The following is a 288,358-nucleotide window of genomic DNA, read 5'->3' as shown; positions in this document are numbered from 1 at the left end:
ATGCTAGCCAACATCGAAAATAAGGCCAAACGTGTAATCAGAGAAGCCATAGAGATCGAAAAACATCCGAAAAATTTAAACACCAGAGATGATGCCCAAAGACTCCCAAATACGTGGAAAACAATTCTGCAGAAAAACGTAAAAATTAAAATAGCGAAGAAGACCACGCCCACTCTGCGCACAGGACCAATGACAAGAAGCGCAACAAGATATTTAAACTCAGCGTGCAGCGACCGAGAAATCAGTTCGCCTGTAACATCAAGACGAAGCAGAATCTGACTTGACAATGGCAAGTGTGACCTTGCCGAAACGTCGTCAAAACAATGGTTTTTCTAAAAACCAAAAATATCTAACGCGGAGTCAAACCCGGAAAACAACTGAAACCACATATAGCTCCCGCGGAAATTTCAAATTCATTATATATATATATATATATGTATAAATATATATATATATATATATATATATATATGTATATATATATATGTATATATATATATGTATATATGTATATATATTATGTATATATGAGTACCTCGGAGGTAAAGGACACTATGTCCATTTTTATCGAAATTTAGATTATTGCACTTTTGAATATAACTTTTCTGGCTCTACACATAGGTAAACCATACTATGTCCAGAGACAATTCTACGGCAAGTTACCGACTTTTTAATAAACACCAAGTCCACTTCCAGTCAGAGGTAAACAACACCATGTGGACTTGGTGTTGTTTACCTCTACTATATGTGTGCACTGTCATTTACCATCCGGACATAGTGTTATGTACCCTTCTACACTTCCCGTCATATAGAAATGGCACACTTTTTTTTCCCAATGTAAACCAGTGTTTAGACCAGAGATATATAAGAGAGCCTCTCTTACATATCTCTGGTTCAGACTGGAGACAATGGTTCGTGAGTCAATTCATTGTTGCCATCACAGATAACGGAATTGCACTAAATCAAAATAAAAAAAAATAACGTTCAAAAATGTGTGTAGATAAATATTATTTTTATTATGAACAACAAAAAACGGTATCTAATAAATTTAATAACCAGAGAGAAGGTTGAATTAATGTCCAAAATGTTTGAAGAATTTTTTAATAATGGAGATATGACAAAATACTATTATTTCAGCAGTTTCGGATTATAAAACATATATTTAAATTCCAGACTTGTTCACTGTAAAAGTTATTTATTTTGTATTAATTTCAAATTAAATTTTTAATTTTTCCAGTGTGTTTTATTTATTCTAGTACGCCACAACTCAATACAGTTTTGTGCTACACTTTACGGGAAACGAATGACAGCTCCCAATTTGAAATTAAACATAATAATTTAAAGTCATGTCTAAATTTTTTATTTTTTAACATTATTTTTGAAATAAAATATTTTCATAAATTATAATAAAACACGATTCAAGTCCATCTTTTAGCTGGTTTGTTAGCTGGATATTGGTAAAATCTATGAGCCTATAAGTGATGAAAGCTCAGAATCGGACGACAATGATATGAGACGTATAAGTAAACCAGCGAATAAAAGAGAAAGCTATTATTACTCCTACGATTAGCGATTAGTGGGGCAATAAAAAAAATCTTCTTTAGGACGATTTATCCCTAAGCAGTGATGCAGGCAATTTCAATGAACATAATGAAGTTATTTTAGAAGAAGAGAAAAGTGTTAAAAGAAATGTACAAAATATAACTAAGTGCAAACAAAAAGGTAAAAAACGTGTAGTAAATGAACAAAATTGGGCCTGTAATGTTCGCAAACGAAAAATAGCTGGTGGGAAAAAGTATCACAGTAAAAGAGGCAAAGACATGCCTGCAAAAATGTTAAGCCTTCTTGCATGTGTCGCATGAAATGCTCTGAAAGATGGCCAGAATACGAAAGACAAAAAATTTTCAACTCATACTGGACTGAGACAAACGTTTCAGATCTTAAAAAGCAATTTATCTTCTCATGTATCGACATCCAACCTACTCTTCGATCAAGAAAAAAAGATCTAAATTCTACCAAATCTAAAAATAATACACTATACTACCATTTTACAGTGAACAATCAGCTATTGAAGGTGTGCAAGGTTATGTTTGTAAACACACTTTGTATATCTAATTTAGTAGTAGGTAGTAAATATGTTGAAAAAAATTGAGCCAGGTTTAATAAAAGCTGATCAAAGAGGTAGACACACGCCAACCAATAAAACTCCTACCGAAACCATAAATAGTATACATCAACATATTAAATCATTCCCAAAATACGAGTCATTATTCCAGAGAAAGGAGTAAGAGAGATTATCTGGGCACAGAACTTACAATAGAAAAGATGTATCAACTGTACATTGATGAATGGAATGAAAGACATGTAGATCCAAAGCTCAGAGCAAAAAAGTGGTTGTACGCAGATATTTTTAATAAAGACTTCAAGTTGTCGTTTAAACTGCCCGAAAGAGACATTTGCGATACATGCAGTACATTCACCGCTCAATTAAAAAATAATCTTACTGCAGATGAACTAACCAGTGTACAGGCTGATCATGATGCTCACCTAATTGAATCTAAAACTCGGTATAACTTAAAACAATTGGACTTTATAATAGCTAAAGAGTCAGCAAAATACAAAGTACTATCTGGTGATTTGCAAAAATGTTTGCCTTCACCACTAAAAAACAATTGTATTAGTTTCTACAAAAGGAAGCTTTGGATATTAAATTTTACATTACATGATGCCAGTGATTCTTCTGTACAATGTATAATGTGGAACGAATCGAACGGGGCCCGAGGTACAAATGAAATTGCCTCGTCAATTTTGAAATGGGCTGACAATACAATTCAAGTCAAGTAGAGGACATCACTCTTTGGACCAATAACTGCTATGGACAAAATAAAATTATACGTATTATAATGTGCTATTTTTGGATACTGCAAATAAAGACGATCACTTAAAAGTTTTTACTGAAAGGGCACACACATATGGAAGCAGACACTGTTCATGCTTTAATCGAAAGGAAAAGAAAGAAACTCTCCAATTTGGCCATTTTAACACCATGGGACTGGCAACAACTAGTTAGGAAAATATCAGGTAAATTCACAGTGCACAATATGGAACTTGCAGATTTCAAAAACTTCAAAACGCTATTCGATAAGAAATTGTCATCTAATCCTCCTTTTGTAAGTAGAAAAAAAAATGTTAATAAAGACCTTATTCTACTGTCAACATGTATTTTCCTACAAGTCCAACAAGAACAGATTGGAAAGTTCTTTTATAAGACCGATTTCAATAATCAAAATATGTATGAAGTGGACTTCATGAGGTATCGAAGACGGCAAGTAACGTTTCCAGCCCAATTAAATCAAGTCTCAGTAATCCCATTACCAATCACAAAACAAACGTACAATGACTTAATTGCATTACTGCCTTTTGTTCCGTCAGTTTGTCATGCATTTTATCAAAATTTAACACATAGCGATGTAGCCACAAACGATTACCCACAAGAAGATGAAGATGATATGGAGCATCTTTAACACTTTTGCAACTTGTCGTCTATAATTTTACTTAATTATTATAACATTATAATATTTACCTCTAATAAAATAATAGTATAGGCTGTTTAATGTGTTTGTATTGTTTATTTCGTAAAGACCTTAACATGCAATGCCACATTATTTAAAAAAGTTGTTAGAGGTAAATAACACTATGTCCAACTACACATTTTTAAAAAAATTTTAAATAATGAACGGTAAGCCTCAGGTATATAACACTTCATGGAATGAAAAACGATTATACACACCACAATAATAATATATTAATCTCGGTTAAATATAAGAAACATTGGAGTATTTACTGATTACAAATTCAAAAAATTTTAAAACTGCTCTCCTGAAAAAGTAAGAAAATGGACATAGTGTCCTTTACCTCCGAGGTACGGATATATATTGTTATGATATGTAAAATCAAGAAAATATTGGTTTGTTTAAAATATTTCAAAGTTCAAAAACATTAAAATAATTCAGATAAGTAGGATAATATCCAACAAACATTTCGAAGAAGGAAAGTTATTAAATTCTTGGATTACCTGTACTAAACAAAATGTAAGCTTTGCATAAATTATTTCTTTGTTATACTTGAGTGACCCGCATAATTTTAAGTGAAATCCAAAGACAATTGAACAGGGTTTTCCAAAATACATTAATGCAGTGATTAGAGACAAATAGAAGAGATTTTAGAAAGAGGTTTTTGTTAGTTTTTAAGAATTATAGAAAATATTATTTGTAAATAAGTTTTAGGAAATTTTATAATTATAGGTAAAAATTTGTTTGTTATCGAAATGAAAAAATGGGGGAATTGTGACGAGTTTTGATTGGCGGAGATTGAAAAAGGTGGGATAAGTATGTAGGAAAAAGTTTAGCGAGATTGAGGAGAGAGAAAAGATGATCAGTTGATTTTCCAAGTCTGTAAGACGAACAGTGATTGTTCTCTGGCGGTTTCCGAAATGTAGCAAACAGTAGTGTTGAATGTTAGTGAGTTTTGTGGAGTTAGTGTATCTGACAGAAGCTGAAGCAGAAAAATATTGTAAGTCATATTTCTCTACTTATATTCCAAGAGTCACTGTTCAGGCCAACGAGAGATTCAGTTTATCGTAAAGAGAAGATATTCCAAGAGTCATTTTTCACTCGGGCCAACGAGAGATTCAGTTTATCGAGAGGAGAAAGGCTATCATAATTTGAATGATTTGTGCTTTTGAAGGAGATCATTAAGGACGATATACTTGCAACAATCTGTTGTAAGATTGCTGATTACATAGGGAGCGCTTGAGAGGAGATAATATAGTCTACAAGGAACAAGGATTTGGACCACTCATCATCAGAGAGAGATATTTTTGTTTTTCTGCAGTTTTTTTTCTTTTATTGATAACAATTTTTACACTTAATTTAGAAAGGATATAAATATTTTGATTAGGAGAGTTAGAATAGTTTGGGATTTTGAGATTTCAATTAATATTGTTTGTACCATTAATTTTGATTGTTCACGTACGTAGAACAAAATTTTGAGAATCATTATATGAGATTTGTTTATTGAAAACTTTTGAGTGTGAATTATTTCATTATTTTATTTCAATATATAGTGTTAGATCATATGTGTTTTTTATTATTCCGGCATTCTTTGGACCTTACCTTTCACATGTAATAGCATAGATATTGAAGCACGAATTTAACCCTGAGATAAAAGAATTAAAAATTGTGATGGAGTCATAATCATATCATTTAAATAATTTTAATTAATTAATCAAAAAAATTAATTAGCTAATTATTGCTTGGCGCACCAAGACTTTAAATATCACAATAATATATATATATATATATATATATATATATAAATTTTAATTTTAAATATAAGTATAACTAGTAAAATGATTTATCTTCTAGTGTAAATTGATATTGAAACACGACCCCAGTCCCATTCCTTTAAACAACACCGAAACCGGGCGTAGTAAGAGGTTACAATAAAAATCTCTTACAAATCTTCGTCTCGTTTGAAAGAGCAACTATTTAAAGAGACTGTCGCGCCGCGCCGAGGGCGAATTTGCAATTGAAATTCAACTCAATTGAACATCGTTTCCATTCAAAATAAAAGGCCCTTTTTACCAGGACGACGACTCTCTAACTCTTCGTTGAGTCTCTAATCAATTGAGGATGTACAAGGTTGCATTAAGAAATTCTTAGATTTGAGTAAATGTTCTTTTTCTTAGACTTTATGATTATTAGCAGTGGGACACGTCCCAAGACAGAGAATTTATGAATCCGAATGATAAGCATGTGCATACTTAAGAATAAGAAAACTCACAAGTTTTCAACAAAACTTTTTGGATAATTTATAACTACAATACATTTTTCTTCTTCAAGTGACATCTTCGTTTCGAAGGTTGACGATCATCAGGGCTATACGTATTTTCGAAACTGCTGACCGAAACAATTCGTTGTTGCTACAGCTATACCATTCCCGTAGATTCTTTAGCCAGGAGTTTCGTCTTCTTCCTATGGACCTTTTTCCTGCTCTTTTCCCTTGCATAATTATTCGAAGCAGTTCATATCTTTCGCCTCTTGTAATGTGTCCCAAGTATTGCAGTTTTCGTTTTTTGATCGTAAATATGACTTCCTTTTCTTTATTCATTCTTCTCAAGACCTCGACATTTGTGACTCTCTCGGTCCATGATATTCTCAGGATTCTGCGATACATCCACAGTTCAAATGCCTCTAATTTTTTGGTATCAATCTTTTTCAACGTCCATGACTCCATTCCGTAGAACAGCACGGAAAGTACGTATAATCTCATCAGGCGAAGTTTCATTTCAAGGCTCAAATCTCTTCCGCAGAACACTCTTTCATTTTAGCGAATATGGATCTGGCTTTTTCTATTCTTATTTTGATTTCTGCTGAGCTATCGTTGTCTTCATTTATAAAAGTGCCTAAATATTTGTATTTGCTAACTCGATGTGTAAATATAAATTTTGGACATTTTGTGTTGATTTCGATACTACCATAAATTTAGTTTTCTTTATGTTCAAAGATAGTCCATATTCTTCGCTGCAGTCTGCTATCTTAATCACCAATGTCTGTAGCTCTTTAAGTGTTTCTGCGATCAGAACGGTGTCGTCGGCAAATCTCAGATTGTTTAATCTAACACCATTTATTTTAATACCTACGGATTGCTCAGAGAGTGTTCTATTCATTACGTCTTCGGAATAGAGATTAAACAGGGTTGGTGACAGTATACACCCTTGTCTCACACCTCACTTTATTTCAATTTCTTCAGTGGTATTATTCTCTACTCTCACTACTGCTTTCTGATTGTAGTTCATATTTGCTATTAGTCGGATGTCTCGTTTATCTAAATTCTTTTCTGTCAGGAGTCTTATTAGGTGATCATGCCGCACTTTATCAAAGGCCTTGTTGTAATCTATGAAACACAGGAATACATCTTGATTTATGTCAAGACATCTTTGAGACATAACGTTCAGTGCAAACAACACCTCTCTTGTTCCAAGTCTATTTCGGAATCCAAACTGGGTATTATTGATGTCCATTTCCAGTTTTCTGTGTACTCTAGAGTGTATAATTTTCAGGAATATTTTCAGTACATAGCTCATCAAACTGATTGTACGGTAATCACTACATTTTTTGGCATTTATCTTTTTTGGTATAATAACAAAGGTGGATAAAAGCCATTCTTGTGGTATTTTTCCTGATGTATAAATGCTATTGAAAAGTTCAACTAAAATGTGAATCGAGTCTTTTTCTATTAGTTTAAGGATTTCCGTTGGTATTTCATCTGGACCTGGGACTTTACCATTTTTCATTCTTTTTAGTGCGTACATTACTTCTTCTTCCGTTATTTCTGGACCTTCGTCTCCTTGTATGTTACTTAGCTCAGATTGTTGTCTATCATCTGCAAAGAGTTCTTCAATATAGTTTTTCCATGTCTTCAACTGTTCTTCTAGTTCTGTTATTATGTTTCCGTTGACATTATACAGGGTATTTGGCTGCTTACGTTTTTGTGTACCTGCAAGTTCTTTCACTTTTTTATGTACATTAAAAATATCATGTTTTGCCTGCAATTGCTCTATTTCTTCACATTTTCTTTTTTATTTTCTCACAATACATTATATTATTATAAAATTGTCTACCGGAGAATGTAAACCAAACTTAAAATTATAAGAAACATAGATATAAATATAAAATTAAACAATGGATTGAAAACAAAACAACACAATTCTATGAAGAACTGATTAATGGACAGTAGTAATAATTACTTTTTTATACCAGATAAGAGTCTTGTGTTCACATAGGTAACATAATAACATTTGGTCACAATGATCAAGCCCTGCCATAAATTTGTTGTATTCATTTATGAGCTTTGGCTTCATCAGCTCTTGGTCACGGTGTGTAGTAACTTTTTCCATATTTCCATTAAATTTACTAGAAATTGCTAAAATTTCTTTACGATTCTTCCATTTGATTACATAAATTTCCTCCGTAGTGAACTGCATAGCCAGTTCACCTTTTTTTTTTAACCTTTTAGACAAAACTTCAGGAGGATTCCCTTTTCTACTTGCTCTCAGAGTTCCTGTGGCGTATGTTCTTTGTAACAAATCCTTGGTTAATTTGAACCTATTGTAAAAATGGTCCATATATATGGAATGCCCAACTCCTAATTTTTCTTACAGAAGATATTTTACTACTTTTTCCGTATGTTGAGAGCCAGATAACCAAAGATCTGCAGATTCTGAATAAACAAGTAGTTTGAAAGTTAACTCAGTTGGTTCAGAAAGGACGTACAGCTTTATACCAAATTTGTGTCGTTTTCCTTTTATGTACTGGCGAAATTTTAACCGACCACGCCATAACACCATAGATTCATCCAGTGACAACTGCTCGTTTGGGTAATAAATATCTTGCATTCTATTGTTGAAAAAGTTGATCAGAGGAAGTATTTTTCCTAATTGTGTGCCAGTTGCTTGATTCTCCGTGTCTTCAAAATGTAACGCTCGCAATATCAATAAAAACCGATTTCGGCTCATAAATATTGAAAAAATTGGGATATTAAATAAGTATTGTTTTTTCAAGTAATCGTTGATTCTATTTAAACGAATTGTGCCCATGTGCAATAAGAGTCCAAAAAACGTTTTTATTTCACTTCTAGTAATGTCCTTCCAACGACTAATTCTTGATTGAATACCGTTTCTCGAAAATAATTCCAGTGCATGTGCATTTGCTTTAGCACAAAGGATATCACACAGCTCTTCCGTTATCCCTCTGTCTGTCCTAGGTAGACACGAATACCTGCAACAACTGTAAATACGATAGCTGGCTCTTGTACTTCACGGTATGACCATTGTGAAGTTGTAGTTGTTGCAACTGGTGTAGTTAAAGCAGAATGTGTAACAATTTGGTTAGACAGAGAAGAAGTTGTAGTTACAGACGTAGTTAGCGGTAATTCTGGTTCTATCTCCTCATCCGAATCGTTGGCACTGCTAGGATTAAATTCGGGATCGTCATCACTATGATTTGCATACGGATCTTCATCTGAATCTTCAAGCAGGCAAGAAGTTCATCATGTGTCAACTTTCTTTTATTGTCATATTTACAACTTTTTTTCCGGGATTCATTTTCCTTTGAAGGCCCAGGTCTTTGATCCATGGCAATCTGTAACAACAAAAAGATATAATATTTTTTGAATATTTACGTACCACGTGCCAGGCACCGCACCTGGTTCGGTCAACGCGTTAGTGGTTTATACATAAATAAAAAAATATATAAATAAATACAGATATTTGTAGTTGAAAGAGCAAGCATATTTCTATTGATTTTAATTTTAGACATATACAAATATCAACTGAATCACCAAATATAATACGTTTTAAAAATGTCGCAACACAAATATTTATGTAACTGGATACGTGCACAAGAGAACTCCGAACCAACCACTCTGTACGGTTACTAAATTAGTACTGGCTGGCTGGCTAGAACCAATTATTCGTTCAAATCAAGCGATGTTCTTCCTTTCAATACAACGTTAAATTCAAACGACAATGAACAGTAACGGTAATCGCGCGAGGTGTGTTGTGGGCAGTAAATATGTTAAGTAATAAAATGCATTTAAAAATAAAACTTACAATTGACAAAAAAAAAAAAAAAATTGTCACCAAACACCATCTCCCCCACACTGTTAAGGTGAGATGACCTAACAAAAAAAATAAAAATCGGTTGCCTGTAAAGTCGGTTTTACGGGCGAAGATTTTACGTGACAACGTCTTTTTCTCGGTAGAATATTTATTGATATGAATATTATTAAACTGCACAATAGGAACAAGGAATTGAATGAAAATAAGAATTGCACAAATTTTAACTATATAAATATATTTTGTTTACTAAAACATTGTACATGTAAACTTAAACTTATCTAATTTCTATTTGAGTGATTTTGTTGAGGATATGACGATGATAGGAGAAATATGAAATGAAAGGAAGTGTTTCTGCTGTAATGTGTCTTGAACGCCAAGAACGCTCGAGAAAGACAGAGACACAAGCACGGAAGCACGCACCGATTCAACGCGCCTAATTCTCTAGTGCTGCGCGCGCAGCGGACCGATCATGTTTGAGTGGGAGAGAGACTCAAGGCATTCGCCGATCCGGCGGGCCTCTCTCTCGTTCGGTGACTCACTGTAACAGACGTGAGCGGGCGTTACACTTTTTCATGAATGACTCCGAGCCACAACCTAATTTAAGACGTTGTCACGTCAAAAAAGTTTTTTGGCCAAAATATCCCTTTTTTTTACACGTAACAACACCACAGTCATGACAAAAGTTCACAAACTTGGAGCAGGAATCGTGAAAACATTTGGAGCAATGTAAGCGATTAAACCAGTCGTCATATTTTGTGCTTTGGGAATATATTTCACCACAACCGGTGCAAGTCTCGTCATCGTCGTCAATATCATCTGAAGAGTCATCCAATGTCGGTGCATCTAGATCTTTGTCTGAAGATGAGCCGTTTTTGACAGCTTTTTTAGTTTTCTTTTTGGTTTTTCTTGGTTTCTCCAAAACTAGTTTTAATTTAATGGTCTTTCTCTTTTTTCTTTTTTTCTTTTTTTTTCTTTCTCTCTTTACTTAGATGCTTTGTTCTTTTTTTCGCCAATTGTTGTCTCTGTAGTTAAAATTTTCTCCACCTGCTTGCTCCTTTTTCGAATCGAATTAACGCCATCGGAAACAACTGGAACAGGTGAGATTATATTTAACATTTTTCCAGGGGTACTTTTTATAGTAGTACCTATTTGCATTAGTTTCTGCAACTAATTCATTTTGTTCTTCTGGTACAGAATCATCTTTAGTCTGCCAACTGCAGCAAGGTTATTTTTACCTGCATCAGGAGCCTCAAGTACGATACTAGTTTCAATGAAATATATGTTATCTGGGATAGCAGAAGGATTAAATGGCACAAATCCCACTTGAATGCCGAAGTTCCATTATTTACAGTTGCAGACTTGTTCCATTCTTCAGCAAGAAACTTTTCAAACTATAGTCTAGTGAGCTTTCGTCCTGGATTATTTTTAATATATAAATTGCAAACTAAGTAGTAGTTTAATTTTAACGCTCTGGAAAAACATCTATCTAGCGGTTGTAAGAATTGTGTCGTATGACTTGATAAACAAAGCAGTATGATGTTGTGTTCAACACAGTATTCTAGCATCTGAACGTTAATGTAGTGTGAAGCATGACCATCAAGCAGTAACAAAACTACTCCCGTCGGCTTACTGGGAACGAACTAATCTTTGAGCTACTGAAAAAATATGTCAGTGTTGATAACATTCAAAACTCACGGTAAAAATGAGACTATTTACACGATGCTTTAATAAAATAACTTTTTTTAATAGAAAATAAAATTGCTTGTTTTTCTGCTAATCATTGGTACAAAAAATACCAATTAACAATTTGTTTTTTAAGCAGCGTTTGATTGGATCAAATATTTTACAAGCATACAACATAATATACTAATTTTTAATTGAAATGAATTATATTAAAATGGTAGTAACTTAATTTTATTCGAAACTCAATTAAAATAGACATAATTAAACCGAATGATAATTTGTGGACGTTAATGACAACATTGTTTATACGTTTAATTTTCATTATGTTAAATATTATTTTGGCTAAATTATATTATATACTTAATATATAATTTAATATTTTAGCATTGATAAACTAGGTAATTCTTTGAACTAATATCATCTGATTACACTGAAGAGAAAATAGAAGCAATTTCCACACGAAAATTATTTTTATATATTTTACGTGTATTATTTTGAGATTTATTTTTAATTTATTGTCTGTGTACGATTAAGATCATGTGCATATGTGAAATCGTTAAAATAATTTTTGAGTTTTAGGACTGTATCCATAGGGTTGGTGCAAAATAATTAAAAGATGTAATTAAATGTTATACGGACAATAGTTAAATTAAGTTTATAAACTCTCACCAATATTACTGTTGTATACAGGGTGTCTAGAAACTCTCCTGACAAATGAAGACGGGAGATTTCTCAAATCATTTTAAGACATTTTAACTCAGTTTATCTAGTCCGAAAATAGAGAAATCACCAGGATCGACAATTACAAGTTAAAAAAGCGAACAACACAAAAGACAAACGGCGACAGAAACAACACTCACTTTCAGCTCTACTGCGTCACTAGGTCTGGCTGGCTAATGTCGGCGAGGCAGCAGTGCTGTCAACTTTGCGCATGAATGCCTAAGCTAAGCGGCGGCGGTGTTCCCAACTCTACGGTGGCAATCAAACATAGAAAAAGGCTGTTAAAAATTATGTTTAAAATTTATGTGATTAAGCAGCATTAGATTACTGCACAGATAAAGAGCAATTACAAAGGAGAAAATGTATTTTTCGGTGGTTCTAGAAGTACCTGACCCAACAAAGAAAATACAAAAAATTTGGAAAAAAATGTATTTATTCTTATAACCTTTTAATCTCCTTTCAGCTCTATAAACTTTTCCCAGCGATATTCAATATGTTTATTTTTATAATATAATAGTCTCCCGTTTTATACCGCTCGCGGCTTTGGGAGTATAGCAGGGTAGTCTGCTATATCTAGGGCCTACGGTATACAAGGAAGGTAACATGGCCAGTGCTACGCTTCAACCGCCTATTATTACCCCTGGTTTTACCCAAGGTACTCATTTTATTCAGGCTGAGTCGACCTGGGGCCTATAGACATTTTTAAAAATGTCTAGTTGTTCTTGCCGGCTGTAGGATTTGAACTCTGGACCACCGGCATGCGAGGCAAGCATCCTACCGCTTGCGCTACGCAGGCCCACATGTTTATTTTTATTCTTTTTATAAATGGCACAGACATTAATCATTCGGTCAGTTGCAACAGATTCTTCAATCAGACAAATACGCAATCCTATGCCTAATACAAAATTAACAAATAAACGTTACCACCCCCGTCCCCCCGGGGTACTTACTATGTGTAGGGGCCCATCAAGACATCTTTAGTAGGCAAACAAAAATACTGGATTACGGATAAGATGTTATACCATTTAGGATAACGAAGGATGCTAATCTTATAGAACCGTGCACGTGTCTGACAAGAACTCTATAATATTGTATATTGTATTTGCTGTGAGCCTGCAGCCACCAGATACTTAATATATAATGGTGCATACATATTAATTTTGATTAAATTTTTGCAGGGGGACTTTGAATGCTGTTGAAACTTAGGACATTCAAAAAAGATATGATCAAGATCACCCAGTTTTCCGCATGTATTTTAAATAAATCACTTGGATAGCACGCAGTAGTCGATTTATGGTAGTCATATATTTAAGTGGAGGTTTAAACTCTTAAACTAAGTAATGTGTGGAATAACTGGTTGTAAAGTGGTGTATCTTGTATGGTTTGTGAAGCAGTAAAGATGCCATTGATCTTTCCATGTCGATAGCTTGTTTTTTTAAAATCGTAATGGCATCTGATACACAAAGAATATGGCAATAAAGTGCCTGATGTTACACTGATATTAGCTAGTTCAATAAGTTCGATACTTTTTTTATAATAAGAACTGGCATGCTCCTTACAATAGCTATTAACTGCCGACATCACTTCTTCATGGTTGTTGTATCTTTGACTACTGAGCCGTTTTGTTATGTTTGCAAACAGAAAATAATCCAAGGTGGCTAAATGTGGCGAATCAGGGTGCTGAGGTAGCAATTCGAACTTTTTTTTATGAATTTTTCCATTGCAATAACTGATCTATGATCTCTGCAATGTCTTGATAAAACAATACTTTCTTGTTAGTGAAATGCAGCCATTTTTGCTTAACTTCTTTGCTCAAATGCTGCAATCAATTTGCATAATACTCGCTGTTGATATTTTTTTCTATTTTAAGATAGTCAATGAAAATTATCCTACTCGCATCCCAAAAAACTGTCGCCTGACCTTGCCCACGATGAAACAATCTTCGTCTTCTTTGGAGCCAATTCTCCCTGTTGAGTTCACTTTTTTGATGGTTCTTTTGTTTAGGGTGTAAAGTAATGGACCTATATTTACATCCATGGTTATAAAATGCCGCCAAAATTCTGCTTGTTTGCTCTGAAACTTTACTAAACACTTAATTGAAACATCTTCAAGACATTGTTTTTGTTCGTTAGAGTATGAAAAATGTGTCTAATCTGTGAAATAAAGAAGGAGGGCTAGAAGACTGGGAATTAACTTATAGATATTTCGTTGAATTTTGACATGGTTTTCTCTGTTTAGAAATTACCATCTTCACCTCGTATATAATGCAAGCGAATTAAAATAGAGGTAGCTATGGAAGAAAAAGTGAGGCTAAAGCATAGGGATGGATATTAAAAGGGGTGAAGCTCGAAAACAGCCGCTATGCTACGTCGTTATTTGAATTTAAAAGTTTAGACACCTTTTGTGCTGAGCACTGATTATTTTCTCTCTTCTTTAAACTCCAAATTGGCCTTAATGATCGTTATTATCCGTTGTCGACGACGACGGTATTTTTTTCTTTAAAGATTTTAATCCATTGGAATTTCGGTTTTATATTTCTTTTTATTCGACTGATAAATATTATCATGTATATTACAAAAAACAATAAAAATGCTAAAACTGTATTAAATAAATTACTTAAAATTATTGGTTTTTACCTTAAAGTATATATTATAATGTACCATAAATATCAAAAGTGTCACTACAATCTATATAAACCAAAAATAACATATTGGATATAAAAACTTCATAAATATACATAAAACATACAAAGTATAAAAAACTAATGGTTATGGATGGTTAAAATCCTAAACCAAAAGAACACGACCTATATTAAAAACGGATCACAAACGGGTGGTATGTCACAATGTTAAAATTTATATACATTTTAGGTACAGTTATCACAATATTTTAAAACAAATCTTCATCTTATGACTATGCACGTGAACTGTAAACTTTTTATTTTAATAATATGTAGTTAAAATTTCTAAAAAAAAGTATTTTTCATAACTGTACTTAAATTAATCCATGTCAAATCTTACTTGGTAACCTGCCTATAATTTGGTATTATGTAATAATTTTTTAACTTAGTTACAAAATAACTTATAATTAAAATCTGCAAACTAGGGATTTTGTTGATATTATAGTAATAAGTTGTCATTTTGATAATGAGAAATTAGTTCGGCTGTCACTTGATAGATGGGAAAATAACATGGTACAATGAATACACAAGGTATGATATTGCGCATGACATTTGACAGCTGGCCCAAGAGTGTGACGTAGTCAAGATCGCCCGAGCCACCACGAACCCATTATTACAGCTTAAGGTACACATTAATTTTGAAATTATGGTCAAAAAATGATCTAATTTTTTTTTAAAATGTTTTGTTTTGGTTATAATTGAATAAAAAATATATTTTCAGTAGCGTAAAACCTTTACTTTTCCTAGGGATTGAGGCGAAATATTTATTTTTGTTTTCATACGTATACTACTAATATCTGTTGAAATTTAAAAATTTTCTGCAGAGGAAATACTGTGAATAGGTAAATAGTAGTAGATTTGCTTATTTTGATTCACTGTCACTCACTTCCAAGCGGTTTTACTGAAATAAAAACAAAATAGATTACAATAAAGAAAAATCTGTTTTACAATTCAATATGGTATTTTAGATGAGTTATAATGAAATTTAGTAAAATAAAAAATATACACATTACTATAACCTACCGATTATTATATGCAAAATTTACTTATCAAACAATATAATAATATGAAAATAAGACACAAATTAGTTCAAACGCAAAACACAATAAATATCGACTTCAGACGACTCTACACCGGCAAGACAGAAAGCTTGTATAAAAACAAAAGTTCAACAATAATATCGGTTATCAATGGTGACTATTGCAAATTGCAAGTTATGAGATAATAAATATATTTTAAAGTAACTCAATACTGACTGAGTCATCTATTTTATAATAGAAAAATAATTTAGATATATGCTTACATATGTGCCTTTATAGAAATGGTGTTTAGTTACTGTTTATTTATACTGTATAGTATTTTTTTTGTAAAACTGAAAGTTTTTATTTGCCATTGTATATCTGATTTTGTACCTTTTTCAAAGTGCGCTGTGCAATTGCTTGTTGCAATAGTGACAATGAAGATAAAATCTTTAGGTTTCATACATTTCCTAAAGATAGTGTGACCAGAAAATTGTGAATTATATCTTGTTGTAGATAGGATAATTTTAATTGTAATACTGCAAGAATTTGTTATACACATTTTAAAACTGAAGATTACCAAAGAAATCTACAACTGGAACTTTTAAATTACGTTTCTAAAAAGGGTCTAAAACTCTAACCTGAGGCAGTACCTAGTCTTTAATTGCCTAAATCAAAATCATCTACCCTTTTAACCAACCAAAAGAAACGCGTACAAAGAGCCGAACACAGAGAGTCCAAAAAGTATGTTGAGCAGCTTCTTACTACTTCTAGGACAACGACGTAAGTCTAAATCTTTATTTTTATTAATTATTAGTCATGAAACCTTAAATGGTTTTTTCATATCGATTTGTTAAGTAAGAAACTAGCGTCAGCCTGCTATGCAATTTGCAATAAGAACTGTTTCGGAGGAAATCAATTTAGCATCTTCCAAAATAACATATTTTTCTTTGTTAAATCACGTTATCATTATTAAAATATATAATGTTATCATTATTATAAAAAATAAGATAATTTTATGTGTGAATATTACAAAAGATCAAAAGATGTCATTTTAAATGTTGTGCAATATTGTGTGACCTCACTACACTCATATTCGATGGCCAGCTAGCTCATTCGATATAAATAAAGTTGACTTTATCATTATTTATTTTGATTTTGTGTTTAGTTCAGTAGGTATATACGTACAAATTTTGTGTACCTTCATTACCACTTTTCTGTATCTTTTTAAACATCTGAAATATCGAACTCTGGAGTATAAGTTAATTAACCTGTACCTACGTGTAATAACAGATAATTAAAACTTGTTTTATAAAGGATATCTATGTTAACAAAATAACTGTACCAAAAATCAATAAACTTAAATTAACTCCAAATTTTATTTATGATTAAATATTATAATGACATAATTTTATCATCTCTTTATAATTACTATAATTAAATTAGCCAAATTATATATAAAAACTTAAAATTAAAAGTCTTTCCTATACAACTATATTCAAATGTTTCGGGAATAAGCGTTCTTGACTACGTCATGCCAGAAAGCGAACCGATTTTGGAACATTATGTATCATACCTTGTGTATTCATTGTACCAAGTTCACGTGTCATTTAATAGAAGGCAGCAGTGATGTATTAAATGGCGACAGATGCCCGTTTGCCGAATTTAAGAAAAATTTGCAAAACATTGAAAACGAGTTTTGTAATTATGCGTTAACCATGGAAATACGAATCACGTGGTTGTGTTTAGCAAACCGGCCCATCCTAGTAAACATTTTGGTCTCGTTTGACCTCCATAAAAGACTGTATACCGTCACAGGGTCTTGTAAACAATTCGCATGGGGCTTATCTAAAAACAATTTCAGTTTTATTAACTTTCTGGCAAATTTAATTTTTATAGATAATATTATGTAATCATCGATTAATTTTTGTCAGTACATTTCCGTAAGTGAAAAAAATTATTATTAAAATTCACCTGAGTAATACTTAGAAACGAGATGAAAATGTGAAATTTTCCGAGGAAAAAATTTCCCCTGTTGACATTCAATATGAAAAAAAAAAGTTTTTGAAATAAATATTTTTGAGCAGGTAAAGAATTAAGAATTGCCGTCTAACTGCTGTCTAAATACAATAAATAATAAACATTTTCAAATGAATGAACCTTTTGTATCTATTAGTGAGAATTTATCCATAGGTACATTATCAAAGAGCCTCTTTTGTTGAAGTATCATGGTTATCAAATTATTATAAACAGGTATTTGTTATTGATTAAAAAGATAAGTAAAATTTTGTTTATATTACATTAGATTTTCCTAATCTCATAATTTACTACACAAAAAAGAATGAAGAAAAATATGATTATTTTTATTAAATTTTAATTTGAAAAATCAGTAAACCTTTGAAATTAATGAAAAATGTGTATAGTGTAGTATAATGTGTTGCGTGCTATCCCCACTACTTTTCAATGTCTAGAGTGAAGCGGTATTTCAAAAAGCGCTCTCAGACTCAACAGAACTATCTATTAATGGAGAAGTTTTGAATAACTTACGTTTTGCAGACGATACAATAATAATGACGGATAACAACAATGATTTACAGAACGTAATGCAACGCCTTAATGAACGCTGTCATGAGTACGAACTGAAGATAAATTTAAAGAAAACTAAATGCATGACCATGACTAAATCTGCAAATGCAAATATCCAACTGACTATTGAAGATACTGCAATTGAGAGTGTTAATAACTATAAATAGTTAGGAACATGGATAACATCAGATGTAGACCAAACCAAAGAAATTAGGACACGCATTGAAATAGCACGTGCATCATTCATTAAACTTAAAAAGTTTCTTTGTTGTCGGGATATAAGGTTAGAACTACGCCTGAGAATGCTTCGATGTTACGTGTTCTCTACTCTTATTTATGGCTTGGAAGCGTGGACACTAAAACAAGTCCATCTGAATAATCCTACGAATATCATGGATTCAAAGAATGTCAAACGTGGAAGTAACTAGAAGGATAGGAAATGAGGCGGAAATAATATTAACTATCAAAAGACGAAAACTTGAGTACTTAGGACGTGTGATAAGAGGGCAAAAATACGCATTATTACAACTTATTATGCAAGGCAAAATCCGAGGAAAGCAAAATGTGGGAAGACGAAGAATATTCTGGCTTCAGAACTTAAGGGAATGGTTTGAATGCAGTAGTGCAGAACTTTTTAGAGCGGCAGTCAACAGAGTCCGCATAGCCATGATGATTTTCAACCTTCGATAGAAGATGGAACTTAAAGAATAAGAAGAAGTGTTAACATCTATTGTCAATACTTAGAATTGTTAAAAAATATTTAGGCAATCAATATACACTAGTATACACTATTTAAAATGTTTATAAAACTAAAAAACGACACTCAAAATCAAAACAGTAACTTAACCTCAAAGGTAAACAACAACGCGATACAAAATTTATATCGAATGATTCAATCATCCAATCCGAAAATAAGAATTTGTGAAACTAATAACTAATACCAACTTAGGTACATTGAAGAATACTGCTGATTGAGAGTACCAATCGTAAGTTCCAGTACTTGGCATCGCTGGCAACAATGTCGCTGTTCAAAGAATTAAATTTCGGAAAAATTAAAATATTAGAATATGATGTACGTGCTGTCATCTACTCAAACAATTGTTAAAAGTTAGTTTATTTGAATGCCACTCATTTTAACTGTGGTCTTAAGTGTTATGTCTCAGAAGTAATCCTGTTTAATTTAAGATTTGAACAATTGTGGGTGTAGAGATTTTAAATCAGTAGATCTTGTACTGGAATTGAGAATAAGAAACTTTCTTTTGTTGTTATGAATTCCTGTTATTGGTTCAATAACCAGAGAATGTAGAGGCACAATAACCAAGTGAAAAAACAAATGTATACAATGGTTCCTCTGTACCTGCAAGAATTTTATTATTTTCATTCTTGGAACGTTGCAAAGAAATTGTTAATTTTCGCAAATTGTGGATAAACAAATAAAATTTCGTAAAAACTATGTTTTTAACGTTATATAAAATAGTGATACATTGTAATGATCTCATGAGAATCGTAAAAAATTGCAAAAATCGCGGAACGTTTATTTATTTAACACTTTTATAGAAGCTGCGTTTAACTGTGACAAAATACAAAAAATGTATAAGAAAGTTGCACTCTTTATCTTTGAAACGCTTTTTTATTTTTGTCGAAAGGACACTCTGATCAAAAGATATCGAATTTTTACTGTCGAATTGATTCAAATTTTATTTAAAATTGATTTCGCGCGCGTAGCCGCGTAGCTTGAAGTGAGGTTTTTAAAAGAACAGCTTATTTTACACTAAAAGTGCCAATGAACATTTTTGTTCAAATTTCTCTGTTACATTTTTTTTGAAATATTTTTTTCTACGACGCAGAGATTCTTGAAAAATCGGTTTTTCCTTGTTTTCCTTTACGAGGGGGGTGATTTTAGAGAGAAACCGGGGGTAGAAATAGTAAACTATTTTGCATATTTTTTAAGCTACCACAATTAACATTCTCAGCAAAATTCAGCTTGTTGTTATGATTTTTAGAGGTTCTTAGGGTTTTTAGATGGCTCTATTTGATTTACGTCGAAGAAAAAAAAAATAATGAAAATTACTTTATTGGACGCCAAGAAAATTCATTTTACGAATCGGTCATTTTAAAAACCACATATATCCACATTTTATCAAAAATAACTTTTCAACCTTATCATGTAGTTTGTACCAGCCTCTATCATTTCGTGAACAAATCACACTAATCCCATCCTTAGTTAGTGATATAAGCATTCCAAAAATATTCAGTTCATTTGAAAACCACATATATCCGGGATATATGTTGTTTTTTAAATGGCCCGTTAGGAAGAGCGCTCAGCCTAAATTAGTGTTGCTATTTAAAAGCAACAATAATTCTGTGAAAATGGATACCGACGTACGTGAATCAAAAGAAAGACGTAAAAAGGGTGTAAAAAATGTTACCTTCAAGTGTGAAATAGTTAAAAAAGCTCGGGTGCAAGGTATAGAGTATATAAATTATAATGGAAATATGTTTCCCAAAATTGAACAAGGCAAAAGTTGCAAGTAAGTGTTTCTTATTTCATAACCTCAAACAGTCGATTATAAAATGTTTTAGATGCAGGAAGAAGTGTATTGCTCAACTCTCAGATGAAATAAAGTTAGAAGTGTATGCAAAATTTAGAGGATTTACCACACAAGATGAACAAGATACGTATTTACAAAATCTTATTACACCTAAAGCTGTCGTTTGGAGGCGTCCAGTACAGGGAGCAAATGTAAAAAGAAACCCTCACTGCTCCACATATACATATTCAATATTGTTTTCTTCTGACAGAAAATATGTGTGTAAAGAAGCTTTTGTGAAATTACAGGGGATAACGTTGTATTTGTAACTTATTAGGTATTGGTAAATTGCCAAAAGATTTACGTGGCAAAAAAAAACGCCAGCTATTGCCAAGCCTGTTTCTACTATTACAAAAATTCGAGAACACATTGAGTCTTTTCCCAGAAAAAAAGGGCATTATAGCAGTGGAGAATATGAATATTTAAATGAAAAATTTAATGTGAAATCACGCATGAAATGTTAGTGGCGCTACATCCTGACTTGACAGTTAAATATAAATTTTACTTAAGTGTTCAAGCAGAATTATAATTTTTCATTTGGGAGGCCACAAGTGGATACATGCTGTAAATGTGAAGAGTTAGATTTAAAACTCAAATCAAAAACCCTCAATGATACTGCAAAACGTGTAGCTATAGCAGAAAAAATGGTCCATTTGCGTAGAGCCAAAAATTTTTATAATAAAATGAAAGAAATCAGAGAACTATGTCAAAATGATCGTTCTGTTAGAGGTATTTGTTTAGATTATATGCAAAATATGATGCTCCCGTGCATTGTACAGGAAACTTTTGTACTGGAAAATCTTTCTTGTACCTATATCATAAAGGGGTAGGAAAAAAATGTCCTAATGAGGTTTGTTCTTTTATTGTTGATTTCATTATGAAACAGAAAATTCTATCTGCAGACGTAAAACATCTTCATATTTTCGTGGATGGATATCCGGGTCAAAACAAAAACCACACTACGGTAAGAATGTGTTCTGCTTTTGTTCAACTTGGTATATTTCACACCGTGGATCAATACTTTCCTGTTCGTGGACATTCATATATGCCATGCGACCGCGATTTTGCTGTTATTAAGCAAAAATTAAAGAAATTTAACCGAATTTATACACCATTTCAGTATGTGGAACTAGTATTGTCATCGAGTCTAGTATTTTTGATTGAAAATAACAGCCTCATAAAGGATTTTAAACGATGGTGGCCTAAATATTATAAAAAAAGTGCTTATCCGTGGAAACTTCTAGCAGAGATGTACCAAAAGATCAAAAGCAAGCATTCACCATTGCATCGTTCAATCACTTTTCTTACTCTAATACAACAAAAGGATATGTGATCGCACGTGACTTCATAGACGGTTTTATACAACATTCGTTTAAACTTTCAATAACAGATACTGTTTCTGGTTTTACTGTAGAGAAAGCTTACCCTGACCAAACAATTTGTATTAAAGGCAAGAAAATGATAAATTTACGCAAGTTTAAGCCTTACGTAGAAAATGAAGAAGTAGAAGACTGTAAAGAGTTTTATTCCGAAATTTTTGACTGGCCTACAACAGCAGTAGAGTACAAAGATGATTAGTAAAATTATTATTTTTTGTATACATTACTGTTTACGACAATTTATTTCTATTGTTCTATTCAAAGTTTAATATGTAAAATATATTATTAAGTTGACATTGCGAAAACGTACTTTTATTTTAGAAACTTGTCGAAAAGTAGCAGTCATTTTAAAAACTACATATATCCATCGACTTTAATGGTGTTTTATGAAAAAAGTATTATGTCAAAATCTGCAACATATGATAGAAACATTGCATATATTATGTACATTAGTACCAAGCCACAACAATTGGTCTCTCAAACAATATATTGCGTTAAAACAGTTTTTCTCGTTTTTCTCAAAAGCACTACTACTGGATATATGTGGTTTTTAAAATGACCGATTCACTTATACCGATTGTGATATTTGAAATTCAATTTGCTTCAGCCTAATTTCTTTAGTATTATTTTTAATACTGATGGTTTTTATTATGTTATAAATATCTTGCAGATAATGGTTTAAAGATTATCACTCGATTATTTATAACTTTGTCGCAAATGCCGTTGGCTGTGAAACTATCAAGATTACACCAATACACGAAAAAAATAACAATTTCAGAATATAGCACAAAACCATAGATCCTTTGCAATCGTGATATGTATCAACACAGAAAAGCTGTAACATTTTGTTAGATCTTAAGTCGATATCGTCATTCAAACATTAATTTTTACACCATTAATTTTTTAATTAAGTAAAAAAGGTAAGTAATGATCTATCTTGATAAAACCCATACATTTAAAAACTTTTAAAGAATTTTTGTGTCTTGTTTGAAATTCTAGACGGCCCTTCTCGAATCTGAACATCACATTTCAACGAAATTATGAAGAAGTCATTTAAGTTTTAATCCAAAAATTACCGGATTCTTATTCTACAAACCGGACTTTATAATAGCAGATAGTTATCAGTTCCTTAAAGTTAAATTACTTTTACAGGCGAATCAGATAGAAAATATTTTAAATGTAGGTCGAATGCTTTACTTATTTTGGGCATTTTCATCAGTTTTTTGTTCGATTATAACAAATTATTAGTACTTGGAAATTAAAACATACGTAAAAAAATTAATCATATTGATAGATATTATTTTAGCTGATTCAAATTTGAGTCACCGATTGAAGGAATTATCCTAAAAACAGAATATATTCATGTATTATTATAAAAGACTATATGAATCGTATATTTATGAAAGAATATAAGTCACAGGAATGCAGTTTTGAGAGAATTTACAAAAAGTTTATATTAGAAACAAATAAAAAATTTGACATATCTTTTCACGAATTAATTAACAAAAAAAATGTCTAAACTATTATTTTTTGTCGTATTTGTTCAAATTAACAAAAAAGAAAAATTGATTGACAAACTTCATTACCAGTCATTAACAAATGAAATATTTCAACCTAAAAAAACAATTATTAAGCAGTTTTTTACAAGATACTCATACGTCAGTACTTTCTACTTCACTGGTTGGCCAACCAATTATTTCCTCATAAAATTCTTGATAATTTTCAAGAAGATACCTAGTTATCTCTTAAATATCATTGTCGTTATCTTTGTCATGATCTGTGCTCGTCCGTAATGAGTTTATGATTTGAAATTCGGCATCTTTCAAAATTTCGATAACTTAAAATAAGTATTTTTATATTTTAGGAGCGACTATATAAGTGCAAATCTGTTTACGAGGCTGCTAAAATTCAAGGCCAGTTTGGAGACCTCTTCACAACACTTCATAAGCTGGATTATAATGCACAAACTGCGCACCTGGTCAGTTGTATGGAATTTCAAGAGCCACAACATAAACGGACTCCAGGAGACATCTCCAGACTACAATGTACTGTACGATATCACATCCAGATTGAACTGAAAAAATTACCAGTGTGCCAAAAAACTATATGTCAAGCATTTGGAATAACACCTTGAAGAATCCAACACATTCAGCAGAAGATAAAAACAGATATGCCGCTACGTAATCAACCTGGAAAACACAATAATGGGCCTAATAAAATCAATGAAACCGACAAAGAACGTATAAGAGAACACATAAAGTTGTTTCCACATTAAGAAAATCATTATAGTCGCGCTGCATCTACGTCTTTCCGCTGAATTAAACTTGAAAAAAATGTACAAACTGTTTTGTAAAAAGTATCCGCAATGCAATGTTTCCCAGCGCACTTACACTGATATATTTAAATCAGACTTTAATCTGCGCTTTGGTCTTCCTCGCTCAGATACGTGTACGTTTTGTGATAAAATGTATGTCAAGCTTGTGGTTACTCCAGACGGTCCAGAAAGAAATGCTATTCTTGTTGACAGTAAACTCCACCATGCACGTGCTGAGGCTGGATACAAAGCATTGAAGTTGGATGCTGAAAAGGCTAATCCACAACTCGTCGTACTCTTAACTGATTTTCAGCAAGTGTTGTACTGTCCAACATTGACTCATTCTTCAGTATTCTACCAACGTCAGTATGCCACTTACAACTATGATATTCACGATGCAGGTTCAAACTATGCCACTATGATGTTGTGGCATAAATCTATTGGTAATCGTGGTTCTACAGATATCGCTTCAGCTTTCCTGTCTTACATAAAACTAAACTTTCGTCCATTGAAGTCAGGAGAAATAAAAAAACTCATAGTCTGGTCTGACCGATGCGTCGGCCAGAATAATAACTGGAGAATGCTGTCCATATTTCGTTTGCTGATTGTGAATAGGTATTTCACTCAAGTAGAACAAAAGTTCTTAAGTAGCGGCCACAGCTTCTTACCTTGCGACCGTGACTTCTTGCTTATAGAGGAAAAGAAAAAAAGAGCAATGGTGAATGTAGCCTTCGACTGGGTGGCAGTGATTGCCAACTCATGACCAACTCATGGAGCAAGAAGACTTCATAGACTTTTCAGCATGTGAGAACTACTTATGGAAAGATCCAAATGTAAAATCACTGAGTACCGTTGGTTCAATTTCGACAGCGATGATCCTACTAGAATAATGTCTAGAACTTCTCACAACGTCATGCAACTTTGGTAAACATTCTCACTTCTGAATAAAAAATGGGGTGCACAAGCCATCAGAGCATTCAACTACCAAATTGATGCGTTGCCGAATGAGTATACTGGGCCTATAAAAATAAAAGAAGAAAAACGCAAAAATCTACTGGATATGCGCCAGTACCTGAAACCCGAATACCGAGAGCTTTATGAAAAATTATAATAAGATGGAACATTATTTTTAAGTTTAAATTTAAGGGGCATTAAACTATGTACTTAGCATATAAAACATATTAATAATCATTTTGAATTAATTATAGTTTATTATTAATATTAGATACTTTTTCAAAACCTAAATAAGCCAAAACATCGCATAGTAATCAGGAGCAACACTGTTATATATCCAGTAACATTGTTGCTGACATATTTTTTTGAAATAATTTTTTTCTGCTTTTTCTGTGTAAACCTGCATAATTTGTTTACATATATATATCTTGTTGTTAAGTGAAATTGATTTTTTTCAGTGCTTATTTTCATAAATAACTTGTCAATATGTTTTTTTCATCTCTTGCATAATCTCAATTCTATCTTACGGCATTGTTGCGGCCCACCATTCAATTATTATTACAAAAGCTATCACACAACTCTTTCTGCAAAAATTATAATGCTACCTCACACATCCACCTCACAAAATTTCAGCCCTGGTTTATTGATCAATCAACATTAAATTATCACAAACCAATCATCAAAAGACATATTTACAAAATCGGGCAGAATACCTGGAATAACACGCTCTCTAATATCTCTCATACCTCTATTAATTACACATATCTCTTATTCAAATAAAGAAATAATAAAAGTGCTGTTTAAAAATTACTCACAATGTATTCAGATCTTGTAACCATCGTTTAGTTTCTTGAATTTTGTTGCTAAGCTCTGTGAAAGGCAGATACGGCTCATTTGAATTATAAAGCCGAAAAGATTGCGACTTGAGCATTTTTGTCCTCATTACTCGGGGGAATTCTTATCAAAAAGTTTGAAAGCATTAAAATGTTGATATCTCGTAAAAGTTGGCAGCACGGACTATTCAGAAACTTTGAATAAAGTGCGACGATGAGCATTAGGTGGAATTATATCTATTAAAAATGATACTGCTGAGGTTTATAAGTTTTAGTGCATAGTAAAATATTTAGTGACGAAATTGCAAATAAACTCCTTTATACATAGTTGAAGCTGTTATGTTTATGAGGATTGTAATTCGGAAAATTTAAAAATATGGTGGATGCGCAGACATATGCATCCACCCAAAATTTTTTTAACATTTTTAAGTTTCAATCATATTTTTTATATAATTATGTGTAAATGTTTTGTAAAGGTATTCACACTTAATAACTAGGTATGTCCAAAAGTGTGGTAACTTCCCATAAAAACAAATAAATGTGTACCTTATGCGTAATATACGTTTGACGTACAAAAGTACTCATGGAACTTCAAAAAACTGAACTCAGTATTTCTCTAAAATGAAAAAAAAGTCAATAGAGCAGCACACAGATAATTCTGGCATAGATCTGAAAATCTTAATAGAAATTAAAGGTGTCTTCGAAACAAAAAAAGGCTTTTCATAGCCCTAGAGCTTGGGACAGTTGGTATTTTAGTAACTTTTCAAAAGAATGTTTCGAAAAAATATGTTTTAATGAGTTTAGAGAGCTAAGGGAATCTGTTATGATCAGAGCTTTTGTAAAGGTAAACTCGTTAAAAAGTTTCACAGCACGGTATATAGTGTAGAGCTCAGCTGAATATGTGCTACATACTGGGGGTAGACGAAAAAGACGATTGTTTTCTAAGGAAATGATTGATGCCCCCAGTCCGTCTTCGGACTTCGGATGCATCTGTATATATTTTATAGTAGTCGGGATATTTCTTTATGAAGGCTGCAAACTTAAGCCGAATAAGGGAATTATTTGTACTGGATTTATCGAAAAAGTTCAGATTTTGTAGTATGGATTTAATTCTTTCGTAATATGGCTTTTTAGTATAGCGAATATCTTAAAATTTGTTTACATATTTATTTGTAAAAGTATTTTGATATATTAGTTTTGAAATGTTACAAGCGACTGAGGCCGCCTATGATCTGGCGAGGAACATGCGGCGGTGATGTAGCGGTGGTTCTCCAAAAGAGCATAAATGCTGGGTACCTGGGAAGTTGAAAATGCCCCTGTAATTATTCTATGACTTCTATTATGAATAACATCTAATGATTAAGGAAGAGATTGATTAGCAATGGAATAGGCAATTGCTCCATAATCTAGCTTAGAACGTTTTAAAGAATTATACAGAAGAAGTAGAGTGGATTGGTCCGAGCACCAGTTTTTGTTACAAAGAGATCTTAACACATTTAATCTTCTATTAGAGGAAAGGATGAGTTGAAAAATGTGATCTTTCCATCTAAGCTTGAAAAAAATACAACTCCTATTGATTTTTCTATTCTTCTTCTTCTTCATGTGCCTTGTCCGTTCCGAACGTTGGCAATCAACATGGCTATTCTTACTTTGTTTACGGCAGATCTGAATAGTTCAGCAGATGACAATCCGAACCATTGCCGCAAGTTTTGGAGCCACGAGTGTCTTCTTCTCCCTGGACCCCTTCTGCTGTCTATTTTCCCTTGAACGATCAGTTGTAGTACTCTATATTTATTATGTCTCATAACGTGACCCAAGTATTCCAACTTTCTTTTCTTTATACTTATTCCTACCTCTCTCTCTTTACCTATCCGGCGTAGTACCTCTTCGTTGGTCACGTGCTCAGTCCAGGATATACGTAATATACGTCGGTAAGCCCACATTTCGAAGGCCTCTACTTTTTTCATCAATGTTGCGGTCATTGTCCACGCCTCTATTCCATATAACAAAACCGGGAATACATAACATTTCAGAAGTCGAATTTTGAGAGGTAGGGTGAGGCTTTTAGAGGTGAAAATTTGCTTCATGCTAGTGAACGATGCTCTTGCCTTTTCTACTCGTATACGTATTTCCTTTGCTTGATCCCAATTTGAGTTAACTGTTGTTCCCAAGTAGATGTACGAATCTACGTGTTCAATTCTTTCATTGTCTAATATCAGTTGCTGTGGTGGTTGTTGGGTTTTGCTTACTAACATCCATTTGGTTTTTGTGATATTTAGTCTGAGTCCGTATTGTGCACTTGTTTTTTGTATCTTACTCATTAGGTAACTCAGTTCCTCCATGCTACTTGCTAGAATCACAGTATCATCAGCATACCTTATGTTATTAATTATTTCTCCATTTATCTTTATGCCTTCTGTGCTTTCCTCCAGCGCTGTCTTAAATACTTCTCCTGAGTATATATTAAAGAGAATAGGAGACAAGATACAGCCCTGTCGTACCCCTTTCTTGATCTCAATTTTATTGGTCAATGTAGATCCTACTTTCACTTTAGCTGTTTGGCCCCAATAGAGACTCGCTATTGTTCGAATGTCTCTGTAGTCGACTCCGATCTTATGGAGAACTGCAATTATCTTTTCGTGCTTTACGTTATCGAATGCTTTTGCGTAGTCTATAAAGCATATGTACACGTCTTTGTTCATATCTCTGCAGCGCTGGATGAGTACCTGTAGACTAAAAAGTGCTTCTCTTGTCCCAAGAGAATTCCGAAACCCAAACTGCGAATCTCCAATGTTATCCTCGCATTTTTTGCTTATTCTGTTGTAAATAACCTTGGTGTATGCCTTTGAAATGTGGTTAATTAGACTTATCATCCGATGTTGATCACAAGACTTTGCTTTTGGTTTTCTCGGTATGGCAACAAAAGTTGACTCTAGCCAGTCTTCAGGAAACTCCCCGCTGTTATAAATATTGTTAAAGAGTCTGACGAGTGAGTCTAGAAATTGACTGTTTGTTTCGCATAGCATTTTCAATACTTCCCCGTATACGTTATCGTTGCCTGGTCTTTTGTTATTTTTAAGACCCTTTATAGCATTCTCCACTTCTGATTTTAGAATAGAAGGGCCAGTATCATCATTGCTCAGTGTATACCCACTAGGACGGTCATCAAACAGTTGTTCCAATCATTTTCTATTGAAAATTGAAAACCTGTAAGGTGGGACCAATTTGCGAGAGTATCTAAAAAGTTTTGAAGAATTAAGGACATTAAGGAGATCTTTTTGCCTTTAATAGATACCACTAGGTCGTCAGCGTATAAACGGGCTCGTAAGGGTGCTTGAATATTTTTGATTATATCATTTATTGCCACTAAAAATAATGTTGGATTAAGCATGGAACCTTGATGTGGACCATTTTTCAAACAATAAATATTTGAAAAAAATATTATTTATTTTCACTTGAAAAGATCTGTTGTTTAAAAAGTTTTGGATGAAGACAAGGCAGTGACCTTGGATATTCCAGTTATGAAGTTGTCTTAAAATGTTGTACTTGCAAGCTTTATTAAATGCACTTTTTAAATCAAAAAATATAGCAACGTATTTTTGGTTTGTAACAAGAGTTTCGTGAATCTCACTTTCCAAGTCTAAAATGTTGTTTGTGGTTGACCGATCTTTTCTAAAACCATTTTGCTCGGAAATTAAGAGATTGGAATGGTAATAAGTTATTGATCCTTCATCAATTTGGAGTTTGTCCCAATTCCATCATTTTTTTAAAATAAACCTATAAGTTAACTGGTTTCTCTCTATACTAATACTTTCCAAATGTGTTGTCGACACTCTCAGTAATATTATTAGAACAATACTGTAGAGAATAGGAAATAAATACATCACAGCATCATTTAGAACAACCTTTATATTAAGATCTATTTTATTAAGAATTAACACCAACAACGAATAAGAAAAAATAAAGTATAAAATACGTTATAAATGTAAAAACTTTTTTGTGTGAAACTTATGTTTTCTTTTTGTGAAAATTTCTCTCGTTTGCAGTTTTACCAGTGTACAAATTTTTTTAAAGCAGATTGAAGGTAAATCTCTTCATTGCAACAATGCAGCTATTCTGTGGTCGTGCTCTACTACGGTTACTTTCTTGTATCCATTTGAAGATTTACATAAATTTTTATCTAAGTTGGCGTCGTTGGCATGGCGGTAGCGTGTTGAAGAACTAAGAAGAACTTTTCTCGTAATTCAGATTTATTTTTGTGTGAGTTTACTGCGTCCTTTTATTCGTTCTGCCTCTCGCCAAGGAACGTAGACTTACTGGTCGCTACACGGCGACAGTGGCGAACACGCCACGCTATTATTACTTTATTACAAAACAAATTATGATTAGGTTTTTGTTATTAGTCTGTTAAAGTAATTTTTGAAAATGTAATGTTTATACGTAAACAAGTTATAAATCTTAGTTGTGAAATATCATTATTTTTACTTTTTTACCTATGTAAGTTCATATCCTGCATAGGCTTCAACCACAGGATTTTCGTTGGTATTCCTTGACTACTTCATTCATAAACTCAACAGTTATTTTCAGCAAAAGGAAAAACGAAGAGGCATAAAAAAACTGCAATGAAATCGATCTAGAACAACACAAAATAATATGTACACGCTCCCGAAGAAGCTGAAGCTGTTTTCACTTGAACATCCTTTTTGTGTGGGAGATCATCCCATTCTGGGTTTGGTTTTGCAGTTTTTGGTGTCACTTCGCTATTTTTACTACTTTTCTCGATTCTTCTCTCTAATTGTCCCTTCTATATTTTTAATTTTCATTCTCCTTAAGTCCTCTTCCACTTGTTGTCTCCATCTCAGTTAGGTCTGCCTCTGGTTCTTTTACCTGGTGGTATCCATTTCGTTATAACTCTTAACGGATTGCTCTTCTCTCTTCTCATTATGTGTCATCATCATCCAGCCCCATTTTCACATCCATTGTTGGATATAGGCCTCCTCCAAACGTCTCCAGTTCTCTCTATCTCTAGCTGCTGCAATCCAGTTTGTTTCTATTCTCCTTAGGTCGTCGGTCCATCGGGTGGGTGGTCTGCCTCGACTTCGCTTGTCGGCTCTTGGTCTCCACTGCAATAATCTCTTCGTCCATCTTCCGTCTTCCATTCTAGCAACATGTCCAGCCCACCTCCACTTTTGTTTATTGATTCGCAGTATAATATCGTCTACGCCAGTTCGTTGGCGTATCTCCTCATTTCTCACGCGATCTTTCAAGGTCAGGCCCAGCATTGATCTCTCCATTCGCCTTTGTGTTATCCTCAGTTTTTCGGCAGTAGCTTTCGTTAAAGTTAGGGTCTCTGCTCCGTAGGTCAAGACTGGTAAGATGCATTGGTTAAATGCCTTCCTTTTCAGGTGAATTGGGGTATTTGTTTTAAAAATGTCTCTCATCCTTCCATATGCCGCCCATCCCAACGTGATTTGTCTATTTAGCTCGCAGGTTTGGTTGTCTCTGGTTATTCTAATTTTATGACCCAAGTATGTGTATTAATCGATTAATTCTACCTTGTTGTTATTGATCTGTATCTCTTCGCTGGGAACCATATTGGTCATCATTTTGGTTTTCTCGAAATTTATCTCCAGCCCAGTTTCTTGTAGTATGTCATTCAGTTCTTGGAGCATGTCTTTGATCTCTCCCAGATTATTTGACAGAAGCACGATATCGTCCGCAAAACGTAGATGGTTTAATATTTCCCCATCGATGGATATTCCTTTCTGTTGCCATGTTAGTCTTTTAAATGCCTACTCAAGGACGGTAATGAACAGCTTTGGTGACATGGTATCACCTTGCCTGACTCCCCTTTTTATCTTTATTTTATTAGTTGCTGAATGTAGACTTATGGTTGTTGTGGCATGTTCATATATATTTTTAACTATATTACAATATCTGTGGTCGACCCTGCAATCTTGTAGTGCTCTTAAGATGGACGGTAGTTCCACTGTATCAAACGCCTTTTTAAAGTCTACAAATATCAATGCCAAGGGGCGGTTATATTCGTTAGTTTTTTCTATCAGGGTTTTTAGGCACTGCAGGTGATCGTTTGTGCCGTAATTAGGGCGGAAACCGGCTTGATCCCGAGGTTGGTAAAAATCCAGCTTTGTCTCTAATCTGTTCGTTATTATTCGGTTGTATAATTTATAAAGATGGTTAAGGAGACTGGTTGGTCTGTATCTTTCCAGGTCTTCTATATCTCTCTTCTTCTGTAAGAGTACAGTTATTGAATTATTCCACTTTGTTGGGATATTTTGATTCCATAGGCATAGATAAAAGAGCTTTTGAATTTTGGCTATCAGTACTGAGCCTCCTATCTTTATCGCTTCCGTGACGACACCGTCCTCCCCCGAAGCTTTGTTATGCTCATTATGTGTACATACCGTCTATTTCTTTGTGCTTTTATTGCTCCATGTTCTCTTGATCCATCCATTCTTGTATTTCGTAATTCATCCATTGTCTTGCATCCTCTTCGTTTTTCCTCTTTTGTCCTAGTATTTTTCTGACAATCTTTCTATCAAAAACTTTCAATTGCTTTTGCTGTTATTGCAAATGTTTCTGCAGAATATACTACTCTTGGTCTTATAGTCGTTTTGTAGATTTTTATTTTTGTGTTTCGGCTTATCCTCTTATATCTAAACATTTTTTAATTTCTATAAAACTCTGTAATTCCCGCTTGAATTTCTATACTTTCATTTCTTCTATTGACTAGTTCTCTCAAATATTTGAATGTTTTAACCTCTTCGAAACTGTGCATCTGTTATCAGTTCTGTCATTTGTGTCTTGCTTACGTTCTTTTGTTTTATTTTCATTTATTTCCAGTCCTTTTAGTTTGGCTTCGTTTTCTATTTCTTGAAAGGTTTTTTTTATGCCTTTTTATCTGTTGCTACTATGGTTATATCGTCCGTATATACTATTATTTGTACTGCATTCTGTTTATAGTTCCTACGTTTAATAACTTTTTTATTATCTTGTCTAGTAATAGACTAAATAGTACTATTGAGAGCGCATCTCCTTGTCTTACCCCATTTGTTATTTTTATTATTTCTGTTCTTTTTCTTCCGGTGTCTGTTATTGCTTGGGAATCTCGCATTGTCATTTCTATCATTGTTATAATTTAATTATTTATATTACTCTCTTGTAAGTCTACGATAGCTTTGATGAGTCATGCTCTAAAACTGTTCCTGAAAATAATCCATAATAGGATCTATAGGAAATTAGACGTAGACATCAGTAACACTCAGATGGGATTCAGAAAAGGGCTGGGTACAAGGGAGGCTCTGTTTGCAATGAACGTTCTCTCACAGAGATGCTTAGACATGAACCAAGAAATTTACACCTGCTTTATTGATTTCGAAAAGGCCTTTGACAAAGTACAACATGAACCACTAAGACAAATTCTAATAAAGAAAAATATAGACAGCCGAGATATTCGAATTATATGCAACCTATATTGGAATCAAACAGCAAATGTGAAGGTTGAGGGTAGGCTAACAGAAGAAATTCAAATCCGTCGGGGAGTCCGGCAGGGATGCATCTTGTCGCCACTTTTATTTAATCTGTATAGTGAAGCTATTTGTGAACAAGCACTCGAGGAAGAAGATCTTGGTCTGATAATAAATGGTGAGACGATCAACAATATAAGGTATGCTGACGATACGGTTCTCCTAACGGGAACGCTAGTAGAACTACAACATCTCGTTCAAAGTCTCAATATATACTGTAACAGTTACGACTTGAAAATTAATTTGAAAAAAACTAAATTTATGGTAATCACAAAATCAAAGAACATTAGAGCTAATCTTGTAATAGACAATACGACGATTGAGCGTGTGTCATGTTATAAATATCTAGGTGCTTGGATCACAGACGATACTGATCAAACAAAAGAGATTAGATGTAGAATAGAAATCGCTAGATCAGTCTTTAATAGAATGCGCAAACTCTTTTGCAATCGTGATATCAATATAAAGTTACGAATACGAATGCTGCGGTGTTATGTCTTTTCTACCCTGTTGTATGGAGTAGAGGCTTGGACACTAAAACAGTTGACCACAAAAAACATCGAAGCTTTCGAGATGTGGTGCTATAGGCGCATTCTCAGAATATCATGGATGGACCGCGTCACTAACACGCAAGTACTCCAAACTTTATTAGACAAAAGATGCGAAATTCTAAATGAGATAAAAACTAGAAAGATGGAATACTTGGGGCACATTGTGAGAGGTGAAAAGTACGAACTTTTAAGAAATATCATGCAGGGCAAAAGAAGTGTGGGAAGAAGAAAAATATCGTGGCTTCGTAATCTACGTGAATGGTTCGGGTGTAGTTCGATTGAACTTTTTAGGCGCGCTGCTAACAAAGTCGCAGTGGCCATGATGATTTCCAATCTCCGCTAGGAGTGGCACGAGAAGAAGAAGAAGAAGTCTTAGATTAGTTTTCTTCTGTGTAGTTTGTCAAACGCCTGTTTAAAGTCTAGGAAAAGTATATGTGTTTCTCCATCGTACTCCTATGTTTTTTCTATCACTTATTTTAGCGTATGTATAGCGTCTATCGTGGATCTTCCTTTTTTAAAACCGTATTGGTAAATCCCCTATGCTTTGTTCTGTATATATTGTTAGTCTGTCTCTAATTATACCAGTCATTACTTTATATGTTCTTCTTCTTAACGTGCCCCATCCTTAAGGACATTGGCGATCATCATGGCCTATTTGACTCTATCTGCAGCCGTTCTGAAAAGTTCTATTGACGTTTTCCCACTCCATTGTCTCATATTCTTCAGCCAGGACGTGCGTCTTCTCCCCGGTCCTCTTTTGCCTTCCACCTTCCCTTGTATGACCAGCCGCATCAATTCGTATTTCTCGTTTCTTATTATGTGACCAAAGTAGCTCATTTTTCTTTTCTTTATAGTGTTGAGTATTTCTTTGTCTTTTTTCATTCTTCGTAGCGTTTCCGCATTTGTTATGTGTTGTGTCCAAAATATTTTCCACATTCTTCGATAACACCACATTTCAAAGTTAATGAGTTTTTTCTCTGTTGCGTCCGTAATTGTCCAGGCCTCAACTCCATACAACAGGACAGAACACGTAGCATCTCAATACTTTAGTTCTAACTTCGATGTTAAGTTTTCCATTGTATAATATTGCTTTCATCTTATTAAAAGCACTTCTAGCTATCTCAATACTCCGTTTTATTTCCGTACTTCTATAAATACGCTTATAATGATATATTATATCTTTAAATACGCTTCTCAATTTCTTGGTTTTCTTCCCCTTTACTTGATATGGTTACTCCTAGATTAAATTTTTTAAAACGATTTGCAGATCAGAAATCCAATCATCAAAAACCAATGTAAAATTAAAATCTTGTTACAATCCCTGTAAAAAAATGTTAAACTTCTCAAAATATGACTAATGCGTACAAGATCGAGGTCGAGTATGTAAATGACAAATTAGTATTACTACTTTACAGGTTAAAATCAATAATCATTTTATTTTAAACATGTTTTAAAACGATTTGCGGATTAGAAATCCAGTCATCAAAAACAAATGTAAAATAAAATCTTATTACAATCAATTGATGTTTAATCCCTGTAAAAAATGTTTTAATTTCTTTATAGTCTATTACATACCGAATTTCTTTTAAAAAAGTTACTTGAATCCTTTAAAATATTTGACTCCGGACGCTTCTGAGTTAGATTATGGCAAGACCTTAACTTCAAATTCTTCATTTTCGTCGTCCGCAAACAAAAAGAGATATTTATCCTCCCTACGTACATATTATACAATGCCGTGGGAACACATAAATAGGCATTTTATTCTTAACTGCAAATTACCATTTAAATCTACGAAATAACTGCTGAAAACTTTTGTTCAACTTTTTTAATTTGCCTCGAACTTCTTTTTTTGTTACTTTATTTTTTCCTTCTGGTTTTTTTTTGGTGACGATATACCGCACAGACGGAGATTGTTTATTTTTGACATTTCGAAGTTACAACAGAGACGAACTGATGTTTTTTTGTTTTATTGCAGCTGCTTTTACCGTCAGGAAGGAAGTTTATAGTTGTCATTGATAAAAAAGGCGTTAGCTGAGGAATGGCGTTGTCTACTATCTTAGGGGACATAATTTAATGTCAATAATTTTTTTTGACTTGTATATTTGTAAACATGAAAATTTAACAGTCTTTTTTTTTCTTTATTCTAAGTTCCTAAACATTTATTGTCTATTTCGACTGGGACTTCCGATGTTAAATAGAACTTATCATAATTTTCAAATCATAATCATAATAAAGATTTCCGAAGTGAAAATTTAAACGCCAAAATGAATGTGTTTTCAACTGGAATTGTGGTTAATTCGAATTTAAGATAGTAAATAATATAGTCAAATATTCTTCTTCTTCTTCCTCTTTATAAACAACTCTGCTTGTTCATTGGCGGATTAATACCTTTATGGAAGGTTGTCATTCCATCTTTTGCGCGGTTCTCCGATACTTCTTCTGCTGATTGGTGACTTATCTCTTACTATTTTGACGACACGGGTCTCCTCCATTCTGCTTATGTAGTTATTCCATTCTTTTTTTTTTATTTTGTGTCCATTCATTTATATACTGTACGTTACATTTTCTTCTTATGTCTTCACTTCTCTTTCGACCTTTCAGCGTATTTCCTGTAATTCTTCTCAGTACTCTCATCTCTGCCGTTTCCAGTAGCCTTTGCGTTGTAGCTGTGTCGGATCTTTTTTCGAAGGCATGTGTCATTATTGGACTTAGACTGGCTTTATAAATTCTTGACTTCATCTCAGTGTTAATGTGTCTGTTTCGCCATATAGTGTTATTAAGGTATCCTGTTAGTCTATCTGATTTTTGTACTTGATCTCCCACTTCTTTGTTCAGGTCTCCATAGCTAGACAATGTAATTCCCAGGTGTTTTATTTCCATTACTTGTTCAATACGGATGCCATCAATTATAGATTGAGATAAGATTATCATATTAAATTCTTTTGCTCTTATGTTAAATCTGTGAACCAGTCTTTGCAGACTATCTTTATCTTGGACTATCAATATTGCGTCGTCTGCATAACAGAGTGTTTTTATTTTTATAGTCAAATATTATGTGCAGGAATTAAAAAAGAAGAGGTAAGAAAAATTACGAAATATAGATTAACAGCAAATATAGAGGGACAGAAACACAAACAGTGTATCGAATGTGGGAAGAGATTTCCAGAGTAGTAAGAGAAGCAACACAAAAAAATATACCGATAGAGAAAAGAAAATTTAAGTATGACTGGGTTGACAACCGAGGTAAAGCAGTACTTTAACTTAAAAAATCTTGGGACAAAACTACATACAAAAAAGAAGTGAGGAAGATATGAACAAACTGTTTAAACCTCGTATACAATTCCAGTTAGTTATACATGACCTTCGTTCTGTACCCCTCAAGAGGTTCTACAGGTAGTTGCGGTCAGAAAAAGGTAGACCCCTTTATTCACATAGCATCAACCTTCAGGCAAGGACGCTCCTTTAAATTTCTTTTTTATATAAATATTATACATGTGTTTTTTCTTCAACAATACAGTTAAGTTTAAGTAATTTTGTTTTTGAATTATTACACAACGTGAAATTCAAAACATATTTAACTACAACCCCTATATTTTTGGTCCTTCGGGCCAGAATAATCAGATATCGAAGATATATTTGCTGTGCAAATTTGTACGTTCCATTTAGACCTGTATTAATTTCGCGTAATTGTTATCTTCTAATTTACACCGTATCGGAAGAAGCAGGTAAATAACAAACATATTTTGTCAACACTCAAGGTTAGTTCATTGTATACATTTCCTTTCACACCCATTTATAAGCACTCAAGGACAAGCTCAAACTCAAGGTCGCTCCTGCGTATTTGATTTAATCCAATGAAATATATTTTTTTAAATCATGGAAAGGAAAGGTTCATAGCAGAGGAGAGAGTGGAGGAAGATTATATTTAGCTGTTTGACTACAAGGTCGCTTGATAACTCTTATATAACATTTTTCTCTTGTAGCAAAAATAATTTAAATACCTTTTCCTATCTAAGTGACATTTGTAATAACTACTCTCTCTCTTTCTCTTGTCATTTCCCTATTACTGAGAATCGGGATTTCTTCCAATATTCCTAACAATTTTTTTCCATTGGTCCCTATCTTTAGCTGCTCTGAGAGCTTCGCAGAATGAGTTTTCAGCTGAATTCTTAATTTGGTTGAACCATCTAGTTGATAATCGTCCTCTTGATCTTCTCCCCGGATCGTTTCCAGAAACAATTAATCTCTCCAAACTATCGTCACCTCTGCGAACCAGCTGTTGCAGACATAGTGTGGACAGCCTTTTTTTAATCTCGAGTTTGTTTTGAATGAAAACATTTGTCCTATGAGCTATCCCAGGTACGAGAAGCACTTTTCCCCAGCACCACATCTCAAAGGCATTAATTTTTTGGCGCTCGCAACGGCGAAGAGTCCAAGTCTCTGCCCCGTATAGAAATAATGAGAATATAGGGGCATTCACCAGTCTCATCTTGATATTTTGAGAGATAGATCTATCTTTCCAAACTTTAGTTAGGTGACTCATCGCATTTTTTGTCATACCAATACGTCTCCGAACTTCTACTTCACAGTTACCATCGTTAGTTATACTAGATCCGAGATAGAGAAAACTGTCCACTATCTGCTATTCCTGTAACATGTTAGTCAGTTGCATAGTGTAGAATCTGTCGACCACCATTATTTTTGTCTTAGCTGTGGTGATTTTCAGATCAACTTTATTGCTTTCGTACTCAACTCTTCGCAGGTGATTAAACATTTCTTGCTAATTTGCTGCCATAAATATAGTGTCATCAGCAAATCTTAAATTGGAGATTTTCTTACCAGCCACTGTTACTTCACCGGCCCATCCATCTAAAGCCATCCTTATGACATCACCATAAATTTTGAATAAGTCAGGTGACAATACGCATTCTTGTCTGATTATCTCTTTCTTGATCTCTCGGTCTTGAATTGGTTTGAGAACTTCTGATCTAGTCGTACTGTTGCTATAATTAAGTGGCACAGATTTTTAATAAGTGTTACCAGGTGCATTGGTGTGCCCATTTCTAATAAAATTTACCACAGATTCATCCAGCTTATACAATCAAATGCCTTTTGGTAGTCAACGAAGCATATAATCATAGGTACTTGAAATTCTCTAGACTTTTCAATGAGTTGTCTCAGGTTCAGAATTTGTTCCCGTGCACTTTTACCCTTTACAAACCCCGCTTGTTCCTGAGGTATTTGGTAATGTAGATAAGTTTTTAATCCGTTTTTGATGATATGCAACAAGATTTTACTAGCATGTGTTATTAGTGACAGTGTGCGGTAGTTTTTACATCTGGTAGTAATTCCTTTTGTGTGGATATAAATTGAGGTACACCAATCAGATGGTCATTTTCCTGAATTCCAAGCAACGACACAGATAGAATGAATGATATGTAATCCTTGGTTATCTAGTAACTGTATTATTTCAGCTAATATTGAATCAATGCCTGGGGATTTATTTCTCTTTAGCGATTTAACTGCATCTTTGACTTCAGCGAGTAAGACAGTAGGTTCTCTAGAATAGTCAGAGGGCCACTGATTTTCTGCTCGTACCTCATTATTTTTGTATAGATCGCCACAGTAGTTTCGCCATGTTTCCAATATTTCGTTAGTATCGGCCTTCATCATCTATTACAGACCACGTTTGAAATTTAAATTTTCTGGTAAGGAGTTTGATCTTTTAAAATAAATCTCTCGCTTCATTTCGACAGCCATGTTCCTCTATCTCTCTGCCCTAGAACTTCTTCTAGGTTTTGTTGGAAGACATTAATTTTTGATGGATTTAGAGACATGACTTTTCTTAGGAGTCTTCTTTTGGGGACTTTAAAACAAAAGTTATAGTAACTACTACATATATCTATTTATCAATGAAACAATTATCTTCGGACTTAGTTCTTACAATTTTCGAATTGCCCAAATACGTTTCTGTTTCGTGTACCAACATTTTTTGTCATTTTAAACTCAACACGACCCGAATTCTTTTGTTTACCGCAAAACCGACACCGAGATAAATTTTTTCGTGTATGCGTCTGATGTAGAGTATAGTTGAATTAAAATTCACGTTGAGTTTTCGGTGGACCAAGCGGCAGTGTTCGGAGTGAAAAAAAAATCAAACAAACCGCGAGAATTGTTCAGTGCCGATGTTTGATGGCTGTTTAGTTGGTTTTGTGTTAATTTTTGTGTGTTGGGACGGTGGTTGTATGTTACCGAAAGTGTTTTGTTTAAGTCTCTTTATTTACGAGTTTTACGGTTTCAGAATTATATATTTAGTGTAACTATTTCTCTTTCCGACGTATATTTTCATATTCGTGAAGTTTTTTCAAATTATTATCGTTCTTTTTAAGTTATAAAAACATTTTACGATAGAATTTGTCGAAATACAAACATTAGGATGTGACAGGTGGTCAAATGAAGAATCTACAATATTTTACGATATAATTCTTCTTCTTGATGTGCCTATCCGTTACGAATGTTGGCGATCATCATGGAAATCTTTATCTTATCTGAAGCAGCGCGAAAAAGCTGCACAGATGTTGTATTGAACCAGATTCTGAGGTTCTTTAACCAAGATGTTCTTCTTCTTCCTGGACATCGTTTTCATATTTCTTTTATAAGCTGCTGTAATGCAAGGGTAACGTAGTCACCTTCTTTATATAGTTCAGTTGGGAGATTATCTATTCCGGGTGATTTGTTTGTGTGTTGATATAGTACACTATAATAAAATAACAGTTTCATGGTAATGTGCACTATTTAATTAGATGATTATATCAATCTGTTCTTCTAAAAGAATATTAAAACAGAGAATAGAATGAGATTTTATTGTAAAATGTTCTTAACCGATTTTGTACACAGTTGTAGAGGTCTAATCTAATATTATTTAAATACAAGAGCAATAAAACATTAGCTTCAGGAAAAATCGTTACAGTATTTACGCTTTCGTTTTTTGTCCACATTTAATTTCTTACTGAAGGCAAAGCAGCATAAAATTTTATATTAAAATTGAAGGGCAATTTCTGAGTATTAAGATTTTTTTGAATGTCAGTATATAATTTTAAACACATCGATACCGTCTTATAAGACGCATATCTTAATGAAAAACCGCCCCCGAACTCCTAAAATATATTCCAGCGAATCTTTTCGCTGCGTAGGCTGTTTCGCAATTTCTTCCAATATCCATTGAAAGCATCTTTCCTCGAAATTTATCTCGGCCTTTAATGATTTATAACAATTTTATTGTTATTTATTCTGTTTACGACTCATTATGGTTTATCCCGGACGTCCCGAAGACATAACGGGATGATTTGTCGAATATAAAAACAAAAGTAATTAGTTTTCGGCAATCGCGAAGTTGACTTTATGGTTTGTTTTACTGTTTGCGACTCTTTTTAAAGACGCTAAACTTTGATTACAATTTCCATTTTCCATTTGGTTTATTTTGTTTAGGTGAAAATGGCACGAGAATAAAATATATATCGTTTTTATACATCGGGTGTTTAATCTTATATTATGGCTAAGACTAAAATAAATAAATAAATGATTTATTAACCTTTAAGCTATATATGTATGAAAGTATGTCATAAAATCATGGAATCAATCAGCGGTGCACCGAATAGATAGAGAATATACAGATCAGGTCAAAATCTTAAGGGGAGTGAGACGGAAGTGCATAATTTTACCATTGATATTCAATCTGTCCTCGGAGCACATTTTTGAAGAGACTCTAAAAGATATTGATGAAAGCATCCCAATAAATGGAGTCAAGCTCAATAACCTGCGGTATGCAAATGATACAATAGTAGTGTATTCTAATACCATAGAAGGGCTACAAAACTTAATGAACAAAATAACGAAAACAAGCAGAACATATGCAGTGGATATAAACACCACCAAAACCAAGCTAATGATGAACAGCAAGAAAAACATAACTGGAGCAAATCTGTATATGAACCAAATGAGAATTGAACGTGTCTCACAGTACAACTACATGGGAACTGTAATCAGTGAGTTGTGGGATAATACCCAAGAGATTAAATGCATAAGAAAGACAAAAAGTGCATTCCTGACTATGAGCTCTGTGTTTAAGAGCCATGACATCAACCTAGAAATAAAAATAAGACTCCTTAAATGTTACGTGTACTCAGTGCTTTTGTACGGAGTAGAAACGTGGACATTGAAGGCGAAAACTCTATCAAAACTTCAGGCTTTTAAGCTATGGTTATACAAAAGGATCGATGATACCATGGACAGACAAAAAGTCACCAATGAAGAAGTACTACGGAGGATGAATACAACCACGAATTTGGTCAACATCGAGAAGGGCCGTAAGCTGCAGTACTTATGACATATAATAAGAAATTAAGGCAGATATGAGCTACTCCAATGCATTTTGCAAGGTAAAATTGAAGGAAAAAGGGCCTCAGGATGAAGAAGACTATCCTGGCTTGCTAAACTAAGAGCATGGTATAGAAACACCCCAACACAGCTATTCCGTATAGCAACCAACAAAGTCATCATCATAGCCTGAATGATCGCCAACGTTCGGAACGTACAGGCACCCTAAGAAGAAGTTGTCATAAAAGGTGAAGTATAAAAAAACAGATATCGCCTTGGTTGTGAAATGATAAACGTGTCAACATACTAAGCTTAAAAAACTCTAAGGTCTTAAATTTGAAAATGGCTGAATAGAAATACAAATTACCATCTTTGTCGAATCGGTACACACCTCATGTATTGCGGTTATTTGGATATAACAGGAGACCATTTGTAAAGACAATGAAGCCGATTTTAAAGTTTATTCCGTAAGCTTACACCAGTTTCGTATAAGCAACGATTCAACTGACCAACTAAAAAACAATATTTAGCAAAAATTTATGTCTGTTATAGGGCACAAATAATGCGAGAAAAAAAAAGAAGAACCACAATTTTATCAAACGACTAAAATCACAATAAGTTTACCTAACTTAATTAAGGACCTACATATATCACGAACGCTTGTACAGGTAGGGCGGTTAAGGTAAAGTCATTTTATTAGTGAAATTAAATTTATTATCTTCCATTTGAATGCATTGTTTTAAATTGTTCTTTTTCTTCCTCTTTATAAGCAATTCTGCTTGTTCATTGGCGGATTAATACCTCTATGGAAGGTTGTCACTCCATCTGTTGCACGGTCGTACGATAGGTACTTCTTTTGCCGATTGGTGACTTATCTCTTGTTATTTTGATGACGCAGGTCTCCTCCATTCTGCTTCTGCGATTATTCCATTCTGTTTTTCTATTTAGTGTCCATTGATTTATATAATGTACGTTACATTTTCTTCTAATGTCTTTACTTCTCTTTTGATACCTCAGCATGTTTTCTGTAATTCTTCTCAGTACTCTACCGTTTCCAGTAGCCTCTGTGTTGTGGCTGTGTAGGATCTTATTTCTGAGGTATATGGCATTATTGGTCCTACACTGACTTTATAAATTCTTGACTTTATCTCAGTGTTAATGTGTATGTTTCGCCAGTTTTAAATTGTTAACATCTTCTTCTTCTTCTTCGTCTAGCCATTCACGTCCACATCTGAACATAAGCCTCTTCAAGTCTTCCTTGCCATTGTGTTTTTTTATTGTACGCTACTTGTAGCCAATTTTTCCCGGCAGTCCTTTTCAGATCATCTGTCCATCTCATAGGAGGTCTGCCTCTGGGTCTTTTGTGTTGGTATGGTCTCCAGGTTAAAATTGATCTGTGCCATTTGTTTAGATCGCTCCTAGCTACATGTCCAGCGTATTCCCATTTCAACTTAAATGATTTTTGCACAACATCGGTGACTTTGGTTTTCTGTCTTATCCATGTGTTTGTTTTCTTGTCCTTAAGTGATATACCTAGCATTGCTCTTTTCATCGCGTGTTGAGTGACTCTAAGTATATTTATATTCTTTTTTGTGATTGTCCATGTTTGTGCCGCATAAGTTAATATCGGAATAATGCATGCATCAAAAACTTTAGATCTAAGATGTAATTGAATTTGTTGATTTCTGAGTATATAGTTCAGTTTACCGAATGCTGCCCAAGCTAACTTTCTTCTTCTTTTTATTTCTTCAGTTTGAATTTCCCTATTTAGTATTATTTTTTGTCCTAAGTATATATATTCTTCAACTTTTTCTATAACTTTATCGTTTATTATTGTCACGGTGTCTTCGGAGTGCATGACTTTTGTTGTGTTTAAATTCATTTTCAGTCCTATTTTAGAAGATTCTGTATGTAGTTCTAAAAGCATGGTTTGCATTTCTTGTAGGTCAGTAGCTATCAGGATTATGTCATCTGCAAATCGTAGATTACTGAGGTAGCGGCCATTGATGTTTATTCCCTTATATTTCCAATTTAGGTTTTTAAAAACGTCCTTCAAAACTAAGGTGAACAGTTTGGGTAATAAAGTATCTCCCTGTTTGACTAACCTGTTTAATGGTACAGGTCGTGTGTTCATTTTCATTTAGGTAGTATGTAGCTGTAGCTTGGTTCATAGTTTCTTTTATTAAGTTAATATATCTGCTGTCTATTCTACAATTTTGCATTGCGTTTATTACGGCCGTGTGTTCTATGGTATCGAAAGCTTTTTCGTAGTCTACAAATGCTAGGAAAACTGGAAACTTGTATTCGTTACATTTTTCTATTAATATTTTTGTGGTTAACAGGAGATCGGAAGTTGAATAGCCTTTTCTAAAACCTGCCTGTTCATATGGTTGGTATTCGTCTAATTTCTTTGTTAGTCGAGTAGTTATGACTTTGGTGAGTATTTTAAACAGGTGTGACAGTAGGCTGATGGGTCTATAGTTTTCCAATTTTCGACTATCACCTTTCTTGTGTAATAAGATTACTTTAGAGTTGTTCCCGCTCTTAGGGACTGTGCCCTGATGTAAACAACTGTCCACAAGCTTAGTTACAATTGCAATTAGTTCCTTACCTCCTTCTAATATCATATCTATGGTAATACTATCTTCTTCTGCAGCTTTATTTCTCTTCATGTTTTCCAATGCTGTAGTTACCTCTGAAATTGTTACTTTTGACATTATTTCTGATCCAACATTTTTTATTAATTTCCGTGCTGGTCTCATCTCATCATCTTGTTGATGTGTTCTGTAAAGTTCTGTGTAAAATTCTTCTATTCTATTTTAAACATCTTAAATTAAACGTTAACATCTTAAATTGTTAATTTTATAAAAATCTGTTGAGTTTTGTGACAGAGGAAAAAGTGTGCTGACTGATTTGCAGTTTGTACGGTGAAAGTGTTTTTCTGAAATTGAGAGAGGATGGGAGAAAGTCACAAATAAAAACTTGTGTTGTATTGCTGGGTTAATAGTAGGTGATTAAAGAAATATTTGCGGCTATGTATTCGGAAAAAAACTCTATAGGTAGGTAATCAACGTTTGGTACTCGAACGGAGGGATTCGAAGCGATCTGTGTACTCGACGGAACTTTGTCGATACAAATTTTTAGTATACACTACTCTTAATACACTACTCTGTTTATTGTATCATTATTGGAATCCTCACTTCAATACCACTTTAACAATATGTAACACTTGGTATTATATTTATTTACAAATGTCTTAAATGATTAAAACTTTTCAGTACCAAATAGTTTTAAAGTAATTCAGTAAATATAGAGTGCTGTGATTTTGACATTTAATCATAAAATTACCAATAGCTTAATGTTTATTGAAAAGAATTGTAATTAATTATTAATTTATTAAAAAAACTGAAATGAATAAATAATATCAGAAATACTTTTGATCTGGTCAGGTAAAGTAGCTACATTTTTCTTTCATAATTATTATCCCCGGTCGGAGGCTTTCTCAACATCTATAAATTCGATATGAGCATCAATGTCAAAATATCTTCGTTTTTTTTTTTGGAGAATTTTCATAATGAGAACATTGCCATTAGTAGACCAGCCGCTTTGAAAATCATGTTTTCCTTCTGCGATTTGTTTCCATTTTCTCGATTGTTACATCGCTCTTTTTGAAAAATCTATAATATTTATATATAACGTTCTTTTTAATATTGAAACATTAAAAAAATAAGTAACCTTTTTATTTGACGAAGTCTATACTTATTCTTATTTATAATTTAATGTAACAGTGTATTCTTGCAGCAAATCACACAAATTGCTCATACAATAGAACATGCTATAAGCTTTATGGCACTTTACATTTTAAATTGCAAAACAATAACACGTTTGTCCAGTATTCTTATAATATCTTGACCCAAATAAACTTTATATTACTTTATACTCATCTGCTTTGGATTGATCTATCTATTATATAAAAATCTAAATCATCATCCTCATCCTATCACACCTTTTCTCTGACAGCTTATAGTCCAGTTGTCCGAGATTGGACCCCTAAAAATTATACGAACAAGCTGGATTTTGCAAAGAATATCAAATTCGGAACTCCAAAAAAGATGCAAAAAAGTTTACCACTTTTACCTCCGGGCTTCCCCATAAAACCCCCCTTGTAGAGGGTAAAAACGCAAAATAACCGATTTACCAAGAATCTGTACGCCGCAGAAAAAAATGTTTTAAATAAAAAATGTCATCATCATCATCATTTGGCTATACAACTCTATGTGAGTCTTGGCCGCGTTTACTATTTCCCTCCAGAGTTGTCGGTCCTGAGCAGCTATTTCCCATTGCTGTATTCCCATTTTGCGTAGATCACTGGCTACTGCGTCCTTCCATCTTATTCTTGGGCGACCAACTGACCTTCCGCCATTTGGTCTTTCCCAGGATGTGGCGTTCAGGAGTCTTTCGTCAATCGATCTTAGTACGTGGCCCGCCCATCTTATTTGGTTTGCTTTAATGTAGAGTACTATGTTTTCATCCCATATACTGTGTGGAGTTCATCATTGTGTCTTTTGCTCCATTCTCCTGTTCTCCTGTCTCTTCTCTGCCAGGCCCATAGATAGTCCGCAGTATCTTTCTTTCCAGTACCAGTAATTTTGTCGTTTCCCGCTGGTTCAGAGTCTATGTCTCGCTTCCATACGTTATTGTGGGACGAATTATTATCTTGTATACTTTTATTTTTGCTGCTGGTATTGAGAGTATTTTTGATTTAAGTACGGTCATTATGCCCTGTTTCCTGCAATGATCCTGCCTGCCACGTCCTTTTCATATTTATTTTCAGATGTTATGATCGCTCCCAGGTACTTGAATTCTTTGACGACTTTAAAGTTGTATTCATTGATTGTTACGTTTTGTCTAACCTTTGGTCTTGGGTTATTTGTAACCATCATGTACTTGGTCTTGTCCTCGTTGATCTTCAGACCAACTTCCTTGGCTCCGTTTTCAAATAGGGTGAAAACTTCTTTTGCATCTCTGGTGGATTATGCAATTGTGTCCACGTCATCCGCAAACACCAATAGTATTTTTGATCCTTGGGCGGCAAATCCGTTTGTCAGTTGTGGTTGAGCTTTCCTTACCGCATGTTTCAGTGCAAAATATTCAATAGCAGGAGGGCGAGAGGATCTCCTTGTCTAAGACCGGTACTCCCATTTCTACCATGGTCTCCCACAATGCTTCTTTGCTAACAAAATCGTAAGCTTGTTTAGAGTCCACGAAGATTTGGTGTACATCGCGGTTAAATTCCCAGTTTTTTTCCAACACCTGGCGTAGGACGAATATATGGTCGACCTTCCCGGTCTGAATCCGCTTTGGTAGTCGCCTATTATTTCCTCTGCGTATAGAGTTAGCCTTCTAGATAGTATTATGGATATAATTTTGTACGTTGTATTGATTAATGATATTCCACTATAGTTTGGACATTTGCTTGTCTCCCTTCTTATGGATAGGTACTATATGGCTTTCATGCCAGTGTTTCGGTATTTCTTTTTTTTCCCAGACTTCTCTTATAATATGGTATATCTCAAAGTAAAGCTTTGAAGCGAACGGCGATTTTGAATGTCAGTTCCTCGCGCGAAATAAATGTTGAATAAATCAACTCGACGGTAAAAAATCGATATCTTTTGATGAGAATGTCCAATCGACGAAAATCAAAATTCGTTTTTAAGGTAAAGAGTTCAGCTTTTGTACGCAATGTTTGTTTTTTTTAAATGCAGTCAGTTTCTATAAAGCTGATCAATAAATAAACTTTGCGCGAATTTTGTCATATTTTACGATTCTCGTGAGATCAATAAAATTTATTACTTTCATTGACCGGCTGTAGTAAAATTTCAATTAATGGAGGCCAGTCTTCATAACCTATAACATGAAAGTTCAATTTTTATTTTTGGCAGCAAATATGAGACATTTGAAATATGACTAAAAACGCAGAATTTAAACTTTTTCATTAGAAATGATCGCACGTCAAGGGAAATGCCTCCAAGAAGACGGTTTTGGGTGTAATTTTTACCAGAAGTTAAGTACTTTTGAAAAACGTACTATTGTAATTAAAAAACGCAGTTTTTACATCGTTTGTAATGTTAAAGTTTAAATTCAGCGTTTTTTAAGCATATTTCAAAAACCTCACATTTGTTGCCAAAACTCAAAACTAAAATTTCATGCTGTTGGTTTTAAAGACTAGGTTCTATTTATGAAAACTCAATAGTGGCTAGTCAATGAAAGGGAGACATTCTATTGATCTCAAAAAAATTATAAAAAATGGCAAAATAGCATCAAATTTATTTAACACCTTTAAAAAACTGAGTTAATTTGCAGCAAAATACAAAAATTGCATACGAAAGATGTTCTCGTTACCTTTAAAATGCATCTATATTTTTATCGATAAAACATTTGAATCAAAAGATATTGAATTTTTACCGTAGAGCTGATACAAATTTTATTGAGTATTGATTTCGCGCGCTTAACTGACATTTAAAATTGCCGATCGCTTCAATCGTTGTTTCTGAAAGAACAGATCAGCTACATAAAACATGCTAATAGACGTTTTTGTTCAAATTATCTTAGCTACATTTTCTATTTGGAATATTTTTTTTTATGGCGTACAGATTTTTGGTAAATCGATTTTTTTTTCTTTTTCCCCTTCTACGTCGAGGGTTTTATATTAATAATAAATAAATAAATATTATTAAACAAATTTATATCAAACTCACCTGGTTTCTGGGTTAAAGTGCGTCGAATTTCTGTACATCGAGCTTTCGACGTCCTTTCTGAAGTCTTTATCAGGACTTCCTTGGTCTCAGTTTCCTGAACCCCCAGCTTAATATCACTTGTACACTGTTCACCAGTCACTGCATGAATGATTATAATGTTTATAATATTTTTATATCATTATTATCGATATAAAAATATCCAATATATTTATAAATGTATTCTCTATGCCAAAATTAGTGATTTGCTTTATTTCGGTACTTTCTATTCTATACAGCGTTTTGTACTGTTATTATTAAATAAGAATTTTTTATGATTCTTCTTTATAGTTTTTTATTAGTTGTCTTTGCTTTACTTTTTATTGTACACAAAATTATGTTAACACTCTTAAGCCTCTCTTAAACCTTTAGTACTGTTTCTGTTTCTAAGACCTGATAATTTTTTATTATCTTGTTTAAATACCAATTCCTTTATCTTTTATCTATTACTATCTGTGCTTATTTCTTAAATTTTTGATGAGTAAACGCTCATCAAGGTTTCTTGATTCATAAGCAAATAATTTCTTCATTATGCTTTACATTTTTATTTTGTGTATAAATCAATACATATTATCTTCGTTCTGCTCTCTCCATCTTACCTAGTGTATTGAATTCAACACAGTCACTTAGAGAGTTCCATAATTCAACGATGACCGAATGATCAATATTTTAATCTGTAATCAAAAATCAATATAACGTTAAAAAAAACTTCTTCTTCTTTTTCTTATAGTGCCGTGCACCTATAGTGCGTTGGCGAATTATCTTAAGGCCAGACGTCTGTGTTTTGCAGCATGCAAAAGATCGCCAGTGGTATTTATGCCTGTCCAGTTCTTTATGTTCCGTAGCCGCGACATTTGTTTGCAACCTACTCCTCTCTTGCCTTCAATCTTTCCCTGGATGATTAGTTGAGGGATTGCGTATTTTTTTCCTCTCAGAATATGGCCGAGGTAGCCAATTTTTGTACCTTTATCAAATTGAGTAGTTTCCTCTTAGTATTTGCCTTTCTTAAGACTTCCTCGTTTCTCACCCTATCTGTCCATGGTACGCGGAACATTCTTCGCAACGTCCACATTTCGAAGGTCTTCAACTTATTAATGGAAGGAACTTTTAACGTACATATTTCCATGCCGTATAACAATATGGACCATACATAGTATTTAACCATCCTGTAGCGGAGATTGAAGGAAAGATTGCTTAGTAGCGGTTTAAATTTAATAAAAGCTTTCCTTGCTTGTTCGGTACGGCATTTTATTTCTTGTTCAGGATCCCATTGGCCATTCATCATCATTCCCAAGTATTTAAATGTTTTGACTTGATCGATTGGAGCATTATCTAATTGCAGTTGTATTCTAAAAACTAGAGATATATTTTTGTAACCCTTATTAACCATTTTGCAAAAGCGTAAATTTTATTTTCTTCTTGATAATTTCAGTGCGTACTGTAACTTTTAATATAGACTTATACTTTACAGAAGATTATATCGCATTTTTCATTACATCATCGGCGCGAAGTCGCGATAGGCAGCTAGTTTTATTTGAACCTAGCTAACAATTTACAAATCGATTCTCTTTGCTTTCACTGCCCTCTTAATAACCCATTTTTTCATTTAAATCACACAGCTTCTTTAGCTGAAAATCGTCCACTTCTCGACCTTTGGCAATACCGACTATTTAATATTTCTTCGTTTTGATTCTTTCCCCGTTTATTTTGCTTCAAATTTACTTAACTTTTTGCTGACTTAACTTTTTCTTTCTTTTATTTCCTTCACTTTTCTTATTTTATTAATTTATAGTTATGTTTTTCTTTATTTCATTGCTTAGTAAAGATCACACGAACGCCACGTAATAAGAGTAGAAGAAACTTCATTATAGTAGCAGGTGTAAGTTCTTTTAATGTTAATTATTAAGGGACAATAACGACACTTTTAATTTGATGACATCTACGTTTATTCTGATTTTAAAATTGTATATAAAAGTGTATTCTTGCAATTACACAAATTGCTTACGCAGCAAAGCGTACTTCAAGAATCAGGCAATTTATTTCTCAACATAGTCTACTTTTTGATGTTGAAACATCGACCCAGCGATGTTCCAACTTCTTTAACTCGTATGAAAAATAACTTTTCTCGAGGTCTGCAAAGTAGTCTTAGGATAAAATTTCTGCTCGGCGAGTGCCTTTTTTAAGTTTGGAAACAAAAAGTCACATGGGGCCAAATCTAGAGGATATATTGGGTGAGGCAACATTTCGTAGCGAAATTTGATCAATTTTGCCATGGCGACGACGGCGGAGGTATAGCGAGTCCATTATCATGATGGAAGAGCACTTTTTTCTTCGCCAAATAGTGTCGTTTTTCTGCAATTCAACGTCGAATCGGTCCAATAATTCGGTGTAGTAGAGCCCTGTGATCGTTTTGCCATTCTTCAGGTAGTCGACGTAGATCACCCCTTGTGAATCCCAGAAACTGCTGGCCATCACTTTTTCGGCGGATAGAACAGTCTTCGCCTCTTGACATTAGTTGTGTACGAGAATGTATTACACGATAGTAGATTTTTATTGAGATAGTGGCACCATCGGGCGGTGAGGCTAAGTACTTATTGTACCGCCTACGTACTAATTTGTTGCCTTTTTAATATAAACTCTCAATTCTGCCATTCATTCCTGCGATGGGTTACGACTGAAGAGAGAGGTCTGAAAAATTGAGGACAAAGAGACTGAATTTTTGGATAATAAATAATTTTTTCGTTATAGGAATTTGTGTGAATAACTAAAAAACTTCATTATATTTAAGTTTTATTAAAAACCAACCTACAAATAGTCATTTTAAAATATAAATGAACAGTGGTAACTAGCAACGTAAAATTCTTAATAACTATTAGAGCCTTATATAAATCGTAAAAGTCCACAAGATTGTTTAATAAAAAATTCGGTGATCTTGTGCACTCTTACGGTTTGTTTGAACAGATAAAAATTGCTTTATTGTATGGAATGTACAGTGTGGACGAATAATATTCGAGGAACTAACAACGTTGTTATTACGAAAAATCTTACAACTATAATTATCACATTTGACATACTAATTTATATTGAGTTCTCTATTTAAAATTACGTTCAGTAAATATAATTTTAAGGGTAACATAACTAACATCATTTAACCAGGTGGAAGTTTCTATAAATTTGTTCCATTATAATGCTACATATAAACAATAAAGAAGAGGAAATCATAGATAAATTTAAAAAAAAAACAGGAATATTCATATTATGCATAACTAAGACTAAGAAAAAAAGGAATGGATGCTCAACAGTCATAATTTAATTTTTAGTTGAATTAGAGTTAAATAGATGGATTCTATCTAATTCAAACATATATCCTCGACTCCTTTGCGTCTCAGGGCATTGGTTATGGCTGTTATCGAAGTATTATCGAAAGCCTTCTCTATATCCAAAAAGGCTCCCAGCATCACATCTTTATTTTTAAATGTGTTCTCTACTTTTTCTATGAGTCTATGGAGTGCTGTCTTGGTTGAATTTCATGCTTTGTAGGCATGTTATTCTTGATGTACTGAAGTGTGTACCAATGTTTCATCCCTAATATACCTGTCGATCAGTTTCTCTAATGTCTTCTGTAGACATCACATTAGACTTATTGTTCTGAGAGGCCTTTTCCCGTTCTCTTACCCCGGTTTAGGGATGAAAGTTACTCTAATCTCTCTTCATGCTTTAGATATGTACCCAAAGGCTACAGTACTGAGTAAATTGCATATTCTGCTGTCCAAAAGTTTCGGACCCAAAGGCTACAGTACTGAGTAAATTGCATATTCTGCTGTCCAAAAGTTTCGGTCCCTTTTGTAATAACACTGAGTATATACCATCCCCTCCTGGTGATTTATAGGTCTACACAGTAGAAACGGCTATAGGAAACAGTAGATTCTACCCTTGAAAATATTACGATTTAAGCCAAATTGCTTTAATAAAATGTTGATATTAAGAAAGATACAGGGTGTTAAAGTGCAAAATTAAAATTTTATTTTTCGCTATAACTTTCATGTTTGTAAACATTTATGCATAAAAATTTACAACTGGGTACTTTTAAATATGAGAAATTATAATTTGATGCACACTACGATGTAGCTGATAGAGGACGCCACATATGCTACATATGTGGCATATATTTGCACTTAACTTTTTTGCTCTTTAAGTGACCTTTATTTGAGATAACAAATATTAAAGATTCATTATTTTAACAAAAAAAGGTATACTTGTTAATAACTTCAAAACTCAACAGTTTTCGAGATAATCGCATTTTAAAAATCAGCTGCATAGTTCTGATCTAAGGCAATTACTCCAGGCAACGAAGAAAAAATAGACAAAAACATTAATACTTCTGAATTTTGGTATAAAATACCTTTAACTAAAGTTAATAGTTAACGAAATATTAAATAAAATAAATATATCAGCAGAATAATTAATAATAGGATTTGACAAAATTACAGAATAATAGGATTTTACATCAAACATTTTACGTTTTATGTTAAATTAAAGTCATAATCAAAACATTTTGTTTACAAATCAAATTAAGAAATAGTTAAACTAAATAACATAACTTTTTATTAAAGTAAGTGTTCGATATGTCCACCATTTTCTTTAATTCATTTGTCAATATATTTCATAAAAGATCGTCTCATATTAAATAGCATCATTGGTTCTAAAGAAACGACTGCAGTATTTATTTCTTACCATAGTTGGTTGCGAATGTTTATGGGATTCTTATAGACACGTTATTTTAATCTGCTTCATACACCAAAATCAAGCGGATTAAATTCGGGGCTACGTGGTGGCTATAATGTATAATGGATGAATATATCGATGACATTACTTATTTATATGATTACGTTACAGCTTATGAGTAACTATAATTATATCTCGAACAAATGGACTATTATGATTTACTAACGAACTAATATTATGCTGAACTAAATTGCTTGTGTGTTTACTATATTTATAACAATATCGGTTATTAGGAAAACGATGATGTTTTTGTAAAAATGCTGAGTCTTTCAGGTTAGATTTGTAGCAAAAGTATTATGAAACAGGACACATATGTGTAATTAAATACCTGTGCTCTAGTTTCTATTTGTCCTAATAAAACTGAGTAAACAATTTACGTAATGAACTAAGTATTCTTTTCGGATTTTTTATGAATTAAATAATTATATCAATATCTCACCATATTGCCAAGGAATACGACTACCACGACCAATCCAACGTTCAGAAAAGTTGTATTTAAGTATGTTCCAACTGTCTTCTCTCTAGAATGTGGTTGTGTACCATCTTGCATAAACCACATATTTTGGGTTTTTAGCATTTTACAATAGAGAAAAAGTAATACAACGCCATTATAGAAGCGATAGCAAAGGAAAATTGTAAACATGATGACGGCCAACGTCTGACTACGGACACGGCACCTAAAGAAGGAGATGAAATATCTTTTCTCCAATAAGACATTGGACATATAACAAACCATTTTGTGATGTTACATTATCATCTTTGAGTTGTTTTAATAAGAATAAACTATGAATTATGCTTATCTACAGGTATTCAGTGCTTTACCGCACAAATATCAAACTAAGAATTATTGTGCAGCTGACTTATAAAATACATTTATCTCGAAAACGGTTGAATTTTCAGGTTACTATCAAGTATACCTTTTCTTTGTACAAATAATGTATCTTTAATATTTTTTAACATAAATAGAGCTAACTTAAAGAGCAAAAAAGTTAAGCGCAAATTTATGCCACACATGCGGTATATGTGGCGCCCTTTATTAGTTACATTAAAGAAAGTATAAAATTATAATTTTTCCTTCTCAAAAGCATCCAACTGTAAATTTTTGTCGAAAAATATTTACAAACGTAAAAGTAATAGCGAAAAATAAAATTTTAAATTTCCACTTTAACACCCTGTATCTTTCTTAATATCAATATTTTATTAAAGCAAGTTGGCTTAAATCGTAATATTTTAAAGTGCAGAATCTACGGTTTCTGTTTGTACAATTACTTAAGGACCACCCTGTATATGTATAGTATTTCGCCCGTATGGTTCTATATTCTCCACACCTCTCGGTTATTTTGGCTCTTTTGAATAGCTTCTTAGTCCTTTTCTTCAACACAGACAGTTTTTTTTCTACCATGGCGTATCCCTGGTAGAATTTCCCTTCGTTAGAGACCAGGTTTCTTGGAATGCTGAAATTATAGCGTCATTTAGATCATTCACTGCCATTTTTAGATCCGTGGCGTCATTTATCGTTCTCTCCATCCTCGACATATGCTGTTTCAAGACTTCTTTATCAGTTTCAAAGTTGGTTGAACGTGGAATGCAATCAGTGACTTTTACTGCTTTCTCCTTTAATGTGTATCTAATGTGTCTATGGTTTGAGCAGCTCTCCTTCTCAGATACATGCCATTTTGATATAAAATTACTCAGGAACTTCCTGTGATGTGCGTTGGCCTCGCAATCGATGAGTAACTGTATCTTTGAAGTTTCTCACCAGCTCGTCCACTTCATTGGTCTGTGTCGCTGCTGGACCGTCCGAAGGAAGCTAGGCCGGGACCAGAATAATCTATCTCGGTCTTATTCCCTCTCCGATCTTGACTCTTACTGTCGTCAGATCTCTGGATCTGACGATAACACAATTATATACAAAAATATCCCAATATCATGGAGAACAGAGGAGAAAGATATATAATTGATGGATTCGACCGTTACTTGATGGAAATTCATTTTATGTAACAATAAAACACTGAAAACTTTGTTTTCAAAACTTCCACAAAATTTATTTTAAATTCTTATCACTACAGCTGTTTCGGCTAATTGCCTTTCTCGAGTGAAAGGCATTAAGCCGAAACAGCTGTAGTGATAAGAATTTAAAATAAATTTTGTGGAAGTTTTGAAAACAAAGTTTTCAGTGTTTTATTGTTACAGAAAGATATATAATTGATTTATTTTTTGTACAAAAAGAGTTTATCAAAATGGCACAGGATCGTGTCAAGAGAGGATATGAAATCGGCGCTGATCATTAGAAGCCAAATTTAAGATAAAAAACAACCCTACTTTAGGAGACTTACAAACAGAAAATAGATATTAATTTCCCAGTATAAAAGCATAAAAATTGATGAATTTGAATGTTAGAAGAAAATGTCATGATATATTTAAAGAGAAGCTGGAGAGCATAAATTGGAATGAAGATACAGATATTGAAAGAATATGAAAACTGTTCAAAAAAAAAGTGTACCAAGTAGCTAGAGACATTTGTGGATTTACAAGTACTAATAATAAAAAAGTACACATTATGGTGGAAAAACCAAATAAAACTGGAAGTACAATTAAAGTAGAAGCTTTGGAAAACATATCTAGGCAAAGAAATAATGATAATTATGAAAAGTATAAAAAGCAAAGAATAGTAGTTAAAGAGACAATAAAGACACAAAAGTGGAAAGCTACTACATAAAATACTCAAAATTTTAATAACAGGTAAAGAAGATACCACAAGATTTATTCAAGATTAACCGGCAAGCTGCTTGTTACCGAAGAGCATATAATGGAACACATGGATTATATAAAAACACATGGAGAAGCGAAGAGAGAAATATAGATAAGAGACCAATGATGGCTAACGGAGCAGGGGTGCCAATGAATATACTATTAAATACAAAAAAATTATTTAGAGCAACCAAATTAACACGTATAAAACACTAATTTGATCACGCCCCAGTGATGTATGCATGTTAAACCTAAACTATAAACCAGAAGGAAAGAAGAAAAATCGGGATCTATGGTAAGAAAAAGCTACGAAAGATATTCGGAGTTCCAAAAGTAGGTGTAAGAAGAATAAAAGAAACATCTCACTAAAAAACATTGATATTCAAAAATAACAAGATTAACGAATACGCTGCATATATACAGTTGCCACATCATTATTGGCCAACAGTCTTTTATTAATCTTTTCCTGCTCTAACATGATTCTACATTACGACCTCTAATCTAGTTGGTTATATTCAGAACCTTTAAGTTTTATTTCTCTTATTGCACCTATCATTTCCAAACTAAAATGAAATTTGTGTGATATTTTATCTTGATAAACTTAATAGTTTTCTTTAATGAAAATAAATATTTTTATCATTCAATCAGAGAACTCAATATTGTCACGATAGTCTACTTATAACACAAAAAATACAATTAATTTGTATTTTACAGTGTTGACAGATTGGCATAAGGTTCTTTGCCTAAATTATTGCCTACTATTTGGGGAAATCATGGTAAAATATTAAATTTATTGTTGAAGTTTAAAATTTTTAAGATTTAATTAGTAGTCTTATTATATATACACAGATGCAAAAAAAACGCAACGGAGAAAAATTCAAAGTATTTCAGATTTTTTTAATTCAGCCCTATTTTGATGATTTTTTTAGCACACTGAATTAAACTTTACAGATTTTAATTTAGTATGGTGAGTTTTTTAATTAAATTTTGTATTTGACTTATATATTATACGGGGTTAACCGGAAGGTGGTTTTTTATCCTAACTTTGAAACACTTTGGAATAATTCCGTTAGATTTTCGTGAAACCTTGTTTTTCGGTTGCAACCATGTCTTCTAAGTAATATGTTTTTTATTTCATGTAAAAATATGGATTGGTTCATTTTTAGGAGTGAAATGACTTTGCCACCCACAATTTACGACTTTTCCTAATATTACCATTATCTTTTGTATTAATTTATAATATGACGATGGGAGCTTTGGTGATTGATATCGAAGGAATATCATATCGACATATTAGAAGCACTGTATTTAAATAATGATTAAAAGCAACGACATGATTTTGGTTTTAATAAACAATGATAATAATAACAACATAAAAAACAGCTTAAATGTATCTTAACCTAAGTACGCAAATAACAAAGAAAAACTACGAAAAAATAACTTAGTACTTTGTATTGCCTCCCATAGCCTATATATTTGCCTGTACACGTTGGCTCATGCTGTCTATGAGGTTGCGAATATAATCTTGCTGGATGTTTTGCCATTCTTCTTCTAGAGTCAAGCGAAGTTCGTTAATTGAGGCTGGTGCGACTTCGCGACCTCTAATATTCAAGCAAACCCTCGATAAATACCAATTTAGTGTGAGCCTTTAGGGTTATTCCTGTCCATACCATCACCGAAACCCATCTATGTCTAACGCTGGGACTGAAAGCGCACTCCGCAAATCTCTCTCCAGTTCAACGTTCAACGCCATACTCGTTCTCTCTCATCTGAGAAATGAATACAGTATCTCGACCCACCCGTAAAAAGAACATTACTTCGTTGTCCTAAATTCCAATGTAAATGTTTACTGGAAAATTGTAGTCTAGCCACTCTTTACCGTGGAAGTAATTTGGGCCCAGTTGCTGGTCTGCAACTTTGCAAACCAAATTCACGTAATCTTCGACAAACTGTAAATACACTTACATTATTACCTCGAACCTCTTGAAGCTGATTTCTTGTTTACACCGCTGTTAAATGACGATCCCGCAAAGCGTTGACTCGTATAAAACGATCATCTAAAGCGGTAGTTTTGCGCTTCCTGTCACTTCCCGCTTTACGCTTATTTGTTCCAGTTCGTATAAAACGTTCCACTACCCTTTGAATGGTAGAGCGATGAATGTATAGTACTCTAGCTACATATTCATAATTTCGCCCATCTTCAACCAGAGCAAATGCTTTCGCACAATCTTCGACACTAAGAACCATGATTAATCATAGGTAAACAAAATGTAAGTGTCAATATGACATAATGATAATAGTCACCAAAGCCACATCGTCGTATTATAAAATAACTCCAAAATGATGATAATTAAAAAGTCCTAAATTGTGGGTGGCAAATTCATTTGGCTCTAAAAAATGAACTAAGGCATATTTTGACATGAAACAAAAAACTCAAGGCTTAGGAAACATGGTTACAACCGAAAAATAGGGTTTTACAAAAATTCGCAAACGGAATTATTTCACAGCATGTTTCAAAGTCAAATTAAAATTTTATCCAAAAACTGACCAAATTTTATCCAAATTAAAATTTATAAATTAATACATAGTGTGCTAAAAAAATCGTCAAAATGGGGCTAAAAATAAAAAAAACTGAAATACTTTGAATTTGCATCTGATTATATATATATATATATATATATATATATATATATATATATATATATATATATATATATATATATATATCGTATGAAGTGTGGGTTTCACGATAAAAATGTTTTTGAATGTGTTCAGTTGTTCCACTGTTTAAAAATCGTTTTCCGTTTGATGGAAACGTTTTAACAAAATGACACTTTTCATTATCCCTAGCGATACATATGTCCTTATATCCTTAGATAAAACACTGAGATATGTCACAAAACAAACAACTCCAAAAGGTTCAATGCAGCATTATATTCCCGGGCTATTTGACGAATCCCAAAGCCTTCTATCAAAGTACGGGGACCTCTACGAAGAAAGATCCATTTAATGAAGATATAATTAACTGCGGTTCAATATTGCTTGAATAACTTAGTGAATTTAGACAGAGTAAATGGAGAGAAAAACTCGACATGACATACAGTAGCAAGATACAGAAATAACTTAACGGCGATGCTTTAGGAAAGACATGCATCCCAAACGTAAGCGCCAATCAAGTAGCATAACAAATACTGAGAAACAAGAAAACCGAAAAAAGGCAAAAAAATCACTTCATTATCATCACCCAGCTCTTTGCGTCCACTGCTAGACGTAGGCCTCCCTCATTTTTGTTCATTGTGCTATACCTTGCGTACTTTTCATCCAATTTCTTGACATTTTCTTGAGATCGTCAGTCCAACGAGTAGGGGGTCTTCCTCTACTCTTTTTGTCTAATCTTGGCCCCCATGTACTTAAGCAATGTATTCGTAAACCTTTCATCACTGATTCGGGCGACGTGTCCGGCCCAGTTCCATTTCAGTGTGGCAGTTCGGGAAATTACATCGGTTACTCCTGTTCTTCGTCTTAAGTCTTAATTTCTAATTCGGTCACGAAGCGATATATTCAGCATTGACCTTTCCATTTTCCTCTGAGCTATTTGCAGCGTTTTAGAAGTTGTAGCTGTCATTGTCAAAGTTTCGCCACCATAGGTCATCATAGGCAACAAACATTGGTCAAATGTATATATATATATATATATATATATATATATATATATATATATATATATTCGGTTTTTATAACGTCTTACGACGTTGTCCGACTCCCAAACGCCACTGTATTCTGTCTTGGGTTAGGTTTTCGTCCAGATTTCGAGCGCTAATCGCTTTCCTAACTCCCAGGTTCCAGCTCTGTGGTGGTCTTCCTCGTTTCCTCTTCTCTGGGGGTTGCCACATCATCGTTTTTTTAGGCAATCTTTCGTCCCCCATTCGGCTCACATGCCCATACCATATGAGCTGTTTTCTCTCAATATCCTCAACTATAGTGCCCTCTATACCCATTTGTTGTTTTATCACTTCATTCCGTATTCTGTCGGATCTTGATATTCTCATCGATCTTCTGATGGCATCCATTTCCGTGGCTTCGACCTTTTTCTTATATTTTTCGGTTATTCTCCATGTCTCAGCTCCATAAAGTAGGCTAGTTTTAACCATTGTCTCATAGATGTTCCATTTTCTTTTCTTTGATATTTCTTTACTCCATAGAATTCCGTTCAAACATGCTATAGCTCTTCGTGCTTGTACAATTCGATGTTCTATTTCTCGTTCGTCTTTTCCACTACGGTCGAAGATGACGCCCAGGTATTTATATTCGTTGCATGGATTTATTTTTTGATTGTCATCGATATCGAGTTGTTCTGCTTCAGCTCCAATTGAGAGGTATTTTGTCTTTTCTAAATTGATATTTAATCCCCATTTCTGGTATTCTTTAATTAGTTTTCTAAGCATGTATTCCATGTCATCTTTGTCATTTGAGATCACCACCTGATCATCTGCAAACTGTAAAGTATATATGTAATCCTGATCGTTCAATTGTATACCCATTCCTTTGACTTTCCTTTTTCATTGTTTCAGAGCTGCAGAGATATAAATCTTAAATAGAGTCGGAGAGATATAACATCCTTGTCTGAGACCCTTAGTAACTGCAAATTTTTCAGCTAAGAGGTTTCCGAATTTCATTTGGGAGTTTGAACCATAATATAGATCTTTGAGAGCACTAACCAATGTTTGATGTATGTTTGATGTGCCCAGGACTTCCCATAGTTTATTTAGCGGGACTGTGTCATATGCCTTCTCAAGATCTACAAAAGTCATATGTAACTCTCTATTTGTCACAATTTTCTTTTCTATAATTTGTTTAAGACAGAAGATGTTATCTGTACATGAACGACCTGCTCTAAATCCTCCTTGTTCTTCGTCTTCAGACGATTGATAATCTTCCTCTATCAGGTCCCGTAGTATTCGACCGTATAGTCGACTCATTGAACTTGTGACCGATATCCCTCTATAGTTTTTACAATTGGTCAAATGTTTTACGTTTTAAAGACATTGGTATATCGCTTATAAAGATGTCTTTGAGTTTTCTATAGGCTGCCCATGCTAGGTTTATTCTTCTTAGTAGTTCGCATGTTTGGTCGTGTCCAATTCCTTACTAAATTATGGATACTGCACTTATTCAACACCTATGTGAAAATAGAGAAGATACCAAAGCCCTGAAGATTACAAGTGATCGTCTTGCTGAAACATGGGAAAGATCCAGTAGAACCAAGAAGTTGCAGGCCGACTTCGCTACTATGCCAATTAGGTTGCCAATTGTTTGAAAGAATGATAATGCAACGCATCGAAAAAAGTATCGAACATAATCTAATCCGGTACCAAGCTGGATTAAGGCCCCGAGAATCAGGTACTGCACAAGCACTTTCATTCACTGAGTACATAGAGACACTTGATTTACTTGTCGACTGCTTACGAAACCATAAACTACAAGATGCTCTTATCAAAGATACAGATCTTCCAAACCACTAGAGACATTACTCTAACAAAGCTAATCACATCTGTACTGCAGAACAGGCGGTTCTTTATTGTCTGAAATGGCCAGAAGAGCAGGCTGAGAAACCGAAAAAACACGGCTTGCGCCAAGTAGATTTCCCAAGTTAATTCATCTTCTTCTTCAAGTGGCATCTCCGCGACAGAGGTCGACAATCATCATAGCTATTCGGACTTTTGAGACGGCTGCTCTGAAAAGTTCATTCCCAGGTTCATGCAGAACCCAAATTGTATATCACCAAGTTCTTTTTTTACTTTTTGATACATCTTTGAGTGCAAAATTCAAAGAAATATTTTTAAAACATGGCTCATCAAGCCGATGGTTCGGTGGTCACTACATCTCTTTATATTTCCTTTTTAGGTATCGTCACAAAAGTCGATAATACCCAATCCGTTAGTATATAGCAAAATTCATAAATTTTCTTAAAAATATGGAGGAGAGATATTTTTTATAAAAGTTTTATTATTTCACTCGGTATTTTATCTGGTCTCGTCGCTTTTCCGACATTTTTGACTAGAATTGCATATAAAGGATAAAAAACACTAAAAAAAAAATGCAGGGAATAGGAAAGAATAAAAGAAATTAGTAAAGAAAACTTAAACAATCATGTGTTGATATGTTCTGCAATGGCTGATCTGTTCCAAAGAACAAAGCAACAGTTTATCTTATATTCTTCTTCTTGTTGTAGTGCTTATTTGAAAACTGCTGCTCTGAAAAGATTTGTGGTTGTTGTGTTAAACCACGTTTTCAGCCAGGAAATCCTTCGCCTTCCTGGTCCTCGTTTTCCTTCTACTTTTCCTTATAGAATTAATTACAGCAACAAATATCTTTTGCTGTTCCTCATAATGTGACCGAGGTATTCGATTTTGGTTGTTTTGATGGTGGTTAACAACTCTTTTCCTATTTGCATTCTTAATAAAACGTCCTGGTTAGTAACGTGGTCGGTAAAGGATATCTTCACGATTCATCGATAAAGCCACATTTCGAAAGCCTCAATTTTCTTGAACGTAGCGTCTGTTATAGTCCACGACTTAACTCCGTACAACAGTATAGGAAGATATAACATGTAGTAACCTGATGTTTATGGGTACTGATAAATCATGGCATTTGAATAGCTTCTTCTTCTTCTTAAAGTGCCTATCCGTTCCGGATGTTGGCGATCATCACGGCTATCTTTACTTTGTTTATTGCAGCGCGGAACAGTTAAGTGGTAGTCGTGTTATACCACTTTCGTAAATTTTGAAGCCAGGAAATGCGTCTTCTTCCCGGTCCTCTCTTACCATTTACCTTCCCTTGGAGAATCAGCTGAAGAAGGCCGTAACGTTCTTGATTTCTCATTACATGTCCTAGATATTCCAACTTTTTAGTTTTGACGGTCATGAGAATTTCACATTCTTTCCCCATTCTACGCAGGACCTCCACATTAGTAACTCTGTCAACCCAGGATGGCTTAACCATAGTCTGTTATATCCTTTGATGTCTGATTTTTAAAAATAACTTAAAATGTGGCTCATTAAGCTGATGGTCCGGAAATTTATTGCAGGATACAGATTTTGTTTTCTTTGCTAGAGCAATAAACGTTGACTTCAGCCATGATCTTGGTATTACTCCGTTTAAATATGAGTCATTGGATATTTTTGTTAGTCGATGAGTACCGTCGGTGTTAAATAGCTTTATGAGTTCAGCATATGCATTGTCAGAGCTAGGTGCTTTGCCCTCTTTTAGTTGTGATATTGCTTTTTCCACTTCATCTGATGTGATTGGTAAGTCGTTATTACATATGTAGGATGGAGGTTATTCGGACCTATTATCTTTAAAGAGGTCTTGTATGTATTTGGTCCATATTCATATTTCTTGATTTTTATCTGTGATGATGTTCGTCTGTTGATCCTGCAGTTTGTTAGCTGTGTTGGATTTTTGAAGACCAGCTGCTTGTTTTACCTTTTTATGCATATTAAATAAATGTATCTCATTTTTGTTCCAGGAACTCTGTCTTTTCACACTGTATTTTTAAACAAGCGTCTTATGTTCAGTTAAGCAAATATTTACGCTACTTCCAATGTACACTGCAACAAATGTAAAGAGAATGCAAGTAATTCCTGGAATAATAAATAGTTCTATTGGATTTTTGGTCTTTCTTAGCTTTCTTGTATGGTATTATTCGGCATAACAGTTTTTCCGTTTCGATCAGTCAAAATTTTAATATACTGTAATAAAACTTAACATTATCTAGCTACGAAACAGAAGTGGAAGATCGAGGGAATAGAGCAAACAACACTACAGAGCCACAAGTTGCCTGAATAAAACAATATGGAGAAATAAAAATATCTGGAAAAACCGAAAGGCAAAATTTACAAAACAGCCATCAGACCAATACTTACATATGATGTAAAAACACGACCTGACACAGATAGGGCAAGAACAATGTTAGAAACAGCTGACATGAAAACACTTTAAAAAATTAATGATAAAACACTATGGGACATAGCTTGAAGTACAAAAGTACTGGCTAAGAAATGGAAGAGTAGAATTGAACGATCATAAAAGCCGAATGACAACAAATAGAGTAGTAAAGATGGCAAGAGACGGTTCCCCAATAGGAAGACGATCAGTACGAAGACTATGAAAACGATCGAACGACAACTTACTGGAGGCGCATTGAAAAACAGACAGAGTCCTGTCTACATAAAAAGAAGAAAAAGCAGAAGAAAACTTTAGAGAGAAAGCTTGTATAGTATATGTTCTGTCGTTAGAAAAACAAATTTTAAACAGTTTTTTTGCCTTATATGTATATAAACGAAAATTATATTTATTGTAATTTAAATTAGAAGTCTTACTTTTTTATCTTTCTAAAAGAAACCTAACGTCTTTACTTTCTAGATTTAAAAAATTATTAATTTTGATTGAATTATTACGAATCACTTAAATACCTTTACAACGTTTTAACAAATATAATATTAGGCACGCTTCGAATCTACAATTGTTTGTCTAAAACTAAACATTACCTTACAAATATCGTCGTAACTATGAATAAAAATAAAACATTGCTTACACTAATGCTTCTGCTAGAAGAACTGCTTATAATTTCTGTAAAGAAAAACAAAAGTTAGTACCTGAATCTTTACTGTTCGATTTATTTACACTATTTATTTACTACTTATACAATTGCTATACAATATGGCGTAGAATTAATCAAAAAACTATAACTCTTGTTCTCCTATTTCCCAGTTTATGTCTTTTCTATAAAGTAGAAGATTCCACTGCAAGATCACTACGTTCCTAACATAGTTATTCAAACTCACAATTTTATCCAGATAACTTTTAAAATTAGCAGAATCTATCTATATAAAAGGATATGATGACAAGTCACACCATTTGTCCAGTAAACTAACGACGCCATCTCGTAAAAAAATCTGAACTACCACCATTTGACATTTCAATCATATTTTGTTCTTGAAACGATTACTGTATTAATTACATATTAATATAATTAATAAATAATGTTATTAATATTTTTAAGGTACGATTTAATACAAAATAATTTAAAATTTGATGTTAGTTTAGATTTAAAATTCTAGCGTTATTTAGGAAAGAAATAAATCTGAAGAGATAAATTGACAGATAAAATAAATTAAAATTATCTGACATGTAAAATATAAAATATTTATCTGCCAAATAAAGTACTGAATAAAAACTTATCTGGAAAATAAATTATGTTCATTGTATTTCGTTATTATGTTGTAGGTTATCGCGAAATCAAAAATATAACCTAAATATTGTTGTTAGAGACATGGATATTAGAAGATTTAATGAAATCGGAGAGTATGATCAGTATGATGTGTAATGTTTATAAAATTAAAGCGAGAATATAATATTTCATGCAGAATTGAACATTTTAATTTTTTTAACAATAAAGACTTTTTAAAAGGTTAAGATTAAGTAAACCGACAGCGATCTATATTCTGAGAAAATATTGTAAATAGTTGTTAATAAATGATTATAAAAGTAGGTGTATACATATTTTCATTTTCTTAGTTTAGGGATTCAATATTTTCATAGTCTTGATAATTAAGAAATGGATTATATAACCTTTTTTAAAAGATATTAGTGCTATTGATTCAATACTAGAAGTATCGCATTCCAAAATTAAAAATATGCACATATTACCTTCTTTTTCTTAGAGTTCCGTTTCTCTACGGAGGTTAGCAATTATAAGGGCTATTTTTATTTTTGAACTTGCTGCTCTAAACAAATCAATCGATCTGCATTGATACCAATTATTTAGATTCCACGAGTTCTGCCTTCGGCCAACAGATCTTTTTCCTTGAATCTTTACCTACTTTATGAGCCTCAAAATTTTATATTTTGGTCCCCTCATCACTTGGCCTAGGTATTCCAGTTTTCTGGTTTGTATAGTGGTGATTAGTTCTGTTTCTTTACCAACCCTCTCCAGTACTTCTTTATTTGTAATGCTATCAGTCCATGATATTTTTAATACTCTGCGGTGTAACCAGAGTTCAAAAACCTCGATTATTTTTAAATTGCATTTTTTTAATGTCCAAGTCTCAGCTTCATAAGCTCCATATAATAATATTGAATATATATAACAGCGAATGGTACATAGTCTGATCTCCAAATTTAGATTTTTGCACGTTAGGAGTGGCTTTATTCGTATAAATGCTGATCTGGCAATATCTATTCGCCTGTTTATTTCTGCAGTATGATCATTAGTTTTATTGATAAAAGTTCCCAAGTACTGATATTTTTCTACTTGTTCTATCACGTTACCATTGATTGTCAATAGGTGATGTATATTTTGTAGTATTTTTGTAATTAGCATGTACTTCGTTTTTTTAGCGTTTATAGTAATTCCCATCTCAGAACTATTCATACTTAAGCTTTCGATAAGATGTTGTAGGTCTTCTATACTCGTTGCTATGATCACAGTGTCATCTGCATATCGTAAGTTGTTAATTAATTTTTCGTTAACGGTAACTGTAGCTTCGATATTATTAAGCGTGTTTTGGAAAATTTCTTCAGAATATAAGTTAAACAAAAGTGGTGATAAAACACATCCCTGTCTAACTCCTCTACAGATCTTCATTTCTTCTGAGTGTTGCCCATCAATTTAAACTATGGCACTTTGGTTCCAATATAATGTTTGCACTATATTTATGATTTTACTGTCAATGCGCTTGTTCATAAGTATTAATATTAGTTTTTCATGTCTTACTTTATCGAAAGCTTTTCCGTAGTCAACAAAGCACAAAGTGTAGATCAACGTTTACATCCCGACATCGCTGAGTCAATATGTTGATGGCAAATAGTCCTTCTCGAGTACCCATTCCATTTCGGAACCCAAACTGCGTCTCGCTAATGTCCTCCTCTAGCCTTTCGTATATTCTCTTATGTATTACTTTCAGCAGTACTTTTAAAGTATGACTTATAAGACTTAGTCTTCGATAATCAGAGCACTCTTTTGCTGCTTGTTTTTTAGGGATGGTTATCAATGCTGATTTCAGCCACTCTTGTAGTATTATTCCCGTATCGTACACCGTGTTGAATAAATCTGCCAATACTTACAAGTTATCCTCTTCCACTAGTTCTAACAGTTCTACTGGTATTTCATCTAATCGAGCTGCCTTATTGTCTTTAGAGTTTTTGATAGCATATTTGATTTCATCTTGAAAAGTGGAATTTACCGATAAAATTTTGGTATGGTGTGCAATCTCAGAAGCTGGTGTTTCACAGCCGTTTGTTGGAAGCTCTCAATGCTGACAATTATTACGTTGACTGGTGTCTTACAAAGCTTGTTTAATTAATAAATACTGATCACTTTATTAATGAAATTATATTTTGGACCAATTTAGCGTCATGCCATTACGCCAGGAGAACAACAGGTTGGTTAACTGCTCAAAATATAAATTTTGTTCCCAATCGCGACAACCCTCCAAATGTACCTCAATCAAGGCCTATAAAAGAGTTTTGGGCTGTTTTGAGTCAAGTGGTGTATAATAATGGCTGGGAAGCCCAAAATTAAGATCAGCTAAGCCGAAGAATTTTGCAAAAATTTCGTGAGGTCGACTTAGAAACGGTCCAAAGGCTTATTGCACATGCAAGACCAAATTTAAGTGCCATCGAAGATCACAGACCTCTTTCTGTTCTATAAAAATACATTACAAACCTTAAATATGTAAACTTAATTTAATGTTTTTAGGTAATAAAATAAACTTAATTTACAATTAGAAAATACATATTTACTTTTTCCGAAAACTTTAGGGACATGCGTTAATGCGCATTTTGACGAGCTGTCGTACTGCTAGACGCGGCCATTTCTAAAATTACTTGGCAAGTACCGTTTGTACATTTAAAATACTTGATTTGTACAATTAAAATACTTGATTTTAATTTTAAATGAAAAGGGTTTTCCTAATTTGTGGTGTCATCTATAGAGCAATACTGATAGTTTTCAAAGGATAAGTTAGTATGTTGTTGCTGTAAGGCCTTCAATTTTTTAAAAACAATTGATTTTTTAAGTATAATGTTGAAGTTAAAAAATAAATTTTCCTTACCTATAACTTGATCTGTATGACTCTGTGAAGACGTAGATCCTAACACTGAAGCCAACAGCGGCGAATCTTCCTTAAAAAATACCTCCATCGTTTTATTCCATATCGAATAGAACGATACTTTACATTTTATCTTTAGTAATCCCCTCGCGAAATGTGATTTGGTGGTTGTGATTTCGAGTTTGGATATCGATACTTTTTGTTGAGCAGTTCTGTTGAACTCTGTTTTTGTTGGCAAAACTTGAGCAGTTAGATGATCAGGTTTTATCTGAAACAAACAATTTCTCTGTAAACGAAAAATGTTAATTAAACATCTCAGTGATAAACTATAGATACAAAAATAAAAAACAAAGTAAAATATCAGGGAATTATAAAAAAAAATTAAAAGTTCAGACTAATTTAATTGAACATTGTTGATCACGTGATGGAAAATTTACATGAATTTTACTAGCCGTGTCCGGTTTTTCATATTAAAGTCATTTGACAGACCATCAATTGTCGATGAGAGCATGGCGCAGTCAGTGAAAATGATTATCATCGAAGCGAAATAACCAAAACAAAACTAGTGAATAAATTCAAGCGCTCCAGTAATTCAAGCGATAATTTCGAGTGCACATTTTGTGCACTCGTTATCAACCGACGTATAAATAATTCAAACGGCAACACGCACACACAGAACTTGATTGCTGATAAGGACAATGCTAGTTTATAAAATCAGTTATTGGTTTCCGCCAAAACAATCGCTCTCGGTAGCTGGCAAAATAAAACACGACGCCCGGCACCACGATGCCTCGGTCGGCGCTAAATTTGCCTCCCTCTCGATGTGACACACTTTCGGGTTTTATGTGGAATTATTAGTCTCTACCTCATTTTCCAAACCATATTCCAATTTGGCAGATACCCATCCAGCGGTGCTGTTTGCACCTTATACGTTATTAAAACTGTAAACATCAGATAATTAAAATTAATTTTAGTAAACAAAATTGTTATATTTATTGACAGTACTTCACTAGTGGTTAAAATAATTTTTAGGCCAGGCGGATGTGCGAAAAACGTTTACATTTGGATGTGAAAAGTGGCTTCCTGATTTCTGCAGAAAAAGTTATGTGATAAGTAACTTTAATAATACTAATTCACTTATCCTTCCTCATAAATAGGTCGGTAATAATAATAAAAAAATTAAAATATTTAAAAATTATTAAAAACATCGTTTTTTTTTCATTCGTTTTCATTCATAATTTTGGAGCAAAGTCGCTATGAAATTAAACAACGATAATTGCATTTCCTATAAGATACTACTGCGCTAAAATACTACTATTAAATGTGCGCAAGCTAGTATAAATATGGACTTTTTCTATGATATTAATAATGATCCTGATTTTTTGACAGTATTTCTTACCGAAACTTATAACTTAATATTAAAGCATTTTACACTAAAAAATTACGAACGCGGTATTTAATGTTGTGAGCGAGGTGATTGGAGGGCTTAAACGCGGCAATCGCGTAGCAATTTCTTTTTGCGACTTGTACAAAGCTTTTGAATGCGTTTCACATGACATTTTGCTAAACAAACTAAATTACTATGGAATCAGAGGTATTCCTCTTAAGTTCTTATCTATGTGGCAGAGACAGACACCAGGCGGTAGTGTCTAAAGGTCATCTCTCCGATTTTCTATCCGTAAAATATGGAGTCCCACAAGGTTCGGTCTTAGAACTTCTTTTGTTTTTTATTTATGTCAACGATTTGCCTAAATTCATATCTTTGTACAAATACATACAATTCGCAGATGATACGACATTAGTCATATCAGGGAAAAATAATGATGATTTAAAAATATCTCAAGAGTAAGTTTCTACTGAATCTAGCACATGGTTTGCTGAAAACAAACTAAAACTTAACTCTGATAAAACGCAAAATTTGGTTATATCTGCAATTAATTTATACAATGATCCAGATAACAAAGAGACTGTTGAACTATTGGGAATAACCATAGATAATCAACTGAACTGGTCGGCTCATATCTCACAACTTAAGAAAAAGCTATTAAGTTCATTATTTGTTATTCGCCAATTAGCAAGGGTTGTCAACTTTGGAACATTAAAAATGACATATTTTTCTTTATTTTACTCTCACCTAAATTATGGTGTAATTATATGGGACAATTCAATAAACGCACTTCAAATTGTTAGAATGCAAAGAAAGCTATTAGGATTTTAGCAGGGGTTAATTATCTAGACAGAGTTTCCCAAACTTATCTAAACCGCGACCCCTTTTTGCTAAAAAATTTGTTCGCGACCCCCCAATTTCTTCCCACTTATTTATTCAATATTATTTGACAGAAATAGCGTGCCTAATTTACAATTATCTGATGGTTTCTCAAATTTAATTTTACTTTACTGTTTAAGTTTAAATCAAATACAATTATTTTATTTTAATACAATTATTTTAATGATTGCAATCTGTCCCACTAGTAATTAGTAGTAGGTACTTCTGCCAGAATAGCATTTACAATAAAAATAAATAATAAGAAGTCGACTGCACATTGTACACCGCGACATATTAGCTTGTGTCTACATCGCAAAACTCTTCCATGATAATCGCGAAAGCGCTCGCTACTAGATGGCACTCTGGAACGTTCTCGTAGCCTCGTTTTGGCTTTATATAAGCGGCGATGCGCAACGAAACCTCAGTTCGAATCCAAACAGCCTATGGTGGCGAACGCGGTGTTGAGTAATGAGTAAATATTTTACGACTTACGTATTCCCGTTTACGTATTTACGTCTACGATAAATTATAAATTGTGGATAAGTTTTTAAAAAGAAGTCTAGAACCATCTACGTCTGAAAGTGGCAGTAGCAGCAATAAAAAGAAAAACAGATTCTACATTGATGAATATCTTAAATATGGTTTTAACGTTATTTCCAATAAACCACAATGTGTTATTTGTGGACAAGTCTTGTCAAAAGACAGCATGAAGCCATCAAAGTTACTTCGACATTTAAATAGCAAACATCCAGATAAAAAAGACAAGCCCGTAGAATTCTTTGAAAGAAAGCTGAACGTTCTTCACAAACAGCAAGACAGTTTTCCCTTGGCAACCACTACTAATGAAAAAGCATTATTAGCAAGTTATAAAGTTGCTTATCGTGTTGCCAAAACTAGTAATCCGCACACAATTGCTGAAAATCTGATTTTTCCGGCAGCTGTTGAAATGGTATATATAATGTGTGGGGAAAGAGAGGCTGCAAAATTAAATACAATACCTCTGTCAAATAATACTATCCAAAGAAGAATTAGTGATATGGCAGAAGATATTCAAGAGTAAGTTGTGGAAAATCTTAATAAATGCACGTACTTCTCTCTTCAAATGGACGAATCCACAGATATATCTAACTGTGCCTAATTCATTACGTTTGTAAGATATGATACAAATAATGGCATTCAAGAAGATATTTTATTTTGTTCCCCATTGGAGACCAATACCACTGGAAAATGTTTACTCGACACTTTTGTGAAACGTACAAGTAAATATGATATTGACTGGGGTAAATGTATTGCTATATGCACAGATGGCACTAAAGCTATGACAGGACATAAATCTGGTCTTGTCGTCAAATTACAAGAAATAATGCCTATTGCCAAATGGAGACATTGTTTTTTACATCAAGAAGCTCTTGCGTCCAAAGCTTTACCTCCTGAAATGGACTGTGTTGTGAAAACCATCATTAAAGTTGTAAATTCCATTAAAGGAAAAGCTTTGCAGACCCGTATTTTTAGAAAAATTTTGCGAAGACATGGGTGCTTTATTTGAAAATCTTCTCTATCACACCGACGTAAGGTGGCTTTCAAGGGGCAACGTCTTAAAAAGAGTATTTCACTTAAGAGCAGAGCTTTTAATGTATTTGAAAGATGAGAAGTCCCCATATGAAAATCAATTTTCCGATCCTATTTGGCTTCTGAAACTAGGTTTCCTTGCTGATATTTTCGAGCAATTAAATATTTTGAACAGTAATTTACAAGGTCGCGACATTAATATAATTACAGCCACAGATAAAATTAAGGCGTTTCTAAGAAAAATCGATTTATGGTCGACCTCACTTGGCAAAAAACAACTCGATTCATTCCAGTGCCTTCAGGAAATTATAAAAAATGTATCCAATTACAGTGCTACAAAATTTGAACAAGTTTTTGCTGACATGCATGTTACTTTGCTCAATTTAAAACAACAGCTCTGTAATTATTTCCCGAAGAAATTCAAAACAGTTACGACAGTTGCAGATGGATACTAAATCCGTTTTTAGCCGATTTCTTTCAGCATGTTAAAATACCAATAAACATGAAAGAAAAACTTATTGAAATATCAAGTGGTGGAATGTTGAAGCTCCAATTTTTTTCCCAGAACTCGGACCAATTTTGGACCGAAAAGATGCAGGAATACCCCCAGTTGGCGAGTGAAGCTGTAAAATGTTTGGTTCCATTTGTAACATCATATTTGTGTGAGTTAAGTTTCTCGTCTATAACTGCCATTAAAACAAGAGTTAGAAATCGTCTCGTACTTAAAAATGATATAATTGTGTGTGTCTCAAATACACAGCCTAGATTTGAAAGATTTGTTTCACAGAAACAGGCGCATAGCTCTCATTAAGATTATAATATTTGACTTTGTTTTACTCTTTTATTTTTACGGACTTTAATATTTAGTTTTATATTTCGTCTGATAATTAATTGTTAATTTCTATTTACGGCGTTGTTAAAATAGTAATACATGATCTAACAAGGTGGTGCTTTTGTCTGATTTTGGAAATTTTCGGCGACCCCCCTAGTACCTCATGGCGACCCCCCAGGGGGTCGCGACCCCCACTTTGGGAAACACTGATCTAGAACATTGCCGACATTTCTTTATCAAATTCAAAATTATGCCGCTACCTACTCTATTGATATTTCAAGTTCTAACTAAAATTCACAGAAAACGGGCCCATTTAATAAAGCAGTCTGATATTCACGTTCACGTTTACAATACGCGAAACTGTCACTAACTATGAACAAATCGCTGTAGATTACGTCTTTCAGATAAAAATTGCCTTATTATTTATAGCTCTTACAATATTTTACCAAAAACTATAAAACAGCTAAGATGTAGTAGATTCGATAAAATTATAAAGAAATATCTTCAGAAACATTGTTTTTACTGCTTAGAAAAATATATGACTCATTGCAAAATATCCACTAAACTGCTTATCGTCACTTTGCCATAAATATTTTACTGGTTAATATGTGTTCTTGTTTGTATATATATAAGTTACGTTTTTATTCCTTTTTTATATACTATGTTTTTTTTTAACTTCTTCTTTTTCTTCAAGTGCCATCTTCGTTCCGAAGGTTGGCGATCATCAGGGCTATATGTATTTTCGAAACTGCTGACCGAAACAATTCGTTGTTGCTACAGCTATACCATTCCCGTAGATTATTTAGATAGGAGTTTCGTCTTCTTCCTATGGACCTTTTTCCTGCTATTTTCCCTTGCATAATTATTCGAAGCAGTTCATATCTTTCGCCTCTTGTAATGTGTCCCAAGTATTGCAGTTTTCGTTTTTTGGTCGTAAATATGACTTCCTTTTCTTTATTTATTATTCTTAAGACCTCGACATTTGTGACTCTCGGTCCATGATATTCTCAGGATTCGGCGATTTTTTGGTATCAATCTTTTTCAACGTCCATGACTCCATTCCGTAGAACAGCACAGAAAGTACGTAACATCTCAGGCGAAGTTTCATTTCAAGGCTCAAATCTCTTCCGCAGAACACTCTCTTCATTTTAGTGATTATGGATCTGGCTTTTTCTATTCTTATTTTGATTTCTGCTGAGCTATCGTTGTCTTCATTTATAAAAGTGCCTAAATATTTGTATTTGCCAACTCGATCGATAATTTCATTGTGTAATTCATATAAATTTTGGACATTTTGTGTTGATTTCGATATTACCATAAATTTAGTTTTCTTTATGTTCAAAGATAGTCCATATTCTTCGCTGTAGTCTGCTATCTTATTCACCAATGTCTGTAGCTCTTCAAGTGTTTCTGCGATCAAAACGGTGTCGTCGGCAAATCTCAGATTGTTTAATCTAACACCATTTATTTTAATACATACGGATTGCTCAGAGAGTGTTCTATTCATTACGTCTTCGGAATAGAGATTAAACAGGGTTGGTGACAGTATACACCCTTGTCTCACACCTCGCTTTATTTCAATTTCTTCAGTGGTATTATTCTCTACTCTCACTACGGCTTTCTGATTGTAGTACATATTTGCTATTAGTCGGATGTCTCATTTATCTAAATTCTTTTCTGTCAGGAGTCTGATTAGGTGATCATGCCGCACTTTATCAAAGGCCTTGTTGTAATCTATGAAACACATGAATACATCTTGATTTATGTCAAGACATCTTTGAGACATAACGTTCAGTGCAAACAATGCCTCTCTTATTCCAAGTCCATTTCGACATCCAAACTGGGTATTATTGATGTCCATTTCCAGTTTTCTGTGTACTCTAGAGTGTATAATTTTCAGGAATATTTTCAGTACATGGCTCATCAGACTGATTGTATGGTAATCACTACATTGTTTGGCATTTATCTTTTTTGGTATAATAACAAAGATGGATGAAAGCCATTCTTGTGGTATTTTTCCTGATGTATAAATGCTATTGAAAAGTTCAACTAAAATGTGAATCGAGTCTTTTCTATTAGTTTAAGAATTTCCGTTGGTATTTCATCTGGACCTGAGGCTTTACCATTTTTCATTCTTTTTAGTGCGTACATTACTTCCTCTTCCGTTATTTCTGGACCTCCGTCTCCTTGTATGTTACTTAGCTCAGATTGTTGTTTATCATCTGCAAAGAGTTCCAATATTCAATATAGTTTTTCCATGTCTTCAACTGTTCTTCTAGTTCTGTTATTATGTTTCCGTTGACAGTATACAGGGTATTTGGCTGTTTACGTTTTTGTGTACCTGCAAGTTCTTTCACTTTTTTATGTACATTAAAAATATCATGTTTTGCCTGCAATTGCTCTATTTCTTCACAATTTCTTTTATAAAAATCTTCTTTTGCTATTCTGATTTCTATTTTGATTTCTTTCTGTATTTGTTTATACCTTTGTTCGTTTTTTCCTTTCATTATTCTCCGATTGTCCATGAGAAGAAGGATCTTATCAGTCATCCACCTTTGCTTTATTTTTGGTTTTTCTTTAGTCAGAATTTTCTTCGCAGGACCTGTTATCGCCATTTTTTACGTTTTGCCATTTTTTATCTATGTTGTTAGTTGGCTGAGATGTTTCTTTTTCATGAAGTATTTTTAAATTATTATTAATACATTTTTGCAGTTTCTCCTTTACCTCCAGGTTACATAAATGACTGACGTCTATCTGATTTGCTCTTCTTTTCTGCTCCAATCTTTTTAGTTTAATACTCATATTTTTGGACTTGCTACAATACAAATACACAATATTTGTATTTGTTATGTAGTTAAATAAATAACTCTGACTCTACTGGTTAAAAAGTTCTAATTTATTACGCATGCTGCAAAATAGTGGTAAATACAAAAAGTGAGGAAAACAAGCTTATTTTTATTCAATATTTTTCAACCATTAAATTAAAAAAAACACAGTTGTTTAAGATACAATAGGGTTTTTCTTGCTAATTTCTTTAAGATTCCTACTGTAATTAGGTCATACCACGGAAACTTTTTGAGGTTTAATTTAGTGTGAATATTATTATGAATTTCGTTCAATGTAAATTTTTTTAGATGAGTTTCACACGTTTTTATTATTTCTTGGGTCACTTTTATGTGATTTCAGTCTGCCTATTAGATTTCTGGATGTGTGTCCGATGTATGATTTATTACAATTTTCGCATGATATTTTATAAACTACATTTGAGCGTTCCATACTACTAATAGGTAGTTTTCCCACCAAAATATAAAGTAAAAAATAAAGACAACCAAACTATCGGCTGACAAGAAGTGCCGCAAAGCTTTATACATTGCAGTCATGGCCGTACAATAAACTTTATCATAATAACTTTATAATGACATTATTTAAAATAAACATAAAGATGCTAAAGAATTATTAGAAACACAAAAATAAAATGTAAGTGATAATTAGCGGTTTAATGAACTTTTTAGAAAATCATTAGTTATAATTGGTGTACTAATGATTTTCAACAATCAATTAAAGCATGCCGCTTTTAAGAAGAAGAAGAATTCTATGATACAAATGAACTGCGTACACAATACTAAATATAAAAACAACTTTTAATATAATCAAAATAAAAGGAAATCTGTAAAAATTAACTCAGTTGAGACTCATGGAAAACTATTCCTAAAAAAACACCTACCTACATCAAAAGATTTCTGCAACATTTTAGGACCATAAAAATCCTTTAATATTCAATAAGGAAATATTTTACGTGGAAGTTACGGTCCAAATGACATTTAGTATCTTGAAAGTATCGTGCGGGTTTTTACAAGGATTTTTATCTCGTTTCGAACAGTCTCGGTGGTGACGATAGCGAGGATCCTGCTGTATTCCCGTCTTTTAGTTTATAGCTGTTTGAAGATGCTTATTCCACATCAGGGTTTATGACACAGAATTTAATATGGCGCTAGTTATCTAAATTAAAGATTTCGAACAATGTGGGTCAATATGATAAAAAGGAAAAATATAGAAACATATTGGAAAGGCATTCGGTAGAAATGTTATCAAGAATAAGCTGATTTGAAGATAAGTAATATGAAATTTTAGGTTCCATATTTTCTTTTACTTATATACATATCTAAAACTTTTAAACTAGTATGTACAAAAGTGTTGTAAAAATATTGAATGCTTTTAATCTGTATTTACAGATGAAGATCATAGACAAATTCCGGGTTAGATCTACCAATTTTTTCATTTTGAGTGTCTAACAATAAAACACTGAAAATTTCATTTTTAATACTTCCATAACATTTATTATCACTACAGTTGTCTCGGCAGATTGGATTTTTCAAGTGATCACTTGAGAAAGGGACTCTGTCGAAACAGTTGCAGTGATAATAAATTATGTATATATATATATATATATATATATATATATATATATATATATATATATATATATATATATATATATATATATAACGAGTTTATTACAGCTGCCGCCGTTTCTCGCAACCTAGCTTCCAACGCTTGCGATAGTTTCAGTCATCTACTTGTAGACCCCTATCTTCCACTGCACCTTTTACTTCTTGTCTCCACGATCTTCTTGGTCTTCCCTTTTCCCTGCGGTTGGTGGGGATCCACTGTAACATTCTCTTTGGCCATCGTTGATCATTCATCCTTTCTACATGGCCATACCATTTCAGCATTTTGCATTCTATAGTTTCCAGGACGTCAATGTCTATGCTCATACGCTCTCTGATTTCAGTATTCCTTACTCTATCTCTTCTAGTGAGTTGGCAACATCTTCTCCAATAATTCATTTCCATTGCTTTTATTTTGGATGCGTCAGTTTTATTTATTACCCAAAGCTCTGAACCATATATAGCAATGCTTTCTATGATACTTTTGTATATCCTAATTTTTGTGTTTCGGGTGATGTGGTTATTCCAAAGTATACTATTCAGTTGACGTATTGCTGAATTTCCTTGACCAATTTTAGTAGCTATTTCTTTTGTATTCCGACCATTGTTTGTAATATTTACACCGAGATATTTATAGCTATCAGTATTTTGAATTTGTTTGCTTCCTAGTTCTAAGTGCTTTCCTTCACCTCCTACTACTACGTACTCTGTTTTTGATGGATTAATTGATAAGCCCCACTTAGTATATTCTTCATCTATTTTTCGTAACATGTAGTGGATATCATCTTGATCTTCTGCAAGTATTACTTGGTCATCAGCAAAATGCAAGCTGTACAGTGTATGGTCTCCAATTTTAACACCCATAGGTTCACATTTTCTTTTCCAAATACCCAAAACCCCCTCCAAATAAATCTTAAAGAGTGTAAGTACAATGCAGCAGCCTTGGCGAAGTCCTTTGGTCACTTTTATCTTTTTTGTCACTTTTTGTCCAATCTTTATTACACTCGTCATATCATCGTACAACTACCTTACAGCATTAATGTAAATCGGTGGAATATTCTTGTCTTCTAGCACCTGCCATAGCTTGGCTAATGGGGTAAATAAATTATGTAAGACTGCTAAAATACTTATATTACAACCAAGTAATCTCTAACCAAATTGAATATAGTCCTACTGAAAAACTACCCATTAGACGTGGGGTGCAACAGGGTTGTGTTTTGCCTCCAGTCTATACTATGAACAAATCTTTAGTGAGGCTTTGGATGATTGACAAGAGGAGGTAAGACTAGGCGGAGAAACAACTAACAATATCAAATACGCTGACGATACAGAACCCCTAAACTATTTTAAATACCTTGGCAGCTGGTTAAATGTAATTGTGACTCTGATGAAGAGATAATAACCAGGATCGAAATATCAAGTAAGGCTTTTATAGCCTAAAAACCAGGTTTATAGAACAGAAAGTTGTCGATGCATAGTCGCCAAGAATGTCCTGAAATTGTATGTGTGGTCTATACTATTATATAGCACAGTGAGAAATTTCGAGGAAAAAAATCGCTTTCAGTAAAAGCTAGTATTAAAAGTGATAAGAGTATGTAAGGTTACTTACAATTCGAAACCATAGACGTATTAATTAATATATATTAATATTTGCGACGTTGTTAAAGTTAATAATGATTCTGCTAACTGAGGACTGATAAGAACTGGATTGTTTAGCGGTTAAAGCGGATCTAGTTCCTTTTGCGGTCCTTAGAAGCAGATATGATGCACACGGACAGTGATAATTATGCAAGACAAGAATAGAAACGATAAATGGTCATCTTTACCCTTTCTGCAGAGCAAAAAAACTGCCAGAACCCCAAGCAAAAGAAAACTAGGGGAAGAAGATTTAAAGGATGAAGACGACGTTATGAGTATGTTCAAGAAAATGATGGGAGAATTAAAAGAAATCGGGAATGAAATTAAGGAATATAGAGAAAAGATAATAGCATTGAAAAAAGAAATTATAAAGATAAAGCAAGAATTGCAAGAATCAATAAGTAAATTAACCCAGGTTGAAAACAAAGTAGAGAGAATTGAAAAACAGATGAGAAGAAATAACATAGTAATTACGGGTCTGTCTACCAATAGTCGCAACGGATGACACACTATTAAAAAATAACGTAAAAGATTTTATACAAAAGCACCTAAAAGAGGATGTTGAAATAGAATCTGCAATAAAGCTAAGAAACAATATATATTATGTCTGGTACAAATAAAGGATTATTGAAAATTGATAAAACTCAGATTTCTTACTCGAGAAAAAATCTTTATCAACGATGACCTGACCGAAAAGAAAAGACACATGAGCCAGGAAATTGTACATAGAGGCAAGGAATTAAGAGCTGAAGGTAAAAACGTGAAGAGTACATAGATAGAGTACAAAAAACTAACTGTGGATTGTATAAAATGGGAATGGGCCGGAAATGGTACTTTCAAACGAGAAGCTTCTATAAACATGCACCCAAAAAAATTGCATATAGCAGTGGAAAAAGAAAAAGAAAAAGAAGACCCATTATGCTGACGGACCCTAGCTATGAACAGGAAAATGAGTTTGAACATAAACGGCGAAACAAAAAATAAGAATTCGTACATATTGCGACATGGAATGTAAGAGGAGTATACGAGTAGGGAGAATTAGTTAACCCGATAGAAGAAATATATAAAATACACATCATATCAATACAAGAAACACATTTGATTGGAAATAACATTGAAAAGATTAGTCCATACACGTTTTATATAAGTGGAGGCGAAAATAGGAATTTTAGAATAAGTTTTCTGGTACATGAAGACGTGGATGATTTGTAACAAAATCTTCCAGAATTTATACAATTAGAATTAAAGGAAAAGAGAACATGATATAGCTGATAAATATACACGCTCCAACAGAAAAAAAGGAGAAGAAGTAAATGATGATTTTATGAAGAATTAGACATTTTCTGAAGAAATGCCTAGACAAGATATTAAAATTATTATAGGCGACGCCAATGCAAAGGTGGGAAGAGAAGATATATATATATAAAAACATGTGCGAAAGCAGACATATAAATATAAATGATAATGACCAAAGAGTGATTACATTCGCAACTGAAAACCGGATGAAAATAATGAATACGCATTTCAGGAGAAAGAATATATATAAAGGAACGTCAAGAGAAATTCAGGGATCAAATGAAACTAATCAATTAGACCACATCTTAATACAAGACAAGTTCTCCAATGTAAAAATAAATGTGAAAACGTGCAGAAAGGCTGACGTAGACTCAGATTATTTTTTGGTTAGAATTAAGATGAGAGAAGCAATAATTAAAAAGCATAAACGGAAAATAAAAGTGGAACCTTCATTTAATTTTGAAAAATTGCGAAAATTCGAGGTAATGCAGAATTATCAAAAGGATATACAAGAAACCTACGCCTAACAAGACAGTGCTACTGTGAGTAATATACAACAAAAGTTCTTAAAAATGGCAAACACTATAAAGGAAGCAACGTCGAAGAACATATCAAGTTTGCGATCGCAAAAACCAGACTACCTAGAAAGGTATAATCTTAAAGGCGCGGAAAAGAAAGTATATAAATGATAGAGTAAAGCGTATTTAAAAAAAAATACAAGGAAAACTGTAAAAAAGAGCTGCTATTTAGTAACACTGGCGGAGTGATTAAAAAAATTATAATTTTGCTAAACCCCAAATAGTAGTAGAAGAAATACCAAAGCCCACAAGAGAAGAAATTGACGGAATAATAAAAAATCAAAATGAAAAATCAAAAAGCCCCGGGGATAGCGGCATTGTGGCATAGAACTTAAAATATAAAGGAAAGGCTTTAAAAAAATGCCCCGAGAATGGAACAAGTCCATTATAATTCCTATACACAAAATGGGGGATAAAACTGATTGCGCAAAATATAGAGGAATATCTTTGGTAGAGGTAATATACAAAATTCTTGCCATATTAATTCAAAAACGATTAAAAATATGTATGACGAAGAAAATAGAAGAATACTAGGGAGGATTTTTGATATGATCATTTTCTATAAATTCAACATTTCGGCATAAATATTTTTTTTGATTACAAAGCCACCTACGATACAATAGACAGAAACAATTTAATAGAAACGCTAAAAGAATTCCAAGTGCCAGAAAAAATAGTAAGATTGGTAAAAATAAGTCTCAGAAGAATTCGAAGTGAAAAATGGTGTTCGCCAAGGAGATCCGTTGCGTATCTTGCTATTCAATATAGATCTAGAAATAATTGTAAAGGTAAGTGGGATAAATAAGTCCGGCATTCTATAATACAAAGAGCACCAATGCTTAGCGTATGCTGATGATGTTGTGGTTCTCATTGCAAGAAATGGAAAAACACTGGCAAGTATAGCAAATATACTGATTCAGCAAAGCTCTAAAATGGGACTGAAAGTTAATATTAATAAATCCAAGTACATGGAAATCTCTAGAAAAAAAAGGAATAAACTCCTTTCAATTGGAGGTAGAGGATGGATTATTTCTAGAATTCGAGAAGGTAGATAAATATATGTATTTCGGTACCCTTATTCATCAGACATGTAAGGAAGAAACAGAAATCAACCTGAGACTGACCAAGAGCAGCAGATGTTCTGCGATCATAAACAAAATATTTATTTTTTTTTCAATGTTCTTTTAATGGCATAGACATTATTCATTCCGCCAGTTGCAATAGGTTCTCTAATCAGACAAATACACAATCTTATCTCCAATTCAAAATTAATAATTAAAAAAAAAAAAGAAGCGATAAGGGAGAATACGGGGTCACTTTCTTCTCGTCTAGAAAGGCCAAAGATATATCTCGTAACACAAAAATAAGGGTAAACAAAATTATAATTATATTCACAATGCCATATGCTGTACATATTATACCCACAATGCTAAATACAATATATAGCTATATTTTTTTTAATAACTTTTACACCACTATAAAACTACTGGAAAAACTGAAAGCTGAAACTTCTTAAGCCTGTGGTACGATCCGAGCTAAGAGAAAAGATCTTCCTAAAAACCTGTTAAAAGAAGATAAACTTGCTAGAGGTGACTTTGACTACCGTATTTCTAATACAGGTATTTCCTTTTTTAAGTGGAAGGATAATCGCATAGTCACCACTGCTTCTAACTTTCACGGGAGTGAATCAACCACATTGAAACAAAAACAACGTGATGGCAAAAATATTAACATCCCATCACCCTAAATATAAAAGATTATAACGAATCTATGGGTGGTGTAGATCATCAAGACCAACGTGGCAATGTTACGGTTTGGACAGAAGATATAATAAATTGTGGCATCGACTTTTTTTGGCATGCCTAGAAATAAACTTAAACTGTAAATAGTTTCGTTATACTTAGCTAAAACAGTATTAGAGCCACTTCCAAAAGTTTGTTGGAATTTCGTAGAGACCTTACTAGTAGCCTCTGTTTGCTTCCAGCCATAGAACAAACACGGCTCCGGGACGAAAAAACGAGGCATAATTTTAGGGATTCTTCGGAAATAACGTTGTCCAATAAAAAAATTCTCTGGCCAAAATCTTTTGATCGAGTGAGAAGAGGTTTGTAAACCGATGTCAATTTGCTCTTTATGTAAAGTTTTTCTATGTATTAATCAAAATAAGAACTGTTTCATAAAATATTATCAGATAAATAATTCAAAAAAATATAGTTACTATAATACGCCTTAATATTTTTTCCACTCTGAATTTATCCCAGCGGTAATTTTCAGTACCATATTCTTTCAGTAACAACACAACCGTTGGCGATCACCATTGCGAAGGCTTCTCGATCTTCTGCAATATGGAATAATTGTCCTGCATTTGATATCTGAGTCCATTCACGCGTCTTTTTTAACCAAGAAAGTAGTTTTCTTCCTACACCTCTACAGCCCTCTATTTTGCCTTTGAGGATCAGTTTTAATATTTTATATTGACTTTCCCTACTATATGTTCCAGATAAGACACTTTTCGATGTTTAACAGTCTTTAGCAGTTCTCTATCTTTGTTGACACTTCTTAGTATCTCTTCATTAGTTTTCCTTGCTGTCCAAGGTATCTTCAGCATTCGTATATGAACCCACATTTCCAATGCTTTAATTTTGTTCATGATCGATACTTTTAGCGTCCACATTTCCGCACTATACAAAAGTACGGACCAAACATAGCACTTAACTTTGTCTTAGTTATCATCAATAACATAAATTATGAAAATTAAATTGTTTAAAATTTATTAAAAAATGTTTATAGGATCTTCTTTCATTAAAAAAGTATTATAATAATAATAATAATAATAATAATAACATACACCAAAATATATCGTTACCTAAAATATATCGTCAAAGACCCTCAGGTCAAAAATGACAAATGCCGATATGGGTGTCAAGCTCAGGAAACCATCCAACATCTTACCGGGGGCTGTCAAGCGTTTGCTGCAACTGAATATAAGGAACGGCACGACTCAGTAGGAAAGATCATTCATCAAGAGATAGCTATCAAACTGGGACTTCTTCAAACAAACCATCTTCCATATTATCAATACGTTCCTGAGAGTATACTTGAGAATGACAACTACAAGCTATACTGGGACCGCACTGTGCTCACAGATCAAACAGTGGCACATAATAGACCGGATCTCATACTTGTTAATAAACTAAAGAGACAAACAACATTAATTGATGTGGCGATACCAAACAACAATAATCTTCGTGTTAAACAGAACGAAAAAATCGCCAAATACAGGGATCTGGAAATTCAAATACGAAGACAGTGGAGAATGGAAAGTACCCAGACAATACCTATTATTCTCTCTACTACTGGAGTCATTCCAAAAAACCTCCTAGAAAACATAAAAAAGCTAGGTCTGAATGAACATCTCTACAAGACCATCCAGAAAGCTGTACTACTCTCAACGTCCAGATGTGTACGAAAATTTCTGGGAGATACTCCAGCATACCAAGTCACCTAGGGCTCGATAACACGGAAAGAGTCCCACCAGAGCTCAATCCTTTTGATACCGTAGGTATCTGGGATGAGTGAATTTTCCCCTTAGAGGGAGTGTGAGCCGTATGGCTAAATCTGGACATACACCAAAAAAAGAAAAAGAAACCTTTTTACTGCCTTCATTGACTACAAGAAGGCTTTTGATTCAGTGCCGCATGAATGGCTTATAGATATATTGAAAATATATAAAGTCGATGATAATCTCGTGACCTTTTTGAAGCGTATAATGGCAGAGTGGAAGACTAAAATTCACCTTTAAATACCGGGTGAAATTAATATCGAAACTGAAGATATCCCTATTAACCGGGGGCTTTTCCAGGGGGACTCGTTGAGTCCACTTTGGTTTTGCCTAGCAATGAACCCACTATCTCAGCTGCTGAACTCTACTGACTCAGGTTTTAGCATCAAAAATAACAACACTGTTGTAGCGAAGCTTAATCATCTGTTGTATATGGATGATTTAAAATTAATGGCTTCCACTCGAAACCACCTAGATGAGATGCTAAAAACTGTAGAAAATTTCTCAAATGATATCAGTATGAATTTTGGACTAGACAAGGGCCGTATACTAAACATAGTCAGAGGAAAGGTTCAGCCCGGAGGTTTCGATATGCAAGATGGCCAAAACATCGAGGCAATGGGTGAAAATGATATGTACAAATATCTCGGAGTAAAACAAGCGCGGAAAATTGACCATAAACAAATGAAAACTGAACTAACTTCGGAGTTCGTGCGAAGAGTAAGACAACTAAATCGGTCATATCTTAACAGTAAAAATTTGTTTAAGGCATTAAATACGTACGCCTGTTCCGCGCTGAGCTACTCATTTGGTATTATAAAGTGGTTAAAAACGGATATAGAGGGTCTTCAGCGGAAAGTAAGAACACTTCTCACAAAGGCGCAAAAACATCATCCACGTAGTGCAGTAGAGAGAACAACATTACCGCGGTATCAAGGGGGAAGAGGACTTATGGATATAGGTGAGCAATTGGATAAACAAATTGCTAATTTAAGAACTTATTTTTAGGTACAGGCTGAGACATCTACTTTACATCGAGCAATTTGCGCAGTAGATGATACGACGCCGCTTAAACTGAGGGAACAAGAAATGCGCATAAACCACCTGACTAAGCAAGACAAAATGCGCGCCTGGATGAGTAAAGCTCTGCATGGGCGACATCTTAATGAGATCAGCCAAGAATATGTCGACAATACAGCGTCGAACTTTTGGTTGACATCAGGAAAGATGTTTCCCGAGACTGAGGGTTTCCTACTTGCCATTCAGGATCAGGTTATTCCAACTAAAAATTACCTGAAATATATTGTTAAAGATCCTCAAGTCCAAAATGACAAATGCCGATATGGATGCCAAGCCCAAGAAACCATCCAACATCTTACCGGTGGCTGCCAGGCATTTGTCGGTACTGATTATAAAGAATGTCATGACTCAGTAGGAAAGATTATCCACCAAGAACTAGCTGACAAACTGGGACTTCTCCAAACCGACCATCTTCCTTATTATCAATACGTCCCTGATAGAATGCTTGAAAATGACAACTTCAAGCTATACTGGGACCGCACTGTGCTTACAGACCAACCAGTGGCCCATAATAGACCCGATCTCATACTAGTTAATAAAATTACTAGGCAAACAACACTTATTGATGAGGGGATACCCAAGACCAATAATTTACGTGTTAAATACAACGAAAAGATCGCCAAGTACAGAGATCTAGAAATACAAATCAGGAGACAATGGGAATGGAAAGTACCCAGACGATACCTATTATTCTTTCTACCACTGGAGTCGTCCCGAAGAGCCTCCTAGAAAACATAAAAAAGCTGGGTCTAAATGAACATCTATGTAAGATTATGCAGAAAGCTGTGTTACTTTCGACGTCCAGATGCGTATGAAAATTTTTGGGAGATACACCGACATACCAAGTCACCTAGGACTCGATAACATGGAAAGAGTTCCACCAGAGCTACCTACCTTTTGATATCGTAGGTATCTGGGATGAGTGAATTTTCCCCTTAGAGGGAGTGTGAGCCGTATGGCTAAAACTATAATAATAATAAATTGCCTTTATTTAGTCTGTAAAAATTTAAAAACAAGAGATACATGAGGCGAAGTCTAGCTAGAGCTACTCCACTTAACCTCAAGTTTTATGATCAAGTATCTTTATGATCTCAATATCTGGGATATAAGGATGGTTCCAGTTACTGGTACTTACCTCTGGGACTGAAAGGGTTAAGAGACATATTTTACCAGTAATAATGAAATTCGAGTTTAAAATTAAAATGTAATAAAAAGTTCTGAAAACTTCAAGACTTTCAATATCGTATTCACCATATTTATACATTAAAATAATACTTTTCTGTTTCTCCAAGATGTAACATGTATTTTAATGTCTAAAAGTAACGTTTACGTATAAATATTTACTCGACATCTCTTTAAAAGAGCAAATAAAATAAAGCGATATGCATAGAGAGATAAATTTAATTTTGAAGTTTTATTTCAGTTGAAAAATTTATGGATTCCTAGAAAAAGAAGCTCCAAAGAACACACTTTATACGTAGTAAAATTTCAATTCGTTTTATCGACCTTTTACTTTATTGTTTGAGTTTTTCATCATAAGAAACGGAGGAATTTTAAATGAGATTACAGCCCGAGAAATATAAGTTTCTATTTAAAAATATACTTAATGTAAAGTGTAGATATTTACAGGACGGAACGGTAATTGTACGTTTTAATAAAGCTTCTTATTCGTCTTAGTTTGTGATGTGATGAGTATTGTAACGATTTTACTACCTTTTTTACAGTTTTATAATTTTTTATTAAAAATGTTCTAACAAGTAGTTTATTTAATATTTATTTACTTTTTCCGTCGACCGTTCATTTATGATCAATTTTAACACCCTCAAAATCATTGATTAATGACCCCTATTAATGAATGATTTTCTATTAATGAACGATTTCATTATAGGCAACACAACATACATTGCTTGCATAAATTAATTAAACGCTCTGTGATTGGCAGTGACCTGTGGTGTAGACAACCAAACATATACCTATTTATATTCCCACTAAAAAATTTAAAATGAAGTAGCCGCTGTTAGTACTATCTGTCATTGTATGTCATTATTTACGTTATTGTTTAAAATTCTGTGTATTTGAAAAATCAAAAGATGGATATTGACGAAGAGTTTAATTTAACTCCACCAGAAGTGGCAGAAACTGCAAATGAAATATCTTTAAGTTTACTGCTTGAAAAAAGCAGAGTGTTGTACGAAAAAACATACGCTAAAATTATTGCATGGTGTGACGAGAGAAAAATATTTTTCAAACATTGCTGAAAAAGGACTAATAGCAAGTTTGTGGCCCAAATATTCGACGATAAAATCAACCTTAAGTTTAAAATCAAACATTGATATATCTAAATATAATAAATTAATTATGTTTATCAAGAAAAAAAGAACAGGTTATGTACCAAAGAAATCAAAAACTCTTGAAAAAGAACAAGTCCAGAAATTCATCTCTGATGCTCCTAACGACGTGTTTCTAATGATAAAGGTAAACCAGTAAATTAAGTTTATATATTTAATACTCGTATTTCATAACATTTCATTTTGTAGGTTGCATTGATTTTCGGAGTGGCTGGTGCGTTTCTATTGAAATTAGAAACAAATAACGTTTAAGACTTGGGGTCAAAGTTTCTTGTCACAATAAAAGTATCAAAAACATACACAAATAGAATATTTACCATAGTAGATAACGAAGCAAATACTATTCTCAAAGCGATCAAAAACTATATTTCTTTAAGACCGGCACACACACCACATAAACGCTTTTTCATTTTTTATAAAAATAACAAATGTTCCACACAGCCAGTTGGCATAAATACGTTTTTCAAAATTCCTTCCGTTATTGCTACATTCTTAAAATTAGAGCACCCGTATCTCTACACTGGGCATTGTTTTAGACGTTCCTCTGCCTCAATACTGTGTGACAGTGGTGCAGACTTTTCAGCTATTAAAAGAATAGGTGGCTGGAAATCGACTGCTGTAGCAGAAGGTTATATAGATAATTCTATGCAGAATAAACTTGAGATGGCTGAAAAACTCTTGGGACAAAATACCACTAAACCTTGTCAAAGTACTTCCTTCAGCACCACTGCTTCTTCTTCTATCACAGAATTTACAGAGGTCCAAGAAGACTTAAATATAAATTTGTCAAAATGCTATACAGCAGATAATCATTTATCAACACCCTCCTTTAATTTTAGTAATTGTACCATTTCGAATATTAATGTTTACAATAATAAAACTACCACTAAGGAAAATTAAACTTTGCATAAAGTTAATGAAAGCTAAAAAAATTTTATCGTTAAGTAAATAAAAACTTAACCTAAGATATCTTTATTTCTGAAAAGTACGGTCGACGGAAAAGTTTTGTAACCAACTCGTGAATTAAAATGGCGATTAACAATCTCGAATATTAACGCGCTCGCTCCGCTCACGCGTTAAAATATCTCAATTGTTAATCGCCTTTATTAATACACTTGGTTAAATAACTATTATTTATTTTACACAAAAATTATATCATTTATTTACAACATTTATATTTCCGGCCAACGCACGTTACATTTCGCGGAGAAGTATTGGCAGACCAAGAAAAAGATGGTGCGATAATTTAAATAATTTAGGAGGCTAATATTGGAGGAAAAACAGGCTTTAAAGCCCACATAAAAAAAGGAAGAAGAAGATGACAATTATTGTGAATTTGGGCTTTATCTATTAAAATAATAAATATACTTTAAAATTTATAGTGTATTTTGTTGAATATTGTGTTGAATTTTTTCTGCATATTACTGACAACACTAAAGATTTTTGTTTGCATATTATTGACAAAAGTCGTTCATATTTATGCGAATATACTTTACGTTTGAATATGCATATTGGTAAATCTGGTCATGATGCAATCTTACTTTTACATAAAATTTTACTACATCTTTGTACTTTCTGTACTACATCTGTTTCTATCACTACTGCACTTTCAGTAAACAAACCTTTTAACCAACCTGTTTCTATCTATCCTAATACTGACCATAGTTTTTTAGATGTATCATCTGCTCCCACCTATTTTCTTATTTGGAAAAATTTTAGTATTTATTTGAATATGTTTTTTAATATACTTATTATTTTATTATAATATAACTTTAGTTATATATTTTAATTAAATACTTATTTTCACTGTATATCTTCAGTATGTTGTTAAGTTATGAGAAACCACTTTTCCTTAATTATCCCGAAAATACGAAAGCTTTTTAAAGATCAAGATCTTTCAAGACCACCCCTGATCGAAAATCTCTAAGTACGGGTTTTGTTCCTCCACAGTTCTACGTAGTAACTAACAAGACCTCAAGATGATAAGATCTACAGTGAAGTGTTCAAGATGCAACTCTCTCCCATTGAATCCGTCTACAGCGGCCCTGCATTCTCTTCTTACAGCATCGTAGAGCAGAAACTTTGACCAGATGCAGCTTTTCTGTCACATATAGTATTCAAAAGGTAAGTTTTTTTTGAATTTATAACAATTTATGAGTTATGTCAAGTGTTTTCCTTATTTTAACATAACAAATATTTACCTAATATTTAATATATTAAATAATTTTAATACGTACCAGCTAATTTTAATACGTTCTACTTTTAAACATTATTATCATTTATTTTTTTTAAGCTTTCTGCTTCAACTTTTTCTACCACTACTTTTGCTTATGTTTTTTATGAGCGTCTAATTTTTTCACTATTTTATGCCGAATAAACCATTTTATCAACTTTTACCTACAACTTTTCAACAAATAATGTTCAAGGTATAATAAACTATAGATATAAAACTTTTTTGTGATCAAACATGATCACCTTCGGCTGTGACAATGTTAAAACCTCAAAAATCTAGTAATAAAAGTTTATATAACACTTTAGAAATCTTTAAAAAAAACTTCTAAAACTTTTTTTAAATTACCCTAAGTATTTGTTTTATAGTCATTTATTAGAAAACTATGAAACACCCATGTAGAGAGAAAATAAAATAAAAACGCCGTTGCCCTAAAAATCCGTCGCCCGATGCACTCACCTGTTCGTCGTTAAGAAACCACGTGATGTTCGGTGGAAGCTGGCTGGTGGGCCCCCAGGGGGCAGAGCACCCTGCCCTTACGCTCTTTCCAATCTCGATTTTTATCGTTGGTTCGGGAGGCTCCTCTATTATCAACCTAGGATTGCTTTTCGGTGGATCTGAAACAAAGAGAATAGTGTGTGGTAGAGTGTGACTATGTAAAGAGAATGGTTATTGCATTTATAGAGGGTGTTTCAAAAAGATACTAAGTTTTAAATAGTAGTAATACTGTGGTAACCAGAACTTAAGAGTCGATAGACAAAAGGTTTTAAGACAATGAATCCACGGTATTCACTTAAAAAAATGAGAGCACCGATAAAAATGAGTTTGGACGTTTAGAAAATAATTGTGCAAAGAAATAAAGAGATGTCAGATATACTTAATAATAAATATCGAGGCAGGCAATTTGTAATGCCTTTAAATGATGACAAAATCACTATATGTATACGCGATTATTTGAAATTTGCATACTATATTTGAACCGTATAAAAACAAAACCGGACATTTGACGTTTAAAAAAATGACAGTTATATCTGGATTCCATATGTAAACATTGATAGAAATCCATTTTTCTGACCCTTAAGTTCATAAACAGACATTTGAATGGCATTATTCCCAGTTGAAATTTACCCTTAGATGCAAAATCAGACATTTGTATACACTTGTTACATGCAAAGGCAGACATTTGCCTTTGAACCAATCTGGAGGCGACTTCTTAGTCACGTGCTGTCGTGTTTGTGCTGTTTGTTATTAAACTCGTATTTCGTTTATACTTTGTACTCACATTAAGACCAAACTTAAAAATTAAAAGCAAATATTAAACATTGTAAACGAAAAACATTATTATTGAACCAAGACCAGCTGGTAAAGGACGAAAACCATTGGTACTACACTACACTACTACACTGTGTGGTAAATAAGGATAAGTGGAAACGAGAAATAGCAAAAAAAAACAAAGGTATGTTGACATTGAAGGTTTTGTTTAACAACTAATCAGATTATATCATTTTACTTTATTGTGCTCATAACACTAAAGTTTATCAATGTTCCAACGAAAACTTTTATAGCAAACCATCAAAATCCTCTCAAGACATGTTTGTATTGAAGCACTGCGTGACAAATAATCCAGAAAGACCTGATACGAAAATTAAAGAAAACCTTCTAAATAAACCAAAAACACTTAATGTGAAGTACACCATCAACACTTCCAGAGGATCAACTCCTGTTGGTAAAAAAACATTCGTAGCGATACTGGGTATTGGAAAAAACCGAATTGAAAGGATATTAAAGGAGTTTCATAAAACAGGAGTTTTGCAAGCAGAAAGAAGGAGAAGTGACAGTACTTCACAAAAAAAAATTGTAAAAAGCAAGCTGAACTCAACTACATATTTTATTTGAAATATTTTTTATAGCATACAGATTGTTCGTAAATCGATTTTTTTTTTCGTTTTCCCCCTTCTACGTGCGGAGTTTTAGGGGAAAACGCAGGGGTAAAAGTGGCAAACTTTTTGCATCTTTTTTAACGTGCTAAAATTGACATTTTCGGCAAAATTCAGCTTGTTAGTATGATTTTTAAAGGCAGAGGTTTAGAGGCTTAGAGGTGAGAGGTGGCATTTTCGTATCTGACGACTGGAGTTATTAATATTAAAATAAAACGCTTACCTATTACAGTCATATGCGCAGATTGAATATCTGTGTGAAAAAGAGGAGCGTCAGCTGAAACTTCACACTTGTAGTCACCTGTCATTTCTCTACTTATATTTCGCAGTGTCACTTCTGTCGGACCTGATCGTACAATCTGAAAAAAATAGTTTACGTTTTACGTTTTATATTACGTTTATGTTTTAAGTTTTAACCCTCGGTTACTCGCGCGGGGTGTTGTGAACACCCCGTGCCTATATAGCTGTTAATATTTTCTATGCAATAATACAATTGTCGCCGTGCGCCTATGTAGCTGCATATTTTCGTCGTCTCTACCACCTGGACGAATCTGATCAGTGCACTGTTAGTCATTGTATCGTAAGCAAGTACTTGGGGTGTTGCGAACACCCCGCGAGTAGTAAAGTTATATTTTGTTCATCGATATTTATTTTTTGCATATATTGTGTCTACATAATATTTTCAATATTACTTTTTAGGAAAAATGGGCGAAGATAAGTTAGAACAAGCGCGATTTCTCAAACTATTTGATGAATGTATGAGCGATGACGAAATACCACCAGAAAAAGAATATCCTTCAGATGAAGAATTGACCCAAATACGAAGTGATTCTGAACCAGATAGTGAGCATGAAGTTATGACTGAATCTTTTAGTAACGATGATTTGACAAGTGATGAAGAACAAGGAAAAGATGGAAATCTTTTTTACCGTGGGAAAGATAAAGTCACTAAATGATTAAGGGAGAAGAGTCGTGAGCAGGTGAGAATTAGAAGCCATAATCTAATTTATCATCTACCAGGAACAATAAATGTAGCCAGAAACTGTAAGTCCGTCATTGTATGTTTTAATTTGTTTATAACTGAAGACATAATCAAAGAAGTTACAGAAAGTACCAATATATTTATCAATAACTCTCCGCCAATTACAAACGTAAGAGATACTGCAAAGAAACCAATGACATAGAAATTCGTGCTTTAGTTGGGTTACTGATATTATCTGGCATTTATAAATCCAGCCATAGGAATATCAAAGATTTGTGGGATATTTTAAGGCTTGGAATTCAAACGTTTTATAAAACTATGAGTTACAATCGTTTTCTCATAAAATGTCTAAGATTTCACAATATAAATAAACGCGAAGAAAGAGTATTGCTTGATAAGTTTGCTCCCTTTAGAAGTACTTATAATCACAACAAGAGAAATCATACGATTTCCTACCTGGCGAAACCGAATTAAAATTTTTACCACTGTGCCTTCTACAACTTGCAAAGCAAACAGCTTGATAAATTACTCGGCAAAGGAATCTAAAATATGCATTCCACCTGCCGTTTACCATGATCAAAATTCGTAGTGAATTCAGTTTCTGGTACTCCAAAAAGAGTAAAGAAATAAAACATAATGACGGTATTAGATTTTTGTTTCGATACAGGGCAGCGGCAAGCCGCTTATACGTATTTCGACCTCTTTAGGTCTCATCAGAGCGGTATATGCCACTGCTCTAGAGCTTTATCATTTGCTAAATACAGCTGCAAATAATTCCCACATCGTTTATTTCTCTAATAATTCTACTAAAAATATTCCCAGATCGAAGTTTCTAGAAGAAATTGGATTTTCTCTGGTGCAATCACAGATATAAGTTAGGTTACAAGTAAAATCTCTTACAAACTCTCTGAGAAGAGTGCTAGGTAATGCAGCAACAACCAGTGAGAATATGCCTATAAAAAAGGCACGATGCACTATATGTCCACGAGAAAAATATATTAAATTAAGAGTTGTTGCAAAAATTGCAATAAATATATATGTGCCTTAGCCATATGAACACAATATGTGATGTATGCTACCGAGGCCAGTGAATTTATTCTAAGTTTGTTTATTGTTCTTTATATATAATAAAAAATTTTTGGTTTCATCTTTTTTACTTTATTTTTTTACTTTTTTTTTTCTTTCTCAGTTGTGCGCAAATTTATTCCTAAAATCTATGTTTATAAAATTCAACGACTACATAATGTAGAATGTAATGTTTGATGAAATAAATAGTTTTATTTTGTGACAAACTATTAACATTATATACCTGAAATATAAAAAAAAGTTTGGGTTTTATTACTTTAAACAAAAGGTTAGATAAAATAATGTGGTGCTGCAGAGAACCAGCGAGTTGACACTTCAGGAAGGGTTAAATACAGAATATATGGTTACATAAATTAAGAAAATATTTGAACAATTTTGAATTTGAAGGGCACTACAGAACTTTTTCTTCTTGAAGAAAGGATATTGAACATTGATTTTGAGTGTGTTCTTTTAAATTAATTCAAATTAGTTTGTTTATTTTGTTCGTTGTTTTAACAAGAGTACCAATATCATGCCAAAATATTGTTTGTGTCATATTTTCCAACAACAAGTGGAATCTACTGGATCTTATGATTGGCTTATGTTTTCAGTTTGGCTTATTTTCCACGTTCTCGCTTAAATTGTAATTGATAAAACCTATTACTAATATACAGTGAAAAACTTAGCAAAAAACGAAAAAAATTCAACTTTTACCCACTGTGTTTTTTTCTGAAGCATCATTTTACTAAGCCACGGTCCAAATAACTCACCATGTGAACAAAATTCATAACATAATAGATTGTATAATCTTTTATTATTTTTTTTTTAAATCAATAACCATCGTGCAACCTTTTTCAACGCAAATACCGGAAGATATAATTTCAAATGCACTTTTTTAGTTATAAATAGTGACAAGCGTGACATATTGAAATTTGAAAAAGGTAAACATCTTTTTCTATTCTCGGGGAAATATTACGTCGACTTATGCATTATGGAAAAATACCGATGCATGAACATGAAAATTTCACGACATATTTGCCGCATTCTGACTACTTTATCGAACATAGACCAAATCGAACATAGACCACTATCGAAAAACCGTTTTAGCTATTTTCCATTACTGCTCGGGATATTCTTAGGCATGTAGCAATAATATATACGGGATTTTTATTTACATTTTTGACTGATGTCGTCGAACGACCAGGAAGTTTTCGGTCCCGCTACAACAAAATCGGCTTACTAGAATATTTTCGATGATAAATTTCTTCGTAAAGTTCGGTGTTAAGGCTTAGCAGCAAAGTAATCTACTAGTTGCCAATTTTATTTTTATTTCTTTCTCTCTAGAAGAGTATTTGCAAGAAAATCATGATGTAAAAGGCACCGATACAAGATTATTTTTATAGATATACAAATTCATGTATACTTTATTTGTATTAACGTAATAGAATAGTTTTTATAGGAGAATATTACCACGGCCTTCATACTATGTATACAGGGTGGTCCTTAAGTAATTGTACAAACAGAAACAGTAGATTCTGCACTTTAAAATATTACGATTTAAGCCAATTTGCTTTAATAAAATGTTGATATTAAGAAAGATACAGGGTGTTGAAGTGGAAATTAAAAATTTTAATTTTCGCTATAACTTTTACGTTTGTAAATATTTTTGGACAAAAGTTTACAGTTGGATGCTTTTGAGTAGGATAAATTATAATTGTATACTTACTTAAATGTAACTAATAGAGGGCGCCACATATGCTACATGTGTGGCATAAATTTGCGCTTAACTTTTTTGCTCTTTAAGTTAGCTTTATTTGTGTTAAAACATATTAAAGATGCATTATTTTTACAAAGAAAAGGTATACTTGTTAGTAACCTGAAAATTTAACCGTTTTCGAGATAAATACATTTTATAAGTCAGCTGCACAATAATTCTTAATTACTATTTAAATGGGAATAAGCCACAATTAAAGGTTAAAATACGTTTATTGACGTTTCAATTTTCACGGCGCCCTCTATCAGTTACATAAAAGTGTACATCAAATTATAATTTCTCATATTTAAAAGTACCCAGTTGTAAATTTTTATACATAAATGTTTTCAAACATGAAAGTTATAGCGAAAAATACAATATTAATTTTGCACTTTAACACCCTGTATCTTTCTTAATATCAACATTTTATTAAAGCAATTTGGCTTAAATAGTAATATTTTAAAGTGTAGAATCTACTGTTTTTTTTGTACAATTACTTAAGGACCACCCTGTATATAATAATATGACTATTTTGAATATAATACAACATAAAATGCATATGAGCAAGTTTTAAGTCTTTAAGCCAAAATTACACTCCTCAGTGGTAAAGAACATGAGTTTTCTTTACCCTAAAGAAACATAAAATTGTTAATAAGTACATAAATTTATTGCATACCTAATTAAATATTTTTTTGTTTGTTTTAGTTCCTCTTTTTTTCAGTTTCAAATTTTCCAATTTTCAAAAAGCGTAGATTAGTCAACTACAGCTATATTATTGATAGTGTAAAATCAGTAATTGTTATTATCTAATAAGACATCAACTTCATCGTCTAAATGATTAAACACACCACCTTTGTTTTATTTGGATTGTATCTCACATTGGTCTACAAGGCAGTGAAAAAGTTGATCATCACGCTCGTAAAGCAATACAAAGAGTGTCTTCAGTTTTAATGAATACAGTTTAGGTTTCCGATTTTAAATCTTTCATTAAATAAGAATTTCTAATAGTGACTAGATAGACACACATAGACAATGATAGTGACACAGTTATTATCGCAAATGACTGCAACGAGCTCCAAAGACTCATGCAAAGCATACACACAGCAAGTCAAGAATATGGTTTAGAACTCAATACAACCAAAATTAAATGCATTAGCAAATGCTCATTAGCAGAACACAACAACCTCCGATGCAATTGACATTAAACAACCGAAAAATAGAACAAGTGGAGACATACACATACCTTGGAACCACAGTCAACACAAAATGGGATCTTCTTCTTCTTCCTATGCCGTCCCCATTAACGGAGGTTGGCGACCACATTTTTAAAGGCTTCTCTATCTTTTGCAACGTGGAATAATTCGTCTACAGTCATGTTTGTCAAAATGGGATCAGTCAACAGAAATAAGATCACGAATTGAAAAAGCGCGAAACGCGTTCAACAATATGAAAAAGTGGTTCACAAGCAAAATCTCAATGGAACTAAAATTAAGACTGGTCAAGTGTTATGTCTTCCCGGTCTTGTTCTATGGAGCAGAGGCATGGACCACAACGGAAGCCACCCTGAAGAAACTAGAATCCTTTGAGCTGTGGATATATCGCCGTATTCTTCGGATATCCTGGACAGACCACATCACTAACGTGGAAGTAATGCAGAGAATAGGCAAAAGCAAAGAAATAATCTTCACCGTAAAGAAACGGAAGCTTGAGTACTTCGGGCATGTCATAAGGCATACTAAGTACCGTCTGCTACAGTTAATAGTCCAAGGAAGAATCGACAGTAGGAGGGGACCGGGAAGAAGACGACACTCATGGATGCATAACCTGCGACAATGGTTCGGACTAACATCGACCGAACTGTTCAGAGGTGCCGTAAACAAAGTCAAAATAGCCTTGTTAATAGCCAACGTCCGAAACAGATAGGGCAAAGGAAGAAGAATAGTGACTGTCTAAAAAAGAACAAGTAGGAATCTTCCAAACTTTTATATAAATGTTCAGCCCATCTCGTAGGTCCTTCAGAATATTTTAGAATGTTTTGTCATATGTATATAATGGAATATATCGCAGGTCTTTATGATAATTCCAAAGCGCTACTGCAATAATACCAACAAGAATATGACAATGATCCTTTCTCCGATAAAACAATCGAGCTTGATGAAGAGCTAATAAAAACAATATGGAACCAAAAAATGGAGTAACTTGGTGGGCCAATTAGATATGGAAAAAATATCCAGAGTACTTGGAAATTGCTAAAAAAACCCTTAGCAACGATTCTACAAACCAATACTATGACATAAAAAAAATAACATTGGATCAAATGCACATCACTTCTTACTGAACGGAGAAACATCTAGAAAACAAAACAAGCCCATGTTAAAACGTGCTATAGGTCATAAAAATAATATATATGCTAATCACTTTACCTATGAAGAATTTCTAGCATGCATTTGTGTATTGAAAGTTGGATAAAGCAGCTGGCTTGGATGATATTAGAACGGAGCATATTAAACATTTTGGAATAAACACAATAAATTGGCTCTTACTAATAATGAAACCAGGTGAAGCACCTAGTGAAACCAAAAAACTCCCACCAAATTGTCATGTTATCCATTCCTGTTGTAACTTTAACATCATAGTCTATAAAGATAAAAAATGTAACTCAAAGGTAATTTAACAACATTTAAAAGGTTAATTACTATTTAACTGGGAATAAGCCACAATTAAAGGTTAAAATACGTTTATTGACGTTTCAATTTCCACTTCGGAAATCGTTCTCAAAATACAATCATTAGTAAATTAAACAAATTTTGTTTTGGTTACTTAGTGAAAAATTCTTCTAATAATTTAATTTTATCTGACTCATCTATATTGACAATTCAGACATACATTATACATTTTAAAGTAGACGACTTTAAAATGATATTGCCAATATTGTTGAGTTGCGTTCCTGGGACGACTTTACTTATAAGATAGTTCATTCGATTACATGAAATCAACTTTAACTTGAGAATATCCGTCAGAAAAGATCATAACATGTAATTCGTCTTTAAAAAGACAAATACATGCCATGATGACAGTAAAATTCTCCTGTTAGTGATTCCATAGTAAATTATGAGGGAAAAACCAGGAAAAAAACCTCATAATACTATCCCGACATGGTAAGTATTTGATCTTGCATTTAGTTTACCTTCAATAAATACCAAATTCCGATTTTATATGTTTGTTATTTAAAAAAATTTTCACTAAGTAACAAAAACAAAATTTGTTTAATTTACTAATGATTGTATTTTGAGAACGATTTCCGAATTGGAAATTGAAACGTCAATAAACGTATTTTAACCTTTAATTGTGGCTTATTCCCAGTTAAATAGTAATTAATTTAAAATGCCACAAGAAAATAGCTTCAGAACAATATTTAAAAGGTTTTTACCAATATATTTGGTGGCTTTAAACATGTACATCCAGATAACACTGATGATGAAATATTAATTTCGAAACGTTCTGTGATGTAGCCCGATAAGGTTTTTAATATTATACCTTTTATAAAGTTATTTTTAAATAAATTTTTTGTGATACATGGTATACAGCCAGCTACAGGAAGTTAGTTTATTTGTGAATTTTTGAATGCATTTAACGGTCTTTAATTATATCTAATACATCTCCAAGTGTCCAAACGACTGTTTTGATTGGGTTAAAATTGCAAGTATATCAATTTATATCCTTTTCGGAAACTAATAGTTTTTGTTTTTTTTTTTTTATGCTCGGGAAGCGACGAACACATTTGCAAGAAAATGCTTTTAGCTGAAGTCCGAGATTTGTAGCGATACTGTCACTAAATTTATGGGATTAAGGGAGACATTTCTATAATTAAATTATAATTAAACAAATAAATCTGAATCCGTTAGTTGCGTATACGTCTTTTTACTGATCTCGTCTTATTCGTATTTTTGTTTATTTAGTCTTTAAACAAATACATATAGATTTAGGCAAAATTGTTGCATTTTGAAAGTGGATTTTGCGTTTTGAAATAATTAAATATCTTGCATGTTTACACTTACCGGATGAATATATTATTATTTCAGGACTGTATATTTTAAATTATTTAATTCCCTGTCATAAATTTCCTCTATAAATTTGCTTTGTTTTGTGTCTGGATTAATGTCTTGTTCCTTTTCTTCTTCAAGTACCATGACCTTCTACAAAGTCGAAAACAAAAGGAAAGGAAAAATATTAAAAATTACTATCACGACAACCCTTTGTAGGTCTTGGACCACAGGTTCTGAGATTATCCACAGGTTCTCCGATCCACATCGCCCCACCTCGAAATCCTTCCTATTGGCCAATTGACCTGGAAATCCCTAAAATTGCTACATAAGCGATTTTCAGGTCAGCCAAGTTAATCCTTCACGGGTTCTCCTAGAGTCACCTACACTCTATGAGCTCTCCTGCTGGGGCTCTGCTCCTTTCTTCATCTTCAAGACTCTGAGGCTGATTTTACTTCTACTACAATTGGTGTTACTTTACTATGTAAGAAATAGCTAGTCTTTATCAAGGCTAGCTATACAAACACATCAACAGTCCATCAAAAAAATAGACTTAGCAGAGGATACTTCACCTGCGATAGTCAAAGTTCTTTGAAGAGCGTACGAGGAAGCCAAGCCACCTCTGAAATGGTGGAGGAATTCACAAAGACAAAGACAGGCGAAACAGTTCATTACCGAACATTCGCCAAAATTCTTCTGTAAATTTATCTCTATTTTTGGCTTTTTTTTTGTTTGTAGGTCTAATACTGTCCATTCTTTGAAGTTACGTAGCCAATTCATGTGTCGTCTGCCAAATCGTGTTTTCCTCCTATATTTTATCTCATTATTAGTTAAGGGCATCTCTCGTGCCTGATTATATGTCTAAGATAAGATGTCATCTGATTTGTTTTGCGTCAAAATGTTTGAAGAAAAGCTTTTTTCCATTGTTACCCTATTGCTCGTATTTCTAAGCATCAGTCGCACTAACCTTATAAGGGAAAGTAGCCTAATTTCGGATACCATTTACAATTAGTGTCATATTTTTCACCTAATAACACATTTTAAACTTTTATCTACTCAAGAGTACTTGCAGAGTAATATAGAAACTAATTTTATTATCATAGACAATTTATTGAAAATCTTTTTTACAAAAAATATTGTTCAATAAAATTAGTGCTTTTGTATGTCAAAAATTTTAGGTCTCCTAATTTCGGATACCCTATCCGAAATTAAGACACCATTTTGTTCATCATAAGAATAGTTACACATCTTGACAAAAGTCGCAAATATAGGTTTTCTTCTTATCAGCATTGGCGCACATCTCATGACACCACTTGAAGCACTTTATACACCTTATCCACTTCTCACCGTGTGTATCTTCGGAATATAAACTGTCACAAAACATACATTCTGTGTCTCCATCTTCATCGTCTACATCCATATCAGAATCATCATCCAAAATAAGGTCATCACCAGGATGTGAAGTGTCACTACTACTCGATTCAATTTTTTTCTTTTGCTTTTTTTGGCGTGGAGTTTTTTTTCTGTTGACTTGATTTAATTCGTTGCTTATTTTTGGTTTCTTTTCTTTCAAAGACTTTTTTCTTTCTTGTTCGGCTACACTTCGTTCAAGTTCATCTTTATAAGGTGTACTAGTTATTATCCAACTAGAACCTTTTCGAGGATTTTTTTGTTTGTTTGTTTGTGAGGTATAACTGCAAGAAGGCAGTGGACTAATATCCTCAGCTCTTATCATAGTTGCCGTAGTTTCAGTTGCATTTCCATTGGATGATTTATTTGTTAAGTTATGTTTTGGAGGTGTTCTTTCGATAATGCTTTGTGGTTCTGGTCTTGACTGACCTCTTGTTGGTAATACTTCCCCATGATTTTGATTTATGGGTGGTGGTGTTCTTTCTCTTTGTCTCTCCATTATAAAATCGTGATCAGAAAAGTTATTTTTATTAAAAGGATATATTCCAGATTTGCGAAAACCATTCGCGGAAATTTCTGCAGTAGCACTTTTCAAATATGCCGGGCACATAAGCTTACAAATTTGATACGAGTTTATGGTGCGTCCAGGATTTTGCCTTAACCACATCTCAATTTGTTGCGAATAATATGTTTTAAATGGTGACATAAAAGACAAATCTAGAGGTTGTAGTTTGTGTGAACTGTGCGGCGGGATACACAAAATTGTAACGAAATTTGCACGTCCTGCTTCTATCACATCTATATTTCTTGTGTGGCTGTAGTGACCATCAAGAATAAGCAGCACTGGGTCTTCACGGGATGGTTTCACGTGAGCTACGAAATGCTGTAGCCATTGGGAAAAAATGTGCTGCTGAATCCAACCTGATGGATGGCAAGCTGCAATAGAGCCAGGCGGCGATCCATCTAATAATTCCACTTTCATGTTCTTTCTTGGAAACACGAATAATGGAGGGACAAACCCACCAGCAGCATTCATACAAAATACAACAGTAACTAATGCGCCTCTTTCAGTCGCGGTAACAGATCCAACCTGTTTTTTTCCTTTTAATGTTATAACACGAGTATTCTTGGACTGAACCGTTGTTATGCCGCTTTCATCAACGTTATAAACTCTTGCGGGGTTGAAGTTAACTTTTTCCATTGACGTTTCTAAAAGATCATAGAATCTGCTGACATTTTCTGGGGTAAATCCCTTAATTCGGGCTTTCGAGATTCCTTGTGGTTTTCTAAGGGACAAAACTGCGTTTCGCCTCATAAATCCCCTTAACCATTTTTTACCGGCAGATTCGGCATGGGCAAATGGATGACGAAGACCATTTCGTAAAGCTATTTGATATGCAAGTCTCTTGATATCAGCGGTCCCAATTCCGTAAAATCGCCGGTCCATTTCTAGGCAATACGAGACTAAATCTGCTTCCATTTCTGCAGAAAGTACTGGTCTTCTTCCAATTTTAACAGCAACCAACTGCTCCGGAGTTTTATTTTCTTGCTTAACATAATCTTCCAGAGTTGATTTCGGAACAGCAAATAACTTCGAGGCTTTAAGATACCCCATTTCCTTTCCCCTGACGGCACGGATAGCACGTATCATTCGGTCTGGATCCCATTGTTTATGTTTTTTACTTGTTTTTGGCATTTTCTTCTGAAAAGAAACAAAAGTTTTTATGCTAACATGATCATCAATTTAAGGTTCCTAATTTCGGATATCCGAAATTATGGGACTTGTACTATCCGAAATTAGGAATTTTTTATTTTTAAGGTTAGGGCTCTCTAATTTATATGTGATTAAAATCTGCTTTAAATTAGTAGCAAAATCAAATAAAACAGGTTTCTAGCTCACCCCTGCCAAAAGATCAAACTTCAAACAGGAATAAAAACACGAAAAAATAGGCTTTGAAATACGACCGAAAAAAAACTGCACAATAACGTTTGGTGGTTTCGGCACTGCCATCTAACGGGGAGCAGCTCTACTACCTAAACAATTGAAGATAATGTTCTCTGTGGTATTCAGCGTGACATACGTATAGGTTTCTGTTCGCAAATAAAGAAACTTTTTTAGATACACCGCTATCCGAAATTAAGACACTATCCGAAATTAGGCTACTTTCCTCTAAGCCTTTCTGGTATTTCTAATATTCTCATGGCCTCATATAGCATTCTTCGGTTTATGAAGTCCTATGCCTATTTAAAATCGATAAATAACATATGTAATCCTAAGTTTTGTTCGTAGCTATTATTTTGAATTAATTTTAAAATACTTATTTGGTCATTATTTGCTCTTTTTGGTCTAAATCTTCCCTGGTATTCTCCGATAACTTTGTTTTCATGTTTCATTAATCTTTTCCTAATAATTATTGGTAACTCTTGTTTTAATTTTTCTATTACTAGTGTATGGTCACTGTTGATATCTGCCCCTCTATAACTCCTTCAATCGACTATTGTCTTAGCATATTTTTTTGATTTCTTTTAGAACATGATCTATCTGGTTTTTTACTTTTTCGTCGCGAGAAATCCCTGTTACCATTATGAAGGTCTTTATGATCAAAACTTGTGCTAGCTGTTTTCATTTTGTTAATTTTGATTGGATTCTTTATGCAAACTTTATTGAACTCTTATTCTTTTATATATTTCTTCTTTTCCGACTTTCACATTCATGTCTCCAATGATTATTTTTATATCTTAGTTCTGTATATTCCCTATTAGAGTGCTTAGCTTTTCATAGAACTCTGTTTTATTTCTAAATATTTATCTTCAGTGGGCACATGTACATTAATGATACTTATTTTTCTGTACTTTCCTTTTAATCTTAAGTAACATATTCGATCTAGTATTGCTTGAAAATCTAAAACTACTTTGTTTACTTTCTTGGACACCATAAATCCCACTCCAAAGTGTCTCGTGATCCCCCACTCTTAACCGTTGAGTAGTCGGATGGGGCCTGTGAGACCAGCGACAATTTATTTCTTTCTTTCAATCTATTTCCAATGCCTTATTGCTTATTTTATGTCGGAGTGTGCTGCGTTCATAAGTAAATTTCCGTCCACATATCGAACAAGAGTAAACAACGGAGTGTGCATTAGTGTATAATAGTTCGCTAGTTATTTGCACTTTTGGTCTGTCAGACTCTACCCGACTATTCGAGTAACTTTTGTGAGTTCGACAAGTAAATTTATTTTCCTATTGTTATGTGCAGCTTATAACGTAGGCAGAAACACCCGAAGATGTCCAATGGTCATTTTTTATAATTTACTCAACATTTCAGGCATAAACTCTCACGTCATACATAAATGTAATGCAAATGAAAACGACCTAATTTCTGAACAAATATTGTTTCTAAAATCAATTGGCTTAGCTTTGACCAGGGAGAACATGCTAACCAAAGCACGAGACCCTCATTTACAAAAGGATATTAGAAATATCGCTCAAAAATTAATTGGAGTACATGCAGATCCAGCACCTCTGCGTCCAAATACACGAGGTCGTTGAGCCTATTGTCCAAATCGTAAAATATGATATTTTGTTTCAAATGCCAAAAAATGGCTATGATTAGAGCATGTTAAACTGATTTGCGAAGACTGCAGTGAAAATTGAAATTCGGATTAGAATTGGGTATTAAATGTAAGAGAAGTACGTTTTTGTTAACTTTTTTTTGCATTTTCTTAAAAATGTTGTTTATTTTTTCATTGGTTTTAAAATGGATAAGATGTAATAAAACTAAAATAAAAAAAGATTGTGCATATATCAAATAGTTTTATTTTAATATTTTCTAATGTATTGTGTAAAATAAAAGCTGGGCCTTACGATCCCAACCGACTGTTCCTGTAATTTGCATGTATCCGTTTATTTGAGGGCACATCAATTCCTATGTTTATTTTTTCATTTCCCGGTATTTTCATTTCTTGCAGGGCAATGATATTTCTAGAATATTTTTTCATTATTTGATATAAGTTCCTTAAGGCTCTAAATTAAATATCTAAATAAAAATCCTAAATCACTAATGGACATCCTACTTTACTGAATAAATATCAAAGTCTAAAAAAAAACAGTGTAACAAACTCCATCTAAAACCGTTTCAGATGCTAATATCGCATCATTGAAATAAAAGTAACTGCACCGTAAGGTAGATAAAAGCAATAAAACTATCGAACTCAAATCCGTGAAGGCGAAAACTGATGGAAGCAATAAAATGCACGCCCTACAATAATAACGAACGTTTTCTTCAGGAGTTGCAATTTCCACTACTTTCATTTCACCGGCGATAGGGCGCGAGAAACATTTTCCGCACATTTTAATACCTCTTGAAACAATTTTTATTTCATTATTCACGTCTTCAGAAATGCTGATGCCTAATTATTGCCCTACCTTCGTTTAATTATTTTTAAAGCCGTCATCTTGATTCACTGGCGTCGGGAGTTTGCCGGTAATAAAATGAAATATACCGAGAATATTTATGAAAGAATTTTGTAGCCTAGGTATATAAATAAAATTGTATCTAAGGTGCATTAAAAAACTAATACGAAAAAGTTAAATTAACAGAACTGGGTACTCTTAATAAATATAACATTCGACAAAACCCTATTTCCTTCCTCAGAAGATGAACTTGTTAAATTGGATCGATTTTAGTTAAAGAGTATTTTATAATTTGAAACGCACTAAATAACTTCTTTAATAAAGTTAATTAGTCTTCGCTCTCTGACAGTGCCCATTTCATACCTTCAGTGTTCCGAATTTTTTAAACATTTCACTCCAACTATTCAAGTTTATCATTAATCAATAACCTTAGATTCTCAACCAAAATATTAATCACACATCTGAAAGTTTACCTTAACTTAGTTTTCAATTCAACTTCTACTTTGGGCTCAATTGAAAGGTTTCTTTCCTTTGTACATAAGGTGCATAATTTAAAAAATTTTCATATACTTTCAATATATTTCTCCTGGATACTTTTAAAAAATATATTAGTGTTGAGAATTTGTCTTTATTGTACAGCGAGCAATTGACGGATTTGTAGTTTACTGTTTTTATTTGCGAAAAAACAACTTAAATTCCTACAATATATTAAATTAACAATATAAAAAACTAATTAATTCCCATTACTTACTGTTCTTTTGCTGTCTGCTAAATTATTTAAATTTTTTTCCTAATCGGTGACAGTTTGTTTTTTGAAGTTTTAATATTATATCTGACATAGTCTTTAGAACAGTGTCAACGGAGAATTTTGCGTAACATGATAAAACAAAATACAGGGTGTTTAAATAAATATTCCATACAAATAATAAATATTCGTAACACTAACACCCGGTACAGTTTTATCCGAAAGAGAAACTGTACCACTTAATTTTCATCATCTTTTTGGTCTCTATTTATTGGTATTACTGCTCATTTTATAACAGGACGTTCATATATTCAATTTTTTGTTTGAATTATTGCTCGTCCCACTTGCTTATCAGGTGATTTTTTAACTTCAATTATTACCTTACCCTTTGGGCAATTGCATCTTGGTAAATCTTTATCACATATAATTACAATATCGCCATGTTTAATTGGTACAACTTATTTATGCCATTTTGCTCTAAGTAGTAGTTCAGGTATGTGTTCAGAAATAAAGCGTCATCAACATTTATTTGCAAATTGCTCTCTGTATAAATAATTAAATTTCAATACTTTAACATCTTCGTTTAAAAATACAATTGGTTTATCTCCGTTTGAAGATTCAGTTAAAAAATGATTTGGGGTTAGAGATTCAGATTCTATTGAAAGATAAGTAAGTGGTGTTCAGTTTACTATATTTTCTGCAGCTATGAGACAACTATAAAGTAATTGGTGAGTAGGGTTCCAGGTTGGTAATGAATCATATAATGCAATTTTAACCGCTTTCACTAGGTGCTCTCAGGCCCACCCATCTGTGGAGAAAGGGGTGCGTTGAAATGAAATTTTAGCTCTGAGTTAATCAGTGAATTGGCTATTAATTTACTGTCAATCTTTTGCAGCTTACCTCTCACTACCATCGATCACAATAAATATGCCTTGGTCGTCCTCTTCTGTTAATAAAATTTCTCAAACATAGTATAAAACTGTCCACATCTAGTTTGTAAACTACTTCGAGATGGACTGCTCTACTCATGAGACACGTAAATAATGCTCCCCATCTTTTCTTCGTCCGTCTTCCAACAGTTACATTTATTGGACCAAAATAATCCATACCAGTGTGTGTAAACGGAGCAGTAAATGTTTCAGTAAAAGTCTACATGGTAGTAGAGGTGACATTTCTGGTGGTTTTGGCTTAGAAAATTTGATTTTGCAATTTTGACAATTGGTCCCAATCTTATTAACTGGTTGTCTAAATTTTGGTATATAAATTTTTTGTCTTATCTCAGTTACTACAATTTTATGATTTCTATAGTGATATCTTTTGTGATAGTCTTTAACAACTAGTAACTAGAAATTACATCTCTAGCTTTATATATCTTCCTCTTATACGAAGTAAACCATCTTCATTCAGATATGGCGATAATTTAAATAAACTACTTGATTTATTAACTGTTTTCTGTAAACTACCAGAATTATTAGTTTTTACTTGTTTTATTTCATTTTTGTAATATTCACATTGAGTTTGCTTTATTAAAATATTCTTAGCATCCTATAAAAGTTCTTCCTAAGTTAATATTCCTTTAGGCTCTTCAGATTTCATCAATTTTGCATAAACAATTCTTAAAATTCGAAACATATACGCAGTTGCTCTTAAAATTTTATTAAATTGACTGAATCTTTAAAAATCTATTAAAAGTGGACTATTAAATTTTACTTCATGAGTGGTTAATATTTCATCACCTTTTTCCTTTTTAAGGGTGGTGTCTGGAGACCAACTATTTTCTAATTGATACAGAAAATCAGGACCTTTAAACCAACACCTCGTGTTTTTCAAACTGGGCCGTTTTGTCAATTTAGTAGCTTCGTCGGCTATGTTATTCATAGTAGTATAGTAGTATATGTCCAATGTGAAACCGTTGAGTTTTGTTGAATTTCGGCCACCATCATAAGCTACATATTTTGGTAATTTTCTTGGATCTTCACTTCTTAACCAGCTTAAAACTGTTGAAGAATCTGTCCAATAAACAACGTTGTGCACAGTTATGGAAAGATGTTAAAAAAGGTTTTAAGCAAACCTTGAACCCATTGCCGCACCATGTGTTTTCGCTCCAATCAAAGTACACTCTATGATATCCTTTTTTATTATTCTTAGATATGCTACACAAGTACTTGCGTGTTCGCTGGCATCTACAAATATGTGCATTTGCGTATTGGTATCCTTCCAGTTTTCAAGTTTATTAAGAAAGTTTCTTGGAATTGAAACCTTCTCTATTTCTGGAAGCTGTTTTAACCAAACAAGCCATTTTTGAAACTGTTCATTGGCTATTGATTGATACAATATTTTGCTTAAAATTGAATACAGTGATATTACATGGATCCGTCATTGACTTATTAGAAGATGCAGTGACTAAATACTTAAAAATACATGAGCAATTCCCCCGAAAATGTACTTTTTAATAAGTTAAGTGCACGCCCTTGGTTTGCGACGACAAAAAAGCGTCCATCGAACCATAATTTACGTTGGCCTTTTAATTTATTTCATTAAAAATATCGCAGAAGGCTCGTCAACTAAAAAGATTTAGAAAAGTCTGTAAACAAGAGGGGCGACGAAGAGGCCGATAAAAAATTACCTACCATCAAAGGGAAGGCGAAACTTTTCCCTTTTAAAGTAGAAATTATTAACGAATATAAAGAACCCATTGAAAAATTTGTCAAGTTTTGGACAGCCAATTTATCACTTTTTAAATACTGGGAAATCTCTAATTATTAATATGTTAGTTATTACTCGATGTAGACGTTTCATCATAGTTTTTGTGGTTATGTTGGAAATATATTAATAGTTGATAAATTATATGACACATTATCAGATCTTCTTTTACTAAATTCATCCATTTTTTCTTTATTTATTTGGAAATTCCTTTCTCTTTCATTCTAGCTATATGACCGGGTTATATTAATTTTTCAATTGTAGCAAGCATTTTTATTTTGTTTTTCCATATATTTCTATAAATTCGTTATAAGTTCTTCTTCGCCAGAAATTCTTTGCTCTTTCGCTCTCATCTATCTAATTTTCCATATCTTTATTAAGCATCCAGGACTCGCTTGCATAAAACACTGTAGGTCTAATAAAAGTTCGACCTGTACATATTAGTTAGACTTCCAGCATCCGTACTACTTTTAGCAATTCTTTTCAGAATTTCTTAGTTCTCTTCATTTCTGATTGTTAATGTTACTTGCCGAATTGTGAAAAAAATTATTCTTAACTGGATTATTATCTTAAAGAACTGTCCTATATAATTCTGATTTCCACTATTCACCATATATTATGATTTTCTCTTTATTTAAAATCTAGTTCATATCGAGACTCCAAACCGAGCGGACGAATGTTTCCTTGTCACCGTGCCACCGGTTCTCGAATTGTACAGATAAATGTTAATGTAAATTGATTAAAAAGGAATCAATAAAAATAGACTTCAAACAAAAACCTCATTATATTTTTGTAAATTTAAAAATAATTCTCTAATATATTTATAATTTTTCCAACTTCTGCTAAAGAGGTAACACCGAACGAGGCAGATAAAAATAAAATCGGGCAAAAATAAAAAAGTTTGTTTATTTGCTTGTTTGATTTTAAAAAAATTGTTTTACAATCCCTTAACTAATAAATTAAAAACACAACTAAAAATTGCAAGAGAAGAATCAGTCAAAAAATACGTAACACAACTTAATAGATACGATCATTGAATATGGAAACCAATCAAATCATCTTTAAAACCCAAAACAATATCGCCACCAGTACGAAAAACCACAGACGCACAGAATCAATGGGCAAAAAGTGAAAAATCAGAATTATTTGCTGAACATTTAGCAAGATTATTCCAACCACACAACAATGAAAACGATCAAGAAATTATTAATTTTTTAAATTCAAAACAATCATTTGTAAAGCCAATAAGACTAATAACGCCAAAAGAACTTAAAGAAGAAATCTTGAGACTAAATATGAAAAAGTCACCAGGAATTGACCTAATAACACCAAAAATGCTAAAAGAATTGTCCAAGAAGGGTATAGTAATCCTTAGATATATATTTAACGCAATATTAAGTGTAATTATTGGCGTATAAAATCTAAAAATTGCAGAAATACTTTTATTCTCAAAACCAGGAAAGCGTCCCAGTGAAGTCTGATTTTATCGACCTATCAGACTGTTATCAACAATCTCTAAATTACTAAAAAAACTTTTAATAAAAGGAATGGATCCAGACTTTACAGGCGTAATCTGGATACCAAATTATCAGTTTGGATTTCGACGAAAACACTCAACTATCCAGGAATGCCACCGAATAACTCATTAAAATAAACTCCGCATTAGAAGAAAACGAATACTGCCCAATGGTATCACCAGATTGAAGTCAAACTTTTGATAAGTTTGTTCACAAAATACTTCTTTACAAAATTAAACAAATATTATCAACAAATATTAATATCCAATAATTATTATCACCATGAAATAAATTTTTCTATTGGTATAACTTCTTATAGAGGTGTACAATTCATTGCTTTACTTTGTAGTAAAAGCAAAATGGAAATTAGTTACAATACTTTGACAAAGAGACTTCTGTCTGTCTAAAGCGATTAGCCATAGATGACAATAATTGTTTTATTTATTTTGATACACCTGCTTGAAATAACCAAAAAAATGAATTAATTATAAGACAGTTTTTCTTCGTCGTAAAACTCCCCTTTTAACCGAGGCTTTACACAAAGTGTCTGATTTTGAAAAGAATTTTTGTTGAGGATAAAGCCATCAATTTTATAAAGTAAATCAAGTTGCGGAATGGGCATTCCAAAGAAAAGGTCCGACAGGTGTAGAAAGCCGGAGGAAAATAGAATTGATTTTATTATCTGTCCGTGGTCCTAAAACGGGACCGTTTGTAATTGCCCCATTCAACAGCCCCCATTCGTTTCACATTTTTATTTCATAATCCATTTTCAATTGCTTTCACTACAGTCGTACGTGAAGCCCTTTGTCTGTTCTTCTATATACTTGTCGTTAGAGTAAAATACTTTTTACGTAATAGTTTTCTTTTTCTGGACCTTCTTTTTTAGTTACAGTTTATTTGTTCTATACGAGGATCATTGTTTCTTGGAATTATTCCCTGTATTAGCAGTTAGGCTGTTGATAAAATAGCGATGTGCAAGTAATAGTAATAATAAATTACAAACGTGTTACTGGTAGTAGAAATTATGGAAATTACACGGCAGACACAGTCGAGGGAGATCTAGAAGCTATCAGAGCTATTTGGAGTTCTATCTCAGAGAAAAGCTTCAATAGAATTTGGAGTGCCAGTGAGTATTTTAAAAAATAGATGGAGAATAGAGGACGTCTTCACGTCTCATATTTGTAGCTTATCTTTATACGGATTTCCATTGGATCAGACAGATTTACGAAGTTTAGTGAAAAATTATTTAGATCGTGATAGTCGAATTAGGAAGCAATTTAAAAATAACTTGCCAGGAAATGACTGGTTAAATGCTTTCCTTAAACGAAATCCGTTGTTAATTCAACGTCTTGCAAGCAACATCAAACGATCGAGAGCAGAAATCAGTGAAACCACTATAAGAGACTACCTTAACAAATTGCAGAATGAACTCGTCGATGTTCTAGCTAACAACATTTTTAAGTACGATGAAACAAATTTATTTGACGACCGCGGCAAAAAGAAAATTTTAACAAAACGTGGGACTAAATGAGGAGGTGTCAATCAAAATCAATCATGTCCACCTTAAGAAGTTTTAGGGAAATCGCAAAAAACGTATTACAGTAGACTCCCTCTATAACGAGAACTGAAATGACAGACTAATTACCTCGTTATAAGCCGATCTCGTTATATCAGACAATCAATACTGTGCATACATATGAATCTGTAGTTTTCTAAACCATTAACTTCCTATAGTGAAGCCATTCGGAGCAATATAAGATGCTAATAAATATTGTTTGAATGACGTTTTTGAAAAAAAGGTATTTACTTTTATTGTCAATGAAATATATTAAAATATAAAAGAGTTGTTTACTTTTATTATCAATGATATATGTTAAAACAAAAAAGCTGTACTTATATTTTTTTCCAACTACATAATGTATAAATCGTATTTTCAAGGATAACATAAACTATTGCTTCTGCAATTTTAAGAACTCTGTTATTTTTAACTGCTTTAAATGGTCCAGTATCATTCTATCATATATTTTCTAAAGATGTGAAACAGTTGTATTTATTCATTGTAAAGAAGTTTATTGCGGGCTGCAGTTAAGTTTATTGAGGGGCTGTTTGAAAAGGTATTTATTTGTAACCACGACCGACCGGACTAAAAACGTAAAAAACACGTTTTTGGATCTTATTTTCTCTCGTTATAACCAAATTTGCCTCGCTATAGACGGTTATAGTTCAATAGAAATTTCACGGGACGTCTAATGTATCTCGTTATAAGCGAAACCTCGTAATAACCGTGTTCGTTATTGAGGGAGTATACTGTAATAAATAACCTTACATGAAAAATCGGATAAATTAGCATATATCATTTTATTTATTGAAATTAACTGACTCTTAGTAAATATTTCAAATCTGAAGGTATAAATAAACCTGTAAATACATTTTAAAAAAAGGACATGTTACATTGTTACAAAAAATATCTTGAAAAATGGCTAACATTTACCAACGACACTTTTCACAAAATATAAATGTTTAAATGTGTAGTCCAATGTCAGGTTCTAGACAATCACAGGATTCGTCCACTTCGTCAGCATCAATTTCGTCGTCCTGGACTTCCACTATTATGGTCTTATACCAAGATAAAAAGTCATGTTTCTGCCAGTCATCACCATACATTTTCACAAGTAACGTCTCCACGTCCTTCTTCTTAGCTGCTTTCACTATATTGCTCAGTGGAAGTGACTCTACAGGAGTTGAGAACGACCTTGCAGAATGCCAGCCTTTTTTTTTGAGGCTTGTTGTAGGTTTCAAAATCACTTTCAAACCTAAAATTCTGTGCCGATTTCACTTTGATAACAGTAAGTTCTTGTCCATTGCGGTTGACAGCTTTCTCTTTCCTCACAAAAATCCTCTTCTTTTCAGATATCATTTCAATGTTATTAAATCGTGTAGCCAAACTTTTAGCATCAATCAATCCCCAATCCTCTCCAAGTTTCTGTACTTCTCCAACAGAACTATATACATTGTAGTACTCTTCCTTTGTTGCAATGGTAGGCTGCTTCCTGAGTAACTTTTCAACCCTTCCGAACACCCGATCAGCGGGGAGGAAGCTATGCCCGCGAACAGGGTATGTTAGAACAATCTCCTTTAAAGCATTTTGCACTGATCCTAAGTAATACACTAATGTGTCAACAACGGCATTGTTTTTGTTTTGACCAGCACACCCATCACAGAACAAATTCAGTCTTGTTACATTTGAAAAATTAGCGGAGTTCAAGAAATTTATAAGTGCAGATGAAACTTCGGTCGCACCCCTTCCTGCAAGTTCTTCAGTCCATACCTAAAATATGGGGTTTTGTGCGTTTGATGCTACAATGCAAAAAGAGTAAAAACTTAATTGTCTTTTGTAGAACGAGTCTTGAATAGGAGTTTTGGGAAGTGCTTGAATTTGCTGGAGATCAAAACAGAAAGTAACCTCATTTTCTTTGTTTTCCTTTAAGAGCCCATGAAAAGCATTAGCTCTTAATCTGTGTATTCTTTTCTCCATCATAAATTGGTTGACCACTACCAAGTCTTTCACAGCTTTAGCCTTCTCAATTTTCAGCTGAAGATCTATTTTATTGCATGTACTGCAAACGTCAGAAGCTGGTGATCAAAATCCGATATTTAATTCATTGAAAACTCTCCTAAACATAGATTTCTTAGAAACTTTAAGATTATCAAGTACAGAATCATTGTATATTAGCCACAACTTCTTAATGTTTAAGTCTGCACCAAGATAAAACCTTTTCGATTTTTTTCGATTATAGTGGCTTTCTTTTCCTCTTAAATTTCTCAAAAAAAGGCGGACTGATTCCTTGTTCGCAGCAGATTTGTGACTCTTCCTATCGCCACCCCTCTGATCCTTAACAGCCTTTCCCTCTTTCACCTTTTTAGAAATATTAGTCAATCTTGTTCCCTTCACCATGGTAATATGCATGAAAAGTTTCCTACACACAGGTATAACTTTACCGGTTGATGAAAGTATAGAATATTGTACACTAAAACTTTTAGCCTTTGATTTTTCAGAGGTAGGCCTAGGCCTTCGCCGCTTTATGTTACGTTGATTTATCCAACTGGCAATGGTGTTATCTTGCGTGTTTTTGTCAGGTATTTTGTAGAGGATATTTCGAACAAAAATAGCATCTATAGGCCTAACTAATGCACATTTCATACCTTTGTTCATGTGTTTACATGGAACAAACACACGACATCCCACTGGAGTACTGTATCGCTTAAGCTTGGCTCTAGTTTTTTTATCCACAGTCTTTTTATTTTTACGAGATCCTTCATTGGCATCGCCCACTCTCACTAAGTTTTCTTCATCCATGGAAAATTTCAATTTTATTTAATAAAAACTACTATAATAATATTAAAATTAAACCACAGTGCAATACAAACTCAATACTCGCTATCGACATAACCTAGAGAGAAAACACAGACAATGTGTTGACATGGTCAAATCACGTGACCAAATCGCGGCACTCCTATTAGCTAAATGGACATGTGGTGGTATGATTGAAACCAACTGTGGACATGATTTCATTTGATTTGGGAACCTAATATTGTGTATTCATTTGAAACAGGACATGATTTTTTTTAACCGAAACCGAAAACACCATAGAATAGGATTCACTCTTTATATTATGAAACAGCTGCTAACTCATTTTTTGATTTTTATGGACATGATTGATTTTGATTGACACCTCCTCAAATATCCTGAAAGAATTATGAATTTTCGGTATCGACATCGGCATCGACATCAATGTTTTGTGGAAATGCGGCTGAAGAAATGCTACCTCCATAAGTCGTATATAAATTATATAAATCCAATAAACTGTGGTCGACTTGGGTAGAAAATGGCCCAAATTGGGCACGGTGTAACAGGTCGAAAAGCGGATGGTTCGACACAGCTTGTTTCGAAGACTCATTCACTTCTCTTGTATTGCCAACATTGAAACACATTCCTGACATTAAAGTGTTAATTGGTGACAATTTATCGTCCCATATATTATTAAAAGTTTCACAGCTTTGTGGAGCAGAAAACATTAAATTAGATGTCCCCTATTTTCGACTGATGAAAATAGCTTGGCGAAATATTTTGGTAGAATAAAAAAACACTGAATATTAACACCAACTTAATTGCAAAAAGCACCTTTCCCACCCTTTTGAAGAAACTGGTTGAAATAATTATGTAAATGGTGGAAAAAATTTAGAAAATGTGGCATTATTCCCCTAATCACAGATGAAGAACTAACCAGAATTTCAAACTATAAAAATTATGCTGCGCAAGTACCTTTGAGAGTAAGTGACGCTGTTTTAAATTTTATTGCAGAAAAAAGAGGATTACAGTCCACAACTGATGGAGTTGTTAAAAGAAAAGAAAAAATAGAAATTACAGCAGGAAAAAGTATCTGTGCTAAAGATGTTAAAAGCCAACAAGATACTGCAGTTGCAAAAAAAGCGGCTAAGAAGAAGCCAGTAAAAGAAAACGGCACTACAAGAAAATCAAAAACGAAAACTGGAATGGAACCATCTGGTTTATTTTTCGTTATACAAAGAGCAAGAGCCGCTAAAAGTATATCGTTATCTGACATGTGTTTGATTTAAATGTAAAACTCGTACTGCAAAATCGGTACGTGTGTGTTCCCATTCGATTTTCAACAATATTGTACTGCAATTGCATTCGACAAAATCGTACTGTGCTGTTGGAATGTGAGTGGCGAGCTTAACAGCAATATTCTTTTTGATAAACTTGATTTGGCTATTATCTGTATAACCCTTTATTACCTTACCTAATAATTTTGAACCAGCTCTATTAAATACAGTTCTTATACTCTGAAATTATAATAATAATTTCACATATGTACAACCTTTTTGTACAATAAGGAAGAGCCAGAATTGAATGAATATTATTTGAATAGCCAATTACTAATAAATATTTAATTTAATCTCTGTAGAAATGCTATTGAAATTCCACCAAATGTTTATACAAAATTTTCCCGGATTTAGGTCAAAGCTTCCAAAAGATCAACTTCCTCCATATAAGCTCTTTTACATTTTTTTCCCTTAAGAAAAAATATTGAGAGTCTTGAAGCCCGGAGGGAACGTCATGAGACCGCCCGGCCGACACTTCGACTAGGTATCCCTCAGGATACCCTCGTTCAGAATGTTTGTCCTCTCGAGAGGATTTTATCCTTGTTATTCTATCGATAACACTCGTACACTGACGGGATGAAATTTACATTTAAACACATCTTTGAAGTTTTTATCAGTTCCGAAGGAAAGTTGGGGAACAGATAAATTTTGAATATGACAATATAAACACATTAACTTATTTATTATGCAGCTAGAAACTTAGTCTTTAACTATGTAAAAAATAAGTACTTAATAAACTATCGTGGGGGAAAATATGTACGCAATGAATTCATTTTTTAATAAATCTTTAAATAAATGGACTTGAATCTCTTAAATGTATGTAAAAACATAGAAAGAAGAATAATCTAAGATCTAAAATGAAGAAAAATGATCCATACAAATAGTTGATACCGGGGAAATTCCGAAAGTTAGGCTAACATCTGAGTTCATTGCAATACCCAAAAAACACAACGCAATGAAATGTGAAGAATATAGAACGATCGGCTTAATGAACCATGTTCTAAAAGTCTTCTTGCGAGTATACATGAACGTGTCTACAAAAAACCAGGCGATAAAATAACAGCCAAACCCACTGGGATTTAGAAAATGCATTGACACTAAAGAGGCATTATTTTCCTTCAAACACTCATAGAACGGTGTCGAGATGTTAACTGTGACGTATTCATATGCCTAGTTTACTTTGTGAAAGCCTTTCACAAAATACAATGCAGAAGGCTGGCAAATATATTACGAAACACAGAAATAGATGATCTGGATGTAAGAATCCTTACAAATTTATACCGATATCAGAAAGCCATTAAGATACCTTTAAGAAGAGGAGTACGACAAGGATGTATACTATCTCTTCTACTTTTTAAAATGTGCTCAGAAGACAAATTTAAAAAGGCATTAGAAGACGTTAATGAAGGCATATCAATTAACGGAATACTAGTGAATAATCTCAGATCCTCAAACGATACAATAGTTAAAGCATGTGGTGTTCGTGTGTATCAAGGTATAAAAAATGCTTATTAAAAGCTTAAAACTTTTATTTTAAAGAAGATCTTTTCGGAATTGAATCATTCCATCATCAGTTTAATAAAAAGTTGTTAAAAAACATTGGTTGGCCACAGAAAAACTCTGGAAGGACATCAGTAACAAAAACAATCCTCATGGAATTTACAAAGGTAAATGCAATAGACCGTTAACTTCGCTAATTTTTTTAGTTATTATTAATGAGCGAAGTTAACGGTCTATTGCATTTACCTTTGTAAATTCCATGAAGATTGTTTTTGTTACTGATGTCCTTCCAGAGTTTTTCTGTGGCCAACCAATGTTTTTTAACAACTTTTTATCAAACTGATGATGTAATGATTCAATTCCGAAAAGATCTTCTTTAAAATAAAAGTTTTAAGCTTTTAATAAGCATTTTTATACCTTGATACACACGGACACCACATGCTTTGTATTCAACAGGTATACTAGTCAATCTTGGATATCTCCACTTCATGGTTTTGTTCCAGTTTCACTTTTAATGATACAATAGTCCTTGCGGATAGCAGAGAAGAGCTGAAAATTTTGGTTGATAGCGCTACTCGGTACTTCGAAAGTGTTAGGATGTGAGCTAAATGAATAATAGGACCGCAGCCTTGAAACAAAACGGTGCATTTCTAAGATGGCCAGAAACGCTTTCAATATTTTTCTGCAATTCTACAATCTACAATTTTCTGCCCTTTTATATGGAGTTAAAGCTTGGACAATTACAGACGCAACTATAAAAAGACTTGCCAGCCTTGAGATTTGGAATGTAGAAAATATTATACGTAACAAACACGGAAACAGTAAGAAAGATGAAAAAATAAATACTCAACACTATGAAGGAAAGAAAAATGAGCTGCTTTAGTCTTCTTCTTCTTTAGGTACCGTGTCTATATTCAGACGTTGGTCATCATGATGTTTACAATTTTCTGAAACTGTTCTGCGCGAAATAATTCTTCTACTAACTACTTTGGTCACATACTAATATGACTTGATGCAATTGGAGCAAAAATTTGGATGAGGTTTAAGATGAATTCTAAATTTTGACGTTCGAAAAGCATTACGAATCGAATTTTAGTATCAATCTTTCATTTTTCTCTTTCTTCTTCTTCTTTTGTTTCTATTGCTTCCACGTTGTAACATTTTTTATAGTTAATATATTAAATTATTTCTAATCCTTTTACCCCGTTGCTGAGACGCCGATGGCCGTATTTGCAAATAATATATACGCGGTTGGTCGGTTGACCATTAGGAAGTTTTATTGAAAATTGCCGAAATATTACGGAACAATCTACCTACTTATTTAAAAACGACGGTTTAGGTAATCCTCGGTTAATTCCTTCCGGCTGTAAGGCCGGGTTCCTTTATGATAAATTTGTTAAATATCGTCGGGGCACGTAGAAATGTTTTTCTATAATGACCTAATGCAAGGGATTTTATATTTCAGCACGTTCCTAGCTAGAAGGGTACCGTTAGTTTCGATGTTCGTTAGAACCTTTTTGTCTTCTTAGAAATAGATACAGGCTGATTGTCATTTTCCTTACCTTTTTCTTGGGTAGTTTGGTAAAATTTTAGAGGAACCAACTTACTTGTCGGTGGGAACTCGTTGAGAAAAGACCCACTTCTAAGTGGGCATTCGTTAAGAAAAGACTTACTTCTCGTAAGGCGCTTTGCTCATTATCGTCTCTGTGCATTTTCTTTCTAAGTGTGTATACACTTGTATATTTGAGTTTTTTGATCTAATATCATATTAGATTAAATATTGGTATAGAGTACCTTTAATTTTAATTAACTTCAGTGCTGGATACAAGTAAAGTATTATAGTAAAGTAAATAATTTCAGTGAACTAGTGCAGCAGTCATCAGGAATTACTGTAAGTTACCATAATCTTAGTATCTCCACTTATCTGGGCGAATAATATGGTAATCTATCATATTGTTTTTCAATCATCTGGGCGAATCTAAGTTCATCCATGTCTTCACCTGTAGTTGAGAGTAACTACTGATTTTTACATTCAATATTTTCTTACGAACTTTCCATTAGCTACTAAGAAATTTCAATAAACATAATTACGAACATTTAGTTCTCAATCATTAAATAACAGTGCGAGATAGAAAATCAACTTAACCAAGTGCGGTTTGGTTAAATTTTTATTTCGGTAGCCTTTTTGTATTCTTGTAAATTTAGATTTGATTAATTTTTGTTATTTGCTATAATTGTTATACATTTTTAACCCAGTGTCTCGAGATATGCCATTAAACAGCAAAGAGAGACCTTCTTTAATCAACCTTGGTTTAATTGAACCTGTGCATTATTATATTGTTGTATTTGTAAAGGTACTTATTCTTCATATTACTGCTTATTTTTATGTGTACACCACCATTTCATAATTGATGGTGTATTTTTATTACTTGTATGTACATTTAGCTACCGTCATGATTGTGTTGTTGAATATATTGTTTTTGTTTTATGTATGTATTTTATTTGTCGACTCCTAACAAGTTTCCTGATATAACCATAACTCTGAATATTTGCTTTTTACCTTTAAGTATTACTATACCTTTAAGTATGACCAGTAGAAAGATCAGGCCGATTAAGTTTTGTAGGTAAGTAGATGGACGGAGTCCACCTAATATATTTATTATTTGTTTATGTAGAGTGTTGACCAAATTTATTTGAATATTTAACTGTTGAGATCTTTCCTTGGATTTGATCTCAGAACCAAAATATCTTTCTTTATCTTTTTTCTTTTCTAAGGTTTCTTAATTTCCTCCTTAAACCCCAAAAAAAATTAAGTGGCGCCCTGTTTCTATCTTATCGTATCTTTGGTAATTTTACCCATCTATCTTTTTGTTTATTTCTGTATCTTTTCTAATATCTCTTATCCTATATTTACTTATTTCGTCCGTTGGAACCATTCCCGGTTCCAAAAGCTAGTTTTGAACCCACGACTCGCTCTCCACCAACCATCTGGCTGCCGTCCGCAGTGTCTCCATTGGTGACCTTTCTAGCACCATCCAAAAAAGGTTTCCGAGGTTACAACGTCATGGTGATACGCCAGCTCAATTTGATTTTTCTCTTTGCTTTACTATCTTTTATTGACAGATATACTTTTAATTTTTTAATTTTCATTTAATGTCATTTTTATTTTTTTAGTTATTTTCTGCTAAAAATAAATATATGATGACTAGAAACGAATCATGGTACAATGAATACACAAGGTATGATACATAATGTTCCAAAATCGGTTCGCTTTCGCGCATGACGTAGTCAAGATCGCTTATTCCCGCAACATTTGAATGTAGTTGTATAGGAAAGACTTTTAATTTTAAGTTTTTTTATATAATTTGGCTAATTTAATTATAGTAATTATAAAGAGATGATAAAGTTATGTTATTATAATATTTATCCTTTATAAAACATAGATATCCTTTATAAGACAAGTTTTAATTATCTTTTATTACACGTAGGTACAGGTTAATTAACTTATACTCCAGAGTTCGATATTTCAGATGTTTAAAAAGATACAGAAAAGTGGTAATGGAGGTACACAAAATTTGTACGTATATATACCTACTGAACTAAACACAAAAACAAAATAAATAATGACAAAGTCAACTTTATTTATATTGAATGAGCTAGCTGGCTATCGAATATGAGTGTAGTGAGGGCACACAATATTGCACAACATTTAAAATGACATTTTTGTAATATTCACACATAAAATTATCTTGGTATTGTTTATAATAATGATAACATTGTATATTTTAATAATGATAACATGATTTAACAAAGAAAAATATGTTATTTTGGAAGATGCTAAATTGATTTCCTCCGAAACAGTTCTTATTGCAAATTGAATGGCAGGCTGAGGCTAGTTTCTTACTTAACAAATCGATATGAAAAAACCATTTAAGGTTTTATGACTAATAATTAATAAAAATAAAGATTTAGACTTACGTCGTTGACCTAGAAGTAGTAAGAAGCTGCTCAACATACTTTTTGGACTCTCTGTGTTCGCCTCCTTGTACGCGTTTCTTTTGGTTGGTTAAAAGGGTAGCCGATGTTGATTTAGGCAAATAAAGACTAGGTACTGCCTCAGGTTTGAGTTTTAGACCCTTTTTAGAAATGTAATTTAAAAGTTCCTGTTGTAGATTTCTTTGGTAATCTTCAGTTTTAAAATGTGTATAACAAATTCTTGCAGTATTACAATTAAAATTATCCTATCTACAACAAGATATAATGCACAGTTTTCTGGTCACGCTATCTTTAGGAAATGTATGAAACCTAAAGATTTTATCTTCATTGTCACTATTGCAACAAGCAATTGCACAGCGTACTTTGTAAAAGGTACAAAACCAGATATACAATGGCAAATAAAAACTTTCAGTTTTACAAAAAAATACTATACAGTATAAATAAATAGTAACTAAACACCATTTGTATAAAGACACATATATAAGCATATATCTAAATTATTTTTCTATTATAAAATAGATGACTCAGTCAGTATTGAGATACTTTAAAATATATTTATTATCTCATAACTTGCAATTTGCAATAGTCACCATTGATAACCGATATTATTGTTGAACTTTTGTTTTTATACAAGCTTTCTGTCTTGCCGGTGTAAAGTCGTCTGAAGTCGATATTTATTGTGTTTTGCGTTTGAACTAATTTGTGTCTTATTTTCATATTATTATATTGTTTGATAAGTAAATTTTGCATATAATAATCGGTAGGTTATAGTAATGTGTATATTTTTTATTTTACTAAATTTCATTATAACTCATCTAAAATACCATATTGAATTGTAAAACAGATTTTTCTCTATTGTACTCTATTTTGTTTTTATTTCAGTAAAACTGCTTGGAAGTGAGTGACAGTGAATCAGAATAAGTAAATCTACTACTATTTACCTATTCACAGTATTTCCTCTGCAGAAAATTTTTAAATTATAAGGGATTTGCATACAAAAAGAGTACTTATATTATTAGTATATGTATGAAAACAAAAATAAATATTTCGCCTGAATCTCTAGGAGAAGTAAAGGTTTTACGCTACTGAAAATATATTTTTTATTCAATTATAACCAAAACAAAACATTTAAAAAAAAATTAGATCACTTTTTAACCATAATTTCAAAATTAATGTGTACGTTAAGCTGTAATAATAGGTTCGAGGTGGTTCAGGCGATCTTAACTACGTCACACTCCTGGGCCAGCTGTCAAATGTCATGCGCAATATCATACCTTGTGTATTCATTGTACCATGGAAACGAATTGATCGGGAGTAGTAAATCGATGTGAAGGACCGCTATTTTGTGACAGTACCCGTGAGGATGCTATCTTGTGGCGCTAGTTACGTGACGCTCGCCAAAGCATTTTACTATAAAGAAAAAAGTAATACAACGCCAAAATAGGAGCTTACGTTAACGTAAACTGTATGTATGTACCTAACCAACTTAAGCTAACATAATAACGTTTTCATAAATCCGAAGAATTTTTCATAAAGAAATGTCGGCAATATTACATGTTTGATTAATACTCACGATCCAAACGTTTTATACGCCTGTTCCTATAAATAAAAATACATAAAATAGCCGGATATAGACGCAGAATTCGCCGTAAATCTTGAATTTGTAATTTGTAGAATATTTGCATATCTCGATCCAAATTCTGTGCCTGAATTTTTGATTCGCATAAAGGGAGGAATCCCTAAAAGATTAATTCGACAGATGATGTCGCAACGCAAAGCGGAAACTCGAACATATCGCGAACACTTCAATCATTTCTACCTACAAATATGTACCTATGTATGGAAGCAATACACAAATATCTACCTATACAGGAAAAATAAAAATATTCTTTAAAAACTCAATATAACATTCTATAGCGGAATTTTTTTTAATAGAAAATAAAGAAAAATTTAGCTTATTTATCATTATATGCAAATAATTGGTCATTTTAATTTTTATTCTACATATTTATGTAACATAAATATCTCCTTTTGTAAAGAAACTCATCTCATCTCTTCATCATCCTCATAGATTTGGGATTATGTGTGTGATAATCTTATTTTTTAGAGGTGGATTATTCCCTTCTGTTTATTATAATTTGCTATGTCATTATGTTTTCGCCGCTGTGGTGACCTGCTTCCATTTTTTTTTTGCTGTCTGCATTTAGCTTTCCAATCTATAACCTTCGTGTCTTTTATGTCGTCTTCCAAGTCATATATCCATTTTTTTCTTGATGTTTCTTGTCTTCTCGGTTATAGTAAAGTCCAATTGCTTATTCTCCGCAGCATAGCTTGATGTGATCTTCTTTGTACCCTTTATTTCGTTTTTTATTTCCATGTTAGTTTTCTCACCAAGTCGTTTTTCACCTTCTCTTGTTATGTTGTTCTCTTTATTTTGTTACTTTGTCTATCTCCATTGTCACGTCCTTTATTCCATACAGTCTTACAATGGAGTCGCTTGTTCTAAATCCTGTCTATCCATTAAAGACTCCCGACGGAAACATTCAGTCTTTTTAAACAAAAAAATTTCTATCGCAGCTTTTGATACTTTTGACGAAAAGCTGAGTGCATCGTATGCTACGAAGTTTTGTCAAATGAGTCGATGAAATCTGCCAAACTTCGACGTCATTTAGAAACAAAACATAAAGACCTTCGTAAGAAATCTCAATCATTTTTCAAAATCAAAGCCTCAGAATTAAATCGAAGCAAAAAACAATAATTAAGATCGCTACTGGGCCAATAACGAAAATGCTGTATTTTCGTCTTACCAAGTATCCTTACTAGTTACAAAAAATTATGGTTTCCGCTATGTTGGAAGAAAAAGCTTCAAAATAATTAGACGGTATATCGTTATCCAACAGTACAGTGAAGAATACAATTGTTGATATGTATTAAATGGTAGTTGATTTTAAATGTTACAGTGAGCGGATTTTTTCGTTACGAATACAACGAAGGCAAAATTGAGGATTTTCTGTTCTGCCAGATTGCCCTCCGTATTGCTTAAGGATTTGAAGCATTGAACGACTTTATTTATGTTCACTCATGAAATATCGTGGGATAAATGTGTCCAGGTTATGACCGGTACACGAACAGGACTTCAGACGTGCGTGAAGAAGATGAATCCATCTATTATCTGGCGTCATTGTTGCATTCATAGAGAAGCTATTTAGCTACTAAAATATGCGTGATAAATTGAAAACAGTGTTGTTAGACGAGATAGTGTAGGCCGTGAATTTCATTAAAGCCAGGCCTGTAAATTTCCGTATTTTCGGTGTGATATATGAAGACATGAGAATCTTTACAATCAGTTGTTATTCGCGTGTTTTCAAGCTGAGAAATGAGATCAAAATGTTTTTTTAAGAATTTAGCAAGCAGTGGAAATAAACATGAAGTTAATTTGAATAACTTTGAGTGGCTAACAATGGTAGCATATTTAGCTGATATCTTCAGTGTCCTTAACGAGCTGAACTTAATTCTACCAGGAAGAGATTACATCTTTCATGTTGAAGATATAATAGAAACTATGATAAAGAAACTTGACCTTTGGACCAATGGTACAATTAAAAAAAACTATTATCTTTTATCTACACCGGTAGCGTTTTTGAAATCTTCTGGTGTGGAAATGTTGCCAACGTAAGCAAAAGAAGAACTGACTAAACACCTTCGAGGTTTGCGGTCTTCTTTTTGGGATTATTTTCCAGAGTCCGACGAAACAAAAACTGAATAGCTCACCCTTTTAACGCAGATGTTTCAGATATCATCGGCTTGACAATGATACAGGTACGATAGGGTACAAGTTTTTGGGTGAATATAAAGACAGTTTATAACGAAATATCAGAAGAAGCACTGAAAATACAAAAATAGTCACAGACAAGCAGGCCTTCAAAATTTGCAAATCTAAGAATGCTTTTCATTCTCATATTAACTTCATTAAGAAGAATACTTTAGAACCATCGATAATTCTAGATCCTTTGACCCCACCAAGAGTTAGATTAACCAATGACAGTCGTTATCTTCTAGCAAGATTAAGGGAATTGGATATCTTGAAAGCCGTTAAGCCAACACAAGCGTTAAACTCTTTTTGGCTTTCGAAGGATTTCTCATTAAGATTGAAGATCTACGAAAAATCCTTCTACAATTTAACATTGCTTATGGAATTGGTCCAACTGAGGTGCTTGCTGCACTTGCTGCTTTTAGGTCCTTTCTTACTTCGGAAAGAACTATTCACCTGCAAAAATCAAGAGAAAGTCACCGAAACTACTATTCCGTTGCCTCTCCAAAACGAAATTTTAAAATAATACGACGTGTTCTATGGGGCTACAAACTTCAAATTAATTTGGTGATGACAACTGTAGCATGGTTGTGATTAATATTCGTTAAGATATAAAACAGATATAAAACAAGTGAATTTTTTGTTTCTAGAGGAATTAGGATTTCTCCCGATAGTTGCGGTTATCGAGCACTGACTTGAAGTCAACGAGCTTTTTTTTGTAGAAAAATTAACAATTGCTAGGTATGATCGTCCAAGTTCAGCTTCAGGTGACACCCTAATTCTTTCTACAAATAATGATTTCTCTCCTGTAACAAAATATGATTTTCTGTTAAATGAATTCTTTTTTGAGTTTTTATTGGTTTATAACAAGAATCTATACATTCTTTGCATTTATAGATCACATGATTATTCAACGGAACTATTTTTTCAGAACCTGTTATATTTGTTACACGACCTGCTAAATAAAAGCAGAAAGATTCTATGCAGTGACTTGAATATTAATTATGCTGTTGCTTGTGCTGCCCAATTATCCTTGGTCAATATATTTGAATCGTATGGTTTCACAATGCACGTTAATTCTTCTACAAGAATTACTAAAACAACATCTACCATAATTGATTATATTGTCTCAGATTTCTCACCCCTTGATGTACGTTCTACAATTATTAATGAATCTGATCATGAAGCAGTATATACCAAGTTTAATACTCTTAAAAAACAATTCTCACAAAACCCAACGTTTAGGTAGGATTTTTTTCGCTCAGAACATTCATAATTTCCAAAATTTGTGCTTGACTTCTGGCTGGTACTTTCCCTCTGTAGACGTGGACTATAATTTCAGTGATTTTTTAGATAGGCTTGTCTGTATTTTCAATAAGGTATTTCCTTAGGTATCCGCATATCAGCCAAGAATATGCATTCACTACTGTACATCACGAAATTTACTACCAACGTCTTTGTCACTGAATATATCTCCAAGTACAGAGAAACCTATCTAAAACTTATCAAAACAGCTAAAAAAATGTACTATCAAAATCGTCTGGGAAACTCAAAAATGTTGCAAGAGAAACTTGGTCCATAATAAAAGATCTTCGAAATAAAACTAACATAGCTCAAACATTTTCTCTTCTAAACCCTGAAAATCTAAATGAATACTGCGTTAATGTGAGTAAAAATATAACATCAACTATTTTGTCACAACAAGATCCTATTTCCTATCTCCTTAATTCAAAAAATGTATCGAATTCATTCTTTATAAGACCAGTTGATAAATCTAAACTAATCCAAATAATCAGTAGTATGAAAAGCAAATCTTCCGGTAGTACTGATAAACTATCCATAAAATTTTTTTTTAAATCTCCCAACAAATGCCTATTCCTTTGAATTGCTGTCAATCTTAGTTGACGAATAGGAAACAACTAGTTAAAGCAAATTATGCTAACTCAAGTCACAAAAGCATTCAATACTGGGTACTCTACTTTTCCTTATCTTTATAAATGACATCACTAACTTAAAAATTGACGGAAAAATTTTTCTTTTTGCTGATGATACCAGAATTATCTGGAGGAGCTCTAATATTGCAACTCTTCATGCAACTATAACTTCTGATCTACTTGAAATAAAAACATGGTTTGACTCTAATTTACTCTCTGTTAACGTGGATAAGACAGTAGCATTATCTATAAAGGAGCTTTTCAACCCTTGCTTTTTAATAACAGCCGGATCAGTATCGTTGACTCTGTAAAATTTCTTGGTATTTTTATAGACAGCAACCTTAAATTGTCCCTTCATATCGATTTGTTAAGTAAGAAACTAGCCTCAGCCTGCTATGCAATAAGATTTGTTTCGAAGGAAATGAATTTAGCATCTTCCAAAATAACATACTTTTCTTTGTTCGAGTCTCATCTTCGATATGACCTTCCTTTTTGGGGTTCTAGTATAGTTGCCCAATCTGATGTTATTTTTAAATTAAAAAAAAATAAGGTAACTTTTGGCCTCAGTAGATTAACACATTGCAGAAGCTGCTTCAAAAATCACGTGGTTTTAACTATTTCCTTTTTATATATTTTGGAAACTGTTTGCTTAATTCTTAAACACCTACATGGTTTTCCAGCAAGACCTAATTATGACTACTCCACCAGAAATTCAACCTTTGATGTGTATTTACCGATCCCGTCCACTGAAGCAGTAAAGAATCTATTTTATATTCGGCAAAAAAATTATACAACCATCTCTCTTTGCAACCTAAATCTACAACTTCTTTCCTTACAAGTTCCGTAAATTGACATAAGCCTATCTATCTGAAAGACCATATTGTTCAGTGGAAGAGTTTCTTACCGAATAACTAAGAAATTACAGTACTTAGGTATAAACAACTAATATATATATATATATATATATATATATATATATATATATATATATATATATATATATATATATATATTTGGGAATCACATGCAGCAACTTAAGATATTTAGTTCGTAAGGTCTTATTATTCAATTTGCAATTTAGTTGAATTTTACAATTGATTGTATATTTTATTAACTTTTATTTTGTGATTTGGACGATTTATGTAATTTTAGTAAATTGTAATTGTTGTTGTGACTTTTGTAACTTTTTGTAAGCTTTGTCGATAAAATTGTACAATTTTCAGTGACAATAAAGCATGTTTCTATTCTATTCTATTCTTGAAACATTTACTGCTTTTCTCATCCACATACCTCTGTGAAAAGGGATTTTCTGCTCATGTATATCTTAAAAATTACAAAAACAAACTACAATTGGTAGTAAAAACAACTAAGTAAAAAATCAACCCAAGTATAACAAATCTAGTACCCAAAAAACAGCACCAACCTTCTGTTTAAAACTATATTGTTAATTTTCATAAAAACGTTTTTTTTTTTCAGTAACTTCTTAAAACTTAAATCAATTGTTCTAAATTTATTCCTGTGCTCTTTATTAAGGAGGTCCTTAAAATTGTGTTTAATTTTCTATGGGTAAAAAAGGATAAAAACGCTGATGTAGACGATATTTCAATAACCCATCAAATAGATACCCTTCATTTATTTTATTTAAATTATTATTCTTATCAGAAAATAATTGATATTTTTTATTTCTTTATGAAAAATCTCATTATAGAAAATTTTTCCATCAGAGAAAAATAAAAAACACTTACGTCAACATTGAAGTCGGCGAACGTCACGGTGAAAGCCCTAAAGGGCGGCGATTCTTTGGGAACGTATCTATAAAATTCCTCGTCGTTCCAATACCATTTGATGGAGTATAAAGCGACTTCCTCGAGATTGTATTCGCAGGCCAAAGTCACCGTGTCACCAGATAGTGCAGCTTCCGGCACGGTGATTCTCATCTCCTTTAGTGTCCAACATCCTGGAAGGAAAAAAGTATAAGAATGGATTTATTTTTCCAGTAAATCAGGTGTATAAGAAAGGTTTTGGCGCAAATTTAAGTTTGGATAAAATAATATTGTCTTTCCAGCAAATGCTGAGTACAATAATAGTAGGTAAATTTCTCGAATTGGCTACTATTTTGGATTAGGGAAGAAATCTTTGATTTAACCGCAATTTTATTATGATGAACTTTTTTTAAAGTTTTTTCATCATTTGGAATAATATAGTTAGTACATCAGTTACTAGATTTTGAATCTGTTTTTGTTTTTTATATGAAAAAAATGCTGGTCAATCGTTGTACCAGAGTTCAATCAAGGAATAATTTTTATGCTATAGATAAAGTCACGTTGAGATGGCAGTGTACGGATATAGGATAACAGCGTTGCCAATTCTACTGCCATTGTAAGTTTTGCTACTTTTGTAAAATAAGCAGGGCCAAACTCTCGGTAAACTAAGATATGTTTAGGTAAGCTAAAGTTGTTAATAGAAAATTCGTGAATGAAATAAATGGTAATAATTCCTAAAATGCTTTTATACATAATACCGCAGTTAATAGGGAAAAAAAAATGAAAAATATTCTACAGGTTTTTTAATGTTCTAAACGGTAGATAAGGGATAACTGATGATAATTCCTTAAAGAATTACAGCCAATTTTGCTTTGTTTATTTTTTAAAGAAAGATGAAGTTTGGAAAAAATCATTTTTTTGCCTATTTTGTTCCTCGTGCATTTTAGGGAAAAATGTTTCAAATAAATGTTGCAGATCTTAAACAGTTTTTTAATTTTTTAGTTTGTAAATTAAAATACATAAACAAATGACTGAGATAATTGCAAAAAACCCCTAATTGAGGCCCCTAGAACACAAGGGTGTAAGTGCAGTTGCTTATCACTTAGCAACTGATATCTAACAACAGGCACGTACTTTTGGCTTCAAACTTTCTACATTAACAACAATAACACCATCAAAAATTACATGTCATTGAAAACATGCTGAAAACTGAAAAAGTGCTACCTAGGTTTTAAATTTATATCGAACTTTGAACAAAGATTTTTCAAAACTTTGTTTTTGGCACTTACACCCCTTGTGTTCTAGGGGCCTCAATTGTGCACTAATTTATTAAATGTTCATAACTTTATTTTTTGCATAATGATGTCTAATATAACTACTTGAAATTATGTCGATTAATGAGTTATTTAAGTGTGCTACATTTCAACCAGATCAACTAAATATTTTATTACCTTTACTGAGAAAAGAATACCCCCGAAAAACAATTTTCAATCATCTTCATTTTCATAATCTAGTTCATCTTCAGAGTCATCGTTTAATGAAATTCTAATAGGTTCAATGTCATCTTGAATGTTGTCTACTGTCCAAAAATTATTCTCCAATTTTATAACATGGTTGACGTAATTTTTCCAATGTCCATTGTTCTGTACTTTATCATAACCTTCATAAATCAATGTTTTAACGTCGTTTTGTTTGAAACTTGAATTCTTAGAGGAAACGTACCGTTTCACTTCACTCCACACCATTTCTATTGGGTTCAGTTCACAGTGGTAAGGCGGAAGTCTTAAGATATGTACATCTACGCGGCATTGTTCGTCACTGTGATTCCTGTATTTTTCACCAATACAATCAATTTTGTATTTGTCATAAATATTTTTAAATACATTAGCAGTTTCCAGAAGTTCATTTTTTAAGTAATCTTCTTCAAAATAAATGTCCTTTTCATAGAGCCACTCCTTAATTTGACGTTTCACCCAATATTGTTTGGGAAAATTTAATTTCCTAGAGTGATAAGATGCATTGTCCAAGATAATGACATTCTTTTTATTTTTTGGGAGATTCGGTATTAACATCTCTTCAAACCATTTTTCAAATAGATCTCCGTCCATCTCTTCATGGTAATCTTCAGCACCTTTTTTGGCAAGAAAAGTGATGTCAGCACCTTCAACAAATCCGTCTTTGTTTCCTGCATGGACTAAAACAAATCTTGGTCCTTTTCCGGTCGGAGTTTTTAAACCTGTGGTAAGTCCATTTACGAAAGCCTGTCGGCTATTTTTTATTGTTGTATCTTGCCATACTTGCCCATTGGTTATTCCAGTATTAACCCATGATTCGTCCATATAAATGATATTGGCTCCTTCGTTCCTCAGTTTCTTTATTTCCCGGAGATAGTGACGCCTCCAAGCGACTATTTCTTGTTTTTCTATTAATATTGAATTTCTACCTTGTTTGCCATATATAAAACCCATGTCGTGCAATAGTCTTCTCAACGTACTCTTGGAAAAATTTGGAAGATGCTCCATTTGCTTAATTTTTTCTAGTACTACGTCAAGGGTTGGAGGAATATTGTCCATAAAAAAACCGTGCACTACTTGTCTTATTCTAGACCGAGTTGCTTCATCATATCTATTCTCACGACTATTCAAATAACCGGTTCTTTTTTTTCTTATAGGAGTTACGAGTGGACCATTTTTACTTTCACTTCTATATCGGAATATCGTTCGCTCAGAGACTCCAGTCATAGCAGAAACTTCCCGCACTATTGTTGATACACTTTTATTATTATTACTGTTTGATAAATAGTTAAAAACATTTAACACTATTTTTTTGCATTCACTATTTAACAAATTACCGTTTTTGAATTTTATTACACTCGCGGCCATTTTGACACTGACACGACACAAACGTCTGATATCAACTGAAAATTCTTTTAATGACTCTCAAGTATTTACCTGAATTTATAATTGCTGGCATTAGACAATAATTTTGAATTTATAAATAGGTATATTTTTTTAATTCTAAATTATTTTTTAATGTCTGTAACTGTAAATGCAGGTAGAGAAAGTGTGTCATTAAAAGGACATTAAGACCAAAAACGGATTATACAAATAATTATTTCATTTCCACGAATTGTAAACAATTTTGAACAGAAGATATAATTCCGAAAAGACCAGATTTCCGAAATATAACTTTCTATTTTTAAAATACCAACAGAAAAATTATATAATTAAAAAAATGTAGTATTTTTCCGTTTCACATTCATAAATATTTCCGAAATTATAATTCTTTTATAGGAGCCGGCCTATAACGTACGATTGTAGGTACGATTAAAAACTGACAACAATGTAGTTATTTCTGGCATATAGAAAGTACAGGCCTATCTCTGGAACGCTGCCATCTGAATGTGAATTTATCTATAGTTTCTCTGGTACATAAGGTGTACCAAATAATAAAAAGTGTATCAGTAATAGGTATAGGACTTTAAATAATACAAAAATACTGCACAATATTGTAATAAACAAACAAAAACATAATAATAAAAATAATAGTTAAGGAACTTGAATGATATAGATTTAAACAATCCAAGCACAAAGCCGCACAGTCTACGCACTCTATATCACTGCGTTTCTGTAATCCCGTTTTTGAGCACTACTGGCATCGTCTTCGCGTGGTTTTCTACGGCAAATGATCAACAATTTAAAAATACTTCTTGTTCAATGGCCTTAGATTTTTTTTCTCGCAGAAAAATCTTTTATAAGAATGGTAGCCAATTTGGATCTATATTCAAGGTGAGATATTGCTTTTTTTCTACTGTTACTTTGCCTAAGGGATTCTTTATAAAGTATGTAAGAATTTACTATGGATGCATCAGAAAGGTAATAAAATAACGTCATCCATTATCGACGACTTTTCCAAGCTACTGAGTATGTCTGCATTCGTTGGTAAACCGATCAACACCGCGATTATACATATTGGAATCTACTTGCAATAACAATACTCGTAATATAAACAGGTTCCCTTGTTTTCCTGTTTATCGAAACTATATGAAGAAATATAGACAGTTACAAAAAAGAACAGAAATATGGACCAGTTTTGTCCTGGTATAATACTAAAGTATAAGTTACAAATAAAAGAGGACAAATAATTATTTTCCAAGACTTATTATTCGAGAAAACGTAGAAGGCCTAAGATCGCGAGGAAGATTCACAACAATAGATAGATAGATCGATCAAATTACAGGAACATGCAAAAGATCTATGCATGAGTTTAAAGAAATGACCAGAGACAGATATCTTTGGAGACGGACAATCACGACATTCCTCCTCCTCAGTACTAATCCCATTTGGGATATGGTGACACCATCAGGCCTTTACAGTTTTTTCACGATTTCTCTCCATCCTTCTCTGTCCTGGGCTAGTTGTTTGGCTTCATGTAACCCTTGGTTAATCAGTATTTTTGTTTGATCTACCCAACGGCTTGGAGATCTTCCCCTAGGTCTCTTTCCTTCAACTCTACCCTCGACTATCAGTTTTTCCACCGTACCTGTTCTTCTAGCAATGTGTCCAAAATACTGCAAATATCTCTGTTGTATTTGTTTGATCAATCTATCATTTACTTTAAGTTGTTCTAATATCGATACGTTAGTGCGATGATCAATCCAGGATATTCTCGACATGCGGCAGTATACCTACATTTCAAAAGCGTCCACTTTATTTTTATCCGCTTTCTTTAAGGTCCACGTTTCGGATGCATATGTCGCTGTGGAAAAAATGAGCGCCCTTACTAGCCTTAGTTTTGTGTGTATTGTTATGCTAGAATTTATCCAAATTGCTACCAGTTTCATCATAGCTGTTCTAGCAATGGTCAACCTTCTACGTATCTCTCTGCCACATCCTCCTTCATTTGTTATTAGGGACCCCAGGTATATGAAACTATTTACTACTTCAAAGCCCCCAATTTCTTTAATGTGTTGAAGATTATTCCGAGCTCTGTCTACTATCATGATCTTTGTCTTACTCCTATTTAGCTGTAGTCCATATGTTTTGCTTTTTTCCTCCAGACGTCTCATTATGTCTTCCATTTCTTCTTGATTTGCCGCGATTATTAAAGTGTCATCTGCATATCTCAAGTTATTGATTTTTTGACCTCCTACTGATATTCCGCCCTTCCATCCGTCTAGTACCTTTCGCATAATGTGTTCGCTGTAGATATTAAACAGAGTTGGCGAGATTATGCATCCCTGCCTGACACCTGCCTCTGTTCTGAAATGATCGGAATGGGTATTGTTTATTTTTACTGTGCACTTATTATTTTATATTATTATCACGACATTACGATGACCAAAACATTCCCTCTAGGGGGTCAAGATTGAAGAGAGAAGTCGCAAAGAAAACGATTGCTATATGATTTCATAAGCTGGTAAAATTCCTCCGCACAGTTAGGATTAATATTATAAGAAAAAATAATATTAAACTCACCGGGTTTCCAGGTTGAACCTGGAGCCAGGTCGAATTTGTGTATACCGAGCTTTCGACATCATCTTTGAAGTTTTCATCAGGCCTTACAGGCTGTCAGTCTCTTGAGTACCCAATTCAGTTCGTTTGTACATTTTTCTGTACTGCTTGGGATAGGAGATGGTCCATTTATGCTGTCGATGGGAACGTGGTTCACTGACGTGGCGTTTGGGCAGAGGTTAGAGGTTAGAGGGTAGAGGAAGAATCTTGATAATGGGAGCTGGTTTGGTTGACTAAGCGAACTATGTTTTATTATTGTTGTGTAGAGGTCTAAATATTGAACGTCTTTTTTTTTATTGACAGAATTAATACATTTTTCGATCTCTATGGTGTCTCGGATAATTCTTAGTTTATAGAAACGGATGGAGGCTATAGTAATGGAACTTTTAAAATCAATTTTGTGACCTGTATGGAAATGATGTTAGCATAAAGCTGAAAATCATAATTAGGAACGGAAATAGAATGTTCATAGATCTTATTTTGGATTCTTCAATTGGTTCTTCTATGTAAGATCGTGGACGGTCGGCACAAGGAATTTCATAAAATCCGTGTTGTTCATTAGTAGTGTTATTTTTGATGAATCGGACAAGAGATAAAAGTTTTTGTTGGGGGGGGGGGGGGGGAAATTGTATCCATTTTCTTTGATAAATTTTCTTCATTTTGTCACTGAAACCTCTAAAATAAGAAGGAAGAAAAGCTTTCGTATAATGAGAGTCTGCTACTTTGGATTTGGATGCTCCTATTGGTATGATGTTTATTTTACAGCGTTCAGTAGATCTACTTGAATAATCGCAAATACGTATTAGTCTGAAAACAAGGATATAATTGACTGAATTAGTTTTTAAGGGAGGGTGATGAGAGTTGTCATGCAAGTAGCGGGTGGTATAGGTGAGTAATGTAACCTTAAGATTGATTTTTCTTTGTGAGAATATCGAGTAACAGAAAGCATCCTTGCCGTGGGGTAAAATGAGAATTATCTATATCGTAGCATATATCGTATTATCGTTTATTTTCAAAACGCATCAAACTTTTTCAGTAATTAAGTACTCTTGGTTTATAATATTGTGACATATGCTAATATCTTAACATAGCAGCATATAGCAGGCAATTTCTGTCCGTGTTTGAAATAATCCCAACCAAGCAGGCAAAGTAAATATTTTTAATTTTTTTTTAAATAGTTTTTAAGTCAATTCGTATAAATAAGTAAGTTTTGATTATTCTTTTGTAAAAATTATACCCGGCAAAGGGCACAGATAACATAGTGTCTTTGTCAGGTGGTTAATCATCCATAATAGGAAATACTCTCACGTTGTTGTTCGCTCTTTTGTCATAAAAAACGCAACAATACAAACTTAACGAACATTCTGCGCTGAATAGCTTTTCGTTTTTCAAAACAATAGAAGTGACTCCAATAGATTTTTGTGATTGGCTTTTTGTGCATTAAAATTTCCAGCTTTTTTTGTGGAACAGTTTTTCAATAGATTGTACGAACGCAACTGGACAAACAAGTTTTCGCTGATATACAAAGCGAGTTGTTTGTTATTGATTGCGTAAACTATTAGAATAATTTTTAATTTACTTGCAAATTGTGCCTAAAAAATAGTTAATGAACTTATTAAAATACATTTTATATGGTTTGGATTGTGTTACTGTTGTTTCCATGGTTAAATGTTTGATATTTTATAGTGACATAAAATATTTAATTGCCAACATTATTTAATTAAAAAGGTCCAATTAAAATTCTTGCTTTTCTTTATTTAATAGCCCATTATACTCACTCGAAACGTTATTAGAGTCTAGTTATATATATATATATATATATATATATATATATATATATATATATATATATATATATATATATATATATATATATATATATATATATATATATTAATATATAAATTAATTATATATTAATTTATATATTAATATTAATTAATTACAATCTCAGGCTATTTAACTTGTACTATCTACCTTTGATCGTGGATTCAAAATATTTTCCAATTGGCATCCTAATTGGGATAGGTAATATGACCTGAATAAAATACATAGAATTTCAACTGAACTATATGTGAGATGTCCTTTATTTTAATGAAATTTTATATAACAATCAATCCTGTAATATTTGCAATATACTAACTTTAAATATATTGAGAAGTTGTTTTCTATCATGGACCCAAATGTTATTTTACATTGATTTTTAATATGTGTTCTAACTAAGCTCTTTTTATAATTCTTTTTTTTTTAATGATCGCAAAATTAACTGTCTCTATTATTTATTCAATTTATTTAATTAATAAATGAAAACCACACTCCTGCTCTAATGAAAATTGACTGACCTTTCTTTCTCTGCCGTTGCAATTCTATGGCCACACCACAAAAAAAATCATTTCTCTGCTTCTGCTCCTATTGTGGTCCAGATGACGTACACCTTTCTCCTATCTGTCCTTGTATCTGCAACCCAACAACTCGTGTTAGTCTATGCAGCCTCCTCTTGAGCCAATCTCCGCGCCTGTTTATAACTCCAAATGTTTCCGGCTTCGTCTGATATTAATATTCTTATACCCTTTGGTTTTTCTATCTCTCTGTACCCCGTTCCTCACACTGGTCAGCTTTTACACAGCAAATAAACACACCCGGTAAATTACGTCTTCGGGACTTCAAACAAACACAAATCACAAAGCTCCTTCCTTCTTGGACGACGAAAACTGACTAACTAACTTTTTTCCTCTCTCCTATCTCATAGCCAAAACCACCACCTCCTTGCATTCAAAAATTGACCAATAAAAATCATCCACCTCTGTGACGTATTTCGTTACCAACCAACTCTCTCTATAAAACGTCATTCGGGTAATTCCAGAAAACAACATTCTTTAATTATTCTAACTAAATCTATCTGCTTTACAAATATTTCTTACTAATAGCTACAAACGATACCTGTTTCTCAATTCAATGTCTTTTGTTAATAAACTTTTACCGATATAATCCTTCGGGGAGAAAAACCACCGCAAATCCCGGTCTATTGTTTAAACACTTTCTATATACACTTTTATTCCGGGTAAATCCATTCCACAATAACCGACTTATTTAAATTTCTTCGATAATATTTGAAAGTCTTGTCTCTGAGGCCTAATAAACAATTCTTCGAACAACTTAAAATACATATTTTGTCTTATACAGGATGTTTGAAAATTTATATGCCCGTGTCTATATGAAATATCAATAATTTTAATTTTTATTTAAGTAATAAAATTTGTATATCGGTTTTTCATTGCTTATGGACATTCAAAAGTACAAAAATATAATATATATATATATATATATATATATATATATATATATATATATATATATATATATAGTTATATATATATATATATATATATATATATATATATATATATTTATAGTTTGAGTTTAGTTCTTGAACCGTAATATATATTTTTTAGTGGATTTTTTAGGGCATAGGTTAATAAAACAATTGTTTTGATACTAAGACATTTTTATATTTTTTTTCTACGTTTTGGCAGGAAATCCATGCCTTTTTCAAGAAGTAATATGAACTAAAAAAACATTTTATCAAAGACATAATACGGTTTAAAAGTAAAACTTTTGACTTACCAAGCATGTAAAAATGGGGTGCTAACAAGTATACATAAACGTTACAATTAAAATAATATTAAAAGCATAGGACAGACCCACTAAGTCACTACATGTAAAATGTATTTTAAATTTAATATTTAAGACAGGGATTAAACAGGGACTCAGGGAATCACCCTGTCTTATCCCATTGCCAGCTTCAATAGGGTCGGTTAGTTCTTCTTCTACTTTTACTTTTATTGTGTTGTTTTGGTAGATATTTTTAATCGTTGTGATTATTCCTAGAGGTATCTCTCTTGCGTACAGTAAGTGGATAACGTCATTTAATTTGACCCGGTCAAATGCCTTCTTAAGGTCCACGAAACATAGATATGCCAGTTTGTTGTATTCTAATGATTTCTCTTGCACTTGCCTCATTATAAATATAGCGTCGGTGCATGATCTTTCCGACCTGAAACCCTGTTGTTCTTCTGCTAGTGTTATAATTTCATTTAGTTTATTTGTTATCACTTTGGTTGTTAATTTTAGTGTTGTGTTCCGGTTCCGATTTGTCTCCCTTTCGTTTGTTACTTTCCTCTCTCTAAGTGATTCTGTTGCTGTGTTAATTATGGTATTTTTGAGGTTTTCCCAGCTTTCCTAGATGTTATCGTTTTCTAATATTTCATTCCCAGCGATCTTCTCTGATATTTTTTTCCTGTATAAGTATTCCGTGGATTCCGTATTTAGTCTTTCAACTTTTATTTTTGTTTGTGTTGGCGCCGCTCTCTTGGGTGTGAAGTATTTCAGGATGATTCCTATTTTACATAATACTAGACTATGGTCTAACCTAGCAAATTTACAGTTTTTGATGGAAAACATAAACACCCATACCAAAAGGTATGGTCTAAAACTGAACATCAAAAAGACTAAACTCATGATTGTAACAAAGAAGCTATACACCAATGTGAATTTAACCATAAATAATCAGCCAGTTGAAAGAGTTACGTCCTATAATTATTTAGGGGTTTGCTTCACTGATACTAATGACCAGACAAGAGAAATCAAGAGGCGAATAGGGATAGCGAGACAATGGTTTGTCAAAATGAAAAGTTCCTATGCAGCCGGGACATAAACATAAACTTAAGAACGAGAATGTTAAGGTGCTATGTTTTCTCCGTTCTGCTGTACGGCATGGAAGCCTGGACACTGAAAAAGATAAACATCAAAAACATTGAGGCATTCGAGATGTGGTGTTACAGGAGAATGTGGAAAATACCATGGACAGAAAGAGTAACAAATCAAATGTTCTGCTGAAGATGGGGAAAGAATGTGAAGTCATAAAAACCATACAAACGAAAAAACTGGAATATCTGGGCCACATAATGAGAGGAGAAAAGTACTCTCTGCTTAGACTCATAATCCAAGGAAAAATCTCGGGAAAGAGAAATGTGGGACGTATGAGGATTTCCTGGTTGCGAAATTTAAGGGAGTGGTATGGGTGCAGTTCAATACAGTTGTTCAGAGCTGCAGCCAACAAAGTAAAGATTGCTGTGATGGTAGCCAACCTCTGATAGGAGACGGTACTGCAAGAAGAAGAAGACTATGGTCGCTACCTACATCTGCTGAGTTGGGGCATCTTACGTCGATAATTTTCGATGGATGTATATCTCTTTTGGTTATAATATAATCTATCATCTTTGTCCACGGGTGTTATTAAATGTATATTTGTGTTGGTCTTTGCGGTCAAAAAATGTGATGTCCTTTTTTAGTTCGTTATTCGTGCAGAAGTTTATCATCAGTTGTCCATTTTCGTTTTGACGTGACAACGTCTTAAATTAGGTTGTGGCTCAGAGTCATTCATGAAAAAGTGTAACGCCCGCTCACGTCTGTTACAGTGAGTCACCGAACGAGAGAGAGGCCCGCCGGACCGGCGAATGCCTTGCGTCTCTCTCCCACTCAAACATGATCGGTCCGCTGCGCGCGCAGCACTAGAGAATTAGGCGCGTTGAATCGGTGCGTGCTTCCGTGCTTGTGTCTCTGTCTTTCTCGAGCGTTCTTGGCGTTCAAGACACATTACAGCAGAAACACTTCCTTTCATTTCATATTTCTCCTATCATCGTCCTATCCTCAACAAAATCACTCAAATAGAAATTAGTTAAGTTTAAGTTTACATGTACAATGTTTTAGTAAACAAAATATATTTCTATAGTTAAAATTTGTGCAATTCTTATTTTCATTCAATTCCTTGTTCTTATTGTGCAATTTAATAATATTCATATCAATAAATATTCTACCGAGAAAAAGACGTTGTCACGTAAAATCTTCGCCCGTAAAACCGACTTTACAGGCAACCGATTTTTTTTGACATCCCCGTCATATTTTTGCTTAACTCCGGGTATTACTTTAATGCCTATTCGAGAGTTAAAATTCCTTAATATTATCATCTTCTCTCTGACTTGATCTACTACTTGTTGTAATTGATAAAACGCGTCCCTTATGGTTTGAAGCTTGTTATTTTCTAGGTTGTATACTCCGATGATGTTCAGGTCTTCCTTCTCCTTTCTTATCTTTGCTGGTACTTTGCTGCAATCGTAAAAACAAATACTGCTCAAAGAAACAATGACTGATGAAGAGTTAAATATAATAGATAATATAAAAATGTAAGATTGTGAGAATATTTGAATTAATTTTTTTATATTTACTAAATAAAAACATTAATAAAAGCGTTTGTGCAAAAATCCAGCGAACTAACTGTATAAAACTGGCACGATAATATATTTTTGTGTCCTGTCACTATATCCAATAAGATGCAGTTTCTCCTTCTCTGCAGGGGTCCGCAACAAAGTCAAAATTGAATAAGGGGAGTCCATTCGCATGCCAATGTTGGCGCGATATCGACGCTTCGCCGTTCTGCTTGCATCCTTTCGCCATAAAATATCCCACGCACTCGCTGAACTTGGCAAATGAATTATTACTAGTCGAGAGAGATGTGAGGAGCGGGCTAAAGCAAAGAAAAAACCGGGGGAAACTATGAGGACTGAGAGTGAGTGGTTCTTATGTAGGAGTTGAGAGCAGATCTTGCTTTTTACCAACGGCTGTAAATTTCTTAAGACAGACTGGAGTGGCTTGGAGAACGCTCAAATTATGTATATATTCCCACTTTGATACAAAAAATGTACAAAAAATTGGATTGGGGTTGTGAACAATATTAGTGGGTATCAGACTGGAAACTCGGAAGATGACAAACGATGCTTGGAACATTCTCTCAAATTGATAATCAAGCAAACAGACGAATATGTGAATATTTTATATTTTTTTGCAATAAACTAGGATGATTGTAATTTAGTGTTTCAATGCCTAAGCCAGTAAAGTCAACTGATGCAAAATGTTCAGGATATGTAAACAATATTTTATTTAATTGTGGTTAAACTTTTTGACAATAATCAATTTTCTATTTCTTTGTTATTTGCAAATGACGTTTTACATTATTTATAGAAGATTTTAAAAGATGAGGTGAACATTATGAAGTTATGGAGAAAAAATAAAGATATTTTGCTGGCTAATGTTTTGTATGGTTAAGTTTTTGTGGTTTTTAAATAGAAAAATAGAAAAAAAAACTAGTGATATTGGATTATACTGGAATATATTGGAAAATTATAGATTATTTTAAATAATGAAATGAAAAAAATAAATACATGCTTTAACTAAGCGGCATTGTCCAATGTAAATAAATACACTCAGATGCAAAAAAACGCAACTGAGAAAATTTTGGTCAAATTCAAAGTATTTCAGTTTCTTTGTTTTTTGTCCTATTTTGATGATTTTTTAGCACACCGTAAAAATTTATAAATATTAATTTAGTATAGTGAGTTTTTTAATAAAATTTTGTATTTGACTTAATATAGGGGTTAATCGAAAGGTGGTTTGTTATCTTAACTTTGAAACATCCTGTGGAATAATTCCGTTAACGGATTTTCGTAAAACCTTGTTTTTCGATTACTAACATGTCTTTCTTTTGAAAATATAGATCGGTTCATTTTTAGGAGCAAAATGACTTTGCCAACCACAATTTATGACTTTTCCTATTATTACCATTATCTTTTGTATTAATTTGTAATACGACGATGGGGGCTTCGGTGACTGATATCGAAGTAATGTCATGTCAATATACCAGAAGCACTGTATTTAAATAATGATTAAAAGCAAGGACATGATCGTAGTTTTGAACAATAATAACAATAACAAAACATAAAAGAAACAACTTAAATGTAACTTAACCTAAGCACGCAAATAACAAAGAAAAACTATAAAAAAATAAATTAATACTTTGTATTGCCTTCTCTAGCCTCTATAACTGCCTATACACGTCAGCTCATGCTGTCTATGAGGTTGCGAATATAATCTTGCTGGATGATTTGCCATTCCTCTTCTAGAGCCAAGCGAAGTTCGTTATTTGAGGCTGGTGCGACTCCGCGACCTCTAATATTTCTACCAAACATGCTCCAAACGTGTTCTATTGGGTTCAGATCTGGCGAACACTTTAGCCAGTTCATTTTATTAATACCAACTTCCTCTAAATATTGCTGGACACACATTGCAGAGTGGGATCGCGCATTATCTTGCATTAATAGAAAATCATCGCCGATATATTGAGAAAAGGGTACTACGTGATTGGCTGAAATGTCCTCAATATACCGGTGTGCAGTCAACAAATAGTCAGTAAATACCAATTTAGTGTGCGCCTCTCGGGATATTCTTGCCCATACCATCACCGAACCCCCTCCATGGCTAACGCGGGGACTGAAAGCGCACTTCGCAAATCTCTCTCCATACTCGTTCTGTCCCATTTGATGAGTGAAGACAGTATTTCGACTCATCCGTAAAAATAACATTACTCTGTTGTCCTAAATTCCAATGTAAATGGTCCCTGGAAAATTGTAGACTAGCCACTCTGTACCGGGGAAGTAATTTGGGCGCAGTTGCTGGTCTGCAACTTTTCAAACCAAATTCATGTAATCTTCGACCAACTGTAAATACACTTACATTATTGCCTCGAACCTCTTGAAGCTGATTTCTTGTTTGCACCGCTGGTAAATGATCCCGCAAAGCGCTGTCTTGTATAAAACGATCATGTAAAGCATTAGTTTTGCGCGTCCTGCCAATTCCCGCTTTACGCTTGTTTTTGCCAGTTGGTATAAAACATTCCACTACCCTTTAGTAGATGGTAGAACGATGAGTGTATAGTACTCTAGCTACGTATTCATAATTTCGCCCATCTTCCTCCTCTTTTAGTAAAACCTTATGTTCTCTTGAACAGCACATAAACTTTAATAATTTTTAATAAAAACTACATAGGGTAAGTGTGATTGTTTGTTTATATTTTAAACAATTTTAGAAAAATATTTCATCCTATTTGTTCTATTTTTTATATTGTTTCTTATATGAATCCTCCTAAGTATAAACCTTGACTTTTCCTTGTCATTCAGAAAAAAGATAAAGCGGCGCTATTTTTACTTTTTATTATATTTTTTCCCACTTCTCAACGCTAGCAGTTGTGTTTATTCAAACAGCTAACAGCCATTGCATATTAAACGTATTTAGACGTGGAAATAAAGCCAGTATAAAACCAATATTGACATATGCCTCAGAAACAAGATCCGACACAGCCACAACACAAAGTTTACTGGAAACGGCAAAGTACTGAGAAGAATTACAGGAAATACTCTGAGAGATCGAAAAAGAAGTGAAGACGTTAGAAGAAAATGTAACATACAGTGTATAAATGAATGGACACAAAATAGAAAAAAAGAATGGAATAACCACATAAGCAGAATAAATGAGATTCGTGTTGTCAAAATAGCATTGCTAAAGTGCGTGTCCTCCAAGTACAAAGACCTGGCAGGACCCTGGGCTTCCTATCTCGCGACATACGCCCATAGTGAAACCTCTACCCCTACGAGTCCGACACCAAAGTGAAGGTGCCACGTAGCGTGTGCAAGTCACACCACATGGGGGCTTCACCCTCCCCGTAGTACCTGTGTTGCGAGTACCTCACCTACCCGTTATTCCCACACCACGGGCAGATAGGCTCGGCAGGCGGAGGAATTTCCACCTCGCACGTAGACAAGTCGTCGCCGAGGATCTCTCCTCTACCACTCTTGGATCTCCCGGTGGGTACGTGCCGGGGCACCCACACCACGCCTGACACAAAGTCAGGAGAGGTATGTACGGGCCCAGCTCGTTTAACCTCACCAGGCTCTTTTGGAATGGGAGTAGAGTGGTCCCACGAGAGCCTCGTCTCGGATACTAGGAATGTAGACCAGTGACCGTGTCGCCGAAGTGACCGTGTGCGTTTCTACCAACCCGACACCTCAAGCGACGGCTCCCCACCTCCCTATTCCTATCCATTAGTCGCCTCTTACGACAGGCAGGGCTTTCTGACCCCGGCCGTATTCTTATCTCCGCGAGCCGGACGGAGTGTAAAGAAAGCAGTAGACTTTTTAACCCACACTATCTCAGAAATATGGTGCTGTCAAAATAGCAAGAGATAAGTCACAAATCGGCAGAAGAAGTATCGGACGACCGCGCAAAAGATGGAATGACAACCTTCCATAGAGGTATTAATCCGCCAATGAACAAGCAGAATTACTTATAAAGAGGACGAGGAAGAAGAAGACTTTAATTCCAAGACAAAACTTTCTCTTGGTATAATTTTTACGTTACCCAAAATTTTATCCAACTTCCGGGCTTCTTTTCTTCCCTTCCAGGTTTAATTTACGTTAAAACACTTAAAATATTCATAATTTATCCAAGATAAATCCAGAAACAATCCTTCCGGCAGTCTAATTGACATATACACAATATTGTAAATTTTCCTAAAGACTAAATGTAAATAAATACAATATAAATCGATATGTGATTAGTAACCATGGTATATAAAAAAAAGTAAGTATTGACAATCTCCCCAATCCATCCCTGCGTCGTTAAAATTTTAACTTTGTTTTGTTCTTCTCGGTTTCTCCACTCAATACATATTTATGATTTAGGATGCTCCGAGATGCCACGCTACGCCATATCCTTCCTAGACGTGGAAAGTTTCCAATGTCTCCACCTGCTATTAATAGCCTCTGGTTGGGGTGATACTTACTTCCGCAATGCCGCACACCAATCGTATTAAGAATGAGATATTTTGTTTTTAACTTCAACTTCGCCAACGACACTTTATCGCCCGCTTTCGATTTATACTTGCATATTTTTAAAATATTCTTTGGAATTTGTTTTTGATATATGATTACGTGAGATCAAGGAGAAAAGAATTCTAAGAAATTAACTTTGACTTTCCGAATTTGCTTCGGATGAATCAACAAAATTAACATTTTTTAATAAATAACATTATCTCTAATAATAATCTTTTTCTTCTTATTCCTCTTTATAAGCAATTCTGCTTGTTCATTACGGATTAATAACTCTATGGAAGGTTATGATTCCATCTTTTGTGCGGTCGTTCGATACTTCTTCTACCGATTGGTAACTTATCTCTTTAGCTATTTTGACGACACGGGTCTCCTCCATACTGCTTATGTGGTTATTCCATACTTTTTACTATTTTGTATCAGTTCATGTAAACACTGTACGTTACTTTTTCTTTTAATGTCTTCACTTCTCTTTCTATCTCTCAGCGTATTACCTGTAACTCTTCTCAGTACTCTCACCTCTTCCAGTAGGCCAGTAGCCTTTGCATTGTGACTGTGCCGGATCTTGTTTCTGAGGCATATGGCATTATTGGTTTTACACTGGCTTCATAAATTCTTGGCTTTATCTCAGTTTTAATGTGTTTTTTTCGCCATATAGTGTTATTAAGGCATTCTGTCAGTGTACTTGATCTTTTACTTTTTTGTCCAGGTCTGCATAGCTGGACAGTGTAATTCCCAGGTATTTTATTTCCATTCATGAATGTGTTGCCAAACCAATGATCTGATAATAGGAAACACATTCAGTGAACAAACAATTAACGACAAATATACATTTGTGGCTGAAGAGAGAAATGCGAAAAGCTTAATCGACTATATAGTCTATACGAGAAACCTAGAACAAAATATAAAAAACCAACGGAAAAGGAACCCGAACTGTCTACACAACAGAGGATGGTCACTGCAAAACTGGAGGATGAAAAAATGGAGGAAGTGGAAAGAAAAGAGTACAAGAAAGAATATGTAAACAAAAAGTGTGCGAGAATTTTACACGGAGGAAACTAACAAAAGACTGAGACAAATAGAATGCCAAAAAGAAACATGGACAATGGAGGAAAGATGGAATACATACAGTGAAGTATTAAAGACAACAGCAACTGAAGTGTGTGGAATCAAAAAATATAATAAACAGTTGAAAAGGACAAGATGGTGGAATAAAGAAGTGAAGACAGAAATAAAAAAGAAGAAAATAGCATGGAAAAAATACATCGAAACGGGATTAGAAGAAGATAAAGAAAAATACTATAGGCAGAGACGATTGGCAAAAAAGACAGTCACACAAGCAAAAGCAAAAACATGGAAAGAATTTGAAGAAGCACTTCAGGAAGAATATATAACAAATAATAAAAACTTTTGGACGACAATACGACACATAAAGCAGGGAACACGAAAGAAAATAAACGCAGTAAGAGAGACTTCAAATCAAATACAAATAAGCCCAGAACTATAGCTAGGGTATGGAAAGAATATTATGAGAAAAAATGTGATACCGAAGTGATAAAGGAAGACAATATAATCAATGAAGGCGAAGAAAACACAGAGCCAGAGCAAATAAGTAGAGAAGAAGTAATAGAAGGATTATCAAATATAAAAATAGGCAAGGCAGGTGTAGATGATGAAATTGAACCGGAAATGGTAAAATACATGGGAGAAGAAGGAATAAACTGGCTATGGAAAATATATACAGAGGCGTGGGAAATACAAACAGTCCCTAAAGACTGGCAGAACAATATCATCGTGCCAATATACAAAAAAGGAGAACATGTAAACTGCGACAACTATAGAGCAATATGTCTGTCATCGCTATGCTTTAAAATATATACGAAAATAATAGAGAAGATACTGAGACAAGAAGTAGAAATGGTATTGGGAGAAGAACAAACGGCATTTAGACCGGGAAGACAGACAAATGACAACATATATGACAGCGGCAAAGGAGATAAGGAAGATAATCAAATAAAGATAAAATGTAAAAACTCAGAATTGGAAATAGTAACAACTTACGAATACCTGGGAAGTATAATAACTAATGACGGAAAAATAGACTGGGAAATAACAAATAGAGCAAAGAAATCAAACAAGTTATATTATGCGTTAGCCCCAATAATGGGAAAAAGAGAACTTGCACGAGAAACAAGAATAAAAATATATAACACAATAGTGATACCGACTGTGCTCTATGCAAGTGAAAACTGGACCATTTTGGAAAAACATAAGAGCAGGATAAACGAAATGGAGATGAGACATCTAAGAAGGATAGTTGGAAAGAAAAAATGGGATAGATTAAGCAACGAGACAATTAGGAGAATGGCCAACCAGGAACCGATAATGAACAAAATAGCAAAGAGACAAATGAACTGGTATGGGCATCTGATGAGGATGCAATCCAATAGAATAACAAGAAAAATTTATGAAGCAAAAACATCGGAAAAAGAAAAAGAGGCAGACCAAGAAAAAAATGAATACAGCAAGTAGTAGAAGCGGGAAAACTTAAACAAAAATCACTCGAGGAATTGAAAATAATGGCAGGAAACAGAAAAGAATGGAAGAGGTGGGTAAATGGAAATTAAAATAGCTAGCCCAAATCCAACACCCTGGTAGGGTAAAAGGAAGGGGAGAAAGAAAGAAAGAATGTGTTGCTTGTGTGGGTCCATTTTCCATTCATGAATGTGTTGCTTGTGTGAGTCCATTTAAAATAGGTAAAAGAAATAAAATAAGACGTACTCACAATCAATTTAATTTTACTATCAAAACGACCGGTTTCGCTTTCTACACCTTGCAAAGCATCTTCAGGTCAAACGGTACAAAGTAAATTAAAGGGTGCTGTCTTATAAAGATAAAGATTAAAAACGTTACAGTAATTATGCCAATATTACATGTCTGTGTTTATTAATATGCATAAAATTGATTTAACAGACAAAGTAAAAACCCACAAATTGGTAAGAGATAATCTATTGAATTGTAATAAATGTAACAAACAAAATACTACTTACATGCCTGTACAAGAAATATTAGTTAATCATTCGTAAAACATAGTTCAAACTATTCTGTATTGCTGATCATGGGTGATCTTCGGTTAATATTGTAACTGTCTGACAATTAGCGATGAAGTTTCTTGAGGGGAGAGATGTTAACAAATTAAATAGGAATAAGGTATTTGCGATTGTTTAATGAAAGTGATGTTTTATAATATTTAAATTATTAAAAGCTATTTATATTTATTCAAGAGATATATTTTAGAAATGTGTACACACATTAGATACATAGATACAACCTAGATACATAGAGGTTTCAGTTTTTGAGGTCCATAACACTCAAAAAAACTTGTAAGATACCTGGCCGGGTTAAAGTCCTTAACAGGACTTTACTAGGACACAGGACGACATTATTTGAACTATAAAAATAAGAATATTGTTCATCGTGAGCCTAATAAACTCAAAAGAAAAATGCTGGAAACGTTTTTACATATTTCTTAGTAATTCTTTAGTTAATATCAAAGTACATATTAACAATTTGAGTAAAATTTATTTTTTTCTACTTAAGGCTGACAAATCTGACATATTTATTATTGACAATCACTCTTTACAGTTACTAATTTACAACTGTAAATAACAAGAATAATATGAATGTTTGTTTTTTCCATTTTTTTTTAACAAAATTTATATAATAAAAAATATAAAATAAAAATATAACATTATTGATAATAAAGAAAAATTCTAAAAATACTCTCATCGAAAACAATTTCATATCTTCACATTGAAATCCCTTGTATATTTTAAATGAGTACTTAAAACGCCTTCTGATATAATCCTCAAGAGAAGCTTATAATTTCATCAAAACTCAATCTCCGAACGACCTAAAATATTGACTATTCCTCACAGCCTTCTATATTCATCTTAATTATTTCAGTAGCACCATTTCCGGAACAAAAAGGAACGAAACATTCAATATAAAACAAAAAGAGCTGCAAAGCAAAGTAGAAAATGGCCAAATTACCATCTTCTATTCATTTATTATCCAAATTTACGAGAGCAATTAATGCTCTCTCTCAGATTATTAGCTGTATTATTCATTTTCGAAAAGATTCGTTTCAATTCATAAGCCCGAATGCACGGGAATGAACTGGATATTCCATAAAATACCAGTAGCGTACTTCGTTCTTTGGTCTCTCCTTCTTCCTATTCGGTGATCATTTCTAATTTTAAACTTTAAGTGAAAACCCATTTTACAATTTTACTCATGTATAATGGCGTCGAAAAAATCGTCAATGAAGTAGACAATAAAATTACTTGTTTCTAAGCGTTGACGAAATGGTTGGTTGGTGTGGTACGACAATATCTTTAAGTTTTTTTATGATAAAATAATAAGCAGGAACACTGAAATCTCATCTCCAATTAGATATTTAATTAATGTTGTTTATCAAAAAATCCTGTCGTTAGTTAAAGGATCTCCATGTCGTGATGTTGGTACTAGAGTGATTGAGATATCTCGAAGCAGGTGTGACGAAAGAGCTTCTTTAATTTCGTTGAAATAAAATCCAACACCGATCCTCGATAAACACAGCTATAATAATAATAAATACTTCACATGCGAATTCCAATTTATATCTAATAACTCGGCACATATTTCTGTCTAATCATCAGATTGGCTGACCGTAAAAACAGATGTCTGTACAAAAACATTCTTATCATTTTCAAATTTCATCTCAACAGCACATTCAAACATATCATTTACTATATCACTCCTCAACATAAATTTTATAGAACCATCTTCCTACATATGTCTTTTTTACCATTTCCTAGGTACCAAATGTTTCATAACATACAGGGCCTGTTGTTAAAATCTTTAATTAAGAACAAATAAATTTAGACAAATGTATAGTTGGTTGCCTATCGATACCTACAAAATTTCACGTACTTCAGTCTACTTACATTAATTTATAAAACAAATTTTTTCAATGTTTTTCAACATAAATATAGGACAAATTTACATTACAGACTACAAGATTAATGGTTGATACTGTTATATTATTATAATTTTAACTTATTCAATTTTAGATAATGCTGGCTTCTGTCATTTTTAAACCACTACCGTAAGTTGCACTGATTGCTTTGTTCCGACATCAGTTGTAACATGTCAAAATTGTCATTTAACCTATGTAACTTATTTAGCACCATTTATAACCTAGATTCAGCACAACTGTCAAAAGAGCTTGCACATACCCTGGAGCAGATGTCCCTTCTAACCACGTACTATTAGTGGCCGTCATAAAGATCGCTCTTTCATGCAAGAACAAGCCTGAAACGCAACAACATATAGCACTGGACAAACTGAAAGACCCGATGATACAAGCAGAAATAAGCAATGAAATAAACGCACAAATTCAAATATTGACGACAAACATTGCCGAAGATCTAACACCAACATGGAATACGATTACAAGTGCTGTAACAGACATCATGAAAAACAACTTAGGGTACAAACAAAATAACAAGAGGCAAAAATGGATGACAGACGAAATACTATTACTAATGGAAGAACGACGAAGACACAAGAATAAACAAGATGGCAGCAATATGTATGAAAACATTAACAGGCAAATAAAAGCAAAAATAAGAATAGCAAAAAATGAATGGCTTAAGCAACAATGTATCGATCTAGAACATTTACAACGACAGCACGACGACCGTAATTTACATAAAAAGCTTAAGGAGACTGCTGGAATATACAGAAAACGAAGACCAACCACCATAGTTAATCAGGATAACCAGATAGTGCTGGGTGAAAAGGAAAAAATTGATATATGGGAAAATTATATCCAGGAGCTCTTCCATGACGAAAGACCCATGAGTGAAGTTTATACAGACGACCAGCTGACTGGCCCTTCAATCACCAAAGAGGAGATAGAAAAGGCAATATTCAATTCAAAAAACAATAAGGCACCTGGACCAGATGAAATCCCGTCAGAAATACTCAAATTACTGGATAAAAGGGGAATTTCAGCACTACACAAAATATTTAACTTAATTTATGAAACTGGCTGCTATCCTCAACAGTGGTTACGCTCTACCTTTATTCCCCTGCCCAAGAAAGTCAATGCAAAAAGATGTAAGGATCACAGACTCATTAGCCTGATGAGTCACACTTTAAAGATATTCTTAAAACTACTACATCAAAGAGTATACAAAAAATGTGAATGGGACATCAGTGACTCCCAGTTCGGGTTTAGGCAAGGTTTAGGAACACGAGAAGCAATAGTAGCAACACAGGTGCTGGTCCAAAATTGTTACGATCAGAAGAAGGATGTGTTGATATGCTTTTTAGATTACCAAAAAGCGTTTGATCGTGTCCAACACCACAAGTTAATGCAGATCCTCAAGAAAGTTGATATAGACCAAAAAGACATAAGATGCATTGAAAACTTGTACTGGCATCAAACGGCACAGTTAAAAATAGACAATTCTATATCCAAACCCATACATATAAGAAGGGGCATTCGACAGGGATGTGTGCTTTCCCCTCTTTTATTTAACATTTATTCGGAAGCCATATTTCAAGAGTCTCTGGAGGATGCAAAGATGGGAATCAAAGTGAATGGAGTACTGATCAACAACATACGATATGCTGATGATGGTGTCTTAATTTGTGACAACATAGTCGATCTTCAACAACTTGTCACTATAATCGGAGAACACAGTAAGCGAATGGGATTAGAGATTAATACCAAAAAAACCAAATTTATGATCATCTCCAGAAACTTGGATGCACTTGAAAACTCCACCATAACACTGAATACTAAGTCCATTGAAAGAGTGAGTAAATTTAAATACCTGGGATCGTGGCTTTTTGAAGACTGGGCATCGGACAGGGAAGTAAAATGTCGCATTGAGCAAGCTCGACAAGCTTTCGTAAAATTCAAGAAGGTACTGACTTGTTCAGAGTTCGATCTTCAACTGAGACTAAGGTTTACTAAGTGCTACGTGTGGTCAGTGCTGCTATATGGCGTAGAGGGCTGGACACTCAAAACGAGGGATATAAACAGATTAGAAGCTTTCGAAATGTGGCTCTATCGCCGTATCCTAAAAATACCATGGACAGCGAAAATCACAAATATAGATGTCCTTAAAAGAATAAACCAAGAACGCCAACTTTTCGAAACCATCAAGAAAAGGAAAACGGCATATCTAGGTCACATCATGCGAAATGAAAAATACCAGTTCCTCCAACTTATAATCGAGGGTAAAATTGAAGGCAAGAGAGGAATGGGACGCAAGAAAATGTCCTGGCTCCGAAACATAAGGCAATGGACAGGGATTAACGACATACAATCTCTGATACATATTGCAAGAAATAGAGAATTAATGGAAAATGTGATCGCTAACATCCATTAGTGGATTTGCATCTAAAGAAGAAGAAGAACCTATGTAGAGCCATACGTCGCCATGTTACCAATTCCATTTAACGGGTTTTCCACCATATATTTTAGTGGCTCATAGCATGTATACTTCGTAAGTATTAACCACATTTTGCATTAACCTTAGTCAACATTTTAAATTTTACGTTCTTTTTAATTAAAGTGGTTATATAATTTCAGGTTACACTGATGATGTAATTTACATTCTACAATAATTCTGTATAATATTTGTAGAAAATACCATAGATCGATACTTCATCTTAGTTTAAAAATTTTTACAGATAGAGACAAACTTTTCAAAGTTAATAGTTCATCCATTTACAAACATTGTTTTAAGCCATTCTCTTTACTCGGATTGCCGAATATAGGCCTCTCCTAATTCTCGCCATTCATCTCTGTTGTTTTTAAGACGTTTCCACATTGGTCCTGCAGTTCTTTTAATATCGTCGCTCCATCGCATTTTCGGTCTTCCTCGTGGTCTTTTGGCTTCATATGGCCGCCAATTCCCGATTTCTTTATTCCATCGGCCATCTTTAAGACGTTCGTTATGTCCAGCCCATTTCCATTTCAGTTTAGCTGCCTGTTCGACACCATCTTTTACTTTTGTTCTATTGCGAATGTCTTCATTGGTTTCGTGTTTTATGAGTTTATCTGATCTTCTACATGTTTATTTTAGAGAATGTCCAGGTTTGAGCTCCATATGTAAGTACAGGTAGGATACATTTTTTCCTTTTTTACAAACCTAATGCCTTGAAAACTTTTACACACAAAGAGTAGAATAAACACCCTGTATATTATAATTTTAATGAAAAAAGAAATCAGTTTTTTTCAAATCGTAGTAGGGTTCCTTATAGCTTAAGTTAATACTTTTGGAGATTTAATGTTGTGGTTTAATGGTAAAGATACGATGTTTATTGTTTCATTTTAGCGGGACGTATACAAATATGTCGTAATTGTCATTATTTGCGGTTACAGGCACTTTTGCAAAGTGATAAAAATGGTTCGTGAAGAATTAAATGTGACAGAGTTATTACTAAAACATGTGGTTTATTTGCAACAAGATATCCAGATCGACCACTAACTGGTTACTATGTTGGTTATCCCGAAGAGTTTTTAAAAGCGAATTAAACAAAATGGAAAAACAAAACAAAAATGTCATTTCTATTTCATCCCACACCCTGTATCTGATGCAGTGGCGGCTCGTAGCTTTAGAGACAAGGTCGGCAAGGTTTTTGTGTCTCCTCAGATAGGTATAGCGTCTAATAAAAAGACTTCAATCATCATAGGACATTTTTTGTTTTTGTTTTTTTGTTTTTTTTTTTTTTTGTTTTTGTTTTGTTTTTACCTATAAATTTAGAACCTAAATATGTTTAAAAATTAACTCTGGTCTACGTTGTTTGGAAGTAGCAAAATGGGTTATAACGTCGTCGTAAAATTTATTAGAGTTTTGGAGAGATTTTATTGAAGTTTTTTTTTTCTATTGACATTTAAGACAAGCTTGACATTCTCTCTTGTTTCATGGTGTTTCGGCAATACGTTTTGATTCTTTTGAGACAAGAGAAATCTCGTTCATTTGAGATAGAAGTTGGTGGTAATGAGAGAATTAATGACAATAATTTATTAATTTCGGTAACAGTTTGTTGTAATGAATTGTAGTATATAAAATTATACAAATCTTGTAACTTATCCCACCTTCCGAAAATATTTGGACCGGCATATAAAACTTTTAATTAATTTTCTAATTTTATTTTATTAAAGAATGATGGATAATTTTTAATTAACCTGTTTATAATAAATAACCTGTCTTATAATAAATATCTTGGAAATTCTTTTAAATTTTAAATCGTCAAAGAGGTCAAAAATTTGCAAATCTTCAAAATTCGAAAAACGAGTGTCTATTTGCGTAATAATAGTATCCAAAATTTCAAAATATACTCGTTTCTCGAGATCTGTTTCTGTGTCATGCCTTTGTCTTTTTTGGGAGTATATACTGGAAATTACTATCATTGCGAAAATCTCTGAGATTTTGCACCAGTTTTGTTATTCTATTTTTGGAATGAATAATGTCAGTTAACTGATTTTGAACAACATTGAATATCAAATCAGTTTGGGTAAACACTTTCTTAAAAATATTTAAAAGTATGTTAAAAGAGTAATCACTTAATAAAATTTTCAAACCGACTGCTTCACGAATCGAGATATCATCACTTTCAAAATCGTCGCATTCAATAATAAAATCAAAAACTTCCAAAAGCTTTTCACGAAAATCTGCTGCAGTGAAAACTAACCGAGATTTAAAATTCCATCGCGTCAGACAAACTGTTGTCATTTTTTTCGAAACAAACTGTTCTAAAACATTAGTCCGTTTAGGCTGGCAAAAAAGGTCTTTAATTTTTTTACGTGTATCCTGCAAAACTAAATTCATTCTATGCGCATGACAGTGAGTAAATAAAGCTTGCTATGCAATAGTTTTAACTTTCGCCTGGAGACCATTCAATTCACCAGACATCACTGCAGCGCCGTCATAAGTTTACCCTACCAATTTATTTTGGATATCAAAAAATTTTAATCTGTCCTTTAAAACACCAAAAATATATTCTGCCTTATGGCTTTTACTAACGTCTGTAAAACCTAAAAACCTCTCATAAATATTACCACGTAACGCGTATCGAACAACAATTGATAATTGTGAATGACATGATATATCGGTAGTTTCATCTACTTCTAGTGAAAAGCAAATGGTGTCCTGAATCTCAGATTCAATAACGTTGCTCAAAATGTAACTAATTGATTCTATTAATTCATTCTGGATTGTTTTAGATACACCGCTAAATGTATTCGAATCAGAAAGTAAATTAGAAAATTCCAAATCGTATTTCTTAAACATTTTTATTAGTTCTCTATAATTACCTTAATTTAACGAATGCTCCGATTCATCGTGTCCCCTAAATGATAATTCCTGACAACTTATTTAAAATTACAGTATAAATTAAACGACGTAAAACTGCGTGATTATTTTTTACAATTTCGTTAGGTTTAATAGCATTTTCACGTTGGGCATTATCTAATGAAACATAGATATTTTGTTTTCCAAATAAATCTAATTTAATCTGGCTGTATGTATGATCTTTCGAAATATCATGTTTCTATAAAGCCCTAAATAATTCCTATAAATTATGGTAACCAGATTCACACCACGTATTTTGATGTTTGCCCCTATTTGTCGAAAATAAAATGCAAGGCCAACAGAAAAGTTTGTTTTTTATTTCACTCCCGGTAAGCCATGAGTACTTGCTGTACCAATTCTCTGAAAATGATCTATTACTTTTCTTATCCCCCGCACTAATATTTATAAGCCGGGACATTTTAGGCAAAGGGCGCCCCTTATTTTTAATAACAATTTGTTCTTCGTATGGAATAGATAAAAACCTATTTTGCAAAATATAATTTACAATATCAGAGTTATCAATACTTACAGTTTCTCCCATAGCTTGCATTTTTTAGGTTAAGTTACCTGAATTTGTTTACACTTTAATTAAAAATAACTTCTAATAATATTATATATTAACAACTTCTAATTCTATTAACCTGTCTCCGTTATTGATAATACAAACAATAACGGAGAAAGGTTAATAGATATATGTGATCAGAATGGATATTTCCAACATAGAAACATTCATAAATATACGTGGACTCAGGAAACCCGAAACTTAAAATCAGTTATAGACTATATCATCCTCAAACAAAAAAGTCGACTGAAAACAAAAGACGTAAGAGCTTGTAGAGGACCCACTTGCGGCAGTGACCACTACCTCCTACGTTCAGATATTTCATTTCCACATAAAAGAGAACAGAAAACGCCGCAAAATAACCATACAAAGGAGCAAGTATAAGAAGTACGATACAATTTGAATAGTTTACACCAAGAAAGTGTTAGAAAACTATATAAACGTAGACTGGAACAAAAACTAATTGAAACGGAAGATAATGGAAATGTTAATCAGTTATACAAAACCATCAAAGAATGTATACACGCCGCTGCCCTAGAAGCACTAGGGCGATATGAAAAGATCGGACAACAAAAACCATATTAGTGGGATCAAGATATTTCGCAGGAAATAACACAGAAAAGAAAATTGTATCAAAAATATCTGAACACAAGAAATGTGGAAGACAGAATCGAATACAAAAGAATGCAAGCGATGGTCAGAAGAAAAATATGCCAAAAGAAAAATGAATCCTGGGAAAAAAGTGCACCATGATAAATACATACATTGGTGGAAGCTAAAGTTCAGAAAGCTGGAAACTGTTAAAAAATTTAAGAAACAACAGAAAAAGAGATATTATCCAGTCCATATCACCGCAAACTTGGGAAGAATACTTTAAAGATTTATTAACAGAGACAAGAGAGCCCTTCAAACAGATAGAGAACTATGGTTTACAAGGCGTCAGGCTGATAGGATCACCAATCAGAATAAATGAGAGAGAAGTCGAAACCGTATGCAGACATCTAAAGAATGGCAAATCACCTGGTCCAGGAAATGTAGCTCCGGAACTTATTAAACATGGACCCAAAATACTAATGCAACGACTACGACAACTTTTCCAGGAATGCATAAATTAACATGAAATACCTGAGGAATGGAAAGAGTCGCATATGAGCACCATCCATAAAAAGGGAGATAAATCGAAACCTGAAAACTATAGAGGAATTACAGTTACTAGTAGTATTAGCAGAATATATGGGAAAATAATAAAAAATCGAATAGAAGAAGAATACCAAGATATGGAAGCTGAAGAACAGGCTGGTTTTCGTGCAGGTCGATCTACAATAGACCATGTCTTCTCTATTACCCAGATAATTGAAAAGAAAGTTGCTCGTGGCCAAGAAGTCCATCTGACGTTCGTAGACCTTAGGAAAGCATATGATAGTATCCCGCTTGATAAATTATGGGAGGCACTGGGGAAAACAAATATAAATATAGAATTGATTGAAGCAGTAAAAACGTTGTACTACCAACAAACAACAAGAATTAAAACAGGAAATCTGATAACACCGGGATTCAAAGTGACTAAAGGACTAAGACAAGAATGCTGTATATCCCCAACATTATTCAAAATATACCTCGAAACAGCACTCAACAAGTGAAAGAAAAAATGTACGAATATGGGCATACCACTAATGGACTTAACTTTGTACACTCTGTTCTTTGCGAATGACCAGGTCATCATCGCACAGGACTCTGAAGACCTTAGTTACATGATGCGAAAACTATTAGAAGAGTTTACAGAGTGGGGTTTGGAAGTGAACATGGAAAAAACTGAGTACATGAGTATCGGAGGAGATCAACATACCCTTCTCGTAAAGGAAAATCAAGAGATCAAACTATGTGATGACTACAAATACCTAGGAGTAAAGATCACTCAGGACGGAAAATTGGATGCAGCCATTAAGGAACGAAATACCCAGGGAAGGAAAGGTATAACCTTACTGAACAGCGTACTGTGGGATAAAAACATATCTAAAGACAATAAAAGAAGAATATACAACACCGTAATAAAAAGTATCACAACATATGGATGCGAAGTGTGGCCCCTAAAAGACAGAACAGAGAAAATGCTTAGAGCAACAGAAATGGACTTCTGGTGCCGCTCGGCGGGAATCTCCAGACGCGACAGAATAACAAACGAGAGAAACCGAGAAATCATGGGGGTTACACATAATATTGTTGATGACATCAAAACGACACAAGTCAGATGGTACGGACACGTAAGGAGAATGCCGGAGAATAGAATACCAAGACAAATTCTTGAATGGCAACCAAGAGGTAGGCGAAGACCAGGAAGGCCTAGAAGAAGTTGGAGAGAAGGAGTTGATAAAGAAATCAGAGAAAGAGAACTGGAGGACGATCTATGGAATGATAGAATGAGATGGAGATTGGAAATCGGAAGACGTCGAAGAACGTTGTAAACCGACATTATATATATATATATATATATATATATATATATATATATATATATATATATATATATATACTTCTAATATATCCGAAAACCCTTTAACCTTTAACTATTTACGGCAGTGGTAACGTATCACAGTATTACTTTAAAAAATAAAAATTAACTTCAGAAAGAAACGCCAGTCCGTGCTCTCAATATCACTTCACTACTTAAGTTCTTAAATACTTATCCAGGCCGAAATAACATTTCATCCCGCGCTCGCAAGGTACAGTTTGCGGCCAATCCACGTGAGGCATCGGCAAATTTAATTTGCCGTTCTTGGCAATTAAAAGCGCAAGGAGAAAAATGTAGGTTTGGTTGCTCATCAACTAATATTCCGTTGATTTTTATATGTATTTCGTCAAGTATGGGACCGGCTTGCCGAAACCCCGAAACGTGTCTTTTTAAGAATTGGCACAGGCGGATGGATGTTATTAATTTGAAAATTGTCTTACGGCAGAGATCACTTAACGCTCAGATTGGACGAATTCTTTTAAAAACCATGAATAAAATTTAATCTGGTTGAATTGGTCGAATTCTTTTAAAAACCATAAATTAAATGTAGTCTTTATTATCTCACAGACAGAAACAAATGACATCAACTTATTCTTCTTCTTCTTCTTTTGGCATCATAACCCTGGATGGATCTTTGCCTGTCTGGCTATGTCCTTCCATTCAGATCTCTCTTGTGCCCTTCTTCTTCATTGTCTTATGTTCATTGTTTTCAGGTCGTCTTCCACGTCATCCAACCATCTCGTTCTGGGCCTTCCTTTTTTTCGCCTTCCTATGGGCTTCCATTGTAACATTTTCTTTGTTGTTTTTGCATCGTTTTGTCTCTGCACATGTCCCAGCCATGACAGTCTTTGACTTTTCACAAATCTTACAATGTCATAACCTTCATTTAACTCATTAACCTCGTCGTTTCTCCTGATTCTCCATGTGCCATCTTCCTCTTGTACCGGGCCATATACTTTCCTCAGTATTTTTCTCTCGAATGTCCTGAGTTGGGCTTCATCTTTTTTCGTCATTACCCAAGTTTCACATCCATAGGTTACTACGGGTTTAATCAGTGTTCTGTAGATAGTCATTTTGGTTTTTTTGTCTAATAATTTCGATCTCATCAATCTTTTATTAGCATAGTATGTACGATTCCCGCTGGAAATACGTGCATTAATTTCGCTACTTACGGAGTTATTCTGATTGATTTCTGTGCCGAGATATGTAAAGGCATCCACTCGTTCGATATTATAGTTGTCTATTGTGATATTATTTTCATTGTCAGTTATTCTTTTGACTGTCATATACTTCGTTTTTGCTTCGTTTATTTTGAGACCTCTTTTTCTTGCTTCAGGATCAATTTGTTTGAACACTTCCATTAGTCGTGGCTTATTCCTACTAATGATGGCTACATCGTCTGCATATGCAGTAATTTGTACTGATTTGGTGTTTATATGGCCGGTTATATTGGTTTTTCTGATGACTGCCTCAAGAACTAGGTTGAATAGCATGGTTGATAGGGCATCTCCCTGTCTTACTCCCATGTTGATGTTAAATAGGGGAGTCAGTTCTCCATCTACTCCGACTGCGGCTTTTAAACCCTGCAATGTCATTTTTATGAGGCTGATGTATTTCTTAGGTATACCTAGATTACAAAGGTCTTCCAGCATTTTGTCTCTTTTCACACTATCAAAAGCTTGTTTAAAGTCTATATACATATTATATAGGTCTATGTCGTATTCATAAGCTTTTTCTTGTATCGTTCTTAGTATGAATATGTTATCTGTAGTGGCTCTATTTGGTCTGAATCCATTTTGATAATCACCAATTATATTTTCGGAGTATTCTAATAATCTATTGTAGATTATACCAGAAAGAATTTTGTATATTACATTTAGCAATGTAATTGGCCTATAATTCTGGCATTCCCTCTTATCTCTTTTTTTATATATTGGCTGTATGAGGCCAACTGTCCATTCCTCTGGCATTTGCTCCTTCGTCCATATTAATGTTATTAGGTAATGGATTCAACTTATTACCTGCCACAATTAATTATCGAAATACTGATTAAATTAAATTATAATATCTATAAAGGTGTGGTACCAGCTGCCACTGATCTGATGTCCATCTTATTGAGGTGAAAACGTGATTAATTTGATTGATTTTTTCGTTCCTATATTTTTCTGGTATTTTTTTTTTGGTATTTTATATCATAGATTCAAAAAGTTAAAATAAAAAACTGCTGCCATAAACAAACAAACAAACAAATCAATTTTCTACACGCCTACGACGTAACATCCGTTACGTGATTATCGTCCCATCCTTTATATCATTCCAAACATCAAGTTTTTATTAATTTTTGCTGTAAATTTTTAATTAAAATAACTTCCTTTACAATTTTCTCCCGTCTAAAAAATTTGGCATATCGATCGGAGGCTGACATTGCAATTTCCATTTATCCTCAGAGAGAACGTCAGAAAAGTTATTCCAAAACTTTTATGCTGTTTTTATGTAAAGTCGGCGTTTCAATTGGCTTCGCAATTTTTCACTGGGGGTTAAACATATTCATTTTGGGTTGCAGTCTTGTGCTACGGGGAAAACCAATATCCACTTCAGAGATTTCTGTTATTGCTAAAAATTTAAGCATTAGTCAATAATTAATTTCTACATATGGAATTATTGATATTTTTAAATCCCTTCATATAAGTTCTGGATCATTTTGAGTATTTTGTTGTTTTATCCTTTTTTTTTAATCAGGTGGAATTCGTTGTTTATTAATGACAATGGATAATGATTTTTTGTTAAAATCCTCGTTTGTAAAAGTATTTAGTGCTTATACATACACACAGATAATTACATCAAACGAGTGGACAAAGCATTACATAACATGCAGGAGAATAGACTGGAGTGTATCTCACATGACCATGTGACAACAATAACAGCGGAAGTCGAAATCACAGAGGAAGATATAACTAAAGCATTCAACGAAACCAGGGAACATAAAAAAATGGAAAAGAAGAAGAACAAATAGAACAAGAAATAGAGGAAATATGAAAAAGAATGAAAGTAGTATGCTCAATTGCAAAAATTTTTGAAAATAGAGCCCTGCAGTGGTACGGGCATGTGCAAAGAATACCAGAGCACAGGTAGCCGAAAAGAATATTGGACCAGGACCATCCAGGAAGAAGAAGAGAGGAAGACCTACTATAAGATGGAAAACCTACATACGAAATACTATAATATGTAGAGGCCCCAGAGAAGATGACTGGGAGAATAGAGTGCTGTGGAAGACGAAAACGACATGGGAACAATATGGAAAAGCCGAAGAAGAAGAAACCTTCCTTAGTGCAAAAGGTAAGATAGTCCTGTTTTCATAAATACGAATTCATTCCGTGAAGAGCAATAAATCCTTTTACATCTGCATTTTGCGAGACAACAATTTTTACTACGGTACGACTGTCATTGCGTGCCTTACTATATACCTTCCTATTGGCCGATTGACCTGAAAATTCCTAAAATATTATGCATAGTGAATTTCAGACCAAAAATCAGTTCTTCACGGGTTCTTCTAGAGTACCTTACACTATAGCGGCCCTCCTGTTGGAGCTGTGTCCCATCAACTTCCTCAAGACTCTACGACTGCTTTTACCCTACTACAAAAGTTGTTTTATTTTGTTTTGTAAGAAATTAGCTAGGCTTTATCAAGGCTAGATACATAAAACAATAAAAGTCCTATCTGAGATGGACATAAGCAGGGGACACTTCGCTTATCTATGCACAAAGCCCTTTACAGAGAGTACGAGGCAGAGAGACGATATTAGCAGTCTTTTCTCTCCCAAGACGACACGACAAAGGCACATTTCTTTAAAATCCTAACACGACTCCAGGTATCTCTTACGACAATAATTACAAGGTAGGTCTTCGCTGCTAATAATTAAGAGTTGTGCATCTACATTTGTTACTGCTTTAATTAACCAGCTAATTCTATATTTCCTACATAATTAATCTTTGTTATCAGGATTTTTTTAGAGCAATAAAACGGTAATAGAAAAGACTATCGAATACAATCGACCACCCGTTTTGGCTTTTGTAGATTTCCATAAAGCCTTTGACGTGGTAGAATTTGGCAAAATCCTGGAAGCACTAAAAACATGCCGCATTGACTACCGATATACAAAGTTAATTTACAATACATACAAGAACGCAACTATGTCGAGAAACTACATAAAAACACGGATCATATCTCAATCGGCAAAGGAGTCGGACAGGGTGATACCTTATTGCCTAAACCGTTTACCCCAGTACTAGAATAGGCTTGTAAAAAACTTACCTGGGAAGAGAAAGGCCTAAACATTGACGGTAAAAGATTAACAAATTTGAAATTCACAGACGACATAGTTTTGTTCTCGGACAACCTCAAGAAGATATGTACAATGCTACATGAACTTCAGTTAGTGTGTGCCAGTATGGGTCTTAAAATAAACATTTCCAAAATAAAATTCCTTACAAACCTAGTACCTAGAGGAAATATCAATATTGGAGACAACGAACTAGCGCTGGCGGAAAAATACATATACCTTGTACACTAAATAAAGATCACAAGAGACAAACAAACATGCAAACTATAAAGAAGAATAAACCTAGCATGGGTAGCCTATGTAAAACTCAAAGACATCTTTAAAAGCGATATACCAATTTCTTTAAAACGTAAAACATTTGACCAATGTATGTTGCCTTTGATGACCTATGGTCGAAACGTTAACATTGACAGCTACAACTTCTAAAACGCTGCAAATAGCTCAGAGGAAAATGGAAAGGTCAATGCTGAGTGTATCGCTTCGTGACCGAGTTAGAAGCTGCTGCTGCCTTGATTTCTCATTATATGTCCCAAGTACTGCAACTTCACGATGTTGACCAAATCCGCGGTTGTGTTCATCTTACTTCTTCATTGGAGACTTTGTCTGTCCATGATATCTTTAGGATTCTTCTGTATAACCATAGCTCAAAAGCCTGAAGTTTTGATAGAGTTTCAGCCTCTAATGTCCACCTTTCTAGTCCGTACAGAAGCACTGAGTACACGTAACATTTAAAGGGCCTTATTTTTGGTTCTAGAGTAAGGTCATGGCTCTTGAATACAGAGCTCCTAGTCAAGAATGCACTTTTTACCTTTCTGATGCGACATGTTATCTCTTGGGTATTGTCGTACGACTCATGGATTATGGTTCCCAAGTAGTTCCAAGTAATACTGTGAGACACGTTCAATTCTAATTTGGTTCACCTACAGATTTGCCCCAGTAATGTTTTTCTTGGTCGATCGGATTAGCCAAGCGGGCTGGGCGGCTGGCTTCTCCTTCGCTTCAATGCGAGAGATGTCAGTTCGATTCCCGGCTCGGTGTGCAGAAAACAAAAAGGCTAACGCAGCAGTTTAAAATTCTAAAATGAATCTGCGGCTTAGTCTAGAATATGCTGGTATCTGATCGGCCTATGGTGGAGCAGTACGGCAAGAGATAAGGGCTTGCGGCTAGGTGATACTCCTCCATAGATCCCTACCGGAAGGGCGTCGAACGCCTAAATACCGGGTATATATATATATATATATATATATATATATATATATATATATATATATATATATATATATATATATATATATATATGTTTTTCTTGTTGATGTTTATATACCAGTATATATATATATATATATATATATATATATATATATATATATACAGTATATATATGTGGTGTTTGTATTCAGTCCATACGTTCTACTTGTTTCCGTTATTTTGTTCATTAAGTTTTCAAGCCCTTCTATGGTATTGGAAAATACTATTGTATCATCTGTATACCGCAGGTTATTGAGCTTGACTCCATTTATTGAGATGCCTTCATCAATATCTTTTAGAGTCTCTTCGAAAATGTGCTCTGAGTACAGATTGAATATCCGTGGTCCACCCCTGTCTCACTCCTCTTAAGATTTTGAGCTAATCTGTATATTCTCCATGTATTCGGAACACCACTGATTGACTCATATATAAGTTAGCTATTATTTTTAGGTCTCTTCCGTCAATCCCTGTCCTCTTTAGCACTTCCATCATTTTTTCATGCCTGACTCTATCGAAAGCCTTCTTGTAGTCAATCAGGCATGCAAAAACATCACAGTTGACACTCTACATTTCTGAAACAATACCTACAAGCTAAATAAAGCTTTCCATATACGGCTTTCACAAATCCAAACTGATTGGGCGCAATTTTCTCCTCGCATTTCCGGTAAATTCTTTTGTAGATGACTTTTAAAAACAGCTTCAGCAGATGGCTCATTAGACTTATGGTCCTACAGTCTTCACAAACTTTTACTCCTGGTTTTTTGGGCAATGGTACGAACTCCGATTTGAGCCACTCTACTAGTATTTTTCCTGCCTTATATATTTCATTAAATATTTCAGTTATTATTTTTATTTGTTCTGCGTCTAATAGCTTCAGCAGTTCTGTAGGAATTTCATCAAGTCCCGGTGTCTTTTCATCCTTCATTTGTCTGACGGCTGCCGTTGTTTCTTCTGGTACGACTTTGGGAACTGAATTTTCTTCAATGGTGGGTTCTGATATTGTTCTAAGGCCGTGGAAAAGTTTCTTAAAGTATTCTTTCCATACTTTCTTTTTATCTTCTTTGGTTATGGCAAAATTACCTTCATCATCTGTTATTTTTCCGCTGTTGCGTTTCCTGAACTTTCCAGCTATTTCCTTCACCTTTCAATGGACATTGGACATCATATCTGAAGACTCTGATACTCCTATATTTCTTGACATTGTTCTGTTTTTTGTTTCTCTTTGGCTTCTCTTATGAGATAATGCAATATTCGTCCTAAAACAGATTACAGGGATAGCATTAGAATACAATAGAGCCGCATTCCGATGTTTGATCGACTTGAAGAAGGCATTTGACATAGAGAGACTTAAAGATGTAATACATCTCTTGTACAATCCTGCTGGATACTATAAAAACCATTGAAAACGTCTCTTAGAAAATAAGATGGAAGTTAGAATAGATACAAAGAATAACAGGTATGATATTGCGCAGGCCACTCCCCTACTGTCGACGTAATAATGAGAGTTGCCGACATTGTAATACATCTGTTTATAATAGGAATTTTATCAATGTTTTAACTTTTGACGTCTTTAATAAGCTTGCAGAAGATTTTATAGTGTTTTTCTGAGAGCTAAGTTGATTTGTAGGCATATTAGTAAAAAAGAATTATTATTAAGAATATTTTCAACTATCTATGCGAGTTTTTTGAGTGATAGTGGCTTTGTAGGTATACCTACTTTATATGGACAACATTTTGGTCTTTTAGAAATTGTAAATAAGCTATGTTTAATTATTATTGAGTCAGTATTTAATACTCAACCATACTTATACCCATCTTGTATTTTTAGGGGGGTTTTGCTAGGAATAGTTTATAACCTAAACATAAAATGCGTTGTGCAGTAGCTAGTTGTTTAAGTGATAATTAGACAAAAGGTGCCGATAAATCTGTTGGTGGTTTTATAGTTTTCCCGAAGACTTGGTAGTGGAAAAACTGTGGGTTATTGCCGTAAAGACAAATTTAATACTAAAACTTCAAGGATTTGTTCCAAACACTTCAAGCCGGAAGACTTTAACAGAAATTTGCAGCATGAATTGCTGCAATATGAATCAAAGAAAGGACCAAAGCTGAAGGGTGATGCGATTCCTTCTCTTCATCTACCACAATCAAAAAGCTTATCCATAAATCAACTTAAAAGGCAGGAAAGGTCTTCCAAAAGGGAGTCAAAGAGGACTGTGGAACAGATAATTACACAATCTAGGTAAACAAAATGGATTCAGACCAAATAGAGCCACTACAGATAACATATTCATACTAAGAACGATACAAGAAAAAGCTTATGAATACGACATAGACCTATATAATATGTATATAGACTTTAAACAAGCTTTTGATAGTGTGAATAGAGACAGAATGCTGGAAGACCTTTGTAATCTAGGTATACCTAAGAAATACATCAGCCTCATAAAAATGACGTTGCAGGGTTCCAAAGCCGCAGTCAGAGTAGATGGAGAACTGACTCCCCTATTTAACATCAACATGGGAGTAAGACAGGGAGATGCCCTATCAACCATGCTATTCAACCTAGTTCTTGAGGCAGTCATCAGAAAAACCAATATAACCGGCCATATAAACACCAAATCAGTACAAATTACTGATTTAGTAGGAATAAGCCACGACTAATGGAAGTGTTCAAACAAATTGATCCTGAAGCAAGAAAAAAAAAAATCTTAAAATAAACGAAGCAAAAACGAAGTATATGACAGTCAAAAGAATAACTGACAATGAAAATAATATCACAATAGACAACTATACTATCGAACGAGTGGATGCCTTTACATATCTCGGCACAGAAATCAATCAGAAGAACTCCGTAAGTAGCGAAATTAATGCACGTATTTCCAGCGGGAATCGTACATACTATGCTAATAAAAGATTGATGACATCGAAATTATTAGACAAAAGAACCAAAATGACTATCTACAGAACACTGATTAGACCCGTAGTAACCTATGGATGTGAAACTTGGGTAATGACGAAAAAAGATGAAGCCCAACTCAGGACATTCGAGAGAAAAATACTGAGGAAAGTATATGGCCCGGTACAAGAGGAAGATGGCACATGGAGAATCAGGAGAAACGACGAGGTTAATGAGTTAAATGAAGGTTATGACATTGTAAGATTTGTGAAAAGTCAAAGACTGTCATGGCTGGGACATGTGCAGAGACAAAGCGATGCAAAAACAACTAAGAAAATGTTACAATGGAAGCCCATAGGAAGGCGAAAAAAAGGAAGGCCCAGAACGAGATGGTTGGATGACGTGGAAGATGACCTGAAAACAATGAACATAAGACAATGGAGAAGAAGGGCACAAGAGAGATCTGAATGGAAGGACATAGCCAGACAGGCAAAGACCCATCCAGGGTTATGATGTCAAAAGAAGAAGAAGAAGGTAAACATTATTTTATTCTACATCTTTTGGTAAAAACACTTTTAAGTATTATGACATAAAAGTAATATCTTAACATTGTTTTTTTAGTTCTACAGCTGGAGAATCAGGTGTGGACTCGGTGTGTTAAGAACTCAAAATTGATTTACCTCAAATTATAAAATCAGACGGGTATGTAAAATGTATGCTGTGATCAGTCGTAGAAATGAAAACATAATATCCTTAACTTTATGCAATATGTATAGTAGATTAAAAATATGATTTTTGTTTTTAGATTAAATACAGATATTGAACCTGCACAAGATCTTGAACTTCAAAAGTTACGTGTCGAGAACAAAACCTTACTTCAGCAGGTTAATCAATTAACAGAAATGAAATCAGGAGTAGATAAGATATTTACCAAAAGACAGCTAAAAAGAGTGACAAGGCCCAAAGTTCAAACAGTATGGACTACTGAGGAAGTCTCCCAAGGCATTGCCATACATGCAGCTGGACCAAAAGCATATAAATTATTACTGAAAAAAGGTTATCCATATCCTGCTGTTTCAACCCTTCGCTCGAGGACCAAAAAATGAAGGTTCTTTATCTGAAGCTGGCAATACAGAAGCTGATAAGGTCATTGATGGACCAATTGATAACTTGGGAGAAGTTTTGTTAAGTAAAACATATTTTTCAAATTTATCCTGCGAAGCAGAAAAAGAAGAAGTAGATGCAGACATGAAAGAACTAGACCAACTACATTATGATGCACTGGAATATGTCAGTGGGTATATATGTAAAAAATTAGATCTGCCTGAAACTACGGATACTTCCACTTACACGTGGATTGATCAAGTATCCGAAGGTGGTCTAAGGAAATCACCAGAAGAATTGGTGGCAAGAATTCATAAACTTAATATTACTTTTAATAATTTCAATGGATCTGAACATCAATTAAAATCAGGCAAAAATTATTTACAACGACTAATTGACTTATCGGAGAACATTGAATGTGACCATAAAATCAAATATCTCTTCTTGCAGTCTCGAATATATTTCAGAATTGAGAAATTAAACCTAAATCTCAAAGAATAGATAAGAAATAAAAGAAAATTAATAAAAATTGTAACTTAAAACCGTGTGTTTGATTTGTTTTCCGATTTTAGTGCAGATAATTAATGATCAATTATTTTCTTCTGTTTACGTTTAGACGAAGACTTTTTTCCTCCTCGACACTGGCGCCAAATAAGACAATACAATCAAAAGCTAGCTTGTAAAATTTACGAAGATTACCTTTCTAGGATTAAAAAGCGAAAAACAAAAAAACTCACAAATTTATTTTACAGATTTATTTTTTTTTTCACTGTATTATTTTTTTAATCAATATAATAAAACACCTCTATTAATCCATTAAAATGACTTTTTATTGCCAATTACAAATTAATTGTGTTCTGATTGCTAACGTTCTTACGGGGAATATTTAAAACCACTCTCATTGTGACGTAATGCGCGAACTCGTGCAAATTTTTTCTCTCGGGAGAATACCTGTTATTCTTTGTACCATGGATACGGACAATGAAATAAGACTGGAGGATCAGACGCGCAAGAGACGGAGTGACAATATTGCATAGAGGCAACAATAGGAGAGTGAACAAGCAAAACTGCTTATATAAACGAAGAAGATGTTATTAATGTGAGTTGGTTTTCTGTAGAATATATTATATATCCTCATTTGTGAAAATCGAATTCGAAACCTCAATTTGTGAAAATCGAAATTCAAAACAAATGTAAAAGGTCAATTAAACATTTTTTACGTCTAATACTTATTAGTTCAATGGCAGTGACTATTTTGGAAAATTGTTAGTGAAAAATAAAACTCTAGAAAAGATAAATCGCGAAAATGTACAAGCGAGTCTTCAAAGTGTGAAACTTTTTCAATATTTCCCTAGTTGCCAGAACAAGCAGCACAATGAAGTAAGGCAATTTACATTAAAATTTGAAGTGGAACGAGAAGGAACGAGGAAAAACACATTTCTGAGAGTATAAAAAATTAATAATGTATTTTATGTGATGGAGCTATGAGACCGGAGAAACGTATTCTTATAAAAATGGTATATTTCGTTTTATATATAGGTGTATCTCTGAGGAGGAGAAACTAAGTAAGCCATTTCTAAGCACATAACACATACGCCGAACTTATTAGAGGCACTCGGTCGGACCGTCCTTGAACGTTCGGTTGTGCTCGTGAGTTGTGTGGATCTTTTATTCAAAAGTTTGCCTGCCACAGTTTCATATTACGCGATTAGTTTTTTTCTAGTTAGAAACTCCCGATACAGTGCCGGACCGTTCGTAGATTTTAACTAAAATACGCTATAGATATTTCTATATACATTAGTAATTTGGTTGAGAATAGGTTAGATTAAGTTAGGTTATGTTAGGTTAGGTAAGGTTGGAATACGAATGTATTTGACTTCTTTATTTACTTATTTATTGTGTTAAAACTCAAACACATGCAGACACATGTTATTAATGCTAATAATAATACAATATAAGATATACATTATATATTACATTATATTAATATAGTACCAAAAGTCCGGTGACAATAGTTTGGTTCTCTATACAATTACATGCGGTGAATGGCCCCATTGTACAACATAAATGCGAATATGCGGCCTGGAAATTTGAGCGTTTTTTTATTTATTCCTGTATTTTTCAATCCTTGTAATGAAAATTGCATCTTTTGTTGATCTGCTTTGCATAAAGCCACATTGATTACCCGATATTTTGGTCTTTTCTCTTTATCTGTCTATCAATTACTTTTTCCCATATTTTTATGGTGTGAATTTTTAGAAGGCACAGATTAAAGCAAACTTATGAATTCTGGTTTCGTCAATCGAGATCATTAAATTTAATATCAGATGTCGCTATAGCGTCCGTATTGAAGTTATTTTTGCTTCTTTCGACGGAAAAGTTTTTACGTTTGTTTTTACGTTTAGAGCTTCTGTACCAGTTGCTGTGATGATTCCTGTTAGGATGAAATATGTATTAACGAATATAAAGAGTGACTATTCGTGAAATCAAATCTTAACTGTCTTTATTTTTATTTCGGTTTACTATTTATGAGCACAAGAAACCAATTTGCCAAGGATTTTTGCTTAGATAAAGAGATATGTTCTGGAATGTATTCAGTCGTTAGTCTGGTTTGTCTATTTTTTCTTCTTATTTTTTTTTAATTATTGCCTGGATGTAATATTTACACTACTCTTCATGTCATCTGTCTATCTAAACCTATGAAGATAAGCTCTAAAACACCCATGTTCTATGAGCACTTGCGTCAATAAGTAATCCAGTCGCCTGTGACCACAGTTTATCCAGTCTCTTAGCCTCGGGATCAGTATCTTAGTTTACTGTGCGACATTTTTTGTGTTGCTCCACTCTTCTTGTCATCTTTCCATCGATATTTCTCTTTCTTGATAGTCCTCGTGATAGTTCACAAGGACGCTGCAGATACAGTCCTGTAGGAGCATGCAACTCGCAACAGACTCGTTCTATCTACTCGTATCATGGGCCTCTTGTAAGTTGGTATTTCTATCAAAAGATCTGTAACTACCAAATGAGGGAGGGTACAAAATTTAATTATATTCCTGACTTATCCATCAGTATTAAATATTTTTACCGTTTAAACAAACTTCTTTTTACATACAAAAAAAAACACAAATAACTAATCTCATTATTACTATTTTCTTATTTACCAATACGATACGCTCTTTTTCATTATAAACAAGATAAAGAATCTGCAATGTTGTTTGATTGGATTGCGATATCAAGAGGGCCCTTAGAGTCGTAAGCTACTCCAAACTTAAATTATCTGTCCTGTTCAAGAGATGACACTCGGTCCTTCTCTCAAGAAGCACGCAATTATCTTGGAGATTTATTTTCACTTAATCTACTTCTTGCTTTTTGTTTCCTTTCTTTTATAAAGGTCTGAAGGATACTTGTTACGATGTAAGTGCTCAATTATTGTACTTTTTGGTATGTTCCATTTTTGGATTAGAGTTTTATATTACCGAATAATATACAATCAAATATAAGTATTTTAATTATTTATTAATTCAATATCAGTAAGAAACTTCCAGCGAATCTCAATTAGAAAGTAGGTCACAAAACATTATGAACTAAAAATAAACTATTAATTATACCGTTGTTTTTGGGTTTATTGGAGTTATTTATTAGTATAGTTAATTAGAATTATTATTTTGTGGTGTTTCATTTGTGCCTATGCATATTACAGGATCCAACTTGTAAATACAGTACATTGTGGAGACGGCTAATGTCGTATTCCCGTTCTCCTCCGCCAATTCTCCCGGTCCAAGGCATGCTCCTCCTCCAAACCTCTTGATTCCATCGCTCTTCTAATTTCTTCATTCCATGAGCGTCGAGGTCTACTTTTTCTTTTTCCAGGAGGCTTCCATCTGTGAAGTTTTTGGGGCCAACGCTCGTCAGGCATTCTCAATAGGTATCCAAACCATTTTAAACCTCTTCTTTTTATTCTGTCAATGACCGTTTCTGTAGCATTAATGTTATTTCTTATAGATTCGTTGATCTTCCTTTCCAGCCTTGATGTTTTAGCACTTATTCTCAAATAATCCATTTCAACTGCCAACAATCTTCTCTTCACGTCTGCACTAGTTGTCCATACTTCAGAACCATAACAATGAACTGATTCAACCATGGTTTGCACTATTCTTTTTTTGTTCCTTTTGGAAATGTTACGATCTTGATTCTGATCTTAACATTTCCAAAATTGTTCTTGTTCCTGATTAATTCGGTATTTAATTTCGGCTTTTCTCAAGCCATTCTTATCAATGAGTGCACCTAAATATTTAAATTTTTTCACTTGTTTTATTTCCACGTCCTCGTCTAAATATTCTGTTTTCTTCGTGCTGACTTGTAACCCCCATTTTACATATTCTTTGCATAGACGCTTTATCATAATTTTCAATAATATCAATAGTTTTTCCAATTTTGTAGGGCTGCATCAATATAAAAATAAACAGTAAGGGTGACATACTGCATCCTTGCGTTTAGTTACTTTTATTGGCTCTGATAGTCTATTTCCGATTTTTAGGTAAGTAGTGTTATCCATATATACTTCTGTGATTATTCCCAAAAAGTATGGACTAATGCTGAGTTGTTATAAAGCTTGCCACAATTTAAGTCTTGGAACTGTATCATACGCCTTTTCTAGGTCGATGAAGGCTAGATATACTTCGGTACCAACCCCTATTCTTTTTTCTATTAATTGTTGGAGTATAAACAAGTTATCAGTGCAAGATCTACCAGGCGTAAATTCACTTTGGTCTTCGCTAATTAGATGTACTACATCATCTTGTATTTTTCCATTTATTATATCTTTCCAAAAAATCCTCTAAAGTAGGTAGGACACTTAATCCTCTGTAGCAGTTAGGATCTTTTCGATTACCTTTTTTAAAGATGGACACTTAGTGAGTGGTTTTCCATTCAGGTGGTACTTTAATTTGTTGGCAGCATTGATTCATTAGAAAAGTTATTCGTACTATTAGGAGTGGACCTCCTGCTTTAAGTAACTCTACAGCTATATTGCCTGGTCGTATTGCTGGTATTTCCTGGTAGTATAGGTCCTGGAGATCGAACTTTTTTTTATTTTAATTAACGCAGTACGGACCTCGTTATTAGTAGTATTAATGTAACTATTTGTTTGTCTCTCCATACTATATTTCTCTCCCATATATGCAATCTGGACTCTTGGAGTACATTTTTATAGTTCTTTTTCCACTTTTCTATAGGAATTAAGTTGCTTAAGGAGTTATGGGTGTTTTTCTTTAGATTAATCATAGTTCTCCATGCTTCCGTAGTCTGAGAACCACCTTAACTTGGACACATTTTTGTTCCCAGAAATTGTTTTTTGCTTCTTTTATTTGATTGCGTACTTCCGTTTTTCCTTTGATATGTTACTCTATTGCTAGATGTTTTATTTGTTAGCCATTTCTTATATTCTTCTTCTTCTAATGGCGCTACAACCCTTTGTGAGTCTTGGCCTGCTTAACAATGTTCTTCCATTCTGCCCTGTCGGATACTTTCCTTCGCCACTGCCTGATGTTCATGGTTTTAAGATCTCTCTCTACGTCGTCTATCCATCTTTTACGGGGCCTTCCTCTTGTTCTGTTTCCTTGGGGCTTCCATCTCTGGACTACTTTTACAGCTCGATTATCTGACATTCTTTCTAGGTGACCAAGCCATTTCTTATATATTTTGTTTTTTTCTTGTATCATTTCTTTGACGTCTGTCTTCTCTTCTGTCATCCATGGTGGTTCGTGGTGTTTTTTGTCGTTTTTCTCTGTTCCTATTATTTCATAAGCAATTTTTTTTATTATCGTTTTGACATTTTTGTATTCTTGTTCTACATCCATATTTCTTTCCATGTCATTTAGTTCCTTTTCTAATCTAGATTTAAAAATGTGTTTTTAATACTTGGTTGGAATAAAAGGTGCAATTTATATCTCTTCATTTTGTACTGTGTAGTATTGTTTCTCTGTCCTTCGGTATTCTGTTTGTAGTATCGTTTAAAGGGGCACAAAAGATTAGCTAAAAGAAGGTAGTGACCTGTCCCATAGTTAGATCCTCTTTTTACTATGCAGTCTTGGCACTTTCTCGTTATTATATAGTCTATGATCGACTTCTGTTAGAGTGAAAGTCGTTCCCAAGTGTACTTATGAATATCTTTATGTTGGAATTGGGTATTCATTATTGTTAAACCAAAAAGTTGACAGAATTCAATTAAGCTATCCCCTAAACCAGTTTTAATTATTTCTCCGTGTCGTCCCACCACGTCATCGTCTATTTGAGAACCTACTCTGTCATTTAAGTCTCCTAACAGTATTATTTCTTGATGACTTTTTATTTTATCACAAATGTTTGATAACTCTTCATAAAAGGAATCTTTAACTTGTTGATTTGAATCGTCTGTTGGCGCATAGGCTCCAACAACTATTGTTTTGATGCCATACAATGTGACAGTTATTGTTAGAATTCTTTCAGAGATATACGCATAGTCTTTTATATATTTTTTTATAAGAATTAAGACTCTTCTTCTTATATTTTACTAACGTATTAAAATCATCATCCATTCCTCGTTTCAAATTTTTCTATTGTCACATGCAAGTTACCCAATACTTATGTCTAGATATTTTTTAAAACAGTTTTTAATTGAATTTTTAAGGTACTAAACCTTATTCCATTGCTTGTATTAGAGTATATTTAAGAAAATGTTTCTAATTTTAAATAATATTTAAACACCAACCTCTAAAAGAACCATTAAAATAAGCTGTTCTTTAGGATTAAGAAGTAAAAACTTTCATTGATTTTTTGAAATATTAAAAATGCCAATTCAAACAAATAACAAATAAAAACGTTAAACCGTTTTGTGCACAGCGATTCCAGACAAAAAAGAATTTAATTAAGCAAAATCGGAAGGAAATAAAACGTCCGAATCAAAAATATAGTTTCCTTTCATCGTCGTAAGAAATTGGGGAGTGCGTTCGAAAAATCGGGAAATCGGAAAATAGCTGTAGGGTCGTAAAAAGTGACAGAAAATACTGCCGGCCGAGATCCATGAATTACGACTTGTTACGCGAGTGTAGAACACTCGTAAACTGGTCCTGCTGTAGAACTCCTGCGAACAAGGTTCGACGAGACGATAAAATTCATAAAACTTTCCTGACTAAGTAAAAGGAATGATCGAAAAGCTATATCCTATTTCATTTCCTTCATATTTTTCCCGGCAGTTGCATTATAAGAATGGAAAATTATATATTTCAATTCTTCATTTTTTAAATGTCGAATTGCAATCGATGCTCAAAAATATCAGGGATATGCAATATTTTTAATACTTTACGATATTATTTTTTTTTGTGGGCGGATTTTAACTCATTATACTTTATCTCCTCCTTCTTCCTACTCTGTAAATAGGCTTAATGCCTGTTTTACTTTTTTACTTCGGTTTTTAGCCTCAATTAACGTTGTCTGACCAACTTTTCCTCGGTCGTCCCAATGATCTTCTTCCATTTTGCGATTTGTCTCTTGCTATTCGTACTATTCTATTTTCTGTCATTCTTTCGATGTGTTGATTCCATTCCACTTTTCTTCTTTTGGTCCACACGTTTATTTCCTCTATACCACATCTCTCTCGTATTTCCTCACTTCTTACTCTGTCTCTTAGAGTTTGGTTTGTTATTTTTAATAAGACTTTCATTTCTTTTGATTCCAGTAGTCTTTGTGTTTTCGCCGTATCTGCTCTTGTTTCCGCTGTGTACGTCATTATCGGTCTTATTGTTGATTTCTATATCCTGGTTTTCGTTTCCGTTGTGAGGTATTTGTTTCTCCAGATTGTGTTGTTGAGACATCCTGCTGCTCTGTTTGCCATGTTCACTTGTTTTTGCACTTCTTCTTCCACTTTTCCGTAGCTTGACAGTTTTATTCCCAAGTATTTAGTTTCCATCACTTGTTCTATTATTTTGTTATTTACAACTAGTTTACATCGCCTCGGTTCCGCTGATATCACTATCGTTTTAGTTTTCTCTGTTGAGATCTCCATATCTTCGAATTCTTTGTAGGTCATCCTCATTTTCGGCTGTTATTATGGCGTTGTCGGCGTAGCATATTATCCTTATTTCCTTTTCTCTCATTCTATATCCTTTTCTTTTTTTAACTTTCTTTATGATTTCATCCATTATCAGACTAAATATTAATGGGCTCAGCGAATCTCCTTGTCTAATGCCAGTTTCATATTTGATAGGTTGCGATAGTTTTCCTTTACATTTTACCATAGCTATGTTATTTTTGTATATATTCTCAATGGTTTTTACTAAATACAGTGATATTCCATTTTCATATAATAAATGTATCGCGTTCCGAATTCTCACTCTATCAAACGCTTTCTTCAAATCTATCAGACACATATATGCTGGTTTGTTGTATTCCAGCGACTTTTCTTTTATTTGTCTTATTACAAAAACTGCATCCGTGCATGATCTTCCTGTCCGAAATCCTTGCTGTTCCTCTTGCAGAAATATGTGTTCGTATATTTTTATCGCTATTATTCTTGTTGTCAATTTGAGTGTTGTATTTAATAGATTTATTGCTCGATAATTATTGGGGTCTTTCTTATCTCCTTTTTTGAAGAACATCACCATGATCGCTCTCCTCCATTCATTTGGTATTCTGTTCGTGGTGATTATTTTATTAATAAGAAGTTGCAGTTGTTGTACAAGGTCACCTTCATATTTTAAGAGTTGATTTGGTATTTGATCTTCTCCTGGCGACTTTCTGTTTTTTAATTTGTTTATTCCTTCTTTTACATCGTTTTGGGAGATTTCGGTCTTTTCCTCAGTTATTATATTTGGCGTTTCTGGTAAAGGTTCTTCGTTTTGTTTGTTAAACATTTCTGTCAGGAAGGCCACTCGTGTATCCTCTTGTATGTGTTTTATTTCAACTAGTTCTTTCATTTCACTTCTTTGTTGTCATATGAAGCTCCATACTTGTTTCTGTTGTCCATAAAAATTCATCTCTAGTCCTTTTGTGAATCTTTCCCAGTAATCTGTTTTTGTTTTTCTTACCATTTGATGAGTTTCAGTTTTTATTGTTTTGTATTCTTCATATGATTCATTCATTTTTTCTGATTTATATTTTAGGAAAGCTTTATTTTTTTGGTGACATTTTTGTTTAACCTCTAGTGTAAACCATGGTGTTTTCGTTGACCACTTTTTGTTTATTATTTTCGTTCCAAGTGCTTCTCGGGCAGCATCCAGAATATTTTTCTTAAGTTTTCTCCAGCTAGTCTCTACATTGCTTTCATTTTCGATATTCTCAATTTGTATTTTCTGTTCCAGCCTTTTTTGATATAATGATTTTATGGAGTCATCTCTTAAATTTTCTATTTTTATTATTTCCTCTGAATTAGTTTGTTTAAGCTTCTCTTTCCATCTTTCATTGAATCTAATTTTACCAAGTACCAAATAGTGATCGCTTCCCACATTGGGTGACGTCAAACTTCTCACATCCACTATCTGTTTATGGTGAATATTTCTGTTTGAGACCACATCATATATCATTGATCTATGTCCTCTTGTATTTTCAAACGTGTATTTGTGTTGAATTTTATGATTAAAAAATGTGTTGGTTATCCTTAGTTTGTTTGATGTGCAGAAATCCACCATTCTCTTTCCGTTTTCATTGATAACTCTTTCAATAAACCTTTGTTTTATTCCTGGTATTACTTCGTCTCCTATTCTGGCATTGAAATCTCCCAATAATATATTCTTCTTTATCGCTGTCAGGTTTGCAGTCTTCTGGTGTATATATCCCTTTTATGTTAATAATTTTGCTGTTCGCACTAATTTTTACTAAAAGTATTCTCTGAGATATGTACTGGCACTCTTTAATTTGATCTTTATATTTTGTTTTGATCATTATTGCTACCTTTCTTGTTTCGGGATCTCACTATATATTAGTAAATATTCTCCAGGCCGCGTCTGTCCTTAACCTTTCCTCTTTATTTCCTGTAGGGCGCAGATATCTATTTGATATTCTCTCAACTCTTTTTCTATTTCCTGATCTCGGTTATTTAGGCTTTTTATGTTCCACGTCGCCACTCTCATTATATTTTTCGTTTTCCAGTGCGTCGTCCTTTTTCTCGCCTTTGTCGTTACCATATTTTCTATCCTAGTCCGAGGCTCGTCACCAGTTCTTTGAGCTTTTTTTTTATTTTTATATATGGCAGGCTGCTACATCCCTCCTCCTTTATCCGGGCTTGTGACCGGTAACATCACCCACCAAGCTACTCGATCCACCTAGTGGGCAATGCAGGCGGAGATATTATATATTATACTTTATGTAAATATTAAAAGCAAGTAGTAAATAACTCAAAATAACAAATTGATGATTTGAACCAAAAATATTTGGTTGTTTTGGACAAAAAGACAGTGTTTTTACTGTTTGTTTTTTTAAGTTTTACGTTTATTCTACTTTCATACTTATTTATAATTTTTTGTCCTTTTCAATAAAAACTACAACTTCTTTTAACTTGTTTTAGTTGCAATGCAGCTGTTTATATTACACTGATAAACACACAGCTTGATGCCGGAAATTTTTTTACTGTTTCTAGGTAATTTGGGTCTGCTGAATCAAAAATGCCACTAGATTTGCTCCATCAGATCGTTTTTAAAAAATACGACAACAGATCACATTTCTAACATACAGGGTAATTTAACTCAGCATTACCTACATATATGTAGTACTGCTACCCATCAAATGAACAAAACACGAACAAAAAGTAAGATATTTATTGTACAACAACATACTTTTTTTTAGGTTTTAAATGAACAAAGGTTTTAAATGATTGATTTAAAGAAAATTGATTTATGTTAACTATTTAAATTATTGATCTTCAGTCGCAATTTTTCGTGCCATATAGATAAGCAGATTATCAGAAAAATCGATGCAAAAAATAAGAATAATACGGAAAGACAAATGTAAATCCCTGAAATGAAGTTTAAATGTAGGTATGGAGCCTTCTCGATCCCCGACCGCTATAATTCTCTGTCCAAGTGTAAAGCCGACAGACAAATTGAGACATTCTAACACCTCGTGATCTTTCCTCGTGTCTCACAAACTCATCCTCATAATTATCAATGGCTCACAGATAAATGTCGGGAGTTATTTCGGTTCTCTTCGTCCTATCAAAGAAGATAGACGCTTATAGAAGACCAGTTCAAATGGGCGATTTGGTTACGGTTTAAGAGGGTGGCTGCATAAACTCACAGCGTGGTGCCGTGGCCGTCGGCTTAAAACTATCTTGAAAATTTCATAATGAAATATGTAGTTAGGGGGAAGTGGGAAAGGAGTACGAACGGGTAACTTTGCATCTACGCCTAAACAAATTTCGATGCCATTGATTTGCAAACTGTCTTTTTTTTTGTTTTTTCACAATAAAATCTTTATTTTCAATATATTAAATTGTTAAATTTTTAATTTTAAAACTTAAAAATGTATGATATTTACAATATTCAAAGTATTTATTTTTTTAATTGTATAACTTTGAATTAAAAATTGGTTTGTTCCAACACAACGAAAAACCGTCACATAACTTTTTATTATACTGTTTTTCTGCCCAGAAATTAACGAAACAATTTTAAAAAATTTCAATTTAAAAAAAAAGTATTCAATGAAACTTTTTACTAAATTATGAAATTTTCCATTTCGCCAAAACTTCCATTTCATCCATAATTTTTCAATAACAACAAAAAGCATTCCTGATTTATTTTTGAAATAACAAAATAAACTTTAACAGTACATTTTAATGAATAGTACCTATATGTGAAAGTTTTTACGCTGTATGGGTACTATTTAATCTTGTTTTAAAATAACAACTAATAGTATCTAAAACATAATTTTCACAATGAATGAATATTGGTGAAATTATTACAATATAGTCTTAAACTGATTTATACTTAAGATTTGTACATATTTCAATTAAAAATTTGAATTATAATAATTTTTCTAAAAAGATTAATTTATTAAAAGTTAAAATAATATTATTTTCTTTAAACAATTTTATAAAACGCAAAAATTTAATCCTATTCTACGACCACGCGGCATCTACATATAAAAATATCTAAAGTTGCATTTATTGCCCCACTCTTTCATATTTTAGAAGCAAACCGCTCCTTAGTGGTACCACGTGCAACACGTGCGTTCCACTAGTCCCACTTTTCTTTATCTATGTCACATCTTTTGCTATGCTCAAAAATAACAGTGAAAAATTCTTCTATAAGCGTCTATATTCTTTGGTCCTATTGTCAAGTCATGGGCGTTTTGTTATAAAATGAAAGGAGGCGAAATTTACCAAATTAATTATTAATTTTTAAAATATCTACAATATGAAAATAAGCGGAAACGCCAAAAATACAATAAAGTATGAGCACCCAAGCACCAGAAGAGTTACAGAAATTCAAAAAAAAACATGAATACAACGAAATCATTATAAGTAATTATAATTATAAATAATTATAATTGTAATAATATATTATAATTATATTTAACAAAAAAATCTCAGAATTATGGATAATATTAAATGAAATCTTATATGTCCAGGATATGATAATAAAAATAATAGAAAACTGCTAAATTTTTTTATATGCATCGAATTGCTTGAAATTTTGACCGTAGTAAAAAAATAACTGAAAGATAAAATTTACCCTATGACATATGTGATTTTTCTCTGGAGGTGGTTACCCCAACTTGAGGGTGGAAAAAAAACATGGTAGTCGCTAGAACAGTGAATATTAAGAAAAAATATTATTTTTGTTTCTTTGAAAAGTCAATATTTTTGAAGTTATTTGTGACTGAAAGTTTACAAATTACACGTCAAAAAATCATGTTTTTTCAAAGGTTTTTCGCGAATAACTCCAAAAATTTAGATATTATAGGGAAAACTGTTTGGATATTGTAACGTTATGAACGTCACATCTTTATTAATTTATATTTAAATAATTATTTTATTTTAATTTCTTTATTTATTAATTCCTTTACCTTCAGTTTCTTTTTTACTATTTTTTCTTTAAAAAGGAGTTGACGCCCTCTGTCTTCCTTTTCCCTCTCTTTTTCTGTCCCGTAGAATAAATATTCGCCCTCTCTCTTTCTATCCGGTAGACTGAATATTCTGTTCTATGTTGACAGAAGTGCTAATTCCATCACAGGCATAGGTCCTATGTCATCTGTGCAAAATTCATTTAGTCTCCCTACTTTTTGCCAATCAACTTTTCTAACGTAGTGAAATTTATAAAAGAAGGCAAAAATTATTATCATCTTCATTTTATGGTCTGCAGAATTCTCTTGGGGTGAGTACTTTCATTGCAATCTATATTCTATAATTCTGACAGCATTCTCAATATTTATAACCTTACTTATTTTAAACCACGTGTAACGTCTAGCTCAGCCATTGCACCTTAAAACCCCTTAGGGGTGTTGTTCGGCATAAACTAATTAATTTTGGAGAAATCGGGAATTATTAATAAAATAGGTTTTTAACACATCTCTTTATTAATTGATAAATTAATAAAATTACAAATTAGAATTTAACAATAATTAAAAAATTGAGGTTTTGATAACAGAGAATTAAGCATCTATACACAAATTCAAAGAACGAAAGAAACTTAGCTTAACTTCCATAAGAGATCCTGCTGTTGCTCTCTTCTCAACTCGATCCATAAATTATCTGCATCAAAACCATGCCTCTATTTTCTTAAACCAAAGCCACGTGTATTTTCTCAAATCTAGACCAGGTGCAATTTCTCAAATCTAAACCAGGTGCATTTTCTTAAATCTAAACCAGGTGGCCAGACTGTTGGAAGTTTCTGACCACGAAGATTTATTTTTACTGGGTACCTTGTTGGTTGCTGGTTTATTTTAAAAAGGAAGTAAATCAAATCGGAGTCATACAAGTAAATTATTTAGTAGTGGGGTTTCTGTTTCTTGTACGACAAAGTAAGCGTAGATACAACTACGAGGGGACTTAAGAAATTAATCGGTGAATTTATTTGTAGTAGGAAAATATTGAAACGAAATATAGGAATAAAAACAAAGGAAAAAGAAGTTATTATCAACGAGAATGAAATAGTACGAGCAGAAAATAATGGAAAGTACTTTGAAATTAATAAGAGCAAAAATGTAACGTTACACACGTTTTTCTTGTGCAGTAGGAATCTTAACAAAGAAATTAACTAAGTTTAATAATAATTATAGCTCGTTTTGTGTTCGCCATCTGCTATTTGTTTAATTGTAATTTGGTAAAATGGTAAGGAAGTTAAACCCGTTTTTGATGTGTCTCTAATAGAAGCTGTTACTTATATTCCAGTTTATTGGCTGTTTTATTAGCTGTTTTATTGGCCGTATTCCAGATTTTATTGGCTGTATTGGAGAGTTATTAACTGGATATTCCTAGAATCTTTTATGAAACAATTTATGGAACAACTACAGCTCAAGAGGACCTAACCATTTAATTGTGAGGCCACACAATCACCCATCGATGCCATAAGTATTGCCAAATTTATTGTAAAGCCTTGGCAGGGTTGATTGTTTTTTCTTCACATTTTTAATAAATATGATTAGTTAAATAATTGCTTTATTTGCTATAAGCTAAGGGTTTATGGTTTAATTCTTAGTTTAAGACAAGACGAACTCACACTTGAGATACCGAGCTAGGCGAAGCATAGACGATAAGCTCTTATGGTTGATAGAGGTATTATTTATATAATAGTATTTCAATTCTCTTTGGTAGTCTTATCACTACACATTGGCGCTCAATGTGGGGCCCAAAGTGGGCCGAAAATGAAGCTTATAAAACACAGAGACTTAATAATTTTTATTATTACCATAAATTCAATATTAACAAAGTTATGGCAGTTTGAAAGTGGACTTTTATTCATCCAATACAAACATATAAACATTTAAAGTTGAATAACCCGAAAACGATAAGTTTTTTAGGGAAAACTACTTTTTTAAACACCTTAAAATAACCTTTAAAATGGCTACTAGTAGAAGTAAATTGCATAAAAATTAAGGTAAGTTATAACTAAAATAAAACCCGTTTAAATTTTTTATGTCGCATAAAGTAACAAACTCAGCCTCGTCAAAACCCACCCTGATTGAAACTATGCGTTGTTCATTTACAATTAACTTCACTTATATACAAATATTACATTCTGGAAGTTTAGCTGGTTTAGAAGGTTTAGTTTTAAAAAAGTCCTCTTTTTTCAACATCAACAATCCCAACAACTATAAAAGATACAGAAAAAATAATAGAACACGAATAACAGTTTTATACTAATGATTTCGATTTTTTTATTTCTATAAACTAAAAATTAAATGAGATATTATGATTGTTTGAAGGTACTATTCGCAAGCGTTTAGCACTGTCTTCAAGCCGTTTCAGCGTAACCCTTTGAAAACAAATGGCTTAAAAAATTTAATATATACAACCTTTAAACAATCATATCTCCTTTTATTTTTAGTCTATAATAGAAAAAAATTAAAATCGTTAATAAAAAAAGTTGATTTTTTTATTATAGTATTTTTTCTGTACCTGTTTTAATTTTTGGGTTATTTAAAAAGTGGGGAATTTTTTGAGAAATTCCGAAAATAGTGTCTTTACTTTAAACACGGGTTTTTTCAAAACTAAACCTTCTAAGCCAGTTAAACTTTCATAATGTAATATTTGTATATAAATAAAGTAAACTGCAAATAAACAACGAATAGTTTGTTTCAAACAGGGTGGTTTCGGCAGGGATGAGTTTGTTACTTTCTGCGTCACAAAAAATATAACTGGACTATATTTTAGTTATCACTTTTATTAGCTCAATTTTCCAGATACCAGATTCCAAAACATCTCCAAATACACTTCACCGGTTAAGTTAGTATTAAAAAAAAACAGGCCCAAGTATGTGGTTTCCTAAAATACCTGCCCAAACATTTATTTTTTTTTTTGGAAATTAAGTATGTGTTTCACGAAAAACGTGAGGATTTGTGTCACTCCAATACCTCACATTATGTGTGTTAACATTTCCATTGAGAGAAAAAGTACTTTGGTCACTAAAACAAATTGTTTTTATGTAATCGGGCTGTTGGTTAATTTTATTGGACATATTTTCACATAATTCTAGTCTTCGGTCGGGGTCATCATCTGAAAGTTGGTGCACAAGTTTTAATTTGTATGGGTGAAATTTGTTTTCAGCCAACACTCGGTGTACTGTCTTTTGACTGATTCCATAGATAGATGTAACTTGGGCTGTAGAAGAAGTAGGGTTCACTACCGTTTCTGAAATTATGTCAATTTTTTGTCATCACTAATTATTATTGGTCGACCAGACCGTTTGACATCTTGAACACGACCTGTTAGTTTAAACTTCCGAAGAAGCTTCGCATAGAAAGCTGCATAGAAATTATTTCCATATTCACCAATTATTAACACAGCTGCTACTTTGAAGGTTACAGCACGTACCATTCTGCCTTTGTAAAAATTTAAACGTCTCGTTAAACAATAATTAAACTAAGTATTTACTAAGAATAACTAACTAAAAACAACTTGACTAAACTTGAATTGACTAAATTGAGCAGAAACAGAAACTAAATAGAAATATTGAGCTATTCGCTCCGTGCGTGATTGACGCGACACCTACCGCCTTCATCTGACAGTTTTGGATCTCCCAATTTGAGGTTAAACATATGTTAAAGACATACGAAATTAAAAATTGTTAATAATTAGTTTTTTAAATATACTTTTTCAGTTTATGTACAAAATAAATGTAGTTTTAAAAACGGGGTTTCTAAAAATAATAGTAAAAGTTATGATATAAAAGCTAAAGTCATCAGGCAGGCTGCAGTTAGCTTAAAACCTTATGAAATATCGTTTAAGGTAAATTATTTAAATCTTTCCTACGTCAATTGCATAAAAATGGAATTATGTGATATTTACTTTTTCATATTAATAGGACGAATCCATGTTTTTCATTTCTCTAATTTATATGTAATCTTTGGAAACCTATAAAAACTACACTCACTATTTTTGCTATTATTAGCACAATTAAATACGCAACCTATATTTGCACCCATTTTTGATCAAATTTATGCGTAAAAAGTTAGGTCCAATTTTGTCATATTTCGCCGCTAGCACGCTGGCATCGTTAACAAGTACCCCTACCATGGTTACGCACGGAGCGAATAAACGCTTTTGCAAACTAAAAACAACTAGAGAATTGACAAACGTCAACTTTTTTGACAAATAACCAAAGGCAGACGTTAGAATTTTTATTAATTAAATGGCAAACTAGAACTTTAGTATTTATTTAATTTATTCGTCAAAATCATCTTAAATCCAAACAAAATTAGTATGATTAATATGTATAATCGGAGACGATCAGTTTGGATTCAGAGCCGGCATGGGAACGAGAGAAGCCCTGTTCAGTTTACTAGTTCTCGCCCAAAAATGCTACGACCAACAGAAAGATATATTTATATGCTTTATAGACTTCGAAAAAGCATTTGATAGAGTAAGACACGACCTACTATTAGAACGTTTGCAAGAAGTCAGTTTAGATGGAAAAGACATCAAATTCTTAAAAAACTTGTACTGGAACCAAAACGCCAGAGTTAGGATCGAAGGTTCTACATCCGCAGAAGTAGAAATTAGGAGGGGAGTTAGACAAAGATGTGTTCTGTCGCCTCTGCTGTTTAATCTTTACTCCGAGTTTCTATTTAAAGAAGCATTGGAGGATTCCAAGGATGGAGTCAAGGTGAATGGCGTAAATATCAACAGTATCAGATACGCCGATGATACAGTGTTAATTGCGGATTCCGACGTAGGTCTACAACGACTCATCGACAAGACCAACTCGACCTGTGAGCAATTTGGTATGAAAATAAACATTAAAAAAACCAAAGTAATGTCAATTTGAAAAAACCAAAACGTACCTCAACCTTGCACAATAAATGGGCACATTTTAGAACAGCATTTTAGAACAGGTCAATAGATTTAAGTACCTGGGATGTTGGATCGATAGCAGCCTAAATCCTGATCTAGAAATAAGATCGAGAATAGAACAGGCCAGAAAATCTTTCGAAAAAATAAAAAAAACTGCTTTGTGATTCTCGAATAAAACTCGAAATTCGACTACGTTTATCAAAATGCTATGTCTGATCGACTCTTCTATATGCAGTTGAAACGTGGACCCTAAAAACATCAACCGTAAATAAATTGGAGGCCTTTGAAATGTGGATCTACCGGAGAATGCTCAAAATTTCATGGACATCGCATACCTCAAACGAAGAAGTGCTGCATAGAATAGGCAAGGAAAGAGAACTTTTTAACACAGTAAAAGTTAGAAAAACATCATACCTAGGCCACATACTGAGAAATAATAAGTACCAATATGCCCAACTTATAGTGAAAGGAAAAATCGAGGGAAAGAGAGACCTAGGAAGGAAAAGACTATCGTGGCTCAGAAACATCCGACAATGGACAGGGCTAAATTTTGAACAGCTAATAAGAACAGCTGAAGATAGAGAAGATTTTAAAATTGTAGTAGCCAACCTCCATTGAGGAGAGGGCACTTTAAGAAGAAGAATATGTATAATAAAATAATTGTAGTTTCGCATTTAATTAATAAATATTTTAACTTTCGCCTCTGGTTAATTGTCAAAAAAGTTGACGTTGACGTAAAAACATTTATTAGAGAATTGAAAAACGTCACCTTTTGATAATAAACCAGAGGCGGAGGTTTTAACATTTATTAATTAAACGCGAAACTACAATTTTAGTATTTATTTAATTTATTCATCAAAATGAGCTTAAACTCAAATAAAATTAGTATGGATAAATAGGTATTTTCAATACCTTTCAAACGAGGTATCACTTGTCATTAGGTCCTATTTAAAATTATCTGTCACAGTGGCGCTGTAACGTCATCTGTCACTATTACGTCACTTATTAGAGCTCTAGTTAAGAAGCTTACATCTGTTTAGTGTAGTATAATAATTATGTGTAGGTATAATTTCAGTTCTATTTTATATGCTGGAAAATTTCGGATCATAGATCATAAATTAACATATGAGTATGATACTATGATACGGAATTTTCCAGTATATAAAATAGAACTGAAATAATACCTACACATAATTATTGGCATTTCTAACAGCAACAACTCCTGTTATGTTTCTAGAGAGTCGACGAGCCGTTATTGGCCAATTGCGGGAGCAGTGAGAATGTGAGTAATAAGAGACCCGTAGGACGTAAAGTTGTCCTGCATCCCTGTCGGGATTAATCGAGGAATTATTATGGTAATCATTCGTGGTCCATGTAACAAAGAAACAAGGATTGCGTAATAACAACGGAACGTCAAGACCACTAAACATGTAAATCACACTTATACTATGTAAATCCAGTCTTTTATGACTCGAAGCGGCCTTCAAATATTCTCATGTTTTCTGCCACACAACTTCAATCCTCTGTCATTTTGTGAGGTGGTTAGTTACTTTGCGAACGTTATTGTAAACTCCAGCGTTATTTATATCTACAGATTGAACACAGTTTTATTATCTATGTTTAAGTAAAATTGTAAAAGTAGCCTAACTGTTTAGTGAATGGTCTCTGTCAACACTTGAAGTTTAGTGATATGAAAAACGTTTAATTCCGTTTTCCTGTGCCCAGTGTCAACTTTGTAGATGGAGTTGGAAATCTTTTTTTTATGTAGAATTGCCGCATCAACCGTTAAAGGTTATTAGTGGGTTTTACAGAGTTTACAGTAACAAAATAATATACTAATTACAAATTAAATTACAAATAATAAATTATAAATTACAAAATACTTAATATATATATATATATATATATATATATATATATTATATATATATATATATATATATATATATATATATATATATATATATATAATATATAATAACGGATTTATTACGGCTGTCGCCGCTTCTCCGCCCCCAATTTCCATCTTTTTCTGTCATATGCAGTTGCCTCTTCTAAGTCTCTTGCCGCCATTGCTTCATCAATATCGTTGCGCCAACTTCTCCGTGGTCGTCCTCTCTTTCTTCTTTTAGGAGGAATCCATTCCAGTACTCTCCTAGGCCATCTGTACTCTGGCATTCTTTTAACATGTCCGAACCAGATTAATTGTTTTCTTTCTATGTCATCATTGATATTTCTCTCCATTTTCATTTCGTTTCTTATTTGTTCGTTTCTAACTCTCTCTAGTTTCGATCTACCGCAGCTTCGTCTCAGATAATCCATTTCTGTCGTCATAAGTTTGTTTCTATTAGCTTTGGTGACGTCCCATACTTCCGAACAATAAAGTGTAATACTTTGGACTATACTACCGTAAATGTGTTTTTTGGTTTCTCGTCGAATTGTTTTTTGCCAGAGAAGAGAGTTTAAGGCACGGGTCGCTGCTCTGCCCTTGTTTATTCTTTCCCTGATTACATCTGCGCTATTTCCCTTCTTGTTGAAAATTACCCCCAAATATTTGCAGGATTGCACGCCTTTGATTTTGTCGTCTTCCAAGACTAGGTCACATATTTCATCTGTTCCCACTGAGAGATATTCACATTTTGTCATATTCATGTTTAGACCTGCCACCTCATATTCTTCTTGTAGTATTCTTACCATATAGCTAAGATCGTAGCTGTCTTCGGCAATTACTACCTGGTCATCCGCAAAGAAAAGTGTATATAGCTTGTTTTCTTCCACCGTTATTCCCATGTTTCTACATTTTTTTACCCATTTCACTAAGGATCTGTCCAAATAGATTTTAAATAAGGTGGGTGACAGACAGCAGCCTTGTCTTAGTCCTTTTGTTGTTTGAAAAGGAGAGGTGATTTCTTGTCCCATTTTAATTCTTGCAAAGTTTTGTTCGTAATATTTTTGAGTGGCGTTAATAAGAATTGGGTTTATTTTCAAATTACCCATTTCTATCCATAGTTGGGAGATCGGTACACTGTCATATGCTTTTTCCAAATCTATTAAAGCTATATGAGTTTCTTTATTTCTCTGCACTCGTTTTTCCATTGCAATTTTTAATGTGAAGATATTATCCATAGTGGAGCGTCCGGCCCTAAACCCCGCTTGTTCTTCGGGTTGTTTGTCTTTAATATCATTTTCTATCAGGACTTAATATATATAACTATTAAATTTTATGTAATAAACGTATGTCCGTAAGGAATTTGATTGTATTTAATACATTACAGTTTAAAATATCTTTAAGTTTCTTTGCTTCTTCTGGTACGTTGTTGATGGCTCTTTCGTAGGAATAAAGAGGATATTCAATCAATATATGTTGAACAGTTATTGAACATTTACAATAGGAACATTCAGGTGGTAGTTCTTTTGTTATGAGATGCCGGTGAGTTAACGTTGTATGTCCAATTCTTAATTGGTTTATAATCACATTTTATTTTATGGAAATTGCAGTTTAGTGCCAATCCTAGTTTTTACATTTTTAAGTTTAGCCATAGTAGAATTCCACATTTGTTGCCAATTTTTTACACAATGCTGTTTAATATTGAGCTGGATATCACTGAATAAAGTTGTTGTCATTATTTCAATGTGTTCATCAGTAACAGCTTTCTTTGCCAATTTATCCACTTTTTTATTTCCTGCGATACTTGTTTGCGACGGTACCTAAAGAAATTTAACTTTTGCATGTCTGCTTTGTAGGTGGTAAAGTGCCAATTGTATTTGTTGCAGGATAGCATGTGATGGATATATTTGCCTTATGCTCCGAAGAACAGATAAAGGGTCAGTAATGGAAAGAAAGTTTGAGCTTGCATGACTCTAACATACGTTCAATGCCTTTAAAATGGCGGCTTCTCCTGTAAAAATGCTACAGAATTGAGGGATACGAATTTCATATTCAGTATTTTCAAGTATAAAGGCCGCTGCATCTCCATTTTCAGTTCTTCATGCATCAGTAAAAATCCAGTGAATCTTGATATTCGTTCTTGATATAGCTTGTTGATCATTATAGGATTTGTGGTACTCTTTGGATAGGCTGTGAGTAGGAGAATTAGTAGTCCAGGGAGGTATAGTTCGTTGTGTAGGATAAGAATGTGTCTTGTTTAATATTTTGTATGGTCCAATCCTTAGTTAAAAATTCTCAAAATTGGTTCCAAACAAAGTAATGATTTTATTTTATCGAAAAATTCTTGACATTCGTTCGACCAGATGAATTCCTCATCTTTTCTTAATAAATAATGTAGTGTTTCCCCAAAAATTGACGTACATTATTTCTTGTTTGTGAAACAGGGAACTTTTTCATGGCAATCAGATAATCTTCTACAGGTTTGATGGAATTATTTTTTATAATTTGACCTTAGTATTTTACAGTTTTTCGTGAAAGTGCATTTAGAAAATTTTAGTCTAAATCCTTCATTTTCTATTGCTTCTAATAATTTTGATAAATGCATTATATGTTCATCAAAGCTTTTGGAAAGAAAATTAAATTAAATTAAATTAAATTATTATATATTAAAGATTATATTTTCTTATAACGCTAGTTAAAATCTTTTAAAAAATTGCCGGAGCCGTCTTCAAACTAAACGGGGGACAAGTCCATTTAAAATGGCCCTCTTGTGCTACAAATACAGTTTTTTTCCTTATCTTATATTCTCTTAGGTATTGATCAGAATGCTGAATGTATGTCTAAAGTAGAAACGTTGTCAATATAGGCGAATGTCATAAGAAGAATCTTCAAAGAGGAGGCTGCACAGGGAATAGGCTAGGGCGGTAATTTCTATCCCACTCACCGAGTATCCTGCCGCTTCAGCACGACAAAACAATATCTACATAACAAATTAAATTGCAAGAGGAATATCTAGCTCTTGATGATTGTTTTATTATCGCTTCAGATTTAGTCCCAGTATCCTTTCGCCCTGCTTTCTTGCGTCTTATCTTCCTTCTGTGTACACCGACCTTTGCCTCCTACTTCATCAATATATGTAATGGAGGGAGGTCAAGTATAACCTTCATAGAAGCAGTTGAGGTAGTCGACATCGTTCCTGTTATGATTAATCATGCTTGTCGTTGGAGCTTTTTCAGCTTCAACAATTGTTTTTAACAGATAAATTTAAATTTGCCTTGTATTGACGTAGGTAACATGACGATAGATACACCGAATAAAATATGGCTACGAAATGTATATTTCGAAAAGAATGTGTTACTGTTTGAAGTAAAATTTGTTGAATCACTCACGGAATCAGTTATTTTTTTGGTAGAAAAACGATTAATAGTCACAGATATACCACTTTAATAGTTGATCCGAATGCTGACTTATTTATTTGTGAATTCGACTTCAATTTTTTAGTTGTGGATGATACTAAAAGTTTTATTTTGGACTGAATACAAGAAATTATAATAAAATTAAAAACTTAAAGAACAAACTTTTTTGGATCTTCTTTGATTTAGTTTTCTTTTTGAAGTATCTTCTAACCAAGAAATTCAATGTTTCTCTCAACGTAAACGACAGGTTAATAAACACAAAAATCTATCGATTTATTACCAATTTGCAACACCTTGTTAAGATATATAATACCATATAATTCTTGTGCAATAATAAACTATATGCAATATCAGTGTAATGAGTTAATAAAAATCTCTGATATAGACCTCTTTACCTGTAGTGTAAGGGATATTAAAAAATGTTATGAATAGATAAGTAATGGACTGAATTTTAAAATTTTATTAACTTGCGTCTTTTTTTTAATGTATTTTACTTTCTGTGTTTTATTTTGTACTTGTGTGTATATTGTAGTATATTGTATTTTTTGTGTGTATATTTTTATACCAAGTAATGAGCACTCTTACATGTAATTACTACCCAGGTGGTGTTTGTAAGTTTTTAATAAATAAATAAATAAATAAATACCTGCCGATTTTTTAGTAATACACGAAAATTAAATACTTATTTCACAGCCTCGTACTCATACCATCCGACAATCTATTTCATTAAATTCAGTCGAACCTGCCTGTTCTTCTGTCACTGTGGCCCTACCATTCGTAGAGGATAAGTAACAACAGCCCCTGCAGTGCACAACAATATTGTGTTTCTGAAGGCTCAGTCTGGCTTGCCGACTCCTGGTATGGTGAACGTCAATGTAACGTGCTATACTTTGTTGTTTACTGACCCTCAGGTTCAAACTTTTGCTAACCAAACAACGTACTCAGTGGCCTCTCTTACTCTAAAAAGTTCTATAAATATCGACAATATCTTGACCAGCGCCAATAACTTGGAAAGGTTGCACATAGGTACTCTATCGTCAACTATGTCTGCTTATGAATACTCACGGTTTTAAACTCTATAAAAGATATTTAAATTCTGGTACCTTTTCAAATGAATGTAGTCTGGTCTTCACTTCAAAAGTTAATCTTGACTTAGTTAATAGCTTCTCTAAGGTCCTAGGTATTAACTGGTCACTCTATCAAGACAATTTCTCTTTAAAGCCGCCTGTTTGTGAAGAGGCACCTCTCTTAACAAAAAGAAAATTATGGGCATATGTCTCTCGGATGTATGACTTCTTAGGAAGTCCACTCTTATCTTTTATAGTACACTCTAAACGTTTTTTACAACATCTCTGGTCATTGCCCTTAGACTGGGACAGTGAAATAGTGGATGACCTATTGATCTCGGATTGGAAATCATTATTGGATACATTAATATCAATATATAAAATTACATTTTCCAGATGCCTGACTCTTCCACTGCTTGTATCGGATATGCTACTATGACAAAGATCTTTTAAAGATATGTGATGTTGTACTAATCAAAGATGAAGACACTCTCCCACTGCTCTGGCCTCTAACAAAGGTCATCGAATTATTTCCAGGCAAAGGTTCACTTGTTCGAACTGTTAGGATATCCACACCTAATGGCGAGTACCTTAGGTCAATAAAGAAAGTAGCTAGATTACCCTTTAACCAATAGTGGCATTTTCAGCCAAATATATAATTTCTTTAGACTTTAGTTTCTCTATCCCAGTGGCGTAACTCTTCTCGCCCGCCCCCAGTATGTTCAATTTTTCAGATGCGAAAAACCATGTCATATTTTTCACTGTATTAATTTTTATCATTCTCTACCTCAATTTTAAAATCATTACCCCACTACAACCCTTACTACTCTTACTTCAACCCCACTCCTTTAGAAATACAGACAATTTTAAAATAGCAAACGAAAAAGACTCTCTCTCAAATGTTGACTGCCACCAGCAACAGACGTCCTCTTTCTCGATTGTTCACTGCCGCTAGTAACAGACATTCTTTCTCTCTCTCTCTCTTTCCCTCTTTCTCTCTCTCTCTTTCTCTCTCTCTCTCTTAGATACGCGAAAAATACCGCGAATATTTTTTTGTTCCCCCGTACAACGGGCAACCGCAAGTGAAAGCCTATAAATACCGTGAGTGTGTGTGTAACAGCAGTATTGGTAAGACTTATTATAAACTCGATTTGGCTTTTATCATAAACTGAAATTATATTAATAATTTCACATATTATGTACATTCTTTTTTGTAGACAGTAAGTGTCGTCATCACTCCGTACTATCGTTTGAGTTTTTAATTAATTATCAAACATAAAAGTATGTTGTCTTAATTATATTAAAATATATATACTTTTAGGAAAGCAGATTACCTTTACTCGTACAATAGATTTCTTGGAAGAGACCGGAGCAAACTAGAGTTGATGAAAACTCCATATTATGCTTATTAAACGTCTTACAATATTGTAAACTCTTAACTCTATTCTACTAACTGTAGCCCTACCTCTATTTTCGCTGTCTATCGCTGAAAGGACGCGACATAGCAACCAAGCACGGAGTGTTTATCGTTAGTGAATAAGAGGGAGTTAGTGCCGTTATTCCGTTATTGTTTTAGATACGTCCCAATAATTTCCAGTGGCTTTAACGAGCTCCTAATGTTCCCTTTGCTATTTACTGAATACACTTAGTATTCACTCATTTGGGGGCTTTTAGGCTTTCTTTGTTTGTTGTCATAATACTTACACAAATCTAGTAATTTTAAGTTAAATTTTTCTGCATGTATATAATCTAATAAATAGTCCATGTGTAAGTGCTCACTATTTTTAATATCTGGAGAAAAATTTAACAAAAATACAGTTTTTTAACTTCTCCAGAATGTTGTCAACTTACAAAAAATTAACTCGCAAAAAATTGATAACAGTTTTGATATAGGAGAAATTTTAAACCATTTTAGTCTACGAAACAATTATTAGTAAAATTATCAAACTTAATATTTGTGGTTATCTTTTCTACCCACTATAGTGTATTTTTATGTATGAGAGAGTAATAAAACAATAAATTATGTATGCAAATCCCTAAACTGTTGATACGGGTGACTCAATGAAAAACAGATATTTGTCAACAAGTTTACAGAAGTATATAGGAAAACAATTTTAAATTGAGTATGACCACCAGGTATAAAGGTTGGAGCAGAATAGAATACAATAGTTGTGAGGGTTACTAATCCCTAAATAAGGTTGCCAGTGTCGGAGTGATGGAGGTTAACAGGTACTAATGAATTTGCAAGAAATGTAAGATGTTTATTTTATTGGTTATATATATATAACCAATAAAAGTTTAATAAGTACCTACCTATTTGCAAAATAAAGTTTAATTCTTTAGATAAAATAAAACGTTTTATTTTATCTATTTGCAAAATAAAGTTTAATTCTTTGCCTATTTGCAAAATAAAGTTTAATTCTTTAGATAAAATAAAACGTTTTATTTTATCTGAAATGAGTGCATTCCACGAAGTAAGGGTTTCAACAATCAAACATTTAATTCTTTAATTCCAGGAATCTACGACAGTAATTGACTAGATAATTACCTTCTAAACTTATTCCACAGAAAATGTGATAGTGGGTTTTTCCATTTTGTATATAGGAAGGTCCAAGTGGCGTATTCAAAATTCTTAACAGTTCACTAAAACTAGGTACTTCAGTTGCAAGGTGCAGTTTATTGTGTATACTAGTGTTATGGAAAATTTGGAAGTGCCGTGTAAACGCCGAAAAATTGGTCCTCTAACAGTTAATGAAAAAACATTAATATTTAATTGTTTTAAATCATTTACAGACAAACGTTTATGTGAAAGTTGATGAGACCGTTGAGTTAGTTAGCAGTACACTTGGTGTTGGAAAATCTACGATTTACAGAGTTATTAAAGAAGAGAAATGTGGTAGTTTTCAAATGCCACGTAATGCTCCAGGGAAACCAACATTTCAAATAGAATATCATTTTAAAGAAGGACTTCGACGGAAAGTGCATGAATTCTTCTTTAGACAAGAATTTCCAACATTGGATAAAGTTCTTGTCTCAGTTCGAGATGATAAGGATTACCCAGAAATGATTCGAAGTACGTTATGGAAACTTTTAAAAGAAATAGGCTTCCGCTGGAAAAAGAATCCCAGAAAGTCTATTTTATTAGAAAGAAGCGATATTGTCATATGGAGAAGACATTTTCTAAGAACCATAAAGGAAATGAGAAACCAAAAAAGAAAAATATTTTATCTTGATGAAACATGGATCAACGAGGGTCATACACCAAATAAATTTTGGCAGGATGAAACTGTTAGAAGTCAAAGGCACGCTTTTGTAAATAACTTATCTACTGGTTTAAACCCACCATCAGGAAAGGGACGCAGGCTGATAATAGTACACATTGACAGTTCAGACGGTTTTGTTGAAGGTGGTTTATTAACTTTTGAATCAACTCGTACCGATGACTACCATGAAGACATGAACGCTGATGTCTTCCAAGAATGGTTCGAACAAATGATAGATCTTCTTCCTAAGAACTGTGTAATAGTAATGGATAATGCAAGTTATCACTCCAGACTTATAGAAGGACTGCCCACAACCAAGTGGTTAAAAAAAGACTTGCAGAATTGGCTGAGTTCAAAAAATATTACGTACCATCCCGGATCTATAAGAAAGGAACTTTATTCGTTGTGTGCCCTTCATAAAGAAAAATTTAAAAAATACGAAATTGATGAAATTGCCAAAAATCGTGGAATGACAGTACTTAGATCCCCACCATATCATTGTGAATTAAACCCGATTGAACTGGTATGGGCACAGATAAAGAGTGAAGTTTCAAGAAAAAATACCACTTTTAAAATTCATGATGTTAAACAGTTGTTTTTGGAGGCCGTAAATAATGTAAAACCTGAAAACTGGGAAAAGGCAGTAAATCACACTATTAAAGAAGAGGAAAAAATGTGGAAGCTGGACAATATTACTGATAAAATGATCGAGCCAGTTATTATAAATCTTGGTTCTGAAAGTTCATCTTCTGAATCTGATTTGGATTTGTAACAAGTAGCTGTAAGTTTTATATTAATATTTTTATTCATCTATTTAACATACCTTAGACGGTTTTAAAAACTCTTTTTCTCTTTTGTAATTTTTAAAAATTAAAAAAAAATGTGAATTTTTTAAAACCCTTTTTAATGTAGGCCAGTCAGTTCTAATATAGTGTGTGATAAAAGAGGTCACTTTTGTTTACATACACATAACACTTTATAACACTGAAATAATTCATTTATTTTTTACAATTATTCAAAGTAATTTTTCAATTAATCTTGAGCACGCCCATGGAGTGGTCGGAGCTACCAGTTAAAATTATGCTAATTACTCTCTCGTTCATAAAAATAAACTATAAAACCGATTAATCTTAGTAAGAGAGTCCTTCCAATATTTGTGTGTTTGTTGAGAATTATATCTGTATTTTTAAAGTAGACTTCCAGAATCAGCAAGAAGCGTTACTATCTAACTTGATAATGGCAAGTGCGACCTTGCCGAAACGTCTTCAAAATAATGGTTTTTCTCAAAACCAAACTTAAAACTAATTTTATTCTGATTTTTTAATTGAATGTAAAAATGTATACTTAAAATCATATAAATCGTCATCTAAGCAAAGAATCTACATTTCTCTACATCTCTACATTTTAATTTTCAGTTTACAAACAATTAAACATTTATTTGGTATTTGCATGGCATTTAATATTAACCCAAATTAATTAAAAGAGTTTTAAATATCAAGATATCAAGTTCAAATATCCTTTAAATATTAAAATTTAATAAAATCCGCGGATACTTTTATATCAGTCTTTCCTAAGATACCATTTCCTCGTTTTTGTGTTCAAATATTTACCTATTCAGCGTTATCGGTCAATGGTCAGTGAAAAACAAAAATCTGTGACAACAACAAGTAAAGGGAATACGAAAACTCAATTTGACATCGAAGACGACGACCTCATACTTCATCGTACGACACCGACGAGTCAGGACCGTTTTTTACTTTCACTACGAGGTTTTCCTGCACGTGATAAATGCCAAGAACGTAAAAATCTGCGAGAATTTTTGTGACACGTAAAATAACACGTGACAATGACATGTAAAAATTGAATAATCAATTAAAATTATTTAACCCCCTAGCAAGCAAACTTGAAATCATAGAGATAGAAAGTTGGGAATTTTTCTCTAGGCAATTATTGGCAAAAGAAACTAAAAAAAAAGCAATAAAACAAGTTGATAGGTAAAAAAGGTGAAGCGTTCTTTAAAAACAATTGCCGGATTAAGCAAAAAAGTTGGTTTCAGTAATAGTATATTTTTTATTATATAAAAGTGGTAACAAAATATTCATTGGTTTCGATGATTATATAAATAAAAACAATTTTTGGCGGCCGAGTTACATAAATGAAGGTCACATTTTAATCAGACGGACTGAGTTTGTGACTTTTTGCAAAGCTAAAGCTATGGTTTGTTAGAACAGTGAGCGACGCATTAAGGCTGATTTATAAACTTTACGTTGGCGTTGGCGCTGGAGCTAAGCTATATATTGGAAATTCCATCATATCGATAGTTTACATTTATTTTTGGTTTTACCATTTGCAGTAATTTTTCAAATACTGGAACCTGCATCCTGGTATATTTAAAAAACTGCTATGTATCCCAGTTTTTTATATTTGTATAATAATTACAATTACATCTTGTCTTTCTGTTCTGGTTAATCAGCCACCGTTTGTATCGACGTTGCCTTTTATTTCGAAGGCTCAGTGCTGCTCGAATACAAAGTATCGTGTTTAAGTGCCACTGCACCTAACAAATGCTGGGCATTTTCATTTTCCATTATATTAATTTTCAAGCAAAAATTAATAATACCAAATCAAAAATGTAAGGTTGGAAATTTAGATGTGATCTTGAACGCCAACCGAAAGTTTATAAATGCAGTATATGATAGCCAGCGCCAAGGTCAACGGCGAACGCCAGCGCCAACGCTAACGTAAAGTTTATAAATCAGCCTTTTCTCACAGTCAGTTGAACACCGCGCACGTTCGTCAAAATCAAAGGAATGCTTCTCTATGATAACGGTTATTAGGTTCTGCTTAGTTGCGCGGCTGCAGATTGATAGCAGTGTACGTCGACGGTGTGCGCTGGAATCAATTGCGATTTGATTTGGCCGGAAACGTTCAGCTGAGCTCACAGCGTACACGTCTATACTGAAATTATAATTTTTATACAGTTATTGTTATTGTAATAATTAAGTGATGTCTTCTGTTGTAGGGTTTTTTTAGTAATATCATCCCTTATAAATTGTAAGACAGTTCCAAATAAATCTCTGGAAAGTCTAAAATATTCTCGAAACTTTTCCTCATTTTGAAACTATCTTCTTTCGACTGTTAATTTAAAAGCACGTTCTGTATTACGACATTAAAACATTTCGTTTACATTTTTATTTCTTTTATTTAGATTTGACATTATCAACTCTTTCTTCTTCCTCCTCTTCCTGGAGTAATAAAATTATTGCGTTAGGTTTGCGAAAATTCATTTTTCTAAACGTACAACCTAGAGGGCAAACGTCAAACTAATTTCTAAACTTGTTTTGAGCGCGAAATCTAACAAACCGACTCACCCAAAACTGCCGTGAGTCGAGTACAACAGATTCTGCTGTACGTGTATGCCATGCACTGCGCACTATTCTAACAAACCGTAGCTTAACACTTTCTTTTTTATCTGCGCTAACCCATGATGGATGTGAAGTGATAAATTCACTCGTAACGAACGTCTTGAACTGGATGTCGTGCTCTTCTACCAATTTGAGATGTGGTTGGCTGAGAAGCATCAATGACTAACGAAGGTCGACTGACTGTACGCTTATCCTGGCATGCACAAAGACCAGCAGCAAGTTCATATCTGAAAACAGGTTTCATCAACTTTTCTTCTCCAATATCAATATCGATAGAATCATTTGATCTCTCTGCTTGTATTCTACGATATAAAAAATGTGCATTTGTCGCTTCCATATCGACCAAATGGTAGAACAGACGTGCCATTGCATTATGAGTCTTTGCACGTATATAATATCGGCCCATAATACTGTCCATAGAATCTACCCCACCCATATGCCTATTGTATTCATTTATAATTTATGGAACATCGACTTCCACTTTTTTTTCTTGCGATCATAACATGGAGCCTTTGCTTGCACTATATTTGGATTTGCTCTTGCGAATGGTTCTATTCCATCATAGCTTAACATCAGTCAAACAGACTTGTTATCCTTCCATAAAACTGTGGTAATATTGACACCTTGTGAACAGCCAACGTATTTAATTGAATACGCTCTTTTAATAAGTCCCCAGGTCAAATTATCGCCAGCACCGTGATAAATTTGAAATCGCATAATACGAAAAATTTGATTCCCCATTTATGTGGTTTGTTTGGCATGTACTGATGAAGATGATGCTTTGCCTTTGTACTACAAATTTGTTAAACGACTTAGTTTTAGAATAGAATCAAATCGCGAATTTAGTTGTTGGCAAGTGTGCGAATTCAAAACAAAGGATATTAGCCTGGCACACCTTTCTTTATACGTTTTTCTTTATTTTCAAAACAAAAAAATTTAGCGTAAAAGGCTAAACGTAGCGACATATAACTGCCGCTCGCTAACACACCAATTCAGACTTGAAGAGCTGGAACAGGAATAGGAATCAACGAAACCCTCAGGAAACATATTCTACTACCGAGGAACATTAACAGGCAGAACAAAGCGGTATTGGATTCCTAATTAACAAGAAGTGGAAACGAAATGTAGTAGAAATGCTCAGAAAAGTATCTCGGTAGAGTAGTTAGCTTAACCTTAGAACTATGAAAGAGATACAAATCATACAAATATTCGCTCCAAAGATTACCCACACTGAAGAGAAGAAATAGAGAAACTCTACTGTAAAATAACTAAAGAATTAAATAATAATAAAAGTCATTTCATGTATCTAATTGGTGACTTTAATGTCAAAGAGAAAAACAGAAACGGCAGGAAACAAGTGATGGAAAAAGAAAATATGGAGCCGGTGGGAGAAATGAAGACGAGTATATATATATATAATAACGGATTTATTACGGCTGTCGCCGCTTCTCCGCCCCCAATTTCCATCTTTTTCTGTCATATGCAGTTGCCTCCTCTAAGTCTCTTGCCGCCATTGCTTCATCAATATCGTTGCGCCAACTTCTCCGTGGTCGTCCTATCTTTCTTCTTTCAGGAGGGATCCATTCCAGTACTCTCCTAGGCCATCTGTACTCTGGCATTCTTTTAACATGTCCGAACCAGATTAATTGTTTTCTTTCTATGTCATCATTGATATTTCTCTCCATTTTCATTTCGTTTCTTATTTGTTCGTTTCTAACTCTCTCCAGTTTCGATCTACCGCAGCTTCGTCTCAGATAATCCATTTCTGTCGTCATAAGTTTGTTTTTATTAGCTTTGGTGACGTCCCATACTTCCGAACCGTAAAGTGTAATACTTTGAACTATACTACCGTAAATGTGTTTTTTGGTTTCTCGTCGAATTGTTTTTTGCCAGAGAAGAGAGTTTAAGGCACGGGTCGCTGCTCTGCCCTTGTTTATTCTTTCCCTGATTTCATCTGCGCTATTTCCCTTCTTGTTGAAAATGACCCCCAAATATTTGCAGGATTGCACGCCTTTGATTTTGTCGTCTTCCAAGACTAGGTCACATATTTCATCTGTTCCCACTGAGAGATATTCACATTTTGTCATATTCATGAAGACGAAGACATATTCATGTCATATGAAGACGAGTATACACGTGGAAATCTCCTGGAGACGCTAAAAACAATATGATACGACATCAAATAGATTATATAACCATAAACAACAGTTATAAAAACACAATCTAATCTGTGAAAACGTATCCAGGAACAGATATAGGGTCAGACCACAATCCAGTAGTGGCACAATTCCGAATAAAACTTAAAAGAGTACAAACACCTCTATTAAACATCAGGTAGAAACAAGCATTCAGGCAAATGTTGAAATACTTGAAAAGACAAAGAAGATACCAGAACTAGACATTAATAAATACTGGGCCATTAATAAAAAGAACGTGCTGGAGCCCGCTAAAAATATTCTGAAGAGAGAAAAACCAAAGAAACAGAAAGAATGGATGAGTGACGAAATTTTGTTATTGATGAATTCTCGAAGACTATATAAAGGCAAAAATGAAGAACAGTATAAGCAAATTAACACAGAGATCAAAAGAAAAATCCGCGACGCTAAAAAACAATGGTTGTAAGACAAATGTAACGAGATTGAAAACTTGAAAGCCAAATATGATTCATTCTATCTTCACAAGAAAGTTAAAGAAATGATCAACAATATAAACAGAAAGCGGACAGTACTTATAGACCAACAAGGGAACATGATAATGGAAACAGAGGAGAAACTAAAACATTGGCAGAGATACATACAAGAACTGTTTGACGATCAAAGACAGCGTCCTTGTGATAATTTTCCAGAGGAGACAGGTCCAGAAATAAGCAAAGAAGAAGTAATGCAAGCGGTGAAGTCATCAAAGAATAGCAAAGCTCTTGGAATCCACTTGTTAGTAGACTTATTTAACAAGATTTATGAAAACAGTATAATTCCTGAAGAATGTCTAAGATCAACGTTTGTCCCTCTTCCCAAGAAGGCACATGCTAAGCAGTGATCATCGCACGATCAGTCTGATGAGCCACACCTTAAAAATATTCCTCAAAATACTTCACAATAGAATTTACAGAAAATTGGAAGAAGATATCGGAGACTCTCAGTTTGGATTCTGGGAGGGATATGGAACTTGCGAAGCATTATTTGCCTTTAACATCTTGACACAGAGGTGTTTGAATGTGAATCAAGATGTATTTGCTTGTTTCATTGATTACAACAAGGGGTTTGATAACGTCAAGCATGACCAACTTTTAGAGATCTTGGAAGCTAAACAGTTAGACACTCGCGATATAAGAATAATATCTACTCTGTATTATAATCAGAAGGCAGTCGCACGCATCGAAAATAGCACAACAAATGAAATTCAAATTAAAAAAGGAGTTAGACAAGGATGTGTGCTGTCACGAATGCTATTTAATCTCTATTCGGAAGAAATTATGAAGAAAGCATTGGAGGAAGAAGAGATCGGGATAAAAGTTAACGGCCAACCAATTAATAATATTAAATACGCAGATGATACGGTTTTAATGGCGGAGACAGTAGAAGATCCGCAAGCCATTTTAAACAAGGTCACAGCAAAGTCACAGCTAGTGAAGACAAATGGTTAATAATGAACGTCAAGAAGACGAAATTCATGATTATTTCAAAGAAACAAAGATTGAATGCAAACCTGTACATTCACGTTAACGAAATCGAATGGGTGCACAAATATAAATATTTGGGAACAAGCGTTAATAACAACAACGACATCATAGAAGAAATAAAAACGAGAATTGGAAAGGCTCGAGCTGCTTTTATTAATATGAAGGACATTCTGGGAAGTCATGACATTAACTTAAACCTGAAAATGAGATTGGTTAGATGCTACATCTTCTCGATACTGCTATACGGAGTAGAGACTTGGACTTTAAATAAGAGCAATACCGATAAACTAGAGGCCTTCGAAATGTGGATATACAGAAGAATTTTGAAAATACCTTGGACAGACAAAGTAACAAATAGTGTAGTTCTTCGAAGAATGAACAAAGAACGGCAGCTGTTGATCACCATCAAGAGAAGAAAGTTTTAATATCTTGGTCATGTGATGAGAGGGAAAAGGTACCGATTGCTCGAGGTAATTATCCAAGGAAAGATTCAGGGCAAACGAAGCGTGGGGAGACGACGTATATCTTGGCTGCGCAATTTAAGAGACTGGTTCCAGTGCACATCTAACCAATTGTTTAGAGTAACAGCTTCAAAGATACTCTTGAAAGATAGCGGAGGGGCACTTGAAGAAGAAGAAGGGAGAAATGAAAGTGGAGAAAGATTGGTTCAGTTTGCACACTACCAAAATACGTCTATTTTAAATAAAAATGCCAAGAAAAACTCGTAGAGAGAATGGACTTAGTAGAACCAAATTAAACCACCAAGAACGAAATTAACTTTATTCTGACAAATAAGATTGTTACAATAAAACATCACAGCGTAATAAATCAATTTCAAACATACAGTGACCATAGACTAATCAGAGTAAAAATTGTTCTTAATGTAACCAATATATATTGAAACATTGATTGATACCATGTGTCTCATTGCCTAAAGCTAGTTGAAATATTTTATCACCAAAAATATTGAACAAAATAGGAGATGGTATACATCCCTGTTGGACTCCCTACAATATTTCGAAAGTGTCCGTTAAATCGCCGCTAATTTAGTAATTTTAAAACAATTCCATTTTTGTGTACCGACTTATGGTTAAATTTTCTTTTTACCACTTTTTGATCTTTTTCACCTTTATCAGGCGTTAGTTAGTTAAAACTGTGTTTGAAATCGAATAAAAAATATTTTTTTACTGGTTTATTTATCAAGGAAAGACTCCTTCAAGTAATATTTTGTGTTATACCTCAGAGACCGACCCTGCGTGCTTCTCTGTTTATTTTTCTTCCTCGTTTTCTCTATTTTATGAGCATAACAGAGCAAATAAAATGGAGTATCTCACATTCCAATAGATATCGGTCCTCCCAAATGCTCTACCGTTCTCAAAATGCACTAAATTTACAAATATGGCAAATCGACTGAATGGACTCCTCCGCACTTATTACTTTTGTTTTGTCTCCATTTACCTTTTTCATTTATTCGGCCAAATAATAGGAAATATTTGTAGTGTCTGAATCGATCGGTACGATATAAAACTGGTATATAGTAAAGAGCAAAGACGGCGATCATTAGAGGTTGTTTTTAACTGAAAAGTCGTTATTAAATTTCACTCAATAATCAAACTAAAATACTGCCAGAACCACCGGAGAGGACAAAGGAGATTAACTCTGGAGTTGGGCTTTTACTGCATGAGAAATTTTAAAACGGCATAGGCAATATCAAATTGTATCAGCTACAGAATTCTGATAACTGCCTTGTCTTTGGAAACAGTAAAATCCATAATATATAGTGGTAAGTATATATTCCAGACAAAATCAATGTGGAAAGAAAAACGGAAGATTTTTACAAGAGTCTGCAAGATGCAATGGGCAATATACAGAGAAATAAAAAAAATACAAGAGAAATAGAAATACATAACCTAAACCAATATCTAAATCTTAAGATAAGATACATGTAGTAAAATACCTTTTTGCAAAATTAGGCGTTTATTCGCATAATATTTGACATTTAAATGACAAAACAATTATTTGAGTAATGACAACTGTCACAATATTAGGAATACCAAATTATACTAAATTCACTCGGCCTTATTTTTGAACAAAATGTTGCAAACATCTAGGTTTATTTTTATTGCTACGGCTAGATTGAAAATCTGAATTTTCCAATCTAGGTTCATGATTATCTTGAGGTACTTGATTTGGTTCTTAAACAGATAAATTTTCTGTCTCATCTTGTATTGATTCACTAGTGGAATTCTCTAGTGTATTATTTGCACTTTCATTTTCATCTTCATCGTTATCGTGATTTAATAATTTTAGGATGAGGAGATGTCTCCTAACAGTGGTGAGGAGAAGAGAATGGTTTGTAGATACGAACGGGAGGGCTGCTGTATGAATCTACAATAGGAAGCTGCGAGTATATGATATGAAAGCTGAAAGAAGGATATGTGATTATTCGGATGGAGGAGGTGCGGCTGGTCTGCTGTCATATTTCTCCAAACGTGACGATGGGCGAGTACGAGATGAAGATGGACGAGATCATGCAGGAGGAGAATACGTAGTGCTGGGAGATTTTAACGCAAAATCAGCCGAGTGGGGATCTCCCGTCACCGACACTCGCGGCAGGATACTGACTAACTGGGTGTGTACTAAAGATCTAGTGGTTATGAACACAGGTCTGAAGCGTACGTTTGTTAGGAGAGGTACGGGTACGAACATCGACGTGACCATGGCGACACAAGGAAAAGCGGCGGAAACAAGAGGCTGCACTACAGCGGAACTGAACATCGGTACATCGGGTTCTCGATAACCGGAACGGGGACCACTAACGCGGTCTGTGCGTCCGGGACGTTGGTGGCGGACGCGGCGATGGGAATTACTGGAAAGTTTACGAGGAGCTGATTAAATGGAGGGTGAGATAGACAAGATAGATCGCCAAGATGTCAACAGGATGCCATACTGGTGGAATACGGACATCGAGGCACTAAGAAATAAATGTATAGCAATGAAAAGAAGGTTAAGGAGAGCAAGGGGCAGAGCAAGGATCAGCCCTGAGGTAATCGAAGAGATCCAGGAAAAGTACCGCGCAAGGAAGAGGGAACTTTTCAGGAAAATCCGTACAGAAAAAGGAAGGCACTGGAAAAAGCTGTGTGAAAAGCTGGATGAGGACATCTGAAGTCAGGGATACAAGATCGTCATGAAGAAGTTCCATGCGTATCCTCCTTACGAAATGCCTATGGACAGGAAGCTTGAGGTAACACGAGAGCTCTTTCCGGACGGCAGATGACATGGTGTATGGAGGGATGAGGGAGCTGAGCGAGCTGTACCCTTTACCATGGATGAACTTGTCAAGGCATTGGTTTCACTCAAGACGCGTAGGTTCCTCAGACTGGATCAGATACCACCTGAGGCGGTGAAGGGTCTAGGACGGGCGGAGCCTGCGCGGCTTCTTAAATGCATGAATGCACTGCTGGAAGCACAAACCTTTCCTGAGCCTTGGAGGATATCGAGGTTAATACTTCTCCTCAAGGCTAGGGAAAAGTATCGCCCCATATGTCTTCTTCCATGCATCGGTAAGCTGTATGAAAGGATGATGCGAGTACGCATAGACGACATGATTGAGAGCTCAGGTGGTTTATCTCGAAGGAAATTTGGTTTTTGTAAAGGGAAAAGCGCGATTGATGCAATGGTGAGTGTACTCGAAGCTTTGCGCAACAGAGGGGTTGCACATCTACTTCAGCCAATTAGGGCCTACCTCTCTAGGTTCGGAAAGGCTGACACAGATGAATGCCTATATTGGGGAAACTCAGACACTGTGACACATACGATATTAGAGTTCAACAGATGGATAGTAGAAAAGAACAGAATGGAAAGAGAGACTGGTGTGAATTTTGTTACAGTGAGAGAAATGATTGAGACAATGATTGAAAATAAAGTAGGTTGAACTAGCGTACACAACTATATCTATGCAGTGATCAAGAAAAAAGAAGAGGAAGAAGACAGCTGGACCAACGGCAAAGGTAAGAGAAAAAGATATACGCTGGAAGTTGAAGCTAGAAAAGTGGGCCAGACTGTATGAGTTAGACTGCCTGAGTCAGACTGTGGGGAAGGAGGAAATGCCCGTCTGGGAGTAATACCGTACTAGGAGCGATGAGGATCTTCTACGCGCTACCTGGAATGAGACAGACAGGGAAAATCATTGCTAGAGAATGAATTGTGGATGTAGATGCATGGAGAATAAATAAATAAAGTTAGTGTTTCGGAAGTGATGCCGGCCTTACAACGGCCATTCCGCTTCCGGATCGCTGGATAACAGAGAAGGGTCTGGTTTAGCATGTAGGCATTTGGCGTAGACTCGGTGACGAGAGGGTATTTTAAAGTACCATGGGAACTATCGCTGGGAGTACGAAGAACGAATCCTGCACTACGGTCAGTTAGGCGGCGTCCTGGACTGAGATGTTTTTGAAGATTCGAGACCCTCCCTCTATAAACACACCCCTCTATAAAAAAAGGTCACCTCTAGGAGCTAAATGCTTCATTGCCACTGTACTTTTCTTTTTATTTGGATACTGTATTAAGGCGTAATTTGGATTGGCTTCTTAATGACCAACCCCTTCAACTAAAGAATCAAACTTACTTCTTCGTACAAATTGTCTTAGTAATATGTTGTCTGAATCTTTAAGCCATGAAGAAATGGAAGTTCCACTAGTTCATTTACGTTGATAAGTAAACAAAAGTTCATGGGGAGTACAATTGGTTGCTGTACACAGCTTCTAACACAGCTGTAAACTTCGTATAGAGTGCAGAGCATCTGGTAAAATAGTTTCCCATATATTGGTGTCTTAATTTTGTTTTTAATGCTAGATTCACCACTTTCCATATAAGGCCATTGTATTTTTCCACTTGATTATTTCCTTCAAGGTTATACGGTGTTGTTCTACTTAAAGATATTCCTTTAGAGTGTAAATAATTAATAAATTATTGTCAAGTAAAGCTAGAGTCCCTGTCAGAATGTATATATGTCGGCATTCTAAGTCTAATGTTATGACAGTTTTGGCAAGATCGGGGATGTCTTGGATGTCCATAAAAATAACAAGTCTGACCAGGTTTTGTTTGAATAGAAACTGAAGTAGTTTATTATAAATTTTGATGACTACAAGATGCTATATTATTTATTGCTGTATGTATTATATATGTATTATATATGTATTATATATGTATTTATATACATATCCAATTGTCTTTCAGAATCTTCTAAAGAGCTAGATTTAGATAATGCGTTATCCAAAGACAAATAACTAAACTAAAGTAATCTTTGACGTATATTAGATTGAATGAGACCATTAATAAAAGCATTATGTGAATATAGTCATTTTTAGTTTCTTCCGAAGAAACTGCTCTAAAATTACAATTTTTAGCCAACAGCTTTAACTGTTGTGCATACTGATCTATAGATTCGTTTGTTGTTTTCTTGTAGCTAAAATTGCATTTGTAGGTTTAACATACAATTCTTCCAAAATTTTGAAAGCCAAAATGTATGTTTTTGCTTCGTTTATGTAATCATAGACTGTGTGCGAGACAAAATTTATTAAAAGCATGTACGTATCTTTATCTTCCAGTAATTTATCTTTAGATTCATTGCTTTTCAAAAAAAATTTAAATGTTTCATACCAATGTTTAAATTCTTTGGCGGCAGTTTGAGAGTTTGGATCAGCCTCTAGTTTATCAGGTCTAAAGTATTTCTTCCCTTGTATATTTATGCGAATAAACTTGAAGTAAAATACCTTTTTGCAGAATTAGGCTTTTATTCGCATAAAACTTGACAATGAAAATGACAAAACAATTATTTGAGTACTGGCAACTGTCACAACACTAAGAACACTAAAGTATACTATAATACAATTTAAAGCAGCGATTTAGTAATAATTTACTTGTTGTTACATTTTAAATGGAAGTATGTTTGTACTGGACAATCAAATTCGGGAAAATCAATTTAAGTTTAAAATCTTTTAAAACAGTTTAAATTCTTCTTATCTAAGTGATAATAAAATCTCTGTGTATTGACTACTTAGTATTCGAATTAGTCCAACCAATAGAAAGTGGTCGAAATTTATGTCGTATTTAAATAAAGTTCAGCATTTTTTTTTGTAACGGTTATGGACGTCCTGTATAAATCTTTGCTAAAATGTTATGCACATTACATAGGCAGCAAACATTGTAAACAAGCCAGACATTATTAAAAACCCAACATCATGTACGTCTACCAGCTGCTATCTACGTCATTGTTAAATAATAGTTCGGGTAATCACCATACACGGCTGTTTGACTATTCGAAACATATTATCCTCCTTTTAGCTGAATTCAGAGTACATACTTACATACAGCTTTATACGTACAAAAGACTACAACTGTTATTTTTTTTTTTTAATTTAACAAAATTATTGTTCCTAGTTACTGATTTTATGTATTTAATAATTTTAGGTTTTTAATTCTAGTAAAAAATGTCACAAGGATATATTACAAAAACAATAATCGTCATCAGTCCAAACTTTAATACCTACAAGTATACATTTTTGGATAGAGAGAATAAATTTTTATTCGTTATTTTGTGGTTATATTCATTTTTGGTTGCTTATAAATGAGTTTTTGGAGCAAATTATTCAAAAAATAAGATTTGAATTTGCCGTCAAATGTTTTAGTTCATTTTCCGAACACGTGTGGCGCCAGAAACGCTCTCCCTACCACTTGCTATAGTAGATACCATGCTAGAGAGATATGTGCTGTGACTAAGCATAACAGTATTATTCCTGATGCAAGATGCCTTACATCGAGTATATATATATATATATATATATATATATATATATATATATATATATATATATATATATATTTAGGGATTCTACAGTATTCACTGCCTTCCCTCGCTCAACCGTTTCCATCTCTCTCTCTGTTGTTCCATTCTCCGTCGTTTAGGCCTCTCTTACTCATGGCGTCGTCTACTTCGTTCCTCCAGGATTTTCGGGGTCGTCCACTTTTCCTCCTTCCTATGGGACTCCATTCGGCTATTCTCTTTATCCATCTGCTGTCGCTAGTTCTTCTTACATGTCCATACCACTTTAGTCTTTTTTGTTCTATATTATGTTAGTATGTCTGTTCCTATTGATGTTCTTTGCTTTATTTCGTCATTACTTCCCTATCCATTCTTGTTACTCTGCAGCATATTCGCAGGCATTCCATCTCTGTTGCTATTATTTTACTACTGTTTTTCTTGTTTATGATCCAATTTTCAGCCCCATATGTCATAATACTACTAATGTTTTATAAATCCGTGTTTTTGTCTTCATATTTAGGTATCTATCCCACCATACTGAGTTAAGTTGTCGGATTGCTGTTCCTATTTGTCCTAATCTTTGTGGAATTTATTCCTCTGTTGTTGTCTTTTTCGTGATTATAAACCCCAGGTATTTGAATTTATCCTTTCTTTTGATTGTTACGTTTTCATCAATCTGTAGATCTTCTATGTCTTCTTCACTTGTAGATAGGTGCTCTGTTTTCGCGAGGTTAATATCTAGGCCAGCCTTAGTATATTGTTCTTGTAGTTTCTTCATCATGTAGCTAAGGTCGTCTTAGTATTGTGCAATCACTACTTTACTACTCCCTCATAATTTACTATGGAATCACTAACAGGAGAATTTTACTGTCATCATGGCATGTATTTGTCTTTTTAAAGACGAATTACATGTTATGATCTTTTCTGACGGATATTCTCAAGTTAAAGTTGATTTCATGTAATCGAATGAACTATCTTATAAGTAAAGTCGTCCCAGGAACGCAACTCAACAATATTGGCAATATCATTTTAAAGTCGTCTACTTTAAAATGTATAAGGTATGTCTAAATTGTCAATATAGATGAGTCAGATAAAATTAAATTATTAGAAGAATTTTTCACTAAGTAACAAAAAACAAAATTTGTTTAATTTACTAATGTTTGTATTTTGAGAACGATTTCCGAAGTGGAAATTGAAACGTCAATAAACGTATTTTAACCTTTAATTGTGGCTTATTCCCATTTAAATATAAATTAATTCACTGGACAGGTCTTAGGCTTTGTGACACTCACATTCACCACTCCCTGGCAAGAGGTTAAGGAATAAGCAAGAGGAGAGACAACAAGAGCAACAGATCTCGGAAATTTTCAATTAAACAAGAATTCCATTTTTTTAGATAAAATATTGTAATAACATCGATACGTATAACAGAAAAAGTATTAAGAAAAGTAATAAAGAAATGTAGGCAAGGGTTGTATTTTTAAATCATCTAAGGCTGGTTAGCTCAATAAATAACATCAGTGCCATTGTATTTCAAAAATTATATAGCAATTTCTTATATTTACATACATAATTATTAATATTTTACCTACTAATTATCATAAAGTTATTTAATTATTGAAATCTATTCTTAGTACTAACTTGAAGCATTGTAGAATCGTGGGTTGTAATAACCTTTTTGGCACTATAAATCACTTGATTTATACAAAATCAAGTCCCCACTTTCTACATAATATTGCCGATCCTCTCTAATAACTAACTAAGCATCACTTCCATCCACCAATATTCATCAATAATTTTGTCTTATACGAGGCAGAAATTTGAATAGGAATCGCACAGAGCACAGCAAGCAGACCCTTAGGTTAAGGATCAAGCTCTTCTCCATAAACGGTGAGCAGAATTTAATTTCCGAATTTCCATAACCGGATATAGGTTGAATTTCCGACCTGCTAATCATCTAATACCAGAAGCAATATTGACTGAACGTGAAAAATTGTTTTCTGTCAAAACATTCATTATTCGGATTTCTTAAAGAGAATGAGTCTATTACATCGAGGATATGGGTAATATTTAATACTGATTAGGTTGTACAGATTTCATTTCTTCGTGTAACTATAGTGAACAATATACCAGGGGTGTCGTTTAAGTTGCTTCCATAATAATAATAGTCTCCCGTTTTATACCGCTGTCGCGGCTTTGGGAGTATAGCAGGGTAGTCTGCTATATCTAGGGCCTACGGTATACAAGGAAGGTAACATGGCCAGTGCTACGCTTCAACCGTCTATTATTACCCCTGGTTTTACCCAAGGTACTCATTTTTTATTCAGGCTGAGTCGACCTGGGGCCTATAGACATTTTTAAAATGTCTAGATGTTCTTGCCGGCGGTGGGATTCGAACCCCGGACCACCTGCTTGCGAGGCAAACATCCTACCGCTTGCGCTACGCCGGCCTAAGTTGCTTCCATGCTTATACATAAAAACAAAACTTATTGAAATTTATTTATGACATTTTTATTAGACAAAAAATAAATACACCTTATTTTATTTTCACTTGGATAATACGAGTAGAGTCAAACTTCGATTTAACATCAGATCACAGCACAATAATAATATCTTTAAGCACACACATAATATGGAGAACACTACCACCCAAACTCACAACTAAAGAAACAAACTGGAATGTTTTCCAAAATTATGTAAATACAAAGATTAGACTAGATATTAGGATTAAAGAAAACCAAGATGTAGAGAAAGCAGTAGACTTTTTAAACCTCACTATCTCAGAAATATGGTTCTGTCAGAAAAACAGCGAAGAGAAGTTTTGATGATCTTAGGTTATGGCGATCGTAAAAGACGTATGGCGGAAGTATGCGATATCTTTAATGAAAAATACCCTGATAGAGTAACAATAAGTAAAGCGAAATATTGCATAAATTTAATGATATTGGCAGTGTTAGAGATAAACTCAAGAATGGCAGACCCACTGTTTCCGACGACAATCAATTAAATGTATTACTTGAAATTAAAGAAAATCCTCATTCTTCAATTACAACTTTGTCAACTAACAATGAGATCTGTCGTGGTGTTGTTCATATAATTGGATTTGAATATATTGTCTTGTTTTTCGACGAGACCACTTTTTGTTTAAATGGTACCGTTAATAGGTAAAATTGATTGGGCAACACAAAATCCCACTTGGACAATAGGTTTATACCCAATATCCCCAAAAAGTAAATGTATGGGCTGGGATTGTTAGGAATACCATTGTAGGACCGTATTTTTTTTTGACGGTAATGTGACGGGTGAAAGGCATTTAGAGATGTTGCAAACCTACGTAGTCCCATTTTTAACCGCAACATTTTCAGATATCAATAATCCTGCTCAAATAGATCCAACCATTTGGTTTCATCAGAATGGAGCAAGTCGACATTATGCTGTAATAGGTAGAAATTTTCTAAATGCAACTTTTCTCAATCGTTGGATTGGATGACGCGACCACATTGAATGGCCTGCTATGTCGCCAGATTTGAATTCTACGGACTTTTCCATTTGGTGTTATTTGAAAAGTAAGGTATATGTTAGTAAAAGTAATTTTTTTTCCAAAAAGGTTAAAAAGCAAAAATAAAAATCGACCTGTTATGGCTTTAACTCTGAAAATAATTGAAAATTTCTGATTGTTCACATACATATTCCAAATGTCACTTCAATTCCTTTGACAAAGAATCCTACGAAACTTCCTCTTTAGCATTTTCACAGGTTTTTACTAAAGAATCGAATGATGGCTATTTACCTGCTATTAACTGTAATCCTGTCGGAGCATTCTTACAGCAAGTTGAATTCACAGTGGATCATGTCAAACAACACTTAATTAAACTTCGCGCAGTCAGTCACTTTAGCTGGTTTAACGTTAATTATGCATACTTCTTTTATTCAGAACTCCTTACCCCCTAGTTGGAAATTAGCATCAGTCACCCCTATTTTTAAAAAAGGCAATAAACTCTACCTCAACAATTATCGTCCGATTAGCTTGCTGCCAGTATTTGGCAAAGTCATGGACGCCATTATTTCCGAGGAGATGACCAAATTTCTTCTCCAGGAACATGTTATTCCTACACAACAACATGGATTTGTCTCTGGTGGCTCTACTCTAACCAATCTCCTAGATTGTGTTAACGACTGGACCTCATCCCTTAACAGTCCGCAGCCAGTCGACGTTGTTTATCTAGATTTCTCTAAAGCCTTTGACCGTGTACCTAAGCGCAGACTTCTACATAAGCTAGAACATTTCGGAGTTCGCGGTACTTTACTTCGTTGGATAGATGATTTCTTGACAGATCGACATTACAATGTTAGATTTGGCCAATCTTTCTCACAGGACAGGTTAGTAGAAAGTGGAGTGCCTCAAGGTTCTGTCCTTGGACCTCTGCTTTTTACGGTTTATACCAGTGATATTCCTTACTATGTTTCAAGTAAAATATCGCTCTACGCTGATGACACAAAAATATATGCCAATCCAATCACAAACCAGCTAACCCTCCAAATGGACTTGGCCTCTATTTTAACTTAGTATTCCCAGTGGTTACTATCCTTAAATGCGGAAATGTAATAGTTCGAATTGGTAAAAATAACCCACTTTACCGTACGTTGTTAACGGGCAGCCATTAGGTTCTGTGTTCTCGTATAACGACCTTGGTGTTATCGTAAACAGTAGCCTAACTTGGACCGACCATAGTACCTCTGTTTGCAAACGTGCGAACTCCAGATTGTATCTTATTCGGAGTTGTTTTTCGAGAGTTTCAATGCAATCATTCTGTAAACTTTACACTCTTTACGTAAGACCCATACTTGAATACGCTAGACCAACGTGGTATCCTGACTTGGTTCGAGACAAGACTTTGTTGGAAAACGTTCAAAGAAAAGCCACTCGAATTCCTTTGGGACCGAGAAGACCTTTTTATGTACAAATACTTAATATGGCTAACCTAACTTCTTTTGAACTTCGCCGATAACGTGGAGACTTAATTGCAACATTTAAATTATTAAAATTCAATTTTGGAAATCTCGATGAAATGTTTACCATAAATCAAGATGAACGCCTCAGAGGTCATCAGTTTAAACTAAAGAAAGAAAATTTTTCTACAAGATCAAGACAGAACTTTCTACCAAATAGAGTTTTTGAGTGCTAGAATAACTTTAATGATAACATTGTCTCTGCTCCCTCTACCAACTCGTTCCAAAACTGACTTGACCTTTTTATATTATACTTAAAATATTGTTTTTCTTTTAAACCAAAAATTGTATAAGTTTTTAATTTACTAGTAGGTAACTAATGAAATTTCTTTGTTTTGGGCGTAAGAGGGCCTTTGCTCTTGCTTATGTATGATAATAATAATAATAATTATTATTAACGTTTTATTTGTTATTATAGATTTTGCATGTCCTGTAAAATTTAGATTGGATTAGTTAATAAATAAATAAAAATAAATTATTTAGATTTATCTGTATCAGAAATAAGACTGCACCACCCGTATATAAATCAAAGATATCGTTTCTCAGCATCGTTAACCTTAAAACTTAAATCCAAGTCAGTCATAAACATAAAGCACAAATCGTAAATAAATTCCATAGACAATAAATTACATTTCACAGGTAATTGCCATGTCATCTGCAGACCTAGAGAGAAGGAAATATTCACGTTCTATCCGTATATCCAAGTACCTACTGAAACATTATCGTCGGGAATGATACATTTCCCATTAACTAAATGTCATTCGGTTGTTTCATCGGTTCTTTGCAATGCCTTGTTTTAATCACAGGTTTTACTTTTGAGGGAGGTCTTTGTCTATTCCAATAGATCTATTTACAATGTGTTTGAAAAATAAAACACAGAATAGGTACTGAATACTAACTATTCAGGCACTGAGCTTCCTAAAATAAAAATAATGTAGATGTAAGTCATTACGTTAACAAAAATTGTGTTTTCATTGTAACTTGTTAATTTCACACCGTTGCTGTGGATTTTTAATTAAATTATCTTTTTAGTTTTCTTTTTTTGAAAGAAATACTAAAAAAACTTTTAAAACAAAAGCTCAAACAGAGTTAAGTATTGTATTGATACGCTATAGAATAATTTAAAAACTAATTGAATAAATTAAAGATAAATATAAAAATAAACTAAATAAAACCCACCTGTTATTTATTTTATTCTAATATTTTGTAGAATTTTATGACAATAAACGTAACTCAAAAATTACCAATGAAGTGGCAGTATAAATAATACACAAAACTTAATTCAAATTTGCGTACTGTTATTAATAACATATAAAATAACAAACAGTAGAATGATAATAAATCCAAAATAGTATATATTCTCGGTTCACTAATCCCAATTTAACGTCTGTAAATATAGCAATAATTTTTTTAGTTAGTTAAATTTTGACAGGCTAAAAATGCCTGTAAACTAACAATTATTCACTACTAACACATGCAAGATAAAACAGCGTGAAACTTTTTTTTATATTGGCTTTGGCTTGAAACCTTTAGCCACGTAATTACATATAAATATTAGTATTCGTTTATACAGGATTGTACAAGGAGGACACTTTTCACGCTCAGGGATTCATCAGAGCGGCTTTATTGTAACAAACAAGACATAAACCACGGTTAGGTAGGTGGGCAACATATATGGTAAACATACAAAGGAAATGTTCATCATACGATCAATTTTACACTGATACCTTTAATTTAATTTTTACAAGAAATATCATAATTATTTTAAAGATTTTTATATTGTCTTCACTTAATAGAAGATTTACGTTTAATGGTGTACTTAAACCCTCTTTTATTAATTCTCTTAGCAGCCACGTGCTTATATTATGATGTAGTGGGCAGTTGAAGAATATGTGATTTAAATCAGCTATACTAGTTCCACACTCACATCGGTCTGTTGGGAGAACTCCTATTTTGTGTAGATGTTTCGGAAAACATCCATGATCTATTTTTGATCTTAAGACAGTTGACACTGTGTTTCTGCTTAGTGTGACATCTTTGTAAAATTGTTTTACATCTACTGTTGGTTGTAATTTGTATAAATTAGTGCCCCTGCTTTCACTAAACTGAATCCATTGTCTGTCCCATTTAAATTTCATATGTTGTTTGATATAGGCAAGTAGGTCACATGTGTTAAATTCTTCTATCACCATATGTGGGTGCTGTAATGGATTTTTAGCTATAGAATCAGCAAAAGTATTGCCAACAATATCTGAGTGTCCCTTAACCCATAGAAATTTAGTACTATATGGATCTGATAGTTTTAGTAACTGTCGAAAAATTTCTAATATGAATATATTGCTATTTATTGTGAATTTAAAGTTTTGCAAGGAGTGTAATACTGACAGTGAATCACTGCATATCACAATTTAGTTCGACTGGTTTTCACAGCACAATTCAAGGGCTTTGTATATAGCACATGCTTCAGCAGAAAAGATGCTGGATTGATTATTTAAAATAAATGATTTTTTAATCTTTATTTTTGGTACAAAGTAAGCACTGGTTGTACATGTTGGTGATTTTGACCCGTCTGTATAGATCACAATATGATCTGAATAGCCACTTAAGATTTCTTTAAGAGTAGTGTAGCAAAATTCGTTTTGGTATTTAGGGATAATAATATTTGTAGCTAGAACACTTGTTTGATGTGGTATATCCAACGATTCCCAGATAAGATTACAAGGGGAATTTATTAACTTCAGTTCGTTGCAAGTTATAATTGCTCTTGCAAGTGGTGGAGAGTTTTTTTTAATGAAGTATGTAGATGTTAAATCAGCTGTATTTAATTCATTAATTATTTTTGCATTATAAGTGCCACGATAATGTTGGTTAAGGAAATATTTGCTTGCCAGATATTCTCTGCGCCATGAGAGTGGGTTTTCAGATGCTAGAGCTAGGGTGGCTTCATTTGGAGTGCTTTTCATCAATCCTAACACAATCCTTAGCGCTTTAAATTGGATTCTATCAAGTTTACGTAAATTGGTTATGCTAGCTGACCCATATACCACACAACAGTAATCTATTATGGATCTTATATAGGCTCGATAAAAATTCAATGTAATGTTTTGATCTGCACCCCACGATCTCTTACACACCATTTTAAGAAAATTAATACCTTTTTCGCAGCGACCAATTGTATAATTAATATGTTGAGTCCAAAGCAACTTTCTGTCAAGTACGACACCAAGATATCTAAATTCCGAAACAATTGGAATATCATTGCCATGTAAGGTTACAGCGTGATGTTTAATAGGGTGTTTTCTTGAAAAAAATACTACGGCACATTTTTGGTACGAAATATTGAATCCATTTAACCAAGTCCAATTATCCAAGTTGTACATAATATGTTTGAGTTCAGTAGTGCTTTCACTGTACGTTTTCTTATGTGAGTAGATGACAATATCATCAGCATATTGTAAGCAAACAATATTGGGAGACCATAAATTGTGCAAATCGTATGTGTACAAATTAAAAAGAAGTGGACTTAAAACAGCTCCCTGTGGAATACCTTTTGATGTGATCTTGGGTCCAATAATATTGTGACCTACTCTTATCGATACACTTCTGTCTTTGTATAGATTTGATAGTAAATGTGCTATCGATTTTGGAATGCCAAGAAACACAAGTTTATCACAGAGTATATTTAAATCAATATTGTCATATGCACTTTTTATGTCAATAAACAATGCACCTGTTGTCATGGAATTGGAAAAACTAATTTGTACATCTGTAGTCAGACGAACTACTGCATCCGTGGTTCCATAGCCTTGTTTATATCCATATTGTGTTGCTGGTAGAATATTATGCCGTCTTAACCAACTTTTTATTCTCAATTTTAGAATTCTTTCAAATGTTTTAAAAATGCATGACAATAATGTTATTGGTCTAAATGATTTCAGATTATCTTTGTCTTTTCCCGGTTTTAGAATTAATATAACAAAGCAATAGTTAAATTTGTAAGGGGATATTCCAGTTTGCAAAATACAGTTATAAATATGTAGTAATAGTCTTTTCAGCGTGAAACTATAAATCAAGGGTTTAATGTTTATAGTTGTGAAATTGTACAATCGTCTATAGATTTGTATTTACAAATAAAAAGATTACTGTTTACAAAATAGCTTTTGGGCCATCACCATTTGTATGGTGTATAGTAAAATTAATAACCGCAAATCAAAATTTATTTGTTTTTACCATATAATGTATTGATCAATTGAACAAATAACAAATGCACAAAACAGTGCAGATGCTATCGCAAATATATACAAAAATGCAAGAAGTGTCGTTAAAGAAGGAAACTTATATCTGAATCATTTCCAATAACAAAGGGGCTTAAACAAGAGTGTTGTCTATCTCCGATCTATCTCCGACCTTATTTAAGACATATATTCAATCATCGCTAGAGCAGTGGAGGAAACAAGTATCCGGAATAGGAATAGACATAGGCGGTGGTATAAAAGACGATACACAAAAACTTAATATTTTTCTATTACTCAAAATTCCTTGGATAAACTCATCTTACCTGTGTTTTATTATTCACTGTACATTATATTCCATACAACTTGATCATCGTTAAACTGTCGAAAGTTGCTAAAACTTAATCGGTGGCATATGGCACCGATAGCAGATGTACTTTTTCCCGAAAAATAGAAACAAACAACGGACTGCGGCCGTATTTTATAAAGACTTTTCATTGTCGAATACAAAACAGTTAGGAACAAATAATTACAAGCGGAAAAGTGCAATTAAAACCCAATTTTCTAACGGGAAATTTATTGTCGACAATTTGTGTATTCAGCTATTAACGCAGCACCGGACTTGCTGCGCTGTTAAATACTTGAATATGAATAAATATGACCAAAAGAGGATAAAAAGATTAAAATGAATTATTGTCTTGTAGAAATTAACATTGTAAATAGTTTTTAAAATTTCGTTTAATGAAACACTACAAATGTTTACTAAAATTTATGTATAAATGTGAGGGGAAATCAAATAATTGTTAGTTATTTTTAATTGAATATCAAACATATTGTGACATCAAAACGTGAAGCTGTTATTACTATCGAAAATAATATTTATTGTCTACACAAATGTTTATAAGATCCCTGTAGTCGTTGGATATGCTGTGAGTTCAAATATAGATCCAATCAAATATTGCACTATCCCGATCTTCAGCTGCATACATACTACTGAATTGTTCTCTATTCTTCTCTCTGTCAATTCATTATCACCAGAAAATAAAAAATATTAGCCATATTTTTCGATTCTTTAGCGTAGGTATATCCATGGTCTTAACAGTATGTATACTGCACATCCTTTGATTCAAGCTATCCAAAATTGTTTTCATAAGTTAATTTCATTGGGAGTAGATATCCATTACCATGATATGTATCCCGTTTCATGTAAGAATCTGTTAAAGGAAGGTCCCCTAGATATTGTAACCTAATACCCTATATTGATAGCTGGTAACACTATGTCGCTCTTCAGAATTGTCAGAATGTTATCAGACACACACTTCATACTTGTCAATGTACCTACTTGTATGAATGTCATTGTTAATAAACGTTTTCCGTCGACCGTCCATTTATGATCAATTTTAACACCCTCAAAATCATTGATTAATGACCCCTATTAATGAATGATTTTCTATTAATGAACAATTTTATTATAGGCAACACAACATACATTGCTTGCATAAATTAATTAAACGCTCTGTGATTGGCAGTGACCTGTGGTGTAGGCAACCAAACATATACCTATTTATATTACCACTAAAAAATTAATTTAAAATGAAGTAGCCGCTGTTAGTACTATCTGTCATTGTATGTTATTATTTACTTTATTGTTTAAAATTCTGTGTATTTGAAAAATCAAAGGATGGATATTGACGAAGAGTTTAATTTAACTCCACCAGAATTTAACTTCTTCTATCACAGAATTTACAGAGGTCCAAGAAGACTTAAATATAAATTATTTGTCAAAATGCTATACAACAGATAATCATTTATCAATATCTTCCTTTAATTTCAGTAATTGTACCATTTCGAATATTAATGTTTACTATAATAAAACTACCGCTAAGGAAACTTTGAATAAAGTCAATGAAAGCTGAAAAAATTGTTGTTTATCGTTAAGTAAATAAATATTTAAACTAAGATATCTTTATTTCTGAAAAGTACGGTCGACGGAAAAGTTTTGTAACGAACTCGTGAATTAAAATGGCGATTAACAATCTCGAACATTAACGCGCTCGCTTCGCTCACGCTTATTAATACACTTGTTGGTTAAATAACTATTAACAACTACTGAAAATTTTAATAATCCTTACACATAATATAAAAGATGGCGCTGCTAATCTGTTAATAACGATAAAAGTGTATAAGGGTTATATTATAAATATTTTTGAATCCGTCTACGAAAAACAAAAGTGAGGTAAAGTCCATAAAAACAGCGTGTGCAATTTAATGTAAGACACGAAATGGAGCTGTACAAACCTTCCAAGAATCTTATTGTTAATTGTTAATAATTGGAAACATTTTAAGTAGATCTACTACATATTTATGGTAGTAATTCCAAATCAATTGAAGTGAAGCCTACAAACCTACTGAATTTCCTGGGGAAGGCGGCCAAGAACTATTTAATACTTTCAATTTGATTGAAGGGTATGCAAAAACTCAGAAGAAATAATTAAAGCTTCGAATGAATATATAAATCCAAGAAGAAATGTAATATATAAGAGATACGTGTTATATCGGAGGGACAAGAAAGAAAATGAAGACTTTGGAGATATTGAAACCTCTAAATTTCTTAGCGAAATGTTAAGATTCTTAATAGTACTAGGTGTAAGAGAATGTGTTACTCCAGAGCTGCAAGAGAAGCTATTGAGAATGGCAGAGTTAAAATTAGATGATGCCATTAAAATTTGCTAAGCTGCAAAAATAAGCAAACACCACTTAAAAAGTCGGTACTAGTATAGTAAGATGGTACGATATTTACGAATATGTAATAATTTATTATTAATAAATTCTTCACTTACTGATGATTGTACAATGATTTTTATTGTCTGGAAAACGTTCTTTTATATGTAATTTCCATTTAAAATGTGTCTTATTTATAAAAGCCACTACTTATCCGCCATTATATACCATGAAACAACAAAAAATTTAACTAATGACAACCATGTATGTAGGGTAATTCTAACCAGTGTTGCCATAGTTATACAAAATTTATTATATTGTGAAAATAAAATTTACAATAATTAAAAAGTAACAGATTTTTTAATTAAACATGTTAACATTTTATGCTTAACTACTTTTAACAAAAAATTACTGCTTTGTTAGAAAGTTTATACAAGAAATTAATGTTGATGAAACTGAGGACATAGAGGATATCAATGATCTCTTTGATATACATAGCAAAGTTAGGTTAGCTTACAGTATAGAAAAAACATGGACCCAGGACTTAGATACATGCAGAAAAAAAGATCAGCTTCAAGTTGATTACTGGTGCACAGATCAATATTCTGTCAGTCAAGATTTTCAAAAAGATGCTAAGAATCAGCTGTTAAGAGAATCATAAATAATGTTAAAAGCCTTTGGAAAAGAAAAAATCAATGTAAGGCCTATTTTAGGGCTTAAGGGATGTAAAGAATTTATTCTTATTAAGCAAATATTAAATAGTAAAGTAGAAACATAAGAATTAATGAAAATGCAGAAGGACTACCTTACGAACTTTTAAATAAATTTGAAAAAGAATTGAACAATGTGAGTAACAATGGTGTAGTATCAAAGGTTTTGAATCTAAAAATGGTAATGGTCTAGTAATATTGTAATAGTTGATGCCATTATAATAATTGAGGTGCATGTCAACCTGATGCAACCTTGAGAATTTGTTTAGGTCCTAATGACTTAATAATATATTTTTAATTAATATTGAGATTTGAAGATATCCGCCCAAAATTATTGAATAAGAAATACTATACTTTGAGAAAATTCAAACAAGGATTTTGGAAAATCAAGCTCGATGATTAATTATCAGATCTCTAACCTTCATTATACCTTTTGGTTTTTACCAATTTCATAGACAACCTTTTAAATTTTCATGTTCTCCTGAAGCATTCATTTCTATGGTTGAAAAATATTTTGGTAAAATTGACAATAATAACATTATTAGAAAAAGAAAACCAAGATGTAGTAAATGTACAAAAAAGCATTTAACTAAAGATTGTAAAAAGCCAAAAAACGCAGAACCAAAATGCGTCCATTATGGTGATAAGCATCAAATCGCTATCCGCTCCAGACAAACCTGATGACGATCTTCTGGTAGCCAGAAAGCGAAGAAATAAGTCGTTCGTCAACAGGAGTTGCTTTCCGCATGACTGTATTTTGTTTTCTCATATGCCCTTCAACAAGGTTTAATAGGTGTTTGAATGAATTTTCGTCCATTCTTATATAGTTTCGAAAATCACTTGGACCATTTTTACTGTAGCTCTCTCATTAGAAACATATGACTAAAATCGTTTCGTCGTAATAACCACTTCTTTACCCAAATTTTCTCACTCTTTTGTTGCGTAAATGTTTCTTCTTCTTTAGGTGCCGTCTTCTTAGCGAAGGTTGGCGATGACCTCTGCAAAGTCTTCCCTATTTTGGGCTTTCCTTATTAAACTTTGAAAGTCTAATCCTCTCCAATCTTTGATGTTGCGCAGCCAGGTCATTTGTCGTCTACCCGGCCGCGTCTGCCTTCTATTTTCCCTTCTATAATAAGCTGAAGGAAGTTATACTTGTCGTGTCTAAATATGTGTCCAAGATAAGACGTTTTACGCTTCTTGGTAATTTCTGTGAGTTCACGTTCTCTATTCATACGCCTTAAAACTTCTTCACTTCTAACGCGGTCGGTTCATGGATTTTTCAGCATACGACGAAATACCCACATCTCAAAGCTCTCTAAACGTCGTAACGAGCTGACTGTTAACGTCCAAGCTTCCATGCCGTGTAATAGTACACTATATACATAACACTTTACCGGTATCGTAGGGATAAATCAATATTCCGGGTAGTGAGTAACTGTCGCATCTTTAAGAAGGTGTTTCTTGCCTGTTCTATTCTACATTTAACCTCTTGTTCTTGATCTAAGGTTTCATGTATCCAACAGCCTAGATACTTAAACTTTTTCACTTGTTCAACTAGATTGTTGTTGACTAGTATGTTTATAACTGGTGTGTGTTTTTTTGAAATTACCATTGTTTTGGTTTTTTTTTACATTCACCTTAAGGCCGTATAGTTCTCCTTGTCGCACTACTTTGGTTAACATAATTTGTAGTTCTTCTTCACTGCCAGCAATCGGTACTGTGTCATCGGCATTCCTGATATTGTTCACGATTTTTCCATTGATTTTTATTCCTTCTTGTGCTTCATCTAGAGCATGTGCAAAGATGTCCTCTGAGTACAAGTTGAATAATAATGGTCATAGTATACAACCTTGTCTAAGGTTGTAAATGTTTATATAAAACAAAAACTCCGGTACAAGCTATTACTCTGCGTTTGTTGCTTTTAGAAAACATTTATAAAATGTCAGTCCGAACTCAGATCGTTGAGCTAGACTAAAATACCACGAGCTAGATCAAATCCGCCTAAAATGGAAGACTTTACTCCATTAACGTGCGAAATTGATACATCGAGACAGTTTGCGATCAGTTCGCTGTAAATAAACTTTCAACAAACTGCTGACGACCGTATATATTAATAATTACTATAATTTCGAAAATCTCTCAGCTTTGTTGTTCTGTTTTTGGAATAAATAATGTCAGTTAACTGATTTTGGACAACATTGAATATCAAATCATTTTCGTTAAACACTTTATCAACAATATTTAAAACAATATTGAAAGAGTAATCATTTCATAAAGTTTTCAAACCGATTGATCACTTTTCGAGATATCATCACTTTCAAAATCGTCTCCTTTAATAATAAAATCAATAACTTCCAAAAGCTGTTTACGAAAATCTGCTACAGTGAAAACTAACCGAGATTTTAAATCCATCGCGTCTGACAAACTGTTGGCTTCTTTTTCGAAGCAATTTTTTCTAAAACATTAGTCCGTATAGGCGAGCTTAAGAAAAATGAAGCAAATCCGCTTAAACTGCCAAAAAACTTAAAATTATTTAATTCTCTTTCACGTATCCTAAAAAACTAAATTCATTTTATGCGCATGATAGTGAGCAAATAAAGTTTGCGGTGCAATAGTTTTAACTTTTGCCTGGAGATCATTCAATTCACCAGACATTCGCGAACATTTCGGCTCGCATATCTGTACCCATTTTAAGACTAAATTTCCACGATTGAATACTATGTTCTACTATTCTTAATTTTGATTGCGAAGTAAACCAATAAAACCAAGGTTACTATTGGCTAAGCACTTTTTTTCAGAAGAGTTTTGAGAATATTTGTCACACGGTCACGCACTGGTTTTGCTTTTCTTCGTTATCTTGAATGCCGGCGAGGGATGGAATCCATACAAATTTAGGAGTGATCTTGTTCTTTTAAGCAATATGTTGCTAGAATTTTATTAACTTCTCTATTCAATGATTAGCATACAGGATTGCAACTATTACATGAAGAGAACTAAAGGAATCGGTCAGAAAAAGGGGTTTTGATATGTTTGAGGAATTCGCAAGTTTTAGTACACGGTTAATCGTGTAGACTTCAGCTATGAAAGAAGCTTTGTAAAGGGCTTTTTTTAATTAATGAAACAGAGAGGCTTTTAATTAATCAACAGGCCTGCAAGGCCTGTTGATAATTTTAATGAAAAAAATTCCAACGTAAATTTTAATGTTTTAAATATTTTTGGATTTTTTAGGATAATGCGCCTCTGGCGTCTGTTGTGTCGGAAAAATAAAAGTGTTAGTAGCGAGTGAATGGAATTATCCATTGGGAAATGAGTTGATTACAGCCACAAACGAGCCACATTTATCTTAAATCGAAAGATCGCTCGGCCGCAGCCGATACTCTCGCATCCATTCAACGAACAATCCAACCAAAAGACATGACAGATTAAATTTACTGCTAAAAAGCTACAAATTTGGATTAGGTCCGGATGAAAATGCGAGAGGCCTATAAATTTCTGCTTTCGAGACGAAAATGCGCACTAACGGTTTCTTAAAAAATTCGTGGGGCATATATTGGATAATAAGAAACAAGAGAAATTGAACTCAACGCCTACTTTATGTATAAATGGTAGGCGTCAAATAAATTATTCTAAATAAAAAGTATATATTTCATAGTCTAGATTAGATAATATTCCTTTTTATTTATTCATGTATCGTAATTTTAATTTGCAAAAAAATACACGAAATAATTAGTGAATATGATAAGGGGAAGAGTTTGACTGATAATCTATTAAGTCTTTGTTTTATGTTGGTTGAACAGAGTAAACAGAACCCATGGATTAGATTAGATTAGATTATGTGAGGTCGTTAAGGTCATGCGGCCTCACCGCACTTCGACCTATAGAGATCTTTTGTGCATACCTTAATCTAGTTAAACTCTAGAATGCCAATACTTCTGATGAAGTTGATTAGCTTCCTAGGTGACTTGTTTCCTATGTCAGAGGACGCCAGACTGACCTCTCCTAGGAATTTTAGTCTTTTGCAGAACAGTGCTACGCAGTTGCATAGTATATGTTCTGCCGTTTCTTTTTCATTGTGACAGAAACGACAGTTCTCACTATCTGATTTGCCCATCTTCTTAAGATGATATCTCAGAGGGCAGTGACCAGTGAGTAGGCCAGTGACTATTTTGATATCTTTTTTACTCATTTCGAGAAGGCGGTTTGTTGCAGTAGGCGACACTTTTATGAGCCTTTTTGCTTGCCTTTGTCCTGGTGTGTTAGACCAATATGATCTTAGTTGATTGAGTTCCCAGGTACAGAGTTCCCCTCTGATGTGGCTTTTCGATAGTCCACAGAAGGGTTCCGGACCCTGGAATGGGGTATTAGCTCCTTCTTTTGCGAGGCTGTCAGCTTCCTCATTTCCTGCAATTCCCTTGTGACCTGGCACCCACATCACAGTTACATTGTTGCGTTCCGCCAGCTTCTTGAGAGATTGTTTACAGTCCTAAACCAACTTCGACTCACATGTAAATGACTTTAGAGCCTTTAAGGCGGCTTGGCTGTCTGATAAAATAAGGACTTTTGCCCTACGGGTGTCTCGGTTGAGACATTCTTGGGCACTTATGTCTATAGCATGTATTTCTGCCTGGAAGATAGTTGGGGCGTTTCCAAGAGATTTAGATAGCCTGAAATTGGGCCCAGTAACTCCCACTCCTGCCCTTTCATCTATCTTAGATCCATCCGTATACCATACGAGTGAACCTCCTTCCACTTTTGGTTCAATTTCTTCACCCATTTGGTGGTTTTTTATGACCACTTCAAAGGGTGTTTCGAAGTCGAATTTGACTAGCATAGCATCTGTCGGCATGTCCTTAGAATCCAATGGAATTTTTTCTAAGATTTTCAGGTGGCCAACTAGATCTCCAGGTTTCATTATTTGTGTCTGTCGCAGTTTTAAGGCGGTAGTTACTGCCTCCCTCCTTATGCAGAACTGCAAGGGAGGAAGGTTCAGCATCGCCTCTAGAGCTGCAGTGGGACATGTTGACATTGCCCCTGTGATTCCTAGACAAGCTAGCCGCTGCACTTTTTGCAGCTTGGCGTTAGCTGTTGTTTGTTGTGTTTTTGGCCACCATACGAATGATGCGTATGTAACCATGGGCCTAATTGTTGTTTTATATGACCAGAGAGTCATTTTCGGTTGTAGGCCCCAAGTTTTTCCAAACGTCTTGCGGCAGGTCCAACTTGCCACCAAAGCTCTGGATAAAATTTTTTCAATATGACTATTCCAGGTGAGTTTTTGATCTAGGGTTACCCCCAGATATTTTACTTCCTTGGAATAGTCTAATGTGATGCCATTCATAGTTGGAGCCTGTAAATTGTATTTACGTCTCCTTGTGAAAGGTATCAAAGTCGTTTTACTGGGGTTGACATTTAAGCCCTCTTTCGAGCACCAACTTTTAATTTCGTTAAGAGCAGTTTGCATGAGACAGAACCCATAAGTCAGAATATATTTAAGGTGTTTTAAATGACAGATTAACGTTTTTTGATATCAAAAATAAATTGGTAGGGCAAACTTATGGCGGCTCTGCCGTGATGTCCGGTGAATTGAATGGTCTCCAGGCAAATGTTAAAACTATTGCACCGCAAACTTTATCTACTCACTATCATGCGCATAAAATGAATTTAGTTTTGTAGGATACGTGTAAAAGAATTACAGAATGTTGTCTTTTTTTGCCAGTTTAATCGGATTTGCTTCATTTTTCTCGAGCTGGCCTAAACGAACTAATTTTACCTAAAGGTTTAGTATTATACTAATGTTTCTATTTTGAGAACGATTTCCGAAGTGGAAATTGAAACGTCAATAAACGTACTTTAACCTTTAATTGTGGCTTATTCCCATATAAGAGTAATTACTTTAAAATGCCACAAGAAAATAGCTTTAGAACAATATTAAGAAACCGTTATGGGTCCAGCGTTATTCAAAATTTTCGGAGATTGGAAATTCTATACAAGATATTGTAAGTATTGAGGATTTGCTTTTCAATGTGATATCAAATTCTGATTTTGATCAAATTATTTTTAGTTTACATATAGTTTATGAAAATTCATATAATAAACAAAGAGATACATTTAAATAAATTTAATATTCTATTAGAACAAAACAGTATACACACTTTAGATAACCTAAATAGAAATAATAACATATTAGCGACAGTTGTCAATCTATCAACTAGACATTTAAATGCAACGGAGAATTTAATACTGTTAAAGGATCTAAACTTTGTTGTTACTCAGCCATCCATTCCAAAATTAGACATAATAAGCTCAGTGGAAAAAATATCTCAATGTTTACCAACCCACGAAAAGGAGGAATACAGAGTATTATGTAAACTTGAATTGGAAAAGTCTATTAAAATTGAACAAAACATAAGCAAAGAGGAACTAAAGTCTATAAGAACTTTAAAAAATGACGACTTTACACTAATGTTTGTATTTTGAGAACGATTTTCGAAGTGGAAATTGAAACGTCAATAAACGTACTTTAATCTTTAATTGTGGCTTATTCCCATTTAAATAGTAATTACTTTAAAATGCCACAAGAAAATGGCTTCACAACAATATTAAAAAAAAAACAAAAAATTTCCAATGATATATACCAGCGGTCGGGGAACCGGGGTAAATTACCCCAAATGGGGTAAAAATTAAATTTTTGGGGGTAAAAATGAAACTTTTGTGAGTAAAAAGTATATATTCTTAATTTGCTATTTTATAAACCTGTTAGTATTTTTTCAACTTAAACAATTTAGCGACATATGCAGGCCACGCCATCTTACTCTCCACCACTAGAGTGTTCTCGAGTTATATCTTTGCGTAGTGCACAGTCCCGGCCCCGACTACCTGCTCAGTTCGTGCTATGCCGTCAAGATACAAATACATTGACGAGTCAGAGAGCGAGTTTTTACTAATTAGTTGCTGACAAGATCACCATTTTATCATTAATCATCGATATATCGATCAAGGTAAGCCGCAATTTAAAAATTTAATTCAAGTATTTTACAACTATTATTTTCTGTCTCCCTTAAGATGGCAGCAAATAGAAAAAGAACATACCAAGACGAATTCCTTAATTACGGCTTTACATAAATAGAAGACAATGGTACAATGAAACCAGAGTGTGTTGTATGTGTGAAGGTACTGACTTCAGAATCTTTCAAAAAAAGTCAATTAAAGAAACATTTACAATTTAGATAATTTGCATTCACACCTGTCTTCCAAACCGCGAGAATACTTTGCAAATTTAGAAATACCTGTTAAAAGACAAATATTGAATAGCAACTTGTTTGGTACATTTGATCGGCGTCCAGCATCAAGGGCTAGCTCTGAAGTAGCCTGATTGATTGCAGGAAATAAGAAACCATACACTATTAGTGAAGATTTGGTTAAACCAGCTGCTGTAAAAATGGCAGAGATTATGTGTGGTCAAAAAGAAGCAAAGACACTGAATTCAGTGCCCTTGTCTGCAAAAATTGTGAAAGAACAAATTTCTATATTAACAGAAAATGTAAAGGAACAGGTTATTTTCGTATTAAACAGGCTAAATATTTTGCTATTCAGCTTGATGAGACAACTGATTTTCGTAGCATCACAGCTAATGGTATATGTTCGCTACATAGGTGTAGATAATTTTGAAGAGGAATTGCTGTTTTGTGCTCCTCTCGAGTTGAGATCTCGTGGAATTGATGTCTACAATAAAGTAAATGAATATTTCAATGCGCAAAGTTTAAAATGGGAAAACTGTATTCCTGAATCTTTGCATGAAGCTCCAGCTATGCTGGATCATATTAATGGTTTTTCGGCTTTTGTAAAAAAAAATAACCCAAATATTGAAGTTACTCACTGTATGATCCATCGCCAGGCCCTTATGGTCAAATATTTAGAACCTACACTGGAAGCTGTCATCAGAGAGTATAAATATATTAAACAAAGAATTGCAAGGAAAGAATATTAATATCATTTCAGCGAGAGAAATAGTGTCAGCGTTTGGGTTAAAGCTGCAATATTGGAGACAGAAAGTAGAACAGAACAAGACAGCTACTTTTTCAAGGTTAGCTTTGTTTTTGGAAGATTGCGAAAATATTACTTTTGCTGACATCAAGGATACAATTGTAAGACATCTTATCAAACTCAGAAAGCGGTTTTCAGATTACTTTCCAGATCTTGATACACTTACTCTCAGTTGCATTGCAGATCCTTTTACATGTGAAATTGCTATGATACCAGAAGAACCTTCAGGTTTAGCAGAAGCAATTCTTGAACTTCGATCTAATATTTAATTTGAGAGTAAACCAAATCTGTTATCTTTTTGGATGTCAAAACCTGCAAAGGCTTTCAAAATTGTACATGAAGATGCGGATAACAAATTATTGCCATTTGGAACAACATATTTGTGCGAACAAGGCTTTTCCACTCTAATGAACATAAAAACGAAGAACAGAAATCGATTAAACGCTGAAGACTGTGTTCAAATCGCTCTTACACCAAGTCCCAATTTTGAAGCAATTGTATCAAACATGAAATCTCTCCCATGAAAATTCGCCCCCACAGAAAATATAAGCAAATGATAATTTCTCGTTATTTTGTAATTCATATGATATTTTTCTTGTATGACAAAATAACAAGAAATTATCATTTACTTATATTTTCTGTGGGGGGTGAAAGTTATGGATTACTAGGTATTACATTGATAAATTGAATAAATGATGTTTAAATTAAATTTTTAATTATCGTTTTCTTTTCAAAATTATCATGGGGGCTATAACATGAAAGATGCTAAAAAGAGGCGATTTCGTTTTTTCTTGCTCTTCGCCATGGGGTAATATCAACTTACACAAAAATATTTTGGGGTAATGATTAAAAATGTTCCCCGACCGCTGATATATACCGTCTAATACCTACGGAGACAAAAAAACCTTGCCGACCCTGTCTCTAAAGCCACGAGCCGTCACTGTCCACCACTGCGCTGAGATCAGCCCTATTACAAAACGCACAAAAACCAAAATTTATAAAAGTTGTGCAAGCCTTTTTCGAGATGATTAAGGCGTTCCATATTAAAAGGACTCTGCCAATAAAAAAATTACTCTATAAAAAAATCTAATGGTAGATGATAAAGAAACTTACCTTTTACACAAAATGAAACAATCGCGAAGAAGATAGTACCATATTGCTTGATTATCTCTTTCGCCATTTTGTGATGTATTGTCGTCTGCATTCCTTAATGTCCTCCAGTCTTCTCTGTCTCCTCCGAAGTAGCTCTCTTTTTCTATCTTAGTCAAATACGTATGGTAAATGTACCGTATCGGTTAATCTGCCGTTACTTCAATTGTAAACACTTTTAACGGACCAAGAATAGCTTAATAAAATTTTATTTCGTATTGTGAGCGCAATTTGCAAAGCTTAAGACTTTGTTTATTAGTCTCCATACAGCGAGGGAATATCTGCGGGAAGTTTTAATGTTGTATTTACGCTGTATGGAATCTTATATTAGTAATTTTCCAGGTTTATTGTGTATTTTAAGGTCAAAGCATGCAGCTGTATAAAAATAATATATGACAATAAAAATCTTTAAAATCTCTGACTGTAATGCAAATGATTTTTTTAGGTTAAGTTTTGGAAACTACATTTAAATATATTTACAGAAAATGTAACCGTATCCAAATTTAATTTTCTTGAAAGTAAGCTTACAGTATTTTATATCTAACCAATTCTGATGGCCAAAAACAGTCAGAATTTTACTACTTTGATTAAACACTTTTCATTTGGAAATACTAATCTATGAACGAATATAAAATTTCAGACATAAACCTTTAATCCTTTACTTCATTGTTTTAACACTAGAAAGTCGGAGAGGCCCATTTGGCCCCTGTTGCGATTTGAAGTTATTGTAGTTCTTTTATTTGACACAATAATAATTTCATATTTTATGACTTTTAATATTTTGATACAAAGTCTTATTTAACGCAAAAAAATATTGTTTACTAAATTTATTAAATGTATTTTCAACAACCTACCATAGAAGTCTGAAGGGGCCAAACTGGCCCTGTATTAATTATTATCGTTTTCTCGGAAATTTGACGATTTCTTTTAACTTTCTGTCGGATAGATAAAATTATGTTTATGTACTTTTATTCCTAGAAGGTATTTTGTTACATACTGTTTGTTCCTTGAAAGTATTTTGTTTATTGAGCGGTTTATTAGGTTCTGCTGACTCTGGTTTCTAGAATATTGAAACATTCGTTCAATTGTGAAAATTCAAGACGACTGTAAAGATGTCTCGTCGTGGACTATCAGAGCTTGAACTTCTTGAAGAAATACGAAAAATACAAGAAGATGTTTCGGGAGGTGAATCTGAATTTGCAGAAAATAATGAGTCAGACGACGAACAATACGGACCACCACAAAATAATGATTCAAGTGACTGATGCTTCAGAGCAGTTAGAAAGTTTTATTGTACAAGACTCACCAATTTATGTAAACACTGCTTCTACAACTCAACAGCACGAGTCAGCTAATTTTATCGTGAATCCAAGTGCATCTAAGCCAAGTCACAAGAGAAAAAGAGGTCAACAAGGAAAAACTATTTCAATCGGAGACATCGAACAATCGAAAGACGGAACAACGTGGAAAGTTATTGATTCTGGATCAGTACCTGGTAAGATTATGATTTTTAGTATCTTCATATTCATTGAATGTTTGCTCATTACAGGACGCCGCGCTCAGCACAACATTTATCGAGAGGAATCAGGTCCTACGTCGTATGCAAAAAGGAACGTGAGGAATAATTGTGTGGTAAGTGCTTGGTATCTAATAACCAACGACAGCATGTTACGTCATATAAAAGAATGAACTATTGCAGAAGCACATCGATGTTTGAAAAATGACACATGGACATATAACTTTGGAAGAACTGGAGGCTGCCCTTGCTATTATGTACGCAAGAGGAGTCTACGGCGCCAAAAATTTCCCAACCAACAGCTTGTAGTCAACAGTATGGGGTCCTCAGTTTTTTAGGCAAACTATGCCACGAGACAGATTCAATGATATTATAAAATATCTCAGATTTGACATAAAGCAAACGAGATCTGAACGATTGAAAACCGACAAATTTGCTCTAGCCTCTGCGGTTTGGAATGGATTTATAGAAAATAGTGGTGCATGTTACAAACCGGGAATAAACCTTACTGTTGACGAACAACTACTGCCTTCTAAAGCCAGGTGTCCGTTCACACAGTACATATCAAATAAGCCGGATAAGTTTGGCATCAAATTTTGGCCTTTGACATGCGTGGAATCAAAATATATTGTAAATGGTTACCCTTATACTGGCACTGATCATCTACGCAAGAAAGATACAAGTGTTGGTGAACATGTTGTTTTGCGGTTAATGGAAAATCAACTGGGAAAGAGCAAAAATGTTACGACAGATAACTACTTTACATCGTTAAAATTGGCCAAGGCATTGCAAAAAAAATCAACAAGTCTTGTGGGTACTTTAAATCGCAACAGAAAGGAAGTTCCTCTAAGCGTAAAGAGTAAAAATGGTGAATTATATGTTACCCATATATTCCAGAGCGACGAAAAGATAACACTTACTGCATACCAAGGAAAGAGTCACAAAAATGTGCTTTTGTTGAGCTCATTACATCAATCAGTGGATGTTGCTGTCGATGGTAAAAAACTTCCTCAAACAGTTAGTTTTTATAATAAAACAAAATACGGGGTTGATGTAGTGGACCAAATGGTGCGTCTTTATACTACAAAAGTTGCTTCAAGACGATGGCCAATGCACGTGTTTTATAACATTCTTGACTTAGGAGCAATAAATGCATGGATTATTTATAAAGAAGTTACTGGAAGTAAAATCAGTCGTCGTAAATTTATTCTTCAGCTGTGTGAAGAATTACGGGCTCCATACCTTGCCTCCCGAAATCTGGTACTATACACAGCACCACCGGATTTACCAACCACCAGCACTGTTACTAGCCAAAAAAGAAAAAAATGTCAGTTAAAAATGTTTTGTAAAGGAAATCATACTTCCAATGAGTGTCACGGCTGTAACAAGGCAATGTGTGGCAAATGCCAAAAACTGCAAACTGTATGGTGTTCCAAATGTTTAAAATGAAACTAAAAAATTTAATCAAATTCTATCGTCAAGAGTTTATATAATTTCTTAAAACTGTTTATTTTTATTTTTTGTTTATTCCCAAATAAATAGTTAATTCTAAACTTGCTTTTTATTGATTTAGGAACTTGGGGCCAAAATGATCCCTTCGGGCTTTCTAGGTAGGTATGCTAAGCCCGGCTTTCTAGTGTTAATTCATTCATTTGTATTTTGTCGGTAAACTGCACGTGAATTATTTCTTACTGTAAAGTTACAATTAAGTGGGAAATGAAATAGATTACATTCCATGACAAAAGAGTTCGTAACAGCATAACATCAGTCAAGACATATCCAGGAGTCGATATCAAGTCAGACTATAACCTACTTATTCGCAAAATTTGGCTCAGCCTAAAGAAGATTAGACGTAAGTGAACCCAAAATGCGACATCTGGCTACTGAAAGACCAAGACAGAACAGAGTATAAAACAGTACATACAGAACAACTTAAATACTGTTATTCAAACGAATATAACAAACCAGGAGCTTGAATGAAAAGTTGCATAAAGTTTCCACAAAAATTAAGGAATAATCGTAGACGATAAATGAGATTTTATATTTGATAAAGGAGAGGCGTCAGTTCAACGATCAGAATACGACATTATACAAAAAGCTAAACAAATATATCAAAAAAGCTATTAGAATAGCTAAGGAAACACGGCTAAGAGAACAATGTGTGGAAATGGAACAGTATTCCATCATAAATACAATTCATTCAATATGAACAAAAATGTTGAAGAAGCTGCAAGCTAATATAAGCTTAGAAAAGTTGGGTGCTTGGCAGACAATCAAGGCAAATCACTATTGGGAAAAGAGACAAGACACTTAAAAGAAATATGTGGAAATGAATTTTGCAGATTAATGGCAGAATACAATTGAAGACACGAAGTGATAAACAGGACTCCCTATTATCCAACCAATGGGACCACTCTACTGAAATACAACAACGCATAGAGAAAGCAAGATCAGCGTTCGTAGAGATGAAGCCTCTATTCAGAAATCACGATTTACCACTTGGTAGCAAAATCTCTATCATAAGATGCTATGTATTTTATACATTATTATACGGAGAAGAAACTTATGCAACTTTCTGCAGGAAAGCTCCTGTAGGAAAGCTTAAGACCTTCGAGATGGATGTTGAGGTACGTAGCATGGGCAAGAAATGCAAGATTTTTAACAAGAGCGCAAATTAGAATATATTGTCCGTTTTGATGATATTGAAAAGAAGGTATATTTAACTTGCATCTTATTTTAATTTCAGTACTTAAATCATATTATTCAACTCTTCGTTATTGATTTTTTATGGACTTTACGGTCATTAAATTTTTATATTTGAGGTATTAGTCATGTTGTGACACTCTCAGTCTATGCCATTAAAAAACAAAAAAAAATTATGGACGTAATGAAGTGAAAAATTAATATGCAAATAAATAATCCGAAGGTCATCCAGGAGTATTATACTGCCGTCCTAAGCCAAAATGGCGTATCTCAAAATTTTTCGATTTTTATATTATGGTTCTATTTGGCGCCCCCGCCAAAAAAACAACAAAAAGTCCTTGGAATTTCATCTAAAAAGAAAGAGTTAATAATAAAAAACCTCGGTGCAATAATGAGGAACAACAGGCTTCAGTTTTGGAAAGACCTTCCAGTTTCCCAAGACGATGACTCAAACTAAAATGTTAATATTTTGTTGTAAGCTGATATGTTAAACTTATTCACTTTCAATAAACCTTTGATTAAAAAGTATGTAATAAAGCTGTTTATTTCTTTTGTAATATTAGCAAATATATAATAATAATATTAGCAAAATGCAATCCTTCTTGACGTATCTAAAATTTGTACTAAAATCCTAAGCGGAATAGCATCTCTTTTTTAACTAAAAAGGACTTTTTAAACAAATAAATCTTCAAAGTTATTTATTACGCAAACACATTATTACTACAAATAACTTAAAAAAAAAATTAAATAAATACGAGTGCTGTAATAAAAAACCGATAAATCGCAATAACTCAAAAACTTAAAATATTGAGATGCGTCTTTTTGGCTTAGGACGGCAGTATACTCCCATTAATAAAACTATATTTTATAGATATTTATTGTTTTACAAAAATTAGTAATTCCCAACTCTTTCATTGTGCTATACACACCTGCACCAAACTCTGCCGCTCCCAGCTGAAACTCCTTCGCACAATTTCGTAGTATAGTAACTAGAATACTTATTGGACTATAAAACCTACTTCTAAAGCAATATTCACAGATGATTTAGTTTGTCTCAAGGATCATATGGAACGAAAATTAATTAAGTACTTGATGGAAAATAAGTTAAATTAGTACGAAACTATTTTGCAACTCTGTTTAAGTTACAAGCTCAACAGAAATTCGAGAAATTTATGTCGGAGAAATTTTAACCAAATATTGTCGGATAATTCAAACTTGGAACTTAGCTCTAATAAAATTGCTAAGTTTATTAAAACATTACTCGATTGTGACGACATATTTTGGAGATAATGTTTATATTTATTAAGTTGTTATGAAAACACTATATGTAATTAAATATAAATTTATATATATATATATATATATATATATATATATATATATATGTATGTATATATATATATGTATATATATATATATATATATATATATATATATGAAAAAAAAAACTTTTCCTTCATCATTTCTTACTCTGATCCCCTAATCTCTATGGACTCTTTCTATTCCCACTCTTTCTGTATCAATACGTCCATTCAAATCACCTCCAATAAAACACTTTTCGTCTACAGGAATCTCAAGCACCTCGCCATCAATGGCCCTCTAAAATTCTTCCTTGTCCTGTTCTTCACACCCTACTTATGGGGTGTAGGCATATTATGATGTTTACGTTGGTATTGCCTGTATTCAGTTCCTCCTCCTAAGTGCCTTCTCTATTGAGGTTGGCGATCAATATTGCAAATTTCTCTCTATTCTGGGTTTGATGAATTAATTCATTTCCTTTTGTGTGGGTTCAATCTCTGATGATTCGTAGCCAAGATTTTTTCTTTCGTCCTATGCCCCTTTTACCTTCAATCTTGCCTTCTAATATTACCTGGAGTTGCTTAAATTCCCTATGGCGCATTATGTGTCCTAGATATCTTCTAATTTTGATAGTATTGACCAGATGAGGGCGTGTGTTCATTGCTCTCAGTACTTCTTCATTCGTAGTTCTGCTGGTCCAGCTTATTCTTAGTATTCGGCGGTACATCCACATTTCAAATGAATTTAATTTGTTGACGTCATACTGTTTTAATGTCCAGGTCTCACAGCCATATAGTAATAGAGACCACACATAACACTTTAGTGTTCTCAATCTTATTGAGACTGATAGCTTGGGTTAAAGAGCATTTTACGCATATTCATGAAACCAGATCTTGCTATTTCAATGCGTCTTCTAATTTCTTTTGAGTGGTCTAGTTGACTATTTAGTTCTCTGCCCAGGTATATGAAGCTTTGGGAACTCTGAAGGGTGATACCATTTATTTGTATGTTAGGTGTAACTTCTTCATTGGGGTTTTTGTGGAATACCAGAATTTTGGTTTTGAAAAAGTTAATGTCCAAGCCCAGCCTGTGACTTTCTTCTGATAATATGTTCATCAATATTTTTAGTTGGTCTTCTAATTTTGCTAATACTACGGTGTCATCGACCTATCTTATATTGTTAATGATGATTCCAGTGGCTCTGGCACCTTCAAGAGAAGCTCTAATTATATGTTCAGCATATACATTAAATAATAGGGGGGATAAATGCACCCCTGACGCACTCCTCGCTCTATGTTGATGTACTTGGTGTTTCCGTTCTCTGTTCGAACGCAATCCTGTGTGGTTCCAGTATGTATTACTTATGATAGCTATGTATTTAGTTAGACACTCATGATTCTACCACTTTTTCTAGTTACCCTCACAAGATGTGTCTCCATTTGTTGGTCAAAATAATATCTACTCCATTTTTGCCGTGACCGTTTGAACTACTATATACTAACTTGCAACCATCTTTAAGATCTCTCGATTTATTACCTTTCTAATAAGTTTCTTACACACAAAGTACACCAATCGTTCTCCTCTGCATGAAATCGGCGAGCTCTATTCCTTTACCTGTCATGCTTCCGGAGTTGAGATGCAACTTTCAGGATTAGCTTCTTTGGCCCCGTTCGTCCTCTAAGTGATAGCCCTAGCTCCCTTTTCGCAGGGGTTAACTATTTTCCATATTTCTTCTTTCCATGGTTTTAGCAAAGTTTTACTGCCAGATACCCTTCCTGACGTAAATCCTCCTTCGTTATCCGGGCTTGTGACCGCCACTGACAGTTATAGAGCTACTCAATTCACCAAGCAGCTACCAGAGGCGGACTTATTTGAGTCATATACTGAGGTGAAATTAATACAGAATACTACAACTGATCCTTAGAGGCAAAATAGAATGCCTTAGAGGTGTAGGAACAAAACAGGTTTCTTGGTTCAAAAACATTCGTGAATGGGCTCAGATAACAAATGCAGGACAATTATTCCATGTGGCAGAAGATCGAAAAGCCTTAGATAATTCTGATATGGCACGTGAAGAAGAAAAAGAAGAAGAAGTAAATTATTACCAAGTCTTGTGATATTGCTAATTCGTTTGCCTCATATTTTGCTACAATTACAGAATACAATCTTCAAACTCATTTTGGCACATTGTTACCTTCTTCTTGTACTACCTCAAAAATGTGTAACAAAACATTTTTCTTTTTACCCGTAACTCCAATTGAAATAAAAATACAATCGATCAACTAAAAAATAAGCCTAGTACTGGTATTGATAACATATCTGTAAAAATAATAAAACTGGTAAGTGATCATATATCGATTCCTTTAACCCATTTAGTTAATCTCTCAATAACAACCAGCCAATTTCCATCCATATTTAAAATGGCAAAAGTTATTCCAATCTTCAAAAACAATGACCCTCGTGATATTTCAAATTATAGACCAGTATCTGTCCTTAGCATAATTTCAAAAGTAATAGAGAAGGTTGTATACAACAGAATGTTAAATTTTATAGAAGAATACAATTTATTAACTCCTAGCCAACACGGCTTTAGATCAAAAAAGTCAACACTCACGGCTGCATGCAGCTTGTTTGAGCGTATTTATGATGAATTAGATAGTAGAAACCACGTGGCAGGACTATTTTTTGATCTATCACGTGCTTTTGACTGCTTAGACATAACATTTATTCGCAATAAATTATATAACGTTGGTTTTAGAGGGATATTTCTAGAATGGATAATCAATTTCTTAAGTGACAGGAAGAGTGTTGTTAAGATGAAAGAATCAAGCTCAGAACCATACACGACAAATAAAGGAGTACCACAGGGATCTGTGCTGGGACCATTATTATTCCTAATTTTTATTAATGACCTACCAGATCACATAAGGGCACTTATAATATCAATGTTTGCTGATGATACCTCGTTAATAGTCTCTGCACGCACACTAGAGGTATTAAAAATAACAATGAAGACTGTTGTTGACTGCTTTATACGCTGGTGTAATACCAACAGACTAATATTAAACATTGACAAGACGCAAATTATTTATTTCCATTCATACAACTCATCTAAATATGACTATATCTTAACCATCCACGATAGAAACAATAGGTTATCTTCCACTCACTCTACAAAGTTTTTGGGTGTATTCATTGATTGTAATCTCAAATGGTCAGAGCAAGTGAATTCAGTGAACATGAAATTGAATAAAGCTTTTTATGCTATATCTAGAATTAAAAACACACTACCCATCTCGGCATTAATGAACGTTTATTATAGCCTTGCTTACAGCCACATGTGCTACAATGTAATTTTGTGGGGGAACTCAGTAGATAGTAACAAGGTGTTCATTAACCAAAAAAAAAATTATCCGTAAAATTTTTAATTTGGATTATCAACAGTCTTGTAAACCAGTTTTTATTAAACATCAAATTTTAACTTTCTACTGCCTATATATCTATAAATGTTTACTTTATGTCAAAGAGAAAATCAATACATTTCCAGTAAATTCAGACAATCACTACTACAATACAAGAAGTGCTGAATCTTTACGAGTTCCTAAACACAGAACATCCAAATTTCAAAATTGCTTCAGATATATGGGACTAACCTTATACAATCATTTGCCAAAAACTGTGAAAGAAATACCACTTATCTCTAAATTTAAAAAAAATGTTAAAGATTTACTCTTAAGAAAAGCATATTATTCTATAAATGAATATCTTGAAGACAAACTGCAATAGCTTCATATTTACTTGTAAAAATGTTACACTGTGAATATTGTATTATACACATTAATGTTTTTTATACCAAATTCTGTAGTGACGTATCCTATACATTTATTTTGAATGTCTTAAAGGATCAATAAAGATGACTATGACTATGACTATGACTATAATGGCGGTGTTGATCGTTTGACCAACGAATGCAGACATACTCAGTAGCTTGGAAAAAAGTCGTTGATGGTTGATGAAATTATTCTATTACCTTTTTGACGCATCCATAGTAAATTCTTATATACTTTATAAAGAATTCCTTAGGCAAAGTAACAGTAGAAAAAAATATAGATCCAAATTGGCTACCAGTCTTACAAAAGATTTTTCTGCGAGAAAAAAAATTGGGAGGCCATTGAACATGTAGTATTTTCAAAATGTTGGTCATTTGCCGCAGTAAACCACGCAAAAATGATACCAGCAGTGCTCAACTTCTTTTACAACCATTGTTTAAAAAAAGTTTATCATAATAAACTTATGGCTTAAAGGGTTAAATGAAGTTAGTATTAGAATGAGAATTTGGCGTACATAGAGCCTATATATTCCCCGAGGCCAAAACTTAAACTTAATAATGTGAATACGCAATAAAAGTTCTAAAAGTATTTCAAAAAACTTTTGGGAACTCAACACGTACTATTCGGAATAATTGAGTCAAAATAAACCAAGTTGTGATAGTCAAACTGATCTGAAGTTAGCTAGAAGCTAGATAATACAGTTGAAACCCGATAAATTTATACCCGATAGTGATCAAAATTGGTATTCAAATTAAAATGTATAAAATACTTAGTTTTCCATTTTAAACTGGCTTATTTTAACTTTTTCTTATTTTAAATTTAAGTTTTTGTCTAATCAATTATATATTTACAATAATTTCTGCCAAAACTCTATCGTTGTTAGTATAATAAGTTAAAATTACCCCAGAAATTACAAATACTCTTGTTTTTTCTAGCAGTGTATACGCCTCTACTGTATACTGCACATATTCAATACGTCAAAAATTTGATGTTTTAAATTTGTAGCGGCAAAATATATTTTAACAATTCTGCCGTTGTTGGAAAATGGAGGTTTTGATAGAAAGTTGACAGGCTGTGAACAGAATCGGAAAGCTTTGCTTTTATGCTAAGCGTAACTTCAATGAAAATATTTTTCTGAAATCATGTTAGGCATCAATAAAGGAAAAAATGCGTAGGGGTGGAAGTAAAACGATAAAGATGTTGTGAAATCTTCTTTATAACAATCATTTTTTTAATAATTAATAAACGTAAGTATTTTGCCATCTTTTCTGTCCAATATTATTTTTTTTTTTCAGTAGTTCTGCTCTGCATACAAGTACATTTATCTGTTATATTAACCTAACAACAAACAACATAGTAGTGTAGGTAAAAAGGTGAAGTGTATCAGGTAAAAGGAATATAGAATAACAAAAAAACATGAACAAATGTTTAAATAAGAAATTGTCACGAAATTTAACGATTTTAAGGCAAACGACACTTTCTGAAAATATTCCATTAAAACATACAGTTCTCCTTCTTTACGTGAGTCCTTATGGTTTTTAATGTGATTATATCTATCCAGTTTTCCTTAGTCTTCAGTTTTTGTAACTCTCTGCTAAAAGAACACTAGTTCTACTTATATTCGTTCCATTCTATTATACCTTATGAATATTTTTTTACGGTTAACATCCGAAATCAATATTTCCCAGTTAATATCGAGATTCACCAGTCTAATTGGTTAATATCGGAAGATAAACGATCTTCAGCCTTCAATCGGACATTAACCGGCTAATGTTGACATTAATACAAGTGTCTTATTAAAGTCTACAATGTTTTATGTGTAATCAAGTGGTATTATTACAAGAAGTATTGTTACTTGAAAATGAAAATTTAAGTATTCAATATGTCCAAATTTCAAACTTATTATTCCTTTGCAAGAAAGTAAGGAGAAATTTTTATACTACGCAAAAAAAAGAGGAATTATTTGATATTCTGTATGAAGCACATTTAAGTATTGGTCATGGATGACGAACAAAAATGTTAAATTTTTTAAATGATAAATATAAAAATATAACACAAGAAGTAATAACACTTTTTTTTAATTTTGCATACCCTGTCAGCAAAAACTCAGTTCAAAAAGAAAAGGCCTTGTTGTAAAACCTATGATATTTTCTGAAATGAATAGTCGGTGTCAAGTTGATTTGATCGGCATGAATTTCGAAGCTGATGGACCATTTCGTTTCATCTTTGTATATCAGAATCACCTTACAACATTCGTGCAATTAAGATTTTAACTTCAAAGAAGGCAGATGAAATAGCTACACATTTGGTAGAAATTTTCTGCATTTTTGGAGCACCATCATTACTCCAATCAGATAATGGCCGTGAGTTCGTTAACACAGTAATTAATGAACTGCAAAATATGTGGCCGGATTTAGACATTGTTCATGGAAAACCTCGGCATAGTCAGTAACAAGGAAGTGTCGAAAGAGCTAATCGTGACATTCAGGATATGCTAATAATGTGGATGTAAACAAATAATACATCTAAATGGCCTGAAGACCTTAAATTTATTCAATTAATGAAAAACAGGGCCTTTCATGCAGGAATAAAACAGTCTCCCTACGAAGCAATGTTTGGGTCGAAAATAAAAGTTGGTCTATCGGATTCTATCTTTCCAAAGAACTGTATTAATGAAATAAATACAGAAGAAGACCTTCAACATTTATTCTTCTTCTCATGGTGCCGCCTCCTTTCGAAGATTGGCGATCCAAATGGCAATTGTATTTTTGGAAACTGCTGCACGAAAGATTTCTGCGAATGAGCGGTCGAACCATTTCCTCAGGTCTTTCAGCCACGAATTCTGGCGTCTTCCTACTGATCTTTTGCCCTGTACTTTTCCTTACAGTATAACTTAAAGTAATTCATATCTTTCGCCTCTCAACACATGACCCAAGTATTGCATTTTTTTTTCGTTGAATATTCTTAGTAATTCTTTTTGTTATATATGCGACGAAGTACCTCAACATTAGTAACTCTTTATACCCATGAAATTCTCAATATTTGTCTGTATATATACATCTCAAAGGCATCTATTATTTTTTCTAGTTCAGAGTCCATTGTCCAACTTTCACAGCCATACAATAAGACAAAAAAAACGTAACATCTGATCATTCGGATTCTAAGCTGCAGACTAAGGTCTGATCTTGTAAAAAATGATTTTATGCTCATGAATGCTTTTCTTGCTTATTCGATTCTTGATAGGATTTCTTTTTTTGGATACACTGACTATTGATATTTGCTCCCAAATATTTTATGGAATTTACCTGTTCTATTATTTTGACCCTTTGGCATACACAGGTACGTTTATTGGTGTCTTTGAAAATACTAAAGTTTTAGTTTTGGAAACGTTTCGATGTAAACCAAACATTTTGTTGTGGTGAACTACCGCATTTATTATATTTTGTAGTTCTTGTGCGTTGCTTGCTATTAAGACAGTATCATCAGCATATCTGATGTTGTTTATGCTGATTTCGTTAATCTTAATTCCGCCTTGGACCTCGTCTAATGCTTCTCTGAATACAAATTAAACAGTAGTGGTGATAAGACGCAACCCTGTCTTACTTCTCGTTAGATTTGTATATCTTCGGATATTGCGTGCTCTATTTCAATTGTTACCGTTTGGTGCCAGTATAGTTCTGAGATAATTCGCAAGTCTTGTTTGTCAACTCCAGTTGTTCTCACAATTTCGATCATCTGTTGATGGTTAACGCAGTCAAATGCTTTTCGATAGTCAATAAAACATGCATATACATCTTCATTGATGTCTCTGCATCGTTGCGTTAACACATTTAAAGCAAAAAGAGCCTCTCGTGTTCCCAATACATTTCGAAATCCGAATTGAATGTCACTCATCTGGACACTTCTTGTAAATTCGTGTATGGATAATTCTGAGAAAATTTTTAAGGACATGAGACATCAAGCTTGGTAGTGTGTCAAGTTTAGCAAAATACTTGAGTTTGCTTACTTGCAAATAATCTAAGAGTGGCCTAGTTTACTATTTCCACAACAAAGCTAACCTACTGATAGACCGATTGGTCATAGGTACTATGATATAAAGTAAAGTAGACGATGAATCGAGGTCGAACAATAATATTTGTTTGTTAGCCAATCATAATAGATCATTTATTTGAGATGTAATTATACTTACTCGTAAGCTGTAATTAATATATTAAGTAATGTTATTGGTACGCTATTTCGTGTATACGTAAGCAACAAATAAACGATACATCACAGTTTAATATATTAATCAACCTCTCCCAAGTCAAGATGTAGTTCCATAAGTAATATCGCCAGGAGTCGATGTATCCAGCATTATATGCAGAACGGTGTACATACGAGTTCTAGTTTTGTTGAAGTTTCGGATGAAATCCTTTCTTAAATTTCAGACTGCATAATTTTATTTTGAGTCTTTCGGTATATTTTGGGATCTCACAATTTATCAATAATTTAAGATTTATTTACATCTTCAGATCAAAATAAAGAAACTTATAAACGATAAACGTAGTAAAAATATAAACAATATCTTTGAGTGCCGCTACTGACCTCACAATTTTCCAAGAAATCCTTATCTCCGCTATATTTAGTTGCTGCATAATAAATCTAAACGCAATAACCAGTGTAGAGAAGTGCATTTCCAGAAATGTTGCTAGTTACATTTTAGGAAATGACTTTAACTTCCTTGGTTGCTTTTCTTTTGTGTGTTAGCGACTAGACGTACAATAAACAACGATGCCACCTTCCTTGACACTATTGTATCGTCTGAAGAAAGGGTCGTTTTTTATTTTAATTTTCTACTGAAATGTATTGTTCTCTTCTAGGTAAGATGTTTAAATATGTAATTTAGTTTTGATGAAAATTAATCAAAATTGTGATTAAAATAGAAATAGAAAAGTACATTGAGAAGCTGGAAGATTGCAGGAATGTATATATTATCTTATTCGAAAAATATTCTGAATTATCTTATATAAAATTCAGAATATCGTTGTATGTAAGGGTAAGAATACGCCCAACAAGTGAAAAATGAATATAAATGCAGCTCCATAATTATAAGAGCATAGCAGCTATGAAAATGAAATATCTCAGAAGGATTTCTGAAAAGACCAAAATGGATAGATATGGAAATGCAGTAATAAGGCAACATATAAATCAAAAATCTCTACTGGAAAAATGTACAGGATATAATCAGAATGGTATTTAACTAAGAGTATAATAGAAGCAAGAAGAAGAAAGAAAAGAAGCAAACCAAAGAAAACTGGAAAGATAGAATAAATGAAATCGGAGAAAAAAGAGGAAAAACAATTGAAGGGGGTGAGAGTAATGAATGCAGACCGGAAAAACTGGAAGGAACTTGAATCAAAAAACATTAAAACAATCAATTCGATGATAAAAGGTACAAGGATTAACGGAAGAAAGAGAAGATATTCACGCTAATAAAGAAACTATTAAAGGGAACAAAAAGGTAAAAATTTTACAACTGGAACTAGATGCAAACTTCTGGGGGGACAACTGAGCAGTGAAAACTAGAATATTCATTACTTAAACAGTGTTACACAATGCCGTTGAATGTATAAAATAATACTCTCTAATAAAAACTGTTTTTGTCCTGATAGCGGAGAGTGAAGACGACATACAGAGGATACTGCATCATTTCAACATGATGGCTAAAAAGTTCATCATGAAAATATCGCCACCAAAAAAGAACCAATAAGATACAGACTTAGATTTGACCAGAAATTAATCACATTTTCTGGCAGTATGTAGGTATACGAAAAAACAGCAAGGAAACAAAAGAAGCTATACCAAAAGTTCAACCAGAAAAGTAAAATATAGAGCAAAATATTTTAGTCATACTCGACGCTTCTCAGATAAAATTAATAAAATTTTAGCGCATGAAGAAGCTGCTTAAGGGCTTTAAAAACAAAAGAAAAAGATAAAGCAGTAGAACCAAGTGGCAAAAACAAACATAAAAATGTTGACTTACAGGTTTGTGTAAGAAAATTATGGAAGTGGCTTAAATGCCAGACGAATGCAGAAGAAGTATTCTACAAAACAAAAGGGTTATTCAATAATGCACAAACTACAAGGCCCAGAAGGCCACAAGAAGAAGTTATAAGAATAACTATTACAAAATCGAAGTCACCAAAAATCGTCTGTAATAGTTGCTGTACATTCAAAGATCAGTTCAATAAATTAACTGATTTAATTTCTAAGTTGTCAGATAGATTCACATCGATTAAGGATCGTCTCGAGGCCTTGTAACAACCTTCTCAAACTAACTCAATGGAGTTCGAGGATTGTGTACAAGAAGCAAATATTCGTTATTAGTTTCCATCCACGTTTTTCGTATTGGAAAGGATAACAATAGTAATAAGCCTAGGCCATTAAAGGGTCAATTTACAGATAATGATAGTCCATTATTTATGTTGCGCAATAAGATGAGGTTGTTAAGAACCCAATTTTCTAGAGTTCATATGAAGGATGACATAACTAAATATCAAATAAACTATTTGAATAAAGTGCGAGAGGAACTTGAAAAACGTAAAGTACTTAACAAGGAAGTAACAATAAAGTATATTAATAAAGTTCCAACTATTATTAGTACTAACCAGAAAATTCCGCAAAAAACGAATAAAGTTGACAACAATCTTCTAATTCCGGTATTCATATTTCCGATATACATCTTTTTGGGATGAAGTTCCTCTCAAATCGGTACAGGAAGTTAATGATTTTGGTGTTACGGTCAACCAAAGACGACAAACCCGAAATGAAGTCTGTTAACAATCGATGGTTAAGCATTTGTGAGTTATTTAGCTAATATCTTCAAGGAACAAATAAAACTCTTGTCGATGCAGAAGCAAAGACGTTTGGTTTCATTAACCATATTGAGTTATGCAGAAACATACTAAAAACCAAAACTTTGAATAGTTTCATTGGCTCTAAAAATGTGAAGTGCCTAGCTGATACCGCTTTACTTGTTATTGTCAATCATCTGAATATTTTATCAGCTGATCTAAAAGAAAGATTTTCTGGTTTAAAAGAAATTGAGTTTCCAACATGGATGATACAGCCAATGTTAATGGTTTGTCTAATTTATCAAATATGCAGTATCAAGAAAAACTTACAGAATTGCAAAATGATGAGTCATTTAAAACTGTATTTAATATAAAGGAGCGATGGCATGGCTTTGTGAGGAAACAGAAATCAAATACCCAAAATCAACCAAATGTGCAGGAAAACTATTGCTGCCCTTTTTATCTTCATATTTAGCTGAAAATGGATTTAGTACTGTAAATTATTTACTGGCAAAAAAATAAATAAATCGGCTAAATATAGCACAACGTGGACACTTGAGACTGAAGCTAACCCAATTGGAACCTATTAACCCTTTCAGTCATGTTGGGTATAATTGTACCGATTATTTTGAATGCATATATAATTCTAGAGGAATATGTAACTTAAATCCTTGTTCGTAAGAGGTGCAGTGCAATGTTGACATTTTTCAAATATAGAAGTACAGCAAACAAACAAACAAACAAACAAACAAACAAACAAACAAATTATAGAAAAGAAAATTGTGACAAATAGAGAGTTACATATGACTTTTGTAGATCTTGAGAAGGCATATGACACAGTCCCGCTAAATAAACTATGGGAAGTCCTGGGCACATCAAACATACATCAAACATTGGTTAGTGCTCTCAAAGATCTATATTATGGTTCAAACTCCCAAATGAAATTCGGAAACCTCTTAGCTGAAAAATTTGCAGTTACTAAGGGTCTCAGACAAGGATGTTGTATCTCTCTTACTCTATTTAAGATTTATATCTCTGCAGCTCTGAAACAATGGAAAAGGAAAGTCAAAGGAATGGGTATACAATTGAACGATCAGGATTACATATATACTTTACAGTTTGCAGATGATCAGGTGGTGATCTCAAATGACAAAGATGACATGGAATACATGCTTAGAAAACTAATTAAAGAATACCAGAAATGGGGATTAAATATCAATTTAGAAAAGACAAAATACCTCTCAATTGGAGCTGAAGCAGAACAACTCGATATCGATGACAATCAAAAAATAAATCCATGCAACGAATATAAATACCTGGGCGTCATCTTCGACCGTAGTGGAAAAGACGAACGAGAAATAGAACATCGAATTGTACAAGCACGAAGAGCTATAGCATGTTTGAACGGAATTCTATGGAGTAAAGAAATATCGAAGAAAAGAAAATGGAACATCTATGAGACAATGGTTAAAACTAGCCTACTTTATGGAGCTGAGACATGGAGAATAACCGAAAAATATAAGAAAAAGGTCGAAGCCATGGAAATGGATGCCATCAGAAGATCGATGAGAATATCAAGAGCCGACAGAATACGGAATGAAGTGATAAAACAACAAATGGGTATAGAGGGCACTATAGTTGAGGATATTGAGAGAAAACAGCTCATATGATATGGGCATGTGAGCCGAATGGGGGACGAAAGATTGCCTAAAAAAACGATGATGTGGCAACCCCCAGAGAAGAGGAAACGAGGAAGACCACCACAGAGCTGGAACCTGGGAGTTAGGAAAGCGATTAGCTCTCGAAATCTGGACGAAAACCTAACTCAAGACAGAATACAGTGGCGTTTGGGAGTCGGACAACGTCGTAAGACATAAAAAACCGAATATATATATATATATATATATATATATATATATATATATATATATATATATATATATATATATATATATATATATATATATATATATATATATATAGAAGTACAGCTCAAATTCGATGAACATAATTGCATTAAATAACTAAGTGTTATTTTTATTTTCGGAGTAAAATGCCTCCAATAAAATATTTAACGGATGAGGAACTACTAGAAGAGCTAGAAAAACTGTCCGACATAGAGGGATGTGTTAGTGATGATAGTGACTGCGAAGAAGAAATACAAATAAGACAGAGAAATCTCCATATGATAGATGATGTCTCAGAAAATCAAACCGAAGGAGAGGATGAAGAAGAGGATAATGAGGAAGAAAATGATGAACAGGGTGAAAACGATGGTAACTATAATAGCTTCATAATTTTAAAAACATATGTAAAATGGTTACAGAATGTTCAATATGTAACACGATAATTGCCTAATACAATAACCCAGGTGTTTAATGAAAACTGTTTTGAGGAATATCCAGTTACATATTTTATAGGATATTTCCCCGAAAGTTTATTTGAAAATTTCGTTCAATACACGAATACATATACTTTTCAAACTGGAATTGATAAATTTTTACCATGTAACATGCACGAAATAAAATCGTTTTTTGGCCTTAGTATTCTAACAGGCTATCTAAAATTTCCAAGACTCCGAATGTATTGGGACAGATCTTTAAAAATCCATATTTTTCAAGACACAATGACATAGAATCGTTTTTTCACACTTCTCACCCACTTATATTATGTTGACGATCTGGAACCCAGATAGAGCAACGACTAACTATGGAAAGTTCGACCAGTTTTTGAATCTTCCTAAAAATGCCTAAATCATGCCCTTCAAAGGGAGATTGTCCATAAAGCAAACCATCATAAACAAACCCAATCCATGGGGAGTAAAACTGTATTTATTAGGTGGTGAAAGTGCAATGATTTACAATTTTCTAATCTATCAAGGTAGTACCACAGAAATAGAACCTTCTTATTTGAAACATCGATAGGGTGCAGCTATCGTATTGCAATTATCAAAAGTACTTGAACCAATTAAGCACGCATTGTACTGTGACAATTATTTTACGAGCTATAACCTTTTACATAATATATAAGCTATAAGATGCCTTTGAGATGTATATATACAGACGAATGTTGAGAATTCCATAGGTACAAAGAGTTACTAATGTTGAGGTACTTTGTCGCATGTGTAAACAAAAAGAATTACTAAGAATAGTCAAAGAGAGGAAAATGCAATACTTGGGTCATGTGTTGAGAGGCGAAAGATGCGAATTACTTTAAGTTATAATGGAAGGAAAAGTACAGGGCAAAAGATCAGTAGGAAGACGCCAGAACTCGTGGCTGAAAGATCTAAGGAGATGGTTCGACCGCTCATCCGCAGAAATCTTTCGCGCAGCAGTTTCCAAAACTACAATTGCCATTTGGATCGCCAACCTTCGAAAGGAGATGGCGCCATGAAAAGAAGAGAACCTTTTACAAATTCTCAACCATAAATCAATACTTGTTGCTGGTACTGCGAGGATCAATAGATTTTCTAAACCACCTCTAACTGATGTAAAAGATTTTTTAAAAAAAGGTAGAGGATCAACGGAACAAATTATCTTTTCTCATGGAATTGTAGTAACCAGATGGTTAGATAACAAGCCAGTGATAATGGTATACAACTTCGTTGGGGTTGGTACAGAAGATGTTGTAAAACGATGAAATAAAAAAACAAAATGTTTCATTGACGTAAGTCGATCCGAAGTTATACAAAAGTATAATAAGTCCATGCGTGGCATAGATAAAACAGATGCTGTTATTGCATTTTACAGAACAAAAAATCGTTGCAGAAAGTGGACTGTCCAACTAATCTTTCATGAAGTTGACATGGCCCTAACAAACTCTTGGTTACAGTATAAACGAGACATTAGGACTTTAGTAATTCCACTAAAAATATCATGGACCTTCTACACTTTAGGATGAAAGTTGGTGAAGCCCTCATAAAAGTCAACTCTTTCAATAACCAAAAACGGGGAAGACCTTCAAGCGATACATCTAGTCCAGTAGTCGCTGCAAAACGTCAAAACATTGAAATAATACCTCTTACTGAGGTGCAATTTGATAATACTGGACATTTTCCAAAACACCCGCAGCTACCTTTACCTTTAAGATGCAAAAACCCTGGGTGTACAGGAAAATCAAGATGGAAATGTCAGAAGTGCAATGTCCATTTGTGCCTTCAAAAGGAAAGAAATTGCTTTTGTATGTTTCATATGCACTAGTTTTTTAGATTTGTTAAGTACTTTTGGGTACAAAATAACCCATAATAATTTTTTTATATATGCATGCTATTATTTTTAATGTCCAAAAAGTGTTATATGAACTGTTTTAAGTACATTCTAGGCAAAAAATGTTTTTTTGTTTGCTGAAAAAAAGCACATAAGAATTGTAGAAAGACTAAGGTGGGGCATGGCATTAAAAAGGTTGGAAAACACTGTACTAGAAAACTCACACTGAATTGAGTGCGATTCGTCCAGCTGTTCCGCTTAGTTGTCTGACCTACAAATCAATTTATCAAGTGACAACAATATTGGGAAAGAAGTCAGTGAACAACTGGCAAAATCAAGTAGAACAGCAGGATGTCTTACGATACAATACAAAGAAATAAACATCTAAACTTATATAAATGTGTAGTTAGGTCTATTATGGCATATACCTTTGAAACGAGACCAGAAAGTAGCAGAACAGGAGGATATCTGAAAAAACGTGAAATGAAAATCCTATGAAGAACAACACTAATCGACAGATGAAAAAGTAACGACGTCAGAAACACGTTCTGGATAGACAACTTGCAATGACTGGTGCAATTTTGCTAGTTCTATCTAGAAAGAGTGGAAACGATAATACACTGAGTGGCTAAGGTAAAGAAAAATACTGTCCAGATAAAAGTTGAAGAAGAAAATTTCAGAACGCTTAATTTAAGAATATCTATGAATTATAGTTTTATTACAACACAAGTGGACCAAAATGTTCAAAATTCTACATTTTTCATATAAGTACTTTTAACTCTCTATCGATATTTTTAAACATTTTTACAGAGCAGAAAATAACAACAGCTTAATAACTTTCAAATCTTGGATGAATTACTCAAATAAATACTAATTTTTATCTATTTTCTATTAAAACATCAACCATGGAATAGATATTTGTTGTTTAAAGTCTTACAAAAACCACTAATAATAATTCTTACCAGATATATCAAGACTCTACGCAATATCAAAAAAGAAAACCTTATTAAGCCATTCCAAAACCAAAACACGTGCAAACAATTTAAAACCGGCACGTCTACGGTCCACGGGCCAGCATGCGCTGAAATGCTGCTCTGATCTGCACCCGTCGAGATTTAGCACAAAACTGAACAACGAGATGTTGCCTGGACGATGACGACATTGTATTTTGTAAAGAGGAAAAGGATCGGCAAGCGGCGCAACGAAATTTAAGAGGTTTGGTAGTTTCTTTTCCCGACAATTTCTCTCCTCTTCCTGACAATTTAGACGTAAACAATAATTGAAGACCGACGAACCATCCCTCCATTACCGAAAAATGTATTTAACTTTTTTACACGTCCCATTTATAGCTTCAGATAAAAACACAAGTCTCTTTCATAATACTTTCAATAACAAAGCAGTTAATATCAGTCAATATTCTTTTTAATTCGAAACAATCTTTGGAAACATCAGAGAAGTCGCTTCTTCATGGTAAAGTTTGAAACAAATGGTAACAAGTCTTAATATAGAATATATAGGAAAACAAATTCGAAATGATTTACATTAAATAAAAACTTTAATTTAATAAACTATAATTTTTATAATTTAAATCTAATAAAAATAAACTAAAAACAAAATAATTTATTAAATACATAGAACAGAAAAAGATACAGCCCAATTAACGATCAACAATACGTGCACTATGAGAATCTCGTGCACCTTAAATAACTTTTGAACGTATAATTTTTAGGAAAAGCAAAAAAACAAGACAATAAAAATTTGAAGGGGGAGACATTATATCATATTTAAGGTTGCTATGAAATGCACCCTCTCCCCCTCGTATCATCCCTTTAATTGTTTTAATTACTTTCCCCTTTTTTATTTTTTTGGATTCTCCTGTTTGTACTGATTTCAAAAATGTATAATACATTCGGCTGAAAGTGATTAGTTTATAAGACAGAAAATTTTCCTTTTAACAAGATAGTCTCTTGTTAAACTCTTTCACCTTAATTGACTAACAAAATGGGTTGTTGCATAGTTTAAACAGTACTCGTAATAAGTAAACAACAGCATATAAAACCGTCTATATAAGTAAATATCACCAAACTTGAGCAAGTTGATAAAATCGTTTAGCTTGGACAGCAATTAAATTGTAACGCAGAAAGTCACGGCGAAATTAGCTCTAGGATAGAGCAGGCTAGAGCGGCTTTTAGAAGGATGTCCAAGGTGTTATGTAACAAAGACCTAAAATTGACATTGAGGATCCGCCTACTTCGCTGCTACGTATTCTCGGACTTACTTTATGGTGTCGAGTCCTGGACTGTGAATAAAATCGATCTAAATCGCCTTGAGGCTTTCGAAATGTGGTGCTATGGAAGAATTTTGAAAGTTTCCGGGGTGGAGAAGATTCGAAACTCCACAATACTAGAACGTCTCAGCAAGACTACTGAGATCATAAAAAGCATCAAGCAGAAAAATCTGGATTATTTCGGACATGTAATGAGAGGTCCCAAATATAGGTTGCTACAAAATATCATGCAAGGAAAAATAGCAGGCAAACGCAGTCCAGGACGAAGAATAACCTCATGGTTGAAGCACTTGCGAGATTGGTATGGTGTTGATACAAGCATGCTATTTAGGGTGGCAGTGAATAAAATTAAGATAGCTAACGTTCTGAAAGGACATGGTACATGAATAATAAAGTAGTTTAAACTTTTTAAATATTTAACCGTACTAACTGCAGTACCTTCAATAAGCAACAAACAAAACACTTTTTATTAAAGTTTTATCAAAGGTTTTCGATGATATTTGGACATTCATTGTAATCGGTTAATAGCCAATGACAATTTGTTATAACTTCTAACAGACTATTTTGATACGTGTGCAATTTGATCGCTGAGAGAAAAATACTAAGGAAAGTATATGGCCCGGTACAAGAGGAAGATGGCACATGGAGAATCAGGAGAAACGACGAGGTTAATGAGTTAAATGAAGGTTATGACATTGTAAGATTTGTGAAAAGTCAAAGACTGTCATGGCTGGGACATGTGCAGAGACAAAACGATGCAAAAACAACAAAGAAAATGTTACAATGGAAGCCCATAGGAAGGCGAAAAAAAGGAAGGCCCAGAACGAGATGGTTGGATGACGTGGAAGACGACCTGAAAACAATGAACATAAGACAATGGAGAAGAAGGGCACAAGAGAGATCTGAATGGAAGGACATAGCCAGACAGGCAAAGACCCACCCAGGGTTATGATGCCAAAAGAAGAAGAAGAAGCAATTTGATCGCTGAAATGGTTTATCTTCTTCTTCTTCAAGTTCCGCTCCTATTAGAGATTGGAAATCATTCTGGCAATTATAATTTTGTTGGTTACGCGCCTGTTGGTTACGCATTCACGGAGATTGCTTATCCACGAGATTTTACGTCTTCCTACCCTTCTTCCGCCTTTGATTTTACCCTGCATTATATTCCTTAGTAGTTCGTATTTTTTACCTCTCATGATGTGCCCCAAGTATTCCAATTTGTTTTGCGATCCATCCATGACATTTTCGAAATACGTCGGTAACACCACATTTCGAATGCTTCTAGGTTTTTAATGTTGGATTTTTCAAGTGTCCAAGCTTCAACCCTATACAAAAGGGTAGAGAAAATATAACATCGAAGCATTCTTATTCGGTTTAAATGGTTTATACTTTGCAACAAAGAATCGATATTGTAGGTTTATACTACAAAAATAATAATTGTGCAAGAGCTGCTGCTAGAACTTTTAATAAAACACACCACAATAGACATGTAATTCATAAGTATTTGATTGAACTGATGCAGAAATATGAAGCAATAGGGTCAGTTTGCAATAAAATACATAACAGGCAGGGACTTATACATAAAGAAGCCATCCAAGTAGCCATTTTAGGGCAAGTTAACTTAGAGGCTGAGCAATCACAGTCACTGTGAACAATAAGCAGAGCAATCGGTGTTTCATCTTCTACAGCCTTCCGAGTCCTTCATAAAATTAAGTTTCATCCATACAAAATTAAATTAGTACAAGAGGTAAAGGAAAAAAATTTTGATCGTCGTCTGGAATTATGCGAATTAATGACACAATGATTAAATGGTTAGATGAACAGACATAATTGCCTATACTGGCTGAGAGTGATGCAAATATTATCCGTTAATTTCACACACAACATCCTTAAAGGTTAAATGTATGGTTTGGTATGCTAGGTGATCATATTATCGTACCCTTCTTTTTCACTGGAAACTTAAATGGTGCATCGTATCTGGAGTTACTTAGGAAAGTGGTTGATCGTATAAGAACAATAGTAGAAAAATATGATAACCTTTCCAAAGATTTGGTTGTATCTGTGCGACAATTGTTAAACGAAACTTTTCCCGCTCGTTAGATAGGTAGACGAGGACAGATGATTCATTGGCCACCTAGGTCACCGTATTTAACACCCCTAGACTTTTATGCTATTCGACCAAAATCTCTAGATGATTTTCGACAAAGAATAGAGAATAAATGTCGACAATTAAATGCAGATGTATTAAGCAATGTCAGAGAAGAATTTCAAAACACATTGTACTATTGTATGTAAAAATTAAGGGGAAAATCCCAGTATTTGGCTGTATACTATAGTTAAAAAACTAATATAAAAGTAAAAACTTCAAATTTTTATATTGGTATAGAATTTTTTTATTAAAACTTGTTAAAAGTGTCGTCCAAAAATTAGAAATGCATAATGTTTTCAATCTGAATCAGATCATCCTCAGTGCATTCTGTTAGTACTTGTAGCTAACACAAAAATCAAAGTGGAGACATCAATATGTGGTTTACGTATTATAAATTTAAAATATAATGCGACCCTAGGTTGATGACATTGGTTGTAAATGTTAATACTTAACGAGCAACATGGTTCCTTGCTCGACTGGAACACGTCATGTGGTTTTTGTCAGTTGTCAGATGAGATGATGAGATGTGATATTGCATTGCTTTTATAATTACTTTTGTTATTGTTAGAATTATTGATACTAAAAAACTTTATAAAAACAGAGTTAAATCTAAAATTTACGTAGGTATGCAGAACTTTCTTTCTCCCCTTCATTTTACTCTATCGGGGTGTTGGATTTGGACTAGCTATTTTCATTTCCATTTACCCATCTCTTTCATTCTTTTCTATTTCCTGTCAACTTTTTTCGCCTGTACTACTTGTGGTATCCATTTTTTTTTTGGTCTGCCTCTTTTTCTTTTTACGATGTTCTTTGCTTGTGGAATTTTATTGTAGTTTTGTTGGGTTGCATCCTCATCAGATGCCCATACCAATTCATTTGTCTCTACTATTTTATTCATTATCGGTTCTTGGTTGGCCATTCTCCCAAAAGTCTCGTTATTTGATCTATCCCATTTTGTCTTTTCAACTATCTTTCTTAGGTGTCCCATCTCTATTGCATTTATCTTGTTCTTATGTTTTTACAGAATTATCCAGTCTTCACTTACATAGAGCACAATTGGTATCAATGTTGGGTTACATATTTTTATCCTCGTCTCTCGTGTAAGTTCTCTCTTTGCCAGTATTGGGACTAACGCATAGTATAACTTGTTTAATTTCTTTGCTCTATTAGTTATTTCTCAGTATATCTCTAAGTTGTAACTATTTCCAATTCGGAGTTCTTGCATTTCATCTTTATTTCATTTTCTTCCTCATCTTTTTTGCCGCTGGTTATGATGATCTTACTATTTTCCTCGCTAATTTCCATTTTTAGTTCTTCTATTTGTTCTACCCATATATCCATTAGTTTCTGCATTTTATTCTTGGAATCTGCTATTAGTACTATGTCGTCCGCATACATTAAGGACTCCATTTTTACCGGCTGTAATCTATGGTATCCTATTATTGTCTGTGTTGGTTGCTTCTTAGTCTAATATTTCTTATCAATTCATTCATTACTATTGTGAATAGCAAAGAGCTGCGACTATCTCCTTGTTTAATACTTCTCTTCAGTTAAATTCTTCTGATCTTTCCCCTGTTATTTGTACTCTTCCTTTTACTTCTTTGTAAGTAGGTACTTTCTATAATTCTTATTATTTATTTTCTTCCCTAACCTTCCAATTGGTCATGTCATACCGATGTAATGGAATTGTATTGCAACGTTGTCTATTTGTATTGTATGTCTATGGTATATGTCTATGGTCCGGTGATAGACATATAACACACTGACTGCTGTCATACAGTCGCTTGCCACCAGTGCGATAGAGAAATCATCGTTTTCTCGTATCTCGTTTTCTACGTTATTGAAAAGTGAAAAAAAAATTAAATATGAATATTTTCTTCATTGTAAAAATCCAATTGAGTAGTGTATTCTATTTTTAAATAGTTGACATTTTAAATATTCCTTACTTATTAACTATTATGAGGTTTTGGCAAAGCTGTGTGGTTCTGACGTCGTAAATTTTGAGTGACGTGCATTGATTTTTATATGAAAAATTCTATAGGTGCAACTAATACAAACTAAAACAATTAAAAATCTATCAATATTTGTAGTTAAATCTGTTCAGGAACAAATCAACTATTTACTATTTCTCGTAAAATTTGGTTTACCATTTACCAAATTCTTCAACATTTTTTTATCCCTACACTTGAAAATTCTTTAGAGATAAAGAGATATTATTGTGTGTCTTATAATATGTATATAAAGCATATCTGAAAGATGTCCTGCTACTACTGTAAATACATACACACATAAAATATTATTTTTATAAGCGATTTCTTTCTCTTTCTAGAAAGTGTAGGAAACATGACGTTTTGTTGCGTTATGTACATTTCTGGGACTACCTTGTGTCTGTGTGTAAAATATTAAGTTTACTTGTGGGAAATTCAACGGATAGCTCAAATGTTTTCATGACCCATAAACGTATTTGCGGTGTACAGCAAATATTTCACAAAGGGAATCTTCCAAGGCGTGATTTACATATTTCAAGTATTTTTGTACTGCGTATATACGTCATATATATATATATATATATATATATATATATATATATATATATATATATATATATATATATATATATATATATATATATATATATATATGTGTGTGTGTAAATACTTTTTTCTTTTTGGGTGTGGTAGTCAATAAAAATAGAACTTTGCTAAGGCGTACTATTTATTCTGAATCCAAGCTTTCGGTGGTTTTTTGCCACCTTTATCAAGGTCTACAAAGAAAATTACTATGTTGTAACAATTTGAATGGTGCCAAACAAAGGCTATAAAAAACTATAAAAAACTTACCCGAATGTAAGATTCGTGGCATAAACAACAACGTTAAATAACATATTAATACTGAAGTTGCAACTAAACTTAAAAATGTTACTGTTAAAAAAACACTTTAAAAATTAATAAATACGTTAAAAGTTAAAAACAAAATGAAGGACGACATGTTAAAACAGTCGTCGTTGCAAGCTTGATTTCGGTCACATTTCACGAGCAGAAAGAGAAAGTGGGTGGACAATTATTGTTTAAATGGTTTGAAGAAAATACAAAAAACAACTTTGAAACTAACGTCTCACAAAATACTGTTTATGAATTTTGAGTACTACCAACTGTATTACCAACTTGAAATTAAGCGGGAAATTAAAAATGTTATTTATAACATAAGCAATCGAAAGAAAATAGTATTCAGTAAATAGGTTTAGAAAAAATAATAACTCAAACAAAACAAAACTGAATTAGTAACTGAAGTTTGATCAAAAATATTCAATTAATAATGAGATTTTAAAAAAAGAGAAAAGAAAAAAAGAAAACTCTAAGATGCAAAATAGCTCAGTCAAAAGTCAATATAAAATTGTAAATTTTGCTAAGATTCTGGATCTCAGATCTCTTATTCAGATTGTTATTATCACTCTTGCTGATATGTACCATCTCTAAGAAAGTTCTTTTAAATTTATTTTTCTCTCTGGCTAATATTTTTACATTGTTGAAATCTATCTTATGGTCTAGATCGATAGTATGCTCTGCCAAAGCACAAGTAGGTTTGTTTAATCTACAGCCGTATCATCTAGCCGTATCATTTCTCATAAGAGTGATTGTAAGAGAGAACATGTCGTCCTTCATTTTGTTTTTATCTGTTAACGTATTTATTAATTTTTAAAGTGTTTTTTTAACAGTAACATTTTTAAGTTTAGTTGCAACTTCAGTATTATTATGTTATTTAACGTTGTTGTTTATGCCACGAATCTTACATTCGGGTAAGTTTTTTATAGTTTTTTATAGCCTTTTTTTTGGCACCATTCAAACTGTTACAACATAGTAATTTTCTTTGTAGACCTTGATAAAGGTGGCAAAAAAACACCGAAAGCTTGGATTCAGAATAAATAGTACGCCTTAGCAAAGCTCCATTTTTTATTGACTCCCACACCCAAAAAGAAAAAAGTATTTACATATATTTTTTCCAAACTGGTCAAAAAACTTTGGACTACTTTTATATATATATATATATATATATATATATATATATATATATATATATATATATATATATATATATATATATATATATGTCTTTGTTTTAATTTTTGATCAAATAATATTTAATTGCTCAGGGTTCTTTACTACACAATAAAATTTATTTTACTTTCAATTCGTCGCTTCCTGGATGCTGGCTTTCTTTAGGATAGACAAAGGGAATAAATATTATAACACAATTTATAACCTTTTAAAACAATCACCATTTATTTCAATACCATATAAAAATTGTATACACTGAATTATCTATTGCTCAGAAAAAAAGAAAACTTAACTCTGTTATTTCCCTTTTAAAACCAATTTATTTAATTTGCTGCAGATTGGTTCTCATTAAATTTCTTAAAAAATAAACAAAATTTCTTATATGGTAATTTTCTGACTTACGAATTCAATTCTTTTTTATTAAATGTTTTATGATATGAGTTTAAATAAAATATATGGGGTACATACAACGCTTATTTCACAAACAAATTGACTGACCATTTTTTATCTTCTTTTTGCGATGTCTCCCAACGGATACTAACTTAGTCTCTGGATTGTGTTCCCGAAATACTGTAAAATTTTCCAAATCACGTGTGGCTCTGCTTCCTCAATCCAAAAACTGTTACACAAAAAACAGCACTCTTTCAGTTTCTCTCCAAATTAAAAAAAAATTACCTCCGACTCGTTTCACAATAATAATGGGACTCTTTCAGCAAATTGCGTCTCCCCCCTCTAATGGCTATCTTGTACAAACTTTATATAACTTGTTTCCTTTTCTTACAGATTTAGGAGTCTAAGGAAATTGAGATTCTCGACCTGGGTCTCGATTCATCTACAACTATTCTGCTCACCAACTTAAACTCACACACAAAAACTTATACTTCTTTTTCACACACTGTTCTCAAACTTAACTTCTTGTTCTGGCTGTTTAAAACACAATAATGGTTCCACACACTGTTCTTAAAGTGGACTTCTCGTCCTCGATTTTAAAAACACAATAATGCAAATCTCCTGGTTCAATTTTCAAGTCGACTGTCCTATTCTCCTCCCCTAGTACTTTTCAGCCAATCAACATTCATTTATACAAACTCATCCCACTACCAAACTTTAAATTTTCCTAATTTTAAACTTCAAGAAATCAAGCGTGTTTACTGTAATTGGTTTTTCCCCCAATTAACAGGACATGATATTGACTAAGCTTTCTTTTGTTTTGCTACAGGCAAATGCCTCTTTGTAAAAGATAACATCTATTTATAACATTACCTTTACCATACAATCCATTACATATCTAACACTTATTACAACTAAAACGTTATATTTATAAATTTTTAACCTATACAGGGTCTTGAATATTTATCATCTCATGGTATTTTTAAAATAAAATTTATTTTATTTTCTATCTGTTTTAGAATCATAATAAGATATATATATATATATATATATATATATAGTATACTCCCTCTATAACGAACACGGTTATTACGAGGTTTCGCTTATAACGAGGTAAATTAGATGTCCCGTTTTTTGCCCGGCCGTGGCTATAAATAAATACCCTTTTAACTGCCGCCCGCAATAAACTTCTTCTGTTTAATCTACCGACCGATATTGTGTTGTCGGAAATTTACAATTTATGATTCACAAGTGTCAGTGTAGGGGGTTGACCATTCGCGACAAATAATAAGAAGGTCCTAATAGACAAGATGTGGAAAGTGCTTTAATCGTTGTAAGAAACTTTATTCAAAGACAAAACGTGAATGAAAAAGCATACAACTGATTGGCGCAGGGTTTTGGCGCATGGGTTGACGCGAACATTTCTGACAGTAGGGTTTTGGTTGATGGATGGAGCGGATGGTATTTTCAGTAATGCTTTGATAGGTGATCAGTGAAGTAGTGTCTGAGGACTTGGGAGACTGAGACCGCGGAAGCCCTGAAGAAGACATCGAAGAGGATGTTGAAAGGTCGGCACAATGATAATAAACGCGGTTCAACCCGGAAGACTGGTGAGGTTAATTCCTCTAATAGTATTAATATTACCTATGCTGAAAGACCTTAATACAAAAATAGGGATACAAGCCACGTTAAACGAGCAGGTAACTGCGACTAGAGACGAATCGAAGAAGAAAAAACGATCAAACAGATTACAGAAATAATTCAAAATGTAAAGGAAAAACTCTAAAAGGCAGATAAAATAATAAAGAAAAAATCATTGATGACAGATGAGATCCTGAAGCTGATGGACGAAAGAAGAAAAGCCACAAATGATCCAGACATATTTAAAACCATAAATATAACAAGTGATTGTAACATTTCTCTATGTGTAAAAATATTGAATTAATATTGAATAAGTAATAAAAATTGATATTAAATGCACGTGGCTACGAAACAATTAGCAATCAAGTGGCAGAACTCTCCCCTATATCTCATTCGAAATCGGAAACCTCTTAAACTTTCCATTTTTCGATTACACGTGACGGTTAAATTAAAAGAAAATGAATACTCTGCTCGTCAAGCCCCGCATTTTCCCTCATTTCTTGGTTCTTGCGTATTAATTCGAGTGGAAATAAATTCTTTCGCAAATTTTATTTGGATATGCACGCCTTGTTAAATTATTCCGATGTATTGAATTGCAGCATAAAGAATTTCCGGATGAGCTGATTCAGTTCTAACTAAAAAGCCTCTGCCGTTCAAGGAAAACGAAAGCATGTATATAGATTTGGAATCACAAGAAATTGATTTACTATACGGGGGTCGAGGGTCGCGATTTCTTACAGTGAAATTAATTTCGCGTGATTAATTATATATCACCATTGCCACTTTTGCTGAGCTGCTGTCAGTCAACAGCTTCAAACATAGCGATTGTTAATACATTATTTCGAAAGAAGAAAGTCAACTCATCACAGTCATTATGATGGACAAAGTTAAAGTCAAGTATAGACTATTTCGTGACCGAAAAAGAAGATATACAGATTGAACGAATTTAAAACGGAACATACAATTTAATATATGTCTGTTTGAACTGCATTTGAAATAGTGGACTAATATAAAACTTGGACAAAAATAAATCCATACCCGGTGATAGACATTGTATAAAATATCGTTCAACTATCTGTCTTCTTTAAAGGAAAGAGGAGCTTGCCTAATAGTCGGAGAGATAGAGCCGAAATTTTGAACTGATCAGTAATATGACATTTCTCTATTGGAATATATTCATTGTAACTGGGTTAAGACTTCGCCTTACAGGCGGACGCCCCTCGTGGTACAGGGGGTGGCTATACAGGGATGAAGTTGTAATTTTTTTCGGAAAAATTAACGATCGATAATATGGCTGAAAATTTCTTGGTATAACTAGACGAAATCCCAAAGGGCGGACGCGAGAGTGGATACATAAGGGGTGGCGGACAGGGATGAAATTGCAATTTTTTGGGGAAAAATTAACGATAAGTAATATGTCCGCCATTTTCATGGCTCATTATTTAGCCCCTAAAAACTCTAAATCCAAAAGAGCGGACAGCTGGGTTGGTACAGAGAGCCATAAAACGGGGTCAAATGTACCACTTGCCTGCGCATTTTCGGTCTCGGTAACAATTTTCAAACTGATTTTATTATGATATTTTTATACCGATTGATTTGAAAATTTGTATGCTCACTTCTGTTACTATTCTGAAAAGCGTCAAGTAGAGTTTGCCTCAAAATTTTCCAAAAAAATTTCCGTAAATGAAAATTTTCGTAATTTTTTGAGGTAAAATCTAATTTGTAGAATCCTTTCGATTTTCTGTCAGTTATACCATGAATTTTTCCAAAAATTTTTAAACGATTTTTCCGATAAGAAAAAAAAATTTAGAAAAACTTCACTCTCACTGATGTCATCACATTCATCATCTTCGTCACTTTCACTTTCAATAATATCACATTCATTATCTGCTTCATTTTCAATCACTACTTCTCGAATTGATTCTGGCATCTGAGGTCCACTAAACCATTTGAATTTATATGTTTCATCTTCAAACTCCCAACCATGTTCTTCAACAATCAATTCTGTTGGTACTTTTTTATGAGCATTTGTCCAAATATTTGAAATATAATGGACTCGCAGTAGATGTTGGTGTAATTCATCTTGACATGGTGGTAAGCTTGAAGCATTGAAATTTTTTTTTTTAAAGGCTCGTTCATATCATGCAACTTATACTGCCGGTTAAATAGTGAAAATCTGACATCGTTTACTTTTCTTTTTGGAATTGTTCTCGTCAGTCCTGTTCCATATAAGTGACATATGAAAGTTTCTAAGGTTTCAAAAACTTCATTACAATCGAAGTCAGTTTCACCAAGTTGGATAAAAGCATCTTGATACTTATTACATTTAGCGCATGCGTCTAGAATTACTGATCTAAATGGAACGCGCATCATTATTATTTTAAAATTTTAAAATAATAATGATGCAAAATTAATGTCCAAACAGAATTTGTAAAATTATAATTAACTAATGAAAAAAAAAATTCAATTAATTTGAAAGTTAAAAAAAATATTGAAAATATCTAAGTACAAAGTAAATTTCAAAACTTAAAAAATTGATAATCCCACTATTAAATTGATTTTTATTAATAATTATTTGTAAAATGTAAAAGGAATTCTACAAATTGAATTTTACCTATTGATAAATAGAAATAATATATTTTGTATTTGATTATTAATGTAATAATAAATCAAATTTTTCTTATATCTGAACAACCATTATTTATGCAATATAAATTTAAAAACCTTTTTATTGTAATAAAAAATAAGTAAAAATACTATTTGTTATACCAAAAATATTTAATAGTTAACATAAAATTACTTTAATTTAATAAAATATCAAATATCAAACATTTATTCAATTAAAAATTAATTCGTAAAATATTTATATTTAAGAAAAAAATGTGATTTGTAAAGTAAATCTAAATAAATAGTTTGAAAAAAAAAACATTATCATAATATCATTTTAAAACTACAAAATATTCTATAAAAGATTCAGACGATGACGTAGAGTTTTATCAAATGTTTTAGAAAAGTTTTTCTAATTTTTTTTTCTTATCGGAAAAATCGTTTGAAAATTTTTGGAAAAAAATCATGGTATAACTTACAGAAAATCGAAAGGATTCTATAAATTAGATTTTACCTCAAAAAATTACGAAAATCTTCATTTACGGAAATTTTTTTGGAAAATTTTGAGGAAAACTCTACTTGACGCTTCTCAGAATAGTAACAGAAGTGAGCATACAAATTTTCAAATCAATCGGTATAAAAATATCATAATAAAATATCAGTTTGAAAATTGTTACCGAGACCTAAAATGCGCAGGCAAGTGGTACATTTGACCCCGTTTTATGGCTCTCTGTACCAACCCAGCTGTCCGCCCTTTTGGATTTAGAGTTTTTAGGGGCTAAATAATGAGCCATGAAAATGGCGGACATATTACTTATCGTTAATTTTTCCCCAAAAAATTGCAATTTCACCCCTGTCCGCCACCCCTTATGTATCCACTCTCGCGTCCGCCCTTTGGGATTTCGTCTGGTTATACCAAGATCTTACTCTGAGCAAATTTTCAGCCATATTATCGATCGTTAATTTTTCTGAAAAAAATTACAACTTCATCCCTGTATAGCCACCCCCTGTACCACGAGGGGCGTCCGCCTGTAAGGCAAAGTCTTAACCCAGTTACAATGGATATATTCCAATAGAGAAATGTCATATTACTGATCAGTTCAAAATTTCGGCTCTATCTCTTGGACTATAAGGAAGCGATAAGTGGTTTGACAGCATAACAACTGCTTGTGTAGTCTAGTTTTCACAGTGATTCTAGGCAACCTATTTGGGTGGAGTTTTGACTTGTTCTTGAATGAATTCAGAATCCAGCAGCCCGCTGAAGTATTGGATTTTTATAATATAATTATTTGACAACCTTTTGTTGGCCAACCACCTAGAGCGGAGTTGAGCCGAAATACATTGATTTCGTATGTTCCGTTTTAAATTCGTTCAATCTGTATGTTAATGTAAAGACTGCAGGTAAGAGTCCATGAAACTATACGTCAACCTACATAAGTTGTTTGTGGTGGATAGTGAAGTAGTGGTGAAGAGGGCACTTTTGAACGTTTTTTCTTTTTTAGTGTATTATGACTTACTTTGCCTAAAATTATTTATTTTAGGTATCGAAAACACCATTAGCACATCTAATAATGTATTATTGTTTATCAAACTTACCAAGAAATTATCTGAACATACAAAAAAAAAACTTTACATATCATAAGAAAAATGTTTAAAAGTTCCCCTAATAGGGGTAGCTTTGAATTAAGAAGGGGCGCATTTGAATGACCTGAAAATACTTTAAAAAATCGGTTGTAAAGTCGGTTTTACGGGCGAAGATTTTACGTGACAACGTCTTTTTCTCGGTAGAATATTTATTGATATGAATATTATTAAATTGCACAATAGGAACAAGGAATTGAATGAAAATAAAAATTGCAAAAATTTTAACTATAGAAATATATTTTGTTTACTAAAACATTGTACATGTAAACTCAGTTTCTCAACTTTTGTGTCAATCTAACAATTAATCAATCAATCATAGTTTACGATAATAAAATATTAGTGTACAATTATTTACCTTTATTGTTGTAGTTGTTGTAAATGACGAATCTAAGCACTCCACATTTTCACTACAGACACAGCTGACGATACTTTAACCACACGTGTGAACTTGTATTATGACGCTTTCTCGGTTTTCCAACGCCAAGAACGCTCGAGAAAGACAGAGACACAAGCACGCACCGATTCAACGCGCCTAATTCTCTAATGCTGCGCGCGCAGCGGACCGATCATGTTTGAGTGGGAGAGAGACGCAAGGCATTCGCCGGTCCGGCGGGCCTCTCTCTCGTTCGGTGACTCATCGTAACAGACGTGAGCGGGCGTTACACTTTTTCATGAGTGACTCCGAGCCACAACCTAATTTAAGACGTTGTCACGTCAAAAACAAACCAAAAAATATAGTTTATTATTGAAAGGACAATATTTACCATCTAAAATGTTTGTGCAATCTTCATATCCAAAATTATATATTACTTGTAAGCCTATAAAATTTGTCTTGTGTTGTGTTAAAAGATATTAATATTTTTGATTTTCATTTTTAAGTACACTTTTCGAAATTCTTTCAACAATATACTTTTTATTTTTATCTTATTTTTTCATTATTTTATGAAATATAGCCCAATATAAGAAAAATCGACCATGTTGATTTTTTTTTTTCAAAATAAAGGTACTTTAAGATTTTAAACTTTTTTTTATTTATTAATAGACAGTTTCGGCTATCTATTCAAAAATTTTCGTCTTTGATTTTTTTTTGCTTTGACAAAATTTTATATTCATTGATCAGGCTACTAATTCCAAAACAATTTTATTTTACAAGACTCATATTTCGTTATAACAAATTTATAAAAAGATTATTTATAATTGATGCTAGCATTCTGTTATTTTCATTTACACAGACGTCATCATTTTCTAATACATTATTTTCATGCAACTCTTCATTAATATGCACCGGATTTACGATAATAGCCTGGGAAGTTAGGTTAGGTTAGGGATACCTAAAGATAAAATATGGAATCTACGTTTCCACACTCCATAGGATCTTTTTACACAGTTTCTATTTCGGATTTGTGACTCGTTAAATAAAATTTTTGCAGGTTCATTTGGAGCTGCTAGAGGTGTTATCAAATAATTTTTAATACCATATCCACTGTCGCCCCAGAACCAGAACAAACATCAGATTCTGACTCATCTAATATGCCAGATACTGAAATTAAAAATCAAATTAAAGGTGTCAACGTCTGTAGAAAGCGTAAAATGATGCGTAAAGAAAAAAAAGGTAGAAAGCGTGTAAGAAATACAAGTGGGTGGCTTGATGTGAAGGCTACGAAGGATCTAAACGTAGGCATCGAACACACAAACCGTAAGGGTCAACTTATTCCTGCCAGACAGATGAAGAATCCATGCAAAGAAGCCTGTAGAAATAAATGTCGAGAGAAAATAAGTGAGGAAAATAGGAAGATATTGTTTAAAGAATTTTGGAAAATTGGTGATCACACTAGACAATGGGATTACATAGCAAGATACGTTAAGAAACAGGATAAAGAGCAAGTGAGAAAAACAGACGGCAAATCAAGACGAAATTTCTCTAGAAAATATTTGCTCGCTCTTAACAACGACGACATACCGGATGCAAAGCTATGTTTCTCAATACTTATGGAATATCCGAACAGTGGATAACAACCGCTTTAAGTAAAATTGGAAACAGTGGATCCCTTGAGGCAGATAGAAGAGAGAAACACGCTACAAGACCAAATAAAATTGATGAAAGCATCTTAAACCCGATACGACATCACATTCAACTTTTTCCTGTGGTGCCTCCCCACTACACCAGACAAAAGTGAACAAAAATGTACTTGGAGGGTCTTAAAGTTGGAATAATGCATCGATTGTACTTAAAATACATGCAAGAGAAAAATGTTGTAGAAGTAGGCACTTTAAGACAATACAGGGAAATTATTAATGTCGAGTTCAATCTTGCATTTTTTAAATCAAAAAAGGACCAATGCAGCCTCTGTACAGCCTATCCACCAGCTAGTCCAACATTTCTAATAAAATAGCTGCCAGATCTTTAAAGGAGGCGGCGATCAATGATAAGTCAGTTTATGCCGCTTGTTTCGATTTACAGAAAGTCCTCGTAACGCCCCAATCTGCTGTGAGCGACTTTAATTTACAAGAGTAAACTCGCCACATATAATTTTACAATTTATGATATGGAAAATAACAAAGGCTATTGTTATGTGTGGCACGAGGTTCTTTCTAAAAGAGGGCCAAACGAAATAAACAGTTGCATTTTGCATTTTTTAAATCATCAAAAAGAAATCGAAGTAAAAAAGGTTATTCTTTAATAACTGTGGCGGACAAAAACACAACCGTTTTATTTTCTCACTATTTTCTTATGCTTCTATCAATCTCAATATTCAAATAGTTCATCGATTCCTAGAAGCAGGGCATATACAAAACGAAGGAGACAGCATGCATGCTGTTATTGAAATTGCCAAAAAGCGGCAATCAGCAATATACACCCCTGATCAATGGATCATGTTGATTCGCCTGGCAAAAGTGTCTGGAAAACCATACATTGTAGAAGAAATGGCACAAAGCGACTTTTTTAGTTTAAAACAAAATGTGAAATTAGAAAATTGAGACAAAGATAATGATGGAGAAAAGCTAAAGATAGGCAAGATTAAAGAAGTGCACTTTTTATGAGATATGCCTCATAAAATGAAGTTCAAATATGACTATGCCGATGAGCTGACAATAATAACTTTAAAAAAGATTAAAAGAAATACAATAAAAAACGATAATTCTAAAAAATTATGTACCTCGACTGTATACAAGATTGCTTCCAATAAATGAGAAAAAATTGAATGGTTTACTTGATTTATGTAAACCCAGAGGAAACAGTCTTCCTAGTATTCCTGAGGTTTACCGTTAGTTTTATTTTTCCCTTAAAGCCGAGAATGCGACGAAAATGCAAAAGGGACAGAATATTAAAACTAGTAAAAATATGGAAGCAGAAAGTGGCAACAATAAAGAATATGAACAAGATTCTAATTTTAGTTATTCCGATTAGTTCTAGAAATGGTTTTTATTAATATTTATTAAACAGTAATGTTTTCTTTCAATAAATCTGTTACTAATTCTAGAGTAAGTGTTTCTTTTTTCCTTAAATGCTTCGACGAAAACTATAGTAAATCTTCAAAATTTAGCAGAAAAACAAGTTTTTTTGTTATGTTTAATTTGTGAAATTCCTTAAAACCCTTTATATAATAATATATAAGAAATTTAAGTGTGTAAGCCGTATTTCTTCCAAAAATAACGCCATTTCTTAGAGCGAAATCTGCGAAAAATTTTCAAACGTGATTATCTCAGTTCAACCAAAAGTGAGTTACAATAGTTTTCGTTGTATGGGTCGAAATGTTACAAACGCACCACTGATTAGCGGTTAGTATAGTGTTCTGGTCCTGGTCTGTTGTATATAATTAGGAGACGGGACGAGACCATAAGATCGTTTTTAATAGGTTTCAAAGGCTTATTTTGTGATACCGTATGGTATCACTGAGCGGTAATGGGTTAAAAACATGTTAAAAATATAGATCTAATTAGCTTTAGATTGAAAATGTCAAGTCCTATCGTGGATGGTAACAGAGATTTTTAATATGATTTAGTATCAGTGCCTTACTCGCAAATTAATTTATTTTATACAATATTCAATAAATTTTTAAACTAAAAAAGGCATTCATTACTTTAATAAATCGTCTTTTCAAGTTTAAATAATACTATAATATTGCGTATGAGATATGTTATTACTATCCTGAGTAAAAGAATATTGTCGAAGACATCCCTGGAAGGTATACAAGAAGAATTGTTCTGTGCCTTGCCAAGGAATATAAGACAGACGAAAAGTTTTTCCATAAAATGAAATGCGGTTAGTGAAGCGTTCAAATGCTCGTCAACGATACGCTTTTTATCTTTTTCTAAAGTCAGCCACCAGTTTTCCTGAAGAAGTTTCACAGACTTCCGCCGCATGCCGCTACCACTTTTTTTAACTTAATACGCCCCTTCCTAATCCTGTTATACCATTTCCAAATATGTTTTAACTTTTTTGAAAATACATTGTTCTCACGGTGTTGTTTTGATGTTCCAATTCTGTTAAAAGAGGGTAAAAGTGGGGTAATGTGACATTTATTGAGGGTATTGAAAATATATGTCAACGACAACTTTTTTAGATAATACGAGGAATCTGAGAAAAAATGGTATTCAACACTATATTGCTGAATTTTAAATATGGATACTCAAAAATTATTTCTTGTTTTGACATAGCTTTAGTGATAATTACTCATACTCATAGGGTACAATACATACATCAATACCCATACACATGGGTATGAGACTCAGTTGTATAGAAAACCAACACATACCAACAGATATTTAAATTTCAAATCAAATCACAATATTAATATTAAAAAGGAAATCATTAAATTTATTATACGATAGAGCCAAAGTTACTTGTTCTAACGAAAATTCGTTCTTGGAGGAAAAAATTTGTTAACATCTGTTTTATTAAAAAATGATTATCCTTTATCGTTTATAAATAAGGAATTTTCAACAATCGACCGAATAGAACAGAACAACTTAGAACGAGATCCTATAGCATACACAAGGAATAATACGAGGAAAATAACAATACCATACATAAAAGGATTATCAGAAAAACTTAAAAGGATAGGAAATAAATTTAACATTTTAACAACATTCAAAACAACAAACACATTGAAATCTATTTTGTCTAAAACCAAACCTAACAATGAACAAGAAAGGACAAAGAATTGCATTTATAAAAACCTTGTGAATGCGATCATTTATATTTAGCTGAAAAATCAAGGCAGGCCATTAAATGTTAGAATAAGTGAACATCAATCTTATATCAAAAAAGAGAATTTGATAGATCTCAAATATGTAAACACGCATGGGATAATGAACATAGGGTTAATTATTTCTTCTTCGCCCATGTTGTCTAGTGGTATTTAAGTATTTTTCAAATGTTCAGAAAAGACCTGAACTTTTTCTTGTTTTGTTCTAGCCCAATTTTTATTAATTTTAATTAATTTGTCAGATTGTAGGTATTGTAGGAGTGATTGTCTTAAAATTCTTGGTTGATTTCCATAGAAAGTAGTTGTCAGATGCAAGATTTTTGATGTTATAGTCGATAGAGTTATTTGTGAAATATTTAATAGCAGCTTGAACTCTGTCTATAAATCTCTATGCAAATTTCTTTTGTCATAAAATGTTAGCATACTGAAAGTTTTCATTCAATATGAGTTTTTATACAACTGCGAGAACCCTTTACCACTATAAAAACATTAATTTGAGTTTACAAAACCTCAATTTATTATTACATATCTCAAGTTTGCTTAGTCAGCGCCTTATGTAAAAACGTAGTTTCAGCATAACACAAAAACACTTTTAAAGAAATAGAATATTACCCAGAGAAATTTGATTAAACTAATATTTGTCTTTCCGAAGTAAAGGTTGGACCTTTCTGTTTAGATAGTCTAGAGAGCACCGTCTAGCGAACTATCGATCTTTTTTTCACGTTCGTCATGGTTTCCAGTATAATTTTATAATGAACAAATATGGTTATTGGTTAATTAGTTAATAGAATGGAATATAAACGGTTAAATGTTTATAATGTAAGTTATTAATGTAAATTATTCTATAGCTCTGTGTGTGTGTCTCTATTTATTTTGTTTATTAATGAGATTGATTTCTCACAGTTAGTACGCCATTAGATCCTATAAAACGTGCCTTACCTGTATGAAATTAATTATTTAAGAAAGGAAAAAGACGTGATCCTACAAACTACAGATTATTGTCGATTAATAGCACTCTTAATAGATTTTTTTGCAAGATAATAAAGAACAGACTTGAAATGGCAACGGCACGAAAACTGAGTAAAGTCAAAATGGTTTTAGATCCGAGATCCGGCAGGTTCTGTGTAGATCTTCTTCTTCTTCTTCTAATGGCGCTACAACCCTTTGTGAGTCTTGGCCTGCTTAACAATGTTCTTCCATTCTGCCCTGTCGGATACTTTCCTTCGCCACTGCCTGATGTTCTTGGTTTTAAGATCCCTCTCTACGTCGTCTATCCATCTTTTACGGGGCCTTCCTCTTGTTCTGTTTCCTTGGGGCTTCCATCTCTGGACTACTTTTACAGCTCGATTATCTGGCATTCTTTCTAGGTGACCAAGCCAGTTTGGTCTTTGTGATTTTACAAATCTGACAATATCTGCGCTCTGCATTAGTTCATCCAGCTCGTGTTTCATTTTAATTCTCCATGAACTATCGCTGCATTGGGTTGGTCCAAATATCTTCCTTAGTATTTTGCGCTCAAATATTCTCAGTTGATTTTCATCAGTGGTTGAGAGGGTCCACGTTTCACATCCATATGTGGCCACTGGTCTAATTACTGTTTTTTAGATTCTCAGCTTAGACTCACGATTCAGTAACTTACTTTTCATTAAGTCTTTGTATGCATAAAAACACTTATTACCGCTAAGAATCCGTGCTTGTATTTCTTGACTGATGTTGTTGTTGTCATTTATTATTGAGCCTAGGTAGGGAAAAGTGGAGGCATATTTGTAGGTATGGTTGTCTACCTTCAGATTCTCATGTTCGTTCGATTTTGTGCACTCCATATATTTTGTTTTGCTTTCATTTATATATAGACCAAACGTAGCAGCTTCTCGTTTCAGTTCTATGACTTTTTCGCTCAATAGTTCTGTGTAGATAATCTCTATATTATACAATAAATAGTAGAAACGACATTTGATAGAAGAAGAAACGCACATTGTCGCCTTTATAAACTTAAAGAAGGCGTATGGTAATGTCAAAATTATGGAAAAGTTTATACGAACTTAAAGTTGAGTAGCTGATATTAATATTATCAATACATTTGCCAGAATTTTAAGTCGAGCTGTCTTCTTTTGGTTTGGATATGTTTCTTTCAAGTAAGACGTTAATCAAGATGGAGGCCAAGGTATCTAGCGTCTGTTACTGTTGGTATTCTTATATTTTCCACTCTTACAGGTGGGCATATGTTGTGACGGTCGGTAAATGTTATTTGAGTTGATTTTTTTTGTTTACTTTTGTTCTCCATTTTGTATACCAATTACTGAGTATGTTCAGGATTTGTGAGACTTGTATGGAATCTTCATTTACAGCTAGTATTTCTATCGCCAGCAAAGGAAGCGATTGTAGTATTATTATTTTTTGGTATATCGGCTGTGTAAAGTGAAAAAAGCAGCGGTCCTTAAGCACCGATGGTAACATCGAACCTAAACATCGATAGTAACGATATATCGAAAAGCAAACATCGATGTTATAGGAATATCGATGTTTTTACAAATGTTGAATAATGCGAGAATAATAAATTAAATAAGTAATATATAAACTTGATTCATCATCATATAACGGGGGTCCTACGCCGATTGCCGATTCAGCCTCCATCTTTTCCTATCTCTCCAATCTCCCTCTTCTAAGCCTCTAGATTGCATTGTTTTTGTAATTTCTCTTCTCCAGGAATTTGGTGGTCTTTCCCTTTTCCTTCTTTCTGGCGGAACATACATTAAGGCTTTCTTTGGCCACCGCTCCTCCTCCATTCTCATCACGTGACCATACCATTGTAATTACCTTCCTTGTATTTTATCTGAAAGAGTATCTCTAATTCCTGTACGGTTTCGTATTTCCTTATTCCTGATTCTTTCCATTCTCGATACTCGACATGACCTTCTAAGATAATCCATTTCCACAACGTCTACTTTACCTTATTCATTCTTTGTCATCGTCCAACATTCGGCACCATATGTGGTAATTGGTTCTACAATTGCTCTGTATACCTACGCGAAGTTTGGTATGCATCTTTATTTTATTAGACCACAGTAATGAATTCAGTATTCGGATGCATAACCGTGATTTACTTGCTAAAAAACGTGGTGTAACTTTGTAACCTTAACCTAATATTAAACAATTAGAAATTATCTCTTAACAGATATCTACCACACAACACAGAACAACCAAATTATTAGAAAAAAAAACAAATAAGTAATATATTAAAATTATAATCCCACATATTGTTTATCAATATTTTGAAAAAATAACAGTTTTGATAGCAGCTTTCCTTTTATCCTGTTTCGTTGCTGGGATTTACAGGGAAACTCCAATAAGCGTGTCATTATATTACTAGCCAGTGAAAGCAGTAATCTATGCTTAATTAAATGGTGTTCGCTGTTTTCATTTAACATCGATGTTAACGAATACCTAAATATCGATGGCAGAACATCGACCATCGAACGTTCAACGTCGATGTTTTTCAATAATCGATGAACATCGAGCATCCCTAGGTTGGATTGTCGATCTATTTTATATTTAGGATTTGAGTAGGAGGAAATAGTTACTGGATAGTTCTATTTTTACTTTGTAAAGCAAACGCTTGTGAGATGTCTAGAAAAATTGCTTCTTCTTCTTAGCCTTCTGTCGTCCATGTTTGGACATAGGCCTCTCCCAACTCCTTCCATCGATCTCTATCCTGAGCAACATATTTCCAATTTGATTCGGCTATTCTTTTAATGTCATCAACCCATCTCATCTGTGGTCTTCCTCTTGGTCGTTTACTTTCGTAAGGTCTCCAATGTTGTATTGTAGTATTCCAACGTTGGTCTTTCTGTCTAGCAGTGTGGCCCGCGAAGCTCCATTTAAGTTTGGCAATTTTTGTTGCTATGTCCTCGACTTTTGTTTTGGATCTTACCCAGTCGTTCCTCTTTTTATCTGACAGTCGTATACCTAACATTGCTCTTTCCATTGTTCTTTCTGTTGTGGCTAGTTTATTCATGTTTGCCTTGGTTAGAGTCCAGGTTTAACATCCATATGTCATGATAGGAAGGATGCATTGGTTGAACACTTTGCTCCTCAAGTATTGGGGTATTTTGCGGTTCTTAAGTATCCAACTAAGTTTTCCAAATCCTGCCCATGCTAGTCTTGCTCTTCTAGTAATTTCCGCACTTTGGTTCTCTTTGTCAAGTCTCAGGATTTGGTCTAGGTAGATATATTGCTGGATTTGTTCTATCTCACTGCCATTTATAATTATACGTCTGAGGTCATCTGTGTTTGTCATTATTTTTGTTTTTTTTTTATATTCATTTTGGACCGACATATTGGGAGCTGGCTGCTAGTTCCTCCATCATAATTTGCAGTTCGTCAGTGAATCTGAGGTGGTTTAACTTGTTGCCAATAACGTTAATGCCATAGGTTGACCAATTTGTAGTTTTGAAGACGTCTTCTAGAGCTAGGTTGAAAAGTTTTGGCGATATTACGTCTCCTTGTCTCACTCCTCTCTTAATGGGGATGGGATTTGTATTTTCGTCTAGTTGTACGATCATAGTTGCATTTTCATATATATTATGTATTAGTTGCCTATATCTCGAATCTATTCTACAATTATTAATAGCTTGTTCTATGGCCCACATCTCGATACTATCAAACGCCTTTTCATAGTCGACGAGGGCAAGAAATACGGGTAGTTGGTATTCATTTGCCTTCTCTATCAATGTTCTCATTGTCAGCAGATGGTCTGATGTACTATATCCTTTGCAGAAGCCAGCCTGTTCAACTGGTTGGTAATTGTCCATTTTGTAGGTTAACCGGTTGTTAATAATTCTCATAAATAGTTTGTATACTTGACTGAGCAATGATATAGGTCTATAATTCTGTGGATCACATTTGTCCCCTTTTTTGTGTAAGAGTATTACTAGACTCTCGTTCCAGTCTTTAGCGATCTTGCTATTATGGAGACATCTATTAAATAGCTCTGTTAGTACAGGGATTGTTAATGTCTTGCTTGTTTTCAAGAGCTCCGCAATTATACCGTCGTGTCTTGGAGCTTTATTATTTTTTAGCTCTTTTAAAGCTCTTTCTATTCCGAATAGAATAGACTAGAAAAATAGCGTTGCAGTATTTCTTTTCTTCAAGACTGCTTACGGTTTTGAGTAGGCTGATGGGTCGATAAGATGTTACTTCATTCGGATCTTTTCCTGGCTTAAGAATCATAATGATTTCAGCAAATTTCTATATTTTAGAAAGTATGATAAATTTAGCATACGGTTAAATATAACTCTTAGCAAAGTAATGGTCTTACGAGGAAGTTGTTTGATTACTTTTGCCGAGTATAAATCATAACCTGAGTTTTTTGACTACTTGAAATGAGTTTTTATTTTGGATTTTCTGATCATCCTCTTCGCTAGACTCTATATCCCAGTTTTCTGAATGTGTAATTGCAAGTTTTACCTTTGTATTTGAGGTCTGCCCTACAGTAGATGAGTTGCTTGGGTTGCAGACATAATGCAGATACTTGTATAACTTTAATTACCAAATCATTCCGATAATAATAAAAGAGCAGTTTTTGCGGGAGGTGCTGAACTTCCCGCGGGAGAAAGCGAAGTCCAGTTCCAAGTCTCGTGCCGCACAGTGGAACAAAGTTCGGGACGGGACGTCCTGCGTTCTTCTCTAAGTATGTTTCATGCTGTAAATGGCCAATATGACCCTGCTATTAGAAAAAAACAAAAACGATGAAAAATCGTTTTTTATTCACACGCAGTTGGGGTTATGTGTTAAAAACATAGAAACATGTCTAAAAGGGGGCATGAGCCGGTTTGAGCATGTTCTGGTCTGAAAATCCCAAGACTAATCGCGCTATCAGAAATAGCAAAAACCTATACCAAAATTCGTTATTTATTGACATGTAGTTGAGTTGATGTGCAAAAAATGGGAGAAAACACGAAAAAAATGGATTTTTTTCAAATTTCAAGAAACTTAAGTTCTTGAAACAGCGATCTATGCAAATACGTAGTTTCTAGAAAACAAGTAATTTGATATTTGACCGTTGACGTATGTTAGTACGAATTAACTTGTTGATGTTAGTGTGCAGACTTTGTTTACAAATTTTGTGAGAAGCGAGTATTAGGTGGCAAGTGAATATTTTATGGTATGCAAGAATTTTTAACAACTATATTACGTTGTATGTATTAAAAAAATTGCCAATTTTAATTTTTAACTGAATTATGACTTAGGTCACACTTACCTCGTTTATATTGCCTACTGGGGTAAATGTGACCACGTCAACTGGGGCAACTGTGAACTTGCAAAACTATCTTTTAATTTTTAATTCTAGATTGAACATGGTGAGAAACTATAAACGGAAGTCGGATCAGATTGGAACTACTAGATATTGTTCGGGAATTTGTTACCATAAAAACTCCATTTAAGAATAACACTTCTGGAAATGAGTTGTTCGGGAGTTTTAAAAAAGTCACCAACTTAGCATAAAAAACCTTAAGCTGTGGAGTACTCAAGAAAAAAAAATAACAGATCCTTTCATCATCCAAAAAATTTTGATATTCTTAAAAAAACTTTAGTTCAGCTAAAATTAGAGGACAAGCCGCAACTCGTGTGGAATATGGACGAAACATCCAGTTCTCACGACCTCAAAAAAACCAAAGTCGTAGGAGCTAAAGGTAAACCAAGTTCCAGAACTACTTCCGGTTTAGGAAGAGAAAACACCACGGTTCTTTCAGTAGTGTCTGCATCAGGGACGAAGGCACCACCACTAATCGTATTCAAGGGAAAAAATATTTAGGATTCCTGGCTAACAGATAACAAGAACTCATTTCCAGTAACTGCTTATGCAGCCAGTTCCAATGTATGGATGGAGAGTGAGGTATTTTTTAATTATTTTAAAAAACGTTTATTCCTGCATTAGGAGAAAATAGGCCGGTACTGTTGATATATGATGGTCATAGTACCCATATTAATATTGAACTAGTGGAATTAGTACGACAAAATGATATCACAATCATCAAAATTCCTCCTCATACCAGTCACCTTCTGCAGCGTTTAGATTTAGCCGTATTTAAGTCTCTAAAAGACGCTTGAGACCAACAACTCGTAACCTGGCAGAGACATAAGACTGGCCTTACAATTCCAAAAAAAGAGTTTTCTCTGACGATAGACACTACATGTAAAAACGTAAGCGTAGAAATGATCAAAAACGGGTTTAGAAAAACTGGTATGTATCCATTTAACCGTCATGTCATACCAGAGAAAAAATACCACCCTGAAAGCCTAAAAAGATGAAAAGAACAAAAGAGTTTAGTAATATGGATGCTATTACCGCCGGCAATATTGATCAGTCGGTAAATAAAGACCAGATTGTGGAAAACCATACAACCAATATTTCTGATGTAACTCCAAGTAGTAGTTCTTCAAAAATAAGTTTTGAGGAGCTGCTATTAAACACTGTTAAACAGACAAATAAGCAAAGTCCTTCGGCCTCAAAAAGAAATAAAGTAGCTGCAGGGGCATAAGTCGTTACTTCCGAAGAAGTTCAGAATAAACTTACAGAAGAAAATAGATTGAAGAACATAAAAGAAATAGAAAAACAAACAAAAGAAGAAGAACCCAGAAAGAAAAAAGAAGCAAAAATTTAAAAACTGAGGAGGATTAAGAAACGAGAAGAAACTTTTAGTAGCTCAGAATCGAAAGAAGATTTGGTAGAATATGTTGACTATGAAGATGATTTAGATCCTGAAATATTTGAAGAAAACGAGCAAATAATTGAGAAAGAAGTGCCACTAGTTGGAGAGTTGGGAAAGACCCAAATCGCACTGGGTATTCGGGTGGTTGTAGAGTACAAATCTAAAAAACATATTAAACATTTTATTGGAAGAATTGATAACAAGATTGAAAACGAATGGAAAATTTGCTTTTTAAGATATAAAAAGAGTAGTAACACCTTTTTTTGGCCTGATATAAAAGACACGGATATGATAGTTGAAGACGATATCGCAAAAACTTTACCATAACCCGTTAAAGACAGAAGGGATCATTTTAATTTTGACGTAAATTCTGTCAGGTTGAACCTTTAAATCTTAAAAAATTTGTAACCTGCTTAAAAATAAATAAATTAAAATTTTTCAAACACTAAAAAATTCATTTTTTCTTGCAATTTTAAATTATTTACACTTGCCCCAAAAATAACACACGCTGTTGTAAATTGACGGGAAAGTGTGAACCATGGATACTTAAAAAAAATTTAACATAATCTCCACATCTCATGTTACGAAAGTGCATAAATTTAAGTATATGTAGTAAAGTCCGTAAGCATTCTAGGAAAAAAAATGTCATGACTAAAAACATCTCCTAAATCATGCAAAATATGTCATAAAAATCATCTAACTGAAAACTAGTTCACACTTTGACGGGTTCACCTTAACATAAATATTTTTTCTGCGAATTGGTCAGGAAATTTTTCTTAGAAAAAACCTATTTTTTGCGATAGGTGACCCCTGAGCCACCTAGAGAGTTATACATTTGTCTAAAGAGGTTTTTAAATAGGTAAATCTAAATCCGCTATATTCTTTCCACTGAGGTTATAGGGACTGACCAGTATAGTTGACGCAAATATTTTTAAATTTTCGATTTTAGAATAAGCAATAAGTGGAAATCGAAATGTCAAAAAAACTTATTTTCAATTAAATAGTGGTTCGTTCCCAATAAATGTAGTAATACTTCTAGAAACAAAACAAAAAAGGTGTGAGATAATATTACCTTAAAAATTACTTAATACGTCTTATAAAAGTTTTAAAACAATTACCTTTTAGTTACTTTATATTACAAAGGAATTCCAAAGTTATCCATCAAAATTAGACCTCTTTGGGAGGATCTGTTAGTTCAAATATCGGCGTAAAAAGACAAACGAAAAGTGGAAAACTGGTTCATGCAGTGGCAAAGTTTAAATTGTCAGAGCCGAGGGCAAAATAATATGCATGTAAAGTAGTACAGTGTTTACCGACTGAGACCTTATGCCGAATACCAATGCCTTAAATTGACAATAAAAGACTATGTGATTTACAAAATAAATAGCTTTTGTCTCTCAAATTTTTGAATTATTCAGCAACCTAAACACGGCTGTGACGAAGTTGAAATTTTTATTTTTATTTACGATCTAATTATTGTGTTCTGCCGGATAAATAAAGTAGGACGAAAATATTTTAGCCAAAATGTTTCTTAAAAAATTTCAAGTACGGGATTGCTACGTATTTTTAAACAGACAAAGTTAAGATATTTTTGTGCTTTGTAGCAATTTTCAAATTAATTTGATATAGATCATAAATTCCGAAAATAGTCTAGATCAGCCCGCACATGATATGCTCAATTCTTCTTCTTCAAGTGCCATCTTCGTTCCGAAGGTTGGCGATCATCGGGGGTATACGTATTTTCGAAACTGCTGACCGAAACAATTCGTTGCTGCTACAGCTATATCATTCCCGTAGATTCTTTAGCCAGGAGTTTCGTCTTCTTCCTATGGACCTTTTTCCTGCTATTTTCCCTTGCATAATTATTCGAAGCAGTTCATATCTTTCGCCTCTTGTAATGTGTCCCAAGTATTGCAGTTTTCGTTTTTTGATTGTAAATGATATTTCCTTTTCTTTATTCATTCTTCTCAAGACCTCGACATTTGTGACTCTCTCGGTCCATGATATTCTCAGGATTCTGCGATACATCCACAGTTCAAATGCCTCTAATTTTTTGGTATCAATATTTTTCAACGTCCATGACTCCATTCCGTAGAACAGCACAGGAAGTACGTAACATCTCATCAGGCGAAGTTTCATTTCAAGGCTCAAATCTCTTCCGCAGAACACTCTCTTCATTTTAGTGAATATGGATCTGGCTTTTTCTATTCTTATTTTGATTTCTGCTGAGCTATCGTTGTCTTCATTTATAAAAGTGCCTAAATATTTGTATTTGCTAACTCGATCGATAATTTCATTGTGTAAATATAAATTTTGGACATTTTGTGTTGATTCCGATATTACCATAAATTTAGTTTTCTTTATGTTCAAAGATAGTCCATATTCTTCGCTGCAGTCTGCTATCTTATTCACCAATGTCTGTAGCTCTTCAAGTGTTTCTGCGATCAGAACGGTGTCGTCGACAAATCTCGGATTGTTTAATCTAACACCATTTATTTTAATACCTCAGAGAGTATTCTATTCATTACGTCTTCGGAATAGAGATTAAACAGGGTTGGTAACAGTATACACCCTTGTCTCACACTTCGCTTTATTTCAATTTAAATTCTCAATAGAATTTCTTTAAGCCACAACATGCTAATTTTTGTGGGCGCATCTACCAAAATCTAAGGTTTATTCTGCTAATTATTTGAGCGTTTTGTGGTGGAGTTAAAACGGCTAGTTGGATCGTGACGTATGAGGTGTCACGTTAAAGGGTTTACCGAATAAAATACGATGACAAAAAAATTAAACATGGCGGCATGCCAAAGGGGCTTTAGACACGTATCTTTTCTACTATCAGACCAATCGTGACTTATCTGTTGAACAAGACTTCTTAGATCTTCATACGTAGCTGAGGAACTAGATAGAAAGCAAATGCTACATACAAAAAATGGAACGAGGGCGGTAATCTCTATGAATATAGCTTCTAGTTACATCTTCTTCTTCTTCATATCTCCGTATTATGTCCATTGCTGAACGTTGGTTATAATATTAGCTATCATCATTTTATTCACCGAAGCTTTGAAGAGGAATGATAAAGACTGAATAAACTACTCATGTAGATTATGAAGTAATGATGTTCTTCTTCGACCAGAATCCCTTTTTTTACATATTTTACCCTAAATAATAAGATGGAGTACTCCATATGGTTCTGGGGGTCGCATGACATGGGCAAAATACTCCAATTTTCGTATTTTTAGGATTTTCACTACTTCGGGTTGTTTTCTAAAGAAGACCCCAACAATTATAGAGGTATAAATCTACTTAAAACCGCACTTAAGCTTACCGCAAAAGTCCTAACCAACAAAATCAATAAACTAACAATTTTATCAGATGAACAACAAGGATTCAGATCCGGAAGATCCTGCGTAGACGCCGTATTTGTACTAAGACAAATTACAGAAAAGACCATCGAGTACAATAAACCAGCATATCCATGTTTTATAGACCTGGCAAAAGCTTTCGATCGCATCCAAGTCGAAGACGTCTTCCACCTACTGTATAAAAGAAACATACCAATCATACTATACAAACCATCAAAAACATCTACTTCCATAATCAAATACAGGCAAAGATAAATGGAAAACTAACACAGTGTATATCAGTACAAAGCGGAAACAGACAAGGTGACTCGTTAAGCCCACTTAATCGCCGAGACCGAAGACGAGCTCCAAAGATTAAGAAATACAATATGATATCAGCAGAAAAAACCTAATGTATGACAACATCTAAATAACCACTACGATGTAAAATTAAAAGTGATGAGAAAATAATAAATCAGCAGGCAAACCGGAATCTCTTAAGGACACAATCTAAGGAAGGAAGAACAAACACCTAAGACAAGACACAATAACAAGAATCTATAAAGCAGCAATTAGACCTATATTAACATACAAGGCGGATACAAGACCTGACAGGAGTGAAACGAACACATTAGTAGAATATCACTGAATAGGATAGTACGAATAGCACTAGATAAGTCATCAAATGGACGAAGAAGTTTTGGCAGACCAAGAAAGAGATAATACGATAATTTAAACAATTTAGGAAGCTAATATTGAAGAACAAACAGGCTTTAAAGCCTACACTCAAGAAGGAAGAAGAAGAAGAGGGGTTGTTTTTTTAAATGTTGTAATACCTCTTCATTTATTAACTTAGTTTATCTGTAGTAGCCCATTTCGGGCGGATTCTTTTTCCTAAACCAGGTAGTTATATGTGACGTCATGTGGCACCATCACTACCCCAAAAACCCTTACCAAATACATCTTACAGCACTCACTTCGTAACACGTTTTAGCTGCTTTTAGTTGTAAGATTTTACTACATTTTTTCGTAAAATTTTGTATTTTTTACAAAGATTCAAAATATTTTTGTGAAAGAAGCAGTTGTGGATATGCCAGAGGAAGTAACTCCTCAATACTGAACCATATTTTAAAAATCTCACCCTTCTAGAACTTGAATCAAAATGAATGAAATTTTTTATATAACTTTTAATATAAATGAATGTTTTTAGTTACCCCTACTTCTCGATACTGCATAAGAGTTAGTTCATAATAAATATTTGAGTATACAGTGATGAGTGTCTTACCACCCGGCAAAATAGCGGAAAGGATAGAAGACAGATTAAGTTGTGAGATAGTACGAGATAAACCTAATTTTTAGACGTGGCTATTTTACTTAAGTCATATTTATACGGATGACCTCAAAAATATTTTATTTTAATAATTTCTGATGTTAGAATAAATGATTGAATAAATTAAGATATATTATAGTAAAAAACATTAATTAGTAGCGATTTTAAATTATAAATCTTTAAGTTGATTTAATAATAAAAATAACTCAACTGGAATATTTGAATAAACTAAAGGTAAGTATGTTCCGTCCGAAAACAATTATTGTATGTGGAATTGGTGTTATAGTTAGAGACGTGGTCTATTGACAAGAAGATTGGGGTTCAATTCACACCAAGGATAAAATGTTTGTTTTACTCAATCAAAAAATAATAGAAAATATGATACATATTAGGTAACAAGTTTTCAAAAAACTCATTATTTACAATTTATTCTTATTCCAATGTTATAAAATAGAAATACAAAATAATTCAAATTCAATTCCAGTTTTACAGTCTTCAGTTGTGAATGCAAAATAATCCGGTGAATCTCAGTGTTAATATCAATTCCTCTGTACAGGTACATTTACAGTTCTCTGTCCTCTGTGCAGTTTATTTTTGTAGAATTTTTACTTATCTAAACATTCTTTGTACAACATGAACCACTAAGACAAATTCTAATAAAGAAAAATATAGACAGCCGAGATATTCGAATTATATGCAACCTATATTGGAATCAAACAGCAAATGTGAAGGTTGAGGGTAGGCTAACAGAAGAAATTCAAATCCGTCGAGAAGTCCGGCAGGGATGCATCTTGTCGCCACTTTTATTTAATCTGTATAGTGAAGCTATTTGTGAACAAGCACTCGAGGAAGAAGATCTTGGTCTGATAATAAATGGTGAGACGATCAACAATATAAAGTATGCCGACGATACGGTTCTCCTAACGGGAACGCTAGTAGAACTACAACATCTCGTTCAAAGTCTCAATATATACTCTAACAGTTACGGCTTGAAAATTAATTTGAAAAAAACTAAATTTATGGTAATCACGAAATCAAAGAACATCAGAGCTAATCTTGTAATAGACAATACAACGATTGAGCGTGTGTCCTGTTATAAATATCTAGGTGCTTGGATCACAGACGATACTGATCAAACAAAAGAGATTAGATGTAGAATAGAAATCGCTAGATCAGTCTTTAATAGAATGCGCAAACTCTTTTGCAATCGTGATATCAATATAAAGTTACGAATACGAATGCTGCGGTGTTATGTCTTTTCTACCCTGTTGTATGGAGTAGAGGCTTGGACACTAAAACGGTTGACCACAAAAAACATCGAAGCTTTCGAGATGTGGTGCTATAGGCGCATTCTCAGAATATCATGGATGGACCGCGTCACTAACACGCAAGTACTCCAAACTTTAGACAAAAGATGCGAAATTCTAAATGAGATAAAAACTAGAAAGATGGAATACTTGGGGCACATTGTGAGAGGTGAAAAGTACGAACTTTTAAGAAATATCATGCAGGGCAAAATTAAGGGCAAAAGAAGTGTGGGAAGAAGAAAAATATCGTGGCTTCGTAATCTACGTGAATGGTTCGGGTGTAGTTCGATTGAACTTTTTAGGCGCGCTGCTAACAAAGTCGCAGTGGCCATGATGATTTCCAATCTCCGCTAGGAGTGGCACGAGAAGAAGAAACATTCTTTAAACGTTCTTTTAATTTTGAAGAATTTTTACTTTTTTTTTTCAATAAAATATTTATGTTTACCTTTAAACACTTCTAATACTAGCAACGAGTGCCATAAATGTTTAGTGATTCAAAGCAAAACGCTCTCTGCATAATTTCAAATTACTATTCTGTGACAAGAGTGTATAAAACTCCTCAAATCGCAGTAGAAATTATTCTTGGTTAATAATTTAAAACTTTAGATTAAATAATCACTATTAATTAAATTATTTTATTCACATTTTTGCTTAATTGTGGTCAATCAGTTTTTACTTTATGCCAAATTAAAAATGGAAATACGTCACACAAACGACGTTACACATAATAATTATGACCGAGGTGATTTAGCTCGAAGCTAACGTCTAAATGTGTGAGACTATCGATAGTGGTAATGTAATGTAATGTAAATTATAGGTTTCTACCGATTATTTCCCACCTCTACGAGTTTCATCTCTTTTTATTTCACAAGGTAACTGTGTTTTCTATCTCTTACGTTAAAAAGCCGGGTGGTAAGACACTCATCACTGTATACTTTCATAAACAGTTTTTTTCAAAGTATTCACAAGTTTTTACAAGATAAAGTAAAAACGAAAGTACTATGAATAGTACAAGCTGATGTATGAATTTGTTATTTAATATTAAATTTCAAGTTTTAAATTAAAA

The 288,358-nt window shown here is 33.4% G+C and overlaps 2 protein-coding genes across 4 annotated transcripts; both read right to left on the bottom strand.

Moving 5' to 3' along the window:
- Window positions 1–65,625: 65,625 nt before the first annotated feature.
- LOC140443034 (uncharacterized) lies at window positions 65,626–254,728 on the bottom strand. 3 transcript variants are annotated; one of them, XM_072534066.1, is made up of 7 exons: window positions 254,579–254,728; window positions 233,195–233,426; window positions 130,442–130,653; window positions 93,366–93,501; window positions 91,665–91,822; window positions 69,362–69,626; window positions 65,626–65,876 (listed from the first exon to the last, which is right to left on the bottom strand). In XM_072534066.1, the coding sequence occupies exons 2-7, from the start codon at window positions 233,283–233,285 to the stop codon at window positions 65,791–65,793; spliced, it is 948 nt and encodes a 315-aa protein (XP_072390167.1). In that variant the 5' UTR covers window positions 233,286–233,426; window positions 254,579–254,728; the 3' UTR covers window positions 65,626–65,790. The 3 variants fall into 3 exon arrangements, with proteins under 3 accessions (XP_072390167.1, XP_072390169.1, XP_072390168.1); XM_072534068.1 differs by having other exon boundaries at window positions 233,195–233,405; XM_072534067.1 differs by having other exon boundaries at window positions 233,195–233,390.
- Window positions 101,966–104,423, bottom strand: LOC140443033 (uncharacterized). The gene is made up of 2 exons (XM_072534064.1): window positions 104,296–104,423; window positions 101,966–104,097 (listed from the first exon to the last, which is right to left on the bottom strand). The coding sequence occupies exons 1-2, from the start codon at window positions 104,404–104,406 to the stop codon at window positions 102,226–102,228; spliced, it is 1,983 nt and encodes a 660-aa protein (XP_072390165.1). The 5' UTR covers window positions 104,407–104,423; the 3' UTR covers window positions 101,966–102,225.
- Window positions 254,729–288,358: the final 33,630 nt, after the last annotated feature.

The sequence above is a fragment of the Diabrotica undecimpunctata genome, chromosome 6 (assembly GCF_040954645.1).
Source record: "Diabrotica undecimpunctata isolate CICGRU chromosome 6, icDiaUnde3, whole genome shotgun sequence".
In the NCBI taxonomy this organism is placed as follows: domain Eukaryota; kingdom Metazoa; phylum Arthropoda; class Insecta; order Coleoptera; family Chrysomelidae; genus Diabrotica; species Diabrotica undecimpunctata.
This window is presented reverse-complemented; position numbering and strand designations above follow the sequence as displayed.

Coding starts and splice junctions, on each gene's coding strand:
- LOC140443033 (XM_072534064.1), bottom strand. CDS start 104,406: ATGGCAGTGCCGAAACCACCAAACGTTATTGTGCAGTTTTTTTTCGGT. Junction 104,098..104,295: donor AGTTTGATCTTTTGGCAGGG/GTGAGCTAGAAA, acceptor GTTTCTTTTCAG/AAGAAAATGCCAAAAACAAG.
- LOC140443034 (XM_072534066.1), bottom strand. CDS start 233,285: ATGCAGACGACAATACATCACAAAATGGCGAAAGAGATAATCAAGCAA. Junction 130,654..233,194: donor TGTTTCATTTTGTGTAAAAG/GTAAGTTTCTTT, acceptor TTTTCCTTCCAG/GATGTTGGACACTAAAGGAG. Junction 93,502..130,441: donor TCGCCGACTTCAATGTTGAC/GTAAGTGTTTTT, acceptor TATTTTTTTCAG/ATTGTACGATCAGGTCCGAC.